The 232,888-nt window shown below is 33.8% G+C and overlaps 1 long non-coding RNA gene and 4 pseudogenes across 1 annotated transcript; 1 reads left to right on the top strand and 4 right to left on the bottom strand.

Annotated features, from left to right (window-relative positions):
* Window positions 1-6,385: 6,385 nt before the first annotated feature.
* Window positions 6,386-160,209, bottom strand: LOC120593887 (uncharacterized). Its single transcript, XR_005650461.1, has 5 exons — window positions 160,128-160,209; window positions 139,674-139,721; window positions 9,503-9,570; window positions 8,254-8,383; window positions 6,386-7,077 (listed from the first exon to the last, which is right to left on the bottom strand). It is a non-coding gene; the product is annotated as an uncharacterized LOC120593887 (long non-coding RNA).
* On the bottom strand, window positions 34,439-34,556 carry LOC120593992 (uncharacterized; annotated as a pseudogene).
* Window positions 72,186-72,304, top strand: LOC120594010 (uncharacterized; annotated as a pseudogene).
* LOC120594016 (uncharacterized) lies at window positions 105,384-105,502 on the bottom strand (annotated as a pseudogene).
* A 69,273-nt stretch (window positions 160,210-229,482) lies between the features above and the next one.
* On the bottom strand, window positions 229,483-229,599 carry LOC120593974 (uncharacterized; annotated as a pseudogene).
* Between the last annotated feature and the right edge of the window lie 3,289 nt (window positions 229,600-232,888).

Below are 232,888 nucleotides of genomic sequence, written 5' to 3'. Positions count from 1 at the left end.
ACACAACTGAGAAGAATAAGCAGGAAGAAGCAAGAGTAACTAGGTACATGGGAAACACAACTTTGAAAGGCAGAGAGAAGGAAGGATGGATGAGAGTTCTAAAAACAGAAACAGAAAATCAAAAGAAGAAAACAATTTAAAGTAATACCAAAGGATGGCTGATTGATGTGAATCAAACCTGAAGATACAATTGTAATTATTTGGTAAGTGAACAAGGTTCATCAACTGGAAAATGGTTATTTAAGCTATAATGTGTCCACAGTGTGGAATTCTAGGTAGTAGTTGTTAATGAGATGGATATGCAGACATAGACAAGAAAAGATTCCAGTGCTTTAATACTAAGTAAAAAAGTCAAGATGCTGAAAAATATCCCTTTTTGTTTAACATTCTGCATATTTAGTTGTACGTGCAGAGAAAGTCTTAAAGAATATACAGAAAGCTGTCAGCAATGGTTACCATTGGTGAGTGGCAGTGAGAATGGGGCAAATTTAGCCTTTTATATGTCTATAGGGGTCATTATCTTACAACAATAATTTATTACGTTCTAAGTAAATAACAAACATCCAGCTTTGGAAAAAGGAAATGTGAACAATGTAAACACACAGAATTGGTGGCTTTAGAAAAGCTACTTTGTATCTCAAACACTTTGGATATTATTGTTTACAGGTTTATGACTTCTGAGGTGGTAGTGGAAAAATAGTGAGATGACTGTGAAATGAAATGAGTAAGAAAAATAGTGAGATGACTATGAAATGAAATGACTAAGAAAACCTAAAGGAATGCTCTAAAAGCAATGACTGAGATAAATGTTGATAACTACATCTTAACTCGTCTGTTAATGTCTTTTTGCTCTATGTTATGGGGGATTTCCTTTCATATTACTACTAATTCAGTCAGTGACATGTCATTTTATCAATTCTATTGAATTTTCTGTTTTGATGGTCATGCTTTAATGGTTAAATCTTAACCATTAAGAATTCTTTCCTGCTCTGATTTCTTCTTTGCATGGAGGCCTATTAGGTGTTCTTTTTTTCTCTCTCTCTGAATCTAAAGATTCAAACAAACCAAAGTTAAAAAGTTTTGTGTTTCTTACATCTTCTACAGTTCCTCTGGGGTCAATAACTCATTTTTCTCATTTAATTCTTTCATGTTCATTTTGCTGATTTTCCTCATAGTCTTGTGATCTTTATGTGTTCGTGTTTGTAAATGAAGAACTAAGTTGTTTGTGGCAATTGGTCGTCATGGATTTCTTGTACCTCAGATTACTGATTACCCTCAATCCTTTGGTCCTATGGAAGGAACCCATTTCCACTTGTTGAGAGATAGAGACTTCACCTTGCCTGATGAACACAGAGTTTTCAAATGAGGCAGATGCCTTATAATGCTTTCCCTTTTTACCTCCTGGCACCAGAGCAATAATTAGTCAAATGTCAGCATGACCCCACTGGGGAAATCTTGGGCCTGCTATAGGAGAAGAGAGATTTAATGCCAACAGAGTAGCAGTGCACAGCTGATAAGTACTGTAGGTACTGATAGAATATGCCTGGGAGTAGATCCTAAGGAGGATCAGGGAAGTGGAATAAAAAGCTGTTTAACAGCGGGAACTTTTCTGTGACTCTGACTTAATGCCCTGACGAGGAACTCTGGAGTCAGTTTTAAATATGCAGATGGGGCAGTTCTTGGAAACCTGAAAAGAGCAATGGCCCACATTAAATAAAGTAGAGATATGATAAAGTATTCAGGAAGTAATATAAACCTCAGAGAAGTGAGTATGCTGGAATGGACATGTTATACAAAGCCAAAAACCAAGCTCTCTATGTTCCCTAGAAGGATCTGGAAGACGTTTCATTTATTAGCATCACTGAGTCGCTTAGTAGTGACTGTCCTCTTTAGGTGGTGGTCTTTAATGGAATCCCTTCTGTAAGTATGGATAATATGATCCAGGAATAGCAGAGATTTGGTGGTGGCACTTAATTATCAGGGGGGTGGTGGAAATAAGTACTATGACAGGCAGCAAGTTTCGAATGGCAACCAAGGGTTCCCTGGCTCATAGGGATTTATGGAGATGGCTCATAGAACTTGATGTTACTAGAGGCAAGATAGATGGGCAGCAAATAAAGGTCATCTATATCTATATCTAGCTATTTGTCTATCTTATCCCTCTCTTTCTCTCTCTCTCCATCATCTATCTATCTATCTATCTATCATCTATCTATCTATCTATCTATCTATCTATCTATCTATCTATCTATCCATTTACATCACATATTCAAAAGAGATCAAGATTGGAAGAGCAGACAGATAAAGTCAGCCACTTCAATGGAAAGTCATAACCCTGTGCTCAGTTTCTAGACCAGAGCCAGTTCTCAGATCCGACATCCATCAATTGAAAGAGAAGCTAGGGTCCACTTGTGGCAACAGACAGCAAGAGAATATAGTAGTGGCTGACTTCAATTTTCTGGGATCTGTTTTATGAGCTCTGAAATATACTGTCTTATATTAACACATCCTATCCATGCCAGCTTTCATTTGATTAGTGTTAACATGGTATATCTACTTTCACCCTATAACTTTTAACTATTCACATTTAAATATTTATGTTTAAAGTGGTTTTGTTGTATGCATATATTTGGGTCTTGCTGTTTTCCATGCAATCTGGCAATCTCTGACCTTTCATTAGGGTTTTTAGGCCATTTATATTTAATATGGTTATTGAAGATGATGTTTCAGTCTATTATCTTGCCATTTGTTTTGGATTAATTGAACATTTTTGATAATTCCATTTTCTCTCTTTTGTTAGGTTATTAACTATAACTCTTTGTTGTATCATTTAAGCTTTTTGGGGGGTTTAAAATCTACAACTTTAACTTATCATAGTCTACCTACAAGTGAGAGTATACCACTTAATATACAGTATAAAAACCTTATAACAGAATTCTTTCGTTTCTCCATTTTCTTTAATAGCTTTTGTGCCCTTGTCATGTATTTTGCCTTCTCATGCTATAACAAGAATACATTGTTATTATTTTTGCTTTAGTCAATTACCTTTAAATACATTTAAGTAATAAAAAAGTTTTTAAAATTTACCAACATAACTACCATTTCCAAGGCTTTTCATCATTTTCCATCTGTCTGACATTTCATTTAACATTTTTTTTCTATAGCGTAGGTCTGCTAAGGATGAATTCTTCCAGTTTTTGTATATCTTCCAGTTTATCACCTTTGCTTTTCAAAGATATTTTCGCTGTTGATAGAATTTCAGTTCAACTTTTTTTTTCTTTCAATACTGTATAGAAGTTTCTCCACTGTTTTCTGGCTTGTGTCAATTCCAGTGAGATATCCACTGTCATTTTCATCTTTGTTCCTCTGTACATAATGTCTTTTTTCCTGATGCTTTTAAAACATTATGCTTTTTGCTGATTTTAAGCAATTTGATTATGATGTACCTTAGTGTAGTTTTGTGTTTCTTGTGCTTGGGGTTTGTTGAGATAGTTGAACATGTAGGTTTATACTTACACCAAATTTGGAAAAATTTCAGCTATTTCTTTGAATATATTTTTTTGTGCTTCTTCTATTTGTCCTTCAAGGGCTTCAATTACACATATATTAGGTCACATGAAGTTGTCCCGCAACTCACTTTGTTCATTATTTTTCATTCTGTGTATCATTTTGAATAGTTTCTATTTATGTCTTTAAATTGACTAATAATTTTTTTCTAAAATATCTAAGCTGTCACTGTCTTCCTAACATGGCATTCTTCATCTCAGACAGGGAAGTTTTAGTCTCTACAAGATCAATTAAAGTTTTTTTTTTTTTTATCTTTCATATCTTTAATATGTTCCTGATTTCTTCTCGCTTCTTGGATATATGGATTTCAGTTGTGATAGCTGTTTTAATGTCTTCATCTACTAATTCTATCTTCTGTGTCATTTTTGGTTGAGTTTAGATCGATTAATTTTTTTCTTCATTAAGGGTGGCAGATATGTTGTCCCAGTCTGTAGCGTATACTTTCACTTATTTAACAGTGTCATTCAAATAGCAAAAGTTTTCAATTTTGCTAATGTCCAACTTGCCTTTTTCATTTATGGTTCAGGTTTCTTTATCTCCTATCTATAAAATCTCTTGTACAGCCTAAGGTCACGAAGATTATATTTTATATTTTGTTCAAGAACTTTTATAGTGTTGGGTTTTTTATTTTGTTCCGATACCCATTTAAAATTAATATTTGTATATAGTGAAGTATGGGTGAAGATATTCATTTATTTATTTGGCTCTAGCACCATGTATTAAAAAGACTATTGCTTCTTCATTGAATTGTCTTTGAACTTTTTCCAAAAAAAAATGTGTGTTTATTTCTGGGCTCTTTATTCTGTTCCGCTAATCTTTAAGTCTGTCCTTATAACATTATCACACTGTTTTGATTACTGTGGCTCATTTTTCTACATCATTGAATTGATGATTTAAAAAAACCTGGTGATATGGTGAATCGAATTGATTTTAGAATGTTGAACCAACCTTTCATTCTTGGAATAAAACTGACTTGGTTATGATGCATCATTTTTTTTTTACATATTATCCAACTCTATTTGCTAATATTTTTCAAGGATTTTTGTGTGTATATTTATGAGAGTTATTGGTCTGTAGTTCTTTGCTCTAATATTGTCTTTAGTTTTGGCATGAGAGTAGTGCTGACCTCATAAAATGAATTGGAAAGAGTTCCTTTCTTTTCTATTTTCTAAAAGGGATTATTTAGGACTGGTATGATTTCTTCCTTAAATGTTGGTAGGACTTGCCAGTGAAGGCATCTGGGCTGGGTGTTTTCTTTATAGAAAGATCATTTAATTATAAATTTAATTTCTTTAATAGACATAAAACTATTTAGGTTATTTCTTCTTGAATAAATATTGGTAGTTTGTCTTTCAAGGAATTTTTCCATTTCACTTAGGTTGTCAAATTTATTGATAAAGTTGTTATTTACTTATCCCTTATTATACATTTACTATCTGGCAGATCATTAGTGATGTTCCCTCTTTCATTCCTGATTGTGATCATTTGTGTCTTTTCATCTTTTCTCCTATTTAGTCTGGCTAGATGTTTATCAATTTTCATATTCTTTGCAAAGAATCACCTTTTGGGTATATTGATTTCTGTACTGTTTTCTTTCTATCTTTTAAAAATTTTATATTTTATCTTTTTTTTAATTCCCCTATTGGTTTCAATTTCATTGGTTTATGCTCTTATCTTTATTATTTCCTTCTTTCTTCTTTTTGGGTTTATTTCCTTTTTCTTGAGACACTTAGATTATTGATTCAAAGCTTTTTTTGGTTTCTAAAATAAGGCATTAAAGCTTATTTCTTGATAAGTACTTTAGCTATATCTTAACAAGTTTTATAATGTTTTCATTGTCATTCAATTAAAAATATTTTCTAATTTCTCTGTGACCACTTCTTTGACCCATGTGTTATTTAGAAATATGTTTAATCACCAAAAAATTAGGATTTTCCAAATATCTTTCTGTTATTGATTACTAGTTCAGTTTGTTTTCTGTCAGAGATCATATTTTGTTTGAATTCAATACTTTAAAATTTGAGTTTTTTTTAATGGACCAGAATATAGTCTATCTTTGTGGATGTTCCAAGTTTACTTGAAAAGATTTTGTATTCTGCTCTTGGTAGGTGGAGTGCTATTATTTTTATTTTATGAAATGGTTAGTAACTTTTTGAAAATATAACTTCAGAAAAAGAAGGCATATATTACATAAGGTTAGATTAAGAAAACTGATGGTTCAATGTATGAGTCTGAAAAATCAACAATTATTTTATAAGAGGTATTATAATAGTAAGTAGTTAACATGAACTTCATTAAGTACATGTCAGTACATGTACATGCAATTAATGGCACAAAAGACTGAGCATCAGCAAATAAATTCAGATAATGAAAAAGTTATCGTTTTACGTGCTTACCTCTCAATCTGTTCCCAGTATGATCCAATGACCCACTGTCTATACTCTTAGCCACACTGGTTTTATTTTAGTTCTTCCAATCAGCCATGATCTTTTCTTGCCTCGGGATTTACTGAACATACTCTGCACATGAAAAATACTTTCTCCTTCTCTTTTTGTCTAATTTCTCTTCAAATTTCAGAATTGATCTTGAATTTATTTTCTTCAGGACACCTTTTCTGACATGCCTTCAAAGATCAGGTCTTCCTGGTTACATTTTCATGGCATTCTGTACCTCTCTTTCACAGAACTTATTGTGATCTAAATAAAAAAAATAAGGCCAGATTAAGTCAGATTATCAAAGATATTATGACTTCTCTAAAGGTTCAGAATCATCTCAAAAAAGTTATCAAAATGAGACATGGACTGGCCAACTAGCTAATTTCACTAAAACCTAGTTTTTACTGAATGGTATTTCTCTTTTGAAGACTTTTCTGGAAGCAGACTTATACCTTCAGAAGAATATTGAAAACATCCGTCTTCCATATTACATATCTGATAACACATCTAAGAGACTATAATTGATAAAATGTTACACACAGAACACAGAAAACCAACCAAAATGAGAAATGCCATTTTTTCTGCCTTCATAGAGGCAGACAAATGGATAAGGTGTGTGGTGGCTAAGACATTCCTTGCTTTAGAAAGGAAAATCCATATACAAATATCGAATTTGGCTCAAATAACTTTTCTTTTCCTAGTTAAATCTTAGAATTAATGCTTTAGAGTCTAATATTTTCTTGCAAACTTTTAGGCAAAGGATTTGGGTGAAGGAAGTGAGAGGAAAATCTTCATCTTTCATGAACATTTGGAACCTTAATTTCTTTGAAATAGCACTTGACAATATTACTAGAGAAAACCTGTAGGAAAATACAGAGATTTCCTGGCAACGGAGTTAGAAGAACTGCCTTCCCCATGTCGCTCAGGCTCACTTTGTAAATTATGTGAAACACTTTTAGACAGACACTAGTACTCATAAATTATACAGCTCATTTGCATATTCCAGTCATGAGACATTATGCAAAGTGACATGATTTGCATAATGGATTCCTCTTGTCGCTTCACTTGCTGCCTGCTTTTAAAAAACAAAATGAAATAAAATGAAAGCATGAAAAGGTGAAAGCATCAAGTTCCCAGCCTTGCCTATCTCCTTCCCAAGGACAATATCAATTGTTTTCATTTTCTACAGGGGATTGGGGTGAAGGGGACAGAAAGCAAAATCTATACCGATACAAACAAAAAAACCCAAAGAGCTTTCATATGAATTTTGTTCTTAATTACAATGTACCTACTTTCTCATTGAAATCTTTCACCATAAATAATAACTCATCCGAGTCAAGGGGAATAGAAACAAAACAAAACACTGAAATATAGAGGAAGAAACTATGGAACTTTTTCCTTAAAAAAAAATCTTTCTTTTTTTGCCTATGATATTTAGGGGAGGGGTAATCTTCCTCCTTGTAACTGAATAAAAAAAGGCACCAGGTATTTTCTTATTATTGGAAAAAAGCAAATTATGGACGAGATAAATGGTCTAGGGGACGGATTATTCTTCCCCTATAAGAACTTCTGAAGGATTTTCCTGTTTTAAAAGAGGAAAGAAAAAAAAGAAAGACAGGGTTGTGCTTTGATTATTTAAAAAATGTAGAAAGGCTAAATATACTGTAAGGATGAGACAGTACCACGTCGACTTCTATCGGCTCTACTCCAATGAGCAGGCAACATTCCCTCAGCAGTTGCTAGTTTTGCTGCGGGCTTTCCCTGCCCCCCTGCACCAGTGCGAAAGGCAGAGTGTGCCAAGCGGCTGGCGTCTGTACCCTGTGGGAAAAGTTAACTGTAATTCTTCGGCTTTTAAAATCAATTAACCCGTGTGTTAATTAACGTCAAGTCGACGGGAAGAGGAGGAGGAGGAGAAGAAGGGGAGGGAGGGAAGAAAGAAAAAAGCTGCAAGGGCGGATGGCAGAAGAGTTGGCACAGTGCCATCCATTCAGGGGCAACGCCACAGTTTCGTGTGCTAGCAGCAGCGGGTATATGTTACGGGGGCCCTGTATGCGGGCCAGACAGTGCGGTAAAGCCAGGGGAGATTATCCAGACCCCCAGGAGCGAACAGCAAGCAGCAACCGAAGGCGCAAGTGCCAGGATTACAGCCTAGGCTGCTCCAACTATGAGCCCTTCCTCGGACCCAAGGACTCGGCTACTTGGGGTTTGGGGGTCTTCCACACCAAAGAGGCACAAAGCTGACTTTAATCACTTTTTTCCTTTAAACTTGATTCTGCCGCAGTGGAGCCAGCACAGCGGATGCTTTCACACCCAGCAAGACAAAGGCCGTCGTCTCCGCCATGACACTGTTCGTTCCAAGCAGAGGCCGGGATCCTGGACTCCTTGAAAAATCAAAAAGAAACAAGGAAAACAAACAACAAATACAGCAACAAACAGAAAAAATTTAACAACCACCAAAATCGTGTGCCCGTTTGCCCATGCCAGGGGTGATCTGGGCATCTGTTGCAGCAGAAGGCGCTTGTGTGGGGCTATTATTATTATTATTTTTTTTTTGGCACGCTGTTGGCTTGTTTGCTATTCAACTTCGTTTATAATTAACTTAAAAAAACACCATTCAGCCTAGTCAACAACAAACAAAGAAAAAGCAGACATCGGAAGAGAAATGCCATAGGAAGCGGCTTGAATGCATGCCACAGCCGGTGCCACTTGCCATTCGGAAAACCTCAGGGAAAGATGCCAATTCTACAGCTCGGAAGAAGGTAGAGAAGGGAACATAATGGTCTACAAATAGAAATCATAAGGAAAGAACACCGCTTGTACAGTCCTGGATTGCAATTGCATACAGCTTCTGCTGGGAGAAGAGAGGGAATATTTAAATGGAGATATAGATGGGTATAAACTAAAAGATAGGCACCTATCGATTGCATATAGACACATGTGTAAGGTTGTGTGTGTATATAAATATACATATTTTCAGACAAATTAAACGTTTATATATGTATATATTTTTGTATGTTAGGTATGGGTATGTATATAGGTGTATATGTTTATGCATATACACATGTATGTGGGATGTATGCATGTGTGAGAAAAAGGAGAGGAAGATAGAAGGAGAGAAGGAAATGTGTGTATGTGCATGTATGTGTGTGCATACATCCTACTTTTTGACCCAGGTATACACAGAAGACAAAATAAAAATCATACTCCAGCAGCAAGCAGGCAGTCAGAGATTTATCTACATTCACTGCTATCACCAGGGAGATGAATGGGGCCGATCTGAAGCCCTTTTACAAGATCCACTATGGGAGTGAAGGAGGAGGAGGGATGCCACAGAGACATGCACAAACTTGAAGGCAGAGGGATTTGGAAGGTGCTACTTAGGAAACCCTGGTGGCATAACGCAGGGGAGAAGAAGGGGGAAGAGGCTGGTCTCCTATGTTTTAGGTGGTTGTTTAAAAAAAAAATCTGAAAAAGGGTTTCAGGAAACGGCTGGTACTTACGTTGTCTGCGTTGCTGTGGATCCTGAAAGGTGTTCTGTTGGCACCGGGCGCTGAGCCAGGGCCAGGCGCTGGAAACAAAAGGGAGAGACAAAAAAAAAAAAAAAAGTCATTCAATGGGAATATTAATTGCTGCTCTTGTGGATTTTACAAAACACACTCTTTCTTTTTTTAAAAAATGTGGATTGGCGCGTGTCCCTTTCGCATGGAATATACAAGTAGTATGGGATTTACAGCCCAGTACAGGACTAAGGATTAACCGCGCTGGCATCTTTTGGGCATATTCTTCCTTTTTAATGAATGAGCTTTCGCTGTTAATGAGGAATAATCGTTTGGCTAATGAGCTTTGAAACATTAAGAGAAAAGAGGTTTTTTTCCGTTAATCGCTCTGGTGCGACTGCATGGATGGATTACAAAAGACAGCAATAGGAATGCAGTACAAAGGGGGGGAACCTCTCCTGGAGTGGGAGAAGCACCGAGATGGGTGATGTGTCCCTGCATCTTTCCTTCCTTCTCTCTCTCTTTTACTCTCTGCCAACTGCTATGGGTTTCCATAACTCCGAAATCAAAGTGGATGGTCGGAAAGGATTATTACAAAGAGTGAAGCCTCTGCCGTTAATGTCTCCAGTGTTTAATCATCATACAGTAGAATGGTTTTATGCATATTTCATTTGCATATCATTAAACCATGTTACCAGGGGCATTCAGAGCCAGGAGAAGTACAAAGTTGGGGAGAGAGGGAAGAAAAAAAGGTCCCTATGATGCTTATCTTCAAACAGGGACTTGTTCCATGATCTGCCTTCTACTTTTGCTAAAATCATTATGACTTGGAAACCTTTGAAGTTGGATACAACCTTGGATTTCTCTAATTCCTGCAGAGCGGTATATTTTTAAAAACAGCAGAAATGTTCCTGCACTAGACAATTAAAGGAATATAAACTCCAGTGGGTTGAAACTAGTAGCTCTTTGGGGAATGCAGTGGCAGAGGCTTCTACAAATACCAACACTTAAAAAAAAATAATAAAGAGCATCATATTAAAACAAAAGAAAATGAAGACAAGAAATATTAACACGTGGATTACATTTCTTTTGGGGGGTAATGAACTAAAGAGAATGAAGAAGACATCGGTAATTTATCCCTTCCTTAATGAACAGTCACCTTTTTGTACGTGTTTGTTTTGTCATTTCTTTTCGAAGAGGAATGTTGTCACTTTTGAAGTGATTAGTCAATTATTTTGTAGCTCTGATCTTTTCCCTCTGTACCCGACAGGAAAAAAAGGTGGTGGTTAGAGAATATGTGTGTATTGGGGGGATTTGTGGGGAAAGGAATACAGTGAGTTCTTTGTAGATCTAATACATGCACGACATATTAATTGGGAGCTTTTAAAACTCCCTCAATAGGCTATTTCATTCCTAGTAAAACAGCAGCTGGTTAGCCACTGTTGGTGACTTTTCAAAAATCACTTTAAGTATTTTTATTCTGTTGTTGTTGTTGTTGTCTTTTTTTTTTTTTTGGTCAAGAATGAGAATATAATATCACCCCTTCTTTATCGAATCTCTTCTCTCCTCCATCTTCTTCTTCACTTCCAATTTCCAAACTGTAAAACAATGTTGATTTAATATTGAATCCTGGTGCACAGTTTAACTGGCGCAACTTGATTTGGAAATAAGATGCTGTTTTATGTTTAAATTATCCCCACTCCTCCCTTATCCTCCAAAGCTTTGTCTCTGCTATGAATATTCAGATGAGGCATGATGTGATTACACTGTACAATTACTCTTATCCATGGTGGTGGCAGGGGCTGCTGGGGAGACAGAGAACCAGACAGCCTCCAAGCCAATACAGTTTGTTTTCGGTATTTTTCTTATCCTTGGCGCTGCGGCACATGCAGATGTCGCTGTTGTTCTTTATAAAGCCCTAATGATATGCAAAATCATAATGATTCAGTTTGGACGGAAAGCATCAACAAAATATTATGGATGTCTTTAAGAAAGGGGAAGAGAAAATCCTGACTGAAGGAATGTCCACATAAATTATTTTTATTTAAATGAATTCAAAGGATGGGGTGAGAGCAAGTCAGAAGGAGTCACATGGAAAACATGCATAATATTAATATGCATAAAGAGTTCTCACCGAGGAGAAGCTCCTCACTACTGCTCATGGGACAAACTGGTTCATTAAGAAATAGCTCAGAGCGACTACGGCATTTTGCTATTTCAGTTTTTTCCTTATTTTAAATGAAAAGTCAGACAGATGTGTTTTCTTTGCATGGCAGCATCGAGATGGATCCAGTTTGAGAAATTTGCTGCCCAAATAGCATTTCTAAAGGAAACTGGAACTAAAAAAGGGCACGGATATGGAAGGGAGGGAAGAAGAGAGAATATACGAAGAGGAGTATATTCAGAGCCACAGCATATTTTATAGTATAGGAGGTTTTCAGAAACCATCCGTATGTACTTCATTAGTCTCAGATGGGGGCTCCTGTTGCAGAGAGCTCTCAGGGTTTACCAAGATGAGCACAGAGACAGGCCCTTCTAGGTCTGAGGCTGAGGAAAGCAGCGGCAACTTGATGCCTGTCCTCCCCAGCTGTCTGTCTACAGCTTGGAAGCCAAAAGCACAGCTGCTCCTAATTTGGAGATGCAGTAGAGTGCCTCCTGGTCCAGGTATTTGCGACAGAGGGAATTCTCGGTGCTGTCATAGTATATGTTGCTAAAGAGCACGTGGAATGGTTTGGGTGCCTAAGCAGGCCTGATAATGTTCATGCTGGTTAATTTTCAGGGTAAAATTTTCTAACATTTTCAGAATGTGGAAATTACCAGGGTGGATTAATGCATGTTGGCGATAGAGATGAACAAATAGTAAAAAGCCTATTGGGTAAATATTTGGGACATTACTAAGGGCCTCAAAGAATTAATGAAGAAAACTAAAGCAAGGAGCAGCAGTCAGAAAAAAAGAGATTGCATTACTTCTCTTGGTCAGGTGGACATAGATCAAATAACTTTAAAAACTCAGGTTAAAACAATTTTATACTTCTGTTTAAGTTACCGAAAGACAAAGACAGTTTTGCTCTGTTCTGTGTACCTGTACAAAAGTCTATTGATGGCATGATACTGACATGGAACTGGTCTCTATTTATATATGAGCATGTAAGTATGTTCTAAATTCTGTTGTTCTTTACCTATTTATCTCCAAAACTTCCATTTATGAGCGTCCTTTATAATTAATACACACACACACACACACACACACACACACACACACACTTTCTCTCTTTCTCTCTCTCTCTGTCTGTCTCTCTCTCTTGTCAACTGTTACACAATTCTCAACTGGTATGGTGTACCAAACTACAGAGTACAATGAATTGATTATGTGGAGAATGGCTATTTAATCTGAATCTGAATCAGGCCTTTAACCTCTTATCTTTTTCACCCCTGCTGACAGAATTATGGTATTAAATATTGAAACAATGCATGTAAAGAATTTAGCACAGTATCTGCACATAACAAGCACTAAATAATGTTATACTTTATTATTGCTGTATTATTAATATTAATATTATCATTATTATTTCAGTGTATTGGTTAGTATTTTAGAAAAATAAGGAAAGGAAATAACATTTAATCTTTACTGCTACTACTAAATAGTGATGCAGGTAAAAGGTTTAGTAAGAAAACATTAAATAGGTATCCATGGTGGATATATTGTGAATTATCAGTAATCATAAGTCAAACTACAGCGCATATTAATGCAGTTCATAACAGACCCATGAAAGGGTTCCTTTAAAAATGTATGTATAATTCTGAAATGATGACTGTGTTGCATGATATCTACAGTCTGATACGAGAGTTAGTTCTACCATGGCTGGTGTACAGGGCATAGTAACTGAGAGGTGCTCATCATTTACCATATTGACAGGTAATGCCAACTTTCAGTCTATTTTTTTTTAAAGTTATATTTTTGAATAGGTAATAGATGAACTATTTTCAAGTGTCAATAATTTAAATGATGTAGAAAGCAAAAAGTTTCCCTCCTGCCTCTATTCTAGCTATGAATTTCTACTGGTTTCTTGTTTATTCGTCCAGATAGTAGTATCTTATACCTAGATATTAATAAGATATTAATATATTTTCCCTCCCTTTTTTTACACAAATGGTAAAAAGATTACACAAAAAAATCTTACACGAATTAAAAGAAATCCTTTAAGATTTTCTGCAAATGAAATAATTTCATTTGTGAATAGATAGCTTAATATCTTCATTTCCTGTAATCACAGCCATTGATTTTTGTCTTTAACTTGCCTTGTTTCATTGATGAGGACATCTGGTTGAATAGAAGTAGTGAGTGTTGAGAGTAAACATTTTTGCTTTACTTCCAATCTCAGGAGACATCATTACCTTGTTCCTGAACTTAGGGGAGAAGGAACTCAGTCTTTCATCACTAAGAAAGATGCCCTTTATCAAGTGAAAGAAGTTTCCTTCTATTCCTCGTTTCTAAGATTTTTTTTTTTAAATCATGAATGATTTTTAAATTTTGTCAAATGCCTTTTTTTTTTTTTTTACCTTTATTGAAACCAATATTAGTTCGAAAGTTGTTAGCACGGTGAATTACAACTACTGATTTTCATATGTTAAACCAACCTTCCAATCCTGGGAAAAAACCCACTATGATTGATTTTTTTTTTATGTATTGCAATATTTAACTTGCTAATATTTTGTGAAGAATTTTATTTTGACCTTACAGACACCAGTGAAGCTATCAGACCTAAAAACTGTGGGCAGTTTTATCATTATAAATTCAATATTTAAGAAAATAATCTAGAACTACTCAGATTTTCAATTTCCTATGTCAGTTTTGGTAAGCTGTGTTTTTCAAGAAATTTGTCATTTCACTTTAGTTATCAAATTGATTGGAACAAAGTTGTTCATAACATCCTATTTTTATCTTATTTTCATCTGTGAAAACTTTAGTAATGTCCCATTTCATTTGTGATATTGGTTTTGTGTTTCTTTTTTTCTCAATCAATCTTTCAAATATCAATGCTATTAATCTTTCCAAGGAATCAACTTCTGTATGATTTTCTTCTGAGTTTTACTCGATTTTATAATTTCCTTTCTTTTATTTACTCTGGGTTTAATTTTCTTCTCTTTATCTATATTCACAAGGACAAATCTTAGATAATTAATTTTATACTTTTCTTCTTTTATAATATAGATGTGTATAGCTATATATCTCCCTCTAAAGACTGCTTTAGTTGTGTCCCACATACTTTTATAGGATATGTATTCATTATCATTTATTAAGATTTAAAAAAAATTTTCTCTTGTAATTTCTTCTTAGACATGTTATTTAGAAGTGTGTTCTTTAATTTCTAAATATTGTTATTTTCTAGGTATCTTATTACTATAAATTTCTAATTTAATACCACTGTGTTCAGAGAATACATTCTGTATAATTTCAACTCAAGATCTGTTTTATGGCCCAACAAGTAGTCTATCTTTTTGAAATTCCATGTGCACTTGAAAAGAATGCATATTCTGCTGTTGCTGATTTCCTGTATTATACAGTTGATTTCTATCTAGTTATTTTCTGTTCTTATTGTTTTCTTCCTTATACTTTATTTGGGTTTCCTTTCCTATTCAATTTCTAATTTCTTGAGAATGTATTTATATCATTGATTTTTCAGCCTCTTTTTCTTTTTGAACACTCATTTAAAGGCTATACATTTTCCTCTAAGCCTAGCTTTAGATATAACTTCCAGGTTTTCATATGTCATATTTTCACTATAATTTGGTTTAAAATATTTTCTAACTTACATCATACTTTCTTTTTTGCCCTATAGGTTAATTAGAAGTATATGGCTTACATTCCACATCTTTGGAGATTCACAAAATTTTTAGTTATCATAGCTTCTTATTATTGCTTTTTAGATCTCTGTGGTCATAGTCTATTCTGAATGATTTAAATCTTTTGCCTGTTTCTGAGATTTGGTTTTGGTCGATTTTGGTAAATATCCACTCGAAAAGAATGAATCCTGCCATTGTTAGGCATAGTGCTCTTCATATAACTAACTTATGTTGGTTAATAGTGTTGTTTAGTTCAACTACATTCTTACTGATTTTTTGTCTGCTTGTGTACTTGCTTTATTGGTTACAATAAGAAGGGGATGTTAAAGTCTTACGCAATGATGTGAATTTGTGTACATATCTTTTTAGTTTTGTTAATTTTTGTTTCATATATTTTGTGGCCATGTTTTTAAATGCAAACAAATTAAGAATGATTATATTCTGTTAGACTGTCATTTTAATAATTATGCCACATACATCTTTATCTCTTGCCTTAAAAATCTACTTTGTCTAATGTTAATACAGTTGTCCTACTTAGGTTTTGGTATAGCTGAATAATATTTCATTTTGTTACTTTCAACTTTTTCTGTTTTTTAGATTTTATCTTTTATATAATCTGATAATACTGTCTTTTAACTGGAGAATTGACACAATTTACATTTATGTAATTATGGATATATTTAAAATTATGTACGTATCACTTTGTTTCCTATTTGTTCTACCCGATTTACGTTCTTTCATTCCTTTTTTGCATTCTTTAAGATTAATCAAGTATTTTTCTTATTTAATTTTCTTTTCTATTAGCTTGTTAGAAATACATTATTTTACTATTAAGTGTTACCCTAAATATTGCAATACACATCCCTGACTTACTACAGTCTATTTATAAATTCATACTTTTACCATTTCCTAGACAATACTAGAAAAATTAGTCTCATTTTGTTTCCCTCTGGCACCATTTATGTTATTGTTAATATGTATTTTATTGCTCATATATTTTAAATATCACAAGATTTTTTTCATTTTTTATTGTGCAGTTTAATTCATTCAGACTTACTACCATATATACCTTATTCATTACTTTCTATTCCTTCTTCCATTTCTGTGTTTCCTTCTGGAATCACTTTTCTTCAATCTAAAGAACTCCTCCTTTTGGTATTTCTTTTAGGTCAGGTCTGCTGATAATAAGTTCTCTCAGCTTTTGTTTGTCTATAAAGTTATTTCATCATCAGTTTTGATGGATATTTTCAGAGTATAGAATTTTAGATTGGTAATTATTTTCTTTCAGCATTTTAAAGAGGTCATTCCATTGGCTTTGGCCTCCATCATTTCTGTTGAGAAATCAGCTGTCAGTCTTACTGTTGCTTCTATGAAATAATGTCTTTTTTTACCTTCACTTAAGTCATAGATATCCCAAGTAGGATAAATACAAAGAAAAGTACACCTAAGCACATCAATAAATCAGCCTGGTCCTGTTTCTTGATATTCCTAAAAAGTACTGAATGAATGCAAGACATTATGCATGAAAATTTTAGAGGCTTTGGATGGTGATATCTTATTTTGAAGAAAATGTACCTAATCGTCTGAGAGGTAGTAGAGTAGAACAAGGCAGATCACCTCAATCCACTAAGACAGCGGTCCCCAACCTTTTTGGCACCGGTGCTCCTATGAGAATCTAATGCTTTATGATCTGAAGTGGAGCTGGGGTGGTGATGATAGTGCTGGGGTGCAGCTGCAAATACAGATGAAGCTTCACTTGCTTGTCTGCCGCTCACCTCCTGCTGTGTGGTCCAGTTCCTAACATGCCACAGACCGGTACCTATCTGTGGCCTGGGGGTTGGGGACACCTGCACTAAGAGAATAAGTTGATTTAATGCTGGATTGTACTCTTTGTAAGGCTCAGATTACATTTAGTTCACCTCATCTCCTAGATCCCATTTCCTTGACAGATCATAAACTCTGATTTTGTCTTCCTAGAACTGTAATGCCTAAAGCTCTATTTGGCTTTCAGTGGCTTTCTGAAAGAGGCTTCTTAAGCCTCTATAGGCAAGGAAAATTGAATGTCTAAAATACGCTCTGATTATAGAATCCCTCTGAAATAATGTCATCAAAAAAGGAAGTGAGAACATTTCTTTTTTGTGAAAGCGTATTTATTCCTAGTAATGAAAATTTCCTTTTCCAAGTGCCTATAAAAATAACTTTTAACTGATTTTAAAATCAACACAACATTTTTGAAAATTGGGAATGATTCTTCCTCTTATTCAGGTTTTTGGCACCTCTTCCAATCTGCATATTCTCTCAAAAACATCTGTAATTCCTCAAACTCAATTGCAGATGTAGTTTTTAAAACTCAACTGCAAATTCTCTTAGTACCTTTGACAGAAATATATCTGGGACAGGGGACTTGAATTCTAACATTCAAGTTCTCTTTTAATCTCTTACCTGCTCTTGGGCTACAATTTCCACTAACAAATGTTATTCTTGTCTTTTCTTAACTGAAGGTCATTCTTTTTGATAGAGAAGACAGAGAAAAGTAACTTGAAGAATAATTCATTCTCTCCTCCCAGCCTCCTACTCTCTCTCAGTAACTTCTTAACAGAACATCAAAATACTGCAAGTCTCTTTTATTTTTCTTTAGAAATAACCCCCAAATTCTCTCCCTTATATGTCCCTCATATCTTTTATACACATTTAGTATCTAAATTTATCAAACAAATCCCTGAGACCATATTGTTCTTCTTTACTTACTCCCCTTCGCTTTCCCTGAAAATTTCTTTATTTTATTCATCTATTTCTCACTAAATTCCTACCAATGTACTTATTATGGACCAGAAATAGACAGACATACTCTTGCCTTAAAGACTAGTTTATAATATAGGCAATAAGCTAATTATAATATAATGTGATATGTGTTAAGTGCTTACTTTAGTGTTATTTTGGAGGGCCTCTTATTGTTCATGAGCTACCTTTTTAGTATAACAGCCATAGTTATATTTATCATTAAACTGAATATTTTATAATCTGCATTTCTGAAGTCTAGGATAACACTGTCCAAAAAAACAAGCTGCAATAATAGAATGTGATGTCCAATAGAGTAATCACTAGCTAGTACAACTGAAAACTTAATATTCAATTTTTTAAAATTTTAATTAAAGGGGCTATCTTATTGGGCAGGTAGCTATAGGGCATATGTCTGATTATGTCCAATATTCAAAATCCCTGGCTATTTTAAGCTCTATGATTAAATGACTACTTTCTTTCAGGGTGATCATTTTTTTCCTACCTCTCTGAGAATTTCTCATTTGATCAAAATTATGTTCATATAATTAGTTTCTCTATCATTTCTTCCATCTACTGAAGATGCAAGTTATTAGCAAGGCAAACCATGAATCTATCAGAGATACTACTCTTAGTAGAATGAGACTTTCGAACATGTATTTGAATAGTTGACTCCATATGATCATTTTATCATAAATTTATACTTTTTTAAGGATCTGAATCAGAATTGTAAGATTTATATTTTTATTTGGACAAGCAAATAAGCAATTACTTCTGATCTCAGGCTTTGGATTAATGTAAATGTAGGGATTCTGTAATGTGTAGCTCTAATTATGAAGCTTTATGACCTCAAAAATAAGTTAGCAGCATTCACCTAGTGTCTTTTTGGCAATTATTTTGAGAGATTACAGGTGTCAGTCAATATTATTTAAGAGTGTCGTCCTTTAAAAACTTTAATGCTAAAAAAATTAAGATTCAAAACAGACAATCAGGGAATTAGTCACATTACAAACTATAGGTTTCACCCAGAAATAAGCCCTTTTATACATTTAAAATAGTATGTTTTAAAACTTTTTTTAATTACCTAAAATTTTTCAGAAAAACTTTTCCTACACGGAACAAGATATACTTATATTTGGGATAAAAATGTCATAATCGTTGACAAAGTTATAATAAAAATGCTTCAAATTAATGACTATCATAATTATACCTTACATCTGTCTAGTATTTTACAATGTACAAAGCACTTTCATGTATACTGTATCTTTTAAAAGAAAGGCATCATAAGAAAAAAAACTGATGTTATAATTTTTTTCTATGAATAGTGGCACTTTTAAAATGGAAAAAAAAAACCCTATGCCTGTCATTTTACAATATAAAAACAGCACTTTTTTTTTTTTATTTCTGAGTTTCTCAAAAGGAAATAAGGCAATGCATAGGCTTTAGAGTCAATAAGACCTAAGTTGGAATCCTAGTTTTATTTACTTACTAGCTATGTGACCTTGAGCATACTACTTAACCTCTATATGCTTCATTTTCATCTGTGAATGGGAAATTCTGACCTAATACAGTAAGATAAAAAGAAAAAATATATCCTAAGTCAACATCTAATATACCGTAGGAGCTCAGTGAATGATAAGAATAGTAATGATAATCCTTTCTTATTGACCTTCATAACATTTCAATAAAACTTAATATGCAAAGAAAATAATCAGACATGGGACAATGACTGGTCCAATATCATAGATCAAGTCAGGAAGAGAGGTGGAAGTAAAGTCTGTTTCAGAAGCAAATTAGACACTACATCACAATTTGTAGTGTGCATATTAAATGAAAGAAGAAAACGGAATATCTGTGAAATAAGAAACAGTATAACATGGGACAGGGTGCTGGGAACATGATGCTGGAATAAGTTGATCTGTGTAAGCAAATTAGCTCAGATTGATCATATGGATTATAAGAACAAGGATAAAAACCTGACCTACATAGTTTTCAATGAGAAAACCTCTTTGCTCCACAGTTAAAGACCTAATGAGTCTTCTCTCAAATGTGTTCTGTCAGTGAAACAAAGAGCCTCAGTTTGAAGAGTTTATCGCTTAAAGTAACCCATCACTATTGTTTATATAAACAACTGAAATGATATGTTCTAGTTACCTAAAATAATTACCATCTTTGTATTAACAACATTCACTCATTTTGATTTTTTTTCTTAAAGTTCTTTAGATAGAGTAGAAGATTTAAACAGAAAATTAGCATTATTTGAGGGCCCATGATATAGGTGTTTACATAACCCACATAATTTTTGTTATGCTCATGTTACAGATAAGAATGGCTAGGTGATAAGCCTAAAGTAATTGCTATTACATGGGAGAAGTAGAATATAAATCAAGAGTTTTAAACTTGTAAACATATGTTCTACCCCCATTCTTTCTCATGTCTTTCCTGATCAAATACACTGGGTTCTAGCAGAAAATTTAGAATGTATGCTAAGTGAAAGGCAGCTTGGTAAAGAAATGCAGAACTGTGTCAGCGCCATGGCATAATACATGTACCTGATGAGTAGTAGGCACTGAAGAAACATCATTTGTTCTGGCATTCCCCAATTCATTCTCCCTGCCCTTTCTCAAGGGAGTTCACGATTTTTAGGGGTTCATAAATTATACTGAAATATCACAGAAAAATAATAGTAGCTTGCTTGAAAACGCCCTGACAGCTGTGTAGGGCACACAATAAGGACTCAATAAATGTCTGACTTATCCGATTAAAAAAATGAGTCATTAAATATTGAAAATCATTTCACAGCACACAAAGCAAATCAGCCAACATTCAAAAATAAAGTACACAGTTATAAAGAAGATGAGAACACTTAGGTATTGGTATATTGTCCCTGACTATCTTTTATGATTCCCATAGACAAAGGATGTCCGAGCAAAGAGGGAGCCATATTTGCCCATTGTAGGCATTCATTCAGTCCACAGATTTAAAGGCTGTTTTGCACACTCAGTCTGTAGAGAGAAAAATGATTGCTCTCTGCCACAATTCCAAAGTCCATCTTCTTTACCTCATCAATTTGCAGCTTGGTAGGGGTGAGGGTGAGGGAAGAGTTATATTGTACTCCCAGAAGCAAGGGGCTGTTTTCCTGCCTGTCATTCTACCAACCTCCCAGAATAAATTGCACCTTAGAAAAAGGAAAGTCAAACATTTATGAAACGTATTACTATTTAGAAAAAAATAAGAATTGTTTTGCAAATAGTAGCACTATTAAAAGAGGGAAGAGAGACTACCATCAGTCATTTTATATTATATATAAGCAGTTTATTAAAGAATTAAATATTTATAGACTATAAAGCAAGGCAGGCGATGAGTCGCAAACAGCTTGCTGAGAAGTACATTATAAAACAATGAGTCTGTCAGTGATTGATAAAGAATGAAGAGAGTGCAAATGCTTTATAAAATCCCTAAGTTAGCTATGAATTTCCAGACTAGCAAAATAAGACATGATGGCCAGCAATGTCGCACCAACTCAGGCTGCTGTATATGCTAAAGGCCTTCAGTGAACAAAACATATACTTCTGCTCCGATCCACTGGTATCTAATATACAGGAAAGGGCTGCAAAGCACTCAGAACTCCTGAGCAAGGGCTTTATGGGTGCTCAGTTCCAAATTAATAAACATTAGATCTAGATACCCACATACCTCTCACCTCACTCTCTTTTGACTTTTTTCTTAATAGATAAATAAGGATATAGTATTTTGAAGGAAGATATTACTCCCGTCATCACAGAATTATATACATTAGAGATCAGATCACCTAATCTAATCCCCTTAGCTTAGAGAGGAGGCAACTCAGACTTAAAGTGGTTAAGTGATTCATCCAAGTTCACACAGCTAGTTAATAACAGAATAAGGATTAAAACTTGGGCCTGCTACCTCCTAGATCAATATTTTTTCCACAGCACCACCTTCTTTCCCTAAATCCCTTTTTCAAAATTAGAATTATGAGCTCTTTCTGTCCATAAAATTATTCCTCAGTTTAGAAATTTTGAATTCTTTCTCTCATAAAATTACATTTCTATCTAGTTTGTAACATGGTTTTGTGAAGACAGAAAAAAAGCTTTTAAGTGGATAAAATTATAGACTAAATATTTTCTAAGAGAAATGGAGAATATAATCTGCCTATCCAAAGTCACTCTAGAGTTTGAGCTAACAGGATGCTATTAAAGAAATGTTATCTCTATCTCAAATAAATTGTTGATATGGCATTCTTTCACGCACTAACTAGCTAGGAGGACTAATTATTTTTCATTCTTTATGAGAATGACTGGTCAAGACCTAAAGGTGTTCATAATTTTAAATGCCAGAGGAAGTCATCTTTTCTTAACTTTGTAAGAGTCATAAGCGTCTCTATGTTCTGGATACACTAATTTGGAATTCTATTCCTTTCTATTCTCTGCATTCAAATTTAAATAGTTATTTGGTTTCTACATAATTGAGTCTGAAGTTCCACTTGCTGTCTGCAAATTGAACGGCAGATATATTGTGAGTCAAGTAAAATTATGGATCAAATCCTTTGTGTCTTTATAGAAACAAAAGCACTAGGTAGTTTATTTTTAAAAATTGAACCATTGATGCCCTTGCTCATAATCTCACCACCATTTTTTAAGTAACACCTGAATTTCTATGAAATTATATCACACAGAGAAAATCCATTTGAATACATTAGATGCTTTCTTCATAGAGCATGATTTAAAGGCTTCTTCAAGAGAAAGAAAAACTCAACTATTTTTGTTATATAAATTCCCTAATTTTCCCAATTCTCATCAGTACAGAAAAATAGCTAATTGTATCTTAAATATTTGGCACTGCAAGTATAATGAAAAGGAATGAGGTAGAGGGTAAAATAAACATTTAGTTGGTATTGCAACTGAACATAACTAAAAACAGCATTTAGTTAACCATTGGGAATAATTATCTTTCAAGTAGAAATAAAGATATCCATCTATTAAGGCAAATTAGTCCATAAAACAACAAAAGCCACTGTTCCCTGAAATTTCCTCTTTCAAAGTTTTCCTAAGATGGGAGGTATCAAAGAAATTCAATTTACTTTATGTATGTTAGGTATGAATGAGTGTATACTTATAATATTATTTTACAATGTCATCTAGAAAGTTAGTTCAATTGATTAGATAAAGTAAAGTGTAAAAATTCAAAGTGAACTTCTGCCAGAAATGAATCTCCAGGCTAAGGAGACAAAAAAATGTCAGAAACAAAAATGAAAAAAAAAACACTAAGGTGATTCAACTTTTAGTGGCCAAACAATGATGCATTATGTTAATGAGCACTCTTCTTAAGTGGTTACTAAGTGTTCCCTGAAGAGTTTGGCTTACCATGTTACAGCAGCCAAAATTGTAATTAAAAATAAATGCTGACACCACTGAAAAGGCATACTACATGAGAATGAATCCACAGAGCAGCTTTTTGCATGAAACTAGGGTACACTGATACTTAATATTCTATGTGTAGATTGGCGTCTTAAAAATACAACCTTAAGGAATGGAGAGACAAACTTGAAATGATTAGATACTCTGGTCTAGAAAGCTGAGAATATTAAATGTTCTAGACAGGATGAAAACTGATTAGCAAATCCTAGAATTAGGAGCATCTCTTGGAGCTTGGAAACAATAAACCTAGAACACACACGATGAAATGAAATGAAACAGAGGATTACCTTGACATAACAAAGTTTCAGAAATTGTTACTTTAAGAAAAATTAGATTAAAAAATGTAAACAAATAAATAATGTAAGATTCATGATATGTTATCAAAGGGAGACTGGGATGTTTTCTTGATTGCTTATAACATAGAGTGCCACAATGTCCCCTTCAATCCTTCTGTTATGAAGAGTCAGAATCCTATTATATTTTCAGTATGGCAACTGTACATTGTGACAAATGTTATTTGTAGTCTTCCTTAATTTTCAACAGGGTAAAAGCAAGTATGATTAAGTTCAGTTAATCAATGCAAAATTAAGGCAAAATCTAACAGCTTTTAGAATCAAAGTCAAAGATTAGGAAGGTATTACTTTATGACTAACAGTAATAAACCATAATAGTAAGATATTTACCAATCATCTGATAAATAAAAAAATCTATTGGAGAAACTATCACCTAAAAATTGTTGCTATTTGATACTATTCTGAAGGAATTTATCAGGGCTCAGTTTCTATACTTCTATACTTCCAAACCACAGGGTAGCTAATATTCATTTGTGTGTTGTCTCGAAAAATAAACTCAAAATGAGTAACAGGAATAAAACCCAGCAATTTTAAAATCTTGGACCCAAGGAATAAAGATCCATTATGAAAGGAGATGTGTTAATGAAGATAGTAAATTAGTAGGTTTAAGAACCAATTTCTTGTGTCTTAAGGGTTTTCAACTCAATTTGACAAATACAAATTAACTTCTGTGAAAATAAAAAGCATAAACTAAAATTGTAATTCTGGGGGCTATTATGAGCTCTCAAAGCCAGCTGTTAATAACTAGATAAGCCAAATGTCCATAGACAACTGAAGACCATAGATTTTTTTTTTCTTTGTTTTCTGTTTGTTTTCTTCATTTTATCCTTTAAGGCAAGGCTGCACTTGCTTGTTGTTCCTAGGAAAAATTAGGTATCAGGATAAAGCTATTGTTTCTGAAGAATGACACTAACGTCAGGTTTCTTTTTGTAAACTGAAATAGAAGGAGCTGTCTCATTTCCAATCGTGTGTCAGAGACAGCTATAGCTTTAAGGCAGATAATTCCCATGTACACATAGTAAGAAGGGACAAGCTGTGTTTTATAGAGTTAATCCTCAGAGAAAGATATGGATCCTCAGGCAATGTTTGCAAACAGTGAACAATAGGTTCCATGGAGTGTGTATCAGCCAAAATGTTGGTAAAGTGAGTACCAACACGTGATTGTGGATGATGGTATAATAAAACATTTTGTGTATGTGTGACCATTTATTTTTAAATACAACAAATGTGTAAAATATTAAGAGAGAAAAAACATTTGACAGAAAGGATTTCAAAAACTATCTTAATTACTGAAAGGTGATGTACGATGGGGAAAGCATAATTTAAGGAATTTAATCCAAGTGACAACAAAAATAATATAATTGTCATACGGATGATTATTATTGCTACTGTTATTCTTATCAAGAAGAAAACAAGTCACTTTTCAATATTTCAATCGCTATTATCGAGGTTTGCAAGGATTATTGCAATGGTCTTTTAACTGGTCTCCCTGTTCCAGCTCTTACCTTCCTAACAGTATACTTTTTAGCATAAAGAGCCACAGAAATCTGTTCATGTCACTCTTCTGCTTAAAAACATCCAGGGAGGTTTTCACTCATCTCATTTAGAGTGAAAAACAAAGATTTCATAAGGCTCTCTACAATTAGGCCTTCCATTACCTCAATAATCTCACATACCACTGCTCTCTCCCTTTCATACTCTATTCCGGCATGCTGGCCTCCTCACATTTGCCAGGCACACTCCTACCTCATAGCCTTTATATACGCCATGCCTGCTTTTTGGTATACCACTAGATGTTATTAGGTTCACTCTTCACCCACTTCAATGTCACCTTCACAATGAAGCCTTTCCTTTATACCCCATTTTAAATTGACAACACTTCCCATTCGGTATCATTCCATGTTCTCCTTAATTGCTTTCTTTTTCTCCAGAATATTTATCTAACAGAGAAAGGATTTACTTATCTAATTTATTCCTGTCTTGGATATCAACTACACAAGGTCAGGAATTTTGTCTATTTTGTTTATTGCTGTGTTCTCTGGTGTTTAGACTGTACCTGGTATATAATAAGCACTAGAAAAATACTGTTTAATCAGTAGAAGGCACTGCAGTGTAGAGTTTAAGTCTCCGAAGTTTAACTGTCAGGGCTCAAATTCTAACTTAAACCATAACCTGCCTTCATAAAACTTCAGTTCCTTTTCTGTTAAAAAAAAAAAAAAAGTATAATTCCCGCCTGTAGTGTTCTTATGAGAGTTAAATTAGATGGTTCACCTAAAAGCATTTAACAAATTTCTTGGATGACAAGTGGAATTACTGGTATCAGATTTGACCTATGTTCATGTTCTACTTGGTTCCCCCTCCCTAAACTTTGGTGCCTAATGCTGGGCTGCTTGTGAGATAATCGGATATAATATATGAAAAAAAAAATAGTTTTAGACACTGGACAAAAGGCAACACAGGATAATAATTCCTGAGATAAGGAAATAAATAAGGCAAGCCCTCAGCTTTCTATTTGGAGGTACGTTTTCGACCACAGCCTTGGGATGGGGAACCAAGCAGAGCTTGGCAGTTTCATGTAGTTGAGGAAACAGAAACAAAAGTTTAGGGAAGCCAAAGTGCCTGGAATTTATGCAGGGTTCCCAAGAGGAGGGAGATCCAATGAGAAAGAAATCCATAAAGTTGCCTAGTGAGTCCTTAGAGCCGTGGTTCTCAAACTTTTGGTCTCAGAACCAAAATTGAAGAACTTCAAAGAGATTTTATTTATGTAGATTATGTCTACCAATAGTTGGTTTATTAGAGATTTAAGAAAATTTCTAGAATATTTATAATATTTGTTTATCAATTCATTTAAATATAAAAGCCATATATAACATATTGTATGAAAAATAAATGTGTTTTATGAAAATAAAAAATAAGTGATAATAGTAGCATTGTTTTACCTTTTTGTAATTCTCTTTATTTTCTGGCTTATGAGAAGACATTTAGATTTTCATATCTGCTTTTGAGTTCAATTTATTGTAATATCATATGCCATGTACCCTTTGGGAAACTCTACTGTATACTAATGAGTGAATGAGAGTAGAAAGGCAAATAACAGTATATTTATAAAAATAGTTTTAAACTCATGAGCCCTAGTATTTTTATAAAGTATTTTTAAACTTACAGACTCCTGAAAGCTATCAAAGACTCCCAGGGGACTCTGGCCCCCACTTTTTGCCCTAGAGTCTCTGGCTAAATATTAAGCTGCACACGAACAGGGTAAAACTCCACAGTACCAGGAAAAGAACTGCCAGAAACTGTAACTCAACAATTTTTAGAGCTCGCACAATATTGGAAGATATCTAAATTCTGACCAGCATGGGAAAGACTGGCTCATGCAGAACATTCAGTAAAGCCCTCAGAAGGTTCATGCCTTAGCTAGCAGTAGGGGTAAACTTAACTCTTGCATAAAGGCTACTTTAGGCTGAACAAAACAGCTTTTAAAAACAAGTCTCAAAGGCATAAAACTGATCCATAAGTAATTTAGCTGCCTGATAATACAAGTTCAACACACTTTAAGAGAAAACAACAACAACAAAAAACTCAATAGCATAATACTCATTCAATAAAAAATAAACACAAGACATACAGAGAAGCAGGAAAATGGGACTCAGTACCTGGAGAAAAATCAGTCAGGAGGAAAAGACCTAGAAATAACACAATGGCACTACATGAACTTTAAACAGCTATTATTAATGTGCACAAAGACTTAAGAAAAAACATGACCATAATGATGAGAGAAATGGAAGATATAAAAAAGAACCAAATGGAAATTCTAGAGTTGAAAAACACCATATTTATTTATTTTTTAAATTTTATTTATTTATCTTTTAATGGTGACATTGGTTAATGAAATCTGGTTTCAGCTGTACATTTTAACAGTAAGGCATATATATATTTATATTATGTGTTCGCCTCCCATAGTTAGGTTTCTTTCTGTCACCACATATTTAACCCCTTTTACCCCATCTACCTCCCCGCTCTCCCCTCCCTCTGGTAACCACTAGTCTATTGTCCATGTCTATGAGTCTCTGTTTGTTCTATTCACTGTTGCTTTTAAATTTATATCCCACATATAAGTGATATCATGTGACTTTTGACTTTTTCTGTCTGGCTTATTTCGCTTAGCATGATTATCTCGAGGTCCATCCATGTTGTCACAAATGGCAGTATTTCATCTCTTCTTATGGCTGAGTAATATTCCATTGTATATATGTACCACAGCTTCTTTATCCAGTTATCTATCTTAGGACACTTCGGTTGCTTACATGTCCTGGCCACCGTAAATAATGCTGCTATGAACATCGGTGTGCAAATATCTTTTCGGATATGAGTTTTCAAGTCTTTGGGATAAATACCCAGCACAGGGATTGTTGGATCATGTGGTAGATCAATTCTTAGTTTTTTGAGGAACCTCTATATTGTTTTCCATAGTGGCTGTACCAATTTGCAGTCCCACCAGCAGTGTATGAGGGTTCCTATTTCTCCACATCCTCTCCAACATTTGTTATTACTTGTCCTGTTGATTACAGCTATTCTAACAGCTGTGAGATGCTATCTCATTGTGGTTCTGAATTGCATTTTCCTAATAGCTAGCAATGTTGAGCATCTTTCCATATATTTTTTGGCCATTTGTATGTCCTCTAGGGAGAAGTGTCTGTTCAGATCCTCTGCCCATTTTTTGATTGGATTGTTTGTTTTCTTTGTTGTTATTGAGTTGTATGAGTTCTTTGTATATTTTATTTTTTGTATATTGTATATTTTGGATATTAGGCCCTTATCAAAGGTGTTGCTTGCAAACATATTTTCCCATTTGGATGGTTGTCTCTTTACCTTGTTGATGGTTTCTTTTGCTGTGCAGAAGCTTTTTAGTTTCATGTAGTCCCATTCATTTATTTTTGCTTTTACTTTCCTTGCCTTTGAGGTCAAATTCATAAAATCTTCTTTAAGTCCAAAGTCCCTGAGTTTAGTTCTTATGTTTTCTTCTATGCATTTTATTGTTTCAGGTCTTATATTCAGGTTCTTAATCCAGAAAAATACCATATTTAAAATAAAAAATTTCACTAGATGGGCTTAAAAGCAGAACAACAACAGAGCAGTAAAAACTACCGACATTGAAGATCACAGAAAAAAAGGAAATAAGAAACAAAATGAACAGAGCCTCAACAAGAATTGGACAATATCAACTGATCTAACTTATGTGTGATTAGAATATCTAGAAAAGGGAGAGGAGCATAAAAATGTTTGTGAGAATACTGGCTGAAAATTTTCCATAGTTAATAAAAAGTGTAAAGTCAAAGATTTAAGCTAAATTAACCTAAGTATAATAAACTAAAGGAAAATGATACCAAGGTAATACATAATTGAGTTGTTGACAACAGAAATAATAAGACAATCTTAAAAGTAGCTAACAGAAAAAGAAGATACATTGCTGACAAGTAAATAAAGACAATAAGAATTACTTATTTCTCTTCGAAATCAATGAAGCCATAAAAAATGGAATATCTTTTAATGTGCCGGGGAAAGAGGGGGCTATAAACTTAGAATTCTATATCCAGCAAAAATCACCTTTAAATATGAAAGAGATATAAAGGAGGACATTTGCAGGTAAACCAAAGCTAACGAATTCCATTCCTGAAATACCCAAACTAAAAAAAACTGTTAAAGCAAGTTCTTCAGAAGAAAAATGATTGCAGATGGAAACATGGATCTACAGGAAAAAAAATGGAGTATACAAGAAATAGTTTAAAATGTGGATGGATATTAAATTTTTTTCTTTTTCTTTTTTTCTTTTTTTACCACTTTAGAAGATAATTGACTATTTAGAGCAATGATTAGCAAACTATGGTCCTAGAGCCAAATCTGTCTGTTTTGAAAAATACAGTTTTATTGGAAAACGGTCAAGCTCATTTTTTTTTTACATATTGTGTATGACTGATGGCTGAGTTGAATAGTTGCAACCACATGGCTCACCAAGCAAAAAATATTTACTATCTGGACCATTATAGAAAATGCTAGCTGACGCCTAGTTTAAAACAAAAACAATATCATTATGTTGTGGGGTTTGTATCTATGTAGAAGTAAAATATTTGATAACAGTAGCACAAAGGTTAGAAAGGGGAAATAGAAATATACTGTTGTATAAAACAGTTCTAATATACAGGAAGTGGCAAATTATTATTTCACGTTAGATTGTAAGAAGTTAAAATGTGTATTGTAACCCTAGAGCAATAACTAAAAACATTAAATAGGTTTGGTTAATGAGACAACAGAAGAGATCAAATAGAAATATTCAAGTAATCCAAAACAAGGCAGAAAAAAAAAAGATGAGACAAAGAGAAAAATTAAAAGACAGTTGATTTAAATCACCTATACTGATAATACAAAATAAATGTAATGTAAAATTAAATGTAAATGGTAAACAATTAAAAGTCAGAGATTGTCAGAATGAACAAAAAAACAATACCGAACTATACGCTGTCTGCAACAAACATAATTTAAATATGAAGACACAGGTTTAAAATAAAAGGATGGAAAAATAATGCTCATATACAAATCGTGAGATAATAATCAGACAAAATTAAATCAGGATAAGGAATATTTTCAGATACAAAGAGGGGCATTTCATAATGATAAAAAGGTAAATTCATCAAGAAATACAAATCCTAAGTATACCTCAAATATAACCTCAAAATACAGTTTGGAAAAATTGATAGGCATGAAAAGAGAAACAGAAAAATTCGTAAGTATAAGTTAATGATTTTCACATTTTGAATATATAGACAGAATGAGTAGATTGAAAGTCAGCAAAGAAATCGAAAAAAAAAAAGCACTTAAAACACAGAGGTGCTCAATTAATATTAGCTATTATTACTATATTATAAATGTCATTAATTATAGCTAATAAACATTTAAAATGTGATAGAAATTGCTTTTACCTAAATATAAGTAATAAGAACCACTTATTACAATGGTTCAGGGATACAAAATGCCTAAAAAAAGTAAATAGCCTATCAAAAGAGAAACTATATTACATGTGGGGCTGGAAATAGTATTATTGAGTGAGAGAGACAGTGTCAGTTATAATACAGACTATATAAAATTACAGAAACAAAACTTATGTATGATACTTTTCTAATACTTTAGGGGATAGCACTAAATCTTAGAAGCCAGGGTTGCAAAACAGTACTCAAGTTTATAGATTAGAAATTATGTAGCGTGGTTTCTTATTCTGATGATGACATTCAAAATACTCAATTCTTTAAACCAAGTTTTTAATCAAATGTTACAGTCCTGTTAAACTTTTTTTTTAATTTAAAAAGTCAGCTTTGATGAGATATAATTTACATACAGTACAATTCATCCTTTTTTCAAATTTTTATTTTTAACAAGTAAAAGTTATACATATTTAAGGTATACGATGAGATGTTTTGATATCTGTATACATTGTGAGATCATTATCACAATCAAACTAACATAGTCATCACCTCATATAGTTACCATTTGTGTGTATATATAGTGAGAACACTTGATATCTACTCTTTTAGCAAGTTTCAAGTATATAATACATTATTAACTATAGTTATCATGCTGTATATTAGGCCACCAGAACTTATTCATCTTATAAGTTTTGATCAATATCTCCCCTTTTCTCCTATCCCCTGCCACCTGGTAACTGTCATTCTACTCTCTGTTACTTTCTGTTACTATGAGTTTGACTTTTTTTTTTTTTTTAAGATTCTGTATACAATGAGATCATGTGATATTTGTTTTTTGTATCTGGCTCATTTCACTTAGTAAAATGTTCTCCAGATTCACCCATGTTGTCACAAATGGCAGGATGTCTGTATTTTTTAAGACAGATAAAATTCACCCTTCTTTCTGGTACATATATACAATAGAATATTACTCAGCCATAAGAAAAGATGCAATATTGTCATTAGAGACAACATGGATGGATCTCGAGGTTATTATGCTAAGTGAAATAAATCAGACAGGAAAAGTTGAGAACCATATGGTTTTGCTTATGTGTGGGATATAAAACTGAAAGCAGTAAATGAACAAGATAAAGAGAGACTCACAGACATATATCACAGTTTAGTGGTTACCAGAAGGAAGGTGGAAGGGGTAGGTAAGGGTAAAGGGGGTCAAATATATCATGACGAAAGGAAATTTAACTCTGGGTTCTGAACGCACAATACTATATATATATATATATATATATATATATATATATATATATACATACATATATATATATGACATATTATTGAGATGTACACTTGAAATCTATTTTATTAACCAATGTCATCTCAATAAATTTAATTAAAAAATTCACCCTTCTTCGATGTATATTTCCATAAATTTTGACAAATGTATTGAGTTATGAAACCACCACCACAATCAAGGTACAACATATTTCCATCATTCCAGAAAGTTCTTCATGCCCTTATATGATAGATCTCCTCCTCCCACCTCCAGCTTCTGGTGACAATTGATCTGACTTCTGTCCCTTTAGTTTTGCCTTTTTCAGATTTTTACAACTTTTGTATAAATACTGAGAAACGGAGATTTCTGTTAAAATGTGCGTTCAACTTTATAACTACCAAATTACTTTCCAAAATGGATGTACCATTTTGCATTTCCATCAGCAATGTATGTCAGGTCTAGTAGTTAGGGTTGTTGTCATTTGAAAAAATATTTCAGACATTTTATTAGATATAATAGTGGTTTTAACTGACATTTACCTAAGGACTAATGATGTTGAACATTTTTTCCTATGTTTATTTGCGATCTGAATATTTACTTTGATAAAATGTCCATTCAAATCCTTTTCCCATTTAACAATTTGTTTTTGTCTTTTTGTGTTGAGCTGTAAGAATTTTTATATGCTCTGAATAGAGCATATCAGCTTTGTGTTTTGAAAAGATTTTCTTAGTCTGTAGCTTGTCTTTCTTCTTCTAACATTTTGAAGAGCAAGTTTTTAAAAAATTTGATAAAATCCAATTTATCAGTGTTTTTCTTTGATGGTTAGTGTCTTTGTTTCTCCTTTAGGAAGCCTTGGCTTAATACAAGGTCACAGAGAGACTCTTTTCTTCTGCATATTCCTCCATATATTTTATAGATCACTCAATCCATTTTGAGAAAATTTTGTATAGGTACAAAATTGAGTCAAGCTTGGTTCATGTTTTTTCTTCCCTCCTTCTTCTCTCCCCGCCTTGTTTTTTGTATATGGATGCCTAATTGTTTCAGTACATTTGTTGAAAGGTTTACCCTTTTCCCATTTGGATCAATCTGACACCTTTGTTAATTATCCATTGACCATTTTTACATGGGTCTCTTTCTGTACTCCACTCCATTCTATTGATCTGTAGATCTAACTGCATACAAATAGGAAACTGTCTTAATTCCTATAGTTCTGTAGTGAGTCTTGAAATTAACTGGTGTAAGCCCTCCACCTTTGTTCTTCTTTTGTTCTCTTGCTTTCCACATAAATTTATCAATTTCTATGTTTAAAAGGTCTGCTGGAATTCTTTTTGGAATTGCACTAAGTCTATAGGTAAATCTAGGGAGATCTGACATCTTAACAATATTGACTATTCCAATCAATAAATATGGTATATCTCTATATTTAGTTTGGTCTTCTTTAATTCTCTCAGCAATGTCTTATAATTTTCAGTATAAAAATCTTGTACATTTTGTTAAATTTATCTCTCTGATTTCATGGTTTTTGATGCTATTGTAGATGATATTTTTGAAAATTTCAATTTCTAAATTTTCATTGCTACTATAGAGAAATAGAAGTATAATTGGTTTTTGCATATTAACCTTGTATCATGTTGTCTGTGACTAAGGTTAGTTAGCACCCATCATTTTGCAGTTACTTTTCTCTTTGTCCATTCTTTCTCCCTTGGCCCCATATTATTCTTTTTTAAAAAATTAAATTTATTGGGATGACATTGGTTAATAAAATTATATAGGTTTCAAGCGTACAATGTAATAATATATCATATGTATATTGCATTGTGTGTTTGCCACCCAAAGTTAAATTTCCTTCCGTCATCATATATTTGACCCCCTTGACCCATACCTACCTTCCCTTCTCCTTCTTTTCCCTCTGGTAACCACTAAACTGGTATCTGTATCTATGAGTTTTTGTTTGTCTACTTTTAGTTTTATATCCCACATATAAGTGCAGTAAATATCTTTTGAAGACATTGTGTAGAGGATAAACACTGCATATTATAGTCCTATATAATGTAGGAACAAATGAAGACAGCCTACTGTTACAAATTATGGAGAATAAAGATTTAAGGAATAGCAAATGAGTTGACTGGTTCATCCAAATGACATAGAAATTAATCTCCTGCTCAATTATCTTAAATTGCTTCATGTTATATAACTATGAACAATATCATCTTCAGCAATATGTCATCCAACAGTAACTATTTAGGAACTGGTTTCAGTTTTTTGTTTTTTTTTTACACCTACACCCCCAGTCTTCCTAGGTGGTCTCCCATCCAAGTACTAACCAAGCCCAACCCTGCTTAGCTTCCAAGATCAGATGAGATCGGGTGTATTCAGGGTGGCATGGATGTAGACCTGGTTTCAGTTTTGACACATAGAAAGGAACACGTCTTAGAAAGTCATCAACGTCAATAGACTTAGTTTTCTTGGGCTATATGAAAATCTAACTCAATTTACTAGATTCAAGAGGATCACAGAGAAGAAAAGCTTACTGAGTGATAAGAATTTATTAATCAAGATATGGTGGACAGCCTTGGGTATTATCACCTAATCAAGAAATCTTTTGGATGTCTACAGTCTTTTTTATGCATGTGCTTTTATGTTTGCAATTGTTTATATACTGAGCGCCCCAGAATGTATGAGAATGGGGTCAGGTTAGGCAAATGCATGAGCTTTAATGAGATAGATTTAAAAATGAAAATAATAAATAGAATATGTGTTTCCATTATTAGCATTAGGAATGCTTTGGAACTGAGTGGAATGTGAAGGATACAATGTCTCTGAAGAGCAGGAATGCTGGTTCTCTGATTAGGTATAAATTTTCAGTCTGGCATGAGGATACAAAAAGGTGATCTTTCTTTCCTTATAAGATATATACCTCTCAGTGGTAACCAAAACAAACACTATCTCTGTCACTTTACTAAATTGCAATGTAGCTATTTACAGTCTAAACCTGCATGTAATTTTAGCTTCTAGATATAACACTGGTGATTCTTATTTTACTTTGGTCATTTGCTGCTGAAAGGAGTTGTGTGCAATATGGATGACTGGTAACCTTACTAGAATGCCATAAAATGTGCTGTGTCAGAGATAAATTTAATTCCCAAAAGGATTTAATGGCTAATGTTGGATTTTCGGGTCAATATGCCTGACAAAAATAAAAAGGGGTTATTATATCATATTTAGCATTCAAGATAAATAAGGCATTTTTAAATTATGAATTAAATACCCATCTGAACGACAAAGATATTTTGAGTCATCAAGTCAGTCTATAGATTGGAAGGTCTTGAATAAGGTTCTTTAAAGTGTTCTGTGCCCAAAGCCTTCATATAGACTGAGACATATCCAAATTAACTTTTTTTTTTTTTTTGGATAAACATTGATTCCATGAACTTAAGGCAAAAGCCCAAGTGAAAACTGAGGTTTTTATTAGGAATGAGGCAAGAGAAATGCCTAGAGTCCAAAACTGAAGGAGGCGCTCAGTCTTGGGAACATGCAGGTGAAGGTACTACTTCTTAGGGACCTAAGAGCAAATACTACTTTCTTTAAATTTTGCTACATAGGAACCTTTGCTAAGCCTACCCTGGTCCTGGCCCTGGTTTTTATTCCAAAAGGTCTTTCAGGAGTTAAGGCAATGCTATCTCTGGTTTCACATGGTTTGTTGTTGTTGCTTGAAAGTTAACAAAAATCAAGTAAATAATTTTAAGGCTTTATCATAAATAGGCACTACATAAAAATTAAACAAGTAGGGCAATATTAATAATTAGAGAACACAGCTAAATTTGAATAATAACTAATTGCAAATAGTTTCTTAGTGTTTACTGTGTGATTGATATATATATATATGTAATAGATATATAATATATATTCTCTTTGTCTTCAACTCTGAGTTAAAGTGTTATTACTATTATTACCAGTATTCCTATTTTTACAGGTAGGGAAATGAAGACTTATAGATGTTAATTTGCTCACTCTCACATAGGCAGTAGAAACTCAAGTTGATCTAACTCCAAAGCCCAATCTCTTAATTACTATGCTTTGCTACCTCCCAACTGTAACTATTTAACATTGCTGATATGTCAACTTATCTTTATTATAGGCAGACATTTAAATGCCATTTGTTTACACGGATTCAAAAATGTCGTTAGAAAACCCGAGTTAATAACTATAGATAGACTACTCTCACTCCTGTAGCCTTCTAGCATAGTATATTAAGAAAGGGAAAATAAAAATGTAAAAAAGAGAAAAGGAAAATACAAAGGATTATAAGAGAAAAGATATTTAGAGATCACGTTTCTTTTGTAGACTAGGATAAAATAATAAGAACGGGGAATAGAACAGTATGCAGACAGAGGTCTCCAAGCAAATTCCAAAAAAAAAAGCAAAAGGTTTTCATCTATAGTGGAAGAAAAAAATAGTTAAGATGTTAATCACAGAGAATAAAAATGTTACTTTAGGTTTAATTTCAGCTTTTTTAAATTAAGAGGAGAAAAAATACACTTTTTTTTTTCAGAAATGAAGTACTAACAGTTTTCTTTTTCTATTTTCTACCTAATGTAAAAAAGGATATTGACATAAACAGAAACATGGGGAACAATTTTACAATACTTAATTTTAAAACAAAATAAAATAATGTCACCTTTAATTTATAAAGAAAGGAGAAACACCTGGATGTAATCGAGATTATTAACTTCCAAGAAATCCATGCTTCATGGAAAATTCTAAGAATATATTTTTAGAGACCTAGTATTGTGTCATTGGTATTGACTGTGATTTTCTAGTCTTTTGAGAAGAGTAGATTTTATAAAAGGTTAAATGCTGCTCCCCTCTCCGCCCCTTCTCTCCCACGCACCACCCCCATCCCCAGCTCCTCAAACCTCCATTAACAAGTCAGGCTGATACCAGAAAGACCTTATCTTTCAACCTGCTGAAGAGCGCCCTCTAGTGCTGTCTTGCAAATAAAAGGTGCTCATATGTATTTTTTTTCATTAATTGTCCTGCTTATACCAGCTTAGGTTTTCTTTGGAATCTTAGCCAAGAGAGAAAGTGATGCTCTAAAAACAATTTTCTGGCTTGTAAAGCCAGCTAAGTAAGACTATCACAATATATTAAAGAGTGAGAAGGTTTTTATAAAAAACTTGTAAAATGAGGTACCTCTATATTTAAAATAATGTCCTTTTTGTTGAAAGACTAGTTTTTTTTTTATAGTACCTAGAAAAATAGGAGTTAGTTTTCTCAGGAAAAAAATTAGCACTGACAATAATTGCTTTCTTGACCTCTCAATCTCTGAAAACTTAACTACTTAGGCTGTTTAGGTATCCTCAGAAATTTTTATAAAACTTACCTGTGTTGAACTTTTTATTTCTGGTGATATATAGTAAAATTTTATTCATGCCTAATCAAAATCCAAAAGGGAGAACATAGGAAAACAAATTACCTGACTATAAGGTGAGTATATCTTTAAATTCCAGGATAAAGAAAACACAAGATATTCCAAAAGGCAGCATTAAATAATGGCAATTCCTTTAAACAATTCTGACATTAGCACAGAGTAACTTAAAGGAGTAAAGGAATCAGTGTTTTCATTGTCTAATACACACTAAGAAATCTGAACCATGAGACTTGTAACTCTATAAACCACCACTCTATCTTGGGCATAATTCTCTCCTAAAATTTTAAAAGAGCCTATGCACAATAAATTAAAGCTAGATCATGAGAAAGATCAGGAAAAGCTGAATACTTAAAAAGCACTAATAAGCATGTTAACACATGAATATGTGTGTGTTATGTCTGCATGTTTGTGGATTGCTATTATTCTGCTTAATAATTACAGGGAGGATCAATCAAACATTTGACCCAGAACATGAGTAAATATAAGATCTCTGAAATTGTGTTCTGGTGAATGAGGAAACTAAGAACACTGAAGGAAAGATTAGAATTCATGTATCTATTAGTTAAAATTTTTTTGTGTGTTTTTTTGGGGGGTGGGGATTGCAAAAGTGATTAAACAAAATATGTTAAACAATACTAATCCAAAAAATAAAAGCTACATGTCCAAAAAATAAAAGAGAACATGTCCTAATCTTTCTAGAATAGGACGATGTCTAGAGATGAAATATTCTTGAAACATGGCCTTCAAATACTGTTATCTAAATTCTTGACCTGGTGTTCAAATAGAACAGGGGCTCTAGCAAACTGACAAAAACGGTAGACAGAGAAATGGGTATAAAAGGGACACGACACTTGGAGTAAAAAACTCTGGGTTCTACTTCTGTCCCTGACTCACCATTGACCTTGACAAGGTTAGTGATCTCTGTGATTCAAGTTCTCCATCAAAGATGGGCAGTAATTCTTGTCAGACACCGCACAGAGTGTTAATAATGAGAGGACTAGTGCGATAATGTACAGAGCTTAAAGAAATTTTACTGTGTTGTGAACACTTTTGGAAAAGATCTTGCTTCTTTGCTATCCCACAAAAGCTTATGAAAAAAAAGGGATGTATAAAACATTAGGTTAAATTCTGCTTAACATTTTCATTTGCATTTATCTTGAAAGCTTCTACAATGAACTAATTACCTGTTATTTGTTAATATTTTTATGTCCGGGAATTTCTAATTCCCCTTTTATCTTATCGGACTTATTTTTAGTCTTCTATTTACACAAAACAATAATTTATTCTTGAGTTTTTCCCTTTGCTCATTATGTAAACAAACATACAAACCCTGGCTATTTTTCTTCTACCACTTTATCTTATTCAACTATAATAAAAGCGACTATAACGATGAAACTAGCACTTCATATATGTGAATGTGCTTTGTAAGCAAACTATAATCTCATTTCATGTATTTATTCAAGTTAATTTCAATCAGGAAAATTGTTGATGGTTTATATATCTAACTTATAAGCCTTACACAGGCAAAATGTTCAATAGTAGGAAAATGTTCACCCTGTCACTTTGAAAGAGGAAATAACCACTGGACACAATAAACAATAAACCAACAATAAACTTTATTATATTTTTTCATAGATTTCCTAGCAAATAATAGTATGGATAGTCCAGGAAATTTTCCAAGTTATAAAATATATATTTATTCCAATTTATAGAATGAGCTATCTTAAATTTATATATTATACTTGAGGTAAGAAAAATAAAAATGTTTCACACTTCTATTTTCAACTCTATTACTCTTGGTTTAATAACAGTAGAAATCACTTAACATATATAAAATATGGAAATGACTACCTCATTGTGCTCTTGGAATGATTAATTATGCTTTTACATCAGAACAAAGGCTATGTGAACATATGACATTATTACTTTAATACAGGTAATTCATTGTAGTATGAAACAGTCATCTATAGACCAAACAATAATCACTTACTCTATATGATAAAATAAAATCCCCACTGAAAAATGAAGAAATACCTCTTTCTGTTCTTAATTAGTTTTTAATAAATGATACATAATAAATGGCAGCATTCTAATTTATTAAAGTTTAGGCATAGTCTTTGAATGGGAGATGGGTATATGAACAGCTGTTTATAGAGCCTGTCAAACCTCTTCTGTTAAAAGCATTGTTCTCAAAGTTTGAAAAGGTGCACACTCTCATAAGGTCCTTTCAGGTAGGTGGTATGGCTAATAGGAAGTAGTACTTATATTGTACACGGTTATAACTGCAGATAAATTGTCTGTTCTTGTTCTCATATCTATAAACATCCACATCATTTACTATTTACTATTGGTTTTTAGTCATACACAGACACACACAGTTTTAGTGAAATTAATACCTAGAGAAGGACTCATCCTTTTTTATTTCACAGATGTGAGAAATACATTTATATTAATAATAATGATTTTTTTTCAAGGCTACTTTTAGGTTCCCTATCATTAAATTTTACAAACCAGGCCTATATAATTTTTTCATGGTATATTTCAATAGATTAAAAAACCTGGTGGTGTTTAACTTTGTCTTTAAGGATCCAGATGATATTTATTTTCCATACCTGGTTCCTGCTTAAGTGCAACAGTATATTTTAGTATTTTTCAATTCTTCCTCAACTAGAAAAAATAAAGGGACACTTTAACTACAAGCATTTAACAAGTATCTAACAGTGGTATTTTACTTACTGTAGGAGGAATATTTGTGCTCTTCTTACTAAAAGTCTCATCTAGACTTGCCTGAGAAATAAAGCAGGTGAGAAGGTAGGTTTTATCACATGATATGACTAACAAAATGGTCTAATATGTTCACTGAATGTACTCTTCCCTCCATGCTTGTATTTGCCATATCCATTGCATTAGTATTATCTTGTCTGCATGCGTGCACTTCTGCATGCAAAGACAGAGACTCTAAAGCTTTGTATTATCTTGGAATAAAAGAAGCTGGAAGGAAAGCAGTTGTTTCCTCTTAAAAGAATGAAATGAAAGATACTGAAGCTGCAACGAACCATTTCCACATAACCACAGCTAACTCATTCTAAAGAAAAATTTATGTAGATTTTCTATATAGAAATCTTTTTTTCCCCCTCTTGGAACACCCTATGAGTGCCTTTGTTCTCAAATAGTATGCTTTCCCTTTGTTGAAAATTTTGAGTAATGCTCCACTATGACCAATTTGATTTAGGGGGTTTAATTTTCTTAATCATCAGCACAAGTATACCTCTTTCTATGCATCCTTTATGAAATCAAACACATATCACACATACAAACAAAAACAGAATGTATCCTCTTCATAAAATGGACATTCACATAAAGCTAGACCACCTGCTATCATATATCGGATATAAGCCATCATATCCTTACAAAAATATAGATTTATCTTTATATAGTAAGTGTACTTATAGCTTTCTGCCTTAACACTCTCTCACACAGCTCATGTGTTCAGACATACATGCACATACAAAAACATACACAACTCCATTACTATAAAGTCAAATTCATCTAACGTTGCACAGTCTGGTTGGTATTGCTATATCTTTTCCTCCTTTAAATGTGACTAGCTATTTACACCCTAACAATTCTGGTACAGAGCTGATTTAGCATTTTTATTGGAATGTGAAAGCTCTTAAAAGAAGAAAAAATCTAATCAGGCAGAAGAGATAGAAAACTTGCTGAATTTTCTCTCCCCTCTCCAAGACCCCCCTGAATCCTATCAAAAGCACATCTTCCATTCATTGCTTCCCGGTGTCATTATGACAAGCGGCTACAAATCAATAGCAGAGGGAAAGGCAGGACCAACCCGCACTCACCAAGTGATAAAGATTCACTCTCAGCCCCGATTTGCTAATAGCCCATAATAGCAGCCATTGGCGCCCTGCATTAAATCATACATTTCACTCTGCGTTTATTATGGGATTTTTAAAACTCCTCACCAAATTGGATTTTCTCGATGGTCTCTAATTTCCACATTTATCATTTAAAATTAAACCCCTCTGTGGAAAGGAGGAATAGAGAAGGAGGAGAAGGTAGATAGAGGCCAGAGAGTACTGTATTTTTTCTTCTCACCCCCTTATTTTTTTATGAAAACCCATAAATAATACCAGGTATCAGAGCTATAAGCAGCAGGGTATTTTTGTTTAACTGGAAAAAAATTCCAGAAATCAGGCTGGAATGGTTTGTATGTGCTGGTCTGTAAATAAGATGACAATTCAAGAGGACAAAATACATAAACATAAGGCAGGTATAAAACAAAAGAAATTTGGTTAAAAAGATTCTTAGTAATGTTGCAAAGAAGGTGAATTGCAAAAGCAATGGAAAACAAGTTAATGTTACATTTTGCAAATACTCCAAGGAGCTGTACAGAGTGTTCAGCAAATATAATATTCTAGCTTTAAAAAACTACATTTATCTTATTCCAAAGCTCAGTGAAAACAGATGAAAAGTAAAAATTCTTTTATTGGTTTCTAATTATGTAACAGCTGGCTTTACTGTCTATACATTTTTAGTTTAAAGATTATTTTAAAATTTCACAGAATCTTGTTGGCTGCTGTAGCAATCCCCCTCCACCCTCCAAATCAGTTCCTAAATCTCCTACAGATACCACTGAAACAATGGAATCAACCCATGGAAACTTAAATCACTACAAGTTTAAATATATATTATGCTTTTTTGCGGGGGGAGATGAAATATTTTTTTATTCTTTGGGTATAAAAAATAAAAATTAAATTTCAGGTCTATAGCATAAAATGAAAAGGCTATATTTTCCCAAGGCTGCATGGCTGGAACTTAGTATGACTCCATATACCTGTGATCCTAGCAGGATCCAAAGACATCAGAAAGAAACTATCAGTCCCTATTCAGAGATGCCTGAAAAGGCTACAGATTTAATGAAATGTCAAATGATCCTTTTTTTTTTTTCTTTTGGAGATTTCCTCAGCAACTAAGTCCATCTATATCATTTTCATTAAAAAATAGAGAAATGATCTTTTAAAACAGAAGTTAAAAACTTCAGCCATTTTATATTATGGCATTTCATCTTCCAAGGGCCTCTTTTGTTTTGAAATTTTGTTTGTTGTTGATAGAATTATTTAAATTTTTTCCAGAGATCCTTTAAAAAAATCTGCCATTAATTGCTGTCATTTTGCTGTCATTTTTTTTTTCTTGGTAGAAAACTATTGTTGTATATACCTCCTTTCTCCCCTTCTTCAATTCCATATAACTAATAGCCACCCATTGTAATACAGTATTTTATTTACATAACATACATACTGAAGAGTGCATAAATCAAAAGTGCAATCTATGAATTTTCACTAATTGCACACACTAGTGTTAACAGCATTCAGACTAGGAAGAAGAATGTTTTACTAGTGTCCCAGTCTACCTTCTCTGCAGTCTCTTTCAACTACCCCAAAGGTAAATTCTATCACGACTTCTAATATCATAGATTAATTCTGTCTATTTTTGAACTGCATATAAAATGGAATCATTCATTACGTACTATTTTGTGTCTAGATTTTTCACTCAAACTTATGTGAGGCTCATTCACATTGCTATATGTAGTTGTGTTGGTTTATTCTTATTGCTGAGTGGAGGTCGACAAACTACGACCAGAGGGCCAAATCTGAGCTGTTGCCTGTTTTTGTATGATCTGTGAGATAAAGAAGATTTTTACATTTTTAAATGGTTAAAAAAAATCAAAATAAAGATAATATTCATGACATGAATGAAATATTGTATGAAAACTGTATGAAATTTTAGTGTCCATAAGTAAAGCTTTTTTGGGGTGGGGCTGGAATACAGCTATGTACATTTAAGTATTTTCTATGGTTGCTTTCATGCTACAATGACAGAATTGTTGGGGTAGAAACTCCATACAGCATACAAAGTCTAGAATATTTACTATCTCTTTATTTTAAAAAAGTTTAGCAATCTCTACTGTAAAGTGTACCATTGTGTGGCTATACCACAATTTATTTGTCCATTCTACTGCTGAAGGATATTTGGGCTATTTCTGGTGTTGGGCATTATAAATATATGCTATACACTTTCTAGAACTGCTGGGGATAGGATATGCACATGTTCATTTTTGTAGATGCTGCCAAACAGTTTTCCATAGTGGTTTCTATCAATTTACACTCCAATCAGCAGTGCATGAGAATTCCAATTGCTTTTTTCTTGCCAACGTTTGGAATTTTAGCTATTCTTGTTTTAAAATGCATTTCCCTAACATCTAATAAAGTTGAGAACACTTTCTCATATGTTTATGGCCATTTAGGTATTCTCTTTTGTGAAGTATCTATTTATGTCTTTTGTCTATTATTGTGTGATCTGACTTTTTCTAATTGACTTGTAGACGTTACTTGTATATTATGGATACATGTCTTTTGTCAGGTTATCTTTTATAAGCATCTTCTAGGTTGTGGAATGCCTTTTTACTCTTTTTAAGAGTGTCTTTTGATGAACTGAAGTACTTAATTTTGACATAGTTCAATGAGTTCATTTTTTCTTTGTAGTAAGCACTTTGTGTTCTGTTTAAGAAATATAGCCTACCAGGGGTCCCCAACCCCTGGGCCGTGGACTGGTACGGTCCATGACCTGTTAGGAACTGGACCACATGGCAGGAGGTGAGCAGTGCGCGGGTGAGCGAAGCTTCATCTATATTTGCAGCCGCACCCCAGAGCTGGCTTCACCTCCTCAGCTGCACCTCAAATCATCGGGCATTAGATTCTCATAGGACCCCTGGTCCCTGGTGCCAAAAAGGTTGGGGACTGCTGGTCCTAAACCAAAGACATGAAGATTCATTTGGATTTTTTATGTATACTAGTATGTCATTTGTGAATAATGACAATTTTTTATTTCTTTCCAATACATCTATGCTTTTGATATCATTTTCTTACCTTATTGTATTAGCTACGACCTCCAGTATAAAGCTGATTGTGGGCATCTTTGTCTTGTTTTGAATTTGCTGTGGATTTTTGTAGATCCTCTTAATCAGGTTAAGGAAGTTCCCTTCTGTCTTAGTTTTCATTATGAATGGGTACTAAAGTTTATCAAAGACTTTTAAAAAATCTAGATCATCCAAGATGATCATGTGAATTTTTTTTCTGTTAACACGGTGAATTACACTGATTAATTTTGAAATGTTAAATCACCCATGTGCTCTTGGAATGAATTCTACTTGGTCATAATTTATAATAATTTTTATATATTGCTAGATTCAATTTGCTGGCATATTGTTTAGAATTTTTATATCTATGTTCATGAGAAAGATCAGTTTGTAATTTTCTTTTCTTGTAGTAACCTTATTTGGTTTTGATATCACTTTCCTTATGTTTTTAAAAAGTCTCTGGCAAAATCGCAAGAGCTACTTTTGACAAATTGCAAATTTTAGGGCAAATTAAAGCTGCTGTATTTCTATAATAATGGCAAAGCGAGCTCTAATACTTATGGGTTTTTCTTACTCTGCTCTAAGTTCCCTACGTTTCGGGACTCACTATTGCCCAGTACTTGCTTCTACTATACAAGCTTTTGAAGATTCTTCTAAATTTTTGAAATTTTATTCTATTTCTCTCTCTGATGAATTTAAGAGTCTACAGTGTTTTTTTTGTTGTTATTTTGTTTTGGGTTTTTTTGGTCAGTGATTACATATTAGGCTGCTACTATTTGCAAGACTAGGTATTGTAGGAAGTTATAAGAAGTAGAAGATCTATTCTCTGCCCTCAATGAGTTTTTAATGAAGTAAGATAAATTAGTCTCTTTTACAAATTATAAAACAATTACGGCATCATCTTTAATTAAATTTCTCCATTCAAAGTCATGAAGCTTTGAAGATGACTTCTATAATAATGAGGAAAACAAATTAATAAATAAAAATTAGAAATAAAGAAAAGCAAAAAGAAGGTACAAAATGACTTACAGTCACACTAACAAACACAACCATTACTAATATTGAATTTTGTTGTAAATTAAATAATCTTCAATGTATTCATTCTCATATTTTATTTATAACAGACACCTCCACAGTTGGTATTTGCTATTAATTTCATCTATGTATACTTTTTCATTTTATGTAGGGTTCTCCAAAAAAATATTTTTAAGATAAATTTAGAAAATAGCTTCTATAATTTATATTATTACAAAACTATAAAAACTGACAATTTTTAAATGTGTGAAATGAAATTCCCTTCTCTCTATCAACCAATCAGATATGTCACTATACCATGGTTCCCATCTCAGAAAGCTTCAATTACATGCTTGGTAGGTCCTGTATCTTGGCACATCTATGCCTTTAAACTATCCTCACATCTGACACACAACAAATTAAGACTTATACAAAATATACTTTTAAATTTACTGTATAACACTGAAGTACAGGATTGCGATCTTAGAGTTGATTTAACATAGTGGTTAAGGGCACAGGATCTGCTGCTAGAATGAGTTTGAAACCTGGTATCACCACTCACAAGGTACATAACCTCAGCCAAGTTACTTACATTCTCTGTGCTTCAGTAACTCATCTGTAAAATGGGAGAAATAATGGTAATGACTTCATATAGTTATTGTGAGGATTAAATAAATAAAGTACTGTTGGACATATAGTTAGTGTTCAGTAAATACTGCTTTTTCATAGCGAAAGGGCTGCTCATTTTAAATATACACAAGGAGCAACTATACATACTGTTTTCATATGGAAACACCTTTGATTTGCCCTCTTCAACATCCCTCTTCTCTTCAATCCTGAAGACTGTCTTTTTAAACTATTTAGTTCATTTTCATTCTTACTGTCTCCTATCTACTGTCATATTTTCTGCTTCATTCCTGAAACAATGAAAAAATCATCTGCTTTAAAAAATTGTTTCTAAAAGCTTACTTCTATTATGAAGTCTCTATCTAAGCTAACACCACTTGATGTAAGTGGATAAAAACTGGAACTGAAGAAATGAAGACAAGAGACATATTAAAACTGGTAGTATTTTCAGGGTTTCCTAGTTTTCACTTTCGTTTCGCTACTATAGAATTCACAGAGTACAGTCTATATATATGTTCAATTAAAGGATCAGTTAAAGAGCTGGCAATAAGTTTATCAGTCTGAGTTATACAACTAAAAATGGAAGAAATTAAAATGAACTTAAAATCAAAAGAATTTAAGTAAAAAAATCAAAATATAAATCCTAAACTATTTGTTTGAGGTTGTGACACTTCATGTAATCACAAAAGACTGGAAAGTTTAGAATGAACTAGTTTAAAGTCTTAAAATCTGAGCCCGTAGGCTTTCTTTAATCTGCATGCAAGACTGTTGAACACTGTAGAAATTACAATTTAAGTACTACACAGTATGTGTTTATTTCTTTACTAAACTGCATTGTTATTTTGTAAAACATTAATGCTATGAAACAGTCAGATAAAGTCAAGGTTATGGGTTCTCTCAGGATGTCTTTGTAAAAGAAGGAGTTATAATGGGTTAGGGAAGCTTTAATTATGGGTTGAGTCCTTGAACTCTGAGTACCAGCTTTAGATAATCACTCTTTCTATGGACTCCACATAGTGGCCTCACTGTTATTATTTTTTTTTGTTATTGTTGTTGTATATAAACTTTACTGTTTCAGAATCTGAAGCATCCTGTGGTTTATTGATTCTTGTAACCACACTCTCTGCCACTAGTGTTCATCACTTGTGTTTCTCCTGACTTCTGCCTCTTGAGGAGAATGAAAGGTGGAAAATATGACACAATAGTCTCAGATTGGATGACTCAGTTTAAATACCGAACAGGAAAAAAAGTATCTTAAACCACCACTAGAAACATTTTCCTTTCAAATGGAACTGATCTTAAAACACGGTTCAATCCAGCAAATTAGGTAAAGAATTCCTGAAGGAGGTAGTTTCAGAACATATTGTGGTATGTCAGAGGATCAGTCATCCAGAGGGTGACAAAAAACTTTCAGTTCTTTAGTTTTTTACACTTGCTGATCTTATTCAAATTTAATTTTATCTAGCAGCAATTGATTGTCATCCAGCCTATATGTTGCCACTTAGATCTTAATCCTTTCCTATCCTTTTAAGTTAGCCTTTTAGGTAAATATTTACAGAAATCTCTTTCCTCAATATATAATTCTCTTTACACACTATACATATCTTTTATAAGCCGCGTTTTTCCCTTAAGTCAACGATCTACAAGTTCTATCTTCTATTTCTAAAACTACTTATAGAATTTATTTATATTACAATCCTATTCTTTTCATTACTTCATTGGCTTTATATACTTGGTGGATTTTAACATTTTTAAGAAATACACACCCACACATTTCTCATAATCTCACCCTGAAGTATAGGAGGCAATATGGCATTTTTGTTAATTAAGAGCGGAAGCAATAAAGTAAGACTGCCTGGGTTGAAATCTAAGCTGTCACTTAGTGGCTGTATGGCCTTGGGTAATTTACTGAAACTCTTTGAATTTCACTTTCCTCATTAGTAAAATGGGAGATAATTATGATCCTATTTCATAGTGTTGTGGTAAGGATTAAATAAATGAATATTTAAAAAATATGTTATTGTTAATATTTATGTGGTAATAAATATTAACTATTATATTATTCCATTAAAATTCCCCAAATTCTAAGGGAAGAATCACTAAGGGGCATCTTTTCTTTTCCACAGCCAAAGTAATCCTTTTAAAATATAGGTCGTATAAGGTTCCTCCTTTGATCAAAATCCTTCATTGGCTGCCTATCTCATTCAAAGTCAAAGCCAAAGTCCTTATCTTGACTTACTGGGCCCTCCTTGATCTGACCACCCCTATGACCTAATTTCTTCCAATTCTTCATCTTCACCCTACTCTAGCCATGATTCATTGGTCTCCTTGTTGTTCCTGGAATGTGTCAAGTACACTTACTTTCAAAGCCCTATTACTGCTGTTCTCTCTAGCTGAAATATTCTTTTCCTAGAGTCACAAGCCTCTGTCTCTTACTTATTTCAGTTATTGTCCCTGATCACCCATTATTAAAGAGCAATCACTCCCAGTCCTTGGTACTCTTTATCTCCTTTATTTTGATTTATTTTTCTACATAGCACTTATCACTACCTAACATAAATGACAAAGATTGGTCTATTTGTGATAACAGAATCTATAGGGCTTAACTAAATATGATTGCTGATGGAAAATCTGTCCTGTTATCTTATTGTGCTGGCTTGGAAAATCATGACATATATTAACAAAGTCCTTCATTTTTTAAGATTAATCAGGCAGAATCCTCATAGAATCAGATTCTTTGAAATATATTACTTTAAATGGGTCTGATATTTTCTTACAGGAATTAACAAAGGCTTTTTTTGCGTATATGTTTATGGCTTATATACTATCAAATTAGTAACTCTTTCAATAGATAACAAACACTTGACACACATATCTGTCCTGGCAGTGAACTTCAACAAAGACAGCTTTCTATGAGGAAGGCTAGAGATAAAAAAGAAAAGAGAAGTGGCTTCTACAGGAGGATTTTGAAAACGTTACCTCCTACTTTTTGGAAAAAAAAAATCCTCTTTGAGGATTTTTATAGACATAGAGACTTCCTTTAATTTTCTTGTGTGTGCTTTTTGACTTAGAAAAGGGATCAATTGAAATAAAGAAATGCTTCCTGTTTCTCATCAACAGATGAAAGGAGAAAACATTAGACAGACTATAGCATCACATCTAGGGAAGAGACAAACATTGGAACGCATATAAAGTGAGATAAATAGCAAAAGAGAAGAAACAGTAGTCACGTGAGGCCCAGCCTATGGGCTCCACAAGTACCCAGTACCTCACATACAGAAGTTTCAATTAAACGTTTGTTAGCCAGCTACACAGGCACAGACTGATTAACTTTACATACACTTACTGTGCCACTTTCTTTCACAGTGGTCTTTGATAATTTTTACTACTCCTCTTTCTAACAATTCTATTCCTAAAATAAACTGCATGTGGTTCCTGGGTCCGTTAGCAAAATATTTTTTCTGTTTTTATTTTATTTTATTTTATTTTTTTAACTATCAAATATTTTAAGCATACAAAGAAGTAAAAAGAATAATGGCACTGGATACCTGTATAGCCACTATCTAGTTTTGTCAACTTTAATATGCTTCCATATTTGCTTAATTATTTTTAAAGAAATAGAACATTACAGTTATGGTTTAAGGCTTATGGGGGGACCCTTCCATACCTCATTTCCCTTTCTTGCCTGGCTAGAAGTAAACCTTGAATTTGATGTCCATCATTCCCATGCACGCTTTGCATGTTTTACAAGTTTATATTAATGACACCATACCGCACATATTCTGCAATAATATTTCATGCTCAACATTATGTTTTAGAATTTTATTCCTAACAACACATGTAGTTCTAGTTCATTTATTTTAATTGCTACATGTGTACCATTGATAAATATTCCCAAATTTATTCATCCATTGTCTTATTGATGGACAATTAGGCTTTTCCAATTTTTCATCATTAATAATGTAGCAATGAACATTAATTTTAACTTTCTTTGTGGACATATATGAGTTTCATGAAGGTACACATATGAGCATCTTCAACTTTATAGATATTGCCAAACTGCTCTTCAAAGTGACTACTCAATGTTTAAGGAGAAATTAACACCAATTCCACACACTCTATCTCAAGAAGAAAATGGAACATTTTCCAGCTCATTCTACTACCCAGATACCAAAACCAGGTAAAGATGGCACCAGAAAGAAAGAAAGAGAGAATGAGAGAAAAAAGCAAGCAAGCAAGAGAGAAAGAAAATAAGGAAGGAAGGAAAGAAGAAGGGAAAGAGGGGGAGAGAGTGAGTGAGTGTGGCAAGAAACTACAGAGCAATATCACCTGTTAACAAAGATGCAAAAATGCTTAACTAAAGATTAACAAATACAATTCAGCAATATACAAAAAGAATTAGATACCATGACTAAGTGGGGTATATTACAGAGATGCGAGGCTAAATCACATGATCATATCAACTGATGCAAAAACAACCCCCAAAAAACCCAGCACTTAACAAAATTTAATACCCATTCATGATAAAATGCTCAAAATGATAGGAATAGAGGGAAACTTCCTCAACTTGATAAAAACCTACAGCTAATATACTTAGTTGTCATAGGCTGAATGTTTTCCTTTTAAGATTGGGAACAAGACAAAAATGTCTGCTTTCATTGCTCTTATTTAATTTAGTGTTCTAAGTTGTAGCCAGTGCAATAATGCAAGAAAAAGTAAATGAATGGCATATATGTTGGAAAGGAAGAAGCAAAACTGTCCTTATTTACAGATGACATGATTGTGTATGTAGAAAATCTCAAGGTATCTACAAAAAAATTCCTAAAACTGTTAAGTGAGTTTAGCAAGATACAAGATAAACATACTTGAATCTATTTACTTTGATATACAAGTAATGAATACATAGCAACAACAACAACAAAAATGTATTACCATTTAAAATGAGTTCAAAAGTTAAATATTTAGGAGTAAATCTAAAACAACATATATAGGACTTATATGCTGACAACTGCACAATGATGATAAATCAAAAAAGATAAAAATAAATATAGAAAGACACTGTGTTCATGGATTGGAAGACTCAACATAGTAAAGATGTCAATTCTTCCCAAATTAATATATAGGTTTAACTATAAAAAATCTCAGAAAGAGTTTTTACATACATGAAATTATTCTAAAATTCATTTGGGAAGGCAAATATCTAGAAGAGTTCAAACAATTTGGAAAAAAAAATGTGAGGAATCAGTACATGTGATTTCAAGACTTATTTTATAGTTACAGCATTGAAGATTATGCCGTATTCATGGAAGAAGAGACATAAATCAGTGGAACAGAACAGAGAACCCAGAATAGACAGATCCACACAAATATACCCAAATAATGTTTGACAAAGTTGCAAAACAATTCAATAGAGAAAAGATAGCCTTCCAACAAATGGTGCTAGAGCAAAAGGACATCCATGGGTAAAGGAACGAACCTCAGTGAAACTCTTATACCTTCTACAAAAATTAAAAATACATCACAGACTTAAATAGAAAATGTAAAACTAGAAAAACTTCTTAGAAAAGGTCATAGGAGGAAATCTTCCAGATTTAGGGCTAGGGAAAGAATTCTTAATTTGATACCAAAAGTGTGAACCATGAAAAAAAGAAATTGCTCATATGAACAGCATCAAACTTAAAAAACATTTCCTCTGAAAAAGGCCTTGTTGAGAGGAGGAAGGCAAGCTACAGAGAGGTAGAAAAATATCTAACAAAAGATTAGCATCTAGACTACATAAAGAACTCTTAAAACTCAACAGTAAAAAAGCAAACAATCAATTAGAACATGGGCAACAGACATGAAGAGATTATTTCTCCAAAGAAGATACAGAGATGGCAAATAAGCACACAAAAAGATGTTCAGAATCATTAGCCATTAAGAAAATGCAAATTAAAACTACAATAAGACATCACTATACACCTATCAGGATGACTAAAATAAAAAAAATAGCAACATCATTAAATGCTGCTCAGGATGAGGAGAAACTAGATCATTTATATATTGTTGGTGGGGATGTAAAATGATAGAGCAACTCTGAAAAGTCTGGCATTTTCTAAAAAACAAACAAACAAACAAAAAACAAAACAAAACAAAACATGCAATTACCATACAGCACAATGATTGCATTCCAGGGCATTTATCACAATGAAATGAAGATTTATTTTCAAACAAAAACAGGTACATGAGTGTTTAGAGAAGTGTAGTGAGTTGAATGATGGCTCCCAAAAAGATATGCCCATATCCTAATTCTTGGAATTCATGAATGTTACTTTATTTGACAAAAGGGTTTTTGCAGGCATAATGACAAATATTGATAGAAAGTGATCATTCTGGATTGTCCAAGTGGGCCTGACATCCATAACGCAGTGTCCTTATAGGAGATACAAGGGAGACATTAGACAGTCAGAAGAGAAGAAGGCAATGTGAAGACAGAGGCAGAGACTGCAGTGATGTGGCTACAAGCTGAGGAAACCAGAAAAACTGAAAGAGGCAAAGAATGGATTCTTTCCAAGACCCTCAAAGGAAGGAAGGTCCTGCCAGATTTTAGACTCCGGGCCTCAGAACACTGTGAGAGAATAAATTTCTACTGTTTTAGGCTCAAGTCTGTGCTAATTTGTTATGGCAGCCACAAGAAACTAATACAAGCAGAAATTTTTTTTCAGAAATAGCTCAAAACCAAACAACCCAGATGTTCTTCAAAAGATAGTTAAGCAAACTGTGGTTTATTCAATCCACATCATTGAATAACACTCAGCAATACAATGGAAAGAAGTATTATTGATATACACCAAAACCTGGATGAATCCCCAGAGAATTTTGCTGAATGAACAAAAAAGCCAATCCTAGAAGATTATATACTGCATATTCCATTTATATAAAAATGTTGAAATGACAAAATTATAGAAATGGAGAACAGATTAGTAGTTGCTTGGGGTTAAAGAAGTTTAGAGGTAGGAGGTAAGTAGGTGTCACTATAAAAAACAACACGAGGGATCCTCGTGGTGATGGAAATGTTCTATATTTTGACTGTATCAATGTCAAAATCCTGGTTGAGATATGCTGCTATAGTTTTGTAAGATATGACCATCGGGGGAAACTGAAAAGAGTACATGGAATCCCTTTATATTATTTCTCGCAACTGCCTGTGAATACTACAATTATCTCAAAATAAAAAATTAATTTAGAAAAGTGATCACCATAGGGAGGGGAGGATAGAAGGTAAGAAGTAAAAAATAAACAAAAACCAAGCCGGAAGTATCATAAAGATGCTAGTGCACTGAAAAATAAAATGTCAGGAGAATTCAAACACCTCAGGACAAAGATAAGATGCCATGTTCTTTCATTTTTGTTAATGATTCTAACATTTTTGGTAATAAAGGCTTTTTTAGATTTCAAAAGTCACAAGTTCTGCTAAATCTTATTAGCAATCCTTATAACAATTCTCTCAACTGTTTTTCAACTGGCAAGACCATTTTGACTAGGTTAATGCAATAGCTTATTTGATCTCCCTAGATGCAGAATCGTTCCACTTTAAAATATACTACAAACTATAGTCAGACACATATTTGGTTTATTTTTTAATTTTTGCACCTCATTGCTATTTGAAGGCATTCAATTGCTTTCCATTTGTTCAGAACAGTGTTTTCAAAGGGTATATAAACTTTTGTGAAACTTCCTCCCACCCCATTGTGTTTTGAGCCACAATGTAAATGTACCCTGTGAATCATGGTTAAAAAATTGAAAAACAATGACTTAAAGAATAATATCTAAAACTCTACACTAAACATTCAAGAACTATCACAAACTTCTCCCTAACTACCTGTATATGTCTATTGCCCGCTATGTACTTCACAAATCCAATGCCCCTCTCAAATTAATCTACTTGCCCTGCCTTAAAACACACTTCATGTTTTGCCAACTATGTCTTTTTGCAGCTATGCCAGAGATTCTACTAAATATATCATGAAGAGAAAAGGACAAAATAGAACCCTAAAACCAAGTCTATCAGAATTTTACCCAGATGAATTGCCTCTCTCTCCATGAAACTTTCTTTTATCACCATAACAGAGAAGTCATTGTTCAGTTCTAAAATCTCATGTTTTCTTTTTTACTATTCTTAGATTACGTAATATCTTTTAATATAATGATTTGTTATCATCTTACAGCTCTTATAATATAAATTCCTTAAAATGGGCATTGTACTTCAATAAAATATCTAATACCTACAAAAATGTTAAGATAAATTTATTCAGTACCCACAGAAGAAATAAAACATTAAAGATAAGACTGAAGCACTCTGTACAGTTCTAACTCAATCCCTTGTCCTATTACAGGTAACCATTATCCTAAATTCCATGCATGTTTTTATACTTTTACTACATATATAGCTATCTCTGTGTTTTAAAACTTTATATTAAGGACATCACAATATACATTTATATTTTGGCTTACTTTGCTTTATATCGTTTACCATATTTGCTCATGTTGATGCAACAGCTCTAGTTCACTCATTAACTGGCTACTCTTTTGCATTAATCCATTGAAGGAGATTTATTTATTCTTCTTTTGATGGATAGTTTGCTTCCAATTATTCACTCTTACAATGATGTAATGAACATGCTTATCCATGTCTCTGTGCATATATACGAGTTTCCTTAGGTTAAATGTCTAGAAGTGGATTTGTTCTGCCATAAGGTATGAACATTTTTGCCTTTATTATACATTATCAAAATGATTTCCCAGTCTCTGCATTGTATTTTCACTGTTTATCATTTCTTCCAGTGAACAAAAAATTTAATTTCTTATAAAGTTATATTAATTTCTTACAGAGCTATACTTCTATTTGCTTCCTAACTGCTCTTGAGTCAACTTGAAAAAAAATTATTTTTTTTAAGAAATTATCCATTTCAGCTAAGTTTTCAAATTTACTGGAATAAAGTAATTTATGCCCACCAGGGAAAATGTTTTGAGCTTAACTAACAATTAGGTTAATATATCTCTATTATAGGCCATTCTTGGCATAAATTCTTTTAGCTGAATATAGAACAGGATACACAGCATACAGGCAGGGCAATCTCGGGCATTTTTTCTTGAGTAGGAGTAGTCATTGTAAGAAGCCAAAAAAGAGCTAATCTCAGACATGAGGGAACAAGATCACATCAAGTAGGTACAGGAGTCACTGCTATTTCCTTTAATAATTCTCCAGGCATAGCTTAAAGTCACTGCACACAGAGAAGTTTAAAGCTATGACTTCTGACCAAAAATTAATAGCTTATTTATAGCTCTTCCAGGCCAATGTGAGTTTACTCATCAAGTGTCATCTTTAAATAAGCAATGGTGCTTGGTAAAAACGTAGCTCACATTTCAAAAGTCAGCTGCAATTATTGTTTGCAATTCCAGGGGAACAGAGGAAACAGGTTTCCAGGGGAACAGAGGGAAGTAACCCTTGCCCACAATTGTATTCCCCTACTTTATTTACTTGTTTGTTTGTTTATTTATTTGTTTATTTATTTAAATTAAATTTATTGGGGTGACATTGGTTAATAAAATTCCTCAATTTCTGCTCTTTATTTCCTTCATTTCACTTTCAGTTTACACTTTTTTGAGTTGAATATTTAGCTACAGCTTTCCCACTAAGAACCTCTTTAGCTTCATCTCACAAGCTCAGAAGTGTATATTTTTATTATTGTGCCATTATAAATATTTCCAAACTTTTATTAGAGTTTTTACTTCTAATTCGTGAGTTTAGAAGTATGTTTTTAAATTCCCAAGGCTAAGGGATGTTTTAGATTATCTTTATGTTTTTGATTTCTTATTTCATTGGTTAGAGAATACAGTTCGTGTGATAACTAATTTTTTAGCTTTTTGATAAGATTTGCTTTGTGCTCTAATATAATATGATATTTTTACAAATATTATACATTTACTTCAAAAGTATATCTATTAACTACTGGAATCATTGTGCTTATCTATCCATTAAATCACAGTTACTTGTTTTGTTCAACACCTTTGTAGCCTTACTAATAATTTGTATGCCTGGGCAATTATTTAGAGAAGGGTATTAAATCTTCCATTATGATTGCAAATTTGTGATTTTATTCTTGTAATTCTGTCAATTTTGGTTGTATGTAGTTTGTGGATTTGCTGATAGGTACATATAAGTTTTTCTTACATATCTTTTTTGGAGTTTTTCATTTTATAATTTGTAATTGCCTGTTTTCATCTGATAAAGTTTTGCCTTAAAGAACACTGGATTTGACAGCAATATATTAGCTTTCTTTTTATTAGTGTTTGCCTCATACATTTCTTCTTTTTAACTTCTAATCTCTCTGTGTCCTAATAAGTCAAGTATACCTCTTACAAGTAAAATGTAGGTGAATTTTTAAAAATCTGACAATATTGTTTTTTAATCTGATAAGATTAGGATATTTTACATTTCTGAAAACTAATATTTGAGTATATTTCTATCATCTTCCTATGTATTTCATATTTTTACTTTGTTCTTTCTTAGAACTTCCTTTTCTGTTTCTGTCTTTTGTTAACTTGACAAAAATTTTTTATTTAAAAATTATTTATATTAAATATTGAGGAAATAAAAAAAGGAAAGCTATAAAATATGTGTAAGCTCTTGATTTTAATGTGTGGTTAAGTATAGTAATCAATTGATTAATATCAGATAAATGTGAAAATTGAGAGATACATGTTAAAAAACTTCCAAAATAAGTTGTGAATTTGTCTATTTCTCCTTACAGTTTTGTCAGTATTTGCTTTATTTTTAGACCCTCTTATTAGGTACATTTAGAAATGTTACATCTTTCTAGTGAGTTGAAACGTTTATACTTATGTAGTAATTTGTCTTTATCTCTAATACAGCTTTTCCCTTAACGTCTACGAAATTTCTATACTTCTTTAAAATACATATATACTGCCATTATCTTTCTTTTAGTGATTCCGTAAACATTTCTATATAAATACATACTCTATCACTGCTCAAACTTAATAAATATCTAAATATCCAACCCTTCCTTCTGAAGATTAGAGGGAACTTAACTTTTAATCCCAGTCACTTTGTGCCCTCCTTACAGTCCTACTACTTTGGGTTCCCAGCTTTAAGGAGATATTTACTTGAGAGTTCCTGGATTTTGACTACTGTTCCTATACCATAGAAACTCATAAAAACCAAAGGTTCAACTCAATCTAGCAAATGTCGTTAAGGTTAAAGCTGGCTGCAGTATTTTGCTTACTTGACTTAGGTTCTTGCCTTCATTTAGTTTTAGGTTTGAGTTTCCCTTACTTCCTTACCAACTCATGAATAGAATTAAACATTAAAAAAAATTTTATTCAGCCTTTTAAATTGCTTTTAGTGGAAAGCTGGTATTAGTACTTGATTAACCACATTGCCAGAAAGAAAATTCATCTCCTAAATTTTATTTACTCTACCCTCTTCCCTTTATTAAACTGGTTTGGAAATCACACATTGCAATTTTATATTTTTAATGGATACAACAAAGCTTTTACTATAGAAAACTGATTTAATATCTAAAATAAATCAATATATTTCCTTTCAAATAATATAAGGAATTTAGGACTCCTAATGCAAATTCTTTCCCCTTCTTACATGATATTATTGTCCAAGATTTCAGTTTCACTCTTACTTTACCTTTATAAAGAACTTCTTATTTTGAAATAATTATAGATTTAAAAGAAGTGACAAAGCTAATACAGGGAGATCTCTTGTACCTTTCATCCAGTTTCCCCCAATGGTTACATCTTAAATAACTATGGCAAAATACCCAAACCAGGAAATTACCTTACTACAATGTTTGTGTGCAGTTCCATATCACTTTATCATATGGGTAGATACATGTAACCACTACTGCAATCAAGATACAGAATGTTCCATCACCACAAAGTTCTCTCTCGCTACTCCTTTATAGACACCTCTGTCTGCTTTGCCCCTCCCTCACCAACTGCCCATTACCCTTGGTAGCCATGAAAATACTCTCTTTTACTAATTTTTTAGCTTTAGATTTTGTCATTTTGAAGATGTTGTATAAATGGAATCACATTTTATATAACCTTTTGAGATTGGTTTTTTTTCCACTCAGCACAAGACTCTTATCCTTCTAGGCTCATTCTCCAATTACTTGAAGTATTCTTTAATTCTTTCAGTCTATATGTAAGTAAACTCTTTTCACTTCTTGTTTGTTTTGAAAATGCCTATATCATGCTCTCATTCTTAAATAATAGCTGGGACTATATATCATCCATGGGTCAGTCAGGAAAAGAGAAACCATTCCAGATGATTTAAAGTTAAAAGTATTTAATACAGAAAATTTCAGTGCCTACAAAACTGCTGGGAAAACTCTCAATCACTTCTTCATCAAATATTTCTCATTCTTCCAAGGCTTTCATCTGGAACTTCTTTTATATGTATGTTGGATCTTCCCATTTTATTTGCCATGTTTTTGAAACTCTACTTCATAATTTCTATCTGTAAACTTCTCTACTGCCTTTAAGATAATTTCCTGAGATCTATCTTCTGGTTGCTAATTTTCTCTTCACAGGCCAAATTTTCCATTTTCAGATGCTCTGCTTTCATGTTTGGTATTTTGTTTAAAAATATTTTATACTTTCTATTCATATTCTCTATTCAATTATCTGAAGTTAATATTTAATACTGGTCTATACTGGGTCTACTGACCCTTGTTCATATTGGCTGTTTCCTTGCATATTCTATAACTTTTGCAAAATGAGCCCATGTTAAGTAGAACATTTCCTGAGGAAATAAAGTATAGCCTGGTTTAAGAGTACACTCTTCTAGAATAGCTTTTATCTCTGTTTCTGTAAGGTACCTTACTACTTTTATGTTTATTTCTCAGCAAGGAATGTAAGGAGTGTAAATTTAAACCTCAAACCTAAAAGATGGTATGCCCTATAGTTAGACATTCTCAAGGAAGTTTTTTTTTTTTTCAAGGAATAATCCAGGTTGAGAAAAAAATCTTCCTTGTGGTTTCTCTCTACTAGAGAGAGATTTAAAAAAAAATCCTGCTTTTTGATAAAATTCTTAGGGTTCCTGCTTAACACTGGTGTCTCAGTTCTAACTCCCTTTACCTTGTAGGCCTCAAATCTGGTCTCTGAATCTTGTCTATTAAACCAACATCCTTAGGCTAGGACATTCCCCAACTCCCATTTCCAGGGTAGCCCACATTACTGCTCATGCTTATCACTCTTTTTTAAACCTTCCCAATTTTTAAGTCTTGAGGATTTTCTATGTTTCTCACAAACATAGCTATACATTCAAAATGATATTTGTTACATTTTATCTACCATTTTTGGATATTTAGTAGTGGGAGAGTTTTCAAGTTAATATTAGGTTGCCTGTCCAGGATTTCTCTTATAAATCTTTTTATTCTTCATATCGCACCCAACCCAGTGTCTGGCAGAGAGTAATACTGAGTGACTCAGTGAATGAACAATTATTCTTTATTGGCATTCCTTTTCTTTATTAATTCTTTTTCTTAAACTTTTATTTCTCAACTCCCTCGTTATAAATTTGTGAATTTAGTTTTATGGACTTCATTTAGACTAGTATAATTTTCTTACATTAACTACTATAGTGGTCATGGTAATCCTCCCTTCAGCTTTCTCCTTCTGTTTGTCTCATGTGGATTTATCTGCCAGTCATCTTTCAACATGAAACTCTCGCTACGTTGTCTTACTGTCAGTGGACTTGCAACAATCTTATTTTTGTTTTTAATGTCCTACACTCTTTTCTTCTTTCAACAGTATACTCAACTATATTTTCCACAAAATAAGGCAGTGTCAAATGTGGGTAGCACATAAAATTATTCTTAATCATTTGCTGCTATCATATATTCTGCTTTATTTTTGATAACTCTTAACTTGAGGAAGATTTTACATATAGTTTTGTTTTAGTTTCTAGAAGTAAATATAGAAATTTCTCCACATACATCTCTTTCATCATATTTCTGCCACATTCACATATATTAGAGGTATACCTTATATTTGCTAATAATAACCATACAATCTAGTTACATAGTAATTTCCTTCTTATTTATATGTATACAAAATTATATTCATATAAATATTCTCCCTTTTACAGCTCAGCCCACCCTGAACGTTTTATACTACTGACTATCTTCAGTGAAATCTCTGCAAAAACTAGAATAATGTCAAGACCCAATAGACATTTAATAAATATTCATTTGTGACAATTGTGATGGACTCGCACAGGCTTTTTGAAGGTGGTTTTCAAAGATCATCAGCTATTCTTTAACATAGATTAAGAAACATTCCCTTAGAAGACATGATTGCCTTTCAGTCAGAGAAGAAACAAATATACAGGAAAAATAAGTGGGATCAAATCTTTAAAAAGATTTTTTTAGTTAAAGATCCTGTATAGCATAGCATTAGACTCATGAACATTTTGGATAAAGGAAATGATATGGAAACTCAACTTAGTGACATAAAATTATACACAATTTAAATTTATTCCATACACTGTGGTATGTACTATGAATTTCAGATTTGTGGTTTTAAATATACTAGTATCTACGCACTGGTACTGTGGAGGTACAATTATGTCAATGGACATTCTATGAATATCAGCACTGAAGTTACAAATCTACTGCAGTAGGCTGATTAGCAATGCTAATGTGCACACTACACAGTCATATAATTAGAAAGAGTTTTACTCACAGTGATGTTGAGGTTATAGGGTTAGAACAGTTTCCATTTCAAAAGACAGGAGAATCTGGGTTACCATGATGGAAGAAAGTAAATCATCTAATTTAAGCTGTTGAAAATATGATGGCTTATTTAAATAAAAACAACTTTTACCTTCACTTGTGAAAATTAAGGTAGATTATGAGTTAATTCTTCCCAGTATAGGAATTAATACAAAAAAGAAGAGAAAGCAGAGCCTCAATAGGCATGACAGCTAAAGAATCTCTACCATGTGACACTGTATTAGTACAACTAGGCTGTCACCTCATTGTTCACTTAAGAGAGAATAGAACTTGATTAGAAAAAAAATCATACAAATGTTCGCTCCTCCTGAAATGGAAAGATGTATGGGAGGTGGGGAAGTAGAGAAGGAGAGAAGGCAGTCAGTAACAAACAGTTGGTTATAATGATGAGACTCCATTTCCTGTGCACTATTTCATGTTCTTCCTTTATATTCCTTTTCAACTATAATGATCTACAAAACATCTCTAGGTTTCACGGTCTTTAATTAGCTAAGATATATAACAATCTTGCTCTCAATGGAGAATTCATTAGCCGATTACTTATAATATTTGCAGATGATTCCCACTGTCTCAAAACTTGGTGTAAACACATTTAAAGTTTAGAGACAAACTATTTTATTTATGACATGATTTATCACCATTAGAGTACATCACCCTCATCATGATATTTTGTGGTGGGCTAAAGATGTGTTGTCACTCTGCTTTAGAGTAAGACTTGATCATTTAAGTCTTATTATATTTAAATCGTGTATACATGCCCTGAAATGAAAAAGCATTCTCATAAATCCTTGCAACTACAGCTTTAAAATAACATTCCTAGAGACAAAAGAAACCCAAAGTATCTGCTCTTCAGAAGGACTAAAGGCTAACACACACACACACACACTCACACACACTCACCCACTCCTGTCTCCTTAGAGAGCTATTTCTATTTTCATAATATGGTTAAGTTAGGATTATCTAAGGAAAAAATTTCAAAGTATTTATCATTTAACACTTCAATGGAGTTAATAGGAATTATACTGAAGTAGGTCATGCCAAAATCCATCCTCAAACAACAACAAGAGATCCTACATAAGTCAGCAACAATTTCAAACATGACAGTCACAAAACCCCACAACTATTACCGGTGTATGTAGTCTAGTAAACTGACAATCAAAAGATTTGAATTGCAACTCAAACATCCAATTATAATCTTACTATTATCTCAGTTAGCCACCCATAAGTAGATGGTTCATATTAAAAAGGTTAATGTAATCATATTAACAAAAAAGTAAAATTGTGCTTTTCTCTTAGTCTATGATATATCCTTCTACAAAATAAATCAAAGCTAGAGAAACATGAATTCAAGCTGAAGACATTAAACAAAGGGAGTTTCTCTTATCTAAATGGAACACAGAAATAATTTCCCAAGTTGCAAATTCCTGGAGTTCCTGAAACATATTTCTCCTATCTTTTGGAAAATGCTTTCTAAATCATTTCCATAGAAGATACTGTAAAGTGTTAATTAGTATTAATGAAATAGCTTTTAAAATATGAAGAGGATTATTTATCAGGTCTTCCTCATTGACCTGTACATACATGCCCTAAGTTAATTTGCGAGGGTGGAAAAAAGGCCTATACGCTTGTATTATTTGCCATTGAGGAAAGAAGCACTATAAATAGGAATAGAAATATGTAATGCTTCTTTAAAAAAAATCTTATTTATGAACTAAGCATAAGCTGTCAGAAGGTCCTTGTCTTGCTTTCTAATTTCACATCAAAAGTTCTTAGTTTATGATTCTTAAAATTGGGAACTGAACAAATGTTTGTTGTTATCTCAGGAGTCACTTATCCCTATTTTTGGCTGACAGCATTTCTGGTTTGTGCTCTATTTGGAAGGTTTAACATAGTTGGATATCATGCATTATATTGGGCTGAAAAAATAACTCAAATGATAACTTGCCCATAAGTTTACTAGCATCAAAGTACTCGTATATGCTCAAGCACTTGTGATTCAGAGGTCATGGGATGGGGTGGAAGGATTCTCAAGGTTAATAATACTACACTATTTTTAAAAAATATTTCCATTGTGGAATTAAACGAATTAAGTTTTAAGCTTAGCCCTAGCCTCAAACTTGCTTTTAAGAGTTTGCATATTTTATCTGTGATGAAGTACATTATTCTCACTTCTAATCAGAGATGTTATATCCTCTTTAACAGACTTCAGTGCACACATGTGGGTTCTATAAGAAAAAAGCAGAGAACATTTTTTTTAAGGGATTTTACTTTATTCTGCTACTGAGATAGTAAGGTCTGTTATCCAAAAGACAACATATAGGCTAAGATGTCTAAATAAAATATTCGGGAAAGCTCTTTATAACTCTTTCCACATTCTTCTAAATAAGACTTCTTCCTTGCAATGTCCCTATTCTAAGAACTTTGACTCCATTCTCCTGAGTGAATGAAAACTAATGAAATTCCTGTTTTTCCTTCAAATTCATGACTTTCCTTTAATTTTGGGAACTGATGAATCCTCTTGTCGACTGAAAATATACTTACATCTTCACTCAACAAATATTTCTGAGCAATAAAAAGGAGGAAGCATAATTGGATACTTTTGGGCATTTAAACTCATAATGATGAAAAAGAATATCATAAATATGATTGAATCATATAATAATCATATAAAAGAAATATCTATAGCTACATAAAGAAAGAGAGATGGAAGAGAGACTGACTTAAGAAATATGTTGATTTCTTTGACTGAATTAAAATACATAATTCTTGTTAAGGTCAAGAGAGAAGAGTATATTTTATAGAGGGCACTATGGGATCACCCTGGAGGGCTTCATGAAACCTAATTCATGAAGGTAGATACTCACGTCATCTCTTCTTTTGTTCATGCAGATATCATCAGCACTGGTTTCCAGTTTTTCTACCATATGTTCTAGAAGGAGTTCTGTGTTGTTCTCACGCTACTGCTGTTTTTCCTAATATCTATCTATCAGTATCTCAAACTCTACCCATTCTTGCCTGTCATTATCTTTCTTACATTCTAAGGATTCTCAACATCATAGAGAGATTAAATTAAAAGCATACATATAGCCCAATCAAACCTAGCAAAACTTAGAGGTCAAAGCATCACCATGAAACCAAACTGGAAGCAATAATGACAATAACATATTTGAACAAAGTTTTAGAGATTCTTCTTATGTATTTATAATTTATTAAAAATTATTTAGAGTATTAGCCTTTAGAAAACATTGCATTAACTTACGATATCTATTTTTTATTATTTAATCCATTACACTGCAATAAGAACTTGATTATATCCTTCTAAAAATAGTACCATTAACTTTCAGATGTTTAGTAATGTGTGATCTAGTTTGTAGGTTAATCAAGGACCCTTGATTTTAATATCCCTACTTGAACTCCAGACAAAGGAAGAAAGAAACGGCAAAATATTAAATTGAGAAAAGCTGTCAAAGGGCTTTTAAAGAAGGGATAAAATCATATGAGTAAAACAATGTTAAAAATCTTCCTACCTACTTTATTTCCTGACTTTAGTACCTTCTCACTGAAGTTTGGACAGGGCCAAGTAGAATGGGCAGAAATACAGTCTATAAAGATGGAGATTATAAGTGAGGGATGAAAAGAAATATGCAGTGTCATTTCCTAACAGGCAACTTTTCTTTCATAATTACTATTTGCTATAGTATTTTTTATACATATGTGTGTGTGTGTATATATATATATATATACACACACACACACACACACACACACACCATGATATATACCAAATATATATACTATTTGCCATATATATATATATATATATATATATATATATATATATATATAACACCACGAATTCACTAATCCACTGTCCATGTCCTTGAGTCTCTGTTTGTCATGTCTGTTTGTTGCTTTTAGATTTATATCCCACATATGAGTGATATGATGTGGTTTTCATTTTTTTCTGTCTGACTTATTTTGCTTAGCATGATTATCTCATGATCCATCTAAGTTGTTGCAAATGGCAATATTTCACCTTTTCTTATAGCTGAGTAATATTCTATTGTATATATATATCACATCTTTATCCAATCATCTATCTTAGGATACTTCAGTTGCTTCCATGTCCTGACCACTGTGAATAATGCTACTATGAACATTGGAGTGCATATCTTTGTGGATAAATGTTTTCAGGTTTTTTGGGTAAATACCCAGAAGAGGTATTGCTGGGTCACATGGTAATTCAATTTTTTTGAGGAACCTATACTATTTTCCATAGTGGTTATAACCATTGCATTCTCACCAGCAGTGTAGAGGATTCCTTTTTCCTTACAGCCTCTCCAATACTTGTTATTACTTGTCCTGTTGATGACGGACATTCTAACAGGTGTGAGATGGTATCTCATTGTGGTTTTGATTTGCATTTTCCTAATAGCTAGTAAAATTAAACATCTTTTCATGTGTCTGTTGGCCATTTGTATGTCTTCTTGAAAGAAGTGTCTGTTCAGGTCCTCTGCTCCTTTTTTATTTGGATTGTTTCTTTGTTGTTATTGAGGTGTATGAGTTCTTTGCATACTTTGGTTATTGGGCCCTTATCCGAGGTGTTGTTTGCAAATATATTCTCCCATTTGGATGATTGCCTCTTTGCCTTGTCGATGGTTACTTTTGCTGTGCAGAAGCTTTTTAGTTTGATACAGTCCCATTCATTTTTGCTTTTACTTCCCTTGCCTTTGAGGTCATATTCATAAAATCCTCTCAAAGTCTAAAGTCCATGAGTTAGTACTTATGTTTTCTTCTATGCAATTTATTGTTTCAGGTCTTAAATTCAGGTCCTCAATCCATTATGAGTTAATTTTGTTAATTTCAAATCAGCCAATTTCCTAGAATGAATTGAGGTTCCAGTGTCCGGTGGAAAATGAAGGGATCTAATATTGCTTCATTTCCTTCTTCACTCCTCTTTTATGTATGTGTGTATATATGTTTGTGTATATGTGTATCAGTATAAAGAAAAGATTTTTACAGCTTTTGGCGTGAATGCTTGTCAACTCTATTTGCTATAATTCAATATACCCCCTTACAAAGAGATAGATGTTTCAGTTGCTATTTCTGCCTCTTTAGAATCTTCATGCAGGCAAGCTTAGCTAATAAATTTTGATTAATGTGGCCAAATACCAACTCCTACCTCAAGCCCCCTTTATTTAGAATACTATCATCAGATTGGTTTACAGAGAGAAAGAAATAACAATAAGGTTGGGAGGGATGGAGATAGGGGTAAAACAGCAATAAAAAGTAATTATATAAAAATGCTAACGATATAACATCTGTTTTTGCTTAGCCCACTGAGCTTGACAGTTTCAGATTTATGCCATTGTCCATGTTTAAACAGATACAGGAAAAAGAAAGAGGAAAGAATGTTTATGTGTGGTTATTAAATAGTGCAGAAAAAATAAGAGTCATTATTACACTGGTAAGGAAAAGAGAAACTCGGTGAAATTTCTTTTCACAGATTGCCTTTGTGATCTGCAAGGTGCTGTTCCCCTGCTTACATTCCGTTTCCCTGGCAACGTACTCCTGTAAAATAAAGATTATTAAAGCGCATATGATTATTTTGCTGCTGAGTGAATAAGACAGGCCGCTTCTGAAACGCCTTATCAGAGAAATTCAATTTTAGGCCAAATTGTGTTTTTGCTTCCTTCTAGCTTTCTCCTCCCTCCCCCCACTTCAAATAAAACCATCATCTCCACAGTTACAACATGATATTTTGTTACTCATTCACAGTCTTAATATTTTAAACTAGCTTCATTTTAACTTCACAAAAGCATTTACACCAATTTTTTAATAGGTCCAGTCTATTTTCCAGTTATCTACCATCTGTTTGCAAATCAAAATTAGAAGGCAACGTGTTCTTGCCTTGATTTTATTATGTAATAGTAATAGAAATATTGGGATCTGACCACATTAAATGTATATATTATATATTGTATATGCAGTATTTGACAAAAGAATGATGCAAAGAGCTAAGATAAAGCATACAGTGCCATTTTAAAGGTTGCATATCCAACTGTACCAGTTGTCTTTGCCCTAAGTTTAGTGTCTTGTGCTTTTCTATTTGACACTGCCCTAAGGGTAATGTTACAGAGATGGGTAGTTTTATAGCCGCTTTGACAGCCAGTCACGCCTTTGTTACCCAATATTTCTATATTTGCTATTTGGCTACTGAAGATAATAGAAGAAATATTCTTCTATATTCAATATTTCTATATTTGCTATTTGGCTACTGAAGATAATAGAAGATAATATTCTTGAGATCTCTGAAATTATTTAATAACAAACTTCATAAGGTTTGCTAGAACTATCCAGTGACTTTCTTAGAAACTATAGCTTTTAGCATGTTTTATTTCTGAACAAAGGTCAGTAGAAAAATAAATTGGTAACAGTAAATTCTTATTGTATCTTATTGTATTGCGCTGTCTGTATATGAGAAAATAATCTATAATTTAAATTCTTTTAATACAGGAATTAAATTAGCTTTGAAGTAGAGGTAGAAGAAATGACGTCTGATCAGAAAAAGCAAGGTTCCAACAGAGGCTACACAGAACACTGCTTAGGTGTTTCTTAAAACTGACGAGAGACATGGGTGGACAAGAAAGGCTCTGGAGAATCCTTCATCCTATACCAACAGTGGACGGTCATGATGGATGACACTGTTTCTACTGAGATTGTTTATAGGACACTTTCTCATTGCTAGGAAGCACTAGCATGAAACCTAATAGTGTTGTATGGAAAAAACAATAGTGTATAGTACTAATATTCTAATAACATGTAGTCATCAATTTTTCCTCTGTTAACATTCATTTTCAACCAAGTACCATACCCTTACACTGATTAAGCAGGCAAGTCCACTGGCTTTCTATTTAGCTAACTACACAGCGCTGCTCATTAGTAAGAAATGACATCAATATTTAACAAGTTTTAAAAACCAGTCTGAGTAGAAGAAGAGTGTTATATTGTTTTTTTTTTTTTGACAAAACAAACTAAATTTAGTGGTATACATGAAATCTTTGGTATGCTAATACCACCATGGAACTTATGGCTGAAATTCACTCCCAGTGCTGCCCAGAAGGTGTCACCACAGCCTCATTGGCTTGAAGGACTTGGGTACATGTGGGGGAGTAGAAAGCAAAGGGAGAAAAACAGACACAAAGAAAAAAAATCTTCCTGCAGACAAAGGAAAATAAGACAACTACCAAGCAGTAATATTCCCAGATGTAGAAACCCAAACATTTACCCCATGCTAAAACTACTAATCACTACAGGATAAAGTAAACCTCCACTCGTCAGTAAGAGTAGAAAGTGGGAGATTGGTTAAGGAAGGTGCTACTTGAGGTAGTTATTTTGTGGAAAGTAAAAAGCAGGCGATGAATAGGAAATATCCATGTACTGAGCCTGGTCCAAGCTTCTTACCTAAACTGGATTACCTCATTATCATATCTATTTGTATACATTGCTTTGGACCTCATGAAAGAGAAGATAAAAGAACAGCTGGGAAAAGATGCTAGGAAGAATCAAAGAATTTAAAACAAAAAGTCTTTTATTGAGAAGCTGCACAAATTAACTCCAAATTACTGCCACAGTCAGACAAGAAGAGGCTTCAAGGCACAAAACTTGTTGCTACACTCCATCTTGCTTTATTGTGGTGTCTTCACTCATGTACTAGTAGCTAAAAGCCATCTCCTTTAAAGTACTACATCTTTTAATCTCTGCTCTTCTCCCTGTAGTTTAATTAAAAGACAATGAACCTTTTAAAGTAGTCAAATGGAAAATATAAAATTGCACCATTCTATCAAAGCTGAGGATGTTCCTGTTCTCAGAGAATGAGAAGAATTCAAAATAACACACTTGGTATTTTATTACACTACAGTCCCTCTGTGCCATTTCCTCATCAGAAGGCTCTTGGTTGAGATAGCTATTTGGAATGAAAAAAGCAGTTCAGGCCCTGATGGATAAATAGAGGCAAAAATTAAAAAACAAAACAAAACAAAAAAAACACTGGTTAAGTTAGATCAATTTGATCTGTTCTCTAGATCATTGTACTTTATTTTTAAATTACAAAATAATATTGCTGTAACTCTGTATTCTTCCAATGTTTAACTGATATAGGTCTAAAAATTAGTAGCCTTTCTTATTTAAGCAGTATTTACACAATATGTTGTCAGTTTTAGGGCATCTTGGCTAAAATAAGGTAAACATAGCAAAATATTATTGGATGATAAGCAAACATGAATGCTTTGCTTTCTTCTAACTCTGAAGCCCAAATCTATTAATTTTGGCAAAGGGCACCAAGACAAATCCATGCCATTAGAAATGGTCCCTGGGAGTCTTTAAAAATGAAGGTCTTGTCTACTCTTTATGGACATTAAAATGCTTCATCCCAAGGACCCCTTTAGAGCAAATTGCAAGCTGTTCTGTTTTATCTGCCTTGACAGGATGAAGGGCTGAGCTGGCCCTAGAGGGAAAGGATACAGAGTCTGTATAGTTAAAACTTGAGATTTCCAAGAAACCATCTCCTAAAATTAGAAGAAAGGCATGGGGGTAATTCATTTTAGCATATAGTTTTAATCCATTAAGATTTATTCTCTTCCTCCTTACTTATTTCATCACTTAAAATCAACTAAAATCATGTTCCTCCAATATTCTGCTCTATAATCAGCCTAGTAGATCACTGGCATACACACATGTCCTTAGTCACTTGATTTTTAGATATGTTTTTTTAATTCTTGATTTCTTACTATTTTAATCTTTTACAATACTACTATTGCCCAGTCATTATCATTCTTTATCCTTATGTTCAATTATCCAGTATAGGGTGAGAACTTCTGTAGCTTCTTTTTTTCACACTGGAATTACCTGCAAATTTCAGTTAATAAATGCTGGCAAGATATAAGATTTAGGTTTAACTCTTCTTCTACAGGTTCTTACTATAGGAATCTTACCACAAACTTCCAAAGACACCACTGAATTCGTTAATGCCAACTTTCTACCTTTCTCTTGTCTTTCTATAACTAGGTTCATTTCATCTCTTGGTACTTCCCTCAGAATGTAAAATTACAAGAATTAACCCTGTAGCAAAAAATAAATAAATAAATAAATAAATAAATAAATAAATAAATAAAGGTCCTAAAGCCATATAATCACAGTGTCCCTCTAAGTAAGAGATCTTATAAGAATAAAGAAAATGGACAGATGGAAAAAAATGTCTTTCACCACTACCTCCAAAAGTTTCAACAGTAACAAAAGTCATAATTTATAAGGAAAGATCCCGCTAGGTTAGGGACTATCCCTTAAACATATTCTGAAGTCCTATACCATAGTAAATAATAGCTTAAAAGCTCTGACCAAATGCTTAAAAATTCCAGTCTATTTTATTCTCAGAGAAAGTTTCTTAATTTTCTATAGCAAAACATCATTCAAGTTGTACTAATGTATTGAAAGGGAGAGGAGAATGCAAACTTCTCAGCAATTAAAATATAAAGGCATAAAAAACTGATTTAGAGCACAGGTTTTCAAATCAGACAAAACTGGATTTGAATAATGATTCTACTGACTATTGACAACTTCTTGTACTGTCTAAAATTCAGGTTATTCAATATCAACTTTGTAAGGCTGTTGTAATTGAACAATATAGGTAAAATGCTCAGCACAGTGCCTGTTGTAGAGCGAATAACTATTCAAGTAAAACTATTACTATATATATAATGTTCACTTTATGTGACTTGTTTCATAATAACAAAATAACATTCCATGTGTGAGAACAAATATATTAGTTTCAACCTATTGACTATTTTTCAAAAAATTTTTTAATTAATATATGCATTTAATAATAAGGCATATATATATTTACACTGTGTGTTCACCTCCCATAGTCAGATTTCTTTCTGTCACCACATATTTGACCCCTTTTACCCCGTCTACCTCCCCCTCCCCCTCAGTCTCTACCCTCTATAATTTAAAATTAAACTAAAGAATAAAATATTATTGGGCTTTTGGCATTAAGATATAGTAACTTCACAATTTGATGTAAAATTTGACATACGCCCTTTGCTCAAAATAGAAAACATGGCAGATAAAATATAAATATGTATAACTAAAAACGAAAATACAGAAGTAGGCTTATAAACAAGATATATGCCTCTATGGACCAGAACGGAAAGAGAAATTCAAAACAGTGTGCAGTGCTTAGGTTACTTGCTTGATGAACTTTGGAGAAAAAGAGTGGTAGCCAGGAGTTAGGATCTAGTCTGGTAAGGGGACTACACAGGTTTCACAGAAACAAGGAATAGATAGGTATATGGTTTGACGTTGGGAGATGGTGTGCTTCTCCCCCTCATGTGAAAGATGGCTCAGTGGCTGAATCTGTATAACTTGTAATATTACTCTGGGCTGAACACCAAACTGTCATTATAAGATCTATGTCTGGACAGAAGCCTTGGGGAGTCAGATGCAGATAACTGAAAGATCATCATAGGGAGGAATGAGCAAAGTCCAATAAAAAGAACAAAACACTCATTAAACCTCTCACTCAAAATAGGCCTGCAAACCAAAATTAACAGAAATCTAATCTTAACAAAGGTATCCAAAAGAATCACAAATCAACAGTCAGAACAATTCACTTTGCATAAAATTAGTTTTACCGAAACAGTCTGAAAAAGACTTTAAAATAAATAAGTTTAGGATGCTGAAGGCATAAATTAAGAAATAATTTCTAGCAAAACAAAATAAGACATAAAATGAAAGAGAAATAAATAAGAACAGGTAGATGTGAAAAAAATTAGAAGTGAAAATATATTCACTGAGATTAAAAACTCAACAGTAAAATAAACTCTAGACTGGATGTTGTATAAAACCCTAAGGAATTAAAACAAAAGCAAATACAAAAACAAGCTATTAGATCTATTAAGTAAATTCAGCAAGGTTCCAGGGTATGAGACCAATATATAAAAATCAATTGTATCTCCATATTCTACCAATGTATAAAGAATAACTTGAAAATAAAATTAAGTAAACAATTCCAATTACAACAGCATCATCAAAAATAAAATGCTTAGAAGTAAATGTAACAATAAATACGAAACACTGCTGGAAAAAAGTTTTAAAGAAATAAATGGAAAGACGGCCAATGGTCATGGATTAAAATACTTAATCTTGTCTATGGCCATGCCACCCTGAACAAGCTGGATCCTGTCTGATCTCAGAAGCTAAGCAGGGTTGGGCCTGGTTAGTACTTGGATGGGAGACCATCTAAGGAGACCAGGTGCTGTAGGTGTAAAAAAATAAAAAATAAGGGATTGTGAGCTGACAAAATCCTAGCAATCTGTGAGGTCAATCAAAGACCTAAATGTAGGAGCTAAAACTATAAAACTTGTAGAAGAAAACATAAGAGTAAATATTCTTGACCTTGGCTTAAGTGATTTCTTAGATATAATACCAAAAGCACAAGTAAAAAAAGTTTGACGAATTGGACTTTATCAAAATTAAAAACTTTTGTACTTCAAAGACACCATAAAGAAAGTGAAAAGACAACCTACAAAACAGATAAAGTATTTGTAAATCATATATCTGACAAGGAATATGTATTTAAAATGTATAAAAGACATATAAAACTCAATAATAAAAGACTAAAAAGCCAATTTTAAAAATGGGTAAAGGATTTAAATAGAAATTACTTCAAAGATATAGACATAATAATAAACATGTGAAAAGATGCTCATTAGTCATTAGTCATTAAGGAAATGTAAACCAAAACCATAATGGATGCCATTTCATAATCAATAGAATAATTATAATAAAGAGACAATAACAAGTATTAGCAAGGATTTAGAAAAACTGGAACCCTGTCACATTGCCAGTGGGATTGTGCAATAGTGCAGCCACTTTGGGTAGTTCCTCAAAATATTAGAGTTATCGTATGGCCCAGCCCAACAATTCCGTAAAAATTCCCCAAAGAAATGAAATACATATTCACACAAAAACCTGTATATAAATGTTCATAGCAGCATTAATCACAATAGCCACAATGTGGAAACAACCCCAATGTCTATCAAATGATGAATGAATAAATGAAATGTGGTAATATTATTCAATAGTAGAAAAAGAAAAGGAATGAAATACTGATATATGCTACAACATGGTTGAACCTCAAAAAATATTATGGTAAGTGAAAAAAGCCAGTTATAAAAGACCACGTATTGTATGATGCCATATATACAAATGTTCAAAACAGGCAAATTTACAGAGACAGAAAGTAGATTAGTGGTTGCATAGGGCTGGGGCATGAACAAATGGAAGGAGGAATAAGAAAGAGTGACCATCAATAGGTACGAGGATTTTTTTTGGAATGATGAAATGAAAATATTCTAAAATTAGATTTTAGTATGGTTGTAGAATTCTGTAAATATTATAAAATCTACTGAATTATATACTTTATACAGATGAACTTTATGATATGTAAATTATATCTCAATAAAGTGTTTATAAAATGGCTAAGGGTGGGGCTGACATGTAAATTGGTATAATTGCTGTGAGAACATTTGGCAACATCTAATAAAGTTCGATATACACATATACCCATCAATTTCACTCATAACTGTAACTAGGGAAAAAAGCTTACACATGAGCACAAGGGACAGGCCCAAGAATGTTCATTGTAGCATTGCTTTTAATAGTTGAAAAAATAGAAACTATCCAAATATTTATGAAGAGATGAATGAATAAATTAGGGCATAGTCTTAAAATGGAATACCATATAAAATGTATCAATGAAAATAAATCTCAAAACTAGGGTGCTGAGAAAAAAAGCAAATTGCAGAATGATATAGTCTGAATACCATTTATAGCTCAAAACCATGCCACACAACATCACATACCACTTTTGAATACAAAAGATAGAATAATGTAAAAAAATTCTTAGGAATAAAGTCCACTAATTTCAAGGTACGAATTACTTCTGAGAAGGAAGGTAATGGGATTTGAGAAGACATAAATTGCATCTATAATGTATCATTATTATTATTATTTTAAAATTCTACAGCAATCATGACAAAATGATAAGAACTTATTAACCTGTATAATAGGCATATAGGTATTGCTTATATCAGTCTTTTTCAATATGTTTAAAATACATCTTAACACACACAAAAAGATATGATCCAATAAATTTAATATTTCCCCCATCTGTAAAGCTTCTCAAAAGGATTTTTCTATTTTTCAATCACTATATCAAGGGCAAATATTACTTAGCAGCTAAAGTACTACTAAAAGTCAAAGGATCCATTTAGTCAAAATGTTAAATTTTTTTAAAAGGTGAAATTATTATGCATGAATTCAAACACTTTGAAAATCTGATGCTCTCTGGCCTTCCCACTAAGTGTCACCTGACAAGGTCATTGTTTCAAGAATATAATAATTATTCAGGAATGAGAGAGAACATTCAGTGAGGATATTCTCCCTACTGTTTTCTCAGTAGAAATCACAGAAATGACAACTATAATTAAATCTTTTAAAAAATTACCTATGAGTTTAAGTCAGGATAAAAATTATTTCTAACCTTATGAACTTTCACACTGCACTGCACTAAAAGAAATTCTTTCAGTTTTCCTTTATATCAGCAATGCATATGACAGCTAAATAAATAGGAAGTCTTCACTTTCGACCTTTCATAGCTATTCAAAAGAAGTAATTCTATTTGCCATTATTTCACTTACCGAAGATACAAATGAAGTAAGTATAATATTTAACACTAAGTCATCTCTTATCCAAAAGAGCTGAAGACTTTGATAAAAACACTGCTACATATAAAAGGAATTATACAATATATGGCCTTTTGTGACTGGCTTCTTTCATTTAGCATAATGTTTTCAAGATTCATCCATGTTATAGCATGTATCACCATTTCATTCCTTCTTATGGCCAAATAATGTTTCCTTGTATGGATATATCATTGTATGGATATATCACAGTTTATTCTTCCATTCATCAGTTGATGGACATTTCAATTATTTTCACTTTTTTAAAATGAAATATTTTATTGAATATGTTAAGTAATATAATTCTCAAATATTTCATCTTAGAATTTCAAAACCCTGACAACCTATACCCATAACATCTATGAAACTAATTATTACCATACTTTATAGTTGTTGAAAGTGAGGGAGAAAATCTATTCTGATTTTTCAAGAATCTATTCTGAATCTTTCCAGAATTCTGAATTACTGAAACTAAATTTACTAAGTTACCCCTAAAAACTGAAACAGATTCATTTCCCAGGTATTTCATCTTTCATTATGTTACTGAAGAGATTTTTAATAAGTTCAGAATCTGTTCTAATACAGAAATAGAGTCAAACAGATTCTGTAAAAGAATCTTTATAAGTACAGAGAAGAGACCTATTATTGATATTATATAACATAACCCAACTCAGAGTTCAGAAAAATACCAGTCTTACTGGGCCTTAATATTTGGTGGAAGCTGGGTTCCCTTAGGACCCAATGAACTATAACTGCTCTTAACATAACGCCCAGTTGCCCAGAACCTATACAGAAATAATGGGTGATTCCGTCAGTTCCTAGGAAGACAGTTTTGATACGTTCTCAATGTCCATGTAGGCTTATCTGACTTTCTACTTCTACCTCCCAATATATTTTCACTTTCTGATATTATAAAAAATACTCTTATGAGTGTGGCATACAAGTTTTTATGTGAACATATTTTCACTTCTCTTGGGTATAGTCCTAGGAGTAGAAATGTTGGGTCATATGATAATTCTGTGTAACATTTTGTGAAACTGCTTTCCAAAGTGGCTGTGCCATTTATGTTCCCACTAGTAATATATGAGGGTTCCAGTTACTCCACATTCTTATCAACACTTTATTACATTTTGATTTTAGCCTTTACAGTAGGAAAGAAGCAGTATCTCATTGTGGTTTCAATTTGGATTTCTCTAATGACTAATAATATTGAGTGTCTTTTCAGGGCTCACTGACCATTTGTATATCTTCTTTGAAAAACTTCAAATCCTTTGCAGGTTTTTTTTAAAATGGGATGGTTTGGTGCCTTTTATTGTCATAGCATCAGAGTTTAAAAATATGTATCTTCCTGATACAAGTCCCTTATGCGACATGCAATTTGCAAATAATTTCTATTATTTTCTGGGTTGTCTTTTCATTTTCTTGACAGAGTTTAAAGCACAAAAGTTCTTAATTTTGATGAAGTCCATTTTATCTTTTTTTTCTTTTGTCACTGTGCTGTCAGTGACCAAGCAACCACTGTCTAACCCAAGGTCATCAATATTTACTCCTGTGTTTTCTGTTAAGAGTTCTAGCACTTACATTTAGACATATGATCTACTTTGAGTTGTTATGTATGGTTTTGGGTAAGGGTCAAATTTCATTCTTTTTCATATGGACATCTAGTTCTCCTAGCACAAATTATTAAAAATGCTATTGTTCCCCACTCTGAATTGTCTTGTCACTTTCAAAAAAAAAAAAAATCAATTGACCAGAGTTTGTTTCTAGAATTTTAATTATAATCTACTCAGCTATATGTGTACCGTTACGTCAACACCACCGTAGCTTTGTAGTAAGTTTTGAAGTTGGGCTCACATTGTAGGAACAAGTGTATAGAAATACAGCTTATTTTTGTATATTGGTCTTTTATCCTGCAACTGTGGTGAAATCATTTAATAGATCTAATAGTTTTTGTGGTTGTGTGTAAGTGTGTGTGTGTGTGTGTGTGTGTTTAGGGTTTTCTATATATATATATATAAGATCACACTATTCGCAAAGAAAATTTTATTTACTTTTTACAATCTAAATACTGATCATTTATTTTTCTTGCTTAAACTTGCTAGAATTTTCAGCACAATGTGAAATAGAAATGTTTAGAGTGAACAACCTCATCTTGTTCTTGATCTTAGGTGGAAAGTATTTAGCCTTTCACCATTAAATATGATGTTAGTTGTAGATTTTTAATAGATTTTTTTTATTAGGTTAAGGGATTTCCTTTCTATTTCCAGTTGGTTAAGCATTTTATCATGAAAGGATATTGAATTTTGTCAAAAGCCTATTCTGCATCTATTAAAACGATCATGTGTTTTGTCCTTTATTCTATTAATTTGATGTATTACATTTACTGATTTTCAAACGTTAAACCAAATTTGCATTCCTGGGAGGAAATCCCATTTGATCATAGTATAGAGTTGTTTGTTTTTCTATTTTTAATTTGGTGCTAGATCTGGTTTGCTAGTATTTTGTCGAAAATTTTTGCATCTATATTTGTAAAAGGTCCTGGTCAATATTATTTTTTCTCAATTTGGCTTTGTCTAATTTGATATCAGGGCAACACTGGCCTGGTAGGATGAGTTGGGAAGTGTTCCCTCCTCAGGTAGTTTCTGTAATAAGCATTTGTGAAGGATTGGTGTTAATTGTTCTTTAAACACCTGATATAGTTCACCAGTCAAAGTACCTGTGCCTGGGCTTGTGGGAAGTTTTTAATTACTAATGCAACTTACTTATTACAGATCAACTGATATTTTTCTTTCTTTTGTAATTTTTGTCTTTCTAGAAAATTCTCCAATTCATCTAAGTTGGTTATACAATTGTTTATAGTGTTACTTGAGATTAACTTCTCATTTCATTTCTGTATATTCATTAGTTTAGTTCTTGTCTTTCATTCATGATTTGAGTAATTTGGGTCTTCTCTCTTTTTTCTTGTTATTCCAGCTAAACTTGTCAATTTTGTTGATCATTCTGAAGAACCAAATTTTGGTTTTGTTGACTTTCTCTATCGTTTTTCTATACTGTATTTTTAGTTCTGCTCTAATCTTCATTTTCTTCTGCTTCATCGTGTTTAGTTTGCTCTTTTTATTACTTCTTAAGATTAGGTTATTGATTTCAGCTCTTTTCCTCTTTATTTAATATAGGCATTATACCTATAAGTTTCCATGTAGGCATTATACCTATAAGTTTCCATGTAAGCACTACTTTAGCTGCATCTCATAAATTTTTCTGTTTTGTTTTCATTTTTATTCATCTCAAAGTATTTTCTAATTTCCTTTGTTATTTTTTTTTCTGTGACTCATTGATTACTTAAAAGAGTGTTGTTTATTTTACATGTATTTTTGGATTTCTCAAATTTCCTTCACTTGTTTCTAATTTCATTCCAATAAGTTGGAAAACATACTTTGTATGATTTCAATCATTTAAATTTATTGAGACTTGTTTTATGACCTAATATATAGTCTACTCTGGAGAATATTCCATGTATACTTTAGAAGAATGTGTATTCAGCTGTTGTTGGGTGGAGTGTTTTATAGACATCCGTTAGTTCTTGTTAGTTGGTACTGTTATTAGGTCTTCCATTTCCTCGTTAATGTTCCTAGTCCTATCAATTACTGAGAGTGGGGTATGCAGTCTCAATTATTTTTGAATTGCCTATTTCTCTCTTCAATTTTCAGCTGTTGCTTTGTGTATTTTGGGGTCTATTATTAGTGCATATGTTTTTAATTTTTATATCTTCTTAATGTATCGACACTTTCTTATAAATCGTCCTGCTTTGACTCTATAACAATTTCTGTCTTAAAGTCTATTTTGTCAGTTATTAGATTAGCCACTTGAGCTCTATTTTGACTACTGTTTCCATTGTCTATATTTTTCAATCCTTTACTTTTGACCTATTTGTGTCTTTAAGTCTAAAGTATGTCTTCTGGAGATATCATATGATGGGATTCTGCTTTTTTATCCATTCTGTAAAACTCTGTCTGTAGATTGGAGTTTTTAAATCTATTTATGTTTAATGTTAATTACTGATAAAAAGATGTACATTCATTATTTGCTTATTTGCTTTCCACAGGTCTTGTAACTCTTTTGTTCCTTTATTCCTCTATTACTGTCTTTACTTCCTGCTTATATAGAGCATCAAGTCCACACAGAGATGAGATCTTAAGGTCTACTCAGGTATTTCTGGGGCCTGCACATGCATGTGGCTTTCTAGATTTCCAGGAGTATGTTTAAGATTTTCAAAGTCTCCTACAAACATCTCATTCCCCAGATTTCCATTTATGTATTTCAGTCACCCTTTTTTGGCCCCAACTTGTATCACTGCATTGGGCAGCTGTGATATTAAAAACTGCTTCTATCTGTTGTCAACAACTAATTACCCCTAGCAACTGAGCTTTCCCCAGTGAGTGACCTCTGAGTCAGGTCAAATAAAGGCAAACTCTGTGTAGGGCATTTCCAGGGAGCTGTCAGGCAGGTCAAACAGTAACAGCTCTCGGGGGATGAGGCTTCTTGAAGAGCTCCAAACCCATTCTGCCTCTTTCAGTAGCTGTTAGGCTGCTGTTTTTCACAGCTACTGTGGTTCTAAGGGTGTTGGTTTTCAAGGCTGCTGTGAATCTTGCGAGAGGATTACAGGAATAAAGCAAGTTAAAATAAGGCGAAGCTTGTTGTTCCTATTGAGACTAAGCCATTTTTCTTTATTAAATGCTCCTCAGATTGCTGCAAGGCTTTGGTTAAATTCCAAAGGTCTCAAAAAGTTGATTTAGACATTATTTGCTAGAGTTTTTGTTGATTTAATGAGGAGCAGAGTTTTGGAGTTCCTACTCTGCCATTCTGAAAGTACTTTGTATTATTCATCTTAAATGTTATTATTTCATGTTTATTTACATTTTAAAACATGTTCTTTGCAATATAGTGTTAATGAAATTCGTGTTTGATACTGTGTACTTATTTCATTCTATACACAAACATACTCACTGAGTTTATTATAAATTTAAGAAGTAGTATTTAAAGGCTTTATGTTTTGAATATGTCATTAGTGGACTGTTATATAAGTTGTGCTTTTTTTCTATTTAAAATAATGTGTTGTTTGTCAATTATATCTCAATAAAGCTGGAAAAAAACTAATAAGATAAAATAATATGATGTAGTCTCCTATTATCTAAACGTTTGTTATTCAATATGCTTGGAGGAATAAAAACAGGAAGTGCAAGGTGTTATGGGAACAAAAACTTGGGGGACCTTTCCAGCCATGATGATGATGGAGACAAAGCCCAGAATAGGTGACAGGAAGTCAGGAAAACCTTTCTAGTAGAGGTGGTTTGCAAACTATCTTGAAGTATGAATTAAAGTTAGTCAAGTAAATAAGATCTGGAGTGAAACAGCAGGGCTCCTGAGACTCAGGTGTTCCTGCTACAGCAAACAACATGAAGAGGTAAGAGTATCGTCTCTTTGGAGTACTAAGTGCTTCCGTATTGGTACAGTAGAAAACGGTGATAGTGAGGGTGTGATTTAAGTTGCCATGTATGCATCATAGTTAAATCTATTAGAGTGAATGATATTATATAGGTTGAGTATAAGGAGTGAAAAAAGATAAAGGCCTACATCTCGACACTTGTTTTGTATTTAAATAAATAATTTCAGAGCACCCCTTAGATTCTGAAAAGCAATGGAAATTGAAAACCCAAACATCTCACTGGCAATTTTTTTGTACTGAGATTTAATGCAATCTAGTTTCTGGTTTTTTTATGTCCAAGTTGAAATATTTATTATAATCACTAGAAAGTTTGGAACAGTGACAAACCTATACCACTCTGCATTGTCTTCTGAGAAAAGCTGCACATGTTGTGACAAGTTTCTGCCACATTGCGATACTTTTTTATAGGAGCAATAACTATTTTATAATATCTTTTAACTGTGTACCTAAAGGTACCACATAGACAATAACTCATTAATCCTCACTATGCTGCTCAGAAAATAAGTCCAAATATAATGTGGAATATACAAAAATCTATTTTAAAAAACTATCAATACATATAAAATATATACTTATTACATAATTCTCATATGATAGCTACCTTAGTTCCTTATTTTCCCCTCCATACTTTTGCCTATGTGTCTGTAGAAGGAAAACTTTAGCTACCTATCACAATTTCTATCTCTATTTTCTGTATTCCTTCATTATTTATAAAATGCACATACATGTGCACATATGTGTGCATGCACACACACTCTACCCACCCACTCCAAGAACATCCATTCCCCACAGTGTAAACTATGTAAAAAGAAGAAACATCTAATTCATATTGGCAATCATTTTATAAATTAGGATTGCTCTCCCCGCCACCAGTTCAAATAATCACGGGAACATGTTATGAAATATAAAAAGTTATGCTGAAGGAAAAGGTTCTCCTCTAGCACTATTCTTTGCTATAGCATATTTGACTAACCAACACCAAAGTTGCCCTGGCTTCCCTTCCCACCTCCATCCAAAACACTCAACATATTGCTGATTTGGTAGGGAGGAATAAATAGTGACAATAATAGTAGTTCCATCAGTGGCCATTTCTGTATTTTGAATATGAAATGGTTCATAACTATTGGGGAATGAGAAAATGTAATAGTTGTGGCTAGAAAATCAGTTAACTTGCCATCTTCCTGAACTTGAGAATCTATCTGAACACTTCTACATTGAATGACAAGTATAAACCAGATGAAAATCTAATTTACAATAACATTCTTCTTTCTATTCCTCTCTATGCTAAATTGCATGAGATCTATTACATATTAAATTTAATGTTCTGCCATTCTCCTTGTTTCTCACTTTCTTCCTCTATTCCTAAAATATTATAATAGTAGACCTGAGGAAATTAAGTAATAAGACAGATAGAGCTTGATGGTTTTCAGAATAACTGGTTTTCAGAAATTATTTCTATCTTTAACAAGTTTGATACAGGTGTTGTTAACTCAAGTTTCTATCAACTCAGAACATCCAGGAGCTGAAGAGCAACGCCAGTTTGTTTTTTTTTGTCCCCATGTCTTTAAGTAGTTTGACTTCATATTTTTTTGTGATCTTAGGAAATGCTCAGGAACATTCCACTACTAATGAATCTAGAAATGTATCTTATAGTTAAGGGAGAAAAGCATTATAATTCAACTCAACAAGTATTCCTGAATATAAAGTTTAATACTGCACTAAGTATAACTATAGTTATTTATTAAACATTAGCTATGTTTAAATGTATGTTATGTGTCACTAGTTTTACATCTCATGAAATCATCACAACAACCCAATGAGGTATACATGTTCATCCCTAACGGGCAGGTAAATAAAATGAAATTACAAAACTATTAAGTGGTGGTAGTAAAGTTGAACCAAGAGCTATCCAACTCCAAATTCTGCATCCACAAACACTGTTAAATTTTCTTCCTAATGGCATATTCACTGGCTTTACAATATATTTGTGATTTCAAGTGTATTCAAGTCTAAAATTTTAAATTATAATTTTTAAAAGGCAATACACTTACATGATTTGAAAGACAACACTGGGCCTAGAAGAATTGAAAATCTGGTAATAATAAGTATACCTAATATGTAGATTGTGATTCCAAGCATTAAAAGAAACTAGTACTCCTTGGAGAAATGGCTCATGGAAGGACTAAGGGAAGGAATATATAAGATAAGCCTGGAATGTCTTGTGATATCAGAAAGCAAGAAAGTGATCAACAAATGCTAAAGACATTCAAGGGACACAAGAACCAGCTTAAAGAGGTTTCTACTGGCTAAATTTGAGACAGCATAAGCATTGAAATAATGTAAAATCCATGAGTCCATACTGATACAAATTTACTTTTAAATGGGAGAGAAGGAAAAGCTTTTCCTTAGAGTAGAACACCAACTAACAAATGTAGAAGGAATAGTAGAGTTAGAATATCACTATTTGATAAATAACATAGTAATAACATATTTAGGCAAAAATCATCAATATGTTTTACAGCTAGTGAGTGAGATAGGATATCTATATGGTCTCAAATTATCTACCTACAAAATTCTTATTAATTACATTGGAGAAAAAAGTAACTTTACAATGGAGAAATCTGCCAACTACCACCTAAACCAAATGATCAAAGTTAACAGTAATGAGAAAAAAAGACATCAAATACCTCCAAATATGATACACTGAGAAAGACACAACATCACTTCTGTGATATCCTTGACAGAAATTCATAACCTGAATCTAATCACGAGGAAGCATCAGACAAACCCAAATCGAGGGATATCCTTCAAAATATCTAGACTGTACTCTTTAGAAAATGCCAAACTCCTGAAAGATAAAGATTGACAGAGAAAAGATTCCAGATTAAAGGAGACTAAGAGATATGACAATAAATGCAGTGTGTGATACTGGATTGGATCCTAATCCAGAAAAAATTTATTTATTTTATTTTCAATGAAGGCTATTATAGGGAAAATAACTATAGGTTTATAGTTAAAATAATAGTATTTTATCATGTTAATTTCTCCTGTGATTATGTACCAGAATATTCTTAGAAAATACAAACAGGTATTTTGGGGTGAAGAGGCATTATGTCTGCATACTCTCAAATGGTTCAGAAAAAGTATTTACATATACATAAATACATGTGCATAATGAATACATATAGAAGGGGGAGTGGGAATGTTACAAAGCAAATATGATAAAATGTTAACAGTTTTGGTATCTGGGTGATGAATATATATAAATTCTTTGTAATATTTTTGTAGCTCTATTCTAAAATTAAAATTCTTTCCAAATAAAAATTTATCAATAAATTGTACCACAAAGCTCCACAATAAACTCAGACTCTGTAAGCAGATAAGCAAAGAGGGCAGCTAAAATATAAGGTAATGTTTACAAAACTTTACTCTAGATAGTCTTTAAATTTCTTTCAGATATAAGAAATTATAATAATTTTTAGTGTGATTATGATTTTAAAAATAGTTCTTATATATTAGAGATGCATACTGAAATATTTATGGATATTTATAGGTAAAATGATATCTCTGATGTTGACTTTAAAATAACCTAGTGAAGAGGAATTGTGTGGGGTTATAGATGAAATAAGATAGGTCAACTACTGATAACTGCTGAAGATGAGTGATGAGTATAAAGGTTACTCATTACTCTCTTCTTTTATATAATATCTATAATAAAATATTTTTAAACAGTCAATCCTATAGTGTAAAAAAATATAACAGAGAAATTTCACTTCCATTCAAGGCATTTTTGTCACATTTCTTGCCAATTCACTCTTTGTAAGTAACCATTTTATTAGTTTGTTTATCTTCTTAGATTCTTTACAAAAATACAAGGAAATACAAATATATATTCATATTTCTCCATTCTTTCTACAAAAGATAACATACAATACAATTGCTCTATACATTGTCCCTCCCTCCCCTCCAAACCCACCAGCTTCATATATCATGGAGATCCCTCCATATTGATATACAGGCCTCTATTTTTTCGTGTGTGTATGTTCCATTGTTTTTTCGACCCATCCTTTTTACCGGACCCTTGAATTATTTCCAATCTTGTATTCTTCCAGCAATACTACATTGAATAACCTCATACATTTTGCCAATTTGAACCTGTGCAGGTTTACCTGTAGGACATATACCCAGAAGGGGGATTGCCAAGTCAAAGGACATGTTTTACCAAAATCTTTTTCCTCCCACCATTGATGTATGTGAGTTTCTCCACAGCTTTGCCAACAGAAAGGGTGATCAAAGTTAAGTTTTTGTCAATCTGATAGGTGAGATATTGTGTCAGTAGAGTTTTCAGTTGATTTTTTCTTGTTATGGGCAATATAACTACTATTATCAGAGGATGAGGAATTTTTCCTGATTTTTAAGTTTCCTCCTATGCCTTTGATGCAGCTTCCTTTTACTGCATCAAGGAACTTATTTCTTTAATTTGTCCCTATTCCTCCAATATATTTAATGTTCTCTCATTGTTTCTTTTCTTTTTAAGTTAAAATATTTATCCTTTATTTTTTTGGCTAGATATTACAGATAAACAATAGGAATGAAGGGAAAAACATGACAAGTAAGTCTCCTTCAAATGCTGAACCTAAAAACCATCCACCCTTAGAGTGAGCCACCATTCTGAGTTTCTTTTCTATTCCTTCCATCATATTCTATACATATGGAACCATATATTTATACATTCACTTTTATAGACACAAACGGCAATATACTGTTTATAAAGTTAAGGTAATGTTAGCTGCTACAGTGACCAAACCTTGAAATCTCAGTGGTTTAATGCAATGAAAGGTTAGTCTGTACACACATAACAGTCCAACAATGTTCAGTGGGCAGACTTCCATGTGTGCTTCGGGAGACCAAGTTCTGCTATAGTCCAGGGCTTCAGAGTCTTCACTTCAGCAGCAAATGGGAAAAATGAGAGACAAGAGACAGAACTGCTTCTTAACCACCCTGCCCAGAAGTCACCATATTACTGTATATATTCCATTGGAAACAACAGTCACGTGGTCCTTTTAGATGCAAGGAAGGCTGGGAAATTTAGTCCCTGGCTTGGCACTTACTGAACTTTACTCTATGAAAGGAAAGCATAAATCTTTGGAGAGTAGCTAACTGTTTCTTAAACATGTATTTTTCACACTGCTTTACTCTGTGGTATGTATGTTTGCTTAATTTATCTAGAAATGTTTCCAATAATTCACATGGGGCTGATCCATTTTATGACTTTTTTTTAACAGCTACATATTATAGGGATTTCTGCCTGAACCAGGCAGTCACCTTTGTTTCATGTAAGCAGCATGATTTCAATACATACAAGTATTTCTGCTATGATAGTCTCGAAACATCTAAGTTTCTGCAAAATCAGGCCACTGAGAAAAATATTATTGAAGAATTACCCTGAAGAAAGAGACCTTGCAGACTTGGAGACTAAGTCAGCTCCCCCTCTCCTCGTCCTTTTGGCCTTGGTGACCGGTCCTGCAGCTTATAGCAGATTTCATCCCATCTTGCAGCCTACAGAAGTGGATATTATCCTCTTTTTCACCCTCCCACTCCTTTCTCCCCACACACACTCCTTCTTCTGGCTTGTAGCAAAGGGCTTAGGAGAGTGCCTTTTCCTCCTTGTCACTTGACAACACTGTCGATATTTTTACTTTTACCTATTTGATGGGTGAAAAATGGTATCGTATCTCAAGGTAGTTTTAGTTCGAAATTCTTTTTTAAGCAAAATTGAGTATCTGTTCAGTATTTTAAGAGTCACTGTATTTCCTTTTTAATCACCTGTCTGTATTCTATCAGATTGTTGTTATTTCTCTTACTGATTTGTAAAAGCTCCTTATATGTTAAGGTTATCTTTTATCTGTAATATGAAATTGTAAAAGTATTTTCCCAAGTTAGAGTTGGCCTTTTAACTCTGTTTATGGTGTTTTTTTTTAACTGTGGTATTTTTTTCTTTTATTTTTATTTAGTCAAATTAATACATCTTTTTCATTACAACTTTTGAGGTTTGTATCCTTAGAAAGGACTTTTCGCTTCTGTGATAAAAAATAATAATTCTCCCAGAGATTTTTCTAGTACTTTTATGTTTTTATTTTTCAAAGTTAAATCTTTGCTCCATCTGAAATTGTTGTTGTAAGGTTTGAGGTTAAGAATCCAACATTTTATATGCATACAAATGGCTAACCAGTTGTCACACCATCATTTATTATTGAATAATTCACTTTGCTCACACTAATTTAAAGAAAAAATCACTTTTATTATATGCTGAATTTCCATATGTATGTGAGTCTATTTCTGTACTTTCTATTCACTCACCTGATCTGCTAGTCTGATCGTTTATTCTTACCACATTATTTAGATCAACATAGCTTTAAAATGTTTTAACAACTGAGTGGGACAGTCTTTCCTCATTATGCAACTTTTAAAGAGTTTTCTTGATTATTTTTGTTTATTTTTTCATATAAACAACAGAGTCAGCTTGGCTATTTCCAAAATTCACCTAGAAAAATCTTCTTTAGCCTATTCTCTTTTTCTGTTCATAATAAAAGTTCTACTTTCCTTTTCTTCACACTAAAGTGTTAATCTCTTAAAAGCTTGATTTCATTTTCGTTAAACAGAAACTAAGAATCTCTTAATTGCTAAATTCAATAGCCTTTCTCAAATCTCCCCTGCCTCTTTGAAGTTCTAGAAACTGTTAGCCATTTACTCTTTCCTGAAATTCTCTCCTTTCTTTGCTTCTACATCTGCTTCATTTAGACACTTAGCATCCCTCTTATCACTCCTCCCTAGCTCCCCCTTATCAGAGAAAGTCACTCAAAAATATCCTGTGTCCAAATGTCTACCCTTGGTATACTATCTTCCCTTAAATATATTTACACACACATACACACATATATATGTGATATATATCACTAAATGTCTATCTCTAGTTCTGAGTACCTAAAAGGTATCTGGCATATGGTTGGTATGAAATAAACACTTAATTGAATGAATAGACAAGCACCAATGCTAAATGAGCCCAAATGCTAAATTTCCAAATTCCTGCTAAAATTTTTACCTGGGAATCCCCTTAGTCATCAATGCATCAACCTGTAAAATGCCTGTATGTATAGAGGAAATAGTTGCCCTGAATCCTAGATTGGTCAAACCATTTCGGTAAACAACAAAATTTATTCTAGGCACCACATATTCAGGAGAAACAGTGATGAATTATAGTGAATTCAAAGAAGGGAACCAGGAAGATGGATGAATGGTACAAGACCCAGAGTATAAGAGGAAATGTTGAAGTAATTTAGGATGCTTAGTCATCAAAAGATAAGATTAGGAAAAGATATAAAGGTCCTCAAATATGTGAAAAGCTTTCTGACATGAAAGAGGGGAGAGGTTGGGAGGAGGAAAGAGGATACGACATTGTTCAGTTTACTTCACAGAACAGAAACAGAACTGATGGTAAAGTTCAGAGAAACAAATTTCAAGAAGAATTTCATTACGATTAGAATTGTACCAATAATGAAATAATAGGCAGATTCTAAAAGTAGTGGGTTCCCTCTCACTAACCTCTCCCTTCAATTTTGCCATCTGTAAAATATAGACAATTAATATATACCCACATTAGTTATTTACGAGTATTAAAAAGGATAAACCATATTACCACTCCATTTAGTTTCCAGTACATAACAGACATTCAAATAATATCAGTTTTTTTAAAACTAGATGGTCATCATTGAGAATGAGTTAATTTCATCTTTGAGACAGAAGCAATTTATTCCCAACTCTAAGATTTTTTTTTTGTCTAAAATGGAACTTCTATTTTACTCTAAACTGGTCATCCTACTGTGTTCTTATAGGATCCACACCTCAGTCCTTTTTATTTCCTCTTTTTTCCTCATTCTCCAATCCTAGTCAGTCATTAAGTCTCTCCTATTCTAATCATACACCTTGGCTCTTCTTTCATATTCCTTCGAATCTTCCTTTCTGTTCTCTGTCATTATTATAATTCAGGCTACTGGTGGTCCCAATCTGACCTGTAGCAATACCTTCTGAATAAGTCTCCCAGAGTGTGATCCATCTTACCTGTTCTAACCATTTGTCATATCAAACTTCTCAACATACCATTTCCCTTCTCAAAATCTGATGCCTTTCAATGTTGACGGAAAGAAGCACAGAACACTTTAACCAGAAAGAACCTTCTATAATACAATCCTGCTCTAATTCCTTAGTGTCATTTTCACTGCTCTCTCTCTCTCTCATAAATCCTTTTCTTCATTTAAAGGCCTGTGCTTTTGGTATGTACATGCTGAATCTGATACTACTAAATGATCCCCTTCCTTTGTGTATACCTATACTTCAAGGTCTAGCTCAAGTATCATCTCCTCCCAGGGCTTTTACAGAAGGATGAGATCCCAACCCACTCTGATCATATATAGTATTGTATAAAATCACTCCCATAGAATTTTCTTCCTCATTTGGTAGACATGTGTATGTCCTATCCACGATACTGCATTTTAAGATCCTACAGTAGTGTCATTAAATAGAACTTTATATTTAATGTTGGAAATGTTTTATATCTGTGCTGTCTAATACAATAGCTGCATGTGGCTACTGAGCATCTAAAATGTGGCTAATGGCCACATATTAGGCAGCGTGGTCTTGAAAGGCAATAAATTAGTTTTCTGATCTTAGAATATTTATTGAGAAATAACTATGTTTCAGGTCCAGTTTAAACACTTTATATTTATTATTTCATTTATACTTTTCTATTATTGCCATATTGTTTCTCAAATAAGTAAACTGAGTCCCAGAAAGCTTAAATAACTTACATAAAGTCCTAATTCTTGTGATTAACAACAATGATGCTTATCTACAGAATACTGTAGTAAGAATATTAGAAAATATGAGAAGAAGCTTAGTAAATCATAAAATAGCATTCTTTTTAAATTAAATTTACTGGGAAGACACTGGCTAATAAAATTACATTGGTTTCAAATAAAAGGCATCTAAATTGAGAATGAAGAAGTCAAATGACAAATTGTCACTTTCTGTAGACAACATGATTATTTATATAGAAAACCCTAAAAATTCCACCAAAAAACTATTAGAAACAATAAATAAATAAAGTTGCAGGATACAAAATCAATGTGCCAAAATTCACTGTGTTCCTACATACTAATAATGAAATTTCAGAAAAAGAAATGAAAAACAAAAACAAAAACAAAAACAGTTCCTTTTGCAATTGCAACAAAAAGAATAAAATATCTAGGAATAAACTTAACAAAGAATGTGAAGGACCTATACACTGAAAACTACAAGATATTATCAAAAGAAACTGAAGAAAACACAAAGTTCTGTGTTCATGGATTGGAAGAATCAACATAGTTAAAATGGCCATATTACCCAAAGCAATATATAGATTTAATGCAATCCCCATCAAAATCCCAATCGCATTTTTAAAGACATAAACAGTATTAAGATAGTTATTTTACCTACTTTTGGTCTTATGGTGTTTATCACATCATCGTGTACAGAGTAATTATATTTGAGTCAACTGAAAATTTTACATGGTTTACAAGTGGTCTTCTATCCTTGTACATAATGTATTAATAAAAAAGTGAGTGTAAGTTGAATGTGCAAACATGGAAACATAAAAATAAAATGTGGTAATAGCTATACAATGGAATATTATTCAGGAATAAAAAGGAATGAAATATTGATTCATGCTACAATATGAATGAATTTTAAAAACATTATGTTAAGTGAAAGAAGCCAGTCACAAAAGACCACATATTATATGATTCAATTTATATGAAATGGTCAGAATAAAAAAACCCATAGGAAAAAAAAGTAGAGTAGAGGGTTAGGGGGAAATGGAAAGTGATTGCTAATGTGTATAGGTTTTTCTTCCCCTCAGGTAATGAAAATATCCCAAGATTGACTGTGGTAATGGTTGTATAACTGTGAATATAATCAAAACCATTAAATTGTACACTTTAAATGGGTGAATTGCATGGTATGTGATTTATATTTTAATAATTCTATTTTAAGAAGTGGAATCATAGTTTTATGTTTATAAAAAGGTTCTATTCCTGAGTGAAATATCTATTATTAAATATCTACTATTAAATATATATTTACATATTATTACATATATATTATTAATTGCCTTTACTTTTTGGCATAACTTTGACAAAAATATTTCTGATATATTTAAGAGTAAAGTGAAACAAAACTGTGGTTTTCAAAATTGGTTTTTCAGGAGTGGAAAAAAGAAACCTCTTTCAAAAACCAATAAAGCAAAAATAATCCGAAGTTGCCCTGGTTGAAGCTAATGGAGATCAGACCCCTCCCACTCAGACTCCTGCCCTTTCTTCAATATTGGCATCTAAGAAGACTCTACAGGGTTTGGGGAAGAAGTTAGAAGCTGTGGCAAAAAGCAACACAAATAATAAATACAAAGAAGTAAAAACTGCAAGTTGAACTATCTACTACTTAGTAGGCTACCATGTAATAATAGCTCAGAATTGTCTTGTTAGTATTATACAAATATAAATTCTATATATGTTGAAATTCTACTTCTGTGATTTGACTTAAGGCATGTTGTTTAAAAGAATAAATTGTTTTAAAGTCAAGATTTACCTCTAATTTATATTTTTTCCTTACCTAATTGGATTAGGGATTTTTGAATTTTGTTTATAGCACAACAAAACATATGTAAACATCCTCAAACTAAGAAACAGTTGCCCTAGGTCTGTGATGTTAGAAGAGTTGCTTTCTTGGTACGATACCACGTACTTGGTCAATAAGAAAAAAAGGGTAGTTTTCAACTCACTTGTACTTATGTAACTCACTTCTACTTGGATGGCTTGTTAACACTGAAACTTTATCTTATATTATTACATTATTTATGATATACTATACTATGTTTTAATTATTCTAAAATTAGAATTGATCATTTATTTCTCTCAAAAAATTTTTACATATAGTAGTCTTTCTTTATACTCAGCTCATGATCAAGGCATGATTTCTCCCTTCTTAGATGTCTTTTGGAACTTCTTCTTTATTTTTCCACAGACACAGACTTCTCTTGAATCAAATCTGCTTCTCCCACCTTTTCTATTTACTGCTATTAGAATAGACTTTAAGTGCTGTTCTGTTTTGTTATCTCCCTATACAAAAACTTACAATTATTCTCTATAATTCAAATTCTTCTCAGTCTCTGTGTCACAGTTAATTTTATGTGTCAAATTGACTGGGCCACTACAGTGCCCAGATATTTAGTCAAATATTATTCTGGGTGCTTCCATAAGGTTTTGTTGGATAAGATTAACATTTAAACTAGTAGACTAAGTAAAGTAGATTTCCCTCTATAATGTGGGTGAGCCTCATCCAAACAGTTGAAGGTGTAAATAAAACAAAAGGCTGCCCATCTCTTCAGTAAGAGAAAATTCTCCTGCCTGACAACCTTCAAACTGTCATATCAGCTCTTCCTGCCAGATGGCTTTTGAAATGGAACATCAGCTCTGTAAATTTTGGACCTGCCAGCCTCCATAATCATAACAAACATATAGATTAGATCGAATTGATACCCCCCATGCACAACACACACACGTTCTCCATCCTACTGGTTCTGTTTCTCTGGAGAACCTACACTCTATTCCAACTCTGCAGTCCCATTTCACTAGCTCATTTCTTATTATACCCCAACAGATTCTCCACTCCACTAACTCAAATCTATCTGTCACCTTCCACATAGTTTGCACAATTCCATATAAATGCTTTTATTAAATAACTGGTATGTATCTGCACCACCTATATTTGCTTCTCACATATTTCTTTCCAGTTAGGCAGTTAAGCATTTCAAGGACAAGAACCTCTATTTTTCTTTACTGTGAAATATAGTATGTATATATGTATCTTAAAACATAAATATATGTGTATATATAAAATTTACCTCTTAAATTCTGGCATATAATTTAATTTTAATTTGCTTTTGTTTTTGCTTTGAATAATTGTACTTTGGGTTAAAACTGATTGTCATTTAAAAGAATTCCTCTTCCACTTTCATTTCACTCAGCTGGGACACAGAACAAAGTTTAGACAAACTTTAGCCAAAGATAATTTAACAGAATGTTTTAATGATAGAATGAAGTACATACTTTATATTTTTCAAACTCAGTTATATTGCTTTGCTAAAAGTAAATAGTACCTCCAGGACACCATCTGGTAAAAATCTCTCTGTGGATTAACCCAGAAAAGGAAGTGAATGGATTTTTATATATTGCATAGTTGTGGTTGCAAAACTGAAGCAAAAATATGTTTCCAATGCACTGGTGTAAGTGAGACTTCAGAGCTCAGCTACCTCATCTGATTTGATCCAAAAGGCTTGGAGTATTTAAGGCCATATCTCAACAACAGAGAAAAGGAGGGGTGTTTTCTTTGGTAGCATTCCTATGACTTAAAAGAAGAAAAAATAACCCAGGAAAATATGAATTCGGTCTTTTAGAAATTATTAAAAAAAAATAACATGCAGTTCCTTAATGATAGGACATAACATGTCAGAGAAGTCTGAGGCCATCTGAAACAGTCGGATGAGACCCAACAATGTTATTGTGTGCATCTCTCCTGATGCAAAATGGTCGAACTAATTTTTACTTTATTTTTTTTTTATTAATAATGTGTCGTCCAAGCCTTGATCTAGTCCATGACTAGAGCGATGGAACTTCCCCTCACCTCTCTAGGGAATCCATTCCAGAGACTAATAGATTTCACTGTCAGGAAACATTTCCCGGATTCAGTCTTAAATTTCCGTTACTTAATTTCATCCCATTACTTGACTACAAATCCCTTATTTTTACCTTTAAAAATGACTTGGCTCTCATGATGCTTACATCTTTCAATTATCTGTGAAATGTTATCATAATTAGACAGTCAGAGATGGACAAATGTTAGACATTTTGTTATTTTAAACTTTTCCTACAAGTTAAAGTCTGAATCCCATTATACATTTGTTTTCCAGTTTGAACGCTACTCAATTTACTTATTTGAGGCATTTATGCCCTAAACCGGTATCCTCATTGTGACCTCAACAATACCATAATTTTTATCTTACAGCCATACGATGTGAAGCTTTTGCATATACAGACTAAAATCTTATTGACTGATTTTACTCTCATATTGCATTACAAGATCATATATTATTTGCTACCCACTATCATCTGAAAGTCTCTTGGTATTACTGCTTTCCAAGTACTGTATATCCTGCCAATTGAATGGCTGTGTTTCTGATTATTTTTTCCCAGATGTATTAGCTACATTTTTCCAGGTTGAATCACATTTCATTTCCTGCCCATATTTCCAACCACTTTAAGTCCCTTTTATCTGCCCTCACTGTTTTTGTCAACACTATCCAATTTAGTATCATCTGTAAATTTAATTAACATGATGTGTATCCTCTTTTATAAGTCATTAATAAAGCTTTTCTACAATTTGTTTATTTTTAAACTCTAATGTGCTCAATGTTTATAGTCTTGCTATGGTCTTAAGAACATACTACTTTCTTGTCACTTAATATTTGTTTCCTTATTTTAGGAGTGGCTGATGGTGAATCATGCTCAGTGTCACTGTTTTGCTTTTTTGAATATTAGTGCTAAATTACCTTTATGATTGTTCCTCCGAAGAATGACAATGCTTTTCCTAACAATTTCCTACCCTCTGTAATTGCCACATTTTTTTCATAAATGTGGTTTAATATCATGAAAGTCTTATTATGATATTCTCATGTCCATGCTGTAAAATTATCAAAGATCTCTTATTCCAAATTTTGTTGTGCAATGAGTTGTTTAAATTTTAGATACCAATTTACCACAACAATATTCTGTTATAATAAATGAGTAAAGATTAATTTAGAATGTTTCTATTTTAATTAAGTATTTTAGAATTGGTTAAATTGAACCAAGATCAATTATGGTTCATATGAATTGAGCAAAACTATTTTGTTCCTTTTTTACATTTACAACTGTAATTTCTTTTTAATATATTGGTTATTTAAAATTCTTTCACTGTATTAAAACCTATTTTTAGTTTTAGTTTTATGAGGAAATATATCAGATTTCTAAAGGTGTATTTGAAAACATAATATTAGAAACAACATGTGTATACCCACCACTCAGGTTTAAAAAAGCCATTACCAGTAACCTTGACAGCTGCTTGTATACATCCTTCCAATTGTATACCCCTTCTCTCCCTTAGGGGCATCTGCTTCTGTGAATTTTATAAAAATAGTTTATCTTTTTTGTTTACATAGCTATATATGTATCCTTATGGTTAAGATGTATTTTTTTTCCAAAATTGAACATCTCAGGCATTTTAGTTATTAATTTCCACCTTACATAAATTCATTCTTTTTTCTAAGTATTTTGTTTTTCCTACATAAATATCTTGTGATATGTTTTCAATAATCTTGGAAGAAAGCATACATTTTTTTCTTCAATTTTTCCTTTACCTAAAGCCCTAGTATTAGCTTTACATACAACTTTCTTTTCTTTTTTTTTAAAAAATCATTGTCCTTACCTTAGGTATTTTGGACAGTTTATTGTGCTGTCTCTTTTTCATTTATGGGTGTATAGATATTCTCAAATTACTTATTATGGTGTAATTATGGCATACAGGTCTGATTTTACATACTAAAAGTCAATAAGAGGATCCCTCAATCTACTTTTTGGCCAAGTCTTATATTTCAATATATTTGTTAAGGGATTAGAAAATTCATCTGGGTACCTAATATAAGAACTATAATTATTACCTAACAAATTTAAACTTCTACTCTTTTAGTTATCAAATTTTTCCTTGCATAGTTTTTGGTTTTATTTTAATTTCCATTTCTTATCTCTATAACCATGCAAGAGCTTTAACATATTTCCATCTTTCAAACCAGACTTAACTCAAATTTCACCCTTGAAATGTATAGGTATGGCACAGTAAAAACTGATGAGCCTAAGGTTCTTCATATTTTGCCAATTGTCTTGTTATTGCTTTTTTAAAAAAATTATGTGCTCAATTATTTAGAGAAGATATTCATCTCTATTTTGATTCACGATAGGAAAAAAACTGGAAAACATGAAACATATAATATTTTGTATAATAATAATTTTAGGCATCTAGTTAAGTAAAATATAAGTGCAATTCTAAACTGGAATACTTGGAACCGAATTAAAATTGGTAATTTCCAATTCTATCTTCTGTCAACGAGAGTCTCTTTGCCCAGTAATACCTGGGTTATAAGAGTCAACAACCTAGGGGTGGTCCACAACAGCTGAGTAACAAATATAGGGTTACAAGAGCCAAGTCATCACATCTTGGCTCCACAGAAGAATGGACCCATAAAAGGAATAATTCTGTGGTACCATTCACTCTCCAGAGCATCCCATCGGCAAGACTTCTTTTGAAACCACATCTTTGCCTAGCTTCTTTGTCATTTCCTGTTTTCCTCACTTTCTTTTGAAGAGTACTCTCTTAATAAATCACTGCATAAGAACCTCTTTCTTGAGCTCTGCTTCTAGGGGACCCGACTAAGAGAACTGATGACAGAAGTCGTCCTAGAAAGCACATGCTAAGGGTGAGATTCTAGAGTTGATTCACTCACTGACTGGTTGGCTATCAATAGGGATAAAATTAGTGGTCAGTGGTTCTTGGTATGCTGTGGCAGAACAACTGCTAAGACTTTCATATGAGTGAGCTGAGATGTAATACATGCAGAAAAAATTCATTGGCTTGTATAATATCTCCAGAGATTGCACAATATCACATGAGATTTCAGGAATAGAGTAATTAAGACACAGAAGATAAGTTAATGATGTTAAGAAACTATATGGCTATGTTATCAGACAAGACATCTCTGCTGAGTCCAGTGATGTCATCTAGAACAACAGAATAAAATGAGATTATGGGAAAAAGACTCCCAACCTGGTATAAGCCTTTGATTAACATGGAAAAGTAACTTGGTGATTGGTAGAAGATGACCACAAAAAAGCAAGGTAGTCATATTGCTGAAAGACAGATTATTTTTAGTAGAAAATAGAGAAGAAATAGATTATAAGCAGCAAAAAGGAACCTGAACAATACTGAGTAGCCAATGTCCCAGACATTAGGATGTACACTGAAGAAGAAGACATAGTAGTTTGCACTCAATAGGCATCCAGGGATAGTCCAAATGTAAAGCCAGTGCAAGAATAATTCTGTGAAAAGGCTGAGGACTCAAGTTAATTTTTTCTTATAGGACAAGTTCCATAGGAAAGGCTGAGAAGCAAAACCATTAAAAAATCATGAGACCAAACACAGAACATTACTTGGACAAGGATTTAAGATAAAAAGAAGGATTACAGGGGCTAGTTATTGGGCTTGTGACCCAGGACAATATATTTCACCATATGGAATATGGTGAAATTAAGGAATGTTAGGGAGATGAAAAATGTCTGGTACTGTAGAAGATACTTCAGACATAACATCTCATTACAACCTTTGCTGATAGATAAGTAAGACTGAGAAGCTAAATAATTTTCTCAAGTTTGTACAGCTATTCAAAGGATTTTTACTCAGTTCTCCCTGAATCCACATTCTATGCTTTTTAAATTATGCCCACCAGATGTTCAAGGTTCCAGACACAAATTTAGTAGGAATCATTTGAGCTGAGTTCTCAGTAAAGTGTATGGGGGGCTTGACCAGCAGATAAAGATCTTAGTACAGATTGTGGCGGTGCTGCCAAAGGAATCCTAATCTAGATATACTGGAAAAAGAAAGAAGAGTTCATTTCCTAGACTTTTCTGTCTTGGTAGAAATTGTAAAAACACCTAAAGGGTGAAAGAACTTCTAATCGAGCTGGCTGTGGCATAAATTGGTGGCTTGCAACATTCACCCCAGAGAGAATCAAAGAAATTAGTTCCCAAGAAAAGACTCCCTCCCATTCATTTTGTGGTGGCATCAACCTAATTCTGAAGCTAGACGGAATACGTGCTTTGACTTTAAATTAACTGAAAAAAATTAAAAATTAAAATTTCACTTTGGGGGTTATCAAGACTAGTTGTAGTCTCTGTTTTTCTATTTCATTTGTACAACCATTAGAAGTTGGCAAGGGCTTAGGAGAACAGACAAAAGCCAAATTAGTTTTCCTGCATCTAGCATCTTTGGAAAAAAATTGGCCACAGTACAATTTAAAGTAAATAATTTCTTAATACCATGACTTTCTTTAAGAACAAAATAGATCTGAAAAAAGTACTCTGGGTTCTCTTCATCTGGTTAGTGGCAAAGGGGCAAAAATCGGAACACTGTTTCACTATATTAATTTTTAAAGTCCAATTAAAGATAACATCTACAACCTTTTTTCTGTTGTGTTAGCCAAATATTTTTAAACATTAAACACAAAGTGCTTACTGCAAGAGAAGACGACAACTCTTGATGCTATACTCTCCAAGTGATAAAAGCTTTGTCCTTGGGGACTTGACTAACATTCAGTCACATGATACAATGTATATTACAAAAAAAAAACAAAAAAAATTTCATTCTATTCCAAGGGTTTTTTTTAATACAAATGACCAAATATAGCCTGATATTATTATTATTAGCTCTGATTTCATTACCTCCTATAAAAGTGCCTATAGGCATCAGATTCTGAAGTAAGAATATTAAACAAAAAATCATGAAAAGAGTCTAAGGCTGGAAAAAAACTGCTTTAATAAAAAATCATTACACACTCTTAACTACTCCTCAACCTGCATATCTTTATAATTTAATTCTAGGCATAAGAGTTATCTACATTTGGGTGGACTCTCAGGTTCAGGTAGTTTAGGGTAAGGATATGGATTCTATACCCATATGTACTTCCTACTATTCACCTTGCCTTTAACTAACTGTATTAGTTAGGGCCCTTCTTGTTAGAAAAGACCAACACTATCTTGAATTGGCTTAGCAAAATGAGGAATTTACTAAAACTGATACTAAAGTATCTTACTGAATACAAGGAAGAAGTGTACAAAATGAAGGACAAAGACATAGATGAAACTTGTACAGGTTCTTTCTCATAGCTCATCTATTTCCATGGGCCACCTTAATCCTCTATCACTGCAGTAAGGCTTTTCTCACATATAGGCAGTAGTAGTACATTTCAGAGCTTCAATCATAGTCGTCCAGTCCCAAATCCCTGAAATACATATCTGGGATGAAGAGGTACGTTAAACATATGAATGGAGAGAGAAAGTTCCAGCAAAGATGTGCTGGATAGACTATCCCACAGATATTCCTTATCTTAAAAATTCAAATTATCTTCACTAAATTCATATATTAAAATGTACTAATATACTATGCATCTTTTTTCTATCGAACTAAAACAGACTATATGGAAGATAGAACTGATCTCATTTTATTTAGCAGTTCTACCAACTGAAACTCCTATATGCAATGCTATAACTCCTGGGTCTATTTATTTATATTCTACCTTGTCCCAGAAAGAATTTAAGATAGTTTGAAAAAAAAATACATTATATAATGTCAGAACATAAATGTGAAACAAAAAAGGGTGGAAACAATGAAATTATAATGCATTCTATAATGCAGGTATACACATTTACTACATGTAGGTAAAAAAAGTTTTCTAATAATTTTTCTAATAAATGGCTGTTTTCTAATAGCTTTGTCAGTTACATAATTCATAATGTACATTAGGTAGTAAACCAGTTGCTTAGGAAGTATAAAATGCACATACAAAAATGCATACATGTACTTTATATATGATCATAAAGGGCTACTGCTAAAAATTCTCACTGAACTTGAATTATATTTTTGATGTCTCTCTTCATTTATCAGGGACAAAAGAATAGAGAGTAACTATGCTGGCAAGAGGACAAAGTGGGAGAATTGCTACTTTCAGAAGTTCTTTGTGATATAACTTTGAGCAGAGGCTTGAGTAAACAGATGATGCCAACTTTGAAACTATTTTGAGGAACATTTAGGCAGAAGAAACAATAAGAATAAAGCCTAGAAAGTGGAGCATGGCTGGCATGCCCAAGGAAAAGCAAAGAGGCCAGTGTGTCTGGAGCAGAATCAGTAAGAGGTAAAATGGTAGGGCATTGAGAGGTAGGACCAGACCATGCGGGGCAGTGTAAGCCATGGTGAAGACTGGCTGCTATTCTAAGCATAAAGAGACAACATTAATGATGGTTTTGAGCAGAGAATAATGTAATCTGACTTTGATTTTAAAAGGATGACTTTGGCTGCTATGTAAGGAATAGACTGTTAGGAGGTAAGAGTGAAAGCAAAGAGACAGATTAAGAGGCTATTAGAGAGGTCTAGATGAGTGATCAAAATATCTTGGACTAAGGAGGAGCACTACAGGTGAAGAAAAGTGGTCACGTTTGAGATATATTTTGGAGTTGAACCTGTCAGGTTTTGTCGATGGAGTGAATATAGAATGAGAGAAGACTAGCAGCTCGAGAACAGTCTCCTAAAAGTGAGGGAGGTAAGACTGGTTAGTAAATACCTCTGCTAATGTTATTTATCTTGACAGCAAGATAAAAGATGTTAAACTGTAAATTAAAAAAAGAATATTCTGCAACTTAAAACCTTACTTTTCTTTATTATGGCCTCAACAACTCATGTACAAGAATAGAACATTTAATCATTGCAGAATATGTTACAAGGAATTAAAAAATACCCTTCTATTAGTCAGACACAGTGACTTGTGTACCCTAGTGTTGCCTCTTCTTAAAAAGGCCTAGAGATAGCTGAGCCTCCCATGCCAAATCTACAAAGTGGATGAAACTAGAGACCTGCTAAGCATGTCACCTACATCGAATCTGATACGAATTGGTATTCCTTAATAATGAGAATGACAAAAAGAGGAGAAGAAGCTGTGAAGTAAAGTAGTCTGAAGAGGGTTAGAAAAATGCTCACTTTCCAAAATGGTTAATGGTTAGAACCATCTTATAATTTGGAAATGAAGCATTTAGCTTCAAGGGGAGCTAAGAAGAAAGAGGGGTAAGGAAAAAAAATTAATTGGGTATTTTACCTAGAAGCATCAACAGTGTTGTATAAAATCTGTAGTGTGATTAAGATGTTTTTCTAAAAATTTCACATCCCTAATTTATTGTCAGAAGACCTGCGCAACAAGAAATTGTTAAAGTTCTCTAGGCTAAAGGAAAATACCAGATCTACACAAAGAATGAAGAGCATTAGAAATGAAAAATTTGTGAGTAAATACAAAATATATTTTTCTTTCATATCTTAACTTCTTTAAACATTATTCAGCTGGTTTGTAATAAAAATAAAATTTAAACACATGATAACAAAAACATGAAATACGGTGGGAGTGTGTATAAAATTATATGTGATATAACCTAAAAATGAATATTGTAAACCCTACAGTGACCACTAACAATAGTAATACAAAAGCTATGGCTAATAAGCCGATAGAAGAAAAAAAAATGCATTTTAAAAACAATCAGTTAATTCAAAAGGAGGCAGGGAAGGAAGCAAAAAGAACAAAGAGCTAAGACAAATAGAAAACAAATAGCAAGATGGTAGGCATAACCCAAAGCATATTAAGAGTTAAATTAAATATAAGTGATAAAACATTCCCATTAAAAGTCAGAAAATGTCAGACAATAAAAAACATGAACTAATATTTACAAGGGGCACACATTAAATATTAAAATTACAGACAGGTTAAAGTAAAAGGACAGAAAAAAATATACCATGCAAACATTAAGCGTAAGAAAGCAAATTGGCTATATTCAGATCAGACAAAATAAACTTTAGAACAAGGAGTATTATCAGAGATAAAGACATTTCATAATGATAAAAGGTCAATTCATCAAGATGATATAACAATAGTAAACATGCATCTACCTCATAACAGAGCTTCAAAGTACATTTCCAAATACTGACAGAAATAAAGGGGGATACAGACAAATCCACAATCATAAATAGAGATTTTTAATACCTCTTTTTTAGTAGTTGATAGGAAAATTAGACAAAAATTAAGGGAATAGAAAATTTGAACAACCAACTTGACCTAATCGACAGTTACAGAAGAGTAAACCAATAAACTACAGAATACACATCCTTTTCAAGTGCAGAAGGAATATTAACCAATTCATTTGGTGTGTCTCAATTAATTTTTACAAATCACAATAAATTTTAAAAGATACAAAATTTGTGTTGTGACCAAAATAGAATAAAACTGGAAATCAATTACAAGAAGATATCCAGAAAAGCCCCATGCATTTGTAATAAAAACAACACATATCTAAAAATACAGAGGTCAGGTAAGAAATTACAGGAAAATTATAAAATGTTTTTAAATAAATAATAAAACACAACATATCAAAAAATTAGGATGCAGCTAAAACAGTGTTTGAAGGGAAATCTATAGCTTTAAATGCTTTTACTAGAAAAAAAGGTTTAAGATCAAATATCTAAGCTTCTATCTTTAAAAGTCGGGAGAAAGCACACATTTAAATCAAACAAAGCAGAGAGAAAGAAATAATAAATATATGAGTGGAAATCACTGAAATAGAAAAACACAGTAATAATAGAGAAAACTAGTAAAATGCACATATATTTTAACCTAGCAGTTCTAAGATGCACACATATAAAATTTTTATCACACAGTAACATCCGTCACAACAGAATTCATAATAAAACTGAAAACAAATGTCAGAAATGAAGGTACTGGTTAAAGACAACTATAGAGCTGAATGCTATGATTCATTTTTTAAAAAATGTGGCAGCTTTATAGTTACTAATGTAGTATGATCTGAGATGTTTTGTTAAAAAAGCAAAGTGCAGAACAATATATAAAGAATACTATCACATGTGTAGGTGTGTGCTTTTTAAAGAATGTATGTGTGTGTGGGTGTATTTTTATATATTCACATAAGCATAAAACATCTCTGGAAATACACAGCAGAAACTGGTGACAGTGGTTTCTTTTGGAGAAGAGGCCTGCATGGTTTGGATATGAGGGTAGTTAGTATGTATTACATTTCAGTGAGTACTGTTTTGCCCTTTAGAATTTAATATTGTGTAAACATTTCTTATTCAAAAAATAGTTTAAGTAAAAAAAATAAAGGTAATAAATATCATAAAGTAAGAAATAGGGAGAATAAAAGCAATAAGGACTGGGCTCAAAAGTCCTTGATAGGTTATATAGACAGTCTGGCTTTCCATATGTGCAGTCTCCTTTGAGGCACCAGGCCCTTGTTTACCCGGATAGAATAGCCAAGAAACAAAGAGCTTCTGTGGTCTTTTTCTCTTTGTCCTTACAGTTGTGTCTAAAGCAAACATGGCAGGAGTCCTTTGCTATATACCTAAAGGGATTAAAAAGGTACAGATTGACAAGTTCATAGGATTCCCCATTTACTGCTAAAGTAGCCCAAATTCAGGCATCTTTCTTTGAGCCTGCAGATTCTGTCCAAGCTACCATGTATCCTTTGCTCTCTATGATGAAGGAAAAAAAGGAATGGTGCAGTAATTGGTTTATGACCACATACACAGGGTAGACACAAAAGCTAGCAGTCAGAAGTTACTATTGTGGTATTTTCACTTTGTCAAGAATTCAAGTAAAAGCAATTTTCAGGAAGTAAAATAAAAAATATTTACCTTTCCTTGGATAAAATGTTCGAATTCTCTAGATTTTAAAATTAAAGTTACCTTCTGAGTTCAGAAACAGGGAATACTGTGACTCTATAGCTCTCCAAACAGCCAGGTTTTATTTGATCTTCTAGAATAATTTCACCTCTCTGATTCATTACCTTTCTTCTAAAGCAACAATAATTGGGTGGGGGGGGGTGGTTTAAATATCTTTTCTATTTTAATAAATAGAAATTTTAATTATATCATTTTTGGAGCAGTATATTTTATAAAAGGCTATACAAACTGTAACTATTTAGATAAATCTTTGTATAAAGTATCTAAAATATGTCTTAGTCAAATCTTTCACAAAATAAATAATCCTTATTTGATTCACTTTTTCTAACACTACCATTAATATAGAAAAAGTGATGTGATAGAAATCTTAGTGTTTGGAATTTATCTTATAAGTTCTTAAGTTTTCCATGAAATACTCCATTAATTTAATTTAAATTAATTTAAATCTCCATTAATTTCTTTTACCTATGGGTAAATTATTATACTCTTTTCAGGCAAGGCAGTAATTAGTTTCTTGTTTTTTGTTTTTTAGCCACGAAATAAAGCATTACAGTAGTAGGTTGTGAAAGCAGATATATATCCATGTGTCATTTCTTGAAACATGGATATGGGTTTGTATTCAGGTCAAAGTAGGCAAAACATCACTTGAATGTGTTTAAACTTTGGAAAGGATAAATCTACAACAAGGGAAAGCCAACCCAGGCTTCCAAATCAATCAAGAAACTTCTTTAGTTTACTTCCAGTTATCAGCAACTATTTAATAAAAAAAGTGACTACTTTTGCCTTTCTTCTGTATCTTCGGCATCAAAGCTAAAGAGAAAATTTATAGATAAACCATATTGATCTTGGTTTGGAGAATTAGGAATATACTACACATAACTTAGGTTATATTCTATTTGTTTATCATTTATTTATTTTGCCCAAGTGTATAGGAAATGGGGCTATGGGTGAATGAGACATGAGCTAAAAATGCCTAAAAATCAGTGGTAGCAAAATTCCATCTCATTTAGTCATAGTTAATATAATTAACTCAAATATTTCTCATATGAAATAAAAATGCTAGTGGGAAACATACACGATTAGGCTCAAATATATTCCTTCATTTGAAAATTTTATACCTTCTCTCTCTAGAGCTTTCTCAAAGAGAAAAATGGTATAAATTCCAAAAGTAGAATGCTTTAGTGAGAACACAAGAGAAAAACAGGAGTTACTACTACTGCATGTAGAAAGACTTTCTTTAGAGACAACTTTCTAATACAAAAAACTTCTTAAATAAAGGACATTGATCCATTCACATTATAAAATACATGCAACAGGACTTTATATTGTTTACAGATACAGTAACATGTAGTGAAATATAAAAACGTGCATAAAAATAAAAACACTGGATTTGTGAAATGCTAGAGAAGGAAGGAGGGAAGAGAATGATAAAGGAGAGGAATCCAGTGGGAACAGTGGTTGTATTAATAATGCTTAATTGAAAGAGAAATAGCAGCAGCAGGAAATCAGGCATAGTGTTATATTTTATAAATCTGAGAATAGGTCCATAGGTGTTCATTATATTATACTCTATTCTTATCTATATATTTAAAATATTTCTCATTAAATAAAATACCATTTACAATAGCTAGAAAAAAGGTACGTGCAATAAATACAGTAAAAATATACAAAAGATTAATGAAAACAATTTTAAGGCTTTAATAAAAAACAGTGAGAAAGATATAAATAAATGGAAAGGTAATAATGCATGCTTATGTATAGAAAGGTCCTATATTTTAAGGAGAGCTATTCTCCTCCCCGCCAATTAATCTATAAATTAAAAAAATTTCAATAGCCATTCCCTTGAATTTAACAAGTGATGATGAAAGATATATGGAAAAGCAAAGAGGAAAGAATGGCCAAATACTCATAAAGAAGAACAAGTTGGAGAGACTGTCCTACCAAAAATCCTCTTCTAAATACAGACACTTACTAAAGCCAAGATAAAGACACAGTGGGAGTAGCACAGGGATCAAGGAGCAAAAGAGAGAACTCAGAAATAGACTAAACTGTTATGAAAACTTCATTTATAACACAGTGCCGTTGATGATCAATGAGGAAAAGTTAGACTAATCATTCCCATGGTGGGACAGTTTCAGTATGGAAAAAAGGTAAAATCAGTTCCCTATTTCTCTCCACATACTAAAATCACTTCCAGGTAGATAGTCTCTAAATTTGAGACAAACTATAGTTTTATTTTTTATATTTTTTATTTTACTTTTTATTATTTTTTTACTTTTTTAGGCGAGGCAACCCGTGGTTGACCTCACAGATTGCAAGGACCTTGTTAACTTAGGATCCCTTATTTTTTTCACTTTTTACGCCTACAGCACCTGGTCTTCCTAGGTGGTCTCTCATCCAAGTACTAACCAGGCTCGACCCTGCTTAGCTTCCGAGATCAGATGGGATTGGGCTTGTTTAGGGTGGCATGGCCGTGGACAACTATAAAATTTTAGAAAACAATTTGTAACAGGATTTTTATAATATCACAGAATAGAAGGATTTCGTAAACAAAGGATTAAAAACACTAACTATTAAAAATACGAAGACTGACGACTGGACATTAAAATTAAGAACTTTTGTAAAACAAGAAAAATAAACTTTTAAAGATACACCACAACCTAAGAAAAGATATATGCAATATGTACATCCAATAAAGGATTCATATTCAGAATATTTAAATAACTCCCACAAATAGATAAGAAATGACAAATGAACAGAAAAATCGACAAAAGAAAAGGGCTCTTCAGAGAAAAGAAAACACAGACGGTTCATGAATATATGACAATCTTCTTATTAGTGAGGTAACTGCAAATTAAAACCAAAAGATACCATTTCAGACCCATAAGAGCCATAAAATACTGACGATATTTAAAAACCCTAACAAATCTAAGTATTGTCAGAATGTCAAGCAAGAAGAAATCACACATATTGTTAGTGGAAACAAAAACCAATACAGGCACTTTGGAAAATAAATTTGGCATTTCTAGTAAAGCTGAACGTGCACATATTCTCTGACCCAGTAATCGCACACCCAGGTGAACACGGCCTAGAGAATACAGCCTAGATGTGTACATATATCAGATATAAATATAAAATTTTTCTTAGCAGCATTGTTTGTAGCAACACAAACCATAAGAGTCTAATTTTCCATCCATAGTGGAATGGATGAACACTATGCAGCAGTGGACATGAAAAATGAAACTGTAGTTAAACTCATCAATATGACTCAAATTTAAAAACAGAACTGTATACTAAAGAAGCAAGCATAGAAAAGTACATATGAGACGGTTCCATGCATTTCAAGTTCAAAATCAAGCAAAACTAAAGATTATACCATTTAGGAATCCATACATAGTTGGAAAAGCAATAAAGAAAAGGAAGGGAATCATTAAAGCAAAATTCAGGATGGTGGTTAACCGAGGAAAGCAAGGGTGATGTAACATGGGTGTGATACATAGGTGCTTTTAAGATATTGGTGTGTCCTATTTCTTAATCTGGGTACTATGTACATGGATGTTTATTTTATTGCTCTTATAGCCATATATCTATATATAGCTTAAGTAGTTTAAAAATGACTTTAAAAAAGTCTGCTGTCAATAAAGACAACCGACAGACATTTCAACTTAGGAGTTAATGGTAGCAGAACATTTAAAAGGAGCTCTAAGTAGCTTATAAATGCCCAAAGAGCTAATGAGAAAAAAAGGACACTGATAAAATAAGAATTGGAGATCATAAATTAGGCAAATACTAAAATGAATGTCTGAGCAAGAAAAATTGATGTAACTTTAAAACTCATTTAAATGGGTAAATAGTTCAGTAGACAAAGCTAAAGATGGAATTAGTGAATTGCAAAATAAATTGCAAGAGAAAGAAATCTCCCAAAGTCCAGTAAGAGAAATAAAAAGGTGGAAGATATGAAAGAGAAGTCAATAGATATGGAAGACAAAATACAGAGCTCTACCATAATAGTGTTAGGCAGATAGTTAGACATGAGTGATAAGGAATGAAGGCCCAGTCTGGAGACCTCCCTTAGGACCTCCCTGAAACACCCACTTAACAGTTAAAAATTACCTTTACATCTTGAATTATGAGGAAGAAAAAACTGCAAAAACAACTATTAGTTTAGTCCAGTTACAAGCACATGTGCAGTTAGTACTTGTACCAAACTTTCTTTGACCATAGCTTCATTATATCAATATTATAATATCATACATAGGCCCGGAAATTCATGAATCAAATTATAACAGACTGAATTATGGGTAACTGCATGCGGAGTAAACAAAAGGTTATATAACAGCAGGATGTCAATCAACATGACCTCACAGGCCAATTATCTGACACTGTCCCTGTAACCACCCATCACAGCCATAATGTAAGGTATACTTCCCAAAATTGGCAGGGCAGCAGCCAACTCTAGCATAGTGCTTTTTTCTCTTGAAATGTACTTTAATAAATCTTAACTTTTCCTGAACTTCGCTGATCTGTAATTCTTTACTGTGTCAGCGGAAAGAACTGAGCTCTCTCAGTGCCCCCTAGCGGCAATAGGAAGCACCAGGAGAAGAAAATGGAGAGAACTAAAGAAGCAATATTTAAAAAGATAATGGCTGACAATTTTCTAACCATGCAGAAAAATACAAAGAGTCAGAGTTAAAAGAAAAAAAAATTACACTCTGACCCATATTATAATGAAACCACAAAGCATTAAGGGGGAAAGAGTAAAACGTAAAAGCTACTTTGCAGGAAATACATTATGTACAAAGGAAAGACAATCAGACTGACAGCAGACTTCTCATCAGTAGTAATAGAAAATATTACCAAAATTTGGAGCAAATAATAACTGTGAACTTAGAATTCTATAACATAAGAGAAAGAGTCAAAGAGATATTTTCTGACATAAAAACAAATGAATTTTACTATCCATGGCCTTTGCTTAAAGCAACACTAAAGACGTACTTTAACATGAAGAAAATCAAACCCAAGAAGAAATGAATAAAGCAAAAATGAGCAAGGATATTAACATGGCAGAGTAGTAAATATAAGTAGTTACTGATTTTAAAATTAGTAAGTATAATAACAATAAGAATTTGTGTGTTTAAAAACTTGTATGGCAAGACAGTACAGTCTATAGTGTACAGAGTATAGACTGAAACCAGACTGTCTAGTTTGAATATAAACCAAGCAAGTTCCCCTCTAAAACTAAAAATAAAGTAATAACTTGACTAAAGAACACTTATGACATCAAAGAAATGTGATTGTGGCCAACTGTCACAGTTAATAAATGAACCACAGAAGAGCAGTACAGGAGCTGAAAGAAAAAGACAACTGATTTTCAGACCAATTGAACTTTTGTTAGAAGTCTTAAGCAAAAGATATTCAGAAAGATAATCTTCATATTGATCAAGACAGGAATAAAATTTTTTTATAGACGCTAGCTCTCTAGGCCAGGGTTGGTACAGTTGACAAATTTCTTTCAGTCTCTTATAACAGCAGCCATAGAGCAGGATTAAGTCTTGCCTGATTTCTTTGGGCCAGAACTGAAAACTACTTAATTCAATTGATTAGCAGACATTTGCTCCTATCCAAAATGTCCATGGAGACATTTGGTCCACACCAAAAGGTCCTTGATATTTGGTTCTTGACATGTGCCATTACCAGCTAGGATACTGAGGCAACAAAGGTTATTATTGGCAGTACAGCCACAACATAATTATTAGACCAATAAAACATGATAGTATTTTTTATATATTAATCCTATAAACCAAAAGTATAAATAAACGTTTGGGCTATTTCTAAGTGCATATGTTTTTGACAGGATCAAATATCAAAGACCATTTGGCACGAGCCATATATGCTCATCGATGTTTTGGACAGGATCAAATTTCAGGGACCTTTTTGTGTGGATCAAATGTCTCAGTAGAAGTTCTGCATTCTTAGTTCTTAAGTATTTAAGGGCTGACTATATGCATAGGCCTTTAGCAATTTGCAATAAATTGCTTCTATCTAAAATCACCTCCTTCCCATCATTTCATAAGCCCACTGACCCCTTCAGATCCCTAAACGGTGTCCACTAAGCTCAATCATGTACTTTCTAAATTACTAGCTCAATTTCAGACACAATGAGCCTTTCTTTGGGCTGAAAAGATTCCACCAAATGTCTTTCACTTAGAAAGCAATACCTAACTCCTTTCTCACCAGGATCTCTCCTTTTTGTGAGTCATTTCTACTTCATTGTTAATAACTATCATTTCTAAGACTTAGGCTATTTTAACTCCATTCACACTCCATTTCATCATTTTGGAAGGTTTACTGAAGTCAGAATAGGTATTATTATGCATTCATTCAACAAATATATATTGGGCAATTACCATGTGCCAGGCTCTGTTCTGGTCAGATCATGTCATATTTCTGCTCAAAACTCTCTTAAGGCTTCCCATCTCATTCTGAGAAAAGTCCAAGTCTTTACCATGATTTATAAGTCCATCTTCCCTTCATTTTCCACAGTCTCTGACCTTCTCTCCATTACTTTCGTTCTCATTCTGTTCTGCTTATACTAGCCTCCTTCTTGCTGTTCTCTCATAGGCCGGGCATATTCCCACCTTAGAATCTTTGTGTCTGCTGTTCTCTCTGCCTGAATCACTCTTTCCCCAGGTACACACGACTCCCTCTTTCGCCTCTCACTTTACTCAACAGCGAAAAATTCCCTGACGTTAGGTTAGTTTACATTATCAGTCTCAGTTTTTCACTCCTCTGAATATCCACATTCTAGCCCCATGGTGGCCAGAATGTACATCCCTGCCCCTAGACTTTAGGCTTGACCACGTAATATGTTTTGACCACTGGAAAGTTAGTGGACATGATTCAAGCAGAGTCTTGAAATGGCCTGCAGTGCTAGACCTGGTCTCTTGTACTCTTGCTTTTTGCTATGGAAAATAACATGATTTGGCATTCTGCTGATGCCAGAAAAATGGAAGACACATGGAACATACCTGAAACTGAGCCACAAACTGAAGCCAAGTCTAGCATGGATTATTTGAACCCTAGGAAACCCACAGACATGTCTGATGTTGTAAGCTACTGATTCTTAGGTGGTTTGTTACACACATTATGTGAAAATACCAAATACAAATTGAAAACTGCTAACATCCAGATGATCCTCACCCTTTAATTTTTTCTTCATAGCACTTACATTTAAAGTACTATATATTTTTATTTTACTTCTTTGTTTTTTTGTGTATCCCCCTACATACACACATGTACACACACACACACACACACACACACACACACACACACACACACGCGCGCGCGCACACACACAAGCTCTGTGAAGGAAGTAATTTTTGTCCATTTTGTTTATTGTTATCAACACAGAATGGCAAAGACGATCTGGCAGAGAGCAGGTGCTCAACAAAAGTTTATTGAATGAATAAACAAGACAAAGTTTCTGCACTCATGACACTCACATTTTAGTGGGAAGAGCCAGAGAATTAATAAGGATATAAATAATATAAATAATATTTAGATAGGAAGGGTTGTACAGGTGACAAAAGAGTTGCCATGATGGTGTGTCATATAGCTGAGTCCTGAAGAGAGCCCACATGCATCTAGGAGAAGACTGTAGAGTGGTAGTAGAGGAAGAAAAGGCAGACAAACACCTGGTCACCTAGAGCTTCCTGGACTTCAGTATAATCTTTAAATTTCACTCAATTACAGTTTGAAGCCTAGATTGTTATATGGATAGTGAGGGCAAGTATGGTGATGAGGCCCAGAACAGAGGTAGTGGTGGTGTGGGGGGTGAGGTATTTGAGATATCTTTTGAAAATAGATCCAGCGAGACTTACTGATGGAATGAATTGGTGTACAAGACAAAGAGAGACATCTGGAGGCTAGAGAGAGAAGAATCAAAAACGACCACTTAGATTCTGGTTTGAACAATTTACCAAATATTAGTTTCATTAATTGAATTGAAGATGAGCAGTTATGGGTAGAAAGACATCACGAGCTCCATTTTGTACATTTATCTATCAACTTATCTATAAAAAGGTACTGTGCTACATAGACGACAGGTATCGGTTCTAAAGAACACTTCTGCCTTTGTCAGTTACTAAATAGAATCATTAGTTTCACTGCTTCTGGATACTACTGGACTCAATTCAGATAAAAATAAAAAAATAAAACAGTCCATTGCAGATATTATTAGTCTCCCTTCCTCCTTATTAAATATATCCTGGTTTGTTTGGTTTAGTTTGGTTGGGGCAGCTATGTGACCAGGTGAAAATACTTATCTCATGTACCATTTATGTTAAAAAAAAAAAAGAGAAAAATACATATTTGAATCAGCTTGTGTATACATTTTTTTTTTTTTAATTTTTAGAAGAATGAAAAAGAGACTAATACCAGTGGTTACTTATTTTGTGATGGAGGGGGTGCATAAAAATGGAAGAATGAAGGAGGTGTTGAGAAGAAAGGGAGATTGTAATTATATATCTTTTTACACTTTGATGTTTTAAGATCGAGAATGTATCGGCTCTTAAAAAAAATGAAACAAATAATTTTTAAACAATACTCATCTTCCCAGTACCCTCACAGCTAAGAGTGGTGATCAGGTGACAGTACTAGCCAATGAGATATAAATGAAAGTCCACAAGAAAGGCTGCTCTTTCCTGATAAACATAAACCTAACAAGATGAGTTTTGCCTTTTGCTATTTCTTCCTCCTTCTTACTTGCGATCTAGATATAAAGCCTGGAGTTGCAGCAACCATTTTGACTGGAGAAACAAAAGCTTCACACTGAAGAGAGAAGAACAGGAAGCTGCCAGAAAGAACCCAGGTCCTTGCTGAGTTCCTCAAGTAGCTGAACCAACAGTGAACTGCCTACTTCTGGGCCACTTATTTTATGAGAAAATATTGGATTAATCTACTGTAGTTAAAGTTGTAACTGATATAGTTTTAGAACTCACATTAAAACCTGTAATAATGCAAAAGAGGCCAATTGGTGGTTACAATGACAGTAAAAGGTGTCATAAGAAACATAATGTCCCCAAAGCACTTCTAAGTTAACGTCTAAGAACAGAATAGTATTAACAGGTAATAATAATTTCCAAGTCCCATAATTTATCCATTCTGATATGTGTTTGGATTATTTTATGTTTGTGTTTGATTTATTGCTGGGTTCCTCAATTAAGCAATGTGAAATTGTCCCCATTGATTTCTTGTCTTATATTTCATAGGAAGATACTGTGAAAAAGCACAAGGCTGAAGATCTAAAGATAATTCTAGTTCTTGGTCATGTTTATCCATAACCTATAGGTATCACTCAGGATTGGTATAAAGTCACTCTGCAATTTTAAAATAAGTTACAGAATAGTTTTTTTAAATTATGAAGCCGCAAGTCGTACTATTCTAATTGAATGGAATATTTTTGATGATGATAATCATATATTTTAAGATGAAGATGACAATATTTTAAATAAAGTTTACAATAAGAGTTATTCTATGTTCAATTTATTACTTTTAATTTCTTTTATAGGATACTATCTTTCTAAAGCATTTATAAAAAGAGACATCCTTTCAACCCTGCTCTGCTCTGGAATGAGGTATGTCATTTAGAGTAACACACATTTTGGTCCTTCTATTTATAACACTACAGATATAAAAAGAAACATTTTAGAGAAATAGAGCTAGTGTGAAATCAAATATTGTGGTGATAATGGCAGTACATTTACTTTTTACTAAAAATATAAATAAATTTTATTTTAAAGATTTTGAGTCATTTTTCTAAAGTAAATTATCACATGGCCAGGATATTGTAAAACTTTTAAAAAAAACTGAACTGATATGGAAGATTTTTTCAAATATTTGGATAAGAAATAAAAGTAGAAAGATTCCTTCTTTGCATTAAGTATATTACTTAAAATAGGTTGGTCTGAACTGTTAAGACTTGTCTGTAGAATTAATTTCCATTGCATTGACCAGATAATGGCAAAAAGATTTGAATAAACAAAAACTCTTGCTTATTCAGGAGCACAGATTATTTCTGTGTTGCAGGTGGCCATGTCAAGTGGTTGCCAATTGACTTAGGCATTACAAGAGAATTTGATAACAGAACTTTGATTGGTATATATAGTTTTAAAATTACACATTCAGAGGAGAGAAAGAGCAATTAGGGGGATCGTTTTATAAACTATATAAATGTCTAACCAATGTACTGTATACTTGCAACTAATAAAATGAAATTTAAAAAATTACACATACTTGGAAGTTGATAGAAATAGGTAGTCAAATTCAGGTAGGACTATAATCCAGGGAATCATTTAATCAAGATTTACTGATATGAAAAGCATAGCCAATCCAAAATTTATCCCTAACAGGTAAAGAAAGACTAGGTTCAATTTAAAAAGCACTTTAAGTTTTTGATAAAAATACCAGAAAGTAGTAAAAGTTTATTAACTAAGAAATGAATATTCTCTTTGGGGAAGATTTTTTTATTTTGCTGTTTGTTGTTTCCCTGGCTTTGTGGTTAGGAAGCTTTTCCCTGGACTGATTCAGTCACAGATATATAGAGTGATCATCAGTATTTGGGAAAAGCAGTACAAAGTGCTTTAAGACTATTTGATTGACATTGTGTTAAAGCCATTCATAAGAGAAGGAGGGATAAGCTTTAGTTAAATAGAGTGGATAGCTATCAGGAAAAAAAAGTGCATGCCTATATAATTATCACATCTATGCTGGATGACAAATCCTGAAAACAATTTCATCAATGGCAATGCAATATGTACTATATTCCTGAAAAATTCTGTATGATATACATTGGTCATACATTTAACTTCTCTAAATGTATTATAGATTCTCAGACCTGGTAGTCAACAGGAATAGGCAATGATGCTTTAAGAAGAAAAAAAAACAATACCAAAAAAATCCTAACAATCCTTCCTCTCTCTCTACCTTTCCACAGAAGTTCCAACTTATAACATCTAAGAGCAAAAATCTATATTTACTATCAGATTCAACTTCTATACTTCAGCTTCTTAATTTTCCATAGTTCAAGCCCAAATGATTGTCAATATCCTTAAGACTTGTAGGGAAAGAAGCAATCAGAAAAGGTACTTTGAGTTCCAATTTCAGTCACTTCCATGTCACATATTTCTAGACAGTATGATTCCACTCTTCTTAGTGCTTAAGTCATTCCTGGGTAGTGAGTGGTGAAAGGCGCTAAGTATGTCCCTAGGTGCATGACTATCTCAAGTCACTCAATCACTAGGAAGAAAACACTCCATTGTTGTTAACATTATCTACTAGATTTTGCTGCTTTTTAAAATGGGTCTAGAAAAAGTTTTAGGAGATGATACTCAAATGGCAATATATATCAGGTTACTAAGTCTCAGAAAATAATAAAGCTATTATTAGGCAAAGATGAAGCTCAAAATTGTATTACCTTGATAATGTAATCTTCTTAAATGTTTGCATGTGAAATGAGACCATTTGTTTAAACTGATTGTGACGCTATTTTAAAAACTGAAGAGGATATGTATATATGTGTGTGTGTGTATATATACACATATATACATATATATGACATACAGTACAATGCAGGAAAAATAGAAGAATATTTCATAAAGCATTGAATGTATGTACAAATGTGATTAGAAGACACAGATTGTGAGATCAAATATCCATCTTAAAATTTCAGTGCCTTGGTGGTTAAAACAGTCAGAGAAAAACAACATTATTTTGCACTTAGAAACCTGTTTCTAATCAACTGAGCTACTCCTATGGGGTCAAATAAAAATGATTAGCTTATTAAAAGCATAGCTTTGCTATTTAATAAGCAAAAATGATTGAAAATTCTGCTCCAGATCCTGATAATTTTAGTGTTTCTAGTTAAGCCTGCAAAATTGCATTCATTATTAGTGTCTAGATTCATTAACAATTCAATTTATAGATATTAATGCTTATAATGCATGCTTCGCTTGCCAAAACTTGAAGAGAAATTGTTTCAATTAGCTTTCATGGATCATGAATCCTACCGGCTGAGTATTTTTAGACAAAAGATACAAACACATCCCCAAGCAATGCTAATGCACAGCTGGGACTTGTGTGTAAGGTCACTTGAGCTAACAGTTTAAAAGGAAAAACAGTAAATGAGTTTTACCCAGATGAGCAAGACAAGAACAGCCTTCTCCTTCCAACCAAATATTTGAAAGGCATATATGCACCTTAAGAAAAATGGCAACAGAATTATTTGCTTTTGCGATTTCTAGAAGATAAAACCACTAGACAGAAATTGGCAATCTAAACACAGCAAGCAGTATTCAGCATACAAGACAGTATGGGAAGTCTCAGTGAGAGATATTAAATTATCCCTTAGTAGAAAAGAAAAGGGATTTCTTAGAAGTCTCAAGCTTAACAGAAATGCGAATTCTGTCTCTTGCACGAGGGCCATAGTCTAGTGGTACAAGAAAAAATATACATATATATTGATGTCCCATTGATCCAGATGACAATTCAGATTTACAGATAACTAATAATTCTTCACTTCATTTTGGGCTGCATACAACTCAAGGTTGCTATTTACTGTCAGTGGCTACTCTTATGTAGAAGAGATATTCTTTGGAAGATATCCCCCTCCTCCAGGTCTATTTCTCTCACACAAATATTCATGTAAATTTAGAACAGTAGCCCATCCTTGCACTCTACTTAGTACAGTGTGGTACAGTATAGTGTGGGGTGGTGTAGTATAAAGTACAGTAAGGCGTAACATAGCATTGCATCTCCATCCCTGCAGGGTCTCTTGTTCGTAGCTTGTTAATTTTGTGGAGCATCAAGAGAATGAGGTGATTTTAACCTTAAAATTAAGAGATATTTCATTTGTCTTCAATGAAATGCTGACCCATGTCACATACTTAACAGACTGAATAATGATTTTTGATTGACTCAAGAACTACAGTTCCAGCTCCCTCAAGGATCTCATGAGAGAATCTTAGAGAACTTTAAAGCTAGCAATATTAAATCAAAGTAAGGTTTGAGAAGACCATGAGATTCTGGAAAACTAGTAAATCTCTTAACTCTAAGGACATTAATGTCATAAAAGTACAGTTGGGAGAGAAAACATGAAAAGCATATAAACTCTCCAGGAACATTTTAGATGAGGAAGTATGAGAAGATGAAAATATTACTTCTAAAACTAAACTTTGGATTAAATCTTAGACATTGGTCTGAAGAACAACAAATACATGCTTTGAACAAATATTCATTTCATTATTATTTTTTTAGCTTTTATAATGGTATAATATCTCCCATTGACACTGGGAGTTTATTATAAATCATAACTGACATAAAATGCACTTAATAAAACCCCAAAATATTAAGATTAAAATTTAGATTTCTGAAAAAAAAATGTAGATATGAACAAAAGGAAATCTGAATGCCTCTAGGTTATAAAAACTAATGTATGAGAATGAATTAAAGAATGATGAAAGAAAAATAGGAAAAAAGTTTAGAGAGGAAAGTAAAAAATTCAGTTTTTGATATAATAATTTGGAGAAAGGTCTAAAACACTGACAGAAAAAGGACTCGGCTAAAAGCAATATGTACATGGGACTAAACACAAAAATTAATAAGGTAATCACTTTGTTTATTCAGTCAGTATGATTGCAGATATATATATGGATAGATAGATAGATAGATAGATAGATAGATATAGATATAGATAAAGTACATTTCTCACACTGTCAAATTCATGAGCAAATTATTCTTGAAAAACTACAATCTATTTTTTTAGCCAAATAAGATATTTAATAAATTAATTGCCATCTCTCTCTCTCTCTCTCTCTCTCTCTCTCTCTCTCTCTCTCTCTCTCACACACACACACACACACACACACAGAGGAATGACAAGGGCCATGGTCACTGATGAAATCATTAGCACCACCAAATCACTATTCAGGTCCATAATTCACTCTTTAGTATTAGAGTCCATAGGGGCCTGTTTTGCTTTGCCACACTGAAAATAGAGAACAGCAGGGATTCCTGTTACAAGAAGCTCACTTCCCCATTCTTTCATAAGCTTCCTCTAGCTTCTAAGTGCTCTGATTATTCTTTTGTCTCTCTGTGGCTAACCTATTACTTAAGGTACTTCTCCCCGCCTTCTCCTCCCAAACCTCTGTAATGGATGTAAAGGTTAGCGACCCCCTCAGGAATAGTAGCGTTTTCAGCAAGGGGTGTGGTGAGGTAGTCATGGGATTCCCATTACTGTTAACAGGAGTTAGAGGCTATATTCCTTCACTTAAAATCTAACCCAGGGTTCTTCTGATGCTGAGAACTATATTTTCACATGACCTATCCTACCTACAGAGCCGATATAGTTTAGGTTATAGCAAAGGATGTTTAGAGGATGACAATATACGGCAATAAATATAACAGGGTATACAGATGATCAGAAATCCAAAATGGCATACATTAACATTACAGAGTAGTTTGTGAAGGTGGCTAAGTGTAGAGATCTGGAGCTAACCAAATGTGATAATTTTGAGGAAACATGTTGGGTCGGGGGAGATAGTCCATATTACTTCACCCATAAGATAAACATTTCAGCGCTTTTTCTATAATGACTTCTGAGAGGAAAAGGAAATTATTTAAAAATAGTATTGCACAGAACAAATGATATAAATATTACAACTCCGTGAAAACAGGCATCGCATCTTACTTGCCCATGTATCCCCATGGCCACCCTAAAATAATGCCTACCACAGAGTAAGTACTCAAATATTTATTGAACTAATAGATAAATTATTCCTCATAATGTAGCCTAAGTTTCTTTTTATGGAAAACAAAATAACAGTAGTTTCTTTCAAGGGTTGTTTGTGAGGATTAAAAGAAACCAAACAGTAATGTAAGATAATAACATGGGGGAAAGTGAAATCTGGTAAGAGGTCTACAGGGACTCTCTGTACTATCTTTGCAACTTTTATATACATCTAAACCAATTCCAAAATAAAAGTTTACTTTTATAAAAAGTTATCAAGCAAAACACTTAAACCATACATCTGATATGTAGTTGGTGTGATCAAGTATTTCCTGACCCCCCCTCAACATCGCCCATGCACTCAGAAGAATCAATAGCATGCCAGTGATGTTGACCTAGGGGACTAACTAGCTAATCAACAAGTCACGGTAAAAATTTGCTGGCCTTATCTATTTGTTGGTTGGTTCCTGAAACCTATAATGGCCCTTAATTGTTCTGAATAGTCTCACTAGGTACTACTAAAAAACTCTACCACTAACATCCCTCACTTTTTTTCTTATATATTTTTACACTCTTATTGTTTTTTTTTCTTTGTTGTCTTCCCAAGTGGTACCCATTGACACATACTAGAACTTCTTGACTCCCATTTTAACATATGGTAGTTAAAACAGAAAAATATTCATCTCCTTGAAATGGAAAGAAATGTTTCCACAGATAATTTTCCAATTAATGGTGGAATAATTGCCAAATGTCTACATCTACCCAGGAGAGCTTTGATGATATATTTATTCTTGCAACTGACAATTACATTTTTTAAATTCTTGCAGAAAAAAAGAATTGGGAGTCCTTTTTAAAAGCAACTTTTTTTAATATCAAAAAATCTGAAAACGATTTAACATTATCAGTTTAACTATATTACTTTTGAAGGATATGCAAAACCATTCCTGAAGGCTTAGAAGCAAAACAAATATAAATGAAAGCATTTTCCCCATGACTTCTAATAAAAATGTGAAATGTTATTTTTTAAAAAAATCAACATTAATTACAAAAAACATTGTTTCATTAAAAATGAAGTAAATGGTTTTTTTTTAAATAAAACACTGATATATTTAAAATATAGTTTACCTAGGCTTAAAATATATCAGAAATTACTCCTTAAAGTCGGAATCATAGAAACAATAGATATGCTTTGACATTTCCTTATACTTTCAATTATCTCCTTATAACAGAAGTGCTTATTCCCTACCTTACTCATTTTCTATTTCCTATTCAGTTCTTTGCTTTATTTAAACTTTTTGAAAAGTGAAAGAAAATATGGAATAAAAATCAAACTGAAACAACAAGCTGTAAGTATCTTCCATGGAAAAGGTTGTAACGATATATTTAAATGTCAGCTATGTTGCGGGGAACTAGTCTTTTACCTAGTCCAGTGGTTCTCAAAGGAGGTCTCAGGACCTCCTTTATGCTCTTAAAATCATTGAGGACTCCATAGAGTTTGTTTATGTGGTAATAACAATTTATATTTGTAATAATGGAAATTAAAACTGAGAAAATTTAAAAATGTTTACTAAATCATTTAGAACAATAATAAATCATTACATATTATCAAAGCACTTTTGTGAAAATATTTTCCTCACTCCAGAAAATACCTGTATTTGTTTCCATTTGAAAATAAGGTCTTAAATAATGAGTATCTAGGGAAAGTGATGCTTCATGAAGTGCCATGTTTACTGCCAGCTCAGGAGTGAAGCGTGAGATGATGTACTAGACACTAGTTTGACACACACAGGATTTGAAAACAATTCTCTCACATTTGAATACGACTTCGTATAGGTCTTTTTTGGGGGCTAAATTTTTATACTCAGGGAGACCAAATTGTCTAAAGTATCTGATAGTGATCAGAATAAGCATAGCATGGCTCCTATTTGTATGTATTGGTCCTCACCTAGAAGAACTCCAAGTCATCAATGGTGTCATAATTAAAACACAGCTTGCCTTCTCCTCAGAGTTCTTTAACTAGGTTTACCCTTTGGTAGGATATATTTGGTATTATATCTAATTAAAAGCTAGACTGGGCTTCCCCTCAAATTAGTGAAAGCTAATCCACAGTATCCTTGGAGACTCTGTAGAAAAAGTATGTCCTATAGATAATAAAAAAGTCTTTAATTTGCTATTTCTAATAACCTCAGACTAGGATTCAGTCTATTAGCACCTGGGATTTTATTCAATACCAGATTTACTAAGAATGACTAGGATTTTTACCTTGTAGGATACACATACCAACTAGACTTCCAAATTAAAAACTTTTGCCTACCAAATAAAAACCATTTTACCCAATCAACTAGCATAGACCTCTACATTAAAAGACAACATTTAATGAAAGACTGATTTCTCCTTGTTTTATTTCTAGTCAGGTAAAAGATTTATGAACCAATCTTACATGAGTTATAGACCAATCTTACATGCATGGCCTATGCACATTGTTTGTAATAATCAGAGCTGTTACTTCTATGTGTTTTGTCTGAAACTAAAGTAAGCTACTGCTTTGAAGATAGTGTTGCCTCATATAACATTACAAACTTGGCTGGTTAGATTCTCTATGGTGGGGCTCAGAAATCTGTATTTATAGAAAACTTTCCTGGTAACTCTAATGCAGTCAAACAGACAAGTTTTGGGTCTAAACACATTGCCCGAGAGTTATCGGAGAGACATTAATTATAACATAGGTTTCCATATCAAAATATATTTTTCTTTAAAAAGAGAAACTCTATTAAATAGCTAAACAAATATAACTGATACAACCACTATGATCCTTTGGGTTCCTTAAATAGTTAAGCCAAGTTAATTCTCAGCCACTTTGTAAATGCTATTGTCTCTGACTGCAAAATGCTTTCTGATTATACTCCTTCCCCTTTTACTCAACTCACTCAGTCCTCCAGCCAATTGATTTCAGGGTAATCATTTTACTTTCTTAGCCTTCTTTAAGGTCTCCTTGCCCCCCATCTCCAACCTCCCCTGTTTATTTCCTTCACACAACTTACCACCACCTAGATTTGCATTGTCTGTTTGTCCTTTTACTCACCATCAGTCTCTCCCCACTAGACTTTATCTTTCTTTTCACCATGATAATCCTATTGTCTAGAACATTTGGTAGAGGGTAGGCTATATTAGTCAGGGACTTGGGGGGACAAGCAACAGACACCAATCCCAGTTAATTGAAAACACCCAGTCAGAAAAAAAGCCCAAAGCAGCATGCCATAGAACCAGTTTGGTGAGAAAAGTACTGTCTTTGGTTCTGGGTGTTTATATTACTGATATCAGCGAAGTGGAGTCCAACGATAGAAATACTGCTGTCTCTGGAAAGTGGATGTTACCTTACTCACTACTTGTCCTGTCAAAACCCATCATTTAGAAAAAATTCTAGTCATTTACATCACCAGGTCTGATTCAAAAGGTCTGTTTGACAGAGCTTAGGATATGGGCCTGCATCACTTTCAAGAAGCAGGGAAAATAAGCACCTTGCATTTTTAGCTTCTATAGTGGTACACTAGCTTGGCCTCATACAGAGTAGTTCCTAAATATAAGGGGGTTTAACTGGTAGTTGGCCAAAATGAAGGAAAAATGTCTCCATTTACATAGGCTCTCGAATATTTCTTGATTGAATAAATCCTAAAATATATTGAAAAAAATATTATTAGGGTGAGTTATAAATAAGTACATGTAATCATAAATTTTCTAGGATTCAAATGCTATAGATTTCTCTTTATTGTAATTCTGGTTTCCTCTTTCTAGACTTGAATTTAAAAAATCTGTGCTTTCAAGCAGCTTGAATTTCTTTAACCATGATGTGAGAGACAATGTGAGGTACTTTCCAGATTCCCCTTACATGAAGGACTTATTGCCCAACTGCTGGGAAGGCAGTCAGCCATCATCTTACAGGCCTTTCTGCTATAGCCTCAGCCACAGAGTAACATTCCCCAAGACTGGGCCTCTTCTCAGGGCAGCCTGCAACCAATGACCAATCAAAATGAGACTAGAAAGGCTTAACTCCCTTGCCCCAACTCCAGATAACTCTATAAAGTCAATCAAGGCCAATGGGGTCATTCTAGGCTGGCGCTTGGCCCTCCTGCAGCTTGACTTCTCCCACTACCCAGCTCTGTTTTCTTCCCTTGCTTTCCACAAATGTTGACCCCCAAGGGCACTCCTTAATAGACATTCTACAAATTAAGATCCCTTTTAGAGTCTAAATCCTGGGGGATCCAGCCTGGGACAGTTGGTACCAGCAGTGATCCAAGAAAGTAGGCATTCAGATAGGGTTTGAAACTGAAATGCACCTCATCGCTGACAGAATAATGGCAAGAGGGAATTTTCTGAGATGATGTAAGTATTCTGTACCTAAAATGTGTTAGTGTTTACATTTGTATACAATTAAAATTTGTGTAAGTTTAACAAAATAATTTAAATAAAAATAATTTTAAATTTAAAAAATAGCAAAATGTTTGTATAACTTGTTTAATAAAATAAAATGTATTTCATTATTTAAAAATTATACCTCAATAATATATGTAGAGAGAGAAGGCAGAAAATTAAGAGTATCTCATCAATTAGGTGACTTCTAGTTCCTTTCACTGTAGACATTGACATGTGATATAAAAAAGATAGCAGATAAGAAACAGATATCAGCTAACATGTAGTCAGTGATGTCTTCTGGTCTCCAATGGGACGTGATAATAGTTTGGAACGAAGACCTTTTGGGAGGCATTCTCATTGTGAATATATAATTGAAATAAAACTATTAAAGATGATTAGGGGGTGCTGAACAAATAAATTGTTAAGAGATCATGTGTTAGCTACCATATTCTACCTGAATAAGATAAATCATTATCAGGACATGACAAAGAAAGTGATTACCAGGAGATTTAAATTTTCTCCCTTAAGCTAAATAGCTTTTCGACATAACTGTTTAGTGTTCAGTGCTTTTTAATTTTGCTTTAAAATTCCAGTGAATACAGACCAAACAATTAAATTTGAGGGTAAAATATGACTAAGCCATAAACATTCTCAAGGGTCAAAAGCTGAACTCTCTGGTGCCTTTTATTTAAGAAATGCAAAGGAACTGATGGAATATTGAATATTTTCAACAAAAAATTAGAAACCTAGAAATATCGCCCAGAAACCCTTTTCTAGTTTTATTTTTAAATGTCAATACATAGAAGTGTGGGTTACAAAATTTTTTAATTACATTTTTACTCTTCTTTTCTAGTACCTTTTCCCCACTCCGCCCCCCAAAATCTTCAATTTTGAAAACGCAGGATATAACATTGAAGCTACCTCATAGTTATAGCATCTATAATTATAATTTTCAGAGTATAGGATGGAAAAGAGAATTGAGAAATAGCTTGCTCCTAGCTATAGTTTAGGTTGTAAAGCAATAAATCAACAAAAGCAGAAAATCTAAACTTTACCTTCTTAACATATTCTAGATTGTAGACTGAAAAAAAAAAAAAGATAAAAAAAAAGAAAGCTCCTAAACATCCTGTGTTGAAAAGTCACTTAGCTTAGAAAATAAGTTAAACCCCTTCATGCAGAAGCAAGTTTCTTGGTGCGACTTGAAGTGAGAGGAAGCCACTCCCTTATTAAGACATATCCAACTATGGAAATAATGTGGAGCTCCAAAATTAGTAACAGTTTTATTATTACCACAGTGTGGAAATAAATTATGTTCTTTTGCTCTGTTACTCAATCTGGGTAATTATCCATGTGAAGTTATTCTTGGCAACTCCAAAGCCATAACTCTAACTTTAACATTGTTGGAGTTAGAAGAGATTTCTGCTAAAGGGAAAAAAGTCTGGCTTAATTCTTATACATATGCTACACTTTATGAATCATAAAGTGATTCAAAGGAGTGTGACCCAACAAACACTAACACTGAATACTCTGGTTTCAAAGCTAATTTGATAACTTATTTATTTATTTATTTTTGGTCTAATCAGACAATATGATTCAAGGCACATTGGCTTTAGCCTATAACAATGGTAGAATTAAAAATGCTAGAATAAGGACAGGAAGAAGAAGACATTCAGAAAGTACTCAGTATGAAGTTTCCATGAGCATCACTGTATTTGGGGAGTTTACTTAGACAATGAAGCACAAGTAAACATTTACAACGCAATAGTACTATTATAAATCATGACAATGCAGAGATTGTTAGGATTTTTTTAAAAATCAAGTTATATGCTCTCTATATGAGATACACTTTAAATTGCTTAAAAGTGAAGGGATGGAAAAAGATATATCATTCACAGAGAAAAGATAAAGCCGGAGTGGCTATATATTAATATTAGACAAAATTGTCTTTGAAACAAAAAAAATATTACTGGAAATGAAAAGAAACATTTTATAATGCTAAAAAAAGTCAAGCCATCAGAACGATTTAACAATTATAAACATATGTGTTCCTAACAACAGAGCCACAAAATACAGGAGGAAAAACTGACAAAATTAAAGGAAGGACTAGACAATTAAAAAATAATGTTTGTGTGTGACCTTTGCCATGAACACTATATAACTAAGTAAGGAATCTCTAGATAAGATCATCCTGAATAATCCAGGTGGCTCCTAAATCCAGTGACAAGTGTCCTTATAAGAGAAAGGCAGAGGGAAATGAGATATACAGAGAAGACAATATGAAGATGGAGGCAGAGATTGAAGTCATGCAGCCACAAACCAAAGAATGTCTAGCACCACTAGAAGCTGGAAGAGACAAGGAGTCTCTCCTAGAGACTTCATAGAGAGTAGGGCCCCACAACACCTTGATTTCAGACTATTGTTATTTTAAGCCATTGAGTTTATGGTGATTTGATACTATTGCCTTAGGAAACTATGTGTATGCAATATGTGTTTTTTTGTGTGGGTTTGTATCTGTCAGACTAGTAGTACCCATTAGTGCAATTCAGGTTAATTTAACTTTACTACGTCACATTCTTGCTCTCTGACCTAAAGATAAAAAAAAAAATGGGAAAGATTTTTCTAGTTCTTAGTTTTATGTAACTTACTCCATTTAATTTTTAAATATAACCTAAAAATTAAACTTCAAAATAAGACACAATCAAGTGAAAAAAAAAAATCCCACAGGAGAGAAAAATATTTGCAAATCATGTATCTGATAAAGGACTTGTATCTAGAATATATAAAAGAGCACTTATAACTCAATAAAAAAAATAAATAATTCTATTTTTAAAAATGGTAGCTGAATAGACATTTCTCTAAAGAAGATATACAAATGGCAAACAAGCACACAAAAAGATGCTCAACATCCTTATCTATCATGCAAATGCAAATCAAAACTACCATGAGATATGACTTCACATCCATTAGTATTAGTGTCATTGGTTAGTATCAAATAAAAAATGAAAAATAATAAGTGTTGGCAAGAATGTGATATAACTGGAACCCTTATATATTGCTGGTGGGAATTTAAAATGAGGCAGCTGCTTTGGAAAATAGACTGGCATTTCCTGAAAGGACGCATGACCCAGCAATCCCACTCCTGAGTGTATGTGTGTATGTGTGTGTATATATATATATATCTCTTCAAGAGAAATGAAAATATATGTCCACAGAAAACTTTTTACGTGAATGTTCATAGCAGTACCATTATAATAGCCAAAAAGTAGAAAGCACTCAAATGTCCATCAACTGATGAATGGATAAATAAAATGTGCTATTGTGATGATAGTGAGATATTATTTTACATTTGATCCTGTGAAGGACATGATCACTTTAGTTTTTTTAAATAAAGATTTACTATAGTATCAATGTGAATAATCAGTTGCAGGTGTAGGAGAATACTGAGAATGGAGAAAAGAAGGACATTAGGAGATTGCTGCTATAAACTAAAGATGCCTATAGCTGATGTGATACAAAAGATGGGGCAAATTTGGGAGATATTAAGAGTCTAGAATTAATGGGACTCAGCTAATAATAGAAGAGAAAGGAAAGGGACACGGAGGAGTCATGGCAAGCTCCAACTTCTGAAGACTTCACTCAGCCATCGCTTTCTCCAAGAAACTTTTCCTGAATCCACAATTTGAGTCCTATATCCCTTTTCGTGTTACAAATGCATATGGTGCACACCTCTGTCATCGTAGTTACCATATACAATGTACTATAATTCTCTGTTCCTGTGTCTGTCTTCCTCGTTAGTCTCTGTGATTGAGGGTAGGGACCTCATCTCATAATGTCTTTGTAGTGCTGCACTCCAGCATTTAGTGCCTGGCATTTTTAAAAAAAATAGCTTTTGAGTTAAAAATGGATGTAGATGGTGCTACTAAGTTAGAGAAATAGGGAATACAACAAAGGAACCAAGTTTAGTTTGAGGAAGACACATGCTGAGGTAAGATAATATCAGTTTCTTGTATGTGCCTACAACACATCCAAATACAATTGTCAGGTAGAAACGTGAAGATCAAGAGAAAGGTTCGCAATAAAGTCAATTAGTATCAGGATATAAGAGGTATAGGCAAAAACTAAAACCTTGTACATGTGGACCAGATTGCCCACAAAATACATAAAATAGAAGCCAAGCCAGATAAAAACAAAATCTTGGGAAAAGCCTACGTTTAAGGAATGAGCGGAGTAACTGGAGTTCACGAAGGAGTCTGAGAAGGGATTACAGAGAAAAAAGGAAAAATCAGAGAAAATAACATCAAAGAAGGAATTTTAAAAAGGGCTAAAAGGTATATACTGGACTTGGCTAAAGGCACTGGTGATTTGGGCAGAAGCAGTTTCGGTGGAGAAAGAGATGAAAATCTATTCTACAGTTGAAAAAGAGCAAATGAGAGATCAGGAAGTGGAATCAGAAAAGTCAAGAAGCTTGACCATGAGGTAAAGGAGAAAAGTTGGGTAGTCACTAGAGGGTGGTTCAAGGTCAAAGGTAAACTTTGTATTATCTTTGTTCATTTTTGTTTTTGCTTTAATTATGAAGTCTCAATCATGCATATATACTGAAAAGAAGTCAATAGAGAAGCTAAACTGATAAGGTCAATGACTGAGAAAGTAGAAGCAGATGAAAGTATAGCTATAGACAGGAAGGACAGAGAAGGGTAGGTTTCTAAATACAGGGGATCAATAGGGGGCTAGTAGGAGATAAGAGAGTTCCCTTCTGATTGCCTCCACTTTCTTGGTGAAGTAAGAGGTAAGGTCACATGCTAAAAGGTAATATAGAAACCATAAGAAAAAAGCCTTGAGGATAGTGATAAATGTTTTAAATAATTGTTGAAAAATGGAAGAGGAAAGCTGAATTGGAAACAGGGAGAACTGCCACACAATACTAGAGATCCAAATGAGTTTGAAACCCAATAATCTAAACTAAATATAGCAGTCATCAAGATTATGTGATTTATTCCCTCCAGCCAAAGGGAATAACAAAAGTAAAAGTTAAATAAAATGGAAGTGGAAAAGAAAGGAGTTATATATACACATAAAAATTCATTAAGCTTTACATTTCAGATTTGTTTACTTAACTGTTTATGTTATATCTTAATATAAATGTTAATTTTAAAAAAAGAATTCTATTATACATCTCATTTTAAGTACCTGACCCTCCCACCCCCAAATCAAGAAGAAAAAAATGTACCTCTAAAACGACATCCATTTAAAAACAACAGGTTAAAAAAAGTAACAAAAAGTAAAAACAAACAAAAACCTGGGAAAAGACCCTCTTTCCCCTCAAATGCATGTTTTTAATTTGGAATAAATTACAGACCACCAAGTGTAGTCTGATTTGGGTATAGCGCACCAGTTCCCACACAAAAAAATGTTATTGTTGGCTTTCGTGCTTTAATCCAAAGAGGACACAAATTCTGCTCATGTTTGAATAACCCTTGCCAATAAATTGATCTCATAGCAGCAGGGCTGTGGAGAGTAGTTTCAAAGATTGAAGGGAAGTATAAAGGGAAAAAACTCAGTAAATGTATTTCTTCCTACTTAAAACCTAGGATAGGTCCCTTTAAGAAGAAAAAGACTTTTCATCTTTCTTTTTTCCAAAAGCAGCCCAAAAGGGCATTAGAGAACATCTGTAATTTACATAGAAGGGAGAATGCCTTAGAAATATAGATTCCACAGCTGTTAACCCAGGGGACAACTCAAATCAAGCAAATTTCTAAATAAGGCTGAAAGGCAGATGCTCTCTGCGAGAGGACAGCTAATTTCCAAAACCAGGAGTAGAGAGTGGCCACTTGGAATGCTAATGTCTGCCTTTCTGGAAAGCTACCTTTTGCTTTCATGTGGGCAAACCAGGAAAATTCATAATTCCTTTGCCAGTTATGATATACCTAAAGAAGACCAGAAATTTTGCCTGGCCACCACCTACCACATGAACATAAGAAGGGATTTGCTTTGTCATTTAAATTTTATCTTTATCTACTCAATACTAAATGTTGGTTTAACAATATCACCAGAGAGTAAAAGCTCCCAGACTGTACAATATAAAAAGTTAACAAACTTTCAGAAACTCTCTAATAGAATAGGCTACAGAACTAGAATCCACAGATTCAAATCCAACTTCTTTATTTCCTGTGTTGTCTTGGGCAAGATACTTTACATTTACAGGCTTTGGTTTCCCATCTGCCCAATGAAGATAATATTACCTATTCAAAGAGCTGTGAGGATTAGACAGTCAATATATCAATACATATAGATATTTACAAATACTACGGATACACTATAAGTGTCCCATCAGTCTTAGCTTCTCTTATTAAGTCCCTACCTTATGAATTGGCAGCAAATCTATCTTTTTACTATGACTTCTAAAAATTTGCATGGCACCTGATGTTAACTGATGTAGCTTATACCTTGTGAATGCCCGATAGGCAGAAAAGGGTCTCAAGCTGTGGCATGATGAATTTACTGGCCTATTCAATAAATAGCTAGCAAATATTAATGACTCCATTGTAAAAACAGATATAGTCAGACTTATGATTTGAAGGTTAAAGGCTCAATATACCAATTCCATTTCCCTTGACTAGTAGTCCTCTTCCACATAATATATGGGTTTACTGTAATGACTGACTAACTGCCTTTTGCGGAAACTGTCAATATTCTGCATACACAGCATTTGGAAGGATTAAGCAGAGCACTAGGGAATTAAATGATACAATTAAGTGAAAATTAAGAAGGAAACAGAGAGAAAGATGTGTTCTAAATCCCTAGAAAAGTGTTTTAGCAAGTTTTCATATTACCCACCATTCCCCTCCCCCGTCTTTTTGTTAGACTAATAATAGAGTCCTGTCTCTTTAACTGTCAAATGGTTTTCCATCCTACAAGCAATCTTTCTCTACAGAGGAGTCTTTTAAAAGTTATAAATAAAATATCCCAAATATTTTCTTTTTCCCACAGATGAGAACATTAGAACACTGACATTTTAATCTGTTCTGTACATGAGTGAGTTGTGTCAACACAGTGCTCCCAGCTACAACACTGAAAAAAAACAAGTTTAATTAAAGACAGAGAAGAAACCTCATGTGGAGCCTAAGCCACTGAGATACAATGAAGAGTTGCCATCTTCAGAGTCGGTTCTCTATGAACAAATCTCTTTGTCAGTGTCAAAAGAAAAAAAAATACATAGCAATGTAAAAGTGTGATGCTATAAAGGAAAACATGGTGATGTCAAATGTCAGTGTTCAGACTAAGAAATAAAAACAAGTATTTACGTGGTACTTACTTCCAGAGCCTGAACACAACTGCTAACATCATAAAACATCTTTGGGTTTAAATAGATGTCTATTAACCACATATACGTTATAGAAGATAGACCAGAAGCACAAAAAGGGAAAGACGCTTAGCCAGGATCACAAGGTAATAATTTAGCAACAACGAATACTGCTTTTACTGGTTTTATTCCAGAATATTGGCAATATACCTTCCTCAGATTCTAATTTGAAGAGAAAAGTAGCATCATCACAGTACTATCTTCCAAATTAAGCCCAGCTCTAACTATATTCTAACAATAGCTTGCTTGCCTGTGTCTTGCCCTTCTGCCAGGACACACTATCATCAGAGGTAGCACAGCATGATGAAAAGAAAACAGAGCAGACATGCCCAGATTCCAACCTCAGCTCTGCCATTTCCCAGCTTAGTAACTTTTGGGCAAGTTATTTATTTGAGATTCTTTTTCCTCATCTATAAAATAGGTATGAGAGCAATTACTTGATAGTGTTATTGTAAAGTTTCAATGAGATAATACATGTAAAGTACCCAGTTTATATTCTTGGCACATATAGTAGATGCTCTATAAATAATATTCTTATTAACGTTTGATTTTTATAACGCTGGCCACTTGCTAATTATGTGTCATCATACTCTCCAAATTCTATATTCCCTGACTACAACTTCTCATTTTACATGTAATATTGCATAACTTAGGTACTTAGTATTAGGTATAAGTACCTACTGGTCTGCTAGTATATATACAACTAGGGTGTTTTTTTTTTTTTGCAGCACAGTATTAAAAAATGGTTATTGGTATGAACTTATGTCAAAACTGCCTGCATTAACTGATTATATTTCAATAGCTGTACAACTTTTGGTAAGTTACTTGTCTGTGCCTCAATGTCCTCATTTGTAAAATGGAGATATAAAAATATTTTATATTTATAACAGCTACTGTGAAGATTAAATATATTAAATATACATAAAGGTATTAGAATAATGCTTGGTCCTAGTATGAGCTTAAAAAACACTTGCTATTATCCAATAAATGTATGTGCACAATAAATGTTATTTTATATTGATTGTAATAGCATTAAATATTTCTCAGAATTCCTATGATACAAAGTTGTAGGGAGAGGGAGCAGGATAAATATAATAAGAACAATGGCAACATTTCCTGTATAGAGGAAAATAACCGACAAAGATTAAAAAAAAAAAAGTGAAGAAGGATATAAGGAAAGAGTCTAGGCTTTACAGTGGGCACCAAACTGAATGAGTTAGTGATATAATTAAATGGAAAAGAATATAACACATAAAACTTCCACATTGTAACTGTGTTAAGGAAATCATCATGGAGGAGACAGCAGGAAGATTCAGACAGATGTTTAGGAAGTACAAGTTATTTAAAAACAGTAAGAGTCATGAGCAAAGGTATAAGAAAAATATAGAAGGCCCATTTGGAGGCCAGTAAACAGATTTATTTGCCTGGAATTGAAGGTTTTGGCAGAATAGTTGATTTGGTACTCTCGATTCCTTTCCCTCAGAGCTCAGCATTCACACAGAAAGTGCTCACTACAATGGAATATTATTCAGCCATAAGAAAAGATGAAATTCTGCCATTGGTGACAACATGGATGGATCTTGAGATTATCATGCCAAGCAAAATAAGTCAGGTAGAAAAAGTTGCAAACCATTTGATTTCACTTAAATGCAGGATATAAAACTGGAAGCAACAAACGAACAAGACAAAAACTCAAAGATATAGATAACAGTTTAATGGTTACCAGAGGGAAAGAGGGGTGGGGAGGAAGTAGATAAGGGTAAAAGGGGTCAAATATATGGTGACAGAAGGAAATTTGACTTTGGGTGGTGAACACACACTACAATATACATATGATGTATTATTGAACTGTATACTTGAAACAACATAATTTTATTAACCAATGTCACAATAAACTTAATTTTAAAAAATCTATTTAGAAGAATGAATAAATTCCAATTGCGACCAGTCTCAAATACTGGATAGATTAAGCTGAGCTTCCCAATTAGTACGCCAATGCACACTGGTGCACCCAAACTGGGTGACAGGTGTACTGAGATGGTGATATCGTCAGGCCTTGGAGTCCAAAACCTCCAGTCATAAGATGGCTTGCTTACTACCTCACTGTACTACACAAATATCATCATTTTCTACATGCAGCATGCCATTAAACATTGGGAAACAATGGGTTAAAATTATGGTTATTAGGCAATATGCAATGGGATGAAAATAAAAACAAAATAAGAGAGGATATAATGTACAACAGTCATTGACCAGTTTGGTGGTCCCGTGGAAGATCAGTTAAATAGGTAAAAAACAAGTAGCAAAAAACAGTTAAAAAACTACTGTAAAGGGCAAGGCTTTAATTAGGGTGGAAATGAAAGGGATGAATTCAAAACAGGTTGTGAAAGAATAACTGCTGCTTAGACTCAATTTATTTCAATTTAATAAATATTTACTGCTGCCTATTATGTGTCAGCCATTTGCCAGACATTAGGGATTTTAAAAATTGAAGAAATAATTCCAGTCATTAGGAATTTTTTTTCATAGTAGAAATAGAATTCCAGGTTTTCCTTAGTGCATTCTATTTCACATTAGCTTTTAGAAGAAAGGAAATATTAAAAGGTGTTACATATTACACTATAAACCAAAGGTAGTTTTAACTTACCCATTAAAGTTTCCAAAAGTAAGCCTTTTGGTTTAAAGGCTCAATATTGGGAGCCACAGGGCTATGAAGAGAATTTTGTGGAATAGTTACCTAATACAATAGTTGTACCAATATTTCTTAACATATTTATATCTTAGCAAGTGTTAGAATGCATGGTATTGGCAAACTCCTATCATTTATTAGGGATTCACTATATATCAAGCTTTGTGACATTTTAGATACATTACCTTATTTTATCCTCCCAACATCCCCAAAGGGTAGGCATTATCATTCCCACTTCGTTTATGAAAACCAATGCTTAGATTACTAAGTCACCTGTCTAAGGTTTACCCAGCTGGTAAAATAGAAAAGCCAGAATTCAGCCCAGCCCATCTAACACTCAAGACTATGTTCTTATTAAATGTGTTTTAATAGATAAGTCATTCAAGAAAGGGCTTTGAGGAAGGCATCGGAGATATAGAGAAAGAAGAGCCACTGAGGCAAACACAACAAAACCATGCACTGTTCTAGGAGAAGGTGTGCTTGGCCAAGGCTCACCGATGAGATACTTATAGTAAGAAATCTAGAGGTCTGTATATTGGTTTTCTACTGCTGCCATAACCAATTGCTACAAATCTAATGTCTTAAAACAACATAAACTTATTATCATACAGTTTTACAGGTTAGAAGTCTAACGTGAGTTTCACTGGTCTAAGATCAGGGTGTCAGCGGGGCTGTATTCCTTTCTGAAGGCTCTAGAGAATAATATATTTCTTCTCCTTTTCCAGCATTCCTTGGTTCATGGGCCCCTGCCATGATCTTCAAAGCCAGCAATGATGGGTTGAGTCCTTCCTAAACTGCTGTCTCTCTCATTCTTTCATAATCCTATCTCCTTTCACCACTAAAAAGTTCTCCAACCATAAAGAAACATGCAATTAGATTGGACACCTATATAATCCACCATAATGTCCCCATCTTAATGACTTTACCTTAATCACATCTGCAAAGTCCCTTTTGCTATGTAAGGTAACAGGTGTTGGGGATTAGGACATAAACATTGAGGGAGGTCATTATTCTGCCTACTTCAGTCTGATTGTAAGAGAATGGTGCCACTCAATGTTTGAACTATGGAACTAGCGTGCTTGTTCTGGTTCCAAATATACAGCGACTTACTGATAATATTTTGGCTTGTCCTATAGGTTAATTATAGAAAAAGAATGTGCTGTTCAGAAAATACAGTGCCCAATTCCCTGGGCAAGTACGTTTTACATTATATTGAATAATTTGTTTCCTTGTGAGTGCTGTCAGAATGAGTCAGAATCTCTTAGTCCAAAAACTCTGGGACTCAGACAGGATCAATATTCTGAATCTTTAAGTTAAGGATCAGAGTCAGGGGCAAGGGGAGTGCAGGGGATGGGTATATTTAACAGGTCTATATTTATGGTAAAAACCTTTTGAAAAAGGCTCATGTTTTAGAAGCTATGTATAATTAGATATATCTAAGAATGCAGTTATATGTCACTCTTCGATTTACAAGACTTGTATTAACAAAGAGAATAGTCACAGTTTTTTTATTGTACTTGTATAATCAATCAAATGGTTTGAAGTAGAATGTCCTTGGAAGGCAGCAGGGAATTTCAAACCAACAACTTTTAAAACTTAGATCATATAAATCAGTGGTTGCCTAGGGCTTGGGGTATTGGGGGAGATGAATAGGGAATGACTGCTAATGAGTGTGGGTTTCCTTTTGGGACAATAAATAATGTTCTAAAATTGATTATGGTGATCTGATAACTTTCAGTGCTCTTTACTAAAGAATAAAGTATGAATAAGAGAACCATTCCCATTCTGATCCTGTTTTAGGTGCTCCTGTTTTATTCTATATTGTGTGTTATTGTCTATAGGCCCTAAATCATTTCATGTGCTACAACAGCTTGTATGAGAGACATGCCTTTTTGTATCAAGATTCTCGTGTTTAATTCAAAGAATTTTTGGTCTCTACTTGTAAATGTGGGAAGTTCACACTTTAGTAGACAAATTTCATTTACTCTATTTTATAGTTATAACTATTACAATGCCCAATAAGTGACTCCATTGATCTGTACAATGTTATTAAATGACTTCTCTGTGCTTCTTTTTACCTGCATCCTCTTTCTCAGGAGGAATAATAATCTTTTTATCCAAACACTACAGCAAAGTAAAAACTGGCTGTCAGAGGTCACTAGGTAGTTATACTTACAAATTAGAAAGTCTGGCAAAGTTTTCTCTGAAGCTTTCTTGTAGATGATATGAAAATAATCAACTAAATAGCCTCTAACATCACCTTTGAATAAGTGATCAAATCATTTGAAAGAAACATTTTCCTGAAACTGATACATTAAAGCAGTTTAGGTAAGTTAATAAAACACCATTATCTAAGCACATAAACAGAGGTTCCTTCAATCTTGAAATGAAACACTCCCTTCATATGAGCTTAGACAAAATGGTTTAGTTACTTTTCTATATGACAGACCACTCTCCATTCTCAGAATAACAGAAATAACTAAGGTTGCAACCCTAATCCTTGGGTATAACTGTGCTTATATATATTGGGTTATCCATTGAACCACAAGCCTATCACACTTTCATATGCTTCCATTCAATACCATTGATTCCCATATCGGGGTATATCTAGTTGTACAGGCAGAAAGAACGTGGAGGTCGAAGAGAGAAAATCAATATATACAGTCCACACTGTAGGGTGCAAATTACATAATTTCCTTGCTCTAAAATATGAATGAATAACTGATCTTATAGAACAAACGTACTATCAATTCAGTTCCTGATGCAAAACTACCATTGTCAAATAGTTTATATTACTCATTGTTTCAGGTTCTGCAAAAAAGTATGTATTGTAGTTGAAACTGGAAACCTTTGAATATTGTTACAAAATAGCTTACAAGGCAATTTAAAAGACACTTATAAGTTTGTCAAGATTGTATTGTTGTTGTTGTTATTGCTGTTTTAATGCATACAGAAACTAAAGTCCATTCCAGGGATCCTTTAGACACTCAAAAGCTGAATTTTCCAACCAGGCTGCTGTAGCTCATTAGATCTGCCATGGACCATGAAAGCCACTTGCCAATAGTGTCGACAGACCATTACTCATTTCAATCTCGCCAAAGAGGACAGATCTTTCTTTCACAAAACATTGGTGAAAAACACCAATGATTTTGGGGCTGTGACTGGAACAGCTCAGCACACATGGAAGGACTCAACAGAGAAACTAAAGCCAAGTGGAGACAGTAGATTGATGTTCTAGCTTTTCACCTTCAGAAACCAGAGCTTCCACCTAGATTCTTTCAAGGGGCAGGGGAGGGGACTAGCAATAACAACGCACTTGCAGCAAGCATAGTAATCATACTATTTGACCTGACAGAATTGTCAGTCTGAATAGCAAAATTGCTGCATATGAGTTTTTGTAATTTCAGCACCTCAAAGCAGAGAAATCTAAGGGGCCAATCGTCAGCTTTGAATGTCAGTCACTGTCCAAGCAATGTAGTTAATCAAATAAATCAGGATCAAACTTAAAAATTGTCTAAGTGCTTATTCAGCAATCACAAAGACAACTAAGGAAACTCTAGACATTTAAAATTCTGCAGACTTAAGTTGAATATTAGCAGGCCACAGCTGGTATGTCAAAGATGAAAATATAGCTATCTGGATTTTTGTACAAATATTAAGTAGCCTTGCTCTTCAGAGAGTTTTTAAATCTAGATTACTACTTAATACTCAACTAAAATTTAGCTGAGTACATGGAGCTCGATATTCAGTTTGTACATTAGCACTAAGAGGGATTCCAGGGTATAACTTATATTCTATTTCTTGATCAAGGTGCTAGCTACATAGGTGTCATCAGGTTACAAAAACCCATTGAGTTGTACACTTACAATACGTCAATCTTTGTGATCAATGAAGATTTTTGATCAAAGAAACATGATGTCCTCTAGTCAACTTCTGCATGAACTTAGTCTCTGAGAAAGCTACATGTAGTATTAAATTCCCATTTGATCAGGATCGTCCCAGCTTCACACTTACTTTTTCAAGCTAAACTATTTAAGGATAGACTCAAGTTAGACATCTTAGAGCAATGGAACATGTTATATTATAATTAGGTCTATTATCTCATAGTTTATAACAACGAGAATTATTCCTAAAGATTTTTTTTAAATAGTCCTTATAATCATGATGCTTTATTCCTGAAAGACCTACCAAACTACAGCTCATATATATTACTCTTTAATAGTCACAAAGTAGTTTGTGAAAAAATACATTAAATTGAGTACAATACTTAAATCATTGACGGCGCTCAAAATATTTGAAATTAATCACAGAGACATATGAAGAGATGTACTAAGACACTGCCAAAAGTATTTAAGAGAGATCATAATGGGAAAAGGAATGAGATCTGAATTTCAATTTTTCAAAAGACTGTTAAAATATATATCTATCTCCCAGGTCATTTTTAGCATGTAAGAGATTCAATAGTCTTAATGCTATAGTTAATTACTTAAAATTATATATTAGCTTATTATTTTTATAACATGAAATCATTGCTCGACATGAATTTAGTCTACTGCAGCCACAATTAGGAACCATAAAGGGAGTCCTTCCCGTTTATGAGGTAAATGTTATACAAATGTGGAATTAAAGAGATGAGACAAAAAAATATGGTTTTGATACCAAAAAGTCACATGTGCGATTTTATACATACCACAAGAGTCTGAAAATTTTAATACTATATGAAGCTAAGACAAAAAGTAGTAATTAGCTATATTTCTTCAAAAAAATTCATATTTACTCTCTATGTTTGTTCCAGGAACATGAATTATCCAAAGCGGCAAACCCGAACTCAGATGAACTGTTTAATATGCACAGAAAGTAATTTTATTGGTCAGTACTTGTTTCTGTTAATAATACAGCAACAATTTAAAAATCTGATTTCATGAAAAGAACACTTTTCTTCCAAAAGGAACATTTATATAACCCACTATAGCTTAAAATTAATATAATGGGTCAAAATTCTAAGAAATAAAAATGATTAAATTTAGTCTTAACCTTTGGTTAAAATAAATTTTTAAATGTTCGTCTAATATTAATGGCTGTGCAATGCTCAGTTTTTCCACATGATTTATACCTTGTAAAATGTATTTTTAGTAACTGGCAGCATAAAGTAATCAGCCCAAAGTTCATGTCAGTTCCTCTCTAACATTAACCAGGATTTTGATGAAATAATCCACTTAAATTTAAGTTGTAGCCTAATATATCCAAAAACTAAAAGTTAAATTAACTATTCGTTAAACTGTATGAAATTTCCATTGCTATTGGTCAAAAACAGATCAAATCTTGGCAACTGCATAAGGCTTAACCCAATAATAGTTTTTTAGACAGATCTAACTCTACTCTAGAAAAAAGCAAATACACACAAAAAAATGTTTACATGATGTAGAAATACATGTAAAAAGTGTTTCCAAAACCAAACAAACAAAAAAATCCCCACTAAATGCTAAGGTATAAAGAGAAATAAAAATAGTGGGCTTTCTGAGAAGGAGAAAAAATCAGGTAGTTCAACAAGTTCCTGAAATCCTGGTGGTGATCGATAAATCGACTTCTGCTTCACCTTTTATGAAGAGGCTGTACTTAGCAAATCACTGTGTAAGTTGCCTCAATAACAGCACTCCTGCTATCAAGTTTACTTGCAATGATTCCAACAAAGAAATTAATTTCTTAGATGACAAGAAAAGGTTATCTGAAACAGGGAAAACACAGGAGACTGAGCTTTCTGCTAATAAAACAAATAAATATCAGTCTAGGCTCTGAATTCAGAGCTGTTTTATGCTCTTTAAGATCTGAATTCCCTGTAGCCCAACTACTACTATTACTTTACACACATACATGCGCACACACGCGCGCACACACACACACACACACACACACACAAACACACATATACATACAGACTTGCCCTGACTTTTTATCAAAGTTCCTAGTTTTAGCACTGAAAGTTCCCTAATCTAAAAACCCAAGTCTAGATGAACTGGAATGGCTGGTTACTCAGTTCTACAGCTACCAATTCATGCACGTGCATGCGTATTTGCGCGCGCACACACACACACACACACACACACACACTCACCCATTCACATCCCAAACTCCAAAGAATGTTTTTCTAAAATTTACAATAAGTTTTTTAACTTCAGAAAATAAGTAATGTTATAAAATTATCCAATAGCTATTACTTGTTGTAAGACTACATTAATAAAATATGTAATTGGCAGTGATCAAATCTGAGAACTTGGAAACTGCCATTCATCACAAGTCATCCAGATCCACTCTTTCTTAAAAAGATTAGTGTTTAAAACATATTAATATTGATATGTATTATCAGTAACCTCTTACGATTACTCCATTTTGTAAATGTGAAGAAAATCTCTATAGGTTTGAATCTTAGCATTTACCAGCAATATAACCTTAGGAGAAATTGCTTAACCTCAAAATTTGCTATTACCTAGTATGTAAAACGGGAATAACAATAGTATTTACCTCATAAGGTTTTCACGAGTGTTAAAAGATATAATGTATATAAAATGCTTAGTACAATACGGTAGCATAAAATTAATTCTCAATAAATATTACTTATTATAATTACTAATAGTATTATTGTACGACAAAGAACTTGCAAGTACTTGAAGGTGGCAATAATCTATTCCAATCCTCTTTGGTGGAAATATTTTCTATTAAAAATAATTTATTTCCTTTTATAATATTTAGGTTCCCAGAATTATTCTTTCTCACTGTAAAAACTAAGAGAATTTTGAATAGTTTAAAAGAGTATCCTTATAATAAAATTAATTCCTTCTTTATAAGGAATTTCTTACAATTATTGAATTTCAACATCAGATGTAATAATGCAAGTAAAAAATAAAAATCAGAGCTCCTTGCCCCCAACTTAAATAAAAATATAATATTTAATGGGCTAAAATACAGGTGATTAAGTTTTATTGGTGTTAAAATGAACAAGTGTAAACATTAAATCAAAATAGTTAAGTCAGATTTTAAAGTTTTTTTCACCTAGTCCAATGCCCTCATTTTATAAATAAGACCCCCAAAAAGATGATGTGTCCAATGTCACATGGCTAGAATCAGAGATAGTACAGAAATTCAGATTTCCTGATACCTACTCTAATTATATTTTCAATATGCTTCTCTCCAAATCATGAGTAGAAATCATGAAATAAATCCCTATTCCAAAATTTCTAATAAAAATCATCTTTGAATACACACAGATTATTAAAAGGAGGTGTGATGAGAAGGATGAAGGAAAAAGAACGAGTATGATATAGCAGAAAATATACTTTGAAGTCAAACAGCCTGTTTCAGATGCCAGCTCTGTCACTCCTTCACTCTGTGTCAGTGGTCAAAGTACTTACTCTGTCTGAGCTTCAGGTTCCTCGTTTTAAAAATGAAGTTCATACCACCTAGAACAAATAAATAAGATATAAATAGGGTTAGAATGACACAACAATTGGGGCTCACACTTTTTTGAGCCATGGGAAGTACTTTAGCACAGAACATGGCACATAACTGTAACGAGTTTTAGTGTTATCAATGCTATATATAAATCACCTGGCACTTAATGGGTAGTGAATAATAAAAACCACCACCACCACCACCACCACCAAAACACCTACTTTTGCAAGTAAAACAGATATATAGCCAACAGGCTATATAAAAATCGATCTTATATATCCTAAAATATGCCTATACCCTGAAATGTGTGAAAAGTTCATTAGATTGCTTTAGATTTAAAGGTTAAATTCAAAAAGTACAAATTCTAAAACCCATCAAGTAAATAACCATTGTGTAGTAACATATTTAAGAAAATTGTGGTTTTTAGAGTATTGAACTTCACAATGCTCAGTTTACAAGTCAGAAAAACACAGTATAAGGTCAGAAGTTAGGTGATAGCAGAAGGCTTAAAGTCTGAAATAAAGCTAAAATTATAGCAATGATACATTAAAAAATCTGTAAAAGACCAAGTGTATACAGAAGAAACTGACAGCTTTGGAAGACTATCTATTATGACATGGTTTTCAGAAACTCCTAATCAAAAAGATAATAAAAGAAGAAGAACAGTAGAAAACGACATCCAACATATCACCATTTAAGAGAACCAATACCCAGGTGATTAGAAAAGATCTCTGAATTAGGTGGAAAGGCATGATTCCTAAATCCAAAGGGAAATTAAAACCACAAAGTTTAAACAAAAGAGCATGAAAAAAAAAATCAATACCTCACAAAATAAAAAGTGATAATTTAGTTACTAGCTTTCTCTTTACAAAAACTCTATTTTTAGTTCAGATATGGTGGTTTAAGATGCTACCATGTCTTTAAGCTCCATTTGGTAGGGAAATACCTGTTTGGCTCTGTTACTTCTAAAGGTAAATAGGTTTTGCATTTAAGTTATAATGTGGAATACTTCAGAGTAACCTCATGCCAAAATGGCATATTTCTCAGGGATGCAAAGGTATTCAATAAAAAGCTTTTAAAGGCATATTTTTAAACTTGCAGCAGGAAAGCTTTTCTGTGTCAAGACAGTAATTCTTTTAACAGCATTGATCAAAATGTCATTCTTTTATGAGTGTACAATACCTTTTAATGGCATACAACAAGCCATTAGGGTTATACACCTCTGTAAAGCAGACAGCTTACTGGAAAAAAGGGAACACTGGCCAAGATACAGTCAGTAGGTTTTATGCTTCTAATAAGTAAACTTTTTCCCCCTAGCTGCTTCATTTTAAATTCCACAACTGAAATTACCCAAGATTAAGTATAAGTTCTCTTCACTTCTGTAATTTAGACATGCTTTCAGAGAGGCTTAAACTACCAGGTCTTAACTTTATCTTTGTAGATATCATAGGATGGCCTTGAAAACAGCCTCTCACCCAGGGCCGGTGAGAAATTATTCATGAAGATTAGAAAAGAATGGTGGTTTTATTTACTTCATATTTATTTACAAAGCCAAACACTAAAAGAACATTAAAGTTATGTATTACTCTACCATAAAATAGCTCTCTTCATCAACTAATACTGATTAGGTAATCTTTCATAAAAGGAAACTATTTAAAATCATCTTAAAACAAGTTCTTGTCTTTGGGTTATTCATGCTTTAAGGAAGATAAAATAAATTCTGAAAGTATTTAGAAAACTTAATCATATGTGTATAGATTCCTGAAAAACTTACATCAAGTTAGCAAATTTCTAGCCACTCAGGAAATGGAGAGGTAAAGAGTGAGACAAAAACTTAAAAGGAGGACTATTCTTGCTTTTAATATTAAGCTTTTACTTATTTTTCACTATTAAAGTAAGTGTGACTTAAGTAGAAGTAAACTCTTATAATTATAGAAGTATCCAGTTATATTGATTATAGCCTAAATCTCTACCTTCTGAAAACTATTTAAGTTTCATAGTCTAAAGAATGTTAATGATAAATACAATCCTTATTACAATTATAATTCTTGCAATAATTACAATTCAATAATAATGACTATGTTACCAATAATAATTAAACTCAGCTTTACAGACCATAGTAGATGCATTTCAAACCTTTTTCCTAAAAGCAAAGTTTAAAAAGTAGAAGAATATGTCTCCTTTTAAAGGTGTGAGTATGTGGGTATGGGTATGGGTATGGGTATGGGTATGTGGGTTTGTAGTGGGAAGAAAACGGTAACAGAAAAAGAAAGGTCCTATGAAGCCTTTCCAAATTTTATGATCAAACAGAAAATTCTGTTTCAGGCAATGGAGAGACCCAGGGTATTTACACCAACTCTATCATTGAAAAAAAAAAAAACAAAAAATAAAAGGTAATGTACAAAATTACCTTCTTAAAAGCATTCCAGAAGACAAAAATAGTAAGAAATTATTAATCTAAAATCTAAGTGAAAGAGAACTCAAAAGATGGTAAACAGAGTGCTAAATTTGCTTTTACCCTGAGAATATTTGGTCATCCGTTTTGACCAAAGTTTAAACTTACAGATCTTGTTTGGAATAAAGGATAGAAAACAAACAAAAACACCACCTAGGAGTGTAATAGTAGACTCTCTCATGGGAGCTCAAAGGGTTACCCCTCAATGTAAAGGTGATCCAGGAGCCCTGGCTTTAGGGACTGCAAAGAAAGTTGTCTTGACACTGAGCAAAGCAGGGAAAAACATAAAACTACAGGAAATTGTAACTACAACCTAGCACTCGAGTAAATATATGTGCCAAATTCACATCACTTGAATGCATCAAAAATAAATAAATAAAGTGGCGCACAAGTAGTGCACCTGAAGCCAGATTACAGCAAACACAAATGTTATCTAGTGGAACAAACTATTAAAAACATAAGTAAATAAAGCACAATGAAAGAAAACCAGCAAAAACAAATCTATAAGGATTTCATTTCTTGGAATTATCAAACACAGATTATATAATAACCATGTTTAATATATTTAAAATAATTTTTAAAGTGTAACTATATCTTAGCAAAACAGAAAATTAAAAATGACCTAGAGTGTTTGAAATATTTGTTTTTTTGTTAATATATATTAAATATGTAAATATTTAATATATTTATATTCATATAAATTAAATATACAGTAATTGACATTTAAAAACTCAGTGGAGAGACTATGGCAGATTATCTCAGAAGAGGCTAACCATGCCAATAAAAATAACTAGAAAAACTAGTAAACTATGGAAAATGACTGTATGCACACATGAGATACCAAAAGCACCAAAGAAGTACAAAAGAGAAATTTAGAGAAGCAAGCTCAACTTTCAATGTGGGTTTTCTTAAGTCATTTGCCAATCCTTAGTTTGGAGGCTAAGAAGCTAAGTAGAGCTGTTAGCAATATCATAGAATAGGGGGGAAAAACTGAAGTTTGGACATTGCTAGTGGTAAACCAGAAATGTATCAGAAGAATGAAACTCAGCTAGATATCAGCTCAATTCCAAATGCATTACAGAAACTCATCTAAAATAAGTAACTTAAAAAGTAAAAATAGAAAAAATAGAAAAATATTTAAGGCAAATGGAAACAATAAGTAGGTATGGTAATTCTGATATTTCATGCATATGTACAAAAGCTTCATGATGTTGGATTTGGCAATGATTAATTAGATATGACTCCAAAGGCACAGGTAACAAAGAAAAAAATAAATGAATAAGACTTCATGAGAGTTCTGGTCAAGATGGTGGAGTAGGAAAACACTGCTCACCTCCTCCCATGACCACATCAAAATCACAACTAAATTGTAGAGCAATCAATCTGCAGAACCATATTAAGACTAGCTAAACAGAAGTCCTATAACTAAGGATATAAAGAAGCAGCCACACTGAAACATGTAGGAGGGGCGGAGATGCTAAATGGGCTATTCCCACACCCGTCTACGGCGGTTGAGAATCAGAAGGAATATTTAGGCTGCAGAGGTCCCTGCTGAGGAGCAAGAGGTCCCAGCACCACACTGGCCTCCCCAACCCAGAGAACCAGTGCTAGGAAGAGGATCTCCCACGTCGGGCTGTGAAAATCAGCAGGGATTCTATCAGGTAAGACAGAAGGCTGCTGGAAACCCAGGTGTCCTGCTAAAGAACCCATGCAGAGACTCGCTTGTTCATAAACACTCATCCCAAGCTCCAGCAAAAGGGCAGCAGTTCAAAAGGTACCACAGATTTACTTAAATTGTGTGGTTTCAGGGTGTGGGCTGGAGGGACAGCTGCCATTGTTCCCGTGTTAAGCCCTCCCCCAGCATGGCCTACAGGTGTGGGTAGATGCCAAATCTGAATCTGCACTGACTTAGTGAAACCCACTTGTCCCATTCTGGTGACTCCCTGAGACCCTGACCCACTTAACTCATGAACTGCCTGAGCTTTTTCAGTGGCTGTGCCTTATAGGCAGCTAGACTCAGCTTGTGCTGCACACTTTCCTAATAACTCTTAAAGGTCCACAGACCCCCAGGCAGCTGGCAGCTGGCCTCAGCATGACTGGTGCCTCTTTCTGAGCAGCCCCAGCCCGGGTACCAGTGACAGTCAGTGGAGGTTTGCAACGAGGCCTCTCCCATGCACCTCCAGGCCCAGTACAGGCAGCTACCAACTGCTGGTAGCTCCTACTAGGTGGCCCTGGGCCTGCCACAGGCAGAAGCTGAACTTGGCCTGCACCAAAGCCCCTCCCAAGAGGCCCCAGAACTAAGACACATGGTGGCCAGCTTCAGACCACAACAGAGCACCACCTCATTAGCTCCACAAACCACACAACCAAGGGTGGTCTTGGCAGTCATCAGAGCCCCACTAGGGCAAATCTCACACAGCAGTTCATATGCTGTAGTCATGGCTAATTCTCATGACCAGTCAGCTTGAGGGTCAACCGTACCCATTGACATGACACTATACCATGCAATCAAGGCTCAACTACAAAAAGAAGGCACACACAACACACAAAAGGGACATTCCTGGAGCACCTTGCTAAGGTGATCAGGGAGTCTATGCCACTGAGCCCCACAGGGCATCTACTGTAAAGGCCAAGACTGGGAGATGTAGCAGATCTACCTAATACATAGAAGCAAACACAGAGAGGCAGCCAAAACGAGGAGACAGAGAAACATGTCCAAAATGAAAAAACAGGAGAAAATTGCAGGGGAAAAAAAAAAAACTAAATAAAATAGAGGCAAGTAAACTGCCAGATACAGAATTCAAATCATTATTTATAAGAATGCTCAATGACCTTAGGGGAAGGATAAACTCAGAGAGAACTTCAGCAAAGAGACAGTAAACATAAAAAAGGACATAGAAACCATAAAAAAGAACCAGTCATAAATGAAGAATATAATAACTATAATAAAGAATACACTACAAAGAATAGATGAAGGTGAGAATCAAATCGGCAATTTGGGAGATAAGGTAGGAGAAAACATTTAATTTGAAAAGGAAAAAGAAAAAGAATTTAAAAAATGAGGATAGTTTAAGGGACCTCAGGGACAATGTCAAGTGTAACAACTACTGCATCATACTAGAGTACTAGGAAAAAAAGAGAGCGAGGGATTGAGAACCTATGTGAAGAAGTAACAACTGAAAACTTCCCCGATCTGGTAAAGGAAATAGATACACAAGTCAAGGAAGGGCAGAGAGTCTCAAACAAGATGAATCCCCAAAGGCCCACAATGAGGCACATCATAATTAAAATGCCAACGGTTAAAGACAAAGAAGGAATCTTAAAAGCAGTAAGTGAAAGGCAGTTCATTACCTACAAGGGAGCTCTAAGAAGACTGTCAGCTGACTTCTCAACAGAAACTTTGCAGGCCAGATGGGACTGGCACCAAACATTCAAAGTGATGAAAAGCAAGGACCTACAACCAAAATTACTCTACACAGCAAAGCTATCACTTAGACTCGAAGAACAGATAAAGAGCTTCCCAGATAAGAAAAATCTAAAAGACTTCATCACCACCAAGCCAGTATAACAGGAAATGTTGGAGAGACTTCTTTATAAAGAAGAAAAAAAATGTATAAAAAATATGACTAAAATGGCAATAACTAAATATGTATCAATAAGTATTTCAAATGAAAAAGAATTAAATGTTCCAATCAAAAGAGGGTGGCTGAATGGATAAGAAAACAAGACGCTTATATATGCTGCCTACAAGAGACTCACTTCAGATCAAAAGACATTCACAGATTGAAAATAAAGGGATGGAAAAAGACTTTTCATGAAAATGGAAACAAAAGAAAACCTGGAGTAGCAATATTTATGCCAGACAAAATAAACTTTAAAACAAAGGCTGTATATAACAAGAGACAAAGAAAGACCCAGTTATCTCACTTCTGGGTATTTATCCATAGAAAACCAAAACACTACTTCGAAGGGACATGAGAATCCATATGTTCATTGCATCATTATTTACAATAGTCAAGATATGGAAGCTACCTGTGTATCTATATGGCTAATGAAGAAGTGGTACATATATACAATGGAATATTAGCCATGAAAAAAAGAATGAAATCTTACCATTTGCGACACCATAAATAGACCTAGAGAGTATCATCTAAGTGAAATAAATCAGAGAGAAAGACAAGCACCATATGATTTCACTTATATGTGTGGAATCTAAAGAATAAAATGATCAAAACAGAAACAGAAACATAGACACAGAGAACAAACTGATGGCTGCCAGATGGGAGAAAGGTTGGGGAATGGGTGAAAAAGGTAAAGGGATTAAAAAATACAAATTGATATTTACAAAATAGTCACAAGGATGTAAAGTACAGCATAGGGAATATAGTTGACAATATTATAATAACTATGTAATATGCCAGTTGGGTACTAGATTTATTGAGGGATCACTCTGTAAACTCTATTATAAATGTCTAACTGCTAGGCTATACACCTGAAACTAATGTAATATTGAATGTCAATGTAATTGAAAAAATAATAAAATCAAATTAAATTAGGGAAAAAGAAACAGATTTGACTTCATGAAAGTTATAAAATTTTATGCATCAAAAGACTATCCACAGAATACACAAAAAGGCAACCCACAGAATGAGAGAAAATATTTGCAAATCATATATCTGATAAGGGATTAATATCCAGAATACATAGATAATTTCTAAAACCCAATAACAGAATAACAAACAACTTGATTCAAAACTGAGCAAGGGACTTGACATTTCTCTAGAGAAGATATACATAGGGTGAATAAGCATATAAATAAAGATGCTCAATATCACTAACCATTCGGAAAATTCAAGTCAAAACTATACAATGAGATGCCATCTCACAAGCATTGGGATGGCTATGATTAAAAACACAGAAAATAAGAAGTGTTAGCAAGATGTAGAGAAATGAAACCCTTGTGCATCATTGGTAGAAATCAAAAATGGTACAGCCACTGTGAAAAACAGCGTGACAGTTCCTCAAAAAATTAAAAATGGAATTCCCACATGATCCAGCAGTTCCACTTTTGGGTAAGTACCCTAAAGAATTGAAAGCAGAGTTTTGAACAGTTATTTGTACACCCATGTTCATACCAGCATTATTCATAATAGTTAAAATGTGGAAGCAACCAAAGTATCCATCAACCAATGAATAGGTAAGCAAAATGTGTATATATATACAATGCAATATTATCCAACATTAAAAAGGAAGAAAATTCTGCAATATGCTACAACATGGATGAACCTGAGGATATTATGCTAAGTGAAATAAGCCAGTCACATAAATCATATACTGTATGATCCACCTATATGAAGTACTTAGTCAAAGTCAGAGACAGAAAGTAGAGTGATGTTTGCAAAGGGCTAGGGGAAGAGGAAAATGGGGAATTATTGTTTCATGGGTATAGAGTTTGTTTTACAGGATGAAAAGAGTTATGGAGATAGGTGGTGGTGATGGTTGCAAAACATTATGAATGTATTTAATACCACTGAACTGTATACTTAAAATGGTTAAGATGGTTTAGTTCTTTTCTAAACATTTTTGTTTTGCTATATCTCTTTCTTTCTGACCCTTTGCTCCCATCTCTCTTCCTAATTATGGATATCTTAAGCCTATCAAGGATCAGAGGCAGAGACTTTTCCATAAGATACTGTGTTTACCCGAAAGAAATGTAATAGATACCATACTGATAGTTGAATTTTGCTCTGAGACATCTTGATAAATTTTGAGGTTTTAACAATGGGTGCGAAGGTCATGTCCTTGATTTGATCCTTCCTAAAAGACTAAGTTTTAGTTGGCCTTTATCACCCAAAGCCTTTATTAATTTTATTTTTTAGAAGTTAGGATTAAAAAACAATTGCACCTCCCAACATTATTGTCCATTTAAATTCTCTTTCATGCCTGTTCTTTTAAACAATGAAAGTTCTTTACTGAGCTCTTCTTTCTTGTAATGCCTTCTAAATGGAGCCACCAGCAACAAACACGCATAATATTAAAATTCTGTCTTTCTGCCATTTGTCCTGAAGCTATAAATTTACTGAGTACATGATCTGAATCAAACAGAGATGGTTAAAAAAACAAAAGCTAGGTCCAATATAATAGTTTATCCTTTGAAAAAGTTGAATGGGCTACATGTTATAAAGTCCCACTTATTAACACAGTTATTAGTATAACAAGAGTGACACCAGATGGAAGAAAATTATTCAAATACCAATCAACCATCCATTCCCCCAATTAGGATCTAACTACAACTGTGAAACAGATTTGAGACCTCACAATATATCCTCCAGCAAAAGGAAAGGGGCATGCTAACTTTTAGATCTCAACTATCATTCAGTCAGATACAGTAGGGAAAAATGAATCTAGAATTTTAAATGATCAACTACCTTGTAATTTTGTGTAAAATTCATAGATGATAAAAGGCAGACAGATTTAAAAATCGTGTTCCCAATATTTTCAGAGTAGAGACTTATTATATAAAATGTCCATCACAAAGCCAGCTACCCTGCATGTATAATTAAACTCAATAAAATTTAAAAAGTATGATGAAATCTTTCCAGAATGTTAACAAGTCATCCTCAAACAATTTGACCTATACATAACTTGTCTAGCCAATTCAACTCAACCTATCATTCACAAATCAACCCTCTTGTCTTCTCTTCCCATAATACTCCATATAAACTGCAACAACTAGAGAGAGAAAAAAATCTAGTAATAAAGAACAAAAAGTCCCTACTACACATTCAGGAAATTCAAGTGAAAAGCTGACACTAGTCTTAGATATTAAACTTTTTAAAAACATTCAGAGTAAACAAAAAAACATACCTATTCTATTAAGAGACATTCCAGATAGCGAAAAGTTTCAGGTGGAAGAGAATAGTAATTACTATTTAAATAGCAATTCTTCTTTTAATTTTAAAGAATACACATCATTATGTTGTATATGGTGATGAGATTTAACCACTCATTATTTACAGAGTAAAGTTTGGCTCATCTAGATCCAGCATCTATAATGTTATAAACTGACATGATATGCTTTGAGCATATTACCATCCCTGGGTAAATTAATTGAGCTCTTGTTGTCCTATTCTACAGGCATAGAACATCTTCTAGATCTCATAGCATTTTTAAATTCTGTGTCATTGTTAAAGAAAAGGACAGTGGACATCACTGAAAATCTGAAAGAACATTGAAAATCCTCTCCATAAAAGCAAATAGAACACTAGCAAAAACTCAGAATCAATTTTTTTTTTTTTAGAATGCCGGAAATTAACCAAAGGCTTACAGCAATCTGGGGAATGATTATTCAAGAAAAACAGCCAAATCTCCATAAGAACAACAAGCTTTGGGGCATTTTAATTTGTCCTATGCCCATCTGCCCATACCCTGTTCCACCAGTCTTGAAAAACAACAGCCACAATCAAGTCTGGCAGTCCAATAAGTTGGAATTCTTCCAAAGCATCATTTCCAGAGAAAGGTCATTATTGGACATGACAGACTCTACATGTAAGACTGTCATTATGTGAACTTACTCAGAGTTCACCAGTACAATAGCATCTTCCCTCAAGAGAACTGTCAAAACCAACCAGAGACAATTGTTAAACTAACTCTTAAGCTTAACTTTTAAAACTCAACGATAAGAAAATGCAATTAAAAGACAGGCAAAAGATCTGAACAGATATCTCATCAAAAAAGATATACAGATGGTAAAAAAAAGCAGATACTCAACACTATAATGCATTAGAAATTGCAAATTAAACCAATGAGATACCACTACATACCTATTAGAATGCCAAATATTCAAAACGCTGACAATATCTCATGATGGTGAATACATAGAGTAACAGGAACTCTCACTCAATTGCCTATGGAAATGCAACATGTTACGACCACTTTGGAAGACAGTTTGGCATTTTTTTCTTTTTTATAAAACTAAACACATTCTTACCACACAATCCAGTGATATAAAAATAATTATATCATAATGAACTGGAGTTTATCCTTAGCAACACAAACTAGGCTTCTCAGTTAAATATCTGTGATTCTTCATATTATTAGAATAAAGGAGAAAAATATATGATCATCTCAACTGATGCATAAAAACCATTCAACAAAATTCAACATCTGATAGTGATAAAAACTCTCATCAAAATAGGGAATGAAAGAGAATTTCCTTAACCTGGTAAAGGCCAACTATGGAAAGGCAACAGCCATGAGATTATCATGCTAAGCAAAATAAGTCAGATAGAAAAAATTGAGAACTATGTGATTTTACTTATGTGTGAGATATAAAACTAAAAGCAACAAATGAATAAGATAAACAAACAAAAACTCATAGACACAGACAACAGTTCAGTGCTTACCAAAGGAAAAGGGAGAGGTGGGGAGGTAGATAAGGGTAAACGAGGTCCAATATATGGTGACAGGAGATTTGACTTTGGGTAGTAAACACACAACGCAATATACTGATGATGTATTGTGGAACTGTACACTTGAAACCTATATAATTTTATTAACCAATGCCACTCTGATAAATTTAATAAAAACTTAATGGAGATAAAGCAACATTTTCTCCTCAAGATCAGGAATAAGGCCAAGATGCTCCCTCTAACTTCTATTAAACATCAGAATAGAGGTCCTAGGCAGTGAAATAAAGAAAATTAATTAACAATAAAATAATAAATAAAATTAAAGGCATATATACTGGAACCAAAGAAGTAAAACGTCTCAGATGTTGGAGCAAACAGGAACTGTCATTCATTGCTGGTGGAAATACAAAATAGTATAGACATTTTGAAAGATAGTTTGGCAGTTTTTCTTTTTTACAAAACTAAACACACTCTTACCATACAATCCAGCGTTTTGTAAATGGAATCTGATAGTGAATTTTAGAAAGCCACAGAATTTCAGATTAATATACAAAACTCAATTGCATTCCTAAAATTAGCAATTAGCAAAAGAAAAATAAAATTAAAGAAAAAACAAAATTTGCAATGTTATCAAGAAATTTGAACTACTCTGAGACAAATTTAATAAAATTTGTACAAAACCTATATAGAGAAAACCACAAAACAAAGCTGAGAGAATTTAAAGATGATACAAGTAAATAAAAAGAGATACCATATATCCAGATCAGAAGAAACATGTTTCTTACTGAGACAATTGCCAACTTATTAGTCTAACATAGCTTTAGTATAATCCCAAACAGGTTTTTAGCAAACTTTTGTAGAAAGTGATAAGCTGATTCTCAAATTTATATGGAAAGGGCCAACAGTTACCAAGATGTCTTAGAGAAATATAAAAAGCTAGAGGAGTAACACTACTAGATTTTGTCTTACATACTTATAGAACTACTATACTTAATTTCAAAACAGTACATGGTAGCAACATAATTAAGAGACATAGAAATCAGCAGAACAGAAAAGTGAGTCTGGAAACAGAACAATGCACATAATAAAGTTGAGAGATTTTCAACAAAAGTACCAAGGTATTTATTTCAGAACTTCCTTCAGCATTCCTTATAGTGAAGACCTGCAGGCAGAACATTTCCTAAGTATTTATTTTTCTAAAACACACTTTATTTGATCTTCATTCTCAAAAGATATTTTTGTTGGAGAGAATGCAAGTTTAACAAGAATTTGTTTTACTCTCAATACTTTAAAGATATCATTCCATTGGCTTCTGACCTATTGTTTATGATGAGACATGAATAGTAATTCATAACGTCCTGTAATTAATATGTCATTTTATTTTAAATGCTTTCAAGACTGTCAATCTTGGTTTTCAAACACTTTGATTATAATGTCAAATTTTGCTGTCATTTTCTTTGTATTTTCCCAGCTTTCTGCTATACTTCTTAATCTGTAAATGTATGTCTTTCACCTAATTTAGTAAATTTTCATTCATTGTATCTTCATATCATTATTATCATTTTGCTACTCTCTATCTCTTCTTCTGGGACTCTAATTAGGTGTATGTTAGACATCTTGATATTGTCCCATGTGTCAATGAGGCTCTGTTCATTTTTTATTCATTTTATTCATCTTTTCTTCTCATCTTCACATTAGACAATTTCTATTGGTCTGTCTCCAAGTTCACTAACTCTTCTGTTACTTCAATCTGCTATTATGCCCATCCAGTAAACATTTTGAATACTGTAATTTTCAACTCTAGAATTCCCTTACCACCACCACCATTTTTATAGTTTCCACTTCTCTGGTGAAATTTCCTATTTCTCAATTTATTAGAAGCAAATTTCCCTTTATTTTATTGAGCATATTTATGATGTTTGCTTTAAAATCCTTGTCTTCTAATTCAACATCTAAACATCTCAGGGTCAGATTCCATTGACTGCCTTTTCTGTTGGATATAGATCAATTTCCTGTTTCTTTATGTGTATAGACAATTTTGACTGCATCATGGACATTCTAAATGATGTACTGTAGAGATTCTGAATTGTCGTGGTCCTCTGAAGAATACTGATATATTTGTTGTAACAGTTAACCTGCCTGAAATCAAATACTAAATTGTTTTTTCCTGTGATGGGAAGCAGTGGGAATCTTTCTTCAGATCTTTTAGCTTAAGTGGATTGTCTGAAAACAGTCTCATGCAAGCCTAGTTCAGAGGGCAGGTGACAATATAGGCAAATTTATAAACAAAATTTAGAGCTCCCCCTTTATGGATCTGTCATCTCTCTGCTCACTTTCCAACTGCTGAAGTCACCCCAAATCCTACCCTCTGGTTGCTTAAGCTAGTAAGTCTGTTTAATATTCTATTCGAGTTTTGCTGCCTGGTGTGGTGTCTAATGGAGCCAATATATTGGGGAAAAAATGTGATAAACATGGAAAATTCATCCAGTGCCATTCTCCTTTTTCAAGGAGATACTCCTACAGTTTTTGTTTGCTTTTGGTTGTTCTCCATTGTAATTAAGTAGTTTTTTTTTTTTTTTTAGACAGATTATAATGGTTAGCACAGAAGGGTTGTTCAGATAGCTTATACTCCTTCATTACCATGAGCAAGGGTAGTTCAGCTGGGAAACAAAAGTTTTCTGGAAGAATTGGATATTCATATGGAAAAAAACCCTTCACTCACACAAAAATCAACACAAAATAGATCAGAGATGTAAACATAAAAGCTAAAACTGTAAATTAAAGGAAGAAAATCTTTGTGACCTTGAGGTAGGCAAAGATTTCTTAGATAACACACAAAATACATGAATCATAAAATTAAAAATAGATAAACTGGACATAATCAAAATTCAAAACGTCTGCTCTTGAATAAATGTCATTAAGAAAACGAAAAAGCAAGTCTCAGACTAGGAAAAAATATTCTGAACATGTGTAATTGACCAAGTACTTTTATACAGAATGTGAAAGGAACTTTCATAACTCCATAAAAAGACAAGCCAATTTTAAAATTGGCAAAAGATTTGGATAACACATCATGAAAGATATCTGAATACCCAATAAGCAAATAAAAAGATGTTCAACATCATTAGACATCAGTAAAGTGCAAATTAAAACCACAATGAGATACAAATACTCACTAGAATGGTATTGAATGATTGACATTTCCAAGTTGACAAGGATGTGGAGCATTACAACTCTCATACATTCCTGAAGAGAATGTAAAATCATTCAAATACTTTGCAAAACAGTTTGACAATTTCTCATAAAGTTGAACTTATAATTACTGTATGATCTAGTAATTCCACTTCCTAAGTATTTATCAAAGATTGTATATAAATCTTCATAGCAAAATAGCTTCAAACTGAAAAGAACCCATAATGTCAATCAACAAATGAGTGAATAAAAAAATAGTAATATATAGACATAGGTTTATATAAATGCTACACTATAGATGCATGTAAAATATGATTTAATATCAAAAATATAATATTGAGAGGAAGAAGCCAGATACAACACAGTACACTTACATTAGAGTAAAGTCAAAATTAATCTATAAAGCCAAAAAGTACATTAGTAGTTGCCTAGAGTTGGGCAGGTGAGGTTGGGGAAATAAAAATTCCTTAAAATGGGTTGAGGAAATTTACTAGGGTAAAGGGAGAGAATGAGGAAGAAACTATATCTGAGAAGATATTAAGAATTTTACAGAATTGATGGAAGATACCAAGCTATGGATTCAACTCTACAAAAGGATAAAAATATACATTATAAAAATTTATATAAATCTAGGCACAGCATATTAAAACAACTGAAATCAAAAAGAGAAAATCTTAAAAGGAGGCAAGTTTCTTTTATAGGTATAAAAAATAGTTTGATAGCTAATTTCTAAGCAAAAACAGTAGAGATCGGAAGATAATAAAATTATAGTATCCTCAAAGGGATGGGAAAACTGAATTGTCAACCCATAACTGGCAAAACTATCCTTCATCAATGAAGGTGAAATACTTTTTCAGATATATGAAAAATTATGAGATTTTGACATCAGCAAATCCACATAAAAATAAATATTAAAGGGCATTATTCAGGCAGAAGGAAAATGATCCTATCAATAGAAGCTAGGAGACACAGGAAGGGATGAGAAGTCACAAAAAGTATAAATCTAAAAAGGTATAAAACGATAATAATAATGTCTTAGGAGAAATATCTAGAAAATTAAAACAAAATATAGCAAAAATAAGAGTAAATGTAAATATTAGAATTTGATAAATTGAAGCTACAGAATGGAAGGGGAAATAAAATTAATTTTTAAAAATCAATTAAAGAGAAGGCAAAGAAGGAAAGGAAAAAAAGAATGAAGTAGTAATGAGACAAATAGTAAGATAGTAACTATTAACACAAATATATTAGTAATTACATTAAATAAAAAAGGGCCAACTACAGGGGTCTGATTTCTAGCCATTTGACTCTTAAAGACTCCAAGATCTTACTTCTTGTGGTTGTAGGCCTTTAAAACTCCAGCCCCTTGATTACTGAGACTTAAAACTCCTTATCTTGAGTATAGCAGTTTGATTGGCCTATGTAGGCTTACTGTTCTTTCTTCTATTACATTGTTTCTGGACCCTGGGTATTTCCCTTTTATATGAGATATATATATATAGATATATATATATATATATACATACATGTACAACCTAGGGCCAGAATCATCACAGGGCCAGAATCTTCCCTCAGTGTGTTTGTTCTCTGTGTCTCTGTCTAAATCTCTTCCTTTCTCTTATAAAGACACCAGTCACTGGATTATCCAGTATGAACTCATTTTAACTTGAATTATATCTGCAAAGACCTTATTTCCAAATAAGATCACATTCATAAATACCAATGTTAGAACTTGAGCAAATCTTTTGGGGGGCAAATGTGGAGCAAATTCAACACACACAAGAAAATATCTCTAAATTTAAGAGGCTGTACAAATTTCTTATAACCCCTATCCATGTTCTATAGGTCTAGGTTTCTGGAGGTTCCTTGGGTCTCCTGTTTTCATATATCTCTATGGATAGTGCTTTTTAAATGGCCCTAGCCCTCTGAACTTACAACTCCTATAACGCCTTCTCTTTATAAAAGTTTCTCTTCCAGGTAACAGGCTTGATGGTATAATTAGAATAAGTTCAAATCTTTACAATTCCTTGATACCAGAATGGGGTCTGATATCAATAAACTAGAAACCATTCAAGTTCCCTCTCATTTTAACTGTGTAATCTGTTTCTCAGGGGAGCTCCTGACTAGATGATTACCTTTTAACTGAGCTCCTATGCCATGTAAGAAAGATATCCTTATGGTTTTTCCTCACACCCCAGATCGTTATGTTTTCCTTCCTCTGAGACTATTTTATTTCGTTTCAAAATCACCTAGAAGGCACTGATTTGACTTCTGAGAGTAGCACCACTTTGCAAAATATGCATTAGTGAAATTGCTTCCAGGTTATCATGCTTTACATTTTTGCTTGGTACAGTATTCCCAAAAGAAACCGCAACTTCTTTAAAAGAAGTTATATGATCATGATGTCACGTATACAAACGAGTGCTCCCCACACATCGTTTTCTCAATTGGTTCTCATTTGTCCTCAATTCTTCATTTGATATTGTACTCTTTTGTAAGTAAAAAAAAACTTAGCTTATTTATCCCTTCTAGGTTCTACCTCCACTTTGTTCTGTCCTTTATATTTTCTTATAAAAATTATTTGAAATATCTTAAAAATAAAATAAAACTAGCTGTATGTATACCTATCATACAGCTTAAGAAATAATACTTTACGAAATATAACTTAAGCACTCTATGAATTCTTCCTTTATGACATTCTTCCTCTCTTCCCCCTCCACAAGTACAGACCATAAGTTATCCCCACAATTAATTTCTATGTGGAAGCTGCTGTTTATGATACCCATGAACTTTTTTGCTAGATTATACAGTGTTCTATGTATTTTTAAACTTTAATTCTGTATTATATCTATTATAGATTACTATATAATCTTTTTTTTGCTCAAATTAAAATTGTGAGATTCATCATATTGATACATATTTCTCTGCTTCATTATTTTAATAGTTTCTTATGCTACTGATAGTAAAACAAATGGAATAGCCACTTTGGAAAAAAGTTTCGCATTATCTTATGAAGTTAAATATATGCTTATCATATGATCTAGCAGTTTCACTCCTAGGTAGTCATCCAGCAAAAACAAAAATCTATGACCAGAAAAGGATCTGTAGGCAAATGATTATAGCAGCTTTATTGCTAATAGCCAAAACCTACCCAAATGTCCATTAACTAGCAAATGGATAAACAAATTGTGGTTCATAGGTATAATGAAATTCTACTCACACACACAAAAAGGATAAACTACTGATATATGCAACAACATAGATGAATCTTAAATGGATTATGCTAAGTGAAAGAAGCTAGACACAAAAGGCGGAATACTATAGGGTTCTATTAACATGATGTTTTCAAAATGCAAACATATAGTAGCAGATATCAGATCAGTGGTTAGTAGGGGCTAGCGTGGGGTCAGAGAATTAATGATAAAGGAGTATGAAAAAACTTTATAGACTTACAGATATACTCCATATCTTGATTATGGTAGTAGTTCACAACTGTTAACATTTGACAAAACTCATAGAACTATATTCCTAAAAAGAATGAATTTTACCATACATAAATTAAGCCTCAATATAACTGACTTAAAAAAAGAATCTAAGGAAAAAAAAAGACACACACAGAACAAAGAATGACCCCAAACATCTAACAAAAAAACAACACAAGACAGAAGAGACAATAGAATATTAAAGTGCTAAACAACTAAATTATATTGTTTAAAAACAAATCTTTCAAAAATGAAAGTTAAATAAAAACATTTTCGAGTAAATAAACACTAAAAGAAAGAATCCACACAGTAAGCCACACTGTAAGCAATGTTAGAGAAAGTTCTTTGGACTGAAGATAAAGGAAGAAAACATGGATCTACAAAAAGAAATAGAGCTTCAGAAATGATAAGACACAGGCAAATAGAGTTTACTCTCGCTTTCTTAATTTCATTAAAATTCACTCACAAAGAAAATGCCAGGCCTAGATGAGGGCACTGGTGTATTCTATCAAATATTTAAGAAAGAAATAGAGTAAATCCTCACAATATCATTGATAGTTTCTGCAACTTTAAGCAAAACGACAAAACCAATTTTACCATAGGCTAATTGATACAAACAAGAGTTAAGCTACTACGACATCTCATCGACTTTATAAGAAAACAAGGTCATTTGAGGACCTGTCATAATCTCAATTCTATTCAACTTTCAAGGAATAGATAATACAATACACCTTAGATAACTTTAAAAAGTCAGTCAATATTGCCTTAATTCTAAAACCAATCACAAGAAAGCAAAACCAAAGACCAATCTCCCTTACAAACACTCTAAAGCAGGGGTCCCCAACCCCCAGGCCGCGGACTGGTACCGGTCAGTGGCCTGTTAGGAACTGGGCTGCACAGCAGGAGGTAAGTGATAGGCAAGCAAGAGAAGCTTCATCTGTATTTGCAGCAGCCCCCAGTGCTAGCATCACCTCCTCAGCTCATCAGATCATTTGGCATTAGTTTCTCATAGCAGCACCCGTCCCTGGTGCCAAAAAGGTAGGGGACCGCTGCTCTAAAGGAAAGACATTGTAACACAAAAGTAAACAAATGGATGTGGTTGTGTTCCAATATAATTTTATTTACAAAAACAGACAGTGGGCCAGATTTGGTCCATGGACTATGATTTTCCAAATAGCAATCGAACGAAAAAAAATTAGTTAAAGCCATTCCTCATATCATACACAAAACAAAGTTTAAGGTGAACTAAAGTTCTAATGTGAAAAAATACCGCTTGAAATAGTTCAAAAGACAATATAGAGAACAAAATTATTTTAATATAAAACATTTAAACAATTAAGGCACATAAATTAACTCTTCATGTTGATCAGGAATTTTTATGTTAATTCAAAAAGACTCTGGATACGAAATCTTGTCAATTTACTTCTTGTATGCCTATGTCCCCATACAGTACCCTCATCTGTGAATGATCTTCCTATAATTTTAGAAAGCATTTCAGTGACTTCCCTAAAATTCTTAAACCAGTGCTGATTTGAAAGTTTTTCTACTAATACTACTGCTGTACCCTTTTCAATACCCACCTCCTTCAGAACTACTAGTCTTAAAACTCATAAATGACAAAACCATTTTTTAAAAGTAAAATACTTAGCTGATTTTGCTGCTTACTATTTCTACTTTATATATATATATACATATACTTCTAGAACTGGACTGAGGTCCTATGGATATCCATACTTCAAAGCGGACTCGAAAACTTCCTGAAATTGATATAAAATTTTTGTGCATGTGTCATAGTCTATACAAAAGCTCCAAGGTTTTTTTTGGTTCTTAAAGGGGATTATGAACCTCCAAAAAGTTAAGTACCTCTGTTCTAGAGGCTGGACATATAGAAAACCAAATTTAATTATCAAATTGGAAAGAAAATAGAGAATTTTCATAGTCATAGACAGGGGATGTGCAGCAAGCTGTCCATTTATACAATAGAACTGAAATGGATCTGAATCTCAATTTGAAATGAAATACATTGAGGGGGTGGGGGAAGTTATACCGTAATAGACAATAGAAGCTAATGGTTAGTTAAGAGGTTTTTCGATCAGTGGTTGCTTTTATGTTTTAGATCAAACCTCAGAGTTTGTATTCCAACAGACCTACTGGCTTTATTCTAAGGGCTGGACAGTATTCATAACTCCAATATAAAACGTATGTATCAACAAGTTCGGACCAAGAACAAAATAACCACGTTTTCGATAACAAATCATAATCGCTCAGTCAGCAACTGCAACGATAGTAACTTACATTTCTGTAGCGCTTTATAAAGCGCTTTCAATTACTGCTTTCCACGTGACCTTCACAACTTCCCAGATGGGAAGAGCAGGACACAGAAGCGCACCCTCTTTCCGGATAAAGAACGTTCTGGATTCTGTGCGGTGTGGGACGCTCACCAGGGTGCTCAAGAGACATTTTTCCACACTGCCAAGTGCAGGTAGAAAGTTTCTGATATGTTGTTGATGGAGACGAGTATATAACTACGAAATGGATCAGTGGGGAGTAAAATATACTTGGGGTAGGTGTAAGCACGTCAGATCTGAAGTTTTGCTTCTGGGGAGGGTAGGGAGCTAGGGAGACGCTGTGAAAGAAGAGGCAAGATAGCGCCAGAAGGAGCCCTCTTTCAGGAGCGACAGAAGGCAGGCGGGGGCGTGCAGTCTTTGAGATATGAGGAAAAACCGTGAGGGAAGAAACTAGAGACTGCGAGTAGGCGAACAGAAGGCCTTCCTCAGCCCGGCTAAAGTCGCCCATCTCGAGGCGGTCTGTTTGACGGGGTGCCCCTCAACCTTCGGTCGCCCTGTTCGTCATTATCCTTTCAGGGTCGCTCACCATCGAGATTGCTGGCTCCCGCAAGACGCCCAGCTCTGCCCCACACCTTGCGAACTCAACGCGCCACAAATTCAAATATGAGTCCCAGAGCCTCGCGGCCCCGAACGTCTCCCCCAGCGCAGGGCAGAAGGACCAATCGAAGCCCGGCTAGTCTCGGTCGTCCAAGGCAGTGGGCGTGGCTAAGTGACGGGGGCGGGACAATACACTGTTGCCAAGACGACGGCTTCCGGGTGGGCTGGTCAAGGTGACTTCCTGCCGCAAGGCGAGACTCCGCGGGAAAAGAGGCGTTGCAAGGTGGACGAGGCGTTTTGTGGCTGACGCCGTTTCCTGAAGGAGTCACCGTGGGCCTGTGCTTAGGTCAAGCTACCGACCTCCGTTTCCTTTATTCTTCTTTCCCACCAAATGATTTTCCTGTCCAGTTATAAAGTTCAAGTTGTTCCCCTAAGGTAAGCGTGTGGTGACACCACTCCCTAGTTATATAGGAGGTAAGGGAAAGTACAGTCCACTTTTGTCACAGAGGAGTGGGTACCACAAAAAAGAAAAAGGCGAAAATTTGTATTTTTAAGCATTCAGTAACTTAAGCATTCAGTAACTTCTTACCGTGTGAATTTTTTTACTGCATTATACACATTTTGTAGTCTTTAAACATTGGGCACAATTTGACTTACAATTAAATTAAAAATTCTGGTTCTTTCTGACCCTCAAATTTCATCTGAACCAAGTAATGGACAAATACCTAAATTTTAAAATTTTCTGTACAGTCTCAAAGCTTTTCTGACTTAAGTTCATAATTTCCCACAAATCTGAAGGTAAATGGTAAGATGGACAGGTGCATTGAGCCAAACCATTGCAAGAATCTTATTCAGCTGAGTCTCCTTGTTTCTTGAAGAGAATCAGTTTGATCTGAAATGATTGAAATCAGGTGATGCTAACCATGGCTACTCTTGTTCAGTGTGTACTGGCATTTTATGATAATGGTTTCACATAAGTTCATCTCATTTACAAAAGAAAGTAAACATTGAAATGATGGGAGGAGAAATAAGGCTTTCTAGAGACAGATAATTCTGTAGGAAAAAAAATCCTACGGCTTTAAAAAACACATCTTTTAACCACAAAAGTTGTTCAATGATTGTCACCAAAATCTAAGAGGAAACTTCAGCAAAACTTATTTGGTTCTCAAGAATTTCTTCCTCTTGAGTTAGGGCAGGGAAGTATTTATGAAAGCGTAGGTCTGTATGTGTTTAGGTTCCTGCCAACCCCGTTCTTAAAATTACATCTTCAAAACTCCATACTAATGAGCACTTTTCCAGCAGCTTGGACGAAACAATCTGAATAACTACTTCAGCCTGAAGTTAGAAATTTCATTAAATAAAAAATTAAACACATTAGAATACTTAGATATGAAACATTAATGAAGTGAGTAATACATTCTTCAGAAGAGGAGGCACTTAAGAAAACACAGGCCACCTGCATTGTGGAGCCATATAACGTGATGAGATTTGATGGATAGGCGAGAGATCAAAAAATGGCCAGGATTTCAAAAGAAAATGTTCCATGAGCTACTTACTGCTTTCCTAAACCATTTGAAAATAAAACTAACACTCAGCAAAAGTCAAAAAGGCCTTAGTGATGAACCAGAGCATCCTTTAGATGTCAGTATTATAATGAACAAAGTTAGTAGCATTGTTATTTATCTGGCAGGAACAAAACATGATCTAAATTTTATAAGGATTTAGGTCATTAATTTAAATATATATAGTGATTTTGAATTTAGAGCGCAGAGAAAGGAGACTCGCACCTGAGTTAGATGTACTTGGCGAAAAATGTTCCCTATAGTAGCAGACATATTTTTGACTTTGTACATGCTATTCCTCTAACCTAGATGTCTTCTCTACCGCTGCTTAGTTGAATCTTATCTTTCAAGACCCAGGTCAAATTTAGGATTTTTTGAGATGTAGCCTGTAGTCAACTCTCTCCATTCAGGGCACCTAAAGAATTATAAATATACTCTTTATTTGGCAAACCTCATCTGGATTCTAAGCTACTTATAATTCACCACTGTGCCTGGCAGAATGACTTGAATATAATAAACATAATTTCGATGTACAAATGCCTAAATTAAGATTAATGTTAAATGTAGTTGGTAGCTGTATTAGTTTGCTAGGACGGCCATAAGAAAATACCACAGACTGGGTGGCTTAAACAACAGAAATTTATTTTCTCACAATTCTAGAGGCTAGGAAGTCCAAGATCAAGGTGTTGGGGGATTGATTTCATTCTGCAGCCTGTCTCCTTGGCTTGTAGATGGCCATATTCTGCCTTTGTCTTCACATGTTCTATCCTATGTGCATGTACACATCTGTATCCAAATGTCTTATAAGGACACCAATTATACTGGATTAGGGCCCATCTTAACTCATTTCAACTTAGTTACCTCTTTAAAGACCTCTCCAAATATGGTTACCTTTTGAGGTCCTGGGGAATTAGGACTTCAACATATGAATTTTAGGGGAGTGATCCAATTCAGCCCATAAAAGAGCCAACACTAAAAAAACCAGATTATTGGAAACAGTTTTATGATTGGGAGTCATCATTAGAACTCTCATCTTTAGACTTATAGATAACATAAATGCGTAGATCAGATTAGCATAAGATAAAAGAGAATGGTAGAACCTGTGGTAAATCAGAGAATATCTGCCCAGACAAAAGACTTTCAAATTAAAATTTGTCAACAAAACAAAATACACCTCAAAACAATACTAGGCCATCCAGATAAACAAGCTGATTAGTTTTGGCTCAAAGGGCATTAGTTTGCAAAAACCACCAGCATATTATTTCATTTGGAATCTATAACCTGTTATAGTGGGTACTGGACATATTAAGTATGTTTTTGTATATCCAAAGACATTTTCTCTAGACCACCTCGGGTTACACATTAGTTTTTTATTGAGTACCTGCTCTGTTGAACTGAACTAAGTGCCATACTGAAATTAAAATGCATAAATTTGCCACATATATTCAAGGGTTACAAGGACATTCTACTTTTGAGGCAATTTATTAAATGTGTTAATATGCTTAATTTAGTATTTTTAGTACATTTTTATCCTATAGATAAATAGAACTTAGGGAAAAAAATTCCTTGTCAAATTATGTGTCCTGATAAAGCCAAGCTCTGTACTCAAGTAAAAGTATAGAGGAAATGAGACACACATATACAAAAATAAGTATAGTGTAAAATAAAAGCGAGACTGTGAGAGAAATATAGATAACTTGTGAGAAATTAGAGGAGAATATTTATTCCAGCTGGGTGTGCTACTAAATGTTTTTAATGCATTTAGAATTAATCTTTCCCATGGCACTTGATACTTCTAATATAGCATTAATCAAAGTGTTATATGGTAATTATTTGCATATGTTTATATCTCCCCTGATACACTCTGAAATACACAAGAATGGCTTAGTCTTTATATGCTACAGTCTAGTATTGCCCAAAAGCATCAGCGTCACCTGAGAAACTTCTAAAGATACACTTTCCTCCACTCTAGCTCTGGAGATTCCAATTTAGTAAACCTGGAGGATGGTAGAGAATCTCTATTTTGAAAAAGTTTCTTTCATTTAATGATTCTAATTATAAGCCCTGTTTGGAACCCTCTGCCCTACAGCACCTAGTATATAGTATGCTCTCAATAAATTATTGTCACATTAAATGAGCAGAGCTGTGATTTAGTAAGATTAATAAAACCCCAGTGTGTAGGATGAATTAGAGTGGAAGATATCCTACAGGCAAGGAAATCTATTTAGGGATGTCCAGCTAACAGATCAAGTAGCCCTAAGCTAAGGTAGAGGCTACAGAAAAGGAGAGAAATAGATGGGAAATATTGAAATAGTAGAATCTACAGAATTAGGTGAAATTTGATATAATGTAGTCACTCCCCAAACAGTTTGCCTAAGCCATACACAGTGTTTCTTTAAAGCAGAGTGCTGGCCTCTATCTATGAAATCCTATTTGGTTAGTCCAGGATGAAGCACATGAATCTGCGTTTTTAACAACTCTCCCTATGATTTTGATGTAGGTTATTTAATTCATTTCAATTTAAGACCTCAATTTAAAAACACACTCATCAGTCGACCATTGTGAGTGAGGAATAAGGAAGATTGAAAAACAATTCTAAGGATTAAATCTTGTGTAACTGGGAGGATGATAAACCATTAATAGACACAGACCTTAGATTAGAAGGAAGGTTAAGCCTGGGAAAGAGGTAGGGAGTAAAGAAGAAATTGGAAAACCTTTGTGATAATAAAGATTTGTAAGAGTGAGATCAAAGAAAAGGAAGAGAGTTATGGAGAAAATTGAGGGGGTATTTCTCCTTTTAGAGATCTTGAAATGAAGAAAGCACATGAAACGGTGGGAAGAAAACTTGGAAAAAACAAAACAGTCTCAAGCAAAGAATATCTACATCATCTAGTGTGAATGAGAACTACAGGGGTTATAGGGTGGACATGAGACTTCTGGAATTCACATCTCTCCAGTACCCTTTAATAGAAGGAGTTTTATAGAATTATGTGGTTATTATGAGTTGAAAATTAAATTGGCAGCAAGAAATTTGAAGCTAGGAATGATTAGCCATACCTTACATTGTGAAGAAAAAAAAAGAGATTGTCATATGAAGGAGGTAAACCATCAAGTTGCTTGTAATCTGTTAGGGATTTCCATTCTTTATAATAGTCAAAATTTTTTCTAAGAGCAAGATAAAAGGAAATAAAGAGATAAAAGACCCATGATAATATTAATAGTAAACATGCATCATTAGCAAAACCTGGATTTTACTAAAGTCTTTCCTGGATAATAGGAAAGAAAAGGAAAGGAATTAATAAGCTTAATTAAAAATTCACTTTTTTAGCAAATAAAGGAAAACAAAAGAATAAAAGGAATATCTCGATTAGACTCTATTTTTAAAAGTAAGCTTTAAAGAAGAAAAGTTTTGGGAAGAAAACTAATATTTCTAGACTTAGCAACAAAATGGTTTTATACACGTTGCATTTTATATGCCAGTCACATCAGCTACCTATAAGTACATAATTTCTATGATAGTTTATATATCAGACCTGGATTCAAAACTCGGGTCTGTTTCTTACTAGATGTGTATACGACTTTGATTAAGGTCCTGTTATATAAAATAGAAATGTATAATACTTCATAGCATTAAATAAAATGATATAATGTTACACATTGCCTGCTATATGGTAAGTGTTCAATAAATGGTGAGTTATTAATTGATCTTATACAAGTTAATTGCTCTAAATTTTTAAAAAAATTTATTTTCAATTACAGTTGAGATTCCATATTATGTTAATTTCAGGTGTACAGCTTAGTGGTTAGACATTTATATAATTTACTAAGTCCCCGATTAAGTCTAGTACCGACCTGGCACTATACATAGTCATTACAATATTATTGACTATATTACTTATGCTGTACCTTACATCTCCATGAATATTTTGTAACTACCAATTTGTACTTAATCCCTTCACCTTTTTCACCCTGTTCCCCAACCCCCCTCCCACTTGGCAACCATCAGTTCTCTGTGTCTATGCGTCTATTTCTGTTTTATTTGTTTAGATTCTTTAGATTCCACATATAAATGAAATCATTAGGTATTTGTCTTAAAGATTTGTGACTTATTTCACTTAGAAAATGCCCTCTGGGTCTATCCATGTTGTCACAAATGGCAAGATTTTATTCTTTTTTATGGCCAAGTAATATTCCATTGTAGATATGTACCACCTCTTTCTCCATTCATCCATTGTTGGACATCCAGGTTGCTTCCACATCGCAGCCATGGTAAATTATGCTGCAAGGAACACATGGATGCACACGTCCCTTTGAAGTCGTGTTTGGGATTTCTTTGGATAAATGCCCAGAAGTGGGATACTGGGTCCTTCTTTGTCTTTTGTAATAGCCTTTGTTTTAAAGTCTGTTTTGTCTGGCATAAGTATTGCTATCTCAGCTTTTTATGTTTGTTTCCATTTTTTTGAAATATTTTTTTCATTACTTTCAGTCTGTGTACGTCTTTTGGTCTGAAATGGATATATTGTAGACAGCAAATATACAGCTCACTTTTTCTATCCATTTAGCCACTCTATGTCTTTTGATTGGAGCATTTAGTCCATTTAAATATAATTATTGATATGTAGTTATTGCCATTTTCTGATTATTTTTGTACTTCTCTGTTCTTATTTTCTTGCTCTCTTCTATAGTGTTGTGTTTGGATTCCTTTCTATTGTATGTCTCAGGTTTTTTGGTTTGCAATTACCATGTACTTCGTATATAAAGCTATGTTTATAAGAGTCTATTTTAAATTGATGGTCACTTAAGTTCCAACACATTCTAAAATCAGTACAGTTTTTACTCACACCCTCCACTTTTCTGTTTTTGTCATTTTTTAAATTCTTTTGTGTGTTTTGCTTCTATCCCTTAATTTGTTGTTATAATTACACATGATCTTCCTGCTTTTGCCTTTTAACCTTCATACTTAGCTTTATAGTTGGTTTAGCCACCGCTTTTACTGTTTGCCTTTGTCAGTGAGAATTTTTTTCTTTCCTATATTTTCTTATTCATATTTTAGGTATTTTCTACTTAAATCCTTTTAACATTTCTGGTAATACTGGTTTGGTGATAATGAACTCCTTTAGTGTTTTCTCCTCTGGGATACTATCTTTCCTTTGATTGTAAATGATAGCCTTTCTGGCTAGAGCAACCTTGGTTGTAGGTTGTGATTTTCATCACTTTGGATATTTTGTGCCAGTCCTTCCTGGCCTACAAAGTTTCAGTTGAGAAATCAGTTGACAGTCTTATAGGAGCTTCTTGTGGGTAACTAGCAGCTTTTTCCCGACTACTTTTAAGATTTTCTCTTTGTCTTTAACTTTTGGCATTTTCATTATCATGTGTCTTAGTGTGGGCCTCTTTGGGTTCATCTTGTTTGGGACTCTCTGTACTTCCTGGACCTGTATGTCTGTTTCCTGTGCCAGATTAGGGAAGTTTTCAGTTATTATTTCTTCAAATAGGTTTTCAATTCATATATCTGATGAGGATATAATGTTCATAATACACGAAGAACTGCTACAACTCAACAATAAAAAGACAACCAAATTTTTTAAATGGGCAAAGGACTTGGATATTTTCCAGAAGGTATAAAATGGTCAGTAAGCAAAGAAAAGGTGCTCAACTCTATTATTCATTAGGGAAATGCAAATTAAAACTACAATAAAATACCTCTTCACACCCAGTATGATGGCAGTTATCAAAAAGGAAAGAAGGGAGGAAGGGAAAAGAAGGAAAAAAGAAAAGAAAAAGAAAATAACAAGTGTTGGCAAGTACGTAGATAAATTGGAACCTTTTAACATAGCTGGTAGAACTGTGAGGTGATATAGCTGCTGCGGAAAAAAGCTTGACGGTTTCTCAAAAAAAGTTAAACATAGCAATACCACTCTTAGGTATATATCCAAACAGAGACTCAAACATATTTCTATACACCAGTGTTCATGAAAGCATTATTTGCAGTTACCAGAAGATAGGAAAAAAACCAAGTGTTCATCAAAGGAATGGATAAAGTGTGGTATATCCACACAATGGAATATTATTCAGCCATAAAAAGGAATAAAGTTTGACACGTGCTATAAGATAAATGGACTTTGAAAATATTATGCTACTAAGCTATATACATAAGCTATATATAATATTTTGTGATTCCCAAAGTTGTATGATTCATAAAGACAGTAAGTAGATTAGAGGTTACCAGAGGCAGTGGTGGGAGGGATGCGGTGAATGAGAAATTATTGCTTTATGGGTATAGAAGTTCGGTTTGGGGTGATGAAAAAGTTCTGGAGATAGTGGTAATGATTGCATAACATTGTGAGTAATCACTACCATGCACCTAAAAATGGTTATATTGGTAAGTTTTATGTTATGTATATTTTACTGCAACAAAAAGTTTATATACATGAAGAAATCCAGTTTAGTTATTGTTTTTGAGAATCACGTTTCTAACCTACATGTTAATGAGAAAACCCTTTGGTTTTCTTTGTTCTTATTTTATCTTTTAATGTTATTTGAGTTTTCCAAATAGATTTTCCTTTGAGAATAAAACATAGTGACTATGCATCAGGAATATTCTAGTATTCTGGTATTAATTTTATAAATTAATGAGATCTTTGAAACACAAATCATTCTCAGAAGAATTTTTGGGACACTAGCCTAGTTATGGGGGGCTTTGACTAGGCTTGACTGAGCTGGCGTTTTGAGGCTTAAGAGTGAGAATATAGAGAGTATTTAGGTAATAGTAAACTTGGAAGTCAAGTGGAAAAAAAGTACCTGACTTGTGTTACATAAGCATTGTGATTTAAATGACCTATTTAACATTATCTATTGAAATACTGACTCAAAATGTAATCAATGTTACCTTTTTAATAGAATAGGATAGGTTGGGCTGCCACAACAAACCCCTATATTTCATCTCACAGCACTCATCAACAACTGACTACAAGAAAGGCTAGTAAGTTCCCCTTGCATTTAGTACCAACTTAACTACCTTGGAGGTGAATGTAGATTTGGTGTGATGAGGATATAGCATGGGCTTTTTCATACTGACCTATATTTTAAAAATTTCTTCTCAGTGATGTTTCAGGTAATGTTAGACTTAATGAAGTTTTGCTTCAGCCTGTTTAGACAAAATAAGGAAAAGTTTTCTTTATAGATTTGAGATAGTTATGTTTTGGAGATTTAGTATTTCACAGTATTAGCAAAATTCAGTAGTAGAACTCTCAACTTTGAAACTGGTAGATATCAACTTCGATGCTAGTGTTAAGTACCAGCTGTAAATTATTAGTTGTGTGTTCTTATGCAGTTGATTTAACTCAGTTTCAGGATCTAGAAATGGTGACAATAGTCCCGACCATGTGAGATTCTTGTGAGGAGAAAATGAGAAAGAATGAAAAGTGCTTTATAGAGTGTCTTGAGGGTTATCATTAATAGTAGTTGTCTTTAAGTACTGATTAAATATTACTTTTCCTATCTTTATGCAAATTTGTGAATTTCAGGTGAGATAAAATGAAAGCTTACTGAAACTTGTTAGGTGATATACAGGTATACATCTGACTAATTATAGGTATTTTTCTCTTTTCTGAGCTCCTTATTTTCACTATCATATAATCGTTTGATATACTTATTTGCATTTTGTTCTTTTTATTTTGTGGGTGTTAATCTCACCTCCCAAACAAGAATGTGTATGCTGCTTGAGGATAGCTAATATTTCATGGCTCATATTTCTTTTGTGTCTCCTACATTTAGTACAGCAACTATGTACTTTAGTAAAATACTCAGTAAACATTTGTTTACTTTCAGTAATTGCCGATTTTCTAAGCAGGCCCTTAAGCATATCATAATTGCAATTAGAATTAGCAGTCAATCTGAATATGTGATTGCCGCTACACTCTTGAGAATTCCCATTAGTCAAAGGTGACCTTGTATATCCCAACAGATGCAAACCTGACAAAAGTGATTCATACCTCTCCAACTCACAGCCCAGATCTTTGCAGACTGCTCTGCTTTTCAAGCTACTCTAAAACTGAAGCTACTGAAATAGGTAAAGCATGTTACTTATTTAGTGAGTATATTACTTATCAAGTAGAAAACGCTATTATAAAGCCCATTTGTAGGGTTGGCTTAATATTTGTTCTCATGTACAATACTAGATACTGTTTCTTCTAAAAATTTTTTTTATCCGAAAATAATTTTCAGGAAATTGACACAGTACATACCACCCCATAATAAGTTATCAATCTTTGTGTGAAATAATGATTTACAACATTGATGATAATAATAAAACACAGTATTTCAAGAGCTATTGTAGCTGCTAGCTTAACTTTGAAGTAAAAATTCTCATCTATGCCATTTATTAGCTATGTGACTGTGGGTAATGTTATTTAACTCTATAAGATAAAGTTTACTGTTAATGGGCATTACAAGAGCTAATAGGTTTATCATATGAAATGAAATAATTCAAGTACAGCATCGAGCACACTACCAGATATCTAGTAAGTACACATTGAGAGTAATTTCAATTACAATTAAAAAAAATTTTTTTAAACCTCAATTACTTAACGATTTGGAAAATATAATCTCAGATAAGAACTTTTAAGAATAGGCTCCCAGGTTAGTTATTTCAGCTGCTCAGTGGCATCATCTGGATCCAAATCTTCTTCATTGTTCCACTCTGCTGTCCTCAGAATATTAACTCTTATCTTTAGGCTAGGTTTCCTTGTGGTCACAAGACGACCAGTACAGTTCCAATCTTCCAATCTAGTCAAAACAGCCTCTAGCAAAAGAAAACACCATCTCTTCATATGTATTTCTAAGAATAAGGAAATCTTTCTCAGAAGCCTTCCAGCATACTTGCCTTCATCATTCATTGACTGGGTCATATCCTCACCTCCTCAATGATCACTGGCAAGGAGAAAGGGATTATGAATTACCTAGGGATGAGCTTAGCCAAATCAATATTTATCCCTGAGATTTTGGTTATGTCACTCTTTCAAAGGGAGATGGCTAAACAAAATTGGTATTCTGTTAACAAGGGGGAAATGGGTGTATAGCTATTAGTCTGCATAATAGAATGTTTGCCATTCCTTTTATACTCACATGAAGGAGATTCAGGTATCGGACTCACTGCTCAGTTACTTCCCATTGTCATCTATAGTTACATCGGTGTCATCAGTTTATTAGACAAATGAATGCCAATTTTATTCTCTTTTTCAGCCTTTTAAAAAATTGTTTTATTCTGTTACGTTGCTGCAAATGTCGGAAGGTTACTGAAGTCTGTCTAAAAATGACAAATACCTAGGAATATGAGGTTTACCTGAGACAAAAACACAAATGATATGTTAACTATAGCTACTTTTTTAAGGTGAATTTTATCTTTGGGTGGAAGCAAATTTATAGCATTACTCTACACTCTACCTGGCTTATAAAAAACAAAACCTTGCTTTTATTTTTTACATGCTTTTGATCTGGACTAAGTAATCTATCTTATTAGTGGCACCAACATAAGAACCAAATATGATATTCTGGTATATTTGTGAAGGAATACAAGTAATGGTGTACAAAACATTTTTCAGTGTACCAAAGAGTTAATAAAAGAAATGGATATTATAGTAATAATATGGGAAGTGCTACAATTTCTGTTTCCTTCTCCCATACCCCTATTTAAAAATCTGTTTGCTACTGTGAACTTGGCTTGATATATAAATAATTTTCATAAGAAACTTAAGAAATTGAAATATAACCTGTCTTTTTATCCTCTATATCTGTAAAATCTATAAAATTGAAAAGATACAGACCATGGAAGCAATGAGAGAAAAGAGTGAGACATGATTTAGGGGAAAAAAAGGTTTAATTTATTGAAGGAAAAAAAACCCTACAGACAACTCACTTGTTATAAATTTTTGTGGTTTTGTATTATCATTATCACCTTTTTGTCATGGAGAAGTGCTCTTGACAGTGTCTTATTGGAAGCATTTAAAAAATATCCATAATACAGATAACAGGACAGATATTAGTATGGATTTTTTTGTATATAATGCTGACAAATGATAAAATACTCATAGACACAGACAACAGTTTAGTGGTTATCAGAGGGAAAGGGAGGAGGTAGATAAGGGTAAAGGGGGTCAAATATATGGTGATGGAAGGAGATTTGATTTTTGGATGGTGAACACACAATGCAATATACAGATGATATAGAATTATACACTTGAAACTTGTATAATTTTATTAACCAATGTCGCCTCAATAAATTTAATTTTAAAAACTTATATGAAGAATGAGGGATCTATAATGCAAATTTTCATGTTAAAAAACTTAGAAAGGATTTTCAAATAGGGTTGTTAATATTTGTCAGTGTGTTTTCTAAAAGCGACAATTTTTAATTGGTGTGTTTACATCTAATTTATTACTTTGGTTAAATTTAAGTCTACCATTTTAATATTTGTTTTCTATATGTCCCCTCTATTCTGTGTTCCTTTCTTCCTCCTCCTCTATCTTCTTTTAAATTAATCAATTTTTGGATGGGAGAGGTTCTATTCTGTCTCAGTTGGCTTTTGGGTCATACTTATTGTGTTATTATTTTATTGGTTGCTTTAGAGATTATAATATATGTACTTAAGTTGTCACAGTCTACCTTGAATTAATATTATCTCTTTCATTTACAATGTAAGAACTTTTCAATGGTGTAATACTATACTTCCCTCTCATCATTTGTACTATTTGTCATATATTTTACATCTATACATGTTATAAACCCTACAATGTATTATTATTTTTGCTTTAAACAGTTAATTGACTTTTTAATTGTAGTAAAATAAAATTTACCATTTAAATCATTTTTAAGTGTACACATCAATAGTGTTAAGCACATGCACATTGTTTTGCAACTAATCTCGAGAACTATTTTTATCTTGCAATACTGAAACTCTATACCTATTAAACAACTTCCTATTCCCTTTCCCCCAAGACCCTGGCAACCACCATCTTACTTTCTGTCTTTATGAATTTGACAACTCTAGTTATCTCATATAAGTGGAATTATATAGTATTTGTCTTTTTGCGACTGGTTTATATCACTTCGCATAATGTCCTCAAGGTGCATCCATGTTTGCAGCATGTGGGAGAATTTTCTTAATAAGTCTGTTTTCTGGGTTGTTTTTTGGTTTGTTTGTTTGCTTTTTCATACTAATGGATATGAGGTGGTATCCTATTATGGTTTTAATTTGTATGTCCCTAATGATTAGTGGTATTGAGCCCCTTTTCATGTGCTTATTAGCCATTTGTATGTCTTCTCTTCAGATGTTTTGTCTCTTTTTCAATCAGATTGTTCCGTATTGTTGAGTTGTAGGATTTCTTTGTATATTCTGGATAGTAACCCTTCATTTTACTTATGTGCGTATGCGTGTGTGTGTGTGTGTGTGTGTGTGTGTGTGTATTGTGTAATTTTTGCAAATAGCTTCTTGGATTCCATAGGATGCATTTTACTCTGTTGATTGCATCCTTTCATGCATGTAAGTTTTTAATTTTGATGTAGTTTAATGTATTTTGTTGCTTGCATACCCAAGAAATCATTGCCAAATGCAATAGAAGCTTTTCCATTATGTTTCCTTTTAAGAGACTTATAGTTTCAGATCTTATGTTTAGGTCTGTGATCCATTTTCAGTTAATTTTTGTTTATAGTGTAAGGTAAGGGTTCACCCTCATACTTTTGCTTATGAATATCCAATTTTCCAAGAACAATTTGTTAAAAAATCAATTGACTTTTAAAGAATTTAAGAATGTGTTTTATTATACCACGTATTTATTATTTTAATGCTTTCTATTCCTCCCATAGATCTGAAGTTTTATATAGTATTCCTTCAGCCTAAAGAACTTCCTTTAGTATTTCTTATAGTGCAAGTCTGTTGGTAACACATTATCTTAGCTTTCATTTGTCTGCAGATACCTATTTCACCTTCATTTTTGAAGGATATTTTCATTACCTATAGAATTTAGACTGATATTTTTTAAAATTTTATATTAGTTTCAGGTATACAGCGCAATGGTTGGACTTTTATAAAATTTACAATATGATCCCCTCGATTATTCTAGTACCCACTTGGCACTATATATAGTCATTACAGTATTATTAACTGTATTCTCTATGCTGTACTCCACATCCCCATGACTATTTTGCAACTACTAATTTGTACTTCTTAATCCCTTCACCTTTTTCACCCAGCTTTCCAACCTCCTCCCATCTAGCAGTCATGAGTTTGTTCTCTGTATCTGTGAGTCCATTTTCATTTTGTTTGTTTCATTTATTTTTGTTCCCTGGATTCTACATATAAGTTAAATTATATGGTATTTGTCTTTCTCTGTCTAACTTAGTTCACTTAGCATAATATTTTCTAGGTCATTTTTTTTAATGGCTGAGTAATATTTCATTGCATATATGCACCATAACTTCTTTATCCAGTCACCTATTGATGGGCACTTAGGTTGGTTCCATATCTTGGCTATTGTAAATAGCGCTGCTGTGAACATAGTGTTTTTACATCTAACACTATGAACATAGGGGTGCATATGTCTTTTCGAATTAGTGGTTTGGTTTCCCTTGGGTAAATACCCAAACGTGCAATTGCTGGGTCAAAAGGTAGTTCTATTTTTAATTTTTTGAGGAACCTCCAAACTGTTTTCCATAGCAGCTACATCAATTTGCAATCCCATCAACAGTGTACGAGGGTTCCCTTTTCTCCACATCCTTGCTTGTTTATTTGATTTATTGATGATGGCCATTCTGTCAGGTGTGAGGTGATATCTCATCGTGGTTTTAATTTGCATTTCTCTGACGATTAGTGGCCTTGAGCATCTTTTCATGTCTGTTGGCCATCTGTATGTCCTCTTTGGAGAATTACCTATTCAGATCCTTATCTCATTTTTTAATGGGATTGTTGTTTTGGTGTTGAGTTGTATAAGTTTTTTATAAATTTGGGATATTAATTCCTTATCAGATGTGTCATTGGCGAATGTCTTCTCCCATTCAGTAGGTTGTTTTTTTATTTCGTTGATGGTTTCCTTTGCTGTGCAAAAACTTTTTAGTTTGATGTAATCCCATTTATTTTTTTCTTTTGTTTCTCTTACTGAGGAGATATTTCAGAAAAAAAATATTACTAAGAGCAACATCAGAGAGCTTACTGCCTATGTTTTTTTTCTAGGAGTTTTGTGATTTCGGGTCTTATATTTAAATCTTTAACCTATTTTGAGTTAATTCTTGTATCTGTTATAAAAAGGTGATCCAGTTTCATATTAGGTTGATATTTTTTCTTTCATTTAAGGATGTTGTTCCATATCTCTTGTTTCTAATGAGAAGCCAGTCATCATCCTTATTGCTCCCCTGTATAGATATATTTTTTTCCTCTAGCTACTTAAAAAATTTTTCTTTTGGTTTTAAGCCATTTGACTATAATATGCTTAGCTGTGGTTTTATTTTTATGTATCCTGCATAGGGTATACTTTGTATCTTGGATCTATAGGTTTATGTTTTTAATCAAGTTTGGAAACTTTGTCTAATATTTTATGAAATATTTTTTCTGTCCTTTCTCTTTTTCCTTTCCCTCTGGGACTCCAATTATAACCATGTTAGATTCCTTAATATTGAACACACACATTATTGATGATCTATTAATTTTTTTTCCAATCTTTTCTCCTGTGTTTCGGTTTAGATGACTTCTATTGAGTTGTTTTCAAGGTCATTGAGCCTTTCTTTTACACTATTCAGTCTGCTGTTTACTCCATCTAGCAATTTATTTATTTATTTATTTATTTATTTATTTATTTATTTTAGTTTTTTTAATTAAGTTTATTGGGGTAACATTGGTTAATACAATTATATAATTTTCAGGTGTACATTATAATTTGACATCTATATGTTCTATTGTGTTTCTCACCCAAAGTCCAGTCCTTCAGCTATCATATATTTGATCCCTTTTACCTGCTTCATCCTCCCCCTAGCCCCCTATATTTGACCCCCTTTAACTGTCTACCTACCCGCTTCTACCCCACCCCCTACCCTCTGGTAACCACTAGTCTATAGTCCATATCCATGAGTGTCTGTTTGTTTGTACTGTTCATTTGTTGCTTTTAGGTTTATATCCCACATATAAGTGATACATCTAGCAATTTTAAAAAATCATTTTCAGGTTTTATATTTTTTAGTTCTGGTATTTTCATTTGATTTTTTATATTCAGTTTTCATATTGCTACTGAAATTCTCCATATCTTTGCCCACTATATCCTTCTTTTCTGGTACATTCTTTTACATACATATCATAAAAGTCCTTGTCTATTAATTCCAACTGGGTTGTCAGTGAGTCCATTTCTATTGACTTTATTCTTTTGACTATGGGTCATATTTACCTAAATTTTCTCTTATAATTTTTAATAGTGTATTTCCATTGTGAAATGTGTTCAAGAAATTCTCGATTCTGATATCTTTCTCTGAAGAGTATTTTGAATTTTGCTCTAGCAGGTAGTTAAGTTACTGGTATATTTCCTTGATTATGTAGAGGTTTGGTTTTGGGCTTGGTTTAAATTTGTCTATTTCACTTTTCCCCTTAGTCTTAGGTTTGGACCTTACTCTTAAGGTACGCCCTTTCTGGGATCTCTAGAAAGTCTCAGATGTTTACTAAGGCCCTCTAACTTTAGGGATTTACCCTCCAAACTCTGACTCATCACCACTGGGAAGCTGCTGAAATATCTGGTTAGTTGTTTCAGGCTTTTAGCTGTTGCTGTACTCTAGGTTTCTTTGATCTCACTGTGCATATGCACAGTTCAGTAGTCAGCCAAGGATTTGAAGGGAGGTATTATCCAGATTTTGCGGCTGCCCTACCCCCTCACCCATTTTGAAGCTACCTTCAAGTGTTTTCTCCTTTTTGGAGACGTCCTCTTTCAATTTCCAAATGGTCAGGTAGCTTCAAACTCCAACTTCTGATGCCTCAGCTCCCCAAAACTGCTGCATTCTGCTTAAGCTCTATTCCCTAAACACCATGCATACTGGAAAAGAATCTTACTGGAAAAGTCAGAAAATGTAGACATCATCTATTGGCTTCCCTTCTTTCAAGGGTCATAACCCCTTTAGTTTCTATCTGCTTTAAATTGCTCCATAGTGCCTTCAAATATTTGCTTTTAAAAATATTTTAGAGTTTATAATCGTCATTGTCAGGAGGGTTATCTAATTTAAGATATTTGAATATGACTGTCAGAAGTCATTAAAGCAGTATTTTTAAGTAGAAAAATGGGTATGATTTCTAAGAAATTGTTGGTTGTTGTATTACATGCAACTATGTTGAGAAAGGTAAAAAAGATACTTTATGGAATGGGAAAAGAGTTAGGTAATATTTTTCCAAAAATAATTTTGGTGTTTTTATAAGATTATATAAAAGTATAGCCTGTGATGGGCATAAAAATGTATTGCTTAGATCTTTTGCTACAGGGAACATAACTGACTGATGACCCCACTCCTAAGTTCATGCCAACGCTATGATTCCCATGTGATCTGTTCCTGCAATGACTACATGTGGTGGGGATTGTAATTCACAGGTGTTTTCCCATGAGATACAGGACTTCTTTAATGGGATACTTTGGCAAAGGATTCCCCGTTAGCTGGGTCAGAACTGTCTTAGAACTGTGTTGTAGTCTGAGACTTTTCCTGCCCAGTCCTCCTTCCTTTCCTTTCTCCATCACAAGCGTCAGACCTACGTCACAAAGGAAGTGCCTTCCTTTGCCCCCTGCTCTTTACCTTTTATAGGTAAATCTCTTAATAAATCTTTTGCATGTCTAATCCCATTTTGGCATCTGCTTCTTGGAAGATCCAAGCTGACGCAGAAACAGATCCAAACTATTGACAGAAAATGGTCCCAAATGATGACTTGAGGATGGGGGGAAGAATATTCTTACAGAAAATTTCCAAATAACTTATGTAGATATTCTCTCTTCTAGGAGGTAGAGCTTAATGTCTCTCCCTTGAGTGTGGGTTAGGTTTATTGACTCGCTTTTAATGAGTAGAGCAAGGCCCCTTTCTTTTTAATCAACCTCCCACCCATAGGCAACACACGGGAGGCTTTTTAGACATTTTTCCTAATGCCCCCGACCCTGACAGAATTTTAATACCACAAATATACTGTACATATTTTTATATTTAATGTATATATATATCTATGTTTTATGCATAAAAAGAGTAAGGTTTTTGCCTCCCCTCCCCCCTGAAAGAACATACTTTTTACTTTCTTGGGGTCATTATAATGACCCTCACTGAGATTGCATGGAACAGATTGTGGAAAGGGAAAATTTCTAAGTTACTGTGGAGCAATCTGGTAGACACCACCTTAATCAAGTGATCAAAGTTAACATTACCAGTGGTAATTCATGTTAATGCTATATACCCCGCACTGTGATGCAATGATAAGGGTATTTTGGTTCCGTGGTAGTCTATCATACACACAAAAAAAATCATAACCCCAGTTGTATCATGAGAAAATATCAGACAAACTCAAATTGTTTTTATAAAACATCTGACCAGCACTCTTAAAAAGTGTCAAGGTAATAAAAAATAAAGATATAAGGGCAGACTGAGAAACTGTCACAGATCATTAGAGACTATGGAGACATGACTATTGAATGGTAGCCTAGATCCTGGAACAGAAAAAGGGAAGCAGTGGAAAAAGTCTGTTGTTTAGTTAGTAGTATTGTATTATTGTTAATTTCTTAGTTTTGGCAAATATACCATTATTTTGCAAGATATTAATATTAGGGAAAGCTGGAAGGAAGAGTGTAAAGGAACTCTGCTATTTTTGTAACTTTTCTGTAAATCTAAAATTATTTCACAATTAAAAGTTAAAAGGATGTGTTTAAAAATGTAAAGATCATCATGTCATCTGTATTCATTACATGAAGATAATGGTGCAAATACTAAAAGTAAACATATATAGATCACTAGAATTACAAACATTAAGCTAGTCTGAAAAATGTGACTTTTTAAAAGATATATCATTAAATGAAAAAATAAACATGATATATGTAGTATTTCTCAAATTTAGTGAGGGCTTTGATGCAATGTTTCATGACATCTGTACACAATTCAAATTGTCCTGGGTATAAGCAGGGTCATATGGATTCAAAACTGGCTGGAAAATAATAAAAATATATTGATAAGCTATAAATGGAAATGTATCAAGTTGGGGAATGGGTTTAGGTGCTGCAAGGATCAGTATTTGTCCTGTCTTATGTAGCTGCTGCATTAATGATGAAAAAGAAGTAAAAAGCCTGTTAATGAAATTCACAGATGATATTAAATTGGGAGGTGATGAAAATAGCAATAACGGCAACAAAGCAATATGAAAATACCCAGAGAGCTTAGAAATATGGAGTGGAAACAACAAAATGAGAATCTGCCCCTTCAAAATAGAAACTACTGTATTAGGAGAAAAATAGTAAAACAAAATAGGTATTCAAAGAGAGCAAGATCTGAAAGTCATCAAATAATGGTCAGAAAGACCTCAGGGTGAAAATGAATAACAAAGTAGATACGATTTTATGTCAGCGATTTTGGAGATTATGGCTACATATATTGCATGCTACAGAGAGAATAGAATAGTCTGTTCTTCATACCTCTAGTAAAATGACATCTGGAAGACAATTCATTTTGCATCAAGTTGGTACCTAACAACTGTCAACAAAATAGAGGTAGTAATATAAATGACAGAGCTTTAGAACACTGCAGACAAGTATATTTATCTTCAGCAAATTATACTGAGCTATTTTACCAATCTTTTCATTCATAACTGCTAATTCTACTTCATATCCCATGTAGGTGACCTTTCCTTCTTCAGACGTATAACACTAAGCCTCAGAGCACTTTACCTAACTCTTTTTAGCCTTCTTCCTTCTTCCTAAATTAAATTTACAAATCAATTCCTTCTAATATATTGTTTTCATTTATGTTAAATTATATATAGGCTCCCTTGATTACTTGTTAAAACTGACTTAGGCCTCGGTCATATCTACATCTCAGTGCTGCAAGCCTTATTTATAAATACATGCATATGCCCCACCAACAGTTTAGAATAAGAGCATAACCAAGAGTAACATCTGAGAGCTGTGTTACAATTGAGACCTAAGTGAATAAGGAAAACAAAACCAAACAAAAACCACAGATCAGAATTCTTATAGCAGTACAACATTCTAGTGATCACAGCATATATCAGGTAAACCCAAGATGTTATCACCCATTGTTAAGTTGTCATTCAGAGTAATAAATGTAGAAACCTTTCATGGATGATTACATGTTTATTAAGTATATAATACATGCTTTAAAATTTTTTTTCTCAGCATGAAAAAGTTCGTATAAATCTTCATTTTTTTATGGTTTAAAAATACCTACTACTTTAACTTCTGCACCAAAAAAAAAAAAAAAAAATTACAATCCTGAGGACGCACATAATGTTTAGGCTCAGTAAATTCCAACTGGCAACAAATATATGAGAATCGATGAGTTAGAAGGAATATTTGAGATCTTGTTTCAGCCTCCTCCTTTTATGTGTACCATTATGGAGAGCACAGAGATGAAGTAACACCCCACTTGGTTGGGGAAAGGGTATTAAATGATAAACCAATCTTTTATTTTTGAGAAACTGAGGAGATTCCTACACTGGATGGCAGACGGGACCAAATCATTTCTAAGGTCTCTTCCATGCTTAGAGGGTATTTTGTGGTAATTTGGCTGGCTACTTGAATGCCTATGTAACATAAACACAATATGATTGTCTTGAAATCTTTATAACTAAATGGAATACTACTCACCCATTTTTTTTTCAAAAAAATTTCCCTATTTTGGAGAGATACAGCTCTTCAATATAAATTATAACAAATTTCACATAATATGCAACAAGAATGTATAGAGTGCAATAAGAATGTATAAAGTACAAGTACGGCTCCCTCAATTTGGACTCTAGTTGCCTTGGTAGTATGCTTGGTTATTGCATTATTCATTACAAGACAGCCTGGCCTTAACTCTCATAAAATGCAGAACTCTGAACACCAGAAGGATAGAGAGGTTAAAAGTGTAGACATAAGCATATTTATCATTAATTCTTTCAAAACCTTTGTGATGAGAAATTTAAAATGAGCATTATACTCCTATACCTGAATTAGTTCATATTGTTCAGTATTTTCTTAGACATTTTTATAGCAAACTCCAAGAGGCTTCCTTCTTTATATTCTTTGAGGTCACCGTGTCCTTAACCATCTGTCAGAGGCATAGCCATCATTTCTACAGTCACTCTAACAATAGACAGTAAACTGATGATGTTCACTGACTTAAAGCATAGAAGAATCCAGTTTACTTTTGATATTAAACATCAGTTTTGCTCATCTGGAACTTAATTTCTTTAGAAAGCCACATATTCTTCAATATCTTTATCATCTTGAATACTATTAATTACCATTTCTTGATTTCTATTTAGGTCTTAACATTTGTATTTCTTCTTTGGAAACTAATGCTCTTCCCTTGACCATGAGTTCTTTGCTGCCTGACATATCTTTTCTTCTTGAAATCTTTCACAGTGTTATAGCCAAAATATTAGGAACCATTGCGAATATTTGTAGCTGAATAGGGCTCCTGATCTTTGGTGGGGTCATTTATCTTTCATTTTAATAATTTCTAAAATATTATAAAAATGACAGCCATGAATTCTGGCCTTTACCAACTTCCTGTGTTTCTAGCTAATGATTTTCATAACAAAACAGAAAAATAAATTGAGCAACAAAATATTTGTTATAATCAAATACAAACTTGATGAAGTGGTAATGATATGCAATTGTTTGAGTTTTTCTTTTTCTTTTTTTTTTTTTTGCAGTAGCAAGATTTTGTTCATACATTTCAGTCTATAAAATTGCAGATTTCTCTGGACCTTCCTTTAATGTTTGTATCATGAGTGGTAGATTTCTCATATTGGCTCTACAACCTGGAAGCATATTTGAATAATTGCCAAATAGACTTTCCAATTCTCAAAATGCCATCCTAAGACTTCACGCTCTAAGAAATCCCGATTTCTCTGTGTGCTCCATTCACTCTGAAGCTTAGACATCACGGTGTCCTTAAAATCATTTTTCTTGGTTTACCCAAGCTATCATCACCTGTGATATATTGATCTTTATATAAGTATAAATTAGAGTACTTTCATGTAACTCACACCTTTAAACTCTATACTGCCAAAATATATTTGTAAACTTCAAGGTAGGTTTTGATTAAATGTAGTATACATTAATTTCTAACATACTACTGCCAAGGTACAACAAGAGCTCTATATTCTTTATGATATGTACAAAGAGGAGAATTGCTCTCCTTTTGCTGCTATAGTGATTCTGAAGATGGTCAGCAAACTTGTAAAACTTTAGTCTTGACCACAGTTAGTGGGGAAAAATGTACACATTTATATGTACATAAGTGATTTAGAAATTAAGGCCTAGGAAAAAATTGGTGTGATTTATTTCGAGAAATTTGCTGCTATTCCTGTTGGATTCTAATGTTGATTTTTTTGGAAAGATATTTATTAAAATGTAGCTAACATACAATAACTATATTTGTTTCAAGTGTCCACTGTAGTTATTCAACATTAATATACCTAAAGAAGTGATCACCATGGTAAGTCCAGCAACCATCTGACACCTTACAATGATATCACAATATTATTTGCTATATTCCCTATGCTGTACATTATATCCCCATGACTTATTTTATACCTGGAAATTTGAAACTCTTATTTGCCTTCACTTTTCCCTCCTTTTAATAATTTTCAATTACAATTGGCATTCAATATTATATTTGTTTTGGGTGTACAGCATAGTGGTTAGACATTTATGTAATTTATGAAGTGATGCCCCTGACTAGTACACACCTGGCACTATATGTACTCATTACCATATTATTGACTATGCCTCTTATGCTTTACATCCCCATGACTATTTTGTAACTACCAATTTGTACCCCTTAATCTCTTCAATATTTTCATCCCACCTTCCAACCTCCCTCCCATCTCTCAGCCATCAGCTTGTTTCCTGCATTTATGAGTCAGTTTCTCTCTCTTTTTTTTTTGCAGATTATTTGGTCTTGCTTTTTTTTGTTCAATTATTTGGTCCTTTAGCTCCATAGATAAGTGAAATTATATAGTGTTTATCTTTCTCTGACTTATTTCACTCAGTATATTACCTTCCAGGTCCATTCATGTTGTTGCAAATGGTAAGATTTCATTCTTTTTTATGGCTGACTAATATTTCATATTATATATGTATCACATTTCTTTTATCCAGTCATCTATCGATAGGCACTTAGGTTGGTTCCATATCTTGGCTATTGTGAATAGTGCTGCTGTGAACATAGAGGTGCATAGATCTTTTCAAATTAGTGGTTTGGTTTTCTTTGAATAAATATCCAGAAGTGCAATTGCTGGGTCAAAAGGTAGTTCTATTTTTAATTTTTTGAGGAACCTACAAACTGTTTTCTATAGTGGCTATACCAATTTGCAATCTCACCAACAGTGTAGGAGAGTTCTCTTTTCTCCATATCTTTGCCAATACTTGTTTGTTGATTTATTGATGATAGTCATTCTGACAGGTGTGAGGTGATATCATTGTGGTTTCAATTTGCATTTCTCTGATGATAGTGACATTGAGCATCTTTTCATATGTCTGTTGGCCTTCTGTATGTCCTCTTTGGAGAAATGTTAATTTAGGTCTTATGACCATTTTTTAATTGGATTGTTAGTTTTTTTGATGTTAACTTGTATGAGTTCTTTATAGATTTTAGATATTAACCCCTTATTAGATTCTCTTATTGGATATAATATTGGTGAATATCTTTTGCCATTCAGTAGGTTTTCTTTTCATTTTGTTGATGGTTTCTTCGCTATGCAAAAACTTTTTAGCTTGATAGCGTCCCATTTGTTTATTTTTTTCTTTTGTTTCTCTTGTTTGAGGAGACATTGAAAAAAATATTACTAAGAGTGATGTCAAATTGTTTACTGCCTATATTTTTTTCTAGGAGTTTTGTGGTTTCATGTCTACATTTAAATCTTTAATTCATTTTGAATTCATTCTTGTATATGGTATAAGAAGGTGGTCTAATTTTTTTTGCTTGTATCTATCCAGTTTTCCCAGCGCTATTTATTGACAAGACTATCTTTACCCGCATTGTATATTCTTGTCTCTTCCATCATAGATTAATTGACAGTATAAACATAGATTTATTTCTGGGCTCTCTATTCTGTTCCATTGATCTCTGTTTGTTTTTATGCCAGTAAGTACCATGCCATTCTGATTACTATAGGCTGGTAGTATAGACATCAGGTAGTTTGATACCTCTAACTTTGTTCTTTCTCAAGACTGCTTTGGCTATTTTGGGTATTTTCTGATTTCATAAATTTCATAAATTTGAGGATTATTTATTATAGTTCAGTGTCTTACAATTTTCCAAGTACAAGTCTTTTATTTCTTCGATTAAATTTATTTTATTTTTTGATGCAATAATAAATGAGATTGTTTTCTTAATTTCTCTTCTGATAGTTCATTATTGGTGTATAAAACTGCAACTGTTTTCTGAATATTAGTTTTATATCCTGTGACTTTACCGAATTCATTTATCAGCTTTAATAGTTTTTTGGAGGAATGTTTAGGGTTCTCTACATATAGTGTCATGTCCTCTGCAAATAATGACAGTTTTACTTCTTCCTTTCTAATTTGCATGCCTTTATTGTTCTTGTCAGATGATTATGGCTAGGACTTCCAATATGAAGTCGAATAAAAGTGGTGAAAATGGACATTCTTATCTTTTTCCTTAACTTAAGGAAAACGCTTTTAGCTTTAGACTGTTGAATCTGTTAGCTATGGATTTGACATATATGGACTTCATTATGTTGAAGTACGATCACTTTATTCCCACTTTGCTGAGAGTTTTTTTTTTAAATCATAAATGGATGCTGGATTTTGTCAGATGCTTTTTCTGCATCTATTGATATGATCATATGATTTTTATTCTTTATTTTGGTGTATCACATAAATTGATTTGTGGATATTGAACCAATGTAGCATCCCAGGAATAAATTCCACTTGATCATGGTGTATAATCTTTTTAATATGTTGCTGAATTAAGTTTGCTGATACTTTGTTGAACATTTTCATATCTCTGTTCATCACAGATATTTGCCTATAATTTTCTGTTTTTGTAATGTCTTTGTATCAGAATAATGGTAGACTTATAAAATGAGGGAGGTTGGGAGCCTTCCATCCTTTTGAAATTTTTGGAATATTTTGAGAAAAATAGGTGTTAATTCTTCTTTGAATGTTTGGTAAAATTCAGCTGGTCCAGGACTTTTGTTTGTGGGGAGTTTTTTGATTACTAATTAGATTTCGTTGGTAGTAATTGGTCTATTCAGATTTTCTGTTTCTTCTTGATTTAGTCTTCGAAGATTGTATGTTTCTAGGAATTTATCCATTTCTTCCAGATCGTTGAATTCATTGGCATATAATTGTTTGTGGTATTTTCTTATAATCCTTTGTATTGATCTGTGGTGTCACTTGTCATTTCTCCCCTTTCATTTCTGATTTTCTTTATTTCGGTCCTCTCCTTTTATTTTTCTTGATGTGTCTGAGTAAAGGCTTTTCAGTTTTGTTTATCATTTCAAAGAGCCAGCTTTTGGTTTCATTGATTTTTTTTATTTTTATTTATTTATTTATTTATTTTACTCTATTTTATTTCTTCTCTGATCTTTATTGTTTCCTTACTTCTGCTCACTTTGGGCTTTGTTTGCTCTTCTTTTTCTAGTTCCTTTAAGTGTATGGTTTGTTTGAGCTTTTTCTTGTTTCTTGAGGTAGCCCTTTATTGCTATGAATTTCCCTCTTAGGACTCCACTCTGTGTCCTGTGGATTTTGGTTGTGTTTTCATTTCATTTGTCCCAAAGTATCTTTTGATTCCTTCCTTGATCTCATTGTTGACCCATTCATCATTTAGTAACATGTTATTTAGCCTCCATGCATTTGTGTGTTTTTCAGTTTTTTTCTTGTAATTGACTTTGAGTATCATACCATTGAGTTTGGAGAAGATGCTTGGTATGATTTCGGTTTTCTTAAATATATAGAGATTTCTTTTGTGGCCTAATGTGGTCTCTCTCAGAAAATGTTCCAAGTGCACTTGAAAAGAATGTATATTCTGCTACTTTGGGGTGAAATTCTCTAAATGTATATTAATTAAATTCATGTGATCTAATTTGTTGTTTAAGGCTGCTGTTTCCTTTTTGATTTCTTGTCTGGAAGATTTATTTCTTCATATTAAGGGAGTGTTAAAGTCTCCAACTGTGTATTACTGTCATTCTCTCCTTCTTTGTTGGTTAATATTTGCTTTATGTATTTAAGTGCTCCTATGTTGGGTACATAAATGTTTATAAGGGTTATGTCCTCTTGTTGGATTGATCTCTTTGTTATTATGAAATATCTTTTGTCTCTTGTTACAGTCTTTGTTTAAGGGTCTATTTGTCTGATATAATAATGCTACCCAAGCTTTTTTTTTTAATTTTCATTTGCGCAAATTAACTTTTTCTATCCCTTTAGTTTAAGTCTTTATGTGTCTTTAGATCTGAAATGGATCTCTTGTAGACAGCATATGTATGGGTCTTGTTTTCTTTTTAAAAATATTTTATTAAAATTATTGGGGTGACATTAGTTAATAAAATCAAATAGGTTTCAAGTGTACAATTTAATATGTCATATGTATATTGCATTGTACATTCACCACCCGAAATTAAATTTCCTTTGGTCACCAAACCCCCTTTACCCCTACCTATGGGTCTTATTTTCTTATTCATTCAGCTACCCTCTATCTTTTAATTGGAGCATTTAATCCATATACATTTAAAGTGATTATTAATAGGTATGTAGTTATTGCCATTTTATCACTCATATTTATGTTCTTCCCCCGCCCCACCGCCGCCCTGCCCCTTCTTCTTAAAGTAGTCTCTATAACATTTCTTTTAATACTGGTTTAATGATGGTGAACTCCTTTAGCTTTTTCTTGTTTGGGAAGCTCTTTATCTCCCTTTCAATTTTAAATGATAGCCTTGCTGGGTAGACTAGTCTTGGTTGTAGTTCCTTGCTTTCATCGTTTTGAATATTTCCTACCAGCTCCTTTTGGCCCACAAAGTTCCTGTTGAGAAATCAGCTGACAGTCTTATGTGAGCTCCCTTGTAACTAGCTAACTGCCTTTTTCTTCCTGCCTTTAAGATTCTCTCTTTGTTTTTAACCTTTTGCATTTTAATTACATTGTGTCTTGGTGTTGGCCTGTTTAGGTTCATCTTGTTTGCAACTCTCTTTGCTTCCTGGACTTGTATGTTTATTTGTCTCCAGGTTAGGGAAGTTTTCAGTCATTATTTCCTCAAAAAGGTTCTCAATCTCTTGTTCTCTCTCTCTTCTCCTTTTGGTACCCGCTATGATGCGAATGTTGTTATGCTTGATGTTGTCCCAAAGGTCTCTTAAACTCTCATTTTTTTTTAGATCTTTTTTTTCTTTTCACTCTTCCTATTGGGTGTTTTTTGTTTACTTTGTGTTCTAAATCACCGATTCAGTCCCGTTTCATCTAATCTGCTGTCGATTCTTTTTAGTGTATTCTTCATTTCAATTATTCTTCATTTTTGACTGGTTCTTTTTTATGGTTTCTATGACTTTTTTTTACACTTATTCTCTCTTTTTCGAAGTTCTCACTAAATTCCTTAAGAGTGTTTTGAACTTGTTATCTGGTAGATTGCTTGTCTCCATTTCGTTTAGTGCTTTTGCTGCAGTTTTCTCCTGTTCTTTCATTTTTTTGTTTCCTCGTTTGGCTGCTTCTCTGTGTCTGTTTCTATGCATTAGGTAGAGCTGCTACATCTCCCAGTGTTGGCAGGGTGGCCTTATATGGAAGAGGAATTTTTCACTCAAATGGCTAACCTTATAATCGGCTCTTTGTTCTGCTTCTGTAGATATGCCTGCCGCATAGGCTGGAGTGTAGGAGTAACTAAAGACTCATCCTTCCCTTTTGCTTGTTTTGTCTAAATAACAAATGTAACTGTCTGCAACCCATAGCACCTCCCCCACTTTGTAACTCTCTGTAAATGCCTGCAATCCATAGCAACTCCTGTGCTCTGTAACTGCTTGAGGACAAATCAACCAATCGGCCAATGCCAACTAAGCCTTATAAAAGAAGGTTGCATCTGAGCTTGGGGCCCAGATTTTCAGAACGCTAGCTCTTTTGGGACCACCAGCCTAATAAACCTGCGTTCTTCAACTCTCTGGTTTTTCACTGGTCTGATTTTTGCAGCATTTCTGCAACAATATAATAGGGTTCCTGTGGGGCCCAGTAATGCAGTTTCCTCAGTCACCTGAGCTGGTTGCTCTAGGAGTTTCCCCCACTTGAGTTGTGTCTGTCCTCCTGCTATGGCTGATCCCCAATCACTATTGGCCTGTCAGTGGATAGGATTGACCCTCAGGCTTATTGGCTATGAGGGTTGGCGATGACCACAGCATACGAACTGCTGTGCAGGGGCTGACCCCACAGAGCGGAATTTCTCCATTAGACTCTGGTGCCTGCTGAGACCACCCCGAGTGTGCTGCTTGTGGGGTCAATCGGGTCATTTTCTGTTGTGGGTTGAAGCCAGCCAGTGGGTATGCAGGTCCTAGGGCCTCCTGGGAGGGGCTTCTATACGGGCCAAGGTCAGCCGTTGCCCGTGACTTCTCTAGGGCTACTTGGTAGGAGCTACAGAGTGATCTGTGGTTAGTTGCTGCCTGTGCTGGAACTGCAAGTGCATAGAAGAAGCCATGCCGCAAACTGAAGCCAACTACCACCAGCACTGGGGATGGGACAGCTCAGCAATAGGTCCAGGAGACCCCAAGTTCTGTCACACCTACTGGCTGTCCAGAAGGCTCAGCCACTGAAAGAGCCTTGGGTGGTGCAGGAGTTGGGTGCTTTGGGGTCTCAGGGAGTCATTAGCACGGGGTGAATGATGTTCAACAGGTTAATACAGATTCAGATTTGATGCCAGTTCTGAGTCTGGAGCCACTCCCAAAAGGCTCAGAGCACACTGAGACCAGCCACTGCCTGCTTGGGGGCTGCAGACTCCTGAAAATTTTCCAAGAAAGACTCCAGTGCAGGCCAACACAGGCTGCCCTCAGGCTGCTGAAATAGCCTCCAGTAGCGTGTGAGTTGAGTGGGGCAGAGTCCCAGGGAGTCACTAGGTTAGAGTGAGTGGAGTTTACCAGGCCAATGAAAATTTAGATTTGGCTGTGTTGGGAGAGGGCTCCACACCAGAAAGATGGCTTCTGCCTGCCAGCTATTCGGTAGGAGGGTTTAACACAGGAACAATGAAGGCTTTCCCTCTAGCCCTCGCCCTGAAGCCACACAACTCAGTTTCTCTCTGTATATTTCTGGCACCCCCTGAGCCACTGTCCCTCCACTGGAGCCCAGGTAGAGTACCTGGGAGTGTCCATGCATGGGAGTGTCTGTCTATTAAGAGGGCACCTGGGTTTCCAGCTAGACGGACAGAATTCTTGCTGATTTTTCACAGCCAGATGTTGTGGGAGCTCCTTTTCCCATCACTAGTGCTCCAGGCTGGAGAGCCTGGTGTGGGACTGGGATACCTCGCTCTTCAGGTGGGGACCTTTGCAGCCAAGATATCCCTCCTGATTCTCAACTGCCACACATGGGTGTGGGGTCAGCCCATTTTGCATCTCCACCCCTCCTACCAGTCTCCAGGTGACTTCTTCTTTATATCCTTAGTTATAGGACTTCTGTTCAGCTTATTTATGGATAACTCTTAATGTTGATTGTTCTTTAATTTAGTTGTAATTTTAATATGGTCATGGGAGGAGGCAAGCACAGCATTTATCTACTCTGCCATCTTGACCAGAATTCCCTGATCTTGATTTTTAATGTAGATTTTGGTAGAATATGTTAATGTTCTATTCTGAATAATCAGTGTAGTCGTAGTAAGAATAAAAAATTTTTGTGATATAAATACAAGAAACAGAAGACATACCATACTTTGCCATATCTATAGCTCAACCAATATGGTATTCAGCTTCCAAAAGTAATGCCAGAGTATGTTTTGTAGGAGAGAGTTGTTGTCTGTCATGCTCCAAATCTCGAAAAGTTATAGAAATTTCTATGAGAACTTATAACTTACTATGGATCTGACATTCATAATATGTGTAATTTTTTTCTAATTTTCCAGGCTCTTACTGTTCTTTAGGGTAATGAGTTACTTAAGTTTATCAGGAACCACGATTATACATTATCCTACTATATGGGTTTACCCTATGTTCTGAAATGGACCACTTGGAAAATGATGGGGGATATTTTCTTGCTATTCTTATAAAAGTTAGGATTGAAATGATTGATTGCTTCACTTTTTTCTAGTTATTTCAGGAATTCATCATTTTAAAGAAACAAGTACTATTATCAGATGGATAATTTATTGAGTCTTGCTCTTTCATTTTGTCTTCATATTTTAAATTACTCAACTGTGTTACTTCTTCACAGAATTTGCTTAAGAATTTTTTCCTAATTTCAGATTATTGTCCCTTATTTTGTACTTTTATTTAAACTAAGAAAATATTAAAAATACTTATGGAATTATCCTAATTATGGCATTAGATTTCTATATTTTCCTGTTTTATTATTGCTGTTCACATATTTTAATCATGGAATGTGATCTCTGTTCATTTTTATTATTGTAATCCACTTCTTACACTATGTAGAAAGAAAAATAAGAATACTAAACTGTAAGTACAAAATATAACACCATTTAGATCATTTGGAAAATTTTATATAGTATTTATCCTCTAATCCTTCCATCATAATTAGAATTCACTGAGTTATTGTTACTTTCCTTGCAGTGATGTTGACATTTATAGAGGTATTCATAATAGAATCTGCAGTATCATAAAACTGGTGTCACCATATGGATTTCCGAAGTATCCTTGAATATTGCAGTATCTCTAAAAGCCATTTTAAAATGTTTTTATTTTCTTCCCAATTCATTTTCTCCCATAGCTTCTCTCTATTTCTGCAAAATTTGGATAAGAAATTTTAAGAGTCATATCTTTTCCTTGTGCATAAAGCCTAGATGTACGATATGTGTTCCATTAACTTAAAACAAGAGTTAATGCTTATTGTAGACACTGACAAAAAGGGAAACTAATGTGGGATTTAATTCCATTTCCTATGGTTTTTCTACTATCTTTTTTTTTTTTTTTTTTACTAAAAATCACTATTTTTTATTCCTGGCTTATTAATCAGATTCTAACATACGATGTGATGATGAGCTTTAAATTCACATGTGTTTTTTTTTTTTTTTGCACTTAATTCATTGCAACTGTATGTAATCAGGCAATAATATGTGATCAAAATGAAATAGTGAGACTTCAGTGTCACCTTTATAGACTCTGTCAAATAGAAAGCAGGCCATTATAATTTTATTTTCTTGGAATCTAGTCAATGTTACAAGAAATTTTTAAAATAATAATTATTGCAAAATGACTAATGATATCCAAATATTATTGCTCTCTCCATTCCAAATTTTTAAAATAATAATTATTGCAAAATGACTGATGATATCCAAATATTATTGCTCTCTCCATTCCAAATTATCATTATTAAGTAAATCCTAAGTTTTATGAAAAGCCTATGTGGTTTATTTGACATGGATGATTTAAAAAATTTAGGATTGCTACATACAAATAAGTCATCCTTCTTTTCATTCTTTATATATGAATTTAGCAGTGAGCTTAAAGTTTTCATGGAGCCAGTGACAGGTTATAAATTCTGTTATCTTGAGAATGTGGAAGTCACATCTTTTTGTTTGTTTGATTTTTGTTTGTCCTTTGATAATGGGTTTAACTCTAAACTCTAACGTTAATTATGGATGTTCCACAGTTTTTCATTCTTGAGACTGCTCAAACATTTGTAGATTTAAATTAATTACTTTTAATTGTTCTTGCCAATCTCTTTATTAACCCTTTAGGTTCATAGTTTTTTCAACCATTGGCTTCAACTGGTGTCTTAATAATGTTCTTAGTTTTCTTGTTATTATTAACCTTTATACAGAAAGCTAAGCAAAAGAGCTATTCAACATTCCTGCCAAATCTAATTTGTTGTGCTTTATACTGATCCTGTCCCACTCCCTTCTGAATCTGTTTTTAGTCTTTTCTGATTTTCTTCTCCCCTATTGAGTATTATTTCATTTTGCTTTTTGTCTTCTATTTTGTCTGACCCGTGATGGTTAGCATATCACGTCCTTTCAATCTCCTCTCTTTTATATTTCCTACACAGTTCTTTCTTTTGTTCATTTCTCATTTATTCATTTCATTTTATTCACAGTATTCTTCATTTTAACTATTTGCTTTAAAAAATATATCCCACTGTGTCTAGTTGTAACTGTAACACTTCTTTACATCATAAATTTGACTCATTTGTGACTACAAACTCCCAAGTTTTTTCCCACCTTTAAATATCCTTTCATTTATCTTTACAGGTCAAAAACTCAAGATGAAAGACAAGCCATGGGCAACTGATAAAAGGGAATTTATGCTATGTGGGAGTGGCAGGTTGGGATAGCATTATGGGTTCATCCCAGAGCTACCTGGAAGACTTGGTTAAACTAAACAATTATTTAGTGTATCACTTAGGCTGACACTTATATCTGCTTATGCCTTTTATCACAGCTCTTACTTTCAAGACTGAGTTGCTTTGGTTTAGAGGCCCATTGCCTATTCCTCAATAAGCACATCTCAGCTCTTAAAGATTACTTGAAAGGAGGAAGGAATGGAGAAACCCTAGCCATGACAGTTCAGATCTGAAAGATACACACGATTCGAAATGTTTAACTAACTTTCTGAAACACATCCATGATTTCATTAGAATTAGTTTCACTGAAGCAAAAAAGCTTAGGTTTGCATCTTTCCAATGTTTAAAGCTAACTCTATAGACTTGATATTATCAGTATTCTGTCCTTGAACCATAGCGGATTCTGCTCCAGAGTCACCTAGCAGTATTCCCAGCTTCTTAGTTGTTCAAGTATCCTCTTAACTCTACAGTTTACTTTATGTGGGTATATAATTTAACAAGTCTTGTTTATTTTTACTCTATAGGTTCACTTTCAGGTCTATAATTTTCAAGTATAAGTGTTTCTACTTACAAAAAAATGTATATTTATTCAGATATTCAAAGTCATATTGATAAAATTGGGGTTTATTTTTCCAAGGAATGAAAACTGAGATTCTACTATTCTATTTTTATATAATACCCCTCTCATAGATAAACAAAAAGAGAGACAATTGAGGGGGAGGAGGGAGAAAGAGAATATACATTGCAGCTTCTAAAAGAATGATAGAAAGTAAAGTCTCAAGAAAAGACAGATTTTCATCAGAGTTCATCCAAAGCCATGTAAATTAAACCAAGGACAGTTGATAGATTAGAAGAATAAAGACCAGAAAAAATATTTTACAAAAGGATTAGTTCACTTCAAGGGTACCTAGTGCTTGTGGAAAGTGTAAAGCGGAGTGGAAGAAGGAAGGCTTAGAGAAAACACTAAATTATCTTTCAGCCTTTTAAATTATTTCTGCAGATCCTATTACAGGGTGAGGGGTTGCTGCAGAACAAATCATAAGAATTCCCATATCTAGCTGTCCACCAGTTACTAAAGAAAAGTGGGAGAGGCAATAAAACATACATTCATGTTCCATTCATCACCATGTCATCCCCAGATGCAGATATTGTTTAGCACCATTGCAGAGCTAAACTTTGGTGCCAATTAACATATACTCTCTGCATTTAGATATTTTTCTTTCACTAACTCAGAATAACTCAGCCTTTTCTCTTATTTTTCAAAGAATAGTATCATCTGATTCATTTTCTTTTAGACAAGTTTTTAAAATGTAGGAGCGACTTTTTGTTCTTGTACCAGAGTCAGTAGTTTATAGCATAATTTTTGAAAGGCTACAACTACTCTTGTTTTCTCTAGCTTCCGAAATAGTGTCACAATATCTTAGACATGTTCTTTAAACAGCCCTTCTTTCATTCTTAATGTTTTTTGGAGCTGAGCAGAAATCAATACATTTATAGAATGGCAGAATCGAGTATTAGCTCCAGTATAAAATATGTAGGATGTGTGTGTATATGTGTGTTTTGAACCAGAGATTATGAACTATAAGTAGAAGTCATCAAAGGCTGAGTCTAAATGTCAAAATTGAATAAGAACCCCATAATCAGATCAAGTTGAGTTACTAAGTAAAAGTCTTTGGGGATAATTAAATGGGCAAAATAGAAATATCTGAGTACCAATATTCCCATTTAATTAAACTTCGCTCTCATATTTGCAAAACTAAGATTTGAAATAACATTTTTGTTAAGTGGATTTTTTTCTCTGCCCATCCATGGAATGCTTAAAGCAAATTTTGAGAGAAGAAATCAGAAGACTGTCATTGATATAGTCTCTGCTCTGAATAAAGCAACAAGAACTTCATTTCCTATACTTTAAAGATAGATTTTATAAAACTCTTGAATTACTTTATCAATAAGTGATTTCTCTCTCATCTTTGTAATAACTACTATTTAAAAGCACAGAGTAAGAAAAGGAATTTAAATATTTTATACTAAATAACATATATAAAATTAATATACTTTGTGAAACATGTCCATGATTTCTTAGGAGAAAACCAATAAGAATGTATTATGTTCATTAATTTTCTTCATTGTTGGTTTCTTCCTCATCTCCATTTCAATCTTTCCTCTATCTGGAGGAAGTATAGATATCTATCAAGACTATCATTTTCAATCTTACCTTTATCACTTCTTTTTTATTAAATTTTGGTTAGGCAGTCTCTTTGTGGTGTCAATATATGTTAGGCCACTAGCAGATTTCTGCATCCAGTATCATGGCAGCAAGTAATATAGGAGTCACAGAAGGGAGAAGCATTAGTTATGTTCATTGGTTGGTGATTGCTCCTGTGGAAAAGCAGAAGTGTTTAAAGGCCTATAGATCTCTGAAATGTATTTGTGAGCTCATTTAATACAATGATTTCAATATTTGGAATGATCCATGTAAAATCTTTTGAAAATACTGTGTCAAGCTAAATATTTCCTATATCATAAAAATTTGATGACTTGCTAATTTACATAAACTGGCCACTTAAAGCAGTCCTTCTATTTCAAGCATGAGAGTTTTAAAAAAGCACTATTAGTGTGTCATTCTTTATGCTGTCCCAAAATATCAAACCCTATATCCAGAATATAGAAAATATACTAAATAGAAGAAAAATGCAATTATGATATATGTAGATTAATGCAATAAATCAGCTCATTCATTAAATGTATTATAAAGTAGTTAAAGTTGGTAATATACATTTTCAGAGCCTTAAGTTTCCTGCCTGCTTTGGCATAATTCATTTACATGAAAAGGTGTATTTCTAAAACAAGATTCTGACTACTGGTCCTGACAATTTGCTGGATTTGTTAACCTGAAAACTGCTGTCAAATATTTCTGGGTAAACTATTTTTAAAATCCTTTTGAACTCATAACTGAGGTAACAAAGTAAGAAAAATTATTTCCCAGAAGGGTAAAACTAAGATAATAAAGAAATCTAGTAAGTATGAATCAATTCTGTAGCTGCTTGGAGGAATTTGCCAATCTCAGTACCCAAAGGTCTATGATTTTAACTGCCATATAGGTCTTGGAGCTGTGAAAGACACAGAATTATAGCTAAGATTTCCATATATAAAACTGAAATCCTCCAAAAACTACACCCCAGATGAAAAGGTGGAACTGAAAAAAAAAATCGTCCTATTGGAACAGTAAGAGCTCAAGAAAATTTGTCTGACTAGCCTTGGGCTCTGGATTAAAGGGATGAGAGTAAAGAGAGATACAGAGAAAGAAACAGCAAAAAATGAAATACCTAGTATCCTCTAAGTATCCATAAACACAGGTGCGCCCTCCTTCTGATTGGATCAAATTTACCTTGCATGTTTTAAGAATTCCCAAACTGAGAAACTGACACAAAAAGTCAACCTAGGCTAGAAAAATCCATGCAGCTCCAATAAAAAGCAAAAGCAAAGATTTTGGAGAGACATACCTTTGTCCAAGGATCCCCACAATTAGAACCCCACTAAAAAATGAGCTCAGAACCCCACTAAAAAATGATCTCATAACCCAAAATTAGAAACTAGAGAAAGAAAGCAGCCCATCGTAATAGTCATCAGACACAACATCAGTATTAGATGCCCCCAAATTTTCCATAATAGCATTATAGGTAGAGACTATAAAATAGTCTAAAGAGACTATGAAACTGTTCTAAATATTGAAAGATATAGAAGAAGTGAAAAACATGAAAACAGACAGTATCAAATATCCAGACTTTTTTTTGAAAAAGAACTTCTAGGAAAAAAAAATTAAATTTATTAAAACCAGAAGATCCATTCTCAAATACAAAGATTCTGAAATTTCCCAAGACAAAACATGTTTTCTGTTGAGTTGAACAATGAGGTTCCTTATAGATACTTTCTTTACTCAAACCACATGCTATTTTTCCAGAGACTTCTGGATCTTAACATGTGACTTTTATAACCTCTGAGAGCTAACTTATTGAGTTCTAGGAAATCCTAAGCCAGCATGCCATGTGTTAGTTACACTGAATAGCCTCTTCAAAATAAACCACATAACACCAATGTTGATCCTGTTAGATCAAGACAGATTAAAAATCTAATACATAGTTTTGCTGTCAGGTCCCAAAGGTCAAAGGTCAATATAGTATATTGCAGTAAGGCTATAGGTTACTCATGCTCCAATATTTTATCATAATAAACCAAATAGGGATGAAACACCCAGCAGTAGCCCATAAATCTATTAGCAGTGAACTGTCAATGTCCTATATACTAGGGTAATTTGTTAATTCAGAGTTGGGTCTCTTTTTTCACTAGACCTTGTAAACTCCTTTCTGAAACATCAATAAACCATCTGCTTTGACTTGTTAATCAAATGACTTTATTCAGTCCAAAGCAATTTTTTCCTAATAAAAACAGAGTATTTATCTCCATGGCTATAAAAGAGGATTGTTTTCAACTGTTCACTTATAGTTAAGAAGCACATTTAGTTTGGATTGATTTCCAATGCTTCGGTCATATCTTGTCACTTTCCATTTCTTACACACGGCATCTCAGTTTAGCCATTTAGGGAAGGAAAAACAGCCAAATTCTGGATGTGGTATGGGACCAGCACACAAAAACTGAGTAAGTTTGAGGGAAGAAAGAACTCCCCCAAAATAACTGTGGATTAACATTTTTATATCATGATTTTCCTCTGAAAGTTTTCTTTTTACTTTGAGTGTTCACACTAGCCACTGTTTCTCCCTCAACTATTTCAGATTTTTGCCTTTTAGTCAGTATTGCTCTGTTCCGAGTCACAGGGCAGAAAATGTTTATAATAGAAACTTTTTATCCTCTCAAGCTTTATTGTGTTAGCATAAAATAAAGTCAGCCTCAGTGAGATGAGATCAGAGTATGTGAAGCCCTGCAAAGTTACACCAGAAAATTGACCCCTTTCCTCCAGCCCACCAAAATGAGATAAAACGAGTATTTCTGAGGTATCTGTGGGGATACTCTCATGCTCTGTGAATGAGCATCTTGAGGAATCGTCACGCTTCTTGCACCCTCTGTCCTTGGAGCTAGCTTACTGCCAGCTGGCAAATGGAGCACAGCCTCTGACCTCTGACCTTGAATCAGCTCTTCTTGAACTGTTAAAAAAATGATGTCTGGGGAGAGGTCTGAGCGTTTGAGTTATTACTGGGTTCTGCCCTCTTAAAAAACAAAGAAGGAACTCATAGGTGTCCTTAATAAGCAGAGGCCCCAAATGCGGCACACATCATGGTGCATTCTGGGAATTGTTTCTCAGGGGCACAGCTTCCTTTTCTACTGCAAGTCCTTGAACAAAGGAAAATGTATTCAGCAAATGAACAGTGTAATTAAAATGTCTAAAGATTTTTGCAGACTTGTTTTGATTCTTTTTATTTGGTGAACCACCATGTAAATTTTTTATGTTGGAGGTGACTTTGTGGAGTGAAGGGAAGCCAAACAGTCCCGGTCCTCTCAACCTCCTTTATTTTTTCACTTTTACAGAGGCGAAAAGAAAACCTTCTAAGCCCTTACTTCAAATCTTAGGCTTTCTTTTTGAGCCTAATGGGAAAAAAAGGTGAGAAACATCTGAAATTTTATGGTTATAGCAATGGGTTTCCAATGCGGCAAGTTTTTACCAACATTTTCTTTCATTGATTTTAACATGATTGCCATGAGATTTTTCTCTTAATATTTCCATAAAAAGTGTGAATCAAATACATTAAAATTAACTGCCGCTCAGGTATTAAATTTTGCCAAATTAAACATTATTTCTCAATAAATGAATTATTGAACCCTACCATTCACTCCAGCATTATGTCTTCTCACCTAACTCATAACTAGAAGAGATAACCAATCATGAACTCGGCTAATGTTTTCCACACTGTAGTGTTTGTTCTTCACACCATAGATTATTTTCATGAGGACAAGTAGAGCCTGTTACTGAAAATCTTGGTGTAAACATTCCTTCAGGTATGGTTGAGTAACATAATCTGTGTCTATATGAGAGGAACTGATGGACAGATTCCAGGGTTTCATATTGAGAAGCATAAATTGGGCTGGAATGAGAATGGGAGTACCAGAAAGTACAAGAAATTTATGTATGTAATTCAAAACATGTGTTAAATTAACATTATTTGAAAACCCACATTGTCATTATCAAGCCCAGAGTTGTACATGCCCAGAACCTTATTTAAGGTTAATTTATAGACTCAACAGTAGTATTTTGAGGATAGAGAGCAGATCATGATACAATTATATTTAGAATTCAGAGTCAAGTAAACAGCTAATTCATGCAATTCACACCAAAGCAAAATGTGATTGGCCTGAAACTTGAATTGACTATCAATAAGATTTCAAATTCCCTAAGTAGTTGGGTCATTTTAACCTTGTTGATTTGCTTCCTTGGCTTTGTTTTTCCTTAGTAACATACAGTTTGGATTTGGTTTTTTAAAATGTTTCATGGAAAGTTTTACAAAGAGAGTAAGTTATAGAACGGGAAAAAAAAATTGATCTTAAAGGACAGACTAAGTCAATGACTCAAAATGCCATGAGGATTGGACAGCACAATTGAATGTCACCTTTTTACAGAGATAAAGAGGTTGAATAGAGTGCTGGAATGTATTGTGGTAGATTGGGTTAGATGACCAAAGATTGTGCAGAACATTTATGAACATATCTAAGCAACAGGTAGAAACAAATTAATAGGGAATTTAAAAATTGATTAAAGTGTTCCTACCTGGCAAAGCAGTAATCATATGAAAGCTAGTATATAACTGAAAGGAATATAATTATATATGTCTATTCCTTCCAGTAGGACTATACAAGAAAATTTGTCTTTTATTGAAGATCTTAATAAAAGAAAATGAATGACTGTATTTTCAGACATTAAAGGGTTAAAGAAACTAAAATCTCAATTAAGTTTAATAGAAGTTAATATGTGTGGCTGGCTAAGTGAACATTAAATAAGAAATGGCCATAAACATTTAAATTTCAAGGAGAAATATAAGCTCTCTAACATGCCACTGGGGGTTATGTATGTAAGAAAATAAAGTTATTTCTTCCTAAAACATGAAACTTTAAGCTCACCATTAGGAAATTTAACTAGGATTTATTAGGCTAAGTTTTAAATATGTTCTTTAAGGTTTACCCTTACCATTTATCTTGAGCTTATAATTCTTTGATCTAACAATTCACTAAATAAAAATCCCAAATTAGTACAGAAAAGATAAAATGGTTTCTATTATTGGATAGTTTCCCATTATAACACATCTGGACCTTATTAATAAGAGAGTTTCTTGATTTGGTGTTTTTCATTTCCTATTTTATATATATAGATATAGATCTCCTAATGTTTTAAAATAACAGTTTATGTTTAAATAAAATATCAGAAAGATAATAATTTTCATATGCAAAATTGACAGTATATTTGCTTATCCATTTAAGAAAGATTATTTAGAAACTAGGAGTTTGCTTCAAATTTGTCTTTTTTAAAAATTACATTTGAAAGACACAAATGTACTAGGGACCTTTGTTTGGAAGACAAATACTTCCATTAACTTGTAAATTAGTACTTTCTGACTGGATGGTCAATTATTACATAAATAAGGGTATGTCTCCAGTTATTTATTTTTATATAAAGATAGGTACTCAGTGTACTGGGGTGCAATTGAAAATGCAGTTCTGACTCAGCTAGATTGGAGAAAGAATTCAGGAATTTGTATTTTGAATCACCATCATAGATGATTATATAAACGATCACTAGACCAGTTTATGGAAATCTACTTTGACACTTAAATATGCTTTTTAAAGGTGAGGTGTATTGAATTCAGTTTCTAGTAATAATAGTAGACTAAGTAATTTAGACCATCTTTCCTGCTGAGAACATTAGAAAAGCTGGATGAAATAGAAACAAAAGTCTGTTTGAGGCCTTGTAATACAAACAATGTAGTGAAAACCTGAAAAGACATTCAAGAGAAATGAGTCTAGCATTTGGAAGTGCTTTTCCCCAAGAGGTGCCTGCCATTTTCTGTGAATTCAGGCATCTGCCATTTCCAATAAAGATGGCTAAAAGGCTGAAAAGCTGAATAGAGATGCTGAAAATATGAAACCTATGGGGAAAACAGGAGTGCAAGGCCTACAAAGAGGAGAGATTTAATACCTGATTAAATCGAAAGATGAGTGAACCTGATATAGACCAGCCTACCCATGGACCGAAAACCAGCTTCAAATGATTTCAAATCTTGATCTAATTAAGATGATACAAAATTGCTAGTGTCCTTATACATGCCCAAAAATAAATGTGAATTTTTATAGAGGAAGATAAAATTATCCCAAGCCACCAACTGCCTCTGCATTTCCCATGTACATTTATCGGTATTCAACCAACCAACCAACCAAACAAACAAAAACAATCACAGGAAAAGATAAAACCACAAGACAGAAAATCAAGAGAAACAACATTCAATAGAAAGAGACTTAATGGATGGTTCATATAATGGAGTTTTTAAACACAGATTTCACAATTAGTATGCTTAATATAGATGTTCTCTGTATAGTCTGATAATCCTTTATTGGATATATGATTTTCAAATATTTTCTCCTGTGGGTTGCATTTTTACTCTATTGATAGTGTCCTTTGATGTATAAAAGTTTTTTAGTTTTCATGAAGTCCAGTGTGTCTCTTTTTATTTTTATTGCCTATTCCTTTAGTGTCATATCCAAGAAATCATTGTAAAACCCAGTGTTGTGACACTTTTGACTTATGTTTTTATCTAAGCATTTTATAGCTTTAGTTTTTATGTTTCAGTCTTTGATCCATTTTGAGTTAATTTTTTGAAGGAGGTTTTAGGTAAGGGTCTAATTTTATTCTTTTGCATGTGGATATCCAGTTTTCCCAGCATCATTTATTGAAAAGACTGTTCTTTCTCCCACCGAATGGTCCTGGCACTCTTATTGGAATCATTTGACTATTGTATTAGTGTGCTTGGGATGCCATGACAAAATACTGTCAACTCTGTGGCTTAAACAATGAGAGAGAGCTCTAGTATCTCTTCCTCTTCTTAGAAAGACACTATGTCAGATTAGGGCTCTACCCTTATGACTTAATTTAACCTAAATCACTCCTTAAGGGCTTTATCTCTAAGACAATCAGAGATATATTAATATCCATGTTGCTAACAGTATCATTCCTAACAAAGTGCTTACAGAAGGCACATAGTTGTTGAATAAGTGAATAAATTTAATTCCTTGAAACTTCATTTCCTAGAGTATGTGGACCAGTCACATTCAAAAGAAAGATGGCATAAACTTCAGAACAAACCTAGTATGAGAAGCCAAACTTGGAATCTGAGCACTAAAATCTTTTACTTTCAAATTAAAAACTAAGAACAAGAATAGTTGTTGAGATCTTTACTCAGCCATGACACTGTAATTATGGCCAATGTGGCATGTACATTTTAAGCTACCATTTATTGTATGTTTTTCTATCTGTTATTCTATCTTGTTATTCCAAACCATGCTATATAGTGTATACTATTATTATCTCCTTTTGAAAGATGAGGTTCAGAGAGCTGAGGTAACATGTTCAAGGTTGCAGAACCAGTAAAAGACAGAACTGGCATTTTAACTCTGGTTTGTCAGGTAGGGAGAAAAAAGCAGTATTATTAACCACTGTGTCTCCTAGGTATTTTGGTTTTCTGTTCTACTGGAGCAGAGTAACTTTTGGTCTTGTAATAAAAAATAACATTCTTACAACACCAATACATGATTATGGAGAAATATAAGAAAATTCAAGTGAGTGAAAAGAATATAACTTGTACCTATAATCCCCTCATCCTTTGGGGGGCAATACTCTTCATCAATCTGAAAGAAGTCTTCACACCTCGCAAAGTATTAAGATCCCTGTCATTCATTTTTGTTCACTGCATATAATCTTAGTTTGAAATTTAGATACTTGACATGCATGGAAAAAGCAATACAACATATATATTTTTTCTGACCATTGTCTATTTTTTCCCTAGCATTCATTCATTCATAATTGAATCATAAATGTTTATTATGTTTATGTTCTATTTTGTTCCATGCATTCTGCTACCTTTTGATAATACAACAGTTATCAAAAACAGACATGGTCCCTGCCTTTATGGAGCTCTTAGTGGATTTGAAGAGTGTGACATGAATAAAAAATGACAAATAAATGTAAACCTACTATACTGTAATAAGCACTGCAGGAACGGGTTGTGAGTTTGTAATAGGAGAGTCTGACTAGTCAAAAAGGCTTTTCTGATTAAATGATGAGTAAGCTGATATTTGATGGAAAGGTAAAATAAGGAAGGAGGAGCCTTCCAAGGAATGGTCTTATGTGCCAAGCCCTGAGATAAGAGCTATCTGAGGGGAGAGGGTGATAGAAGGCCAGCGTGGCTAAGGATAGAGACATTATCAGAGACTGTCCTACAAGATGAGGCTGGAGAGGAAGGTAGAGACCAACCCACGCAAAGACCCTGAGGTATGATCCTTTGTACCTGGTATATTCAAGGAGCGGCAAGGATTCCAGCATGGCTAGAATGGTGTAAGCAAGGAAAGAATAGCAGAAAATGAGGTTAGAGAGGCAACAAGGTGCCAGATGGTCTTGTAGTGCTAACCAGTAGCACTTTTTGCAGTGTTCTCTATCTGCTGTCCGCTATGATAGCCACTACTCACTTTAAGCACTCAAAATGAGGCAAGTGCAATTGAAGAGCTAAATGTTTGATTTTATTTAATTTTAATGTTAATAGTTTCTATCTGCAATGTACAATATAGTGGCTATTAGACACTTGAAATGTGGCTAGTATAGCAAAAGAATTTAATTTAAATTTTATTTTAATTGAAATTGAAATAGCCATATGCAGCTAGTGGCTACTATACTGGACCATGCAGCTATAGCCTTGTGACCCTTTGGCTTTTATTCTGAAGTAATTAAATTTGAATTACCTAAGGCTTACAGCCAAATTGGTGTTTCGTTTTACTTTTAAGCTAAGTAACAAGAACCTAAAGATATGCATCATTTCCTTGACTCTCGTTTTTAATTGACATCTTGAGATGTACCTCATAAGGTGAGATGTAGGTAGTTAGAGCATATCTAACTTTTTCTTTCTTGCCTCAGCTTCTGTGTCCCTCATTAAAGCCATCCCTGACCCCCTCTAACTGAGGTAGATCCTCCCAGTTAACATTCTCATAGAATACTGTACTTTCTCTTCATATCTCTTGTTATGTGTTAATCTATGTAGTTATTTGTATAACTACTTAATATCTTTATCACAACTTCCAACCACACATAAGATTACAGTCTCTTCCCTGTACTCATCCATCTGCTTATTTATCCATACTTACTCTCATTTACCCACCTCTGGCCATATAGGAGTATGGACTCCTCTTAACCATCTCTATGCATCCCGGTTGCTTAAAACTATTGATAAACATAAATCACAATAATATCTTCAATTCATTAAGTAGTCTTTATTGAGAGACACCCCCTTCCCCACAATAAAAAGGAATTTAATCGTCTTAAAGTGAGATGCAAAAGAACTAGTAGAAAAGTACCTTGGTGATTTCTGTAGCTCAGACTGACATACTTTACAGCGACAACCCACTGTCAAGACTTCTCAGCTTTCACATAAGCCAGAAGAGTATACCGTAGTTTAAAGGAATTGCCCATTTTGAGACAGAATAATGATGGTATGTGACAAATGGCAGTTGTCTCATGGTGTTTCATTTAGATGGCTTAACCCAGTTCAATCATTAGGTCATTTAAGGCTGCATATACCCATATGTTGAGTTTGTCTTTGGGATTCATTCTCTCCATCAGTTCTTGTTCTGCAGCACGTGACATTGCCTTTCACTTACTTTGGTTCAAAGTGGACTGCTTTCTCTACTATATTAGAGAGTTGGAGGACTGTTGGAACATCTTAGGACAATTTCTGAATTGTACTAAGAAATAGAAACTTATCATTGAGGTATTCCCTCACATGAAATGTACAGTGACAGTTAAGGCTGAAGTGAGCATCCAGTGACGTGGCTTTCAGTCTTAGCCTGCCCCCAACTCACTGCGTCCCCGTCAATGTATTTAACCGCTCTATGCTTAAGTTAGAATCTGCAAAGAGAATCTTTCCTATTCCCTACCTCTTTCATGATAGTAGAAGTAATAAAATAATTCACCTTTGTGAAGCATACTAAGATCTTTCTACAAAACAAATTCAATACTAAGATTGTTGAGTGCGTTTGTGCATGATTGCCGGTGTTTCAAACCAGGTAAAACAGTAGCCTTTATTCAAGTCACCACCACAGGGGGCATCTTAAATGTAGGTTGACTCAGCTATGTGATAGCTTAGGATTTTTGTTAATATGTATTTCTCTCTTCCTGCCAAAACAAAAGCTTTGAGTCTGGAAGGAAGAATGAAGAGTAGTTGTTTCTCAGGAAACTAGTGCCACAATGAATTGTATGTATTTTAATTTGTTCCTTAAGCAGAACTGGCAATTAACTTGGAATACTAGGCCTTCCAGTGTTTTAATTTATGTATCACCATTCCCAATGAAAGAAACAAAACAGTAAAAAAGAAAAGCTACAGATTACTCTGAAAAGACACCAAGTTTCTCAGGGGAATGATTGTCGTAGGTGGTGCTCTGACCACAGCGCTAAGAGCCACAGTAATCCAGTGAGTAAAGCATGGCCCTTTTGGATGAAATTGTGCTATACATTTCTATTCCCATTGCTACTCCCAGGATTTCTTATCTCCTGCCCTGGCAAATCATAATACACACCCCCCCCCCATCTCTGTCCAGTGCACCCAGTGGGGGGGAGGGGGCAGAAAAGACAAAGTCATTTATATAATGTGTCTCCCTGCTGAGTCCCTAATGGCCAAAGCTTTTGTTCTGCATTCAGTGGCTGCATGTGATGGGCAGGAAGCTGCAGTCTCCCTTTGTTCCTTGGCCTTATTCAGCAATTTAGATCCATCATAAAAATCAAATATGCATGTTACAATCGCCTTGCCTACAACAGCTTCAATTTTCACCTTTCTTTAATTTGAACTCCACGGGGGAAGAAAGAACGAAGAGAGAAAGGGAGAATGGGGGGAGGAAAAAAATTGCTTTGTACTTTTGCTTAGTGGACTGTGAAAATAGGCAGTAATGAAAAAATATATATTTTTAATCTCATAGCTGCTTCCCACTCAAAACAACACATACCACCAAAAGGCCAGTAGAATCCCTTCTGAAAATGCCCTCAAATCATTCTGGTTAGTTCAAGCTCCAAAACTGGATGTGAAATGATGGGAAGAGAGAAAATTATGAGAGCATTACAAAAGGGTAGAGAGACTAAGGCTGTTTTGGGGGCTTGAGGAATCATCCTCTTCAGAGAGGTTATATCTACGTCACTTCTAATTATGGCCAAAAATGATGTTTTATGTTCAGCTGACTGTCATGAGTTTCTTTTGTAAAAGAAATGATTTGGGGAAAGGGTTCATAGGGGGAGTGAGAGAGATTACATTTAAATATATATTTCCTTTCCAAATAAAAATGAACAGATTGACAGAGATGTTTTTGTCCACTTATTGATTTGCACACAATATTTAAAATGTTTCTCAGAACTTCAAAGGATGTGTTCCCAGAGGTTCAAATAAATTTGCATCAGCAGCTGTGGTATTGATTATTCAGAAAAATACAGAAACCCTTTACCTACTCCATTATTAGACTTGAGCAATGAATGACTTTACAGAGGGGTTCAGGCCCTAATATAAACAATATGTCCAGTATTTATTCGATTTATTAAAAAAATAAAAGATCTGAAGACCTATGCCTCTTCATGCCTGGTTTCACTTACTAATATAGATTTCGAAGGTTCAAGCTAAAGTTGAAGCCGACTAGTTTGAAGATACTTTGCCTGTTCTTATAAATGGAGCTCTTTAAGGATAATTCCAGGGTGATTTGCTGTAGGCAATATTAGGCAGACACTGAACACAATGTAGGATAGATGCAAACTAAAAGAGAGATCTTGGGGATCATTCAAGGTTGAAAAGCTTTTGATTGCCTTTAGTGGAGCTTCTTCTGGAAGATGTACAGAATGAGTCTGGGATCAAAACCAATTTCACAAGTTTGATCCAGTTGTAATATGGAAATCCACCAGATTCTGCTATGACTAATTAAAGATGTGTGAAGAGGTTTTTCTTCTCCAACATTATTGATTTTTCTTTCAAACCCCCCAGTTTCACAGAGAAAATTTCTGGCATTTAAAAGTGTTCAATTTAGTACAGTTCACTGATGCATGTAATCTTTGCTAACTGCATTTCATTTTCTCTGAACTTGGTTTTTCAGGCCCACTTATGTTCTGGGTATATTTTAAATTTACTTTAGGTTTTAAGTGAAATTAAAGAAGCACCCAGGACATATGAGCACTGAGAGGATAAATGTACTATTTGGATTTTTAGTTGCATTTTTTTTCTTTCCTCCATTAGTATATAGGAAATTATCCATGCCCACAAAATAGAAGTGTAATTTTAAAAAGTATATTCCACACAATTTAATCTTACATATGAGTCAAGAGATTTGTTTATGTCTTGAATCTCATCTGTCCTGGAAAAAGTGAGTAAATTAAGATGAATAATACCTGGAAATCTGCAACATTGGAGAAACTGTGATTAGCACAACTCAGGCAAAAGCTCTGGCTCTGTGCCATCTCAACTTTTCTTTCTCTACCCCATCTTTTGACTCTGCCCCATATCTCTTAGGATATTGTGGATAGATACCACACCCTGTAACTTCTCATTAAAGTCAAGGCCATGTGCTGGCATTTTATGTTTTCAACTTCTCTCAAATGAGGACGATGCTAGACAGATGTTTCAGATGATAAACATTGCATGTTGGAGAGTGAAGCCCTTTCCCTTTGAATTTAAGATAATTTAAAGTGTAGTTGAACATTTTTTCTTCCCTGACATGTGGGAACTTTGCTCTGTCCTCAGTTCTCTCTTAAGAAATAAATTGTAGAAGGACTAGAGGAAAAATTGTTTGACTGTTTTCTTGACCAGTCTTCCTCGTTAGGCCACCTGTTTTACATTTCTGGTGATTCCAACTACTATCATTATTCTTATGTTTTAAAAATAAATGATAGATTTCTTTTCCCTCAAGATCTGAGAGTCCCTCAGCATTAAATACATGTCGAACTTATGCTAAGTCTCAATTACTCTGAAGCCCATCTCTCTACACACAATCATGGAGAGACTGAGAGTGCAGTCTGCAGAATTAGACAATCTCAGCTCATATTCTGTTTTCATTCTTGACCAGCTCTATGACCCTGGGCAAGTTAAGCTTTGGTGACTTCATCTGTAAAATGAGTGTATGAGGATAATAGTACCTAATTCATAGAATGGTTAGAGTTAAAGGAGATTATGTAAAGCGTTGCAGGTTAGGTTTCTAGGGAAGCAGACTCTAAGATGGACATTAACATTCAGGATGTTTATTATTTATTAGGGAACGCTCTTGAGATCAACACCTATGGAAAATGAACTGTAGTGCAATCCCACCAAAGACTTCTGCAAACCATGAAGGTGAGTTTTTCATCTGAGAGCTGACAGCTGAGCTCCATCTTCCTATTGGACTGCCATCAGTTTATGAAGTAAGTCCTCCACTCCAGAAGTGGGATCTGGGTGGCACGTCACAATATCTACCAGAAGTGTTTAGGAAGTAAGTGCTCAATAAATATTAGTTGTATAGTAGTGCCATTGTATATTTATCTATGAGACCAGTCTCATTTTTCAGTATCCCTAAAAATTGCTCCTATTATATATTTAAATTACAAGGGGCAGTATAGTATTGTGGTAAGAGCATAGCTTTGGAACTGGACTTTGTGGGTCTGAGTCCCAGTTCCTCAGTAAGCAGCTGTATGACCCTACTTACATTAGGATCTTGTGCCTCAGTTTCCTCATCTGTGAAATGGAAGTAACAATAGTACCTATTTTCATTGGGTTGTCACGAGGATTAAATGAACATTGCTAATATAATGTGTTTTCTTATACTTATTTTCTTCTCAAGTGCTGGTGCTTATTGTTATTTTCTTCTCTCAAGTTAAACATGTAATTAAAAAGTACTTCGGAATCAGATAGTTCTTAGAGTAAATCCAAGCTCTGTCACTTACTAGCTGTTTTGATCATGGGCATGTTATTTAATCTATGATAATCAGTTTCCTAATCTGTAAAATAGAATACTGATACTTATAGAATGCACCAAGAATATGAAAGTATTGTTTTAGGAACCTGTGTTTTAGTTCCATTTTGAAATATGGGAATAATCGGCACTCAGGATGTTGTGAAGGTTACATGAGTTCATGTATGAAGAGCATGTGGAATGATGCCTGACACAAAATACACATTCGAGGAAGTGTTAGCTAATATGATGATGATTATATGATGGTGATCATGATAATGATTATGTGACTATTGATGATCATTGATGATGATTATATGATGATGATGATTAGGTTATTGATGATTATATGGTGATTATATGATGATGATTATATAATGATGATGATTATATGATGATGGCGACGATTACTACTGTATAAAGCACTCTACACAGGGCCTTGCATGTAAAAAGCACTCAAATCTTATTTTTGAAGCTCATCATACATCTGTTTTCTTCTCTCCTTTTAGCTTTATTTCCTTTATTTCATCTGGCCTGCTGTTCCTTTATTCTTGATTATACCTTTCTTCTTCCTTCACTTGCTTAAGGTTTTTGAATGTTATGTGTGATTCAGCATTAAACCATATCCTCTAATATTCTTAAAAGAGACCCTTTACTTTCTTTTCTAAAAAAATTCTGGAATAATAAAGCTGACAAGTAATTAAACATTATCTTCAAGTACAGGAAGGCACTCACTACAGAAAGGTAGTTGCCAGTTCTTCTCCATCTTCAGTACAGAAGAAGAGAAATAGATTTAAATGTAGTATAAACATATGCTAATGAATCCCCTCTAGCCCACGATTCTCAATCTGTTATCCTAAAATAACTATAACTATTACTTGTTAGTGTGTACCTTGCTTGTGCTATGTTTTTCTGCTGTCATGTTATCTTTCCTGATTTCAAAATGGCAGGTACCCTTTATAAACTCATCAGAAAAGGATTTTGGTTTGGACCAGCCATCTACTATTTATAATGGCTTATAAACTATTCCTCTTTACAATGGTGTGTAATAATAATAAGGGCAGCCAAAACTTTCTTTTGTACTCCAGAGGAAATAAATAGCCTGAATAAATTCCCCTTATTAATACACAGAGGGTTTTTATGTTGTTTCAGATTTAAACACTGCCAAGTGTTTATATTTTACATTAAATTGTTAGTTTGACAGGGATTTGATAGTATAATTGTGGCCTTTATAATCAATCATGTAGAAAATCATCTTAAATAAACAAAAACTGAAGAAAAAGGAACATTTTTATTGGGTTTGTTCAATAGGAGTAAGAGGAAGATTGGCTTTAAAATAGAAGCAGACATCTGTGGAAATAAAGAAAAATCTGCAATTCCTAAAAACCTAGACTTCTCTTTTGAGGGTATTATCATATAGAGATCTAGGAAATAGCACAGCTTCAAGCGTATACCTTAATAGATGTATTAAAGCTACATTTTTGATGGCAGACAAAGCTATCGTCTTTATTCATACTTTGAACTACTTTAGCGTCTTCCACCCAGGGAACTCAAATTCCCACAAATTCTATACATAGTAGTTATCACATGTGAAATGTATAAAACATGAAACTTTTTCTTCCTGCAAGTCCATAGGAGTGTATGAATTATATCTCATAGTTTTTAGAACTTTTAGGGGGCTTCTTCCTGATTATCCCCACTGAAGGGAGACCTGTGTTGGTCTGTTTATTAGACTTATAGCACAAGAGAATTTCCAGTCATATTTTCCCATTAAGACATCTCTCAAAAGTATGAGAGGGCTAGATGGAGGAAGGGAGGGAGGGAGGTAGAGAGAGAAAGAGAGAGAGAAAGGGAGGGAGGGAGAGGGAGGGAGGTAGGGAAGGAGGGAAGGAGAGACACACACATATACACTGGAACCTTTATTTTTTCTATTTCGTATCGTGCTTAGCATGTAGTAGGTATTCAATAAATAAGAATAGTTGTGTGAGTCCATAAAAATTTGTTGTCATTTAAAAAGTGATTTTTTTGAGTTGCTATGTATTTATTATATCAATGTCCAAAACAATTCTGGAATTGCCTGTGGTACAGTCTTTTGAATATACTCGCCTTTTCATATCAGTTAACATTTACCGAATACCTCTAGTATTTATACTTTTTTCTATTTCTCTCTTCCCAAGATGTTTTTACTTATTTATTTGTTTGTTTATTTAATTTTCAATTACAATTGACATGCAATATTATTTTAATTAGTTTCAGTTGTACAGCACAGTGGCCACTATGTAGTTTTAGTATCATGATTTCACCTGTCAATGGTTCATCTATTTTCCATTATAACAAATGCCTGCCAATCTTCCTGTGTCAGTAACAATAACTGAATGCTGAAGGAGTACATTGAATAAGAAATTACAACTCCTTCAAGAGTTGTAATTTTAGAAACACATGTACAAATTAATATAGTACATAATACAGTGTTATAATAGTTAGTATATAGTGAGGAAGTGTGTGGGTGAGCTTCATGGAAGTGGTAGCATTTCAGATGGATCTTGATGACTATGGATTGAAAAATATGGGAGAAGGGTATAGTAGCCACTAAGAAAATTGTAAGCAAAAACCCAAAAGCAGAATAGCTCTTGGTTAGGTGAGAGAATAGTGAAATATTAGGTAAAAGCAGGAAAAGAAATAGGGAGATAGAACCCTGGAGCCAGAGTGCCTGGGTATAAATCTCAGTACTGAAACATGTTAACTATTTCCTCAACTATGAAATGGAGATAATATTTTTACCTACCTCACAGGGTTGATATGAAGAATAATATATACTCTGTACCTAGAACAACATCAGGCCCATAGCAAGCACTATGTAAGTGTTAGAATGGGAGAGAGTAGAGAATCTTCCCTGGAAGCCACTGAAAGCTTTTGAGTAGGAGGGCAAAAGATAAGCCTTGAAAGGATGATCCTGGTAGTAAATAGTTAATCGCCACAGAAGCATTAATTAAGAGGCAAAGATCTGGGAAGAAGAAATGAGGGCTTGGACTGGGGCATAACTGTGAGAATGGAAGGGGAAAGATGGGTGTAACAGATACTGCAGGGTCCCCATGACATGCCAATACTAACGTTTCAAGTTTTCAAATTGAGAGTATCGTTGTTTTTTGAAATAATCAAAAATCATTTGGAAATAAGTCTAGTGACTAAAGTGAGAGATTTGGGGTTATAAAACAAAGAAAGAAATGGATTTAAAAGTAATGAGATGGATTTTGTTCTATGGCTGATCCTACAGACAATTCCAAAAGAGATGTGCTAGAAAACAAAAAATGTATAGTACATTTATGAGAATAGATATACAATTTCCTCATGTTATTACTGTAAAGGAAAATAGTTGGTAGTATGAATGTTAGTATACTTATTTAATCACTTATAGTGCTTATACTACCTTTTTAATGAAAAATTTTAATAATGTTTAAAGATATCATAATTTATAATGATAATCTCTTGAATACATTCTTATAGAATGGAGATAAAAAATTCTTGAAGGATAAGGACCAGAATTTGGCCTTTTATTCATTTTATGGACCATTTCTTGCTGATAACTGTACCTCCTAGATGCTACCATATCTTGTTGACTTTCTTCCTTTCTATTACTATTTCTTTTTATATTATATTTAAAAAATAGCCAGTTAAAATGAAAAAAGGGAGGTTGGAAAAGCTAGTATTTGTTAATTTTAGGTACTACTAAAGCTAGGGAGGGGAACTCTTTTACATTTGGGTAATCCGAAAGGCTTTACATAGCTGTTCAAAGATGCATTCTTACACTACTATTTTCTATATTCTGTTGTAATCTTGATACTATTATTTTATTGGTTCTGTTAAGGGTCTCCTTAACATATTGTTTACCTGTGTGCAGTTCACTTAATATTGCTCTATATGCTAATCCAATTAGCGTTCTCTTGTCACCTTGCACCTGCTCTGGAATGATGAGAAATGGCCAAAAGCTTCCTTAGAAGAATTTTATATGATGCACTGAACATTGTGTATTACTTAAAACACCCTTTCAGGCAGATGCACCACAATGCAAGTTTTTAAGGTGAAATTGATAGAAGTGTTTCCAAGGTAAACATACTACTTATAGGCATATATGTTTAAAAATTATCAATTAATGAATACATAATGGGATATATGTTTGCACAATAATAATGTCACAAAAGGAGAATAGTTCGTAATGTCAGTTAGGAAGGTATCTTATGACTGGAGACTACATCAGGAACAGGGCTTTTTTTTCTACCAGATATGTCCAGGGAACTAGACATCTGTTTTCACTTTCTGTAGTGAAAAGTTTGAAACAATGTGTGATATTCTAAAAATGAAACAGAACTCCTTGATGAATTAAGAGCAGAAACCTGAATGGAAGTCATCGTGAACTGTAGTCTCTGCTTCTTGATGAAGAGACTCAGTAGGAAAAACCTTCAGTCATCAGTTTAGCAAAAAAAGTCAGCCTCCATTGGAGATACTGGAAAGACCTGGGATCTCTTTTGTCAATTGCAACATAGGATTTTCTTATTGATTTTTTTTTTTTTACCTAAGCCTCATTTTGTAGATGAATTCAAAATATCATTTGGCAGTGGAGATGCCAATAATTTAGTGTTTTTGAAACAATTCCTTTTTAGTTTAGAGTTAACTGTTTGCTACCTGTATTTTTTTGTTGTTTTTTACCAAATCCAAATATGTTGGTTCTTGCCAAGACTTATAGTGGGAGGTTGAGAGGCAGGAGATCAATTCAAACTGCTAATTCTTCAATATAACACCAGACCAGTGAAATGAATGAGATGGAACTCATGAAGGGTATGTTCCTAATTTCTAGATAAATCGTCAAAGAAAACAGATAAACATTCAAGGGTATGAGATTGAATTCTCAGTCCTGGATACCATTCTCTCCTCAAACGCCCAGTAAATTCCAAACTAACTCTGGGTCATAAACAGTTACCTGCTCTGTGTCTTTGTGTATGGGCTACTGTAACAAAATGCTGTAGACTAGGGAGCATATAAACAACAGGAATTTATTTCTTACAATTCTAGAGTCTGGAAAATCCAAGATCAGGGTACCAACAGATTTTTAGTCTGTGGTAGCGTACTTCCCGGCTCATAGAGGGCCATCTTTTCTCTATCTTCACTTGGCAGGAGGGGTGAGGGCTCTCTCTGGGGTCTCTTTTATCAGGGCACTAATCCCATTCCTGAGGGTTCTACCCTCATGACCTAATTTCATCCTTAAGGGCCCCAGCTCCAAATACCACAATATTGGAGGAATAGGTCTCGACATAAGAATTTGGGATGGGGGGAACACAAGTATTCAGTCTATAGCACATGATGTTGTCGTCTAGCTGTTCAGAGCAGTAAAACTGTACTACAGAAAAACGGAAATAAAAACGTCAGTATTTACAAGGACTTTTTGGCAAATGAAAGCAAGAACTTTATGTCTGTTGGAAATGGCAATAAAAACTTCAAAACTCATTGAAATAACACATTTTGTAACTCTTCAGCATTCTATTGAAATTCCTTTTTACAAATGCTTTAAAAGGAGTTTGGACAGTAATTGGGCATACAACTATGCAAAGAATTTAAATTGAGCTGAGGGCCTTCATGCAGATAAGACTCCTGATAACAAACAGAATTTTCTTATTTGTAGATGTTTTGATATAACTAGTTGATGTGCAGATTAACCTCCAGGGGGACATTGACTATTGTAGTATATGTAAGTGCTTTTTAAGTTATAAAGCATTATCAAATGTGTCTCTTTTAGGATTGCCCTATGCCCATTGGCTAGTATAGTTATACATTGTTTCAGTGAATATTTACCAAGTGCTTACTATGTGCCAACTACTCTTCAAAGTGCTGGAAAAACAGTAATGAATAAAACATGACATTAAAAATAGTAATGAATTAAATATATAAATAAAAATCCATAAAATGAAAGAAAAACATCATAAATAACGTCAGCTATCAATAAGTGCTGGGAAGAGAAAAAAAAAAGGAGGATATTGAGACAGTATGAGAAAGAGAGCGGACTGTGGGCAGGGAAGAAGGAGAGACGTTTTTTAGTACTTTAGTTGAGAAAAGTCAATCTTAGGATCTGACGGAGCCATGGGTATTGAGAAAAAGCCATAAATTCAAGGTAGAGGGAAACAAGCATTGCGGAGACTCTGTGATAGAAACAAATTTGGCTTATCAAGGAATGACAAGAAGTACAGGTCATAAAGTCCTAAATTTCTTGGGGACTCATGATCTTATAGCCATAGAATGGCAAATGAATGAAGGAAGAGAGCTAAAATCTCTTGACTCATAAATTTTGCTTTTTCTTTTTACTTGAGTCCTTTCATAGCTAAAGGGACAAGATGAACCATTTCAAAGAACAGAATTATCTTGACTGTTTTACTACTTTCCCCTAGTGTTCTAAGAAATCGTTATCTTTGAATACCATGTCTCTATTCCTCCTCCTTCGATTATTCAGAAACATCCTCTCCAATGACTATTTCCTTACAAATTTCCAAAGGAAATAGATGATTTTTAAATGCTTTTTCATCATAACCTTATCAAAGGAAATGAAAACAAAGAAAATGCTGAAGAAATGTACATTACAGTAATTCTGCCTTTTAAACTAAATTCTGCCTTTGTTATAATAGATTTAGGTCATTGTGTTCCATCAGGTCCATGCTACTTATATGTGAATTTCGGCAGGTTACTTCTCTTGAATCTCAGTTACCTCATCTATAATATGTAGAGGTGACTACTATTTTATCTCACAGGGTCGTGAGGATTACATGACATCATGCACATGAACTGTTTAGCATAGTGCTTAGCACATAGTTAGAATAGAAAATGTTTAAGGTGTACGTACTGTTATCATATTATCATGAAAAGCTTCATTTTTCCAATTACCTCTCAATAAACCTTTTCTAAACTTTTTAAACTAGCCCCGGTAACTTTTATATTGGCTTTTCCCCCAGCTCATGTCACTGATCAAATGTCTTTTCTCCTGTGTACAACTGAAAAAAAAGCTGTATATTTAGAGACTATCCTTTGGTAACAAAAATGCCAGGAGTCAGTCGTGTATTAAAAACCTAGTATTAATTCAGGCTTCTGTCAAGCCCCTGACAAAGCCTATACATACTATATAGCTATACCGAGAATTCCAGAGCATAGGTGAAAATGTGTGAGTATATAGCCCTTGATCTCCTGAGCTGCATTTGGCAAGTTTCCAGGTATTCATTTCTATCTAATTAATGACATTCCTGGCATATGGGGATCATATAACACAGAATGTGTTCATATTCTGCAAAAACCCACTTTGTTCTCCACCTGCAAAAAAAAAAGGCAACCTCTGCTTTTCATTTCTTTATTGTGTCGTTTTGAATACAGTTCTTCTCCCTCCCTGTCCCTTTACTCCCCCTCTTTCTCTTCCTCCCTCTCTCTCTCTCTTTTATTCCCTCTCTGGTCCCTCCCCCACCTTCCCTCCTTTCTCCCCCCCACTCCCTCCCTCCTTTCTTTTCCTTTCCTCCCTCCTTTTATTGTCTAGTGGAAGGAGGAAAGGAGAAAGCACATTGAGGGAATGGGGATAATAGGAGGAAATCAGCATCATCACCTGAACTGATTCTAGAAGTTTTCCTGAAACTCAGAAATGGTTTGCTTCAATAATGCTAACATTATCATGGTCTTCTCAGAAGACCGTAACCATTCCTATGGCCGGCCACATTTTAGCTTCTGCTATTTTCCTTGCCTAAAATACTGCTGCTTCTCTTCGTCTGTCCTTCAAGACCCATCTTAAATCTCACCTCTTCTAATAAATCTTACTAACTTTGGACCTTACTTGATCTTTTTTTCTTCCTCCCACTCTGCTATTGTATACTTTTTGATATTTAATTCATATTATTTAGCCTTGTACGTACATTTAAGCCTTGTTTTCCCAATTAGATTTTAAGTTTTTCCAGAGCAGTGATCATGTCACATACCATTTGTTTCTCGTTGTTTCCATCGCTCCCCACCCCAACCATGATCGTGCCTTTAAACACTTGACCATTCCTTCTCCTTTTGGGAAGAAGGCATATTAGCAAGATTCTAGAACTTTTGAACTGAATCAAAGACAGCTGTATATTTTATAACATTATAGACACTGTATTGGGAAAACTTAGCTGTTATTATTGACATTTACTGTTCTACTTGTTTATAAAACAAAACCTATTTGCAATAATAGATCCAGGCCAGTTTGAATGCCTCAGGGATACCTTCATACCCAGTTTCACCCCAAATTTCCAAGTGAGTTTAGAACATCTGGGTCTGAACATCCAAGTCAAATCTGGGGACAAGTCAGGCGAACTCACAAATAAGATAAATCTTTGAAAAAAAATTAGACTTTTTGTTTCTCCTATTCTATGCCTTTGATTTATTTAGCTTCTCATTTGTATCACCACCAGAAAACAAAGAATGAATGCCATTTAAGTTTTTAAATTTTTTTGTTGATAGCTTTAGTAATTTGGTTAGAGACATTGGGGGAAAGTCTGGACTAAAAGGATATTTAGAAACTCTGATTTTCATTTATCCACTCCTGTATTTTGTTAGTTAATGACAACCCATAGAAACAGATTAACACATAAAGGAAAGATCACTGTATATCCTCAGAAGAAAATAATACTTATTGAAGTTAAAAAATATGGGAGATAATAAAGAGGATGGTAGCTAGTGAGCTTTGTTATATAAACCAATGAATATCATTGAAATCCTGAATAAACAGGTCATCTAAGAGAGGAAGATATCTATACTTGGTAACTGCACCCTGCTATGTAAGTTTAAAAAGGAAGGAGAGAAGACAGTGCTGAGCGAGGAGACATGTATACCTGGATGTGCTCTATTAAAAGAGGCGCTTGATTGCTCAGTAATTGCAGAGCCAGACTCTTGGGGAGGCCTTTGTCATCCCTCCTTGGCTGACACCAGACATAGTGTGGCTCTGTGATAAGAAACAGAGGACCAGTGTCTCCATGGTAACTAACTGAGCTCTATATATTACACCTCATTACAAATGAGGATAGATAGTAAAATTATATATTAACACAGAGAGGAATATATATGTGTGTGTGTATGTGTACGTATGTATATATCTTCTATCTAGAAACTGAATAAAATAAAAATGTGATTGCATTGAAAGGACAAGTTTGATAGGCCTTTTTTCCCCATTGGTGCAGGTAAATATTTCATTTTTCATTTCCTCTAATGGTTTTGTTCTGAACCCACCCAGCTGTAGCTTGAAAGATTAATGATGGGCAGCAAAAGAACCTGGGAAGAGGCAGTGAATGAATAGAAACCAGCACCAGAGAAGAAAGAGTACTGCCTGGCCTTTGGGACAAATAAATAAGGATTTACTAAGTCTGCTAGTTTCATCCCCATAGCAGGAAACCTGGAACCTATTAGAATGGAGACCTGGAGACTTTTATAATGTAATGATTCCTAGAGTCCCAAACTTGCATAGATTAGTGACAGGAAAAAAGAAAGAGGGAAGGAAAATCAGCAGTTTCTTTTCTAATGTTCTGTAGATATTGATTTTACTTTAACACAACTAACTTCACAGCGTCTCTCTTCACATAAGACCATGACACTTATGTATAGATCTTTATAAGGTTAAACACATGTTCTGAAAACTCAGCCTGTCTGTGTCATGTATTTTAAAGAAAAGAAATTAAAGAAGTCGTTAGTGAGTAAACCGTTAACACTAGAAATTAAAAGTTTTGATTCAAGCCACAGAATGCAAATATTTGGCCAGAGAACAAAGACCCAGGAGCTTTTTGCAAGTGTTACATTAGCTTTGATGTATTAGTCCATCTGCTCTTAGATGATTAAACTCTGAAAGAAGGACCCTTGGTAGCCCAACAGAGATTTTTGCTGATCCTTAAGGTTGGTTTCTTCCCTACCTGTGTCTCTTTTTCAACCACTCTATTTTCTGAAGAAATATTTAGGTCATTGCAAAAAAGGGTGTACAAAATAGCTCTTTCAGCTAATTTTCTGCCTTTCAGTCCTTCTCACTGATTTCTTGTTCTTCCACAAGGCTTGTGAAAACTCTTTATTAGAGTTGTCCAAGGTAAAGGTGACCAAGAAAACTGAAGTAGATTAGAAGAATGAAAACATATGTCCACACAAAAACTTTTACACAAATGTTCATAGCAGCATTATTCATAATAGCCAAAAAGCGGAAATAACCAAATATCCAGCAACTGATAAATGGATGAATATAAGGTGGTATATCCATACAGTGGAATATTATTTGGCAGAAAAAAAGAAATGAAGTACTTACACGTGCTACAATGTAGGTGAACCCTGAAAACATTATCCTAAGTAAAAAAATGAGTCATAAAAGACCACATGTTGTATGTTTCAATTTATAAGAAATTTCAAGAATAGGAAGATTAGCAGAGACAGAAAATAGATGAATGGTTGCTCTAGGGCTTGGGAAGGGGGCACGGAGTGACGAGGTAACTGCAAAGGCTACGGGGTTCCTTTGTGGATAATTAAAATGTTCTAAAGTTGATGGTAGTGATGGTGTAAAAACTTTGAATTGGAAATTTTAAATGGATGAATTGCATGATATATGAATTATATCTTGTAAAACTGTTACACAAATAAAGAACCTAGGTGGAGATGAAGATGGTGATCTATAAACTAGGATGACCATATGTTCTGATTTACCCAGAATTGTCCCAGTTTTTGCCAGTTGGGCCAGTGAACTATTAATAGCCCTGCTTTCACTTTTAAAAGTGTCCTCTTTGGATGCTAAACTATATGGTCACTATATATATAACCAGAAATACTATGATTTTCTGCAGTGTGTCCTAAAGTTACCTAATGAAAATATTACTTGGGGTTCCTATTAAAAGTAAAGATTTTTATGTTCCTCCCATGGATTCTGATTTAGTAGGTCAGAGGTAGAATCTCTTATTTTGTACTTTTAATTATTATCCCAGTGATTCTTATGAATTTTTGGCACTTACTATTCTACTTGTTTATAATAAGAGGTGACAAAATTACCTTTTGAGCAAATAGAATTCCATGGAGGTATGAGAAGGCTCGGCAGGAAATTTGCCAGCTGTAGAAGGCTGGAAATTAATTCTGACTGTGATGAGGATCAAGAAAACAATGGGGATAACATACAGCACAAATGATGCTTCTAAGAGATATCCTTCCCTCCTTCTTTCTCTTTGTAGAAGAAAATAGATCTAATGCTTATTATTCCTTTTTAAGGACTTTATTTATTATTTACACTTAGAATTGACATTCAGTATTATTTTATATTAGTTCATGTATACAGCATAATGATTAGACATTTGTATAATTTACAAAGTGATCCCCCCAATTAGTCTAGTACCCACCTGGCACTATATACAGTTATTACATATTATTGACTATATTCCCTATGCTGTACTTTACATCCCCATGACTATTTCATAACTACCAATTTATACTTCTTAATCCTTAATGCTTATTATTCTGTAAGAATGAGTATGGATAAAAACCAATAATGGTCCAGCTGGAAGTTTCTTGAAAGTGGCCAAAGGTAGAGGCAGGTGGGTTCTGGAATGTTCCTGGCTATTGCCGTCCTACCTCAGAAGCTGATATCCATTGTCCTCACTCCGATCCTATAGCCCCTGACTCACTTTTTATGTTGTTCAAAATTTTGTTGAGAACCCTCTAACACCTAGGTTTGGGGACAAAAGTAGAACACGCAGATGAGGCATATGAGGCAAGAAAATGCAAGGAGAGATTTTTTTAAAATTGTCATAGATGCCCAAAATTCATATGTTGAAACCTAACACCCAACATAATGGTATTTGGAGCTGGGCCTTTGGGATCCTGAGAGTGAAGCCATCATGAATGGAAATTGCATTCATATAAGAGACCCCAGAGAGGTCCCTTGCCTCTCCTGCCACGTGAAGATGTCTATAAGGCGGGAAGCAGACTCTCACCAGAAACAAAGTCCGTCGGTGCCTTGATCATGACCTTGCCAGCCTCCAGAACTGCAAGAAATAAATTTCTGTTGTTTATAAGCCACCCACTCTATAGTATTTTGTTATAGCAGCCTAAGGAAACTAAGACAACTAACTACAAAGAGGAACAAAGGAAAGTAAGCCATAGTTTTTAAAAATAAATATGAGCAGTAGGACATATAGCACAGTATGAACCAAACTTTGATAAAAAACAATCTGTCATAAAATGCATGTATATAGAAGTATGCATATTATTAAATATTTGAAATTTGTAACTTACCTGAATACAACATTAACATCTGTTTAAAATGCTTAGTCTTTATTGCTTGTTGTTCATATGGAAGAACTCTTCACAGTTTCAAAGTCTGAAATGAAAATCGTGCTGAAGAAGCCTGTACATTCCCACATGTACGGAATTGTCATTAAATGTCTTGAGGAGGAGTTAAAAGTCCTTATGAACCTGTTCTCTCATTTGGCCAGATTGCTTTAATTCTTAGCCTTTTTTGCTTCTTTAATCAATCAAGAAAAAGCTCTCCTGCAGATTCAGAGCTCAAAAGTACACTCCTCCTTGCTCCTGTCCATGCCCAAGCCTCTTGATCTCTAAGGAAAAGGTTGACATCTGGGGAGATTTTTTTTTGTTCCACTTTGTTCCAGCAAGCTGTTTGAAATATTCAGGCTTTTTACTGAAATTTGAGAGTCGTCTTTCTCTCTCTTAGTTACTGTCTAAAAATTTTCAATATTTTAAAAAGGATTTCTAAATTGTTTTAAAAAAGATTCCTAATTAGTTGATGAACCTCCAAGGTGAATATTACTGTTATTAAATAGCACAAATTAAATTTCTATAGTTGTTAAGCTGCTACTTTTTAATGGAACATTTCATGCATGCCTTTTAGGCTTCAATATTATATTAGTAAGACGTGTTAACAGATCAATGTGGCAATGTTAATTACCACAAGAATAGTTTGATGTCCAGATTTGGTGCTTCTGTATGATTGGGCACCTATGGACTGGCAATGAAAGTAGCAGTTTTAGCAATGTCCAAGAGACACAGATTTGGAAAAGCTTTCAAAAGTTTTGACCACATGATTACAAATTTTAGTCTGATGCAGATTTACTAGATTCTGGTAAGTAATAGGAATGAAAAGGAAAGGAAAAAAACCTGTGATGAATTCCAGGTAACTGATTTCAGATGAGATCCTTAAGTAATAAAATACCAGCAGGTTTAGTAGACTCATAAACATGAGGCTACATAGGACTAAGGTAATAGACAGATGACATCAGAAATAAAGTAAATATGAGGCAATACCGTGCCTTGAATTCTGATTATGGGCAGGAAGTGAGGACTGAGAATTCTGAACACTGAGGATTACAAAAAAGAGAAACAGTAGCAAGGGAAAGCAGTTTAAAAATTAATTCTGATATATTTTAGAAGGGACTTTATTGAACTTGAAATGAGAAAATAACACCCTCTAATATTTTAATTGTTGCTTCTCCTGATCCTGATCCAATATTTCAGTTCTAGGCTTCTATTAAGGTACTTCATAAACCCTGGCTATCAACCAAAGGCCAAGTTATGATACATTCTGTTTTAAACAAATCCAAATAACATTGAACTAGAAAAAGAAATGAAATTCATGTAAGGCATTGCTGTGTTTGTAGAAGACCTGGTTAGGGTGGAAAAGCAGGGTAGCAGTAAAGAACAAAGGCTCTGATATCAGATAGACATTATTTCCTCTACTTCCTTTCTATGTAACTGTGTGTGGACCTGTGATTTAACCTATATGACCTTTGATAAGCCTGCAGTTAACCTAAGTAGGTATCACCAGTTTTCTACAGTGTTTTTACTGTTTTACACCTCCACCAGCCATGTTTTAGAATTCCGGTTTCTTCTCATCCTCACCAACATAATAGTGAGTGTATGGTAGTTTCTTGTTGATTGTTGTTTGCATTTCTCTGCTAACAATATTTAGCATTTTTTCATGTATTTATTAGACAGATATCCTATTTTGTGAAGTGCCTGTTCCAATCTCTTATTTTTTAAGATTTTTTTTTTGTCGTATTGGTCTGTAGTTTAAAAAATATATGTTCTTGGTATCAATCCTTTATTGAATATGTGTATTGCAAATATCTTCTCCCACTCCGTGCCTTGCCATTTCATTCTTTTAATGATGTCTTTGATGAACAAATGTTTTTAATTTTAAAGTAGTCAAGTTTGTTAATTTTTTCCTTTAGCACTTTGTGTGTCCTGTTTGAGAAACCTGTGTTTACCGTAAGGTCTTTTCTAAGAGTTTAGTGGCTTCATTTTAAAGTTTAGATCTTTAATCCATCAATAATTTATTTTAGTAAGAGTATGAAGCAGGGATTCAATTTTAATTTTTTTCCCAAATGCTCTTACAGTTGTCCAAAAACGTTTCCTAAATAATTCATATTATTTATATTTTAAATGCCATCTTTAGGGCATTTTCAATCACAGCGACTCTGTAAGTTTATGATGTGAAACTCTCTAACACTTAGCAATGTTCAAAAAATATAAAAACATCAAAGACACAGGTAAACTCAGACAAAATATTTCTGCAGCAAAACAATGAGTGGAGCTGAAGTCAATGGCCTCTCGTGGTGTGGGTTTTAAAAATGGGGCAGGGACCCCCATATTTACCAGGAGGTTAGCCCCTGTGAGATAAGGAGTATTGAAAGTGCTCCAGCCGTGCCAGGGGTGTGAATCCAGATTACCACATGAATCCAGCAGCCTGAGTAAGAGATCATCATCTCATGAAAGAAGCTTGCGGGGAAAGAGTTTCCAGTTACTACAATGGGCTGTGACTTTCAGAAAACTTCAGGATACATTTGATCGAAGACACATTCTCATAATCAAAGCTGCCCGTGAGCTTTGTAACAGCATCAGCTGGAATCCTAACATGCCAATATCAGACCTCATCCTGGACTAGGGGACCAGGATTTGGGTGAAGGTAAACATAAAACTATCTTTTAGGGATTGAGTTTGACACTGGAGGAAGAGAGAGGGGGAAAAAATAAGCCTCATAGGTCAAAATTCCAGAACAGATAAACAAGTTTACTCACCTGAAAGAAGCCAACCAGATTAACAATCAGAATATGAATTCACTCCAGAGAGAGTTAATGTCATGGAATTTTAAAATAAACATATTGAGGCTGCTCAATGAGATAAACAAGGAATAATTTCAACGAAAACAAAACAAAAGACAAAGAATGAAGAAATCGCTTCTAGATTGAAGACCACAAGACTTATAGAAATGCACGAATGCAGCGAAGTGATGGTAAGACAGCAGCAGGAAACAAAACACTGGCTGTTATTACTCTGGGAAGAAGTAGAAGAAAAATATTGGATGACGATAACATTGAACACAGATTAACATTCAAAAAAGCAAATGAGTAAATTGAACAACTTAAATAAAAACAAAGTTTTAAAAAGTTTGAGAGAGACAATGATAGATACATGAGACAAAGGAGATCTAACATATGCATAACTATAGTCTCAGAAGAAGAGAGCAAAAACAACAAAATAGAACAAATATTTAAAGATATAGTTAAAAAATTCCCAAAATGAAAATTATGAATCTTTTACATATTGAAAGTGCCACACACTATGTGTATGTTGGAACAAAATTGACCCCAATGAGGAGCTCCAGAGCCAAGATTTCTTGGTGGAGAAATCCTGTGTTTCTCAGGTATTAAGTGGGCCCTGGTACCATCACCTAGGTCAAGTCATTGCTGGGACTGCCCTGAGAAGAACATGCCTCCGGCTACCACTGCTTTGCTCAGTCATTGCCCAGCTACTTCTCTGAGAAAAGCATGACCTTGCTAAAGCAGACTCTTCTGAAACTAATAGCTGGAGACTGTTAACTAACCACACGGCTTAACTCAGAGCTGGGCAGCACATCTCCATGTCTGCTACAGATCACTCCTTCTGTTGTACAGATCTACTCCTTCATACCCATGAAGACAGCAGCTCTTCTAGAACTCTGATGGACCTCTATTCCTGAGTGGAAACTTAGAATAGGGAAATCAGCGGCATGATCTACAACCTCACTGCTGTAAGTGGATTTGGGAACTACAACAGGTAACTTCAGCCTCCACTTTCCATTATAATTCCCCTCATCCTTAGCTGCTACTACTGCTTGTCTCAGTAACTAGCCTGGTTGAGCAACTAAAACCTTCATTTCTGATGGGCCTGGGTCCTTGCTAACCATAATCTCCTTAGACTGGGATTAATGCCCTTGACAATTCAGTCACAATTGGACAGAAAAATACCAGGAGATGCCTGACTATATGACCTGAGTTTCACACATATTCCTTTCTGCCCCATCATGTAGCAGAAATCCTAGTTTTCTTCCATTTAAGGTAATTCTCTCAGACTAGACCAGTAACTCCTCTTACAGGGAGCCCAGCATGCTCATGTGGCAACTGTAGCTTGTAGCTCAAAAAATAACAATTTGAAGGGAGTCTTGCTATATCCCTGTGAGTGTGTCCCCAATTTGAGAACCAGGACCTCTAAGAGTTCAGAATTGTGGAGCTGGGAAACACAAAATCCCCTGGTGTAGGTCATTGTAAGAGAGGTTAAATGGGACACCTCCTGCTTCCATTCCTTGGTTCCTGGATCCTGTGTCCTATTGAAGACTCAAGCACCACATAAAGGTCTCTGATTCAATGTATATACCGTGACCTGGAGGATTTCTCTCCATCCTTGAAGGATATTGCCTCTGAGCTGGTGCTTCAGCTATATCTTCAGTAGTCTATTCCAGTGCTGGCAGCTTCTAGGTGGTACACTAAGTGATACAACAGGTGGATCCCATGGGCCCACTTCTGCACTCTCTTTATTGTAAAGTGGATTCCCTGGTTGGATACTATGTTGTGTGAACTTTTATACATATGGATCAGGTATTCCTTAAGCCCCTAGACAGTAATGCTCGCTGAGGCCCTGAGGGATGGAAAGCCAAACTCATCTGGAATAGGTATCATCAGTTCCTATGAAGAAGAAACTGCTGGCCCTTCCGGATGAAAGGAACTCAATGTAATCAACTTTCCATCTAAAGGCTGGTTGCCATATTGGAAGCTCAGTATTGGTGTCTATTGCCGGCAACTTGGACATTTAGAAACAACAGTAGCTAGATCAGCCTTGGTCGATGAGAGTTTATGCTGCCGGGCCCATGTATAGCCTCCATTTCTACCATTCTGGTCACTTCATTTGTAATTATGCCTGTTGTGCTGCATGGCCAATGATAAAAATTGGGTAATGTTAACTCACTAAGTCATTTTGTTTACTTGGTTGTTTAATGCTCCTTTCATGATATATCCTTTGTGGTGAGCATATAATGTGTGATACAGAGATCTTCACACTTCATGCCTGCTCTCATAGGCCTATCCGTGTGTCTTTGCTTCAGGACTTCTGGTCTCCAGTCTTTCAGTGTTTTACCTTTCAGGTCCCGGACTAGTAAGCCTGACCATTTGTCACTGCCTGGGACATATTACCACAACCCACTTCTCCTTCCACACAAAGTGGATGACCACTGCCCAAACCTCCAACCATTAGGAAGATTTTCTCTCTTCACTGTCTTTTAGGGCCACCCCTTAATGAGGCTGTGATGCAGCTGCCATCCATTTTTGGCTTAGGACTAACCCATTTATTACCTCAAAACTCAGGCTTTCAACACCTCCTTCATATGGTTTACACAGGTGTATGTATATTGGTGTGTTGTACCTAGGTTGTACATAGGCCATAGACGTAAACTGAAGGAGAGGTTCTGGTGGACTATGGCAGATGATATGGGGGTCTGGTCTACCTATTCATGCAGCCTATCCTATATGTACTGTTCACGATTATCCTACATGTACTAACTTACAATGGATTACTGGTAGGTCACCTTAGCTTTATGACTTGCTGAGTTCAACAGTACTGGACATAGGTCACTAGGTGTCCTATGGTCAAGTGTTCTATCTGTTAGATCTCAGTATCATGCCAGAGCTGTTTGTAAAAGCCATGTAATTTTATGCTGCATACGCATGGCCTCACTCCAGGACCTTAGGGCTCAGGTTGTGATTCTTCTTTTAGGGCTTGCTACAAACACACCACATTTTTTTATCACAATTGATACCTACACCATTCTAGGGTCTGCTGGAGTGTGCTGAGCCACTTGCACCACAGCCTTTACCTTCTACAGAGCTCTTTTGCGTTCCTGGACCCATTCAAAGCTAGCACCCTTCTGTATTATCTAATATGTGGGCCAGAGCAGTATTCCTAGTTATAGAAAGTATTGCCTGCAGAACCTGAAAGGCTTAATAAGCATTGTGCCTCTTATAAATAATGACAGTATTACCTCTTCCTTTCTAGTTTAATACCTCTTATTTTGTTCTCTTGCCTAATTGCATTAGCTACATTTTCTATAACACTGCTAAATGATAGTGGTGAAAAGTGAACTACTGAAAACTTCTTGGCATGCTGTATTTTGAAGGGGAAGGGTAGCTCTTTGATAATTAAAAAAAATTTTTCTCTGATACTTAATCTATTTAGATTTGCTCTGCCCTCTAGGCACATTTTCATAATTTATATTTTCCTTAAAATCCATCCATTTCAATATTTTCAAGTATATAGAGAGTTAAAGTAATCTGTTATATGTTTTATATTTCCTTGGAATCTCTTATTTCCCCATTCTTTTTTTCTTCTATTTTTATTGAGATAAAATTAACATACAGCATTGTGTAATTTTAAGGTATACAGCATGATTCGACTTAAATATATTACAAAATGTTATTTTTCCATTCTAATTTTTATACTATTTATGTTTTCTACCCTTTTTCTTGGGTAGCTGACTGGTTTGTTGGTGCCTTTTAATTTCTTAACTTTGGAAGTTAAAATTTTATTTTTATGTGAATAACATAAATTAACAAATACTTAAGATTATATATTTTTCTCTGAGCACTATGGTTATCCTATATGGTCTGATGTATGCTTTTCTGTTATTTTTTAAAAGAGATTAATTTCGTGTAATTTTGGTTTTGATTTCCTTTTTGTCCCAATAGTTGTTATGAAAGTTGTGAAAATGTTTCCAGAGTGTTTTTCCCCATTTGATCAGAGAATTTTATCTGCATTATTTCTGCATTTTGGAATTTATTGATTTTTTTTTAAGGCTAATATATGGTTAACTTTTGTGCATTTTCCAAGGTTCTTAAAAAGACAATATATTATGTACGTGTGTGTGTATATAGAGAGAGAGAAAGAGAGGAAGATAGATATGTATGTATAAATATAATATATATATTAGCTACATATTGAACATATTACTGATTGTTGGGTCTTCATTATGGATATATTATCTATTTCCATATAACAGTTACTCCTGAATATAGCAGCATTAATCATTAAACATTTATTATTTCACAGTTTCTGTGAAACAGGTATTCAGGCACAGTTTGGTTGTGTCCTCTAGGTCAGAGTCTCTCATAAGGTTGCAGGTAAGGTGTCAGCCAAGATAGCAGTGATCTTAAGTCTCAACTGGGTGGGATCTGCTTCCAGTCTCACTCATCTGGCTGTTATGAGGTCTCAGGTCCTCGCTGGCTGTTGGCTAGAGATACCAGCTCCTTGCCACTTAATGCCTTTTCAGAAGGCAACTTACAACATGGTAGTTGGTGTCCCTCAGAGTGAATGAGGGAGAAAGCAAGAAAGAGAGTGATCAAGATAGAAGTACGAGTCCTTTTATAACTTAGTCTCAAAAATGATATCTCATCACTTTGCCACATTCTTGTGTTTAGAAAAGTCACTAGGTCCAGCCCACACTCAAGGGGAGAAGATTACACAAGGGCATAAATATAAGAAAGCAGGGATCATTTGAGATCATTTTAGAAGCTGTTTATTGTCTTCCTTATTTCTCCTGCACATGCAAAATACATTAGTTCTCCTTCCCAGGTCCCCTAAAGTCTCATTCAGGTACATAGCATCAGCTCGCAGTTCAGAATCTGGTTATCTAGATGAGGCTCCTTAGGTTTAATTCCTTAAGTACAACTCTTTCAGTTCCCCTCAATCTGTAAAACTCCTCTCCACTCATACCCAATAGTGGGGCATACAGTGGTGGGAAAGGCATAGGATAAACACTCTAAACATTTTTGTTCAAAAAGGGGGGCGGGGTATAGGAGGCACAAAAGAACCCCTGTCTGACTTATTTCACTTAGCATAATGTCCTCAAGGTTCATCCATGTTGTCTCAAATGGCAGGATTTCTTTCCTTTTCTATGACTAATATTTTTGTATTGTGTTTGTATGTATTTGACATTTTCTTTATCCATTCATCTGTCAATGGACACAAATTGTTTCCATATCTTTGCTATTGTAAATAATGCTACAATAAACATAGGACTACATATATCTCTTAGAGACAGTGATTTCATTTTTTTTTTTTCAGGTAAATATCCAGGAATGGAATTGCTGGGTCATATGGTAGTTTTTAATTTTATGAGGAACATCCATAAAATTTTCATAGTGGCTGCACTAATTTACATTCCCATCAACAGTGCACAGGGGTTCACTTTTCTCCACATCCTTGCCAATGCCTGTTATTTCTTGTCTTTTTGATGATAACCATTCTGATTGGTGTGAGATGATATCTTATTGTGGTTTCGATTTACACTTCCCAGATGATTAGTGATGTTGAGCATCATTTCATGTACTTGTTGGCCATTTGTATGTCTTCTTTGAAGAAAATGTCTATTCAGATCTTTTATTTTTATTTTGTTTGTTTGTCTGTTTGTTTGTTTGTTTTGGGTGAGGCAACCCTTGGTTGACCTCACAGATTGCAAGGACCTTGTCAGCTTACAATCCCTTATTTTTTAGTTTTTACACCTGCAGCACCTGGTCTTCCTAGGTGGTCTCCCATCTAAATACAAACCAGGCCCAACCCTATAGCTTCCCAGATCAGACGAGATCGGGCTTGTTCAGGGTGGCATGGCCGTAGATGGTCTTTCATTTTTTAATCAGATTATTTATTTCTTTGCTCTTGAGTTGTATGAGTTCCCTATATATTTTAGATATTATCCTTTATCAGATATATGATTACAAATATTTTCTCTCATTCCATATAGTGCCTTTTCATTTTGTTGATCGTTTCTTTTGCTGTGCAGAGGCTTTTTAGTTTGTTGTAGTTCCACTTTTTAATTTTTTATTTCCTTTGTGCTTTTGGTGTTACATGCAAAAAAAAAAAAAATGGCTAAGAGCAGCACCAAGGAGCTTTTTCCCTATGTTTTCTTCAAGGAGTTTCATGGTTTCAGGTCTTACATAGATCTTTAGTCCATTTCAAGTTAATTTTTGTGAGTTGTGTAAGATAGGGGTCCAATTTTATTCTTTTGCATATAAACATCCAGTTTTCCACATTTATTTATTGAAGACTGATCTTTCTCCTTTTATGTTCTTGGCACCTTTGTCAAAGATTAGTTGACCATATACATGCAGGTTTATTTCTAGGCTCCCTGTTCTGTTCCATTGATCTATATGATTATGACAGTAGCATACTGTTTTGGTTACTATAGCTTTGTAATATAGTTTGAAATCAGGAAGAGTGAGGCTTTCAGCTTTATTCTTCTTTCTCAAGATTGCGTTGGCTATTTGGGGTCTTTAGTAGTTTTGTGTGAATTGTAGGATTCTTTCCTCTACTTCTGTGAAAAAATACCATTGGAATTTTGATAAGGATTGAACTGAATCTATATATGGTTTTGGGTAGTATGGACATTTTAACAATACTAATTTTTCTGATCCACGAACATGGGATAACTTTCCATTTATTTGTGTCTTCTTCAGTTTCTTTCATTAACGTCTCATAGTTTTCAGTATGTTCCTTATGTACTTTTCAGCAGTGTTTTATAGTTTTCATTGTATAAGTTTTTCATCTCCTTGGTTAAGTTAATTCCTAAGTATTATATTCTTTTTGATACTCTTGTAAATGAGAATGTTATCTTATTTCTTCTTTGGAGTCTTCTTTGTTAGTGTATGAAAATGTAACTTATTTTTGAGTATTGATTTATATCTTGCTATTTTGCTGAATTCACCTATTCTAACAGTTTTCTTGTGGTATCTTTTGGTTTTTTTACATATAAGATCATATCTCCTGTGACAGATAATTTTATTTCCACCTTGGCAGTTTGGATGCCTTTTCTTTTTCTTGTCTACTTGCTCTGGCTGAAACTTCCGGTATTCTGTTGAATAGAAATGCTAAAAAGCAGAGTTTTACTGTGTTCCTTATTTTATTTTTTCCTCTTTAATTCCACCCTCCACTTCCACCCATGATCTATGGATGTTGCCATTTCCCCTTAAGAGCTGGATCTCTGAAGGCAGGGCGTCTCCTCCCACACGCTCCTGGCATGCACCTGGGGCCTGGTGCACCTGGGGTATGGTCCGTGTCTCCACCTGGGGTGCAAACCCAAGACCTTCTGCATTTAAAGCAGATGTCCTAACCACTACACTATGGAGCCACTCACACCTTGTTCCTTATTTTAGAGGAGAATCTTTCAGTCTTTCACCATTGAATATGATAGTGTGGGTTTTTCATTAATGGCTTATTATGTTAAGGTAGTTTCCTTCTATTTCTAATTTATTGATTATTATTTAACTTTAAAGGATGTTGGATTTTGCCCAAAGCCTTTTCTGCATCAGCTGAGATATGTAGGTTTTTTTTCTTTTATTCTGTTAATATGATGCATTACCTTAATTGACTTTTAGATTAGATTCCAGGAGTAAATCCTGCTTGGTCATGGTGTATAATCCTTTTAATATGTTCCTGAATTCAGTTTGCTGATATTCTGTTGAGAATTTTGCAACTATGATCATAAGGGGTATTGGTTTGTAGTTTTCTTTACTGGTAGTACCTTTGTCTGGCTTTGGTATCAGGGCAGTGCTGGCCTCATAGAATGTGTTAAGAAGTGTTCCTTCCTCTTCAATTCTTGGGAAAAGTTCAAGAAGTGTTGTGTTAGTTCTTTAAATGTTTGGTAGATTCGCCAGTGAAGTATTCAGATCCAGGGCCTTTTCTTCCTTAGGGGTTTTTGGTTATTGTTTGAATCCCCTTACTATTCAGATGTGTTATTCAATCATGATTAGATCTTGGTAGGTTTTGTGTTTTTAGTAATTTGTCTTGTTTGTCTATGTTATTCAGTTGTTCATAATCCTCTCTAATGTTGGTCAGTTTTGTTAGTCTTTTCAAAGAACCGACTTTTGGTTTTGTTGATTTCCTCTATTGTTTTTCTACCCTATCTTATATCTGCTCTAATCATCATTATTTCCCTTCTGCTAGCTTGGGTTTAGTTTATTTTTCTTTTATAGTTCTTTAAGTTGTAAAGTTAGGTTGCTTGATGTGAGATCTTTTTTCTTTTTCAGTGTAAGCATTTATAACTGTAAATTTCCCGCCTTAGCCCTGTTTTTGCTGTGTGCCATAAATTTCAGTATGTTTTGTTTGTGTTTTCAAGTATTTTCTAATTTCCCTTGTAATTTCTTCTTTTATCCATTGGTCATTTAAGAATATGTTGTTTAATTTGTACAAATTTGTGAATTTTCCAGTTTTCCTCCTTATTGATTTCTATCATCATCTTGTTGTGCTTGGAGAAGATACTTTGCATGGTATCTATCTTTTAAACTCTATTTATACTTAATTTGTGTCCTAACATGGTCTGTCCTGGAGAATATCCCATGTGTACTTGAGAAGAATGTATTATATTGTTAGATATAGTGTTCTGTATATGTCTATTAGATGCAGTTGGTTTATTATATTGTTTATTATATTGTTCAAGCCCTCCATTTTCTTATTTATCTTCTGTCTGGTCGTTTTATCTACTATTGAGAGTGGAGTGATAATTTCCAGCTATTGCGGTACTGTCTATCTATTTCTCACTTCAGTTCTGTCAGTTTTTGCTTCATGTATTTTTATGGTCTGTTATTTGCTGCATAAATATTCGTTGTGCTTTCTTGCTGTAAGGAACCTTTTATTAATATGTAATATCCTTTTTCCTTTCTAAATTTTTAAATTTAAAATCTACTTTGATATTAATATCATTGCCTGCTCTGTTTTGATTACTATTTGCATGGAATATCTTTTTCCATCTTTTCATTTTTAACCTCCTTGTGTCTTTGGATCTAAAGTAAGTATTTTACAGACAGCATATAGTTGGATCTTTTATTTTTACCCACTCTGCCAATATCTGTCTTCTGATTGGAATATTTAACTCATTTCATTTAAAGTAATTACTGATACGGAGACACTGTT

This window comes from Pteropus medius, unplaced genomic scaffold (genome assembly GCF_902729225.1).
Source record: "Pteropus medius unplaced genomic scaffold, Ma_sr-lr_union100, whole genome shotgun sequence".
Classification (NCBI taxonomy): Eukaryota; Metazoa; Chordata; class Mammalia; order Chiroptera; family Pteropodidae; genus Pteropus; species Pteropus medius.
The sequence above is the reverse complement of the archived record's forward strand: the minus strand, read 5'-3'. Positions and strand labels throughout refer to the sequence as shown.